Genomic DNA, 213,829 nt, shown 5'->3' with positions numbered 1-213,829 from the left:
ATGAAAGCCCTGGAGACAGCCCTGAGGCCTCCTTTCCTCCTGATGAAAGATCCTTTTTTTCCCCTTTTACTCTGTTCTGCTTCATGCTCCCCATGAAATGCCTTAATCTCCTTCTTCCTCCCATATTAACACGTCCAAGTGTTATCTGATCACCAGATGCGTTATTGGGAACAAAAGGAGCTTCCCTGGTGTGGAGGTTACTTTTAAGATGGCAGCACTTCTCTAAGCTTTATTTGGCCTCCAGAATGTGTTTCTTAAGCTCTCATCTGTTCCATTTTCCTTTGATTTTCTCAATAAATGCATTGGGCATCTTTGCAAGAGAGTCATCTTTCTTACTCTCCTCCAGTCCTAACCTCCAATCCTATCCAGAAGTGTTTGTCCCTTGGTAAACCTTCAGATTTCTCAATAGTTTCTGGGCTTGAGGAGAGCCTGGTGTTTTGTCCCTGACATCCCACAGCAATGGAGTTTACCTTTGCATAAATGCAAGGAGTTGGATGGCTGCGTGCTTTCCGAAGTGTATAACCTCTTTATTTTCTCTGGATTTGACAAGACAAGTTTTAAACAGATGAGTTGTAACTGCTCCCATTAGACACTGACCTCATGCTGTGCCTCCTTGCTGGAATCCTAGTGCATGCAAGGAAAGGGAGATGTTAAGCACACACACACATTTACATGCACAAACATGTACATACAGACGCACACGGTTGAATCAGGAAAATTCCTGCATGTAATAGAACTGTTCTGTGTGACAAAACCCCCCTTTTTCACAGCAAAGATAAATTGAATAACAATAACCAAGTTGATGATACTTGTGAAGAAGCCAGGGAAACATTCAGCAGAGCAGAGCCAGTGCTCTGCACTGCCCGTTATGCCAGGTGCCCTAAAGCAGCTGAAGTAGAAAATCAGGCAATAAATCCAAAGTTCTGTGGAGTTCAGTATTCCTGATTTGGGCTTTTTTGTTATTCTTTTACAGGTATGGAAAGCCCAATTCGGGCTTTTTTGTTCTTCTTTTAAAGATTTGAAATTTCTCCAATTGATTTTACAAGGAGGTGGCTGAGGAAAAGCATGCATAGACTTGTGATCCACTTTTGCTCTTCAGACCTGCCCCTCTTGCAGCCTTCTGGTGCCAACGCCAAGGGGAGGGTATATGGGAGCTCAGGCCCTTCTTGGCTGTCTCCTGCCCTCATGGTTTCCTGGGCAGGTACTCAAAGCTGGCAGCCCAAGCCTGCTGAGTCAGGTAGAGTTTCCTTGCTTCCCAGGATCTTTCTTTTTCTTTGGTTATCTATAACAGCAATTTTTGTAATGATAACATGGCTATGCCTGATTTGGTTTTGTTCTGCTGCTGTTTTGTGCAGTATAAACATGTTTTTATGTAGCTGCTAGTTACAAGTAATTACTCTGCACAGAATTAAAGAATGATGACTCCAACACCATGATGCAGTGTAGAGATATGGGCCCCTATGAATAAATAAGATACAGAATATATACATCCATTATATTCTATGTGCAGAATATATAAAATAAAGGCTGATAGAGAGCTTGTGAAGAATGTGCCTGTACTCTGCTCTAGCTTCTGGCTGGGAATACAAGCCCCAAAGCTGGTAAGTATCATGAAGGAGTATACATATGGGATCAGAAAAGGGGCACTAACTTCCAAGCCCATTTATAGAGCTAAACCTCATGTATACTGGTTTCTACACTTACTTGATTTAGCGTGGAGCTGAATTAAGCAGTCCTTGTAGTATCAGGATACTTACCTTTCAGAATATGTAGTAGGAACAGTACCTACATACCGTCGCACACCACTGCTGGGGATGTGTGGGAAGAGAACATCAAATAAAAAAGCACATGGACTGAAGAGCCGGCAGTGTGTTTGCCTTGAACTAGATGTTCTTCTGTAGACACTGTGTTTCTGATTCAAAAGTTTCTGGTTCTTGAATTGTGATCACAGTACTTTCTAAAAAGTAATTTTATAGTCTGAGTGTAAACATGGGAATTATAGCAAATGCCAAAAATATATAGAAGCCATAATGTCAGTGTGCTCAGTGATGTCAAAGCTATCAAAAGAAAATTAAAAAAAAAATAAAAATAAAACAAGATTTGAAGGAAGCAGCAAGAGCACTTCTGAACAGTTTGAAATGTAAGTAATGTAAATGTATGTAAGTGCATACTCATGCTCCCAGACAGCCTTCTAGGTCAAGCACTTAAAGGGATATCTGTCAAGTTTCATGATTGGACACACATAGTTTAGTCTGGTGTCATCTGGGACAGCTTCTGGAGCTCAGGTCTGGACAAAGGAGTTGGGAATGTTCAGACTTTTCAGAGCTGGCTTGAACTTTCGTTCATGTTTCCCCGTAGATGACTTACCCTTTTACAGGATCACCTTCTGAAGCATTTTTCTCCTTTCTCTGGTGTTTCCAATGGTGATCTGCAGGTGGCAGTGCAGAATACATTTCTCTGATGCCCCACCCCCTGAGATCTCTGCGTTTGGAAAGATTTGGGTGTTTTGTTTTTTGTTGCCACTGTATGTCTCTGTTTTTTCCAGATGACTCAGAGAAGGCTTCCTTTACAATTGTTCATTATTATTAATAAACATTTTAGCATTTTATCCATACATTATTGCATCTTGTTACTTGTATTCAATTGACTTATTCTTGCTGTTACGTTCCTTGTGCCATTGCTCCAGTTCATTTCAAAATAAAGCAAACAAATAACTTTAAACTCCTGTAAATCCTCTCTCTAGTGTGAACTTTGGGGTTGATTTTGTTGTTGTTTTTAGAACCTTGAATAAATTAAATTAACAACACATCCTATTCCATAAAAGGAACAAACCAGTTTATTTACTGTTTATTTGAAGCTGATGCTTCAAAAGCAAATAAAGATAGATGAGGCTTTAATGGTGATGGAAAATCAGATTTCCTCTCTGCTTCTGCAGGTAACTTCTCAGCTCATTTGACTTAAAGTTTTTACATTCTCCTGTGGAAACTGATACAAATTTCAGGACACCATGACCTTTTTGCATTGGAAAACAGGTGTTTATTCATATCTGTCACTTACTATGGAGTCTAAAATTGCATTCAGTGTTTCAAACATTGTTATCTTAACAATTCTGTGGTTTGGAAATCTTAAATGGCTCTTTGATAGGCAACTTCAAATTTCACAGGCAGGAGTATGCATCTTGATCTCTTGATTTCCAATGTCATTAGCTTCTAGAGTGAGTTAGGTTTATAAATATGTCTAAAAGTCCCCTCCTATACCCTCTTGAGTAACCTTCTATCCTTTCCCACTCATTGAAGTCTAACACTGTCCTGATAACTGCAGACCTAGCCATAAATTCTTTGTTCCTTGATAGAACACTCCAATATCAATGACCCTTTATCATTTGTAGATTTGTCATTCTGTCATTGGAAATGAAAATTAGAACATAGAATTTAGATAAGTAATTATACAGCATGAACAGAAGTACTGAATCTGGTTGTCAAAACTTACAGTTTCAAGACTATGATACAATTTTTTTAGATAGCAAAGCAGGAATGATTTATGGTAAACCATTCTTTTCCCTAGAATCTCAAAAGGAAACCCATAACTGTGATTGTCAGGTTAACAGATAATTTCTCTCTGCAGGAAATGTAGCAGTTAGATCACTTACCTAAAGTTGATATGGTCCTGAAATCGCTGGGAAATAGACACATCAGCTTTGCAGATACCAAAAGTGGAAAGCAGCCTCTGGCAAATAGGAGTGCATTACACCAGCCTGGTCTGTGTTCCAGCTTGCTCAAAGACCTTTTCCTGACTCATGCATACATTATTCATGTTGCTAAACAGTGATTATTTAAACTTCTTTATAGTAACTTTTTTGCAGACCTATTGTTACTACTGAGTTTATACAAATGTTTATGTGTAAAGTTAGTTTAAGGCCAATGACAAGAAACTGAAACAGTCCTATAACCTGCGACTGAAGGCAGTATGGAAGGATAGATGTTTCTTTGTACAGTTGAATTGATACTGTACTGAGAGCTTCTACATGACTGTTTGGCCTGTTGGACTAGATAGGTCAGGTATGCGAATCACACTGTAGATGCTATATTTACTTTTAAAGTTATCTCTGTCACATGGCTTTACACAGCCATTCTCATTCAGGCAGGCAGACTCAACGAATGCAATGCTCTACAAAATGGCTAAAGGACTTCAATTAAACCTGTAATACAAAAAGTTAAGAAAATACAAAAGAATGCTTTATCTCTATCTGGAGTCTTCATAGCCATAGTAAGTGATTCTATTTTCTCTATCTTTTAGAAACGAAAACACTTCTATTATGTGTAAATAGAATTAAAATATTCTGTCTAGTATTATATTTTAGCCTATGTTTTGCTTCAAGGCAATAATTGTGCTAAAGTTTTATTATGTTTTTTGCCAACATAGAGTAATTTTAACTAAAAGGAATCCAGTTTTGGTCAGACCATGCAATGAACAAGAAAACAAGCAAACTGATAATATTACCGTGTTTATTAAATAATAATGGCAAGCCACTGGTTACAAAGCAAGCTTCAAGCCTTTGGCATGATGATTACTGAATTTTCTAGAGGTGAAAACATTTCTTTTTTAGGGAAGAATAATTTGAAACATAATAAATGCATATTACCTTTACTCTCCTATGGTCTTCTGTTTCCTGCAGAAATGGGTATTTTTGCTGTACTTGCTCTACCACTGCTGCTTTTTGGGATCAGTGGAATTATTTATATTTACCAGTCAGTCCGGTGGCTATTGTCCAAGTCAGCTGTGCAAAACAAGGTGGTGGTGATCACAGATGCCATCTCTGGACTGGGCAAGGGTGAGTTGTCTCGTTTCTTTGCAGTGTTAGAGAACAGAAACAGCCAGAGTACTACCTTCTACGTGATAAAATGTCCATTCAGTACCTTTTATATGTTCATAACTGCCTAAATGAAACAGAAGTTAAGAAATATATTTCCAAATAAATCCTATGTTATTTAAATGTACCTTTTAAGTCTCATCCACAGGAAATGCTGGTGAGCTTTTAGGAACTGCAGAGATTTCTATTTATTTAATTCAATATAATGAGAGGTTTTGTAAGCATATGATGAATGTTATTTTTAGCATGTTGCTACTATGAGATCTTATTACATGGATTGTCACTGCAGAGTAGCTGCAAATCAGCAAAACCAGGTTTAATCTTACTTTTTACATGTTCCTTTTCAGCCCTTTAAAGACTTCATTATTTCCTGCTTCCTGTAAACAACAGTGCTCACCCCTTGTGAGGGACACTCAATGTCCCTGTGCATATCTCTGCCTCTCTATCACCACACTCAGTGACAGAAAGGCTGAATGATGGGTGCCATGTTTTCCTCTTCCCTCCAGATGGGTTGCGTGGCTATGTGTAATGGTTGGTTCAGGGGATGGAAGGAGAGGGTACATGATAGTTTAGCTATTTATGTAAGCTGATTGCCTGGCTGGTCAGCCACTCAGCATATACTTCTCCTTGGCTCATATTGCCTGCTTACACGGTCCTGCCAGATTAAAGGTACTGCTTTTTACAGTCCTGCACTGGGCATCACTTGAGAGGAAGTAGATGTAAGTGACTGATAAGAAAACACAGTTTGAGGCTACATCTTGGCATTTTCAATAAAGACTTTATGTTGGAAATCTTGCACACCCAAGCAGAAAATACATGGAGAAAGAGAATGCTCTCATAGAATTATTCCTTAGCAGAACAGAACAGAGACTTGCAACAGAAATACACACTATACTGGCAAGGATTGCTCTTCATGAGAGCCTGTTAGGACAAGGTATGAACTAATTCTGACCTCCAAATACCACCTGGTCATTCCTTTTCTGGGACGTTCTTCAGTTTCAGTTGAAGATAATATTAGCATGAATTTTCTCAGACTGATTATAGGTCAGTATTTTGTTTGAAGAGGCATGATTTAGAGTTCTGTAGCTGAGATTGGATCTAGAATCATATGATGCTTGGAGGTTTCTAGACAAAAGTGCTATTTGGAGCAGGAATACCACCAGTGCTAGACATGGCTGTGTGTGGCTTCAAGCCTTGGAAGGGTAAGGAACATTTACTGAACATTTCTCCAAGCACTGCATGACTCCTGGGAAGATTTTCCTGAGTTCAGTTTTTTTATTAACCTTTCTTCATCTTTTTGTTTGTTTGTTGGTTTTGTGACTAGCTGCTGCCTGTCTCTTGAGGCTACAAAGGCAATCACCTCCCCCTGCCCCATCCCCTTTTTCACATAGATGAAAAGCAATTTTGTTCTATTATCCTAAACATATATACTGCTGGTATCCCAGTATACAGTGATGCTCAGAAGTTATTTGCAGGCTTGAATGATTCCAAATCATGTAGAATTTACTGTGCAGTCCACTCATGTATATGTGATGGCCATTCATCTAGAGCTTTAAAATACCAGCTGTCTGGCCAGCTGCTGCATATTTGAGCTCTTAGATAACAGCCAAATTCCTTTACCCACATGCAAGAATTTCCAGACTAAAGACAACATTCATTAAAGTTAAAAAAGAGAAACAAAAACTATGTTGATTAAAGATGTTTGCAATGGTTTATAGTTGTTATTTAAACCCGATTCCTAGTTCATCTCAGTGCTATAACTCAGAAAAGTCTGGGATACTTCTAGAAGAGAACGTCATTAATTTCCCCTTTTCCCTTTTATTGCTGTTCCCACAGTAGTCACTTTTTATTCATTAGGTTGCCCAACTGTTAATGTTTATAGGAAAAATACTGGTATAGTTGTCCTTGTAGTGGCAAGTAATCTTTTGAGCTTTAAATTAAATATCTTTCTATGCTCGAAAAAGAGAATGAAAATAAAAGTACTGCTGTAAATAATGAAAAAGATTACATAAATAAAAGTCTCCAGCTGCACAGGTTTCCAAAAATAAAAGAGTGCATCCAGAAGTGCTTCCATACTGATACTGAGAGTCTGACATTAGCATTTAAGAAATCCAAGATGGGCATATTAACATAATTGGCTTTGTCTGTGGATATTGAAATCTGAAGAAAACACTTTTTGGAGGACAGACAGCTATAGCACCAGGGTTGTACTGTTGCCCATTGAGCAAAGGCCATAGGAGCCAAGACAAGTCAAACAGGATGGAAAGGTATGAGAATAATTGTAAGACCATATCCCTGTTCCCGTGCTGAATATATAACTGTCAAACAGATTTAATTTATGCGCCAAATATGAGGACTCCAAGGCTGAGAGCTTTTTGGAAGACCTAATGAGGAAAAAAAGCCACAAGAATAAAAAGAACCCTTGATTTCCACTCCTACCAGTACACATAAGCCACTGTCAACTAGTTATCTGGCTGCACACCAAACCACATATTTGGCACAGTGGGCAAATCATCCGTTGTATCTTCAGGCCTATCTGCAAGACATTATCTATTCCAAGAAAGAAAAGGCAAGCAATTGTGTACTTTTCCTGTTCAGGAGTACGGACAACCTTTACAGATTCGTAAGAGACACAGTTTTGGTTCAACCGAGCTAGAACATGAACCCTGTAGCAGCCACAACAGCCAGAGGGATACAACTGACAATAAATTCCAAAAGATGGCCAAGAGGTGTGCATTCTCTTTCTTTGGTCAAATTTACAAGACAGTGGGGAATGTGTTCTCTGTCAACACCACCTAGAAAAGAAAATAGACCAGACACAAGCTGTCAAGATGCTCCAGACTGGTGTTTCATAATCTGGATCTTCTTGATCGTATACCCCTATGAAGACCTAAACTTATGAGCTGGCTGCAGTCTTCTAGACTGTTCTGAGATCGGATGATGGGTAACACTGACTGCCAGTTCCTCTTGTTATGTGAGTCCCCAGTTTCAGAAAATCATGATCATAGTTCACTTGTGTAGCAGTGGGAGAAGAATCCTCCCCAGAGACCTAGTTTAAACTGGGGTGAACCCCTAGCTCTGAATGGCCCTGGCTATAAGGATTAAAAACAGTGCCAGCCCAGCATAGCCAAAAAAACCTCTCAGTGGCCTTCTCAAGGAGGCTTCAGGGAATGTAGCTGAACAACAGGTAGCTCAAGTTGCTCCCTGATATTTCTGCTGACTACTGGGAAGGTCTAAAACTCAGAAGATAAAGGTCTTGGGATGGATTACGTATGAAAGGAAGAGAATCTAGAAGAAATGCCTCTCTCATTGGTACTCCATCTGTGGCCCAGTGAGTGATTTTTCTGCATTGCTGTTTCTCAGAGTTGTAGGTGAGTTTCATGAGGGTAGCGTACAAAGCTAGTTTTATTACTTACTAGGGTTGGTTGGTTTCTTTATACTGCAGTAGACATGAAGGTTTGCAGTACCTTGCAGTTTGTATTGTACCAACCTTAGGCATATATTTATGTATATATTTTTCTTTATATCAAGTGTGTCAGTAGGTGGAGAGAGTTAAAGAAGAAAGATAATCAGAATGATTTTTCTTACTCAAAACCATCATCCATTAACTGGCATATTGTTCTTTTATTAATTAAATATTTATTAAATCCCATGAGTAAGCAGTACCTTTGTGCTGTACCATTAATTGTGCATTATGTGTATTACAGCACGCAGGTGGTTCAGGACATTGGTTGCTTGAGACTGACCCAGGAGATGACAGTCTTGTTCAGAAACAACCTGAATGACCAAGCAGCTTTTTTTCCAACCGGATTTGCCTATCCCACATTGCCCTTTTAGTCATCATTGCGCTTATAGTAAGCGTGGGTAAAGCCCTTCCCAAATCTTCGTTCGGGAAACCAAGCCACCAAATGTTAATTTATTAATCACATATTATTGCCTTTTAATGCTTTCTTTTTTTTCTCATGTATATTTATTCCTTCAAAATGAATGCATTTTAAAACATAGATTTAACATCATTAGCAAAACCAGCATCCCATTTCAGGCAAAACAAACAAAATCAAATTGTTGTGAATGTTATTTTTTCTTCTGAACATATTTCTCCTCTAGAATGTTCTCGGGTGTTTCACACTGGAGGAGCAAGGCTTGTGTTGTGTGGCAGGACATGGGAAAAGTTAGAAGCCTTGTATGATGCTTTAATTAATGTGGCAGATCCCAGTGTGGTAAGTATTTCCTAACTGCTTTGAAAATTCACAACTTGATGTAAACACCTGGTTCAGGTACACAAAGTGCTTTTAAATCCAGTAAAACAAGGTACATGAAATATGATTCACTGTTAATGGTGATTTTGGTCACCCAGGTAACACATCCAACGCAGTCCAGAGAGAGAGAGAGAAACCTCTGAAGGTTTTCAGAGCATGATGCCAAAAGTATAACTGAATTCCTGGTTTCTTGAGCTAATTCAAAGCAATTACTTTAAAGCAACTGAGTGGTCCTGCGTTTTGAACAACCCACCCAAGCAGAAATGCTAGGCAGAGGAATTTGCGTGTTAATTTAGGTGGAAGGGATCCAAAGTGTTTCATTTAATCACAGAACTATTATCCATTTTTCACATAATTAGAGTGTTCAAAGAGTGGGAAATGGGTCTAAAGACAGAGTAAATTTTGAGTTTTTCCACTCTGGGAGAAGTCCCAGGTAGAAGAGCGTGGGAGCATATGAATGAGTGTCCTTTCCTCATTACCTCCGTCTGGGTCACCATGCAAGTACACATGCAATGTTCTCCCTGTTGCCAGATCTTTGGAAGGTGTTTTTTGATGCTTATGGGAAGGCTTTCCTTCTGGGACCAACAGATAACTTTCAGGGCACAGGTGTTCCTGAAGGCATCACACTAATTCTACAGCCAGAAAAACAAATATCTGCTTTGGGTTTTTGTTTTTATTTAGTTTATTTCTTTTCTTTTTTTTTTTTTTTGTCTGTGATCTTCATTCATCTGCATAAATAGCTAGAAAAGTAGTGTGCTCATGTTAGCCTGGACAGGCTCAACTAGGAAAAAAATATGAAGTAGAACTAAGGGATCTGCGTTAGATCATCATACTAATATAGTGCCTTCCAACTGCCTACATGTATATTAAGTTACCTGACTAAGCACTAAACCCTAAACTCTGTGGTCAGCAAAGTTCTCCAGAGGGCTGCTTACAGATAAACCAGAACTTGAACTGATAGGACTCACTCTTTGTCTATTATCTGTTTCCACTGATTACAAGAGAGACAAAACTCAAAAAGGTCAAGTCCAGCTTTCCCTTCCCATCATGTTCTGCTTCACTGGCATTTCAGAGTCTATGAATTCCCATTGCTGAACTACCTTCTTTATAGAATGTGTTAAAAGAACAAATCAAAGGTTTTGTGAGAATGGTAAGACCCCTTTCTCTAGATAACAAGGTAAATGAATTTGCAAGAAAAGTAAATGGAAATACGTTTTTATGTAAGAGGTATTCTTTAAGTAAATCTTTTCTTTATTAGACATATGCACCAAAACTCATACTTCTGGATATAACAGATATAAACTGCATTCGAGATGTAGCTAAAGAAATCGTGAATTGCTATGGCTGTGTGGATATACTGATCAACAATGCAAGTATGAAGGTCAAAGGAGCAGTGCAGAGCATTTCCTTGGAACTCGATAAAAAGATAATGGATGCCAACTATTTTGGACCTATAACATTAACTAAAGGTATTTTAGTTTTTCTTCCTGTTCTGCTGTTGTCACTTTAAGCTTAAAATCCAATTGTTTTCAAAGCCATTGCAAGTACAGAGACAGGATGACAATAGAATCTGATAATACTGGACCCAAACCTGCATGTGCAAATCAAGTGCTACTCAGTTTCCAGTTACTGGATTTTGTGATATTTTTGATTGTGGTATTGCGACAAACTTCACAAAGCTGTGCTGTCTACACTTCAGATGTTACTTTTTTTTCACCAGTTACATTGACTGCTTTTACTTACATGGTTCTTTCTTTTATTAATTTTCTTTTTTTTTTTTTCAGCCATTCTTCCCAACATGATCTCAAGAAGAACTGGCCAAATAGTTCTAATTAATAGTATCCAAGGAAAAATAGGAATACCGTTTCGTGCAGCTTGTAAGTTATATGTAGCAAAAACGTACAGCCTAATGCAGAAATTATCAGTATTCCAGGGCACTGATAATTAAAAGTTATTAAAAGTGCTAACTTGTATCTGAATTCAGTAAACTATTAATACAATATTTGGCTGAAAATAATCAAAGAAGTGGAACTCAAGATGAAATAGTAAAATGCTATCTTTAAAGTATAATGATTGCCTAAGGTACTTGAGGACAAGAGAATAACAGATGTGACAGCAGGGATTTTTTTATGATCTTAGGGGACATTCAAGATATAGCAAACTTGAAAGTCTAACAGCTGTACTGGGCATATTAGTAGAAACTATAACGAAGTAGTGTATAAATGTAACACACCGGCAGATAGTAGCTACTGCTTTGTAAAGGGAGTCTCATGCACTTAATGGATTTATATGTGGGAATTCCAAAGGAGATGTAGTAATTGTATTGCGCTTGGCTTTTGAGAAGATTGTAGAGGTCTTTCATCCGAATCTCCTAATAGAACTAAACTGTCCTGAATTATAATGAAAGGTCTTTGCATTAATAAAATGCAAAGTTAGGGGACAGAAATAGAAGATAGATGTAAATAGGCATTTTTAACTGTGACAGGAGGTCAAAGTGGATGATAGGCTTAGAATTGAGGTCTGCAAGACATCAGGATTGTGACTTATAGTTCCATGAAAGCAATATACAGTGACATAAACTGTGAGGAAAGCAGCAGAGAAAAAACAAATCCTTTCTTTATGCCTTTGTATCAATCTATGAAATGCCCACATCTTTAACATTGTGTGCAACTGTGGGCCCCCATCTCAAAATAAGTATAAGAGCAATGAAAAAGTCTTAGAGAAGAAACAACACATTGGTGGGACATCTGAAATGGTTTTCATCAAGGAAAAAGCCAATTGTGTCAAGACACACATTGTCAATACGACACATTGTATGTGTATGAGATCATCAGTGGGAGAAGAGGTCATCAAGATGTCATGTCTCTACCTGCATCTGTGTGGCATAAAATGAAGCTGACAGAACAAGGAATATGACAGCAAATGAATGGAGAAGCTTCTTTCCATTTCTGGAGCCCACATGCCATTTTTTAGATTCTATTATGCACAGGTTGATTTTCACTGCAAACCAAGTGAAATATGGAGTGGACGAGTGCTTTGCAGCTCTGCTGCACTCAACACATAGTTCTGTTTTTTGGTCAAGGTTTACATACTATCACCCTTCTTTAATACCATTCTCAATTGAAAGGCACAAAGAGTAGTTAAAAAAACTCCTAACATTCAGTTACTTCAACATTAATATTAAAAGTGTCTTAGATTGCTGCTGCAGGGCTCATGGTTTTATATAGCTATATCCATGCATTCCTTTATCCAAACACACATATGTGGTGTTTTTTTCTTTTTTTTTTTTTAGATGCGGCTTCCAAGCATGCTGCTGTGGGCTTTTTTGATTGTCTTAGAGCTGAAATGGAAGAATTTGATATATCTGTCAGCACTGTGAATCCAACCTTCATCTGTTCATACCATCGCCAACCAGCACCTGGCAACTGGGAGGCATCTATTTGGAAATGTAAGTGCTGATGCATTAAGAGAGACAGTAGTTGAAGTCCATACAGCGGTATGGGGGCTTTTCGCAGGGGGAAGGAACATAAGAAGAAGAATGAAAATGACAGAAAGGATCATAGAATCAACGAGGTTTGAAAAGACCTTTAAGATCATGAAGGCCAAACTTTATCTTAGCAATGCCAAGGCTGCCATTAACCCATGCCACTAAGAGCCTCATCTACACAGTTTTCGAACACTTTCAGGGATGGTAACTCCACCACTGCCCTGGGAAACCTGAACAGGCTAGGGAGTAAAAGAAAAGAGAGACTGGAGAGGTGAGATGAGCCGAGTGAAAAGAGAAGGACATGTAAAAAGACAACTTTGTGTGAGAAAATAAATACACCAGGACATGAGGAGTGGAGATAGAGCAGGGTTTGAAAGGTCCCACTCCAATCAAGTGGTTCTTTCTTTCAGGCACTGTGAGGATTTTACTTTAAAACTGTAAAAAGATCTTAGGGATATGCTGACGAGGGAAAGGGAATGGGTAAGGGATGAAAAGTGCATAGGAATGTAACCAATGCGACTGTTTCGCTAACTGCGTTATCTTTTTACCACCATTCCTTCAGATGTGTCTGACTGTCTGCTGTAGCTCTCACTCCTCTTTCTTTGATTTACAGTCTTTTTCAGAAAGGTGGCATATGGTGTGCACCCGGTGGAGGTGGCAGAGGAAGTCTTGCGCACTGTGAGCAGTAAGAAGCAGGAGGTACTTATGGCCAACCCCATCCCCAGAGCAGCAGTTTACATTCGCACTTTCTTTCCTGAGCTATTTTTTGCCATTGTTGCCTCGGGGATTAGGGAAAAGCAGAAGACAGAAGAGGAAAACTGATGTTATTCATGGTTTTTCCCTGCTTTTGACCTAAAAGAAGTTTATGTTTCTGTCAGTGTTTATAGCAAAGAGTTTATGTCAATGATTTCTGCTTCTCACTATAGGTAGAATAAAGCAGGAGGCTTTATTAAACACGAACCAGTCAATGTCTCACTTAGTGTTTCGCTACCACTGACATACATTCATCTGTGAGACTTCTGTTATTCTGGATTCAGTGAATATGTCAAGGTACCATGTTTGCATTACAACAGTATAGGAAAACTCTACTAGGAACTCTACAGCTATTACAAGAGAGTGATTCCCAATCTAAATTGGCAGATCAAATTCTGGGGACCTGCAGCCACTTATCAGAGTAGTCTGCAAGTGCTAGGACTGATGGGAACTTACAGAAACAAAGGGATAGGGAAGAAGGGAGATGTGGGACACTGAGGAGTAAAAATCAGTGGAAAATCAGGTCAAGACTGGATCAGAGTGCTCCTCAGATGTACTCTTTGGAAATACGTGCAGAATATGGAAATAGTGAGCCCAAATAAGGGTTTACCTAGTTCAATATCTCATCTGCAATAGGACCCTGGAGTGCATGCTTCTTAAAAAGTGAATTATTAGAATGGGTCAATAATATAGAGACTTTCCCTGTATTACACTCTGCCAGGTTCTGATCATCTGCTACATAGCTTGAAACAAAATCAGTCTCTACATCTTGTTAAACAACCAATTTTTCATATTTTTTTTTCAAATTCCTATTCAAAGCATTCTATCCCTGAGGGATTAATCGTATATATATATATAAAAACTATATCTATATAAAGACTTCATTATGTTTACTTTAAACTGGTTGTCAGATAATATTCTCTGGTATCTCCTACTTCTTTTACTGTGAGAGACAAAAATAATGGCACTCTGTTCACTGACTCCCAGTCATCCATGCCCATCATACTTTCCATGCAGTTACCTGTTTCCAAGTGGGAGAGCCTTGATATCTATTTAGTCTCTCTTGTTGAGAAGTCTGAATTATTCTTCCTGTTCTTCTTTATATTTTTCCTGGTATATCTTTTTTAATTATTATTAATTTTTATATGTACAGGCCACGGCTGAACGCAGCATTTAAGAAAGATAGTCTGGATTCACAGACAGGCATATAGATGCTTCCTGGAGTTTTCACTTCTTCCCTTCTTTTGTATGTCTCATGCAAATCCTGGTCCTGAGGAATTTTTCTCACTGCTACTGAGCCTTGAGTTCCCTTGTCCACTCTGCTACATGTGGCACTTAATCATCACATCCAACATAAGCATGTCCATTACTCATGTGAACTGTGTGAACTTCACATATTCCCACAGCTGTCTTACTCATAAGCATTCTAGGCTTTTCCTCCCTATCCCATTTTCCAAGTTCATGCTGAGGACTTACCCGTTTTTGTCTCATCCTATGAAGTGAACCAGAATATCTATAAGGATAATATAAGGGTGTCTTGATTGTCACTTTTAATCTAAGAGCATAAATTCTGCTTCTGAAACCTTACCCTGGCCTTTCTTGTCCCATCAGTTCTCACAGACATCACAATCACCTACTTTTTTGCAGGCACTATCAAAATGCCTTGTTTGCAGAATACCTACAAAAGAAATACCTACCCAAGAAGCATGCAGCCAAACTGCATTTGTTGCTACAGTAAGCCCAATTGCTCATACAGATTTCAACAGCAGCTGCAATTTTCTACCTCTTTCTATCAGTAAGACTCACCAAACATGATAGGAATTCCCAGTGCAAGAAAATACATGGTTATCATCTTGCAGGGACATTAACCTTTTCATGTATCTCTAATTCAATTGCTCTGGCTTCAAGAAACATGCATGAATCTACCTCAGGAGAGTAGTTACAACTACTGAGAAGTAGTGGGTTCCTGCAGTACCTGCCAAAGCTCCATCTATTTGCTGTTGTAGCACTGGGCTTTTATGGTTTGAATGACTATACCTTAACTAAGAAGTCAAACATCCACTTTGTCCAAAATCTACTTGCTTGTCAACAGAACTCTGCTCCCTCGGAAAAAAAGCTTTTGCTGTGTTCTCATTTATACTTGTGTCTGAACCTCTGCAAGAGCCAAGCCCTTCACACCTCCACAGAAACAAAATATGGAACAACTGGGTAATTTAATCAGAAAAACATCAGAGAATCACAGGACATCACAACTAAACATGAATCAATGTTGCCTTGCTTTGTTCTAAAAGCAAATGGATTGTGTGTTGAAATAAACTGAATAATCCATCTGCTCCATTTTGCACCTTCCAGATATCAGAAATTCTTCAGTGATTTTGAATATTTCACTTTTAAAATGTGGAACAGTTGAAGAAACCACAATGAAAAGCAGTGACAGTAACAAAGGTTAAAGCACACCTATGATCTACCAAGAATTTTTTAAAGAAGATATGTATTTTAATATAGAAAGTAGAAGCAAGTTATATGTAAACAGATTTCAAATACCTAAAATGTACTTCCTAGAGGATAGAACTAAACTGTTCTCAATTTCTGCCGTAGAAAGACAATGTGCTAATGTTAATGCAGAGGAGATTTACAGGGAAAGAATTTTCTGCTAAGAATAGTTAAGCACGAAGGATAAATGCCACAGAAATTTTGGAATGCCTGTATTTGAAAGCTTTAAAGAAGAGATTAATGAAACATCTGTAAAAAAGCAATGCAGATTTAGTTTATCCTGCCTAGAGAAAAAGACGGATTAGGTGACCTTCTAAATGGGTCACACTTTTTTATAATTCTGTGGGTTTTTTCCTCATATTAAGAACAAGGCTTCTCCACTGGTATTTCTGAAGTAGTATTTTTTCCTCCAGGAAAATCTATTCTTTAATCATAAATTTTCTATTTCTTTTGTCCATCTCTCCCTCACTGTCTGAATACCTGGGTATAGGTGCTGCATATAAAAAATACTATGACAATAAGAATATTATGAGATTAGTTCGTTAAGAGATATTTTCGGTTAGCCTCACTCATCCATATTTTAAGCCATGTAAATTCCTTAATAATACTAACTTTCATAAATGAGGATGAAACCAGGCCTGCAGATTTAGTTGTAGAAGTCATAGGAGCAAGATACTCAACTACAGCCCTTTTAATTTTTCTGAACTTCTCACATGTCTGAAAGTCACATAGAATCATAGAATGGTTTAGATGGGGAGGCATCTGAAAGCTCATCCAGTTCCAGCTCCCCTGCCATGGGCAGGGACACCTTCCACTAGAGCAGGTTTGTACAAGCCCCATTCAACCTGGCCTTGAACACTGCCAGGGATGGGACATCCACAAGATGAGAAGCATCTTTGAATTGGTCTGAAGTATGTGTATGGTGGCACACAATTTTCTGTTAATGTGTGCTGCAGCTCCACTGTGTTAAATTTAAGGGTTCTTGTGGTGAAATCAGTTATATCTTGGTGTTGGCCAAGATAATTTACATTGCTGGCCACAAAGGCCCTTGAAGTAAGGAAGAATTTTAAAAATGCTAAGACTGGAAAGTCTGAGAACTGAGGATTCTCTTGTCTAATTTCAGACATCTGTCCTAAATACAGCCTATCCAGAGCTAACCTCCCAGTGCCCTTCTTAAGCAGTGAAAAGAAACAGGTGATTTATCTGATATACAGCTTAGGATAGCACGGATTGGGATGGGAGCTTTACAGTCTTTTCAATAAAGAATTAGGGTCTCCTCTAAAATTCTAACAAGCTCACATACTTTATATTAGCACTAGAGACTGATTACAAATCAGAGCATTGGAGGGCGTATATCACTGTCTTTTTGGAACTGAGACACCTGAATCTGCTTTCCCAGTACTAGGACCTCCTTGAAACACCCATGGAAATAGGATTTATTTATTAAAAAAACAAACACTACACAAGTATACATTTTTATTAATACTGTTTCATTTTGATCTGACATTATGATTTATAGCATGCCTTGAGGTACTGTTCAAATTTACAGAACTGAAATAGTGGCCAGGTGACGTAAGCCTTTGATTGGATGTGCAGGGTCCTCCGTACTGTTGTGAAATGAGTTCACATACACATTGCAAGCTTTCTCTGGAGATGTACGATCAGGAAACTTGTATTTAATCTTTAAACTCCTTCCCAGCATTTTTCTTTTGTGCTTGAATTCCAAAATAGTTTTTGTGTATTTGTTAATAGTGGTGACAGCTGCAGCCATACAGCAAGCGAAGGAAGCCCATGCGAGGCTATAAACAAAAAGGTTTATCAGAAATTAGCAGAATGTTTTCATATCCACGTCCTTCCATTTTATTTGTGAAAATAGTGCATACATGTGGTTGTATCGGGGTGTATTAGGAAAAGAGGAGCATGGTGCGGGAGGAAGAAAGACCATTTACATACCTAACTTACATTTTGACATCTACATATTCACATTTAACATTCCTGTTTAATACAATCCTACCTCAAATTTCTCTGTTTACTCAGAGTTTAATATCAGAAAAAGGAACTATTAAAAAAAGGGGATGCATAAAAAATTAAAAGGTGTAGTTATTGAGACTATGAATCTCACAGGTGATATACCACTGAGATGCATGCGTGCCAGTTATCCAAAAGGGTTAAAAAGAAAAGAGAACGCACAATGAAGTAGCTCACTAAAGCAGGCTTAAAGCACTGAATTGTGTTCCTGAGAAAAAGTAAGTCATGACTAAGCAGAAAGAAAGGGCCATCAACTCTGAAATGTTAAAGGTAAAACCATAAGAAAACAGAATAAAGAACCAAAGTTGACTTGAACTACTGAGTGGACAATGCATGCTGGAGCTGTAAAAGTAGCATGTAGAAATATGGCCACAGTGGAATGTATTGGAATTTGCTCATTGGAGGCTTTCTTGACATGGTAAGGTCATGACTACCTAATGAATTGTTTGCTTTGGTGGAGAGATCAGTTTAAGACACTCCTGCTTATCTCTCTTCTCCCTCAGAGCTGTTTGTTTCCACATCCCTGCTGTAGTCCAACAAACACATTTAGGTTTTAAAATATATATTTTTAGCCAGGATTGTTTTCCAAGGTGATCAGGCAATCGTATATTTTTCAAGAATTTGAAGGTGGCAGAGCATAGCATGTAGATGTGAAGGGCACATAGAAGTAGGAAGAAGAGGAGCAGTTTACGCAATCTTTGCTCCTAAAATCAGTCAGACTACACCCTGACTAACTCTTAAATTTGGGGAGCCACAAAAGAGTCTTATAACAAGCTGTAAAACTAGGGGCAAATCACGAGACGCAGACAGATTTCCCTCCTTACATGAATGGAGCAAGAATGGGACAGCATGCCTACCTACAGTGGTGTGTAACCTGGGGATTAAGCCAACCATGGTAGAGAAGAATTGAAAATTCAGCCCCAGCAATGAGATAAAAGTGGTAGGTCTGCAGTAGTCCTGACTCATGCCGTAGGCATTTTTGGCTAAATAATTAAAGTACAGTAGCATTAGTAGACAAACTATGAAGGTGCTTTTCCTAATACACCTGTTGAAGTCCTTTGAAGGACTCTGTCATAAGGGCAAGGAACTGATTTCAAGAAAGCTTCTATAAATGTGTCTCAGCAGAGACCGAAAGGAATTAATCTTTTATGAGCAGATTCTCTTGTAGATCAATACTGTTTTATAAGAGAAAAAAAACAAAGGTCAGAAATAAATGGTTTCCTTTGACAATACATGAAGCACATCAGTGTGGTTCTTCAAAGTTTTTTGCCTGAAATTTTGGTTTTCCATAAACAATTTGGAAAAAAAGGGGAGTTCCCCATCTGACTACAGAGAACTGAGGAAGGAAGTGAACAAAATCTTGTTACTGAGAGATTCATAAAATAAAGAGCACTTTGGCTGACTTGGAAATTCAGCTTCAAGAAGGAGAGCATTCAATCTGAATTCTGCCCACAGACAAATGACAAAGAGGGAAATCAAACAGGTCAACTCAACAAGGAAGCAAGCTAGAGCATTCAACTGCATAAGAGAAATACCAACAGAAGCTCAACTGGATTAAGGGTTTTACTGCATGGAATATCCCATATGAAGTGTGTTACACCATTTGTCACAATCTGGCCAATCTCCAGCTTGACCAGGCCCATCCTTCATCCATCTGAGAGCACTAGAGAAACATCTCCATTTCTATACACAGGTAACAATAGCTTCAAACTGCTGCTGTGTAGGAAACAGGCTCCTGGAAAGGCACAAATCAATGTACTGTGACCTTCAAATGAGATATGAGTTATTAGGAAGTTAAAAAGTAACAGTACAAAAGACAAAAGAAACACCTATTTCATTGCAAAAATCCCCAGCAAGTCTGCACCCTTAAGACTGCGTGCAGCTATAAGCTCTTGTTCAATAATAGTACAATAAAAGTATAAAGAGCAGTAAGAATGAGTGACAGTCTCAGCTGTCAGAGAAGTATGAAGGAGACAATCAGCCTGAGCTCTTTTCTACTGACCCAAAATATTGATCCTGATTGACTTTTCAACTAGTCTTATTCTTTTTCTTAGTCACAGTTGGATAAATAGCAGCAGTTTCCAGGACGTGAACATTCAAATGCTTGCTATTGATCAGATTTGATGAATTTTTGAAGAAGTACCTCTATAGCAAAAATCCTCTAAGCAGCCCTCTTCTAATAAATACACTAGATCTCCCCAGAAAATGTGCTGCAATTATTTACAGAGCCAAAATAATACAATTCTACCTAGGCTAGTTTAAAAAAAAAAAAGAGCCATCTTGTCTGAAATGGTCCAGGTGCAACAACCTGAAATATGTATCTGGTAAGGAAAATCTCAGCCTAAATGGTTAAAGCCAGAAGAGTTATAAACAGCTTATGTGAAGCAGTTGTGCTGGGAGATGAGGGTACTGGATCCAGTGTGTATGAAGAAACACCTCTGCTTTGTGCAGAGCAGTTGGAGGTCTCCATACTAAAGGTTAGCAAATTCAAAATCCAAAATCTTACTCTTCCTATGTAATAATCTTAAACAACCAAATTTGGAGAAAACTAGCTGCTTATTAACTGCCTCCCAAGGGGTGAAATAGGGTAGATCCATTCCTTATAAATTAGGCATACATTCCTTGGACATAAGGTGAAGTGACTGAAATGTAATAGAAGAACCAAATATAAACCAATAGGTACCAATAGGACCAGCCATAATCCCATGTGTGAGGTCTCCAGTCTTCAGGACCAAGATTTACAGTCATTTGAAATACAGTTGTGTACATCATGTGAGCAACCATGCCCAGAAGACCTGCAAAATATAATAAGAACATTAGAAAATGTAAATTGAGGACATTCTTCATCAGCTTTTTGCACTTGTCCCTTGAGCTCCTGAAGAATATTTTATGAAGTGTCTGAACTCTATAAATCACTCAAAAATACATAATTTAAGTGTATGAATGTGCCATGTATTTGCCAATACGATCACGAATACACTCCCCTGACAGTTACTTTGTACTCAGAGTAATCAGGGGGAGCAAGGGGATGTGCAGCCCGTAGATTTTAAATGGCAATAGGTTGATTTGCTCTCATCCACTGAAAACTTCTTAGTAATTCAACCCTGAGTGGAAATCAGCCATTACAAGCAAGTACTGCTCAGTTGCCTCGCACCTATACACTTCATAGTTTCTTATTGTTCAGTGGAGAGGGTTTTCACAGGCATGCAGTTATATTCCTTTTCCCAGTGCTTTAAATGCAGCCAGATTTATCAAAGTTTTGTATGTAAATGAAAAGGTGAACACTTAAAGGCCATTAAAAAGCATTGTAAGCACTGAAAAAAGATTATGAAAAGGGCTTATATTTAATAATTTATTTTTCAAAATTATGAGTAGGTTGCTGCCTAATTCTAAGTGTATCATCGTCTGTTTTCCCTTTGCTTTTATCTTCCAGTAGTGAACTTCCCCGTGAACATCTATTTTGTTTTGATTTCAGCTTCATTTACAAATCCATAAGTACCCTTGCAAAATCAATTATCCCACTGCCTGAAACACATTAGCTTCTCAGAACAGATGGTCTCATCCCAAACTCACAAGACTCCCATTTGTTAAGTGTTCATGAAGCAGGTTTGTTTCGTGAATTCTTAGCTAGCAACAGAATCTCTTAGTCTAGGACACGTCCTCAGGCATAACAAGGCAGGGCTGACACTGATCTGGCTCCAATAATAGCTGGGAAATGGTTTTCCCAGAAGAAACACCATCAACAGGCAATTGGGAGAGCCCTTTTACATGCACAGAAACAAGAGGCTTCATGCTGGGAAACACAGCATTCAGGAGTTAGCTGGAACCATGATAGCACATTTCTTAAACTGGAAAAAGTAGTTTGACTGTCAATTGGATATTAAGAGAATGACAAAAACAGTCTTAACTCTTTACCATCTGCCAGGTGTCTGACTTACAATTAGGTGCCATTCTGAAAGATAAGTTTGCATCAAGTATAAATCACTTTGTTCTCCAAACTGATTGCTCCATGAGCTCCATGATTGCTTCTGACTCTAAAATTAATAACTCTAGGAAACATAGTTCATGATACCTGTAATTTTTAATGTTTTTACTGCAACATTCCTCAGCATCAATTCTGTAATATAGAACAAATCACAGAGTACTTCAGGCTGTAAGACAGCTTCAGAAATCTCTGGTCCAACCTCCTCCTTCTCAACACACAGTCAACACTGAATTCCCCAGACTGGACTAGGGACCCTCTGAAGCTTCTTCCAAACTGAATGTGCCCAGAACCCTATGATTAAATAGCACTGGTTTAGGAAGTAATATGTGGAAAATGAAAGACAATTTTAATGGTGACTCTCTACTAACACTTAACCAATTACATTTTATTCCCTCTTAAAAGTGCTATTTTAATTTGGCTATTGCTAATTTTATACTTAGCATGTTGGAAATAAAATACCCCCAACAAGTTATTTGGAAGAGTATGCTACTTTTTTACCTTTGACAGCCAACCTGACAATGAAATTAAAACTTATGAAAAGAAAATAATTAAAATAATAAAAGCTATAAAAGTAACATATAAAAGTAATCATAGTAAGAAACAGTTAATTGAAAATAATGTTTTCCATAACATTTTGCTGCCTCTTGTACTGTATGTGTCTCCATAGGTGTTGTAAGAGTTTTGAAACTTGGACACTGTTATTAATTTTCAGGTGGAAGTCTGTCAATGTTATGTTTCCTAGATATAATAAGTTGAGATATTTAACTGTACCTGCTAATACGGTGACTACTGCAGAGAAGGCGTTGATCTTTAGCCCATCAATGACAGTGCTGTAGTAGCACATTTCTACTGACATAAGAATGACTCCAGTCAGAAGCAAAATGATGTACAGAAGCTCTGTGACAATAGACAGCCATAAAACTCCTGCAAAACCCAATAAATACAATGATATTCTAAGCAGTCATTTAATATTTTCACCATTTCTTTCTTCTTCATTTATATTGTTTACACAATGTTAAACAAAAGCTCAAATCCTGTAAGGACGCTATTATAACTTTTCTAGGAAAACCTGGAGGTCAGTGAGCACCCTAAATTGTAATTCCCTCTACTGATTTGGCCATTTAGTGGAAGAGTACTTGCACACTTCCTTTATACTCTTAAGAAGCTTAAAGTGCAAAGTGGAGCAGCATGGTTTTACACTCAGTAGCTACCCTAACATTACCATGAATCAAAGTTAATATAAAAAGGATTACTATCCAATTACCTACTTGTTGACACAGTTGCTGAGTCCAGACTGAAGTGTACCAAACCAGAAGACCATGTTACCCAGCTAACAGACTGCACGGCCGTGCACACAGTCTTATGACCTGAGGGTCTAATCATTAACTAAAATCATCCCCATAGAATTAATTTTCCACCAAAGAGGATCTTCATTTTTTTGCACAGAGAAGCCTTCCTGAATGCAGACACTCCTCAGGTTTCACTGAGGTTCATTTCTCTGCTTACCTGCTAACCAGTTTCTTTCTGGATTTCTGTTAATGATGCCTTACACAAGAAGTTAATCTGCTCATTAAGGTTTCTCAGCCTGCTGTTTTACTGTTAGCATGCTAATGTCTCACAGTCAGGAGCAGGAGGTCTTGTGTCCAGATCATAGCAAGAACTGGCCTACAACTTTCCCAAACCTTTCTTAGTCAAGTAAGTGTGACAAGCTGCAACAGTGGTAGGGAGGATGAGACTTCAGATCCTGAGCCTTCTTCCCCAAGGGGCTGACATTTCATATTGCTTGCCCTTGTTGACACACTGCCTGTCCCTGTGCAGGCTGCATGGTGTAAGCCACAGATTTAATGACTGAATACGGAAGTATGAAGAAAGAGGGGCCAAGAACTTATAAATCTTGGCTTCCAGTATTGATATATAAAGTGATTTAAAAAAACATTCCTATTCAAATGGAGCAGTTTCAAAAGACATAGATTAATATTTCAAGTCATGTGGACTTAATTCTGAAGTTGACAAAGTAAATAAAGGACAAAAAACTGTGTGCGATTAAAGCAAGCATTCTTGATATCAAAATACAGAATATTGGTTAATGTGATCAATAAAGTTTTATTTACACAAATTATTCATATCTACCTCGATCAGAAGCTGGAGTCAGGCTGATGAAGCTTCTACATTTCTCACCTAAAAAAAATATTTTAAAATAACATTCAGGATGATTTTGTATTCTGTAATAACGTAAAGAAACAGATTCATAGGAAGCAGAAAATGCTAAACCTGCCATAAAAGCACAAATTGAGAAGATCAGGAGAAACTTAGCTAGATTATCCTTCCAGAACTTTTTTCAAGGCAGGAAGAGAATCTGGGAGACAGAAAAAGACCATGAATTGATTTCCAAAAGGTTGTAGCTGTGAAAGCCAGAATGGGAAAACCAGCAACTCATTTGAAGTCCCCTCCTTACAGCGACAAAGCCGCTGCTCACACAAATTTCTTCTAAGCTTGATTACAATTTATTCCTGTAAGCTTTGATTTCCAGACCCGTGTGACCTCCTGATCCCCCCACAGATGCTGTGAACAAAGCTCTTGGAATTAATTCTGCTCTGCTCTGAAAATATGGGGTGGTTTTTTTTTCAGCCACTAAGTTGGAAAATAAGAACTGCAATAGCTCATGCACAAATGAAACAATCACAGTGATCACCACCTGAAAGATGTCTTCTGGACATGTATTTTGCTCTGATCTTCGTCATTTACCTCCTTAAAATTGCACAGCTTACAAGACTTTGTGGTAGAACTGGACTTTAAGGACAGGTGTTGTGAAAATATGTGCATTTTATATCACATGTGAAAGCTGCTTTGATTTCTCTGAATGATCTAGTTGTCATTTGTAAACTTGTCAGAACATAAGGGGGAAAACTTAGTGCTGATTTACAATAAATGTTCTATTTGTTGAAGGAGCTAAATAATTCTTTCAGACAAAGATCGAGAAATAACCAGAAGCTTTCTTTAATGGCAAGCTCATTTCATTCTACTGACATTTACATACACAAAGTGTTGCCACCACTCATGATTAGTAAGTCTCTCGATTATGCTTTAGCAGGGTGAAAATAATCCTGTTTTATTTCATGAAAGGCAGGAAACAACTGTGCTGAATTAATGAAATAGCTTAGATCTCACAGATTTAATTGCTCAAATGACTCTAAAAATAAACAAATCACATTGTGCTTTCTAGCGTTGCCATAGGGACTCATCAGCAATTGTTTGAGGCAAATACATTTATTTTTGCCTAAGGGGCTAAAAACATCAGGAAAATAAAACACTGTCCTGATAAAGTAACTTAATAGTAATTAATAATAATAATAATAAACCTGTCACCTTAAAGTTTTTTTGCAGGATTTATTGGGAATTTTTAGGAATTGACTAGATAGCATCCTTTAAGATCTCCGTTCCTAGAGAAAAAAACTCAAAGGATACTTTTTCCTTTAAAACACATACATGGCATTGCAGCAGAGGAAGGTGACACCAAATAAGTAGGAAGAACCTAGATGACTTTCCAGAGTAAATTTACAGGGGTTCACTCACCTTCTTCATTTATAATTTCTTCACAGGAATACCAAATTCCAGCATGAAACTTCTGATCAACGAACTTGTCATCTCCTGTCTCCCAAATATATTGCACAGCGTTGCTGTTGTTGGCATCAGGGCTATTAAAGCGGATGCAGTGATCCCCTCTGCTCTGCCCTGTACAAAAAGGTTTGGCAACTTTTCTTGTCCCTTCACACCAGTAGCTACTACTGAATGCGGTGATAGAGAAGACTAAAGAGAGAAAACTGAGAGAAAATGCTGCTGAGGCTCTCTGCCGTCTGTCTGCAGCTGGGACCGAAACTGGCATCCCCCAGGACTGTGCTATCGATTACTCTAGGCAGAACCTTTTACAAAGCTGTGTATGTATCTGCCTGCTGAAGTACTGCCTGCATTCACCATCCCATTCTTCATTCCTCTCAGAAAACTGTGCCAGCTTAGCTGTTAAGACAGAAAGCAGAGAATAAGGGCATGGCCAGAAATCATGTGGCAGGAGAGATTAAGGATGTAAGACAGTGCTGTTTGGCAGTAATGTCTTGTGAAAGACATATGAGGAGGTGGGACAATAAATTACAGTTTGCCCAATGAATCACAGGAGAACAGATACACAGAACACAGCAACATTGGGTGTACCCAAGTATGAGATCAGAAAAGTTTTATTTATACAAACAAAATATGCACATTTACCTCAATCAGCAAGTGAAGTCACGCTGAAGGAAATTCTCCATTTCTCAGCTAAGACATAAAATCCTGGGGATCCAAATGCTCCTGTTACACTGAATGCTGATTTGATTGAATACATGTGAATCTTACATGTATTAAGGTGATAAAACAGTTGCTAAGTTAGAGCATTTGACAGCATTAGTCAAAGTGATGAGTCAAGTGATGATGACTGCATCTGTTCAAAGTTCCACCAGTGACAAATGAAAGCCACAAACTACATGATTTTCCTATTTATGGGCTTCTAGGCACTGTCCAGTCTGCCTCCATGAACATGTAATAGACCTTTCAACCAACTTAAGTGAAGCAGTAAAGCTGAATTATCTTATTTTGTCTGCCCACCTGTTCTCTCTGAAATAGCTTTTATTTTTCCCTTCATCTAAGAAATATTTATCACCTAGACATGTTTTGTATGTTGTTTTTCCTGCCTGTTTGACAATGCAAGTAGATGATACAAAGAACCAGAAAGACCAGGAGCGTTAGTAACTGTAAGGTCAAAACTCATGCCTAAAGGAGAGTGATACCTTGGGACAGACACTGAAGTCACATATGTGACACGAAAATCATTCTGATTTTTAAGACCACTCTCTACCATAAGATGTCAGGGTTGGAGAAGCTGGTGGCTAGACAAGTCCCAGCATGGAACTCAAAGAAACAGGATAAATGCCTGTTTTAGACTTACGAAGATCTCAGCTTGAAGAGCTGGCCAGCAACAGAGTGAAACCAAAGCAGGTATCTGGGCTAAAAAGTCACAGCAAATCTCACAGCCCAAGAAGCAGACTGTAGATTGAGCCAGCAGTTATTTTTGGCTACAACTTTGTGTAATTGTATTTTCACGAGGATGTAGCACTTGGGAACTCCACTTGAAGCCTCTGTGAATTGGACAGCATTGCAAAGTGCCCAGTACATCTGAGAACAGGGTGGGTGGGAAGGAAGGAGGGAGGGAGTGAAGTCCTTCTAAGGATTAAGCACTTATCTATATTTCTGTTCCCAGGAGTAATCACATAGGGCTATATTCATAGCAATACACAGATGAGGAGTTACTACTGGGGCTTTGAAGTACCTCTCCGTGATCCGCAGAGTAGCCCTTTGGTGAGTCAGGGTGGCATATGTATGTTGACACATCTAGCCAGGAGGCACAGCAGTACAGTGGCCAGTGGCAGGCCACGAGACTGGGCTCCCAGGCTTTTAGACTGGGCTGAATGCATTTCCACCCTGAAATCCTGGTTCCCATGGCACTTCCATATCCATGTCCAAGTACTCCTTTTTTTTACGCACAGATTTTATGTAAAGATGAGACATGGGCATGTATTATGCCTTTCCACCTCCTGGATTCCTCCAGAAGAAGAAAGTTTGGGCATGTGTGTAGAGACTCAGGTCACACTGCTGGTGGAGTGTGCTGCAAGGTGTATCTATATGCCACACTATTTAGGTATATCTGCCATATTGTTTAGCCTATTTTTGGTATTCAAAACTGAACTGCTGACGACCTCCACAAGTCCTAGTGTTGTATCTCTGCCTGATCTCCATCTTAGCTGCTCTGGATGCCCCTGAGTTCTGAGAAGGGCATGCAGAGCTGCAAGTTTCAGTTCTTTTGGAAATGGAGGAGGCAACAGCTCGGCTTTCCAGATTGCCAATTGAAAGTAGGACAATCATCAGCTTGATTCTAAAACTATTATATTATAAATGGTTTGATTCCCTGAGCCTACACAGTACATAGAGTTATTAACATTTTCAAGCTTTTCTCTGCAAGTAGAAAAGTTGCAAACAATTTTTGCAAAATTAATTCATCGGCAGTTTCTCCAACTCCACAGCTGAAAATGTAAAAAAAAAAATAAATAGAGGAATGTCATAGGAATTGTAGTAAAACAAAATAACCACTGGTAACATCATTTTTTTGTACATTTAGATCCTCCCTGATCCTGCACTTATAGTGCATATTTTACAAAACGTGCTCAGAAAGGATAAACCCAGCTATTGCTGAGCTGATTCCTGCAAAGCAAGCTTCCTACATGAAGTTTTTCTGTGTTCTAAGGCATCTTTCAATGGTTTCATGAGGTGTGTATAAATATATATGTGTATTTATGGAGCTCGATTGCATTCTTGCAAAACCCCTGGCAAAATTCCCATGGAGTTTTAGGGGAACAAGATGAGCCCTTTAATGTTTTAATAGCTTTCTGACTTCTGATTGGCTAAAGAACAAGCTACAGTAAGCAGACTTTCTGTGAGGTTTAGAGTAAATTTTCTCTGCCTTTAATCAGAAAAAGCAAAACGCAGTTGGAGCCGAGCAAGCCTCAGGCACTGTAGTAACTTCCTCTCTTATTTGTGAGAAGATTCATGAAACAGTTACACTCATAAAAGAAGATATTTCAGCTTCTTTTTTTTTCCATGGGACAGGGTGATATAATTGATCTATAGTAGACTGAAATAGCAGCATATTGGAGACAAATTTATTAGAATGGGTATCGTGACACTTTTTGGTCTCTGTTCCAGCATGGGACTCTGGTCCAGAATATCTCCTGCACCTGCCAGTTCTGTCATGATATTGTTTCTAGTGAAACAGGTAAGCTAATTCACTGATTAATAATGGACTGTATGAAAATGGATTGCTATCACATAACATTTTAACCTTCACCAACAACATGTTCATTTCAAAAGTAGTTCTGGCAGCAGTTTATATGTATTAAAAATTAATCATGAGAAGTGTTGGTTGAGAAGCGGTAGAGTTTTGTATTAGAATTCACTTGAGGTCATTTGTTACAATTTTCTTCTATTAATACTCATTCATACAGGGAAGAAATTGTGTTTACATCTATTTATACAATCTCTTTTCTTAGCACTATTGATCAGTACTGAATTATACTTATTTTTCTATTTTCCTACAAGATATTAGTACTCTTGTGAATCACATTTATTTTCTACTGTTTTTTGTCTGTTCTGAAAACAACTTTGCTTTGTTTCTGTCATTATCTTTTAGCCTTTGACTTGTACAAAGGGAGAACACTGAATCTCATACTCGTGAAATCTGGTGTTATTGGTTTCATTCTGCACCTCAGCTTCTTACAGAAGGCTAGGAAATCTCTATGCAGTTTCTATTTTAATTTTTGTAGAGATCTATTAAACTAGTCATTTCTCTGTTTTCGAAATCTGTTAAAAAAATCTGAAAGCTTACTTCTTTGTCTATAATGTTTTATGATTTGGAAGAGTTTTAGGTGTTTAATGACAAAATACCTTTATGTAATTCACTTCAAGGGAATTTTCATGTATGTTTTTAATTATTATTTAATGGTATCAGCCCTGGTATTTGATAAATTTAAGAACTAATTACCAATGTGTATTACATTTCAATTCATCTGAATAAAATTCCTGCATAGATTTAGGGTACAGCAATAAGGTATTTCTACTCACTCGTCCTTCCTTTAGCTGGATTACTAAGGAAATTGCTTTGCATGTGTACATGCTGTAGAGACTGTAATTGTGTTCCTAGTTTTTTTTATGAAGAAAAATTTAGCAGGAGACACATCTTCTGAGTGTTTTAACAAAGTATTCCTAATGTGTTTGTATAATTGAAATCTGGAGCTTCTCTCGCATTAATGAATATAGAACTGAAGCAGCTCTCTGGTTTGCGAGACACCTTAAATTGGTTGGACATCTCTACCAAAGCACTGGCTCCATCAGTGCTAGCAGAAAATCTGCCAATTACTTCTGTGAAGTCAAAACTTCACAAGACTGTAAGTCACAGTCAGTTACTTTGCCTTAGGGATTACTGTAACTTGTTTGTTTTGCTGCTTTCTATTGTATTTAATGAGACAGAAAAATTTAAAGAAACACCTTAAATCACCATATCTAGATTTTCCAACAAAAATCTATAGAGATGTGAAAAGTATCAATCAGAATAAACCAGGATCGTGGCTGAAATAATATGTAAATAATTAAGTTCTTAATTCTAGATTGTACCTAAATAGATTCTTTTTTTCCTGTCCATAATAGCATAGTCTGAATAAACAAAAACAATTTCCCTATTAACTTAGTATAAGAAATTTAAAGGGTAAAATCCTGATTATGTAATGAAAAAATAAGTCAGTAATGAAAAAAATAAATTTAAACCAGTCTGTTTGCAACCTTGGAGGTCTATTATTATAATCCATTTCCTACTTGTGAGCTTCAGGCTGTGTTTTCTGCTGCATCTAACATAAACAGTGGTGTCATCTTGGTGTAATCTGAGGGCTCTGAGCAGACCAAACGAACTGAAAGACCCTTCCAGAGAAGCTGGATTACATTTCAAGATGGGTGAACTCTTGTGTGAGCAGGGTACCGGGCAGCTCATCTGCTATCACTGAAACTTCACATAGCTTGAAGTGAAGATATGCCCAAGTCAGAGCAAAAGGTCACAGGCTTTCTGAGCTTCCGCCTTGGACACTGGAGTTTAATTTCTTCTGAATCAGGAGTCCTGTTCAAATGCTAGTGGATGAATGTCAACTGAAACATAAAACTGAGATCAAAAGCCATGCTGAGCTGCATGTTGCTGCTGCTTAAGATCATGGTAAATCCATCTGAAGGCTTGTATTTCTACTGCTAAGCATGCGTTGTATCTGAATTTTTATAGCACTGAGTAGCTCAAAACTTAGATCATAAAAAACCCCCACTGGGATCTGTAATCACAGACTCTGAGATGCATAGAGAAATTTACCTTTCTTCCTGGAACATAGCCACAGAACTGGGCCTTCTCCCACACGTGGCCAAAGCAGAAAAAGCCCCCATGAACTCAGCAGTGAATGGACAGTGAATGGTGTTCTAGTGCACTTAATGCAGAAAAGCCTTAACAGAAAACACTGACATCTGCTGTCTGGAGCACCTGCAGTAATCCTTTTCAAGCCAAAAGGGGTAATTCCAAGACACTGCCGTATTCTATGTATATATATCCTTAAAGATTTTCTCCAGAGATCACTGCAGACAGAGTAGTCACACACAAACAGCAAGCTTGTCTTTTTTTAGCTTCTTCTGGTTATCCCTGTGTAAGTAGCTGATGACCAGTTCACAAGTTGCTGACGTTCAAGTCATCATGGTTTGCTGTTGGATACGTGTATCATTTCTTTGATATAAATCCATAGGGATTTCTTAGTCATTTAGTTTAACGATCTGGACCACTCTAGCACTTTGGTTACAGCTAGCAAATTTATCACCCTCTCTTTCAAGGTATGATCATCAAAGTTAGTCATATTATCAAGCCAGGGCTGCACCAGGGACAAACACTACTCAATACAGGAGTACTGTCCTGTAATCCTTTTCAAGGTACCCCATTGTATGTACAGCTCCTGTACCACAACACTGCCTGCAGGTCAGGTTCGTGTAACTTCAGTTCTACAAATAAATATAAGTTCTCTGAATTTATATACATCCTCCACCTGCAGCTTCTAGGAATAAAATGCTGCATTAGGTCTGTCACAGTGCATGCTCCGCCGAGAGGTTCATGTTTCCCTGTGATTTAAATGGCCCTGGTCATAGTTTGCTCCCCTGTTAATTTCCAATCATCTCCCCATTTGTTGATTATAATGTAAATCATTTTATATGCTCTTCTTCCTATATTTCAAATTAACTTCGAAGTTCAGCTGAGAGCTCTTAATGATTTTGTCAGATGCAGCTCTGACTTGATATAGACTTGATTTTGCATCAGCAAGTCTTAAAGCAGCTCACAGGTATTTACATCAATAGTGACCAGGCACTGGCTGACTGACCTGCAGCTTTGCAGAAGCTGGAAATTACCTAAGAAAGTGATGTGAAACTGTCGTTTTTACCTGAACTGCTCCTTACTCTTGTTGAGCTTCATCATGACTGTATGGCAACCTTGTCTCCAGGAATGGAACGAAACAAGCAGGTAGCTGCTGTGAGGCTTTCCTTGTATTTCTGTGGCTGTTTAACGCATTTGTTTATTAGATAATGAAGTGTTACCCCTTAAATCAAGCAGTCTTTCCACGAATGCGTCATCTCCAATGTCTTTGCCTCTTCAGATGAGGTTCATTGACCTGGGGGTGCCTGAAGAGTCTTCCCTAGCTCCCAGCACTTTGAGGCCTACACGAGGGAAATGTCAAGGCACTTTTTGTTTTGGAAACTTGCATTCCTTTCTCATGGCTGCTGTAAATATTCTCTCCTTATCTTGCAAGCCCATCAGAGGCAGAATAATTATAGTCTTTCTAGCCCCTGGAATTTGAAGTAGGGTGTCTGGAAGTGACCTGAGACACTAAAAGCAGAGTATTGGGCAGGCAACATTTTACATAGCAAAACCAAGCATGGAATGGTGGCCTCATGTGTCAGTTAATAGCGTCCTCTGTGCTTGTTTTGAAAGTAAGTAAGTATGATTATCTTTATTTTTCCAACAAACACATGTTCAAAGAAAAAGATACAGGTAAAGCTCACAGCCGTACACTGTCCTGGTTATTTAGCTCAGCCCTTAGCACATCACAAAGCTCAGGCAAGCTCAGGACAACCACATATGTGAAAGGTAATTTCCAAAAAGAGTCTAGTCCGCTTTTCCCCGGAGAGCTGAAAAGCATCCTTTGGTATAAGGACTGCTGCTTTTTAGAAAACTTACATGTAGTCTGCTCTACAAAATGTGGTCATTACTGTTGGTAACATTTTCAATGAGTAGTGAATTTTGCATGATTGGTGACTTACAGTCACAGTGTTCTTCGACTACTTGCCTGCCTCTCAAAGCTCTGATTTCAGAGCAGCTGACATATTACACAGATTCTGCTTAGACCAATATTCTCTTCCCTGTATAAATAATGGTCAAGTCATCATGATGCCATTGAACTTCAAGCAGCATCTGGCATCATCCTTTCTCTACTGCTTTGCTCCTAATCGGACATTTCTTCAACAGCCCAAATCTAACATGTCACCAAGCAATTTTGCATTTAACTCTTCTATTTTAAGCCATTCCTTTCCTAAAATGTAATTATTAGCTATGGCCCTCTTACAGGCCTCTGCAGTCAGTGTTGTGTGATAAAGATGTGTCAGAAAGAGGGATATTTCCTGAGAGCAAGTTAAAATATGAGAGTCCTATCGGGACAATCGCAACCCTCACACCGATAAGGTGTATGCCACAGATGGCCACCACATTGCAAACACGTCAGTCACTACATATAAAATCATTATTAAAATTCGTCTATGGCTGGGACTTTTTTTAACAGTAGAGCAGATTTAGGAGGTATTAGGAGTCATTTTATCAGTGGAGATTTATAGTGGAGATGTATTTAATTCTGTCTCCTGTGCTAGCAACAGTTGATCTGCATCCCTGATCCCACCCCTTCATACTGACATCTAGGTTTCTTTCCTTTCTGCTTACCTGTTTCCAGTGCCAATGGAATGACTCAAGGTGAGTATTTCCAAGCAGGGGTCCTAAGCCTTTTCTCTCATTCCCTTTTTGCACACCAGTAACAATCCCCTCAACCTCTGTGTTTCTGCAGCCATAGTGCCATCCATATCTTATAAATGCAGCAACCCTCACCCATACTACCTGCTAGAATTTGTCCACAAGAGCAAGCACCCATTTAGACACCAACACGCTTTGCTTCATTTGTGTTCTCAGCCTGTCTTTACCTGGAAAAGATGACAGTGGGTGACAGGACCAGTAGGAATCTGTGGAGTTAGAGTGGATTGTTCTTGCTTATAGAAGCACCTAAATATGTTTGGGGACAGAAGCTTCCAGAACACAGCAGAGGGTGAGCAGTCAAAGAGCCAGAGCAAGAAGCCAGGAGCTGGCAGTGTAGGAGCAGCCAAGAGGAGCAGTCAGCTCTTGTAATTACTGGGTTGATTTGCATACACCAGAGCGACTCCACAGAATCTGCTGTCATTAAACTAAACCCAAAGTTGAGCCTGTCTTCAAGGCTACACTAGTAAAAGGGAAATCTCTCTTGAAGCCCTTTCATTTCTATTCTCTCTAAGCAGATCACATCAACACCATTGTTCCAGATCATATGGTCTCTAGAAATCTAGTTTTCAAAATGTAAATGAATTCTTGATCTCTTCTGGGTTGTCAATGTAACAGCAAGGCCTAAGCAAAACCAACTTTGAAAATATCTAAACAGCAACAACAAAATATAGAAAATAAACGTACCAACAAAGGCTCAGGATGTAAAAATTTGTGCGAGATGATTTATATGGAGACAATTCTGGCATGGGTAAAAAAAAAATAAATTCTCCATTTCGTTTTGTGAGAACACTTGAGGGCAGGACCTCTTCTTCCCTATGGACACAGGAGGACAGCAAGGCTGTTCCTTGTCCAGGCAAAAAAGGCAACATAGTTGGTGCAGATGGGCAAGTTAAACTAAGACTTAACAGTTGTGTAAGAAGAAAAGAATGCCAATGGCACAGTTGCAGCTGCTGGAGAAAGAAATTGTATTTGAAGTGCTGGGCAGGAGTACAGAATGTACCAGACAAAATGTGGCAGTAACCAAATAGTATTCCTGATGCACTACTCGCTTATTCAATTTTTTCCTGTGGTAATGAACCAGGAGTGATTGATTATCTTAAAAATACCCCCAAAATAAACAGTCCTCAAAATTGTCATCGGGTTTAAATTAACCTAGCAGAAACTTGAATACATGAGACATATTGGCTGACCTTGGCATAAATTGACCATGAAAAGCCTGGAAAGACTGTCAAATATGTGAAGATGAGCATGCATTTTCTGCAGTGGAGGACTGAAATGCCCATGATTTTGATGCACCCTCACAGGTCCTAGCAATCAAATATCTACGTGGATTTTTTTACAAGGGACTTTACACAAGTTGAATAGATTTCTGTGGTAACATTGCACCATGGCAACGTATTTCTAACTCAGGCAAAGACAGCAACTGAAGAAATTTCACTAATAGCTTCCTGGAGAAGAAAGGGGTCTGTTGCTACATCCCTGCTTGCCTGCTATTCCTCTGTTCCCCTCTCATCTCCTCTTTAATTTCTTATAATGGAAAGAACCACTAAAAGACCACAGGGTTCTGATTGATTTTCCTCACACTCAGTATATTCACTCACAGGCAAAAGCATCTCTGCTGGAAAAAACCACTACTGGATGGAATAAATATAAACAAGAATGCTTGCAAATGCTGCAGGAATCAACTGTAGATGCTGGTAAGGAAACAAACAGCATGAAAAAGCACCATGTTCAGTAGCACTGATTAATATGCAGATACTCTTTTACCTGCTTTGCAGAAGTGTGTGTCTATAAGTTATAAATGTAGAACAATAATCTGTAATGACACATGCAAACCTGCAGCCATGAAGTTAATGGCTCTCGTTGCCCTGAAACATATTAGGTTCTCATATGTAAAACCAGATCATATACAGAAATGAACCACTGAACTGATGGTGCTGAACTTCCACTGTGGTGAGGCACTGGGTGCCTGGTCAAGAGTTAGCTGCCTCTCATCAGTAAGAACCATTCACTTTGGATTAAGGAGTCCACTTTTCACTTCCCTTTTCAGCCTGAAGGAGGTCTAACCATTGTTCCTGGAAATTATGCTAACCACAGGAGAGCAGACCACCCAGGGAAGACAAGACATCATCCCTTCCTGTACTTTAGAAACTGAGCCATGGCAGACAAGAACCAAAAACACGTGAGGCAAGACGTGGTTTCTGCCCAGTCAGCTGTGGAACTGGTCTCTTCTCACAGGACTGCTGATGCATTTCGCAATACAGTCATTAGATTAATCAGCTGAGACACAGAGACCAGGTTTCCCCATGTTCACCTGGCACTTGTATCCATTAGCTGAAAGACCATTATTTTTTTCTCCTGCCTCCATGGCTTTTGGATTCTTGGCTGAAGAGGGCAATGTCTTCTCCTGAAAAGTAGCAGAGAGAAGAACCGAGTCCACACCTTTTGGCCAAGTGCTCTGAGTTTTATGCTGTTTGGCAAAAAGGGATCTTCTGATCTGTTATTATTTCATTCTTAAGAGTATAAACTCTTCTCACTGTCTTCAAGAAAGGATGGCTCAGTTTGAGTAGTTGGAGAAGTTCAAGTAGCTGGGAAAAAGGTGACCACAGTCACCAAGGAAGGGTTAAGAGTAAACCTGTCCTTTATGTACCTAATGACTATGGGCAGGTTTCTGCTCCTGTGTGCAAGTGATGCACTCATGGTCATCTTTCTCGGTAGCTCTCTCACCCGATCAAATGCACAGGCTGACTCCAGGACGATTTCTGAGCTCTGACATGGTCTAGTGTGAGGCAGGGGGGTTGGACATGGATGATCTTAAGGTCCTTTCCAACCCAAACAATTCTCCTATTCTATGACTCACTCTGCTAATGGCAGTTGCACCAGTGTGCAACTTTGTTGGCCAGAACATATGGTCTAAGATCAATGTGTGTATTTTTCATCACTCAAAATGTGTTTAAAAGTTGGAAATAAATCTAAAACATTGGCCTTGGAATTTAAATCTGCAGAAGAAAAACAAAAACAAACAAAAAAGAGAGGATTTCAGGCATCATTTCAGGCAGAAATTATGTATTATGTTTTAAAGTTCCTTAAAACTTTCCTGGAAATATTGAAATCCCTAACTTTCAAAGGTTTTTGAAAAGCAAAATGAAAGACACAGCCTGCGAGCTAATGGAACTCTTTCCAGTGATCCTATTCAAGAGCAGGCGTTCTCTTCTTTCAACTGAATTAGGAATTGCTGAAAATGAGACACTGGAACACTGTGAAAGAAAATTTTTCTAGGGTAAGAAAATCTCTTTCACTGCTGAGGCGCTGGCACAGGGTGCCCAGAGAAGCTGTGGCTGCCCCATCCCTGGCAGTGCTCAAGGCCAGGTTGGACATAGGGGCTTGGAGCAAGCTGCTCCAGTGGAAGGGGTCCCTGCCTGTGGCAGGGGTTAGAACTGGAGGAGCATTAAGGTCCCTTCCAACCCAAGCCAGGCTGGGATTGTATGATTCTAAGATGATGGAAGTAGTCTAAGCTGAGAACCAGTATCACAGGCTCGTGAAAGGTGAAATACCTTCCATTTACCAGCAAAAATCTGTGGCATGTACAAAAACACCATGAGAAAACAGATGGAAGTTGTCTATTATGTTTGGACAAGAGGCCTCGAGGATGACTTTGAGCAATATCTTTATCTCATAATGAAGCATGTAAAAGATGCTGCTGTCATGTAGATCCAGGGAAGAAGAGCAGCCATTTCTGCACTGTGCACTGAGCATTGCACAGTGAACGCACAAAGTGCATCTGCTATACTTTGCAAACACCCTGGAGGAGCTTGCAGGTTACCTAGAGCACTATACAATGGTTTTCATGACGGTCCATTGTCTGAACAACTCAAGTAAAACCTCTATTTGCTTCTCTCCCCAGGAATATATTGTAATGGGACATTTGATCAGTTTGTCTGTTGGCCTTACTCACCCCCAGGAAACGTCTCTGTTCCTTGTCCTTCCTATTTGCCATGGCTGGAAAATGGTAACGTGAAAGGGGTAACTTATCTTTCAGTTTATGCCAGGAATCTTGTGTTTCTTGTCCCAGTGTCCTTTGAGGTTTCCAAGGGCTTTCTTGTCTCACCTCTTTTCCACCTCTTTTCCGAATTGAGGCACAACATTGCTGTTGGTGTTTAATTGCGTACTCTTTTTCCTCCATCTCTGTTACAGCTCCATATTGTCTGCTCTAAAGCAACATTTCCAAGATCATGGAATGGTACTGCCAGGCCTTTACTGGCAGTAACAGTCTGGGGGTTCAGCTTTTTAGATTAAGATTCTGGGGTCCCCACTGATCCCAAACATGAGACTCTCCCAGAAAACTGGAATACCCAAACAAAGCAGCAGCCCAGGCAGTCAGCCCTCCAGTAGGACAAAGCTGCACCACCAGGAAGTGGTGTGGTGATAAAACAAGCTTTCCTAGCAGCCTTTTCCTGGGGGGAGTGGAGCAGGAAGGCTCTCAAGAAAGGAAAACAAGCAACATCTGCAGGAGCAAAACAGTCTAAAAATCAAACAACATTCCCTTTATTATAAAGAAATGAAAGAACATTCCTTACCTCTGCAGCCAAGCATTTCTGAATCCTGCTACAGCCTTTCTGTGGTTTTCTTAAGTGCATTTCTGATATCACTTGGAAGGATAACTTGTGTCGTGTCCTTTAGTTTATGGGAAACTACTACAGGCTGCTTATCCTACTTTTATCCAGCCCAGTCCAAGCATGTACCTGTAGTACCATAATTGTCCTCATTTTTACTGTTAAACAGAAAGAGACCCAGCTTCTACTTAACCTCCCAAGCAACTGCTTCTGCCAACCATTTAGAACAAGTTCAGCTCTTCATAATAGAATGAAAGCAACTGCCTTCCCTCCATGTAACAGAGGCTCTTTGCTTCTCTTTGCTCGCGACATTACTGCAAAATGAGCATGTAAGACATTGCACCGAGTTACAAAGCTTATAATTGTCTTCATAGTGGGGAACACAACTGGGCTGCTGTGTTACCGTGTTATCTAGCATTATCATCCATGCTACAGCACCTTAGGAGGAACTGCACTAGAGACAGCTGAGCTGTCTTAGAGGCTTTGAGGGACTGTGGTCCCCATTTCTATTGCTAGTCCCATTTCTAGTCTCGACACAGAACTCCTGCTCCATCACAGCAAACTATACATCCAAAGCAGTTCCCTCAGGTCCAGTTACCCTGAGACAAAACATTTTAGGTGCTACTGCAACCTTTAAACACTTTCTAATTAAAAAATGAATGAAAAAGCTGAGCTCTGATGAGAAGCGAAAGGCAGATGTTGAGGAAACATCAAACCAGCAACCAGGGTCCCCACCCCCTTCTTCTGACAGTATGGGCTAGTTCTTGATTAGTAGAAATGAGTGCAATGCACTGCAAACCAAGAAAGCTTCACACTACCTGCTGATCAGGCCACAAAGCACATCAATAAACCACCGGGCACAGGTGTCTTAGAGAAAGAAAAATCATTCCCTAATCAAACCATAGTTTTCCTCCTACAATTTGGACTGCACAGTGCAGGCAATGTGCTACCCACACCTGGTGGAACTTAGGAGCTTAATGATTGAATCTAGTGAGATACAGGCTTTTCTTCTGGGTGCACTAACTATGGTTTTTTTTCTAAATATAACAGGCACTTTGTGGGAACTTGTTTCTGCTAATTATGCTCCTACTTTGTCCTATGTAAATATGGAAAAACATACTGCAAAGACAAAAGAAAAGTGGGCTTTATTCCTTTTTTTTTTTTGGGTAGGGTGGTGCTTATTGATGTGCTGTAAGAGAGAAATCTTTAAAAAAGCATATGAAAGTGAAGTCTTTATTTTGACCTTTCAGGCTGAACCTCTGTTTACTTTCAGGAAGTGTAGGAAATGCATACAGAGTCTGCTTGGATGGAGGCACTTGGCAAACAAAGGAGAACTCCACAGACATTTGGCGTGATAGTTCAGAATGTTCCGAGAAAAATCATTTCCAAACCAACGTAAGTATGTTTTATTTGATGGTTTAATACTTCAATCTTCTCAATCCCTTCTTGATTAACTGATAAAACGTTTCCACTGAATACCTGCGAAAGATGCTCAGATTGCATTTAGATAACCAAATGGAAACCTGTTATTTTATTTAGAGGAAGCGGAGGAGGAAAGATTAAGGAGGGGGATTTCTGCTTCAGATTCCACAGTTAATTTTCTCTTGAGAGACCAGTATCCAAATGTGCTGAATTTCTCCTAATAAAACTAGGCAAGGTGCTACTTGACAAGCAAATAACTTAAATTCAAAACATCACATCATCAGCCCCACATTGCTGTGGTTTGCTAAGGCCAGAACTGCATTCCCTGCAGCTTCCAAAGTACTTAATTGGGTGAACACTATTGCCATTTATCACTTCATTAAGTAGCTTTATTTTATTAAGTACTTTGCTAAATGCTATTGGTTCAGGGCCTTCATGTACTACTAAGGTGTTACTAAACTCTTTATATATAGTGAGTACATGAACTTCCAGGCTTGCAGTTTATTTATACAGGTCCAATAAATATTCCTAAGTGCTTAGAGTTTTCCATGGTTTGTTGACCATTCTAGATTGTGAATTTGTGGGTAGGAAACACATTAATTCATCTTGCGTGGCAGCAGACACTTAAGCTGAAAGCTTTAACCAGCTCTCCTGCCAACACTACATGTGGTCTTGTACCTGTGATATTTAAGGGAAAGCCCCAGGATCTTAGGAATAACTCGGAGCTGGTGTCTGCACACATGAAAGGAGTCGTCTTGACTTCATTTGCTTTGGTGTTGTAGAATTGTCACGGCCAAGATGATAACTCATGCTTTTTATTAGGTTGGTGCCTGTTTGAATGATTTTATGGAGCAGTGACTAATGACTGTGCTATGGGAATCTCCTGCACCCACACTACTCTCTGTGGGTGCTTTCACTCTCTGAGAGTTTCTGTCAGTAGACACAGCTCACCCTTGCTACGCAGGCAGTACTGGTAGCATCAGGTAGCACTTGATTACACTAAGTACTAAGTAGTACTCGATTACAGACAGCTACTGGCAGGAAGACAGAGCTAAAATCCCTGGCACCGAGCAGTGAGACAATTCACAAAGAAAGCAGCAAAATCACTGAGGAAAAGACAAGGGTTCCAAGAAAATCTTTGCAGGCCAGATATGGATTAAGAAAGTCACATACCCTGTATTATCTCTACGTCCCCTCTGCAGAGAAGCTTTTCTTGACCTAGAAAAGCAATATGAAGAGATAAGAGGTAGACATAAGCAGCTAAATGGAAAAACTTAGCAAGAAGAAATGTTAAATAAAGCCAAGTGTAAAGTAGGTGCCCACCTTCTTCCTTGGAGTTCTTAATTTGTCATTTATTTTGTCATTAATTTGCCGTTCTGGACAACTATTAATTTAACAAGTAATATTTATGTTTTTCTTTGAACTCATGACAAAAGCCAGGCTATGTCAATGACTCTAGACAGAGCTGCCTCTCAAAATCGTACAACTGCTCTGTAAGTGTGCCCCTAGGTTACGCACTTGTGTATAAAAGTTGAAGTGAGTTGATCTCTGCAATTATGGAACCATCGGGATCCATTTAGTGCATGTAATCATGGCAATGATTAGCTGTAATCAGAGGATGAGTGGTGTTTGTGCAGGAGCAATATGGAAGTGAGACCATGAGCACCTTAGCATTTAAAAGGAAACTAAAGCTGCCTGCAAGTGCCCCTGTCATGCAGTGATTTCATAAGGCAGTGCAGGCAGCAGAAACCTGCCCTGGCTACCTTGCAACACAAAGAAGTTGGACTCAAGCTGCTGAGCTGTGTTCATGCACTGCCCACCTGCCTGCATAATGCATTTTTCTCCTTTGCTCCTAGGAAGAAGAACACAAATTACTTACCACATTACAGCTATTGTACACTATAGGATATTATTTTTCTCTCATCTCACTTGTATTGGCTCTCCTTATACTTTCCTTACTCAGGTTAGTACAAATTTACCTGCATTTTAAAAGTACAGACCCCAGTATGCACAATCGTTTTTTCATGCAATTGAATTTATTCCATAACTGCCTATGGAAATAACTTGTATTTTCCTAATAAGCATTATAAAAGCAGTTCTTAAGCAAAATCCATCGATGGCAACAATATGAATACGACTGTACTTCTTTATTTCTGCAACTTAAATAATTTCAGAGGATTCGTACTTCATCTTTTCTCCCACAGAAAACTCCACTGCACAAGAAACTACATCCATATGAATTTATTTGCATCTTTTATCTTACGTGCCACGGCAGTTCTTATAAAAGACACTGTATACTACAATATTTACTCCAAAAGACCAAATGATGAAACTGGATGGATATTATACCTCAGTCCAGAGGTAATTTGGTAGTTCGTTGCTAATAGTAAATGTGCACTGATAGTGGCCATAGCAGTGCTATATTCACCGTAGCTTGCTATATGGGAGCAAGCTTTGAATGGTGAAATTTCCCTGATGCAACTTAGGGTAATCAAGAGAAAAAATCTGATTTGATAGATTGTAATGGATTGATTTTATATGAAGCCTTGTATAGTACTAACAAGTTACTAGTTATTAATTTGTTATTAATATTAATAGTTAGAAGCACACAATTAAGCAAAACTACTTACAGTGGTATTTTATAGGAAGAAATCTATACATTTCTTTGGCACATATGCACCACTGTATTTATTCATTTTTGGTATACATAGCACAAAGCAGGGCACACGAAGCAATGCACACCAATCTTGCTTTTAAGACAGTGTTATCAAACAATATATTTGCTGCGGAAGAACACTGAGAGACAAAAATAGTTGAAAGGCTTTTCTGGACTAGGAAAATGTTCTAATTTCTTATGGTTATTTACAGACTGGAATAACAGCATCTCTCATTTGCATTATGATTTATCTTAAGGAAGGATAAATCATAATTGTCTGATATTGTATTAATATGGTTTGCTCATGTCAAGACAAAATTACCTGCAAGATGCTAATGGGGGCTATTAATTTAATAGCTCATTAGTATAAATTCTGGTATAAAGATCATGTCAAAGAACACATCCCCCCCGGCCTACATGGCCGCTTTCTTCTCCTACTTGTCACCTCAAACTCTCTGATAATGTAGAAAGAAGCCTTTAAACTGTTGCACTCCACCCTCTCCCAGGCAGCAAGGATAGCTGTGAGATATGTGGCCAAACCACAGTTGTAGCACAACCACCGATAGCTTTAAAGTGGTTGTTAAAGTAACAAAAGAAACCCAGGAGCTGTCAGAGCTTTTATATATTAACAATGATTCCTGGTCTCTTGTTTCCACAGATTGTAATAATTTGCAGGACTGCCCAGTTTTTCATGCATTACTTTGTTGGGGCAAATTATTTTTGGCTATTAGTAGAAGGAATTTATCTGCATACGTTATTGATAACTGTAGTACTCTCTGAAAGGCGACTGCTACAGACCTATATCGTGATAGGGTGGGGTAAGTACATGACCATTTCCAAGTTCTTGTTTCTGTGGTACTGTTTTGAGTCAGTGGCAGGTAGTTTGTAATGAAGAAAGAACTTAATTTCTCCTCTGTTCCCTCTTGCATTCCTCTTTAAAGATCCCTTCTGCTATATTAATATGCCTGTACTAGCATACAAGCTGCTGACACACCAAGACCACACTGTCTTTCACCCTGATTAGTGTTATCTCATTGATTTCTCACCTCTCCGTATCCAGTTGTTGCTTAGATCACCAGCTTGTTGGAATAGAGACTAATAATTTGATTCCTTGTTCAAGCTGCAGCAGGACAAGGCTGTTAAGAAACTTGCTCACTACTGTGAGAGTATAAATAATGATCATCTCCCTGCTGATCCCCTTCCAGGCAAGCACCTGCCTTTCATCGCTTTCGTGCCTTGTGCTTGTGATTGAAGCTTGTGCCTGTGTATTTATAGACTGGAATAGTGCAGTAATCCTTCATTTCTTGGGGGGTGGGTTCAATCTGCAGTCTTATGATCTCCTGGGAGGGGGAGAGGGGGCAGCAATAGGACCATGGATTATCTTTATGGGGTCCAGGAAAGGTAAGCCAGGGTAACAAGCCTTTGTTAGTTCTTTTCATTAACTAGAGAGACTTTCATGCCTCCACTGAAAACTCTCTCAGGTTCAACAAATAAAAACGTTAACACTTGGTGCCTTAGGTGAGGCCTCAAGTGCAAATTGTTTTGGATTCTCAGTGTCAAGAATTAAGATTTGGGCAGGCCAGCAGTGTATATGTATATATATGTTATATATGCATACCTATATTTCAGCCTGAAAATGCAAGATTCAACAATACACTGGAATCTCTTTTTGTTTTTTATTTGATCTACAAATGGGGAAAGCCAGAATCAGGTTGATTTTTATATGGTTCTAAGTAGAAGACTGAAAGCAGATGTCTTTGCACACATAGTACTGTAACATATCTGTGTTTCGTATGAACCATTCTGAAAGCTTGTCTGTAACTGACTCCTTTCCTTTTCAGTTGTTCCTATCCTGTTTGTGGGCCCTTGGGGAATAAGCAGGTCAAAACTGGAGAACACAGGGTAGGTTACTCAATAAAATGTGCCTCAGAATATTGGCTTTCTCTGTGTTTCATTTTTCTGGAAGGCCCTGACATTAATTGACACAAGTATGCACTAGTAGATTATGTTAAGATTATACAGCACAGTTGTTACACTTTCTAGGTACTCTTTAGTGTTTTATATAAAAATACTTCTAGGAAGTCTCAGATTTACTTATGCATAAATCAGGAAGTAGAATGAACACTCACGATACCTGAAATGAAAGCTGTGGCATCCAGTGTTCATCCACTTACATGAAGGCAACTGTCAGCACAAATATAACCTTCATGGAGAGGGTCCTGTTAGTAAGAAAAGGAGACAGTGCTTTCCTCAGTGACAACCTACACTTTGAGATTAATTAGTATTCATTCCTATTTTGAAAATACAGAAAATTGTTATGGAGGATAATGTCAAAACTTGATATTTGCTAAAAACTTATATGGGTTCAGTATGAATGAATAATAATGGAGTAACTTGCATTAGTAAGCATCATTTTTCAGTCTTCTGTTCTTCAATGACACTGTTAATGGCATCACATAAACTTTAGTATTTATGTATGATTTCTTTTGTTGCCCTTTTTCTGTTAATGGTTCTTAGCGAGTTGTGTTTTGGGACATCAATACAGTTATTAAACAACAACATCAAGAACCAAATTACGATCAGCGTCTTGTAGAGTTAGATGCTGTATAAACTATAAATGACAAGCCAAGATCCTACGGAGTTTCAGGTTAATTAGCAAGAAAGAACATGTGCATATGACAAACAGGTTAGAGAAGGAGGAAAGGAGGCAGCCTCAAGGAAACTATGCATATTTTTTAGTCAGTCAAGAGCCATGACCATTATTCATAGTCTACTCGTTTCCAATTTTAGATAGATAAATTTCAGTAGGATGAATTCCATTCTGAAAGCTTGCTGCCATGTACAGTTCTGGTGTGGATTCATAGACTGTAAGTTTGCCAGATAGCGCTGAAGTATGCAGCCTAGGGAAACCTCTCTCAGCATCCTGGTGGGAAGATCTTCAGAATAAATCCAATTACAGTTGTTGATGAAACTTCCCAGTTTTATGTCATTTCTCCTGGATGCCACCTGCAAAAGTTGAACTTTGTTAACTTCCTTTTAAAATAGGTACTTAGGCTGTCTAAGGTTTCTATGGAAATCATGTGGTTATACTTCAAATTATTTTTCAGCTGCTGGGGAACAAATGAACACATGGGAATCTGGTGGATTATCCGAGGACCAATGCTGTTTTCCATTGCAGTAAGAATTATTTAATCTGTTTCTAATATCATGCTTAAGTGTGGTTGTCCTTTGTGACCCTTTCTCCAAGTATAATCCAATTCCTGGATTTGGAAAGATGAGACAGAAAAAATGCAGTAAATGAATTACTGTGGGCGGATGGGCTTAGCTTACTTTCTGGCTATCTGCAAACAAAAAAGATTTCAGTGTCAACCTCTCAGAACACTGTTTATCTGTGCAGTGAATTCTGCACAGCTCCATCTAGACCAAAGATGGAGCCTTTTGCTGCTTTTATTTTTTCCCTTCTCACATTTTTACCCTCATTTTTTCCAGTGAGAAGGTTACTTAGGAGAGTCGTATCATGTGGTGAGCATCTCTAGAAAGCTCCAAATTCTCTATAGAGGATGATCTGGTGATAACAGGAATGCAGAGAAATAGCCATAGACTCCCGAAAAGAACTGAAGCATTTCAAGAGCGTGAGAGAAGGTTTTTTTTTTAAACAAATGCAAAGAAAATAATGTACATCTGAAATCTGGTGATAACAAAGAGATGGAAATAGCATCACCAAAGCAGTGCATGAGGACGTGATTATGAACACAATTTTGATAGGTGGGACTATGCTGCGTGTCCAGAATACCTTATATTCTCATGCAGTTGCTTGGTTTTGCCCCTTCATTTTTCATTGTAATTAGTGTCATTTCTGCCTCTGAATATTTTGGAACAAGAAAGATAGCGTATCCTACTACAGACCAATACACAGACATATTGAGGTGGACATAAAGTTGCAGAAAGGATCAATTTTTGTTCAAATATCCCTCTAATTGAAGTTGGCAAAAAGAGAGGTCACCTTAGAATTATATGTTAATAATAGATAGAAACACATATGTTATTCCTTTAATATAATTTTAAATCCCTGTTTTTTCTATTACATTTTGGGATATGCCTTGGTACTATTTCAGAGCCAGATAGCCCCAGCAGTTAAATTTATTCTGAGCAGGTACCCTCTGATCATCACCTCCCAGCAATGTGCATAGAGATGGAGGCTCAGCTTCTTCCTGGGATGACCTTCTTAAGCCTAACTGCCTGTCTGTTGTGTACTGGCTGGGATAGAGTTTTCTTCTCCTCCCTGGAGAGGGAGGTGGTAATGGTGAGCTAGTGGCTGGGTGCAGCTTAGTTGCCAGCAAACCAAACTTCAAAACCAGCTGGACTTAAGACTATTCTGGTGAGGATCTTTCTCATCTAACAGAGCTTGAGTAAGTGCTCCCTAAAGCAAGGACCAGAACACAGAAATCCCACTTCTACCTTCTCTTTTATTCTCTGTTATGCTGAGAACCATATTTCTTGCTGTGTAGCAATCCCATGGTGGTAGCTCAGAGCACAACAGAGCTGTTTTGGGCATTCTCCTGAGAATGATTGGTTGGAATTCACCTCTGGAAGTCTCCAACCCAGCTACTCTGAGCAGATCACTGCTAACAACAGATCCAGGCAGCCACAGCTTTGTCTAACCAGGTTCTGAGATGTCCCAAGGACAGAGAGTCCAGCACCTCCCTGGTCAGGCTGTGCCAAGGCTATCCTGACTTCCTAGAGTAAAGTGCGTTCCTGATTTCTAACCTGGACCTACCAAGCAGGATGTGGCTATTGGCCCTTGTTTTATTGTCTGTAACTTTTAGGAGGAAAGTAAAAAGCTGCCTGACTTTACAACCACAACTGCATATTGGTTTGTTGGTGACAGGTTTTACACGTGTTTAATAATCAATTTCCCATTCTTTACTGTGAGGGTGCTGAGGCACTGGAATGGGTTCCCCAGCGAAGTTGTGAATGCTCCATCCCTGGTGGTGTTCAAGGCCAGGCTGGACAGAGCCTTGGGTGCCATGGTTTAGTGTGAGGTGTCCCTGTCCATGGCAGGGGTTTGGAACTGGATGATCTTAAGGTCCTTTCTGAGACAAAGGGGCATAAAAATCACAAAATGGAATATAGAAACCTTTATAATTAGTTTTAAGTAATGTTAAGTTTGATGGCTTGGTAAGAGTAGCAATGGAAAATTACTGAGGTGCATGATACATAGAGAAAAAAAATAGAGTACAGCTAGAGAACATACTGAGAATTCTCACAAGATAAATCATTATAGCTGGCATAGTTTTAAGAAAAACAGTCTAGAAGAACAGGACACAGGGATAAGGAGTATCTGGGAACCACAGGTGTCCAGGATGGGCTACAGTTAAACTAACTGATAAGTAGGAGGATAGGAGGATTATTATGTCTCTGGTGCTAACAAACCAATTAAACTGGTATGAGCATCTACTGCGCGTGCTTCAAAGTCCACCAGAAGTGATGAAGATTGTTGGAAGAAGTAAACGACCCTCAGAGACCAGCACCACAATTCTGTACGCATGTGGGGAACTCTCTGGAAAATGATGTAATCCATACGTAGCCTCATGAATATGTATGTATGCCCAGGGACTATATAAGGATGGCTTGTATAGCAATACGGGGACACACGTTAGGAGGAGCTATCCCCTGTGTCTCCTGGTGCCGCAATAAAGAATACCTGCTTGTCAGCTTGAAAACTTTGTTGGCAAGTTTGTTCCTGGAGTTTTCTCCGAATCATTTCCAAGCCTAACTATTCTGTGATTCTATTTATTTCACAGCTGTATGAGCAGTGTCGTAGCATTTATTGTAAGTAACCAATATGTCTTTTCTTTAAAGGTTAACTTTGGCATCTTCTTAAAAATTCTCAGGATGCTGATTTCCAAGCTAAAAGCTCAGCAAATGAGCTTTCATGACTACAAATACAGGTATGTAATGAATAACAAGAGTCTCAGCCCCGTTTTTAATCTCTCACAGTATGAGGAGGTTGCTTGTTTGCCCTGGCAGATCAGACATTTACTTACCACCATGAGGTGCAGCAGCGATTCAGTGTGATATAGGAAAGCCATCTGGAGAAACATTTTCTTATCTGAGAGGTAATGGCAGGTCTGTGACTGTGTCCTGGGTATTAAGGGCACTTTCTCAAGGACTTTGCAATGCAGTAAAATCTCTGCTCTCTATCCTCATTGTACACCCATGGCCTTTACCGCTGTGACATTTATTTCCTTGAGTGTGTGACTAAACATCCTCAAAGAAAAAAAGGTGGGGAAGATTAAGTTACATTAGCATTTCTCATCTACCTTTTTCGACAGACACTGACTTAAGAATGGTCCTGTTCTTCTTGTAAACCCAAATGAGAATATTACCCTTAGTCTGCACTCCTGTGCGCCCTGGTATGGGCTCTCTGGCTAGAGTCTCAATGGTACATCACGTCTTATGAAAAGTCCTGGATTTGGCCTTTGCATAAAGGGCAGCTTTTTGGCCTCCCTACTTTTTGGGACCAGCCAAGACAGGCCGCTCTGCAAGGAGCTGAGGGTGCAGTGAAAGTTGCACTTAAATAATGGAAACCTGAGGATTTGTTAACTGCTTTCTACATCCCAGCTCTTCCCAGTACTGACTATCTTGAATCAAAGCATTGTGGACCTCTGTCTGCTACTACAGTCCTGACTTCCTATTTTACTGTCTAACAGGACTGGGCAGGGAGATATAAATTCCACTCCTAATATCCTACTAAATTCCTAACAAGAAGTGTGTTTCCATTCCCTTAAACATTCAAGGTTGAAAAGATCTTAGATATATCCTGCAGATTGCTGTGATGACAGTCCCAGACAGCAGCATTTAATGTGTTTTGTGTTGCATTCTCTTTTCTACTGCTTAGTTTTGCTGTATTTTCTAAGATTCAAGGTATTATTCACAATGCAAGTCTCCTTCAGGACTCACTTTTTAGCTCCCTTCTTGCATCCATGCAAACATGTTCTCAGACTTCTCACAGAAGATGGTCTTCTATAAAAAATCATTGTGCTTCTTAAAGGTAGACGACTGCTGAAAGTACCACAGAAACCTTCTATGCAGCTGCACAGAGCTTCCACAGTGGCAGGAAGGTCTCAGAACCCTTTTAACAGATTGCTCACATATAGCTATGTAAATATTTTCCGGTTACCGAGCGATGTAAGCTTGATGATCGTGGCCTTTCTGTTCCATCTAAAGTTTCTAACTTTTCACCTTAAGCCCAAAGCCAGGATTCATTCCTGTACAGACTGCTCCAAAATTCATATCTGGGAACTTGTCCTCAAAATCACAAAATTGCTACTATCCGAGGAAGTGTTTCTGGAATCATTTATTTGTAGCTGAATATTTGATTTTTTTTTTTTTTTTAACCAAAGATGTTGAAACTCGACTCTAACCAAACATCTTCTTTTTAAGATTGGCAAGATCTACACTTGTGCTGATTCCGCTTTTGGGAATCCATGAATTTGTCTTTACTTTCATCACTGACGAGCAGGTGGAAGGACTTCCAAGACATATAAGACTTTTCATTCAGCTGACAATGAGCTCATTTCATGTAAGTACCATTTTGCAAGTATTGGTTTTAGGGATCATAGATCCACGTATATACGTGGCCCACCTATAGATACCGCAGATACACAGCATTCTTCTTTAATATTATATTCCAAGGTCTAGTGTCTCTAAATACACTATTACAGTGACAAGATAAAAAGAAATTCCAAAACTGCATGTCCAGAATATGGTAGTGTTATCCTAAAGGTGGATTTGTTACCTGGTGTGCAATAAACCAATCACCACACCTTCAGCAGAGATGCTGCTTTTGATTCAGGTGGCTGCTTGGTGGCTTCCCACAGACCACGCATGCGTGATGAGGGCTTCTTCGGTACATTCATACACAAAAGTTACAGGGTAGTACACTCTCAGCTACAATGGTTAGTCAGGAATGTACATCTAATTAGACGTTAGATTAGATGGTGTTAGAGTGCATGTTCCTCAGTTAGACATAGCCTTACTTGCAGAGACTGCAGTGACTCAATGTTGTTTTAAGAATCATTTTAAGTAAAAATGTAATTTACTGGCTCGTACAAAGAAAGCTGACACAGAAGCGAGCTTGCTCGTCCCTGCTAGAAAACACAAACTTCATTCCTTCCGGAGGAATATGCACGTGCTCAGCTACACGGCATGCTTTAGAAGCAGAACTTCTCTTCAAAACACCCAAAGATCTTCGACAATGTTTATTGCAGATTCTTTTTTAGCTGCAGCCTCATTTGCGAAGGGATTAGCTAAAAAGCACATAAACTGTACACACTGCAGTTGTTTAGTCTGTAAATCTTCCCAGTAGTTTTAAAAAGCAGTTAAACTGTTTTGTTAAAGGAAAACAATTACCCCTGGGAGCTCAGCTGGAGGCTTTAACTCCAATGCTTTCAAACAGCACAAAATTAAATCCTCAGTAGGAGTTCTGCTGCAGATACGCTGCTGCTTCTCTACAGAAAATGGAGCAATTGAAACACCTGATGCATGCAGGAAAAAATACTGGTCTCTGGTGGATAAAGGTTGTTACTTAATGAGTTATTTATCATGTTGCTGATGTCCATAGAGCTAAAGAATAATTAATTCTGAGGCTTACACATGCACCCATCCTTTCCCATTGGTTATTATGCTAATGAACTTTTCTGAATTCTTCAGTGTTTTTTTTTCCATCTCACTATGGTCATTTTAAAAATAGAAGTGATGGCACATGGGCAAGATTCCCAAGTATGAGGTCCCATGTATGGCATTAAATAAATCGGGATATAAAATTAGCATCAAACATCAGCTGAATTTTCCACCTTCTGGCATGATTTTACAGTGCTTCTGTCCATTGCTGCATGTTCTGATCTAGCAGCAGCAGTGAACTAAATTCATACAGGTATTTACAGCTGGGATTCAGTGCAGCAGTGCCACAATGTCCTCTCCTAATCTGCTGAGTTTCTATATTTCTGTCAGTTGGTATTATCAGGCTTAGTGGTCACAGGACTGAATAGCACCATGTAGTTTAGATGCCATTTTCTGCCAGTGGTGCTTGTAGAGCCAAATACAGAGTTGATACTTAGAACACGAAAAAACTTCACCCAATTAGAGGCATTTTCATGGACTTTCTACCCCCAAAAGAGAATGTTCTCCAGGTGCAGAAGCAGTTCTGTATAAAAACCTAATTTTTAAGCTATTAAATTTGTATTTATCCATCAGAACATCTCTCCATGGTTTCAGTCTTTTATAATTCTATTCTAAAATTTATCCCTACAGTAAAATGTCATCTATTATAAACTGTAATGACCACAGGATTTTGAGTTTGGTGGTGGGTTTCTTTTTTTTGTTTTCTTCTTTTTTTTATTTCTGTGAAGTAATTCAGATGGAAAGGATCATTTAAAAGTCATGTTGATAAACAACATGTCAAAATTGCCTACATCTTGCTAACCATAACCCAGGTGAAACATAAAATATAGTAAAAATACATGAAAGAGGCAATCCTGATTGCCATTTCTCCTGCTCCCATTTCCACTGGTGTGGCAGACAAACTGTTCTTTTTCATACTTACTGCATGAAGGAATTAATGGCCCCAAACTTTTCCGGATAGATAGAAAATTAACAGTATGCTCCAAATGCTATTGGTTAATGCTAGATATAATAAAAGATATTATATATGTGAGATTCTTTTTAAGTTTTTGTCTGAGAAAAACACTTCTGGAAAAGCAGGAGTGTGAGAGCAATTGAATGATGTCAGTTGTATCAGATGTGGCTACGACACCTTTTACTTGCGATGTGAACATTGCCTGGGGACTGATAATCAACAGTACTTACTCTTTTCACCAGAGCTCATGTCATAGATGTGTTCAGACATACCACAGGAAGTGCATTTCCTGAAGCAATGGTAATAAACCTGTGTATCTGTGCCAGGCTGTTGAGCTGAGATGCATGGAAGCTGTTTTGATCTGAGATCAAATATAGACCAAGGAGGAAAATGGAAAGAGTAATTTTGGAATTAGTTTAAAACAAGTTTAATCTCTAGGATTTAATGTATTTTTAAAGGTGTTTATTTAAATTGATTTCAAAGGAAAGATGGCACCACAGAATAGTCGTAACACTTAAGACAGCTGAGCCTTAAACAAGCACTAATCACTTAGTATGTTACTCGGTTTTAAAAACCACTCAAATGAAACCCCTCAGTAGTCTCATCTGTAAATTCAAACGTGCATATGGTTTATATGAGGCCCCAAGCTGCACTTTCTTGTTTAACCATGTTTATAAATAGCATAAGTCATGGTATAACAGCAGTAGTTTGCAAAAAAACAGTATGTGGTGGCAAAATGAAGATAATATGGAAGATCAAACATTATAACATCTGTTCTTCAGCATCTGCACCAAATGTGCCCTACATTTGTTAAGGCACCATATGAAAGCAAGTTAATGGGTACTTCAGTAGTAAGTAAATACAGGTGACTAGTTTCCTTTCTGAAAATTAAGAAGCACTGTTTATACTCATGCTTTAATGCTAATGTCATCCTTAAACTAAAGCTTCGGGTGTTTCCAGTACACTCTAAATTTTTCCTCTTGCTGTTTTTCTCTTCCAGGGTTTTTTTGTAGCAGTTTTATATTGCTTTGCTAACGGAGAGGTAAGAGAATGCAACGAGTTTTTAGTTGTTTAATGAAGTATATTAATGACACCAAGAAGGATAAACCCACTGCCTAGCTCTGCGTATTAGAGAGCATGCACGTACTCTTTTGAACTGGTATAACTGCTTTGGACAAAAACAACAGCATGCACTCTGGCAGGTTTGGGATTGAAATGCACTTCTACAGTTCCTCTCATTTTACAACTAGCATTTGGGTTACTGGGCTGCAGGGTGGTCACAAGACATCACAGTTGACAAGCTGTTTTCTTCTCTCCCCAGGTGAAAGCAGAGCTCCAGAAGCAGTGGTCCCGCTTCCTGCTGGCAGATCCCTTTGGGTGTAAACTCTGCTTTCTTGGGGAAAACATCAAATACCTCAGGAAATGTTCACAGAAACGAAAGAAGCAGCACCTCAGCAGCAAATACCACTTGTGCCTGGAGGCAAGTGAGCCCTGGGGCATGCAGCTCCAGCAGGTATTAGTGAAGCAGAGGACAGATCTCAGCCCAGAGCCAGGCTCTGCTCTCCCATCTTGTCCTCGGGCAAGCATGTCAGACAGCAGTGAAGGAGAAGTCACCACTGGAGAGACAACTGAAGAAGTCTTTGAAGAAAGTGAGATTTAGAAAGCTGTCCACCGGTACAGCACCCTCCAACAGCCACAGCATTTTGAAAGATGTTCTCTCATCCCCAGACTGTACACACCTTTGGGATGTGCAATGCAAGGAGGAAGCAGTTAATACCACATCTGTCTCAGTTTTCTTAATCTGGGAAAAATGTTGTTCTGGATGTTACTAAGCTATGTGGCTGGGTTAGAAGAGGTTTAATGGATCAAAAAATTCTTTGAATTGACTGGTCTGGAAGATAACTCACGCTGAAAGAGATGTACACTGTGGAGCAGGATGTACTATGGAAACGAGTAGACTGGACACATGCATTGTCTCCTGGTAGCTTGACTGCCATTTTGCTCACATGATAGAGAAGTTGTTTGGTTTTATCTTTCCTAAGTGTAAATTTCATATGTAAATATGTCATAAATAGATGTGTGTGTGTGTAAGACTCTTCTCTCTGCAGCCTGAAATCCCCCATCTCAAAAAAAAACAGTTTCGGGTCAATCCAAACACATGTTGCTTAAGCAAAATGAAAGGTCTTATACATATATATTTAAAAAAAAAAAAAAAACCACCAAAAGTTGGGAAGAAGCAACTTCTTTCTTGCCTTTTTGAGCGTCTTCACTTAAGTGTTAGTGGTGGAAATGTCATCATGAAATGAAAAGCCAAAATGTTTTCTTTTGCAAGTCCCCAAATGAAGTGTTTTTGATACAGTTTTTGTTTGCTCATTTTTGTTTTCTCTATTTATTTTTTTTTTTTGACACAAGCCACACATTCAGATGCAGCTTCAGGTTTGCCCTGTTGTGTGGCCCAAAAGATAAAATAGATCAGTGGTAAGTGCTGCTTCCATCTTCCTCCCATGGGATCTGAAATGAATAATTACATGGGATTTTGACAGCACCAAAATAATATTGTGAAATCATTTTTCCAGTGTTTAACAAAACCAGGATGAAAACTGTCACATGCAGCTCACCCAGAGACTTACAGTGTTCTATTAAGCTTGTTAATATTCCATGATCCAGTTTCCAGAATCTCAAAACCAAGCTAATAGGCATATGGAAAGTTAAAAAGGAGAAGGCAACAGAATGATGAGCAGCTACTAGAATCATAGAATCAACGAGGTTGGAAAAGACCTTTAACTTCGTAAAGTCCAATCTTTACCCCAGGACTGCCAAGTCTACCATAACCCATGTCACTACAACATAAAGATCTCCCCCAGGCACACATATATATCACTACCCAGCCCTGCAGCTGGTTACCCATCACAGGTTGTGAATTTTTCCTGTTCTTTACTAGCAAGCTTTACTCTATTTTAACCTAAATGCCTGGAAATACAGGAAGTTATATCCTGGGCAACCAGCTCTAGGTGGCCCTGCTTTAGCAGGACCAGGTGATCTTCAGAGGTCCCTTCCAACCTCAAGCAGTCTCTGATTCTGTGAAAACACTCTATGTCAAATAAATAACACTTAGGGCTAATCATAGGCTCTATTCACGCAGCTTCTCTCCATCAGGTGCATCTGGCTTTACCCTGCTACTACATCTCCCCATGGGGTGGCTTTGTCCTTAGACCCCTGATGCCAGCTTCCCAACTACAAATGGCACTTATTTTGAGATAGGGTGCTTATAGCTTCAATATGATGTTTGAGCAGACTAAGTTTATGCAGCTTATATAATTTACCAATGCTGTAAAAAACTATAGGTCTACAAAGGTTTAGACATGTAAACTTTACCAGTAATCATATGCTGTTTTCTTGCAAAGAACAGATAAATTCATTGACTAGCACTAGGTCAAGAACACATTTGACATTTCTGGTACTTTTCAAGAAGTACTTCTTCTACAGTTCTAGCAGTGTTAAACTCAACATATTTAATAAATACCAGGTTCTATGTTTCAGTAAAATTTTAATAAAATGTAAATATCTGATCCATTTTAACGTACATCTGCAGCTTTAAAATCCTTTTCACCAGAATGTGCATTCAGCTTACAGAGCATTCTGCTGCAGTGGATTTCTCCACCATCTATTACAAGCACCAGACACTACATATCTGTTGACTGTGTCTTCTCCAATCCAAAAAAAGACTAATTTCTTCTAGAGCTGTTGCTTCAGTATTAAAAAGCTTGAAGTGGTTTGGAATGCATTTTACTTGGGTGCTAAAAATGTGAAAACTGTAAGATTTTTACTGTATCACAGTAAAACAGTTTGCTTTTTAATTGCATTTTAAAGTACTTCAAATGGTCAAGAAAGCAGTTTCCTGTGCCCTTCACAGCAGTCCCTGCTAGGTGCACTTCCCCCTCTTTATTATGTGTATGTTCTTTTTGCCTCTTTCAGTTTATAAAAATGAACTTTTCTATGTAAACAGAGCCCAGAGTCCTGATAAAAACACTCATCACATGGCTTCCTTCAGAAAGCATATTTATAAGTAGGTAAACCAGCAAGTTTCCTCATAAAAACACGTTATTTATTATATCACTGAAGTACAGAAGTTACTTAGCCAACTTGTACACACATTAACTATCAGACAACACAAACGTTGTTAGTCCAGGGTTTTGTGCTTGTGTAGACCTAGTAGCAGGATTTTTCCTCTCTACCAACCAATTGCTCACCTTGACTCCCCAGCTTTCCACTGCCTTCACCTTATAAGAAGGATTGGTGTGAGCTAAAGGGTTCTTCCCTCTAGAAGCCAGAGTCCACCCTTCCACGGTCCTATTGAGTTTGGTCTCTGCTGAGTCACTCCATTAACTAACAAAGGTGGAATATTCACGCTCAGGACACCAGAGGCAACCCACTCTAAAACTTGACTTCCACAGCTTCAAAGTTGCCTTTGCCAAGGATTTTGCTTTCCATGAAAACTTGTATGACAAACCAAAAATGGAATTTAAAGGCCAAAATAGTTCGTGGAGTTCATCTGAGCCTTCCCAGTAGATGCAGTGTGACAACTGATCTGATCTGTATGAATAAGGTTTATGCAATCTTAATAATCTGCTGTGAGACATGCTATAAATTTTTATGTTTTACTACACATAAAGCACAACCTTTCAGACACAAAGGCTCCTTCTATGGCCAGAGATGTCAACTATATGCTGATTATTAATGTGTACTTACATTCTTTGTTTAAATATATTACCTCTACATACCAGGCAGGGGCTGTGCTTCAAAGGATCAAATAATAAAGCACAAACATTCCAGCCTGGAGAACTCTTTGTCAGTTATGCCTTGGAATCAATAATACTGGTTTGTAGCTTTTTAAAACATGGAATCATAGAATCATAGAATAGTCAGGGTTGGAAAGGACCTTAAGATCATCAAGTTCCAACCCCCCTGCCATGGGCAGGGACACCTCGCTCGAATAAATCCATTAGATTGAGATGTGACAGTTCTGTCAGGTTTCATGTGCTCACTTCCCAAGGCACCACATACAAGTTAAGTAAGGCAAAGGGCACACATGCGGCACTTCACTGAACACGATGAAAAAGGCAAGTCTGGGAAGGCTGGGTGTCTGGGAGACATTCCAGCTCTTGTCTTCTGGTTTGTTCCAGTGCAAACATTTAATAACAACTTTTAAGAAAACAGATAAACCAAGTATCCTAGGACAACCTATGAAGAAATTCTTTGAGGGTGGAAAGGCGCTGGCACAGGTTGCCCAAAAAAGCTGTGGCTGCCCCACCCCTGGATGTGCTCCCCAAATACAGCAGATGAAAAAGATGATGCTGTGCCTCTGGATCTATTTGGACATCCCATATACCTGTGCCTAGTACCAGAACTGAGGAATGGGAAAGACCAGAAGGCATGTACCTTCTTCAGCACTCTTGACCTTTGTGAGTGCTCAGTCTTCAGTGGAAGATGACGATAAACCTGAGTGTGCGGGACAGCAGCAGAGTGAGCAATGCCAAGCCATGACATACCTTCTCAGGAGGCTGTAGGCATAATCCTCTCACTCCAGGCTGATGTCAGCTTATTCACCTGCATGGTAGAGCAAAACACTTCCACTTGGCTACATCTGTTTTGCAACCTCCTGTCTCTCGGTCCACTCCTCCGATATTCCTCTAGGACCAGCATCTGATGTTGCTGGCAGTCCCCATTGCAACAAAGTTTCTCTGCTGGCATTTCCACTACAGCCTGATGTCATAAGCTGCATTTAGGGACTTGTGGTGTTCTTACTTCACTGGCTGTCACTATCTTTGGGTCTCCCATAGCACTTCTCCCTTTCCTAGCTATCCCAGCAGTCCCATCAGCCCTTTGCCACATTGGCTTATTATTTGGGCAGGGTACCAGGTTATTAGGCATGCCTCAACTTAAAAACTACACCTTAAAAACCTTGTGTAATTCTGTTTGTCCCACCTGGAGAGGACAGAGCAGGGCTAGGTCTGCTGACCATGAACAACAAATGATGGGGTCAAAGGGGAAGGAACACAATAGTGAACTGTCAAGATTGTGGGTTGACTACAGAAGGCAAATAGCCATCTCTTCCCATGCAAGAACTAACCGAGTGAGATGCAGATTAGTGGGAAGCAGGAGATGCTTCTTATCATACATCACTGTGCTGTTCAGCTGTTTTCTACATCATGTTATGGGAAGTTTATATGAGTTCCAAAATCAGATCATGGGAGATAAAAACATCTCTCAAGTGCTGTTTAAATACAACACTGTCCCTGCTGGGGAAGAGACAGGCTCTGAACAGGGGTCCCCAAGGGCTCAAAATGTCATATAGGGATGAATCATAATGTATGTCATTACAAAGCTTTTCTTCCACCCTCCCCTATGAAAGAAACTGGTGCTTACTGGTCATTGTCATGCCAGGACACTGGACTATATGGACTTTTGGCCTAACTCAAATTTTTCCTTTTCACAGATTTGAGACTTAAGAAATTACTTTGATTCAGCAATAGAGAAGACTGAGGGAAAACATAAAACAGCAAAGGACAGAAGAGGCACTGACTACACACATTTTCATGGTAAAGTGAGCCAACAGGAAAGATTCCTGAGCACTGGGAACAGTGCTAAGAGGCTGTCCCGACCCGACTCCCATGTTTCCATGTTAATCAGAGCTCCATTTGGCAACCTTTCCCCCTTTAAAATAGACTTGTTAGAAGGTGAAGCCGTGAAAAGAGCTCCAGAAGCCCGGACCTGTAAGCAGAGATGGTCACCATGCTGTAAAAGACATCTAAGCAACTGATAAGAGTCCTAGTCTCTCTGAGCAAGCAAGCACAGACAAATAATAGTCTTAAAGCATTTGCTAAGTCTACCAAACCATCAAAGTTCTGTAAACAGAACACTAACTTCTGCTGTAGCTCCAGGAAACCAAGTGTGTGGTTTTCTGCTTTGTAAAGCAGGAAGTTAAAATAAAATTGGAGCTAGATGTTCTCATCCTCTACTTTCAGGGCCTTGTGAAAAACCCAGTGCAAATGGAGCATGCAGCACTAACCAGTGAGGCTGGACTGTTTGTCCCTGTAATAAATACTTCACTAGTGCATGTTGGTAATTTTTTCTTCATTTGTATAAGGACCGAGACAGTAATTTATACAAGGAAGATTCTTTGAGTAAGAAATGTGACAATCCTATTTCTGTGGTTTCAGTCCAGATCCTGACTGCCAAAACTTCACTTGTGTGTGAGGTTAGCTCAGTCATAGGTGTGCAAATAGCATGCCTTGGGCCATTTTGCCTTGACCATCAGTTCATAAATTGCCATTGTATTTAATAAAACCACATGAGAGAAAAAGCAGTTGGCATCTATGTAGCAAAGCAGAAAAAAATGCCAAGAGCTAAGTTAAACCAGTTGCTTCAACTTTGAATATAGCTTTGCTTTTAAGAGCCTCATGGCCCTATGCCACAATGACCTGTGAGGGCTCAAACCCACTTTCAGCCCATTCAGCTTGTAGAATAAATTATACTTCTTGATTTGACTCACACCAGCAGTTATGACTGCTCCTAGTAAATGGTCTTGTGTGAATCCTTCCATGAGCACTGTAAATCATGAGCATCTCTGATGTTCTGCAACCTAGGTGTGCATGGTGTGTACAGACCCCGATTTCCACTTAATTTTTGCAATCAAATAAAAGTTAAGACACTCCTAACATACTGTCCAGTTCACCATATAGAAAACTTGTATTTATCTGGAGATTTCAGGATCATATTGCTGATCAGGGAAGATCAGCAGAAGATGCAGACTGTATTGACATAGTTTTAATTAATGATAATTAATTACCCTAAAGCATTATATAAGAGCTTGAGGCACAAATCATATCTATTTAGTCCCAAGAGTGATCTGGAATCAGATTTCCTTCCTCATGCCCTCACAGCTAGATTTCCATATCTGGGGAACATGAGGGTCAAAAGCTTAATTGCACACTGGAATGCAAGTTGTTTTAATTATTTTGGTTGCCAAAGTCTAGCACAGGTTATTTCTGTGCAGAAGGGGTTTAAAACCTCCTGCCCTTTACATCTAAATGTCGCAGACTGAGAGGCTGCCACACTGCTATCTCCACCATCCATTCTGGTCCTTTCACCTCTTTTTCAGGATGCTGACAGTACACCAGCACAGAAAGTACGTGTCACGGCTTATATAATTAACTCCCTATCTTGCTTTTCAAAGCTGTACAAAGTCCTCTACAACTGAAAATGCTTTTTGCTGATAAGTTGCAGTTAAACGTAACACAGTGCACAGAGGATTGTTACGTGTTCACAAAGGCGGTCTGTACCATACACCAACATTGGACACTGCATTCTGAGATTCTCCACCAGATTTAGGCTACTTTGGGCAAGGTGCAAAGACTCTGTTGTGAAAACCAAGCTGCCACCTGGAACTTTTTCTGTGTCTTACCTTTTGTCTCCTTTTCTGAGAAGCGTGCAGCCCTCTGCAAGTACTTACCACATCAGTGTGCAAATACACCAGAGCTCTGAGGTGCCATTCTACAGGGGGCTGCAGAAACTGAATTCTTACATGAGCTCAAAACCAAATTCTTAGAAGAAACCTCCACTGAGGTTTGTAAGATGTGTGGATAGTGCTGCTGCCTCCAAAGTCCATGAGTCACATATCGCTGGGAAGATGGGCTTGTGCTCTGCAGACCTGCAAAACGTGCTTGCTCTGAGCTGTGCTTCTAATGCTGGTCACTTTTGGAGACAGTTGCTGGATTAGACAGGATTTTGGCAAGGCCAATTTTGACTTTCTCAGAAAACCTGCCAGCATGCATATTAATGCAATTATTCAAAGTAGAACAACTTTTTAACAGTAACATTTTACAATTGCTTTCTCTCCAACTAAGCTTCAAGACATATGCAGAACTTGCAACTAAAGGACTGACTTGGTATAGAAGACTTAACAGATCATAGAATCATGGAACGGGTTGAATTGGAAGGGACCTTAAAGCTCATGCAGTTCCAACCCCCTGCTACAGGCACGGGCACCTTCTACTAGACAAGTAATTTAAAGCATGCCCATTTCATGGCAGCTGCTTTCAGACTGACCACATTCAGCCTGCTTGCTGGTTTAAGGAACAAAACCAGATACACTTTGCTACAGCTGTTTCTTAATTTCCTAAAAACATATGAAATTTTAGGGACTGTACTCATCTGAGTATCATGCAAAGGTCTGAAAAGGATAAGTACAAGTAGATTACACCCGAGTAATATGATTGCAAATTCAAGCTGCATCGACAAAGCAGTACGTGTGCGCATGGCCCCCAAGTGTTCTTTGATGATACTGCATTTGAAAAGTGTGCGGCTTTGGGAGAGAAAAAGCACTTGGGGAAAGACAATTCCATGCTCAATGCGTCTCTGTACAGTTTATTTTACAGGAGATGAGATGAGCACTGTGGTGCATATAAACTTGCAGAACAATATAGGAAAATACAGTTTAACCATATGAAATTGTTTTACAGTAAAGACAGAAAAATTATGTATAGGAAATACCTTCAACACTGAAGGTACAAGATCCACAGCTGACATAACGTAGCTTCCACCAAACTCTGCCAGTTTACCCGAGCTGAAGATCTGCCCCTTAAATCTTTTCTGCATTCAACTTCATGAGTTCAGTAAAGTGATTCCTTCGTGTACCCTTATGGGACAAAAGCCATCCTATAATACGCACAATGATCTGAGATTTACTAGTTACCCAGTCTGCATGATACATAAACTATTTAAGGGGTCTATTCAGCCAAAATTTATGTAAAGTTATAAAATTTTGGTTAAAGATCTTTAAAATAAGTCATTAGTACTGGCAAAAGACAACTTTCCTAGAAATTTAGAAGTATTTAGCAAAAGTTACACAAAAAGGACCAAATAAGCAACTTCATTTTAGTAGAAAATTCTGGTTTAGTGTATGACTGGTGATCTGGCTGCCTTTGAATCCCTGCAGTTAGAATGTCTGCAAAACTGCTCAGTGGATTTTTCACACTGTTTTGGGCTGCTGGAAGAATGGAAATAATCTAAGGAATATTTGTCCAATACTAGTACCTGCTTTATTTCATAATGGGCAGAGGTTGCCATCTCTATGGAGTATTTTTGACCTGCTGGAATAAAAGTCTGGTAAATGGACACTCAGATGTTTTAGGCTATTCTGAAAATTTCAGACATAACATGAAAAAAACCCAAAAACAAAAAGAAAAAAAACCCAAACAAACCAAAATCCAACTTCCAAAAGAACAAGGGATTTCAGGCCAAGCAGTCCCAAATTCAGATTACTAAGATTGTCATGTCATGGAGATGGGAGATCCCTGAAATCACTTTTCAGCTTTAGACTTCCAGTACCAGAAAATTTCTTCTCAGCAACTGCATTAAAAAAGTCAGGTTGTTTTGATTTTACACAAGAAAGGCCTATTTAGGCCCCAAATGCACTTAACTATTTTTATGCAGAATTTTCTGCTTACTCTACTGAATGGTGTGTCAGAAAATGAGGTTAGCAACTCCTTCAATGGAATTCCTTCTAAGTCTTAACATTTCCAACTCCATTTTCAGCACTGAGAATTTAGAATGACTGTGCTGGACAGTAAATGATCACTGAGATAAAGCCAGGTCTACTGGATATGTGGATGTCCTTTTCTAAAAGGAGTGCAGAGCGCAGAGCAAGGAAGGAGCTTTGAGAATCCTGCACAGATCTGTGCAAACTGGCTGCTCCTGAGTTTTGGGAATTTACAGGGTGAATCTGTGTATTCTACATGCTTGTGGCAGATACAATTTAAAGAGGCACTTCAAGGGGAATTACTAGCAGAATTTTAGTCAGGTTGTGATACAAGCTGTGACTCAGTTGTTTGTTAAATCAGTAACCCCGAAAGACTGCATATATTGAGAATTACAGTCTATCTACTCACTGAACCTGAATACAGCAGCTAAAAGCTTTTGTTCTGAATATCCACTGAGTTTGTCTGTTACACCTGAAGTAGTTCAACTTAATGTAAGTTGAGGGAATTAAATCTGAATACTTCAAATAAATATTTTTCCTGTTTTGTTTTAATCTGTAATTATTATGTGGTAACACTTGTTTTTATTAGTCTATGGAAAACTTTTATCCATGTACAATTCTTATCATCAATTGCATCATTAGGCACAAAAGGTTTCTGCCTTGAGGAAATGGGACTAAAAATTGAAGACAAATTGTGCTATCTGTTGGTCCCTTCAGAAAAAAACTGTCCAGGAATTAAAACTAAACTGTGACTAGCACAAAAAGGAGGCATTGCACTTCCAAACCCAGGGGCTGGTAAGAAAAATCCAGAAGGAAAAACAAAATAACCCCTTCCAAAAGCATGCACTTACCATTCTCAGAAAATATCCAAAAGTATGAAGTTTGGTCAGTCAATATTAAAGATCAAAACTGGTGTATCTCAGTGTTAGAGGGTTGGCTACAGTACCAATGAAGAGTTCAAAATAAGAATTGAAAGATGCACATTTATATGAGTAAGATCTATAAGACAAAAAGTTGTGAATGTTATTTATACAATAGTGCTTCTCAGGAAAATACAAGGATTGGCTGTTAGGAAAGACTTTATCACCAAGAAAGATGATGTGCTCCAAGCTCCTGGAGGATACCTGCACACCAGGCTTGACATGCCTGTGTCAGACTTACAGTCAGTTCAGTGCAAGGGCACAGGACATCATAGCACTTTGATGCCAGAAACCATACTGTAGTACCAGGGTGGGATTGCCACATACTTGTCTCCTACTGGCACAACTAGGTGCTACTTGGAGAGCCCTGTATCAAGCAACAGATACTAGGAAATGTTTCATCACTGCTTTTAATGTGCTAAGCAGAGTTCAGAGTGTGAGGAGCCTGTTAATGGACTGACTCACCAGAGCATAAGGGAGACAAATGCCTTGTGTCCAGAAGCTCGAATGCCACTGGGGCAGCTAAAGATTTTCCTGCTCTATGTGTCTGGTTTTAATTTGAATCTGCCTCTCTCTATTGCCACCTGGTTAAGTTCAATGTGACCAGGAGGCTCCTCTGGCAGAACGTCAGACAGTTCTGCTGTGCAAAGAAGGATGCTCAGCAGCCATTCCCTACCACCGTATGAATACAGGGGGATGCATACAAACCAAGAACAATCCACAGCGATCCTTCAGCAACTTCTGGGATCTCATTCTCCTATTTCAACACATGCTGAGTAGCAAAAAGCCTAGATTTTCCAGAAAGTGGTCAAGAAAGCTCATTTTAAAGCTGTCTTTTTGATACTGTCTTTTGAAGCCCCAGTTCTCATGAAGTGCAAAAGGTTAAGGGTGACCAGGACTGCCTCCAGGACACCAGACTGTGCCATCTCTGGCAACAGACCCAGCAGGCTGCACTAGCACTGAAAAGCACACTAGCTACTATGAAATAGCAAGCATGTTTGCAATTCAGAAGAAAACAGTTAATTGATCACACCACCAAGTCACACTACTCATTCCAGGGGGACCTTCAAGGTGCTGGTCTGGATTCCTTAAGGTGCTTGATAGTGAAGGACCCACCTGGGTGAGCAGTGTTCTTTTTCTCCCTGTGCATGACTGAAGAAATAGATGAGCAAAGCTACTTTTTAACTTAATTTTTGATTTGGGCTTTTACAGCTGCATCAGAAGGTAAGCTGTAGGACCATGCTCTAGAGCTGTGTTCCTACTACAGCCTGACACAGGGTCACTCATGGAATGCCTGGGAACTGCATGTACAGCAGCTAGGTCTTATACAGTAAGTATCTGAGGTTCCCATTTCTTATTGTTTACCTTGTATATGTATTCAATGACTAAGGAAAAAAAAACAAAACAACAAACCCCAAAAAAGGCTTGTGCATTTCTATTTGTTAGCCTGATTTTCAAAGTCTTTTATCACCTACATCCTTGTTGTGTTCCAAAAAATCTCGGAGTGCCAAGCACTTCCAAAGAGCAGGTGGAAAGAAGACTGCACATTTTTACATAAAGAGTCTAACTTGCAGCAAATATTTCAATGATGACATTAAAACAGGGACAAATTTAAAGAGGTTCTGAGAAAATTCTGAGTGCTACTGAGCACGTAAAAGTTCCCTGTGAATACTTTACAGAAAACTCCTCTCAAGGAAAAAGGGTTGATCTGAGTGCAGTTCACTGTCACAATGCAACTATACAGACTGACATTATAGCATGAGGCTGTCAGTTAAGCAAAAAGCATCTAATTCTTCAACATTAAACTGCACAGATGCATGAAGGCTAAAGAAACCAGAGCACAACTTTGCATGCTGCCTGTTATGCACAAAAAGAAGCACGATTTCAATGTTTGTTGTAAGTGTGCAACACGAGGGGGAGCAGAGCTACCCCACAGCAGCTCAGGCAGGGCTGCAAGAAGGGGAAAAGTATTCTAGAAATGTAACAGGGATTTCCTTATGACTTGCACTGCTGTTATGATATTTAAAAAAGAAAAAATATAAAGTTATCTCTAAAGATCCCAGTGTCAAATAACAAAATAACATTCCCATAAGGGAACAACTGAAGTCTTTCAAAAGATGTTCAGCACACAGAAGTAATTTATAAATGTGAGTGAATCTGGAGCAGACTGAAAATCTGCTGGAAAGCCTTTTTTGATGTTGCTCTATAAAAGCAACCGGAATCTTGACAGTGATGGGAGGCAAGTGCATCTGGCTCACGTGGTAAAGGACTCCTTGCTTTCAGCTCAGCAACTCCAACAGGAATCAGCTAACAGCATTGGATCCAGAGTGAGTTCTGTTAGAAAATAAGCTGAAAGAATACCTTAGAGAAAAACTTCCAACAAGGACTCTCTGTTGAGTAAGCTGTGCCAGGAGATGTCTTTGAAGACATATGTGGGCTGGTGTGGATTATGAATAAAATTCACATTCTGCACGGTATCTGAAGATACAGATGGTAAAAACCTCACCAGCTCTGGCACAAGAGCCAGCACACCCAGTGGATTCAAAGCCACGGGAATTCATAAAGCCTTTTTGTTCACATACAAGGGCCAAAAGGCACTGGCTGAAATAAAGATCATCAGGAAGCCAGAGGTTTGAGAGCACAAGTATGTGACAGCATTGGTTAGACAAAGAGCAAGTGCCACAGTATATAGGTGGCTTCAACAAAAACCCTGGCAAGCATAACTCCCAGAAAAGAACAAACCACAAACAATTCCCACTGACTGTACCTCTTCAGCTGTAAGTGCACACCACTAACCAAAAGCTCACCTTCTGCTCTGTGACCACAGGCCATCTGAAGATGTAAACCAGCCTTGTCACTCAACAGAATTTTTCATGTAGTAACTAAAATACTAAAAACTTGGATGAAGTGTGTGAGCCTACCTGCCAGGCAACATGGGGTGATGCTTAAGCTCTGTACTTACGAAGGTAAAAGGCTTACTTTGCTATTCCTATTTATCAGTTACATTGCAACATCATGCTTTCCATATGCTAGTTTTGTTACTATAACACAAAGCTGAATATTGCTCCGGAGAAGCTGTTTATGATGACCAATTGCATGAGGGTTCAACTGCGTTTTTGCAACTTAGTGGAAGATTAACTGAGCAATGCTGTGACTCCCAAAGTTACGCTGTAAGGAACGAACACAAGGGCAGGTGTCCATATCCTCAAATATGCCACCATCTTCTTTGAGGATGACGTCCATTCAGAAGCACAGGGGCTCCAGCAATCCCTGACTTGTAAGGCATGCCATTGTCCAGGATCCATCAGCCAGAGAAATGGATGAGCCAGGTAACATTGATCCTACAGTCTGCAGTTCATATCAAAAGGGAGTATCAACTTTTGCAGGAAATAAGCTGCAAACTGTCTGAGCAACAGCAAAACTTCCCTAACACTTCCACCTATTACAGATGAATGTCTTGTTTTAGAGAAAGCACTGCAGAGCAGCACTGCCTGAGAGTTTGCTGGGCCCAGTAAAGATTAATAGCCAGGTACAAGTGCTCTCCTCAGGTTATCAAAGTGAAAAAGGGAGACAATCTCCATCAAAAGAATGATCATTCTGTGCAGCTCATGCATGCCCGCAACATTTCAAATGGACCAAAACCAAGAAGTAGGAGAACTGTCTGGAAATAAAACAAAAGGGAAAAAAGCAGCTACCAGAAAAGACAACTGAGAAATGACAGCAGCTTAAATACAACTTAGTGGAGGAACCAAAATACTCTTTTGTCCTCACAGATACCTGTGCTAATGGACAGTATTTCCAGTCCAAAATAGATAAAATAAAAAACATCTGTAAAGAGGAAAAGTGTAATTGGTAACAGATTATTTCAGGTATTTTTAAGGAGAATCCTGTATAAAGTGCACAACTAGCTTGGTTTTGCAATCAAAACAAGATTGTGGTGAGGTGGCATCAAGATTGCTGATTTACAATAGAGCTTAGAACACAGGGGTCCACCTGAGATGCAGCTCTAAAGTACTCCAGTTATTTTTGGCCATTGAAGTTTTGAAAGCTCACCCTGCCCCTGTGGTTTAATAAAAAGAAAAGTGCCTGTCCTCCAAAGTGCATGGTAGAGATAGGAGAAGTATCATTGGTATGACAAAATGAATAAGACAGAGAGTCAATCAGCAGGAAGACCGTAAAAGACATCATCACAAAACATCCCTGCTTGAGCAGCAGAAGAGGAATCTGGGGAAGAGTATGTACTCTACTGAGTTCAGGGACTGTGTGACACAAACCACGTTTCATTTGTACTGCAATGGTCTTGGCAGGAACTTAGGAGAGTCTCACATAACTGTGCTGGATGCTTCCAACACCGAGAATAAAACAGTAGTCACAAATTCAGAAGTGTGTCTGGAGGTGTCACACGAGGAACAGTGATCCTGAGCATGCAGTGGTCATGGCACTGCACTTGCTAACGTGCAAAGGTTTATAAAGGGTAAAGATTCAGCAGAGATGTGGGTTGTAGAAGCGTTTTTCAAGACAAGAATGAATCTATACTTGTAAAGAGATGGTTGAGAAAAAGAGAACAGTGGTAAAATGTAGTAGAATTCAGATTGAAATAACAAAACCAGGAAAATAATCACTGCACCATTATTAAATATGTGTTTCAGATGAGACTTCTCTGTGTTCAGCTTGAATTTGTAATGGGGAATATTAATTTTCAATGATCCAATCACAACATTCAGAAGCTGGTGAATAAAACCCAATAGCAGTAGAACAAAAGGATGCAATTTTGGTGCTGGGGTGAAAATGATGGAAACAATGAGGTGAAGTGGATCAAATGGCGTAGTACTGTTTGGGAAATTGTAGATAGCAACACAGTAAAGGCCACAGTGGTGAGAATCAAGGTTTCGGATCTAAAGCAAGAATCTTGGCATTGTATGAAATGCTGAAAACTGTATTACCAGCAACAGTGAACAGTTACTCAGAAATGTCAGCAAGAAAAGAAAATGAATTTTCAAAAACCTTTTCAAAGCCAGTCTCCAAATTAGAGAATATTATGTGCCAGGAGCAGTGTTACATTTTTGGTAGTTTGTGTTAAAGATAACAAAGGAAAAGCCTAAGGTTAAGAATCAGCTGGTGCAGAAGCGCTGGGCACCTACATCTCCTATACTTAATGCAATCTAGCATCACAGATTCATGGCATCTTTGAAAATCAGGCCCTTAAAAGAGAAACCCCACAATTTAGCTGGAAAAACTTGGCAATTAAAGATACCTAAAGGCTGTGATATTCACCTGAAGGAACCAACAAAGGGCAATTTAAACCTGGATCCTAAATCAAATGTTAGAGGGCTGTCTTGAAGGAGATTTTGTGAGAAAACATCTTGCATAAGCAGGAAAGGTTTTGAGTATCTCGTTTATTCCTTGGTATGTAACCTCTTTCTGTCACTGAGGGCACTCAGACAGCTAATGAGGTAGGTATAGCACAACCAAGTCTTTCCTTATAAATAACAGTGCTAGTAACACTTTCAACCTTACTGATTGGCCTGGAACAGAAATCATGATGACAATGGGTTTATGTATCCCTGAGAGGGAGTGTAAAACAGGAAGAACAGGACTCTTCTCCATAGATATTGGGAGAAGGGCCTTGGTGGGAAACTGTATGAAATAAATGTATTTGCACAACACTGCTGCAGGATACATGTTTTATAGATGGGGGAACTGGAAAAGTTAATTGACTTGCCTATAGCCATGAAAGTAGTCAGTGACAGACCTGGGATTCATGATCAGGACTTCCTTGCCTCCTGCATCATGTTCAGTTATTCACTTGCTGGCCAGAGGCTCACTGCATGGTTGTTCTAACATACTGTATAAAGATAGTCATGCAAGGGATGTAGCACAAAGTCACTGAAGAACAGAGCTCTCCTTGTACCAGAAAGCAGATTTCTTCTGGAAGCTGCGTGCAATTGGGAACCTCTGGTGGGAAGCACACATCTGGTTTCTTCATCCTGGAATGTCTGGTGCTTAAGGCTTAGCACAATGAGGACCATTTTTATGACTAAATGTAACAGAGATGGCCTGTACAGGCATAAATTACAAGGTGTCTGGTAGTGGAACAACCTTTTCCCTATGCTCTTCTGACCCTTATAAAGCAAACATTAGCTGGGTTAATTCAGTGGACTCATGACATACAATTAAAGATCAGTCTATATTTCCATGTCCACAGGTCGGATATCTCCAGTTTTGTGTTCTTTTACCCACAGTTCCCTGTCTTTGGCAGGATCCACTTTCCGAAGCAATTGATCCACGAGCTCTACTGTCTAAAATGAACAAAACAAGAATCAAAATGTCAAGGGCACATTTCAAGTAGAGGCAATCATTGCTCTGAAGCATAGAGCAGCTACAGGCACACCTATATTGCATTTGCAGACAAGTGAGAACTGCAGGTACACATGACTTAGTGGACAACAGTCACATCTGAATGTGAAGCCTCACAGCAGGAAGCAAAGACACTGACTTTTAACATCAAGCAGAGACAGGCTTCCTATGGCAGGCACTAGCCAGATGGTCTCTGCCTCCTGTTCTGCAATCTGTACCTTACACCAAATACAACCATGTACTGTGGTCAGCAAACAGCCCCCCCATTTTCGTATTTGAAAACTAGCCAGTTTTTTAATAAGAAAAAAAAATATACATTCCCTCTCCCAACTATACATTCCCTCTCCCAACCATTTACCACCTTCCTTGCAAGAATAGACCAGCTCAGGAATAGTGCATCTTGCTGGGAGAACTAATAATAGCTCATGATGTCCATGTGTTATTCAATTCAGTGTGTCTCCCCCAACAAGAAGTTGTGATCTAGAAGTACGAAATGCAACCACGATAAGAGAGTCTTGGAGGAGCAGCAATGTAGGGTGGCAGTAAAAACTAACAAGCTGACTGCATACACTTTTCACTCCTCCTTTGGATACAGGTCAGTCAGATCAGGACAGGGACTGCTCTGCTCAGCTGAAGTACAATAAAGGCCAAAGAGACCAAACAAAAAGCAGACTTACACTTTGGTTGAACATGTCTGTCTCATGCCGCAGCTGTGTATACTGGCAAAGATGCTGCCGAATCATCTCCACCCTTTCAACTTCTAGTCTCTCAAGCTCCTAGACACAAAAGAAAAACAAGTTCATATTTTGGTTGGAAGCTGAGCTTGAAGGCCCAGAGAAGGGATGACACACAAAAGTCGTCAGTCAGTGTGATACTGCTCCAGGGTCATGCTTTGGAGCTGAACTCTGTGGTTGCACATCCCTCTGATTTGTAGAGAATCAAAGACAGCAAGCAACAGAATTCCCTTCATTCTGAACCCAATGACAGAAAAGAACCATAGAACCACAGAATAACACGTTGGAAGGGACCTCAAGGATCATCTTGTCCAACTTTTCTAGGCAAAGCATAACCTAAACTAGATGCCCCAGGACCCAGCAGTCCAATGTTGTGGTATCATCACTGACCTTCAAAAGGCACTGTCCTGTTTGAGCCATTTTGTCTGGGTTTCTCTGAATTCTTAAGTGCAGTGGGAATATTTATTCCATTTGATGGGGAAATTAATTTCATTTGTAATATGACATTTGCTAATAACTACAAAGTAGATATAGTCTAAACTTCTTCAAAACTGAGACAACCAAGGGAGAGAGGCAAGCCACTATCCTTAGGGATGCTTTAAACAAGAAGACATCTGTTTCCTGCAGGAAGCTCTGCATGCCTTGTTGCTAGCTCCAGAAGTTGCAGTGGAAGCAGGAGACGATGCTGAGCGGTACAACCTTACTGCCCTTGGTCTAACCAGACACCTGTAAAAGCTGTTTTCCTTCCACCACATGATGAGCTGGCACAAGTCTGACCTCACTCAGCTGCCAGTAAGCAGACCCCAGCAATGATTCAGTTGAAAAGGCAGATGATTTCTAACTTGCTTCCAGCTCTTTCTGCTTCCCTCTTCTCCTGGATTCTAATATTATAACCCCAAATCTGCATTAAGTCCCTCCTTGTCCATCTGAGTGGAAGAAGCACGCTATGGAAGTCTGCCTTTAAAAACATAGTGTAATGTACTTTGCTGTACCATTAGAAAGCTCTGTATTCACAGGCACAACAGTGGGCCCAGATCTTTTAAAACTGCCGTCAGAGGGCATTTGTGATGTTCACTTACTGGGTATCAAGGTGGAAAGCAACGTGAGCATATGCAAGTAGGCAAAATGCTTTGTTGACTTCCCTGTGCTATCTGTAAATTGTTAAACATCTTTTTTGAAACAGATTCTTCCTTACAGCACAAAAACCTCACATGGTCAACTACCAGCCTGGGGAGGAAGAGCAAAGGAGCTTGTAGAATCATAGAGTCACAGAATAGTTTGATTTGGAAGGGACCTTCAAAGCTCCAATCCCCCTGCAATAAGCAGGGACATCTTCAACTAGATCAGGTTGCCCAGAACCACATCCAGCCTGACGGTGAATGTCTCCAGGGATGGTGCATCCACCACCTTAGTGCTGGAAACACAGAAGACCTTGTCTAGAAAATGATGTCAAATATCATGGCTGAAATCATTTGTGCTTCACATTTTACTGTGTCCAGCTTTGGGCTCCTCAGCGCAAGACAGACAAGGAGCTACTGGAGATGGACCAGCAGAGGCCACAAGGATGATCAGGGGTCTGGAGCATCTCTCTTATGAGGAAACATTGCAAAAGCTGGACCTGTTTAGTCTAGAGAAGAGCAAACTGAGAGGGAATCTCATCAGGTGCAGATCAATAGCTCAATGGCGGGTGCCAGGAGGATGGGGCCAGACTCTTCAGTGGTGCCCAGCGACAGGATGATGAGCAATGGCCATAAACTAAAATAACAAGAAGTTTCACCTCAACATGAGGAAGAACTTTCCATAGAAGTTGGCAGAGCCCTGGCACAGGCTGCCCAGGGAGGCTGTGGAGTTTCCCTCTCCAGAGACATTCCAAACCTGCCTGGGCACGTTCCTGTGTGACCTGCTCTGGGTGGCCCTGCCCTGGCAGGGGGTTGGACTGGATAACCTTCAGAGGGCCCTTGCAACCCCAACAATTCTGGGATTCTGTGAAAAACTCACAACAGTGTCACCCGTATTAGCCTGTCCCTTAATTCTCACCCATAAACTCTCAACTTGTTTGTCTGTTCCTGGGCAGAGCTCAACACATCCCAGTTGCTCTCTCACGTAAAGAGCAAATTCCTCTTAAGTCATCTACTAGCACACTTCTGGGTCGTACTTCTCCAGGAGCAAATATGCAGCTAATGTATATCTGGCCATATTTGGACACAGTGGCACTGATGGTCAATGTCATTTGCATCAGTGAGAAACCACCAGTGGAGGGGAGAGGAGAATCAGATCCTTTATGTATAGGAACAGCCAGCTTTTTCTCTCCTGTCCTGCTTTTGGGAAGACATCCTCCTGGTTTTCCGCTCACCCATCTGCCTTTATTTACTGCAGTTTAAATATTGCACTGACACACTTCCAAATGCTGAGCAATTTATTATCCTCTTCTTTTTAGGAGGAGTTTACAGTTTTGTATTTAGCCAATGAGAAAAATATATGCAAAAGATATTTTTATTTCCTGCTTTTGAAAGTAATCAGCTCTTATCTAGAAGGGCTGTAAGGAGTAACATGAGGGAGGAGCCCTCTAGCCAAATACAGGTATTTCAAGGTTTACGGCACATCAAAGCTGCTATCTTGGCATCTTGGTGACTAACCCCAAAGGTATATGCCCTTAGGGCGAACACGGTGAGCTGTTCTATCTTCTGAGAGATAGAACAATAGGCAATTAAAGCTTGCCTCTGCTGAGCTGGCAAGACACGAAACTGGGAAATCATGGAATACAAACATGCATTTGTGTATAAAATGGATTTAATAATTTATCATGTTTTTCCACGTCTTCCTTGTGCACTCCTTCATCCTTCCTGGGGATAATTGCAGCGTTCTAGCCCCTAAGAAGCCGTGAACTGATTTAATGCCTTCTACAAAGAAACAATTATTTCTTCCTTCCCCTAATGATAGGAGTTTTTCTTAGAACTGAGAACAGGAAATACAGTGAGAGATTTATCACTCAAGTTTCCCCACTGCTTTGCAGTGTAAGTGTGATGAATGTTGCAGGTTATTACAATTCTGCAATATTACACATATAAGATGCTACAGTTACATACCAGAGTGGTAGTCACCATTTCCTCAAACCACTTGGACTGAGCTTGATTGTAAAGATCCACACAGCGCATCAAGTCATCCCCTAGAAAGTTCAAGATAGCAACACATTAGTCTTCTGTAGCCTGTGTTATGGAGCTTAGAAGGTAAGTACAGCTGAGGATCTGCAGACAGACCCAGGAGGTTGGAAGGTCAGTCCTGGAGGAGCTGAAGGCAGTTCTGTTACATGGTATTTGTTATGTGCAACGAAATTTCACCACAATGCATTGTCAGGTGGTTGGGGTGAGAAAGAATGAGAGAGAAAGACAAGATTTTAAAAGAAAAATATGAATATTAAGTAATAGTTTACAAAATGCCCAGAACAGTGAAAATACGTAACTTCAGTTAAAAAGAGTTATGGGAAGTTGTATCTAAAAAAAACATTAAAATGGGAAGTCAATAATAATGAGGGTAGCACTTTGTAGGTGAGGCTGCATTCTAGGACATGTCTATTTAAAATAGGAGCAAAGCATCACGCTAAACCTGTCTTAAGATCAAGAGATGCTGACTTGCAACCTCAACCAAGTTGCAGTCTCCAGCCTCTGGAGATGCTCTGGCTCCCTCCCGTGCTCATGGCAGGAACACAATAAGCTGCAATGATTTCATGTTTTTTCTTTGTTGCAGGACTCTGATGTGACAGAGAGGGGAAGGTGGGTGGACAATCTAGAAGGCATGGCTTCGAGATTACTGCTTTCTGGCTAGTAAATTCTCTTTCTTCTTTAAATGAGGCTCAGTTACACTTTCCCTAACGGTTCCATGTCTAGGTCCAGGGCTCAAATTCATCCTGTTCTTTTAGGTGCAAAAAGATCTTTATACTTAAACCACAGACAAACCAAGCTTTAAGAAGAGACTCCACAGACCAAACAAATGTCAAAGAAGTAAATGCATCCGGAAGTCTCTCATGGCCTTAGAAATTGGGGTGGCAATCAAACCCCACAAAGCTCTGGTAAAAGCTTATTCATCCAGACAGGAGATGCTTAGTTTAACATGACAAGTCCAGGCAGCTCCTCAGGTGCTATGTGGTTTGGTGTTATCCTCCATCTGAGTGAATCTGAGCCACTGTACATTCAGGAACATGAAGTCATTAAAAACATGAACAGTAGCAAGGCATGAGAGCAGAAAGCAATGTATCAGTAACTGGTGGAATTGTAGAAGGGCTCTGGTCTAGAGCTCTCTGGTCCTATCATCCCCTTGTAGCAGGCCTCATTTCAAAGCTAGATCACTAAATACTGCTACTGTGCACATCACTGGCACCCTGGCTTGGCTGCTGGGATGGGGCAAGTCCTCCCTTGCCACTCGCCCTAACAGTGGCACAAAGTGGGGGAGAAGCGATGGGGAGACACACCAAACTCTGGGTTACTCCCACATAATCTTCAGCTCTCCCGTATTTGCTCAACATGTAACTTTTGTTTCTCCTCAAATGATTGCCTATACACCTGGTCACACTGCAAATGACTTCCTAGTCTCTTCAAAATCCAGACCAGTTATTCTGAAGTTTTAAAAGCCTCACAACTATGAAGGACCATTCTGCCAAGGAATGGACCTACGAAGGGATGAAACATGAAAGCCATAGTTAAAATAATTTTCAGCAGCTAGTATGTATCAGTTGCACAGATCTCAAGGAAGAAAGCTCCTGATGGATCCTGTAGAATTGGTTTGAGCCTCTGTAAAACATGCATAGGTCACATCAAGTAGAACAGAAATCGTTTTAATCACTGAGTAGCAGTGGAAAAAAGACAAGAAGTTCACTTTTAAGGAAAAAGTAACAGGAAGCATAATAGGCACCAACAGAGCTGGGGGTAACTGGGATTTAGGAAAAAAACAAGGAAGGAACTAGGATTTAAGAAAAAAAACCATCCTCAGCTGAGTTGCTTTGAACCTGCCTGTGAAAGTTTCACAAGCATTCAGTTAGCACACTTTCAGAGGACAAAAGGACAATTCACCCTCCTTTTACTATTCTCACCCCAAGTATCAAAATCATCATTTTGTGATGTCTCACTTGGAAAACTAAGCCCGTTTCTTCAGAGGATTTAACACCAGACAGTTTCATAGCATGATTCACTGGGACTTTGTAGCTACTATATTAAAACCCAAGAAACACATGGGTGGATGGGCAGTTGCATCCCATCTAGTTCCTGCCTTCCCAGGGCTGTGCTCACCTCCCACCACTGATGGACACAGGTACTCACCTGCCTGAGTGGACTTCCGCCTCGCCTTCTTAATTTCCTCTTCTGTCTTGTTGCTGAGCTTCACCTCCAGCTGCTGTGTTTTCATTTCCAGATCCTTCTGTCTCTCTGTCAAGGCTTTCCGGGCCTTGGAGTAATTAAAGACCCACATGTTTTAGAGCAAAAGAACTGCAAGCTTCTTTCAGCCATCTATGACCCCTTCACACAAGTATCTATCACTAAGATGTCAGTGACTCTGCATCAGACTGGGTCCTAACTGGGATTCAAGTTCTTAGGATACCATGTGGTGATCAAAGATATGTCCTACCACCATATACAAGTCGTCACCAACAAATCATAAGAGCATCTGAACTCTTCACAGGTTGTTAGAAAAGCAGAGTACAAAAGGCATCATCAGACTTTCATGTTTCTTAGTAACTTTTTTATCTTAGTAACTATTTCCGAAAGGAAGTAGATCTGAAGCTTCTCCTCAATGTTTTAACCAGCATCACCAGGACCCCACATTTGCTCTTCTTAAGATCTAAATTGTTGAAAGAAATTCAAGCATTTCACAAAATTAACTTTTAAATACCTTGTGGATTCAATATACACTTATTAGAAAATACCAATACAAACTTTGAGGCTTATTTTAGAGAAGCTACTTCGGATTCATTATACCAGCAATTAGTACTGCAGAAATCATGAACCTGAGGCCTGGTTACAACTGATTATTTAAATTACTTTAAAGTTCTTCAGGAATTAAAAACCTGATTTATCAGTATCATTAGGGAACTTATATGGCCAAATTACTGAAGTGTCTTAACAAATAAACATAATTTCTACATCTGCATGCTGACTGTTTGCTGGGGTGACAAAAGTGCATGAAATAGCTTGTTTTGCACAGGCTTGTTATAAAAGAGGCCACATTTGCTCTTTTCTTTATCCAGCTGTAGTGACTAAACCGAATGTGGATGACTGGATTTTGTTCGCACCTTGCAGTTTTCACACGAGCCTGCAAGTTGCGCTCTTGAGGCATTACTTGAATCTTTTCAGTCTGCAGTTTTAAAGACTGCGTTTGGCTCGGCAGGTCGCATGAGGGTGCTGCAGGAAAGCAAACTGGTGAGAAACTGCGCTGAGGCACACCGCAGAAAATCCTGGAATGGTGTGACTTGGAAGGGACCTTAAAGCTCATTCAGTTCTAACCCCCTGCCACAGGCAGGGAGACCTTCCACTAGAGCAGGTTGCTTCAAGCCCTTTCCAGCCTAGACTCGAACAGTGCCAGGGATGGGGCAGCCACAGCTTCTCTGGGCACCCTGTGCCAGTGCCTCAGCACCCTCACAGTAAAGAATTTCTTACATATGTCTAACCTGAACTTCCCCTGTTTCATTGAACCCACCACCCCTTGTCCTATCGCTCCAGTCCCTGATGAAGAGCTCCTCTCCAGCATCCTTCTAGGCCCACTTCAGATACTGGAAGCTGCCATGAGGTCAAACTTCTGCATAAGTCTCACCTCAGTCTCCCCTCTGGCAGATTAAAGCCATTCCCACTTGTCCTGCCTGTATAGGCCTTTGTCAAAAGCCTCTCTCCAGGTTTCTAGTGGCCCCTTTAGGCACTGGGAGCTCCTCTGAGGTCTTCCCAGAGCATTCTCTTCTCCAGGCTGAACATGCCCAGCTCTCTCAGCCTGTCCCCAGAACAGAGCTGCTCCAGCCCTCTGATCTTACGGCTTTTATCTTTTTTTATTCCTTCTTCTCAAGGTTCCAATTCATTCTTTTCAATACCCCTACTGAGAACTGTGTTTCTTTGCAGATATGGCTGTGAAGAACTTAAGTGTTTTGCAGAGAAACACTTTCCCTGCATACATACAGTGTGTATCCTGCAACAATTCTGTCCCCAGGCAAACTTGTTCAGGTGCACTCTGATTCCTAATGAATGCCCAAACAACCTTCTGGCTTGACTGAACATGGTATTTTCCTTTCCAACTTACACCCAAGAGCAAACCACATGAGGATACCATTTGGCACAAGTGTCTGGGCAGCTGAAGCATGGGTATCCCATTTCCTGCCAGCTGCTGGTAAGAGCACTTTTTGTGGGTATAACTCCCCTAGGTTTGTAAGATTTATACCTGTAGATTTATACCTGTGGGTGTAAATCTCAACCTCAGCTGGATGTTCATGTTAAACTAGCCCCTGATCTGAGGGTACTGCTGCTGTTTGGGTTTTTTAGGTGAGGTTGTTTGCTGTGAGGCACAGAAAACAGGAACTGGGAGAGGCTTTGTGACAGATCTGACCTGCCTTCCTTAGTCATCCGCTTTTCACCTCTGCTGGATGACACTGAGCCATGCACACCTTTGGTCTGACTCTGCTGCTGTTCTAAGGCAACATATTTTTAAATTTTGAAGGCACAGATGTGGCTTCCGGATGCACATGAGCAAGGAGCATTTTAATCAAATGCATTAGAAATATATTGCTCAAAATTGGGAAGAGGAGGATAAAACAAAAAGCCTCAGCCGTAACGTGTTAACCCTGCCTGTAGCCCCCAGTTTCCCGGCTAAGCAGCAAATGATATCTGGCGCCCAGCAAAATTGAAACCTTTGTGGTTCTTTGTGGCAGGATAGAAACTTTTCATGGGGCACCTGCTTTTCTGTCCAAACCAGGAGTATCTCAAATTCCCCAGTTTGTTCTCTGCTCCCACCTTTTCAACTGCTGCGTAGCGGCTGGCCAGCTGCTTCCGTAAGTCTGCAATGTGGTGGTCACACTTCTTCATGTCTTTCTTAAAATTCTCTCTGAAGTTGAGCAGTGGCTTCTCTACCTCACTCTGAAGCTGGTAATGAAATAAAAATGAAGAAGAAAAGACAATAATGAGGAGCCAGGTAGTAATTCCCAGCTGTTTTGCTGACCAGAGCTCAGGACAAAGAGGAAGCAATACACACACTGCAGCCAAAGGCAATGCTATACAGCAACACTTCTTTTCCCCAAGAGAGCTGTGAGTGAAGCTATTGAAAAAATTAGCTCTTCACAGGACAGCTCTGTTAAGGCAATATCACAACATCACAAAATGGTTGAGGCTGGAAGGGACCATCAGAGGAAATTTAGCTCAACCTCCCTGCTCAGGTAGGGTCACCCAGAGCACACTGTCCAGGTTTGTGTGCAGACAGCTGCTGAATATCTCCAGGGAAGCGCACTCCACAACCTCTCTGGGCATCCTATCCCAGTGCTCAGTCACCCTTACAGAAAAAAGGAATTCTTCCTCATGCTCATGTGGAACTTTTGGTGGTTTAGTTTATACCCACTGCCACATGTACTATTGCCTGGTACCACTGAGAAGAGTCTGGCTGAAGGGAGCAAAACGATGAAATTTTGTCTTCCTCTCTCCCTGTTCTCTCTTCTCACTTAAGTTCAAACTGCAGGCAATGTCTGGAGCACTACTTGAGGTGCTCTGATTCTGGCCTAATACACCTTGCTTAAACCCCTTAAGTTACACAAACCAAACTGCTAACCCTGACTGCCATAAGGTGAAACAGTTGCCATTATACACGCCTGTGTTTCTTGTGCAGTGAAAAGAGATCCAATAAGGACATGTTTTATTTACTTCTGTCAAGTATGAGGGAGCCTAAAGAGAAGCCTGAATATGGTAGCAAGAAACCACTGAAATGAACTCAGCAGAGATCCATCAAGGTCACCAATGTGACTTATCTCCTACAAGCAGGACCTGACAGTAATACTGAGCTCTGATAGAGTTTGTATCATACTGCTCTTTGGCCTTCTCATACACAGAAATGTGCTAGGAAAAGTGCTCTGAAGGGATACAGATATTTCACCTCCCCAGAAACAACCAAACTCTCCTACTGTTCCTCCTGTGGGGATGTTTGACTGTCAATGCAGATGATTTGGGTCCACAATCACCTAACATGGCCCACAGTGGAGTAGTATCAAATAGTCCCTGAAAGTAAGTATTTTTGGCCTTTTCCTGGTGCTATTTTAATGGAGGACGAAAATTCGTTCCAGCTTAGTGTAGTCTTTTAATGAAGAGAGGCTACAAAGAAAGCCGCGCCCTACAGCACACATCCTAGAGAGGTTAAACTAGCCTAAAGAAGAGCTTGTTTGGGCAGATGAAGACTGGCACCATGGTGATCTAATATGGCCTACAGAAGGTCAAACGCAAGGGTATCAGGGCCAGGCAATGTCAAAACAGACAACTGAGCTTTGGGAGGTTCAGGCTGAGTGTAATTTGAAGAAAAAAGTCACCAAATTGGTAGCTGGGAACTGGAACAGGTTCACCAGAGGGGTGGTGAAATCCCTGCTAGACAGAGATGTAGCTGTGATCCACTGGAGTGATAGTTCTAGCTCTGACTGGGAAGGTTGCACTAGAAGATTCTGGACAATGTTTAGATGACAGTCTCATCAAGATGGCTCTAGGCCAGCTAATATAGACCTGTTCACAACTTGGTGGTCCAGCATGGTTACATGAGCTCTCTTAAGAGCACAGGAACAAATCGATAGCTGTACCAGGAACATTGTCAGTGCTCAACAAAACAAGGACAGAGAAATTCAGAGTGGCTTCAGTAAACTACAGAAGCAATATATTATGATTGAGTCTGTGCCCAACTGAGTTCAAAGTAGCTAAGCAGTCTGTGTGCCTTTCAGACTGCTTCATTAATAACTGGATTAACCTGGGTAAACAGCCCAACATGAGTCAGTCATCCTGAGTGGAAGAAGCAGCAATCTGACTTATCTGACATAAGTAGGCATTTCTGTGAAAACCCTTATTAAAGTCCCCAGGGCTGGGGACACACCAAAAAGGAGGGCATTTCACTGCTATTTCTACTGCCTAATAGACAGTAACGAAATTAGTTTATTTCCCACAGTTTATAATGGGGCATGAAATTCTGAGACCCTCATAAAGATGGGAAATGCATTACCAAAAGGCTCAAAATAGAAACAAGGCAACTGCTTTCTCCAGTTTTATGTTTTGGAAATCAAAGAGGTGGATTCTCAGTGAAGGCAGTCATCTTTCCTCTATCATCATCTTGCTTGACTTTCCATCTTTCAAGAGGTTAATATAAGCTATCAAAATAGACTCCACATGTGAATGACCCTGGCTTTTGAATGTTGTATCATAGTTGGCCATTTATATTCTTTTTATATTTTTGCTAGCAGATCTCACTTCAAGACTTACAAATCCATGCAACAGATGAAAAAAACATAAACTACTTTCCTAAGATGAAGAAATTTAAAGCACCAGTGTATACAGACAACTCTGACACCCATCACTGAAGGGGTGAGATGCAAAAGAGGACTTGAAATCTCAAGAAGTTTGTTAAAAGAAGTTAGGAAGTTTGCTAAAATAAGTACAGGACAGAGATCATGTATCTCTGTACCAGTATGGTAGAGACTTAGGCAGAAAGACAGAGGCATGGGTTTAATCACAGTATTAGATGCTGGAGAAACAAACCACCTGAGTTTGTGAAATCAATTCTGATTTCACAATTACTTATTTTTTCCCTTTGCTCCATCAGTACTATTTCCAGAATGGGGGTAACACACCGTCATATCCAGGCCAGCCCATCATGAGTTCAACAGTAAAACACCTGTGCACCTTCTCTTCCAGCAGAACTCACCTCCTAGAGCTCACTAAGGGATAATCACATAACTGGAGAAAAGCTTCACCTCCATGACAGCCTTCTTGGAGGATTCCACGTGTGCATGTATATATATACACGTGCCATGCCAGTATCTAGAGGCATTAGCAGTGTAATAATATTTTATGTTTCACAGAATTATAAAACGGCTTGGGTTGGAAAGGACCTTAAAGCTCATCCAGTTCGAACCCCCCTGCCATGGGCATGGACACTTTCCACTAGACCAGGCTGCTTCAAGCCACATCCAACCTGGCCTTGAACACTGCCAGGGATGGGGCAGCCACAGCTTCTCTGGGCACCCTTTGCCAGCGCCTCAGCACTCTCACAGTAAAGAATTTCTTCCTTATAACTAACCTGAACTTCCCCTGTTTCAGTTTGAACCCATCACCCCTTGTCCTATCGCTACAGTCCCTGAAGAAGGGGGCCTTGCCAGCATCCTTGTAACCCCCTTCAGACACTGGAAACTGCCCTGAGGTCTCCATGCAGCTTCTCTTCTCCAGGCTGAATAGCCCCAACTTTCTCAGTCTGTCTTCATATGGAAGGTGCTCCAGCCCCTGATCATCCTTGTGGCCTCCTCTGGACTTGCTCCAAGTGCCATAAAAGTGCTGTCACCTGTGACCCCCAGTGTAACAGTACTATGAAGGACTGCCACAAACATGTTCAGTGTCTTCAAGGCTGGTGTTTGTGTTTGAATACTCTTGGTGTGCTCTGCACTGCACTGACTGGTTTTGTTCGAATATCAATGAGAAATATAACTACTACTTCTAAGAAAAACTTATCTGAAAGTAATAGCAATAATCAATGTGTTTAAAATCATATTCTATTAACAAAAGAAAGAATTAGGAATTCCCAAAGCAGGTACACTGGAAACAGTGGGGAGAGTTCAGATGATGCTACAGGAGTTTCTGTGCAGAGTTTTAGAAAAAAATGAAGGACCCCTATCCATTGCCTCCCTCCCTGCATACTCCACTCCAGGCTGCATTTCTTCCCCTTGGAAAACAATACAGGAACACAACGGGGAGCAAAAAGTATTTCACTAATTACAGCTCTGAAGTAGAAGTTTGAAGCAGAGCACTGGGTTACCAAGGCAGCGGCTGGTTGCCTGAGTAACCTCTGCATAATCACTTACAAACAGTGCAGAGCTATAATTTTCCTCCAGAACATGGCTGTTGTACTGAGATATCTACCACTGTACTGAACTTGATCACCCACAGAGGTTAACAGAATGTGACAGGATGCAAGAATGTGTCACATGTGGTGGAAAAAAAACAGTTAAATACCATAATTTGAACCAGAAATCTCCTTGGGGATCACTTGACAGAAGATCCAAAAATAACATGAAGTTCCCAATGCACTTTTCACAAAGGCTAATGATATGAAGAAGTCAGAGTCCTGGTTCCCTTCCTTCCAAACAGATACAGTAGATTCTTGTTGAGAAGTCAAACATTATTTTTCATTTCTTCCTCTAAGGAAATAATCTGTATGAGCTCTAAGTAAATTTACTGGAACACATTGCCCTAAGTGAATAATCTCTAGGATCAGTTTCCCTTTTTTCTTTCTTTTTAAATGAAAAATGAAGGTTGGATGTGTTTTAACTTACTGATCAGGTAAGTTAAATAACTCAGGATTCTCGCAGAAGCATGGACAGAGTTTCAGTAAATTTGTTCATCAATTCTACATTTGTACCCTATGTATGTGTATTTTCCCCACTAACAAGCACTGAAGGGAGATCCACATCAATGACAGGGCAAAAATCTTTGCAAAAAGGAACAACTACTTACCTTGGAAGAGAATTTGAGGTGAACCTCTGCTTCATCAGCTAGACTCTTCTTTAGCTGAGCCCAAGCCTCTCCTAGTGTGCTGAAAGAGCACAGAGCAACAATGACCAATGCCCTGTCTTCTGCACATCCTCCTGTGCATCCTGCAAGACTGCTCAGATAGTGGCAGACAGAGATGGTACCACACTTTGTACCATATCTTGCTCAGCAAAATCATGGCAAAATGATAGCAGAAATCTGAGAAGATCACTGATCTCTGTGACCAAGGCCGAATTATCTTTGAGAACACTGCCATAGCGATCTCCGATCACAGAGATGCGAGAGTCTCCATAAGCACGCTACTTCAGTACCTTATCCTCAGCAGAACAAAGCGTTTCTTTTCAAATTCTTAAAATAAACCTTCACCAGTGCAGTTTTTCCATCGCTCATTCTACTCTAAACCCTCCTTTTGGTGAATGGATTATTCTGCTTCTCCTCGGAGAAGCCTTTCAGTATGTGAAAACCATTACATCTCCTTTTCCTTCAGACAGATTATTTGTTAGCTAATGGCAGTTTAGGTACATTCCTCCAGACCCCCTCCAACAGCCTGGATTCCACTGAAAGCACCATAATTTAAATTACACTGTCTCTTCCAGTTGCTAAACTGGTAACAGATTATTTCCTATCAGACACTCTTTCTTCTACATATCCCAATGCGATGCTTTTTTAAACAACATTGTGAAGCTGTTGATGAATAAGCTGGTGATTCACTACAGCCAGCTCCTTCTCCCACAAACTGTTATGTAAGTGTATCTTTCACATCCTGTGAAAGTAGAAAACCTGGGACTTTGTCCTCATTGAAATGCATTTTTATTTCTCTCCAGTTCATTTCTCTGGTTTAACTACATCATTTTGAATTGCAAGCTTTCCTTCAAATTGTACACACCACCGCTCCCAGCTCTGTCTCATCTTTGATCACAGTAAACCCATAATTTATTCTATCCAAGATTAACAACAAAGACATAGAAAAATAAATCAGGATTTGTGATGAACCTTATCACAGAATCACAGAATGGTTTGGGCTGGAAAGGACCACAAGATCATTCAGTTCCAACCCCCCTGCCATGGGCAGGGATGCCTCACACTAGACGATGCTGCCCAAGGCTCTGTCCAACCTGGCCTTGCACACTGCCAGGGATGGAACATTTACCACTTCTCTGGGCAACCTGTGCCACTGCCTCACCACCCTCACAGTAAAGAACTTCTTCCTTATATTTAACCCGAACTTCCTCTGTGTAAGTTTAAACCTATTCCCCCTTGTCCTACCGCTACAGTCCCTGTAGCAATATTCTTACCTAATTTTGCACCTTAGGCTTTATTTAGGCCTGTCTCCCTACAAGAATCTCCCATTGCATAAATATCAATTAAATTGCATAACTTAAGAGCTACGATGCTGACTTCTTCTTTTACTCCATCACTGGAAGAATGAAGGTTGTTTTGATGCTGTTTGCTCTGCAGGCATCCACAATAATTGCTCATCACCTTAGTTTTCCACTGAGTGCTTCTAGAAAGCCTGATGGTTTATTCTACCACTTTTCAGAGGTTAAACAAAACTAAGCGATCTACAACATCCTAGCTCCTTTCTTTCACCCAGCCCTTTTCATAGTCAGATTTGCCCCTTTCTGATACCCTGAAAAATTGCCTGTGATCTGCAACTTCAGAACACTCATTTGTCATCTCTGAGGTTGCTCCAATGAGTTGACTCGTCAAGCATGGTGTTCACTACAGCTAAACAACCTGAGATTGTTTCACCTATGTAAATGCTCTCAGCTCTTCTCCTTCTCTAGTTCCACCCTGAGGTACCCTCCCACTGTCAGTTCTCACTGGCACTATTTTGTCTGATCTGTTCAAGTGAAGATGTCTGCTAAGCATCTTCTGCATCTCTTATCCAACTACAGTGACTTGATTGGATGTATGGATCATATCACCTTCTGTGTACATGCAACAGCACTTTACTTAAAGCAACTTGCACAGAACCATCCCAATACTACAAATCAGTCCCATCCCAGCACCCTTGTGTTCCACTCACATACGTGATAGTGGGTCTTCTTACCACCAAAGGAGGGCAGAGGACCTTGGAGGGACAGCTCATGCTTTGTGACAATTCCATAGACAGCAAAGCTGGAAGAGTAGAGTATGAAACCACCAGTGGTAACTGGTATGTTCACACAGCAGCTCGTTGGGTCCCCCAGCTCACACCTTCCCAGGAATGAGAGGAAGAGCCTGGTGAATGATTACTTTGAGTGTGCTAGGCTGCAGTCTCACTTCCAGATCCTTCAAATCTTCCTGTTAGCTGCTCTTCCCTCCCTCACTTCTTTAAACAGAACCTTTCCCCTTTCCAGGGCCTCACCAGTTCTCAGGATCTTCTCACTAGCCTCTTCCTGGCCCTAGCCAGTCTGGCCACCATAGCACCAGGAGGAATAATACTGGCAGGACCTCATTCCATTCCCTCACCTTGCCACCCCTCCAGACAGAGCACCACTGGGCAGTGTTCTTAGCTCCCTGCACTCTGCTCCGTGTCCCCTTACCTCCCTACTTCAACATTTTTTAGGCTTCAGTCCTCATTCCCTTTCTTTTCATCTACTCTCCCCTAGTGTTCTCCCCCTTCACTGTTTCAGATATTTTCTCCTTCCCCTATTTGGGGTAGAAAATAGTGGGAGGAGGATGCGGAAGATACTTGTTTCAGTTTGCTAGAAGCAGGTTAGCACCCTCCCCTAAAGGGCAAAGAACAGAAACCATTGTCAAGGGAGGTGCTTGGAGAAGTGTAGTTAGCCTCCTGCACTTTCTGTCCTTGCTTACTGAAAGCTAAGCAAACACCTTGTGGAGCTTCACTGCCAGTAGAAACACTCTGTGTCAGAACTAGGATGAGGATAATAATTTCAAAGCTTGACTTCCAGTGCTTAGATGGTTTGTGTTGAAACAGACAGAGCTAACAACTTCTAATCCTTCAGGAGCGGTCATTCCATTATTTTCACTGAACTGCAATCTAATCTGAAGTGCATTGCCTAATAACTTCTTAATAACTTCTGAAGTGTGAACATGCTGTAAGGGACAACCTGCTGCTTCTCTTGGAGGGCCAGACGATGATGAGAAGGAACTTCATCCTCTCAGTCTGTGCTGCTACAATTCTACTGGCCTGACCTTATGGATCTACTTTCAGCAATAAGTATATTCCATATATGCTTCCACAGTCAAAGTAGTTTAGTACTTCTACATGCTAATCTTTAAAGGAACTAGTTCTGGCTAGAACAAGGACAGCATAAATACATTACTGGAAATACATGCATATACGTAAAACTGTACCATAAACATCTTCATAAGGAAAATAAGAAAAGCAATTCTATCTTCCCCAACACGCGCAGGATGCTGAGCTAAATAAACCTCTACTCAATGGGGAGAGCTCAGGAAAAATACATGTACCTGTGTGGGAGGAATGCTTTTTATGTTAAAATCTTTGTCTTCTGCAAAAGTCACAGAGACACACTTACCCTTCTTCCTGAGCAGCCAAGGAATTCTGAGACAGCTTGGACAGGTTCTTCGCATATTCCTCCTCAATCTTTATCCTACACTCACACACACACACAGAGAAAATAAAGATAGCAGTAAGTAAGCTTTAAGGCAGAAACCCACACACATCATTTCAAGAAATTCTCTGCATTTTAACATATTTTGCCACAGGAATTTTACTTTCAGTCTTCAGGGTTTGGCAGCACCAGTTTCAGGCTCCATCTCTCCCCTCCATATGCCAAAAATGCAGTGGCAAGAGCATGGGTAGATGTGTGATAAAATTTGAAGGAAAAGCTACACTTCTGGAGAGCAAATAATAAGGACAAAGTGTTTCTGCTGTGCACCATGGACTGTTTGCAAAACTGGGCACACTTGAGAAATGTGTTTCAGTCTGCCACTAAACGTGAGCTCACACATCCTCGAGGCAAAGATTAAGGAATGAACCATTGCAGGAGAAATACAAATGAGGTTTGTGGTGCTGGACTACACCTTTCTTAGGAATACAAGTGCTTCCTGATTCCCATGACAGATAGCAAAGCTGGTGAAGATATGGCAGGGGCTTCTGCCACCTACAGGTAGTGGTGCAGCTTCTACCATTCACCCATCACGCCCACTACCCTGTCCTCTGTTCACTCAGCAGCACCACAAAGGAACAGGATCTGAGCTTGCCATCAGTGGAGGTGCACAAGAGGGAGGCTGTTGGCACACAACCACTATGAGAACATGGGTTGAGGAAGGGGACAAGGATAAATGCTGGCTGCACAGCACGGAGGGAAAGAGCAGCTGCTGGTGCAGAGGCGACATGCATCATGCCTGAAAATGATCTTCAACTAAGTTCTAGTGAGACATCTGCAAGGTAGACATCATCCCAACTACGGCAAACAACTGGCTCTTGGCTGGTTTTCAAATTAGTTTGCTCAATAAAGCATCTCTAGGAGAGAGTTGAGTGATATCCAGGTGGAGCAACTCCTGATTTTGTGCTAAACTACGTACAAGCAGGGGAAAAGCCTGGTTAGAAATCCATCTCCTTCCACTGAGAGGACAGAAGGTGGGGTATTTTTGGTAGGCCCACTGGCAGTAGCTAGTTGAGCAAGCACTGTTAGGCATGCTGTATTTGAGACAAAAGGGATCCCTAGAGCCAGCTAAGAGGGGTCTGATATTCTGGGCTTCTGAAAATAGGATGTGCATGTCGCTGTGTGGGATGCAGCTGGCTGAAGCCCAAGGTGATACCCAGCTTGGTACAGCACAGTACAACTACAGAGCACGCCCAGCATGTGGGGGCTTCTTCATCCCCCTCCAATGAGAACAAAACCAGACAGCTCTCCACACCTGCTACAAGACGACCAACAAATATAGCTTTCAGCACCAAGGCTATGCTGTGGTTAGGACCTCACAATGTAAGGCTTTGATCCAGGCACGCTTTACTTGACCTGCTTTAAATATCTACTTCATAATGAGGCTAATCTTGTCTTAGAAGTGGCAATTTCTATGGACTGGAAAGGAATACAGGTCAACTACACCTTCAGCTACACCTTCACACCCAAACCCCCCCTTCTATGTTTCTTGTTTCCACTAACTTGTTTGAGAAGTTTCCCAACTTCACTCCCTATGTTTCAGAAGCATTGTAAGTACATTTTGACCCGTGCTGTCTTGACTTAGTTCTAGTTGCTCTCTGGAGTTTTATTCCTTGCTTTTATGCTTCTTTTGAAATAAAAGTACTTTGTGTGCTCACACCCAGATACTTTCAGTCACGCTGTTACAACAGATGAAGAAAAAACAGAGAGCTCCAAAGGGAGACAAAGATGATCTGATGTGACTAGCATGCAAGAAGAAACTAAATAGATTAAGACAACACAGGGAACACAGGGAAAAGGTGAACAGAGGGTTATCTGACAGACATCTACACAACTGCCACTGGATGAAGACAGTGCTTGTGACTTTAAGTTGCCTTTTTTTACACTATTTCTCCAGATTAGAGGCAACAATGAAGTTATCAAACAACAGCACAATTACTTTTCCTATAGTACACAAACTGCAGAAATGTTGTCCAGTTGTTGTAGTGGCCAAAAATATAGAGACTCAAAAGGATGAGACAGAGTGGAAGGTGCTTACAAGTACCTGCTGAACATGGCAGCAGCTAAATAATTTACATTTTCCAAGCACAGTCCAACTTCATAAAAAAAGTGAGAGGCCAAAAGCCTGATCTGTGTTCCTTTGCTGCTAACTCATACTCAGAGACTGATGATATTCAGGGCAGTCTGCATATTTTCTTGGCTGTTTTAATGCAAGTGCTGGACCATATTTTTACTTTTGATTTAAATTCTTCCTTTCCTTCACACCCACACCCTTGAACTCCTGTTTTGAGGCCTGTCTTATTCAAATTCAAAGTCTGTGTTATAACCCTACCTTTGTCAACAGGTGCTGAATAAACACAGAATTGCTATTTACAAGTAGTTCCTCTTAAAGAACCTACTTGAGAAACTGAATTTCAGTTAGTGTTGCTTCTTGTTGGTTAACTGATGAAGAAATATGGTTATCACGTCTCATCCCTGCTTCCTATTTAAAGCTTTTTTTATCAGCTGCCTAAACCTCACCTCCAGAAGGCAGATGGAGAGGTTTTTTCTGGACATGAAAACACCTATACATAGTCTTGTATTCCCCGAGTCCTTCTTCCTATCAGTCCTTCTTCCCTCTAAGCTGGAAATGTAAAGGTTCCCCTGATGGCCTGAAGTCTCATTTCTGTGAGTAACTTCTCCAGCTCAACGCCATCCTCCTCTTTTTCCACACAGAGCACTCCTGAATCATTTGTTCCAAACAGAAGGAAAATGTATTCATCTTTTTATAACTCCCATCTAGACTCTTTTCACAAACCTTGTTTCCAGCACACAGTGAATCTTTTCTGCCTTTCCTTCTATCAATATGCCTACTTCTCCTCTACTGAGGACATAAACATGCCTCTTCTCAGTGTCAGACCTGTTCTTTCTTTGTTCTCTCATTTCATGTCAACTTTCCATCCCTCTTGAATGCTCCCTTCTTTTGTTTCTACCTAATTTTATTATGTATTACTTTCTTCGGGGCAGATATCCTCCTCTTTTCCCCATCCATGGCTATCACAATTCTGCTCACCTTCTCCTCATCTTCCAGCTTAGCAAGCCTATTTTTCAACTGTATTTTTTCTTTGTCAGCTGGTCCTTCCTTCTACCTGCATCCTCTGGTCAGACTGGGTCAGAGAGGGTACTGTCCCCTTGGACTGTCTTATGTCACAGGCAGCATGAACCACATGTGGATGCTGGGCCCTCTGCACCTCCTCTATCACTGTCCTCATTGCCTGTGCTATCCTTTTCATTTCTCCACTGCTGCCACATCGTTAATACTTTAAAAAAGGCAAGAGCACCAGCATGCTCTGCCTTCCTCCTGTGAATAAATACTGCTTGTTTCCTATGGGTTGTTCTCAAGTTGTGAGAGTCATCCTCAAGATGATTTACATTGGTCTGGACAGATGACAAATGATTTCAAATAATACTGACACTACTTACGAGTAATGATGTCACATCATATCCTGTACCTGGTTGAACTGAGCATTTATCAACTGCTTGTTTGGTGCTCAGTGCACTTCCCATGTCAGCAGACCAACAGACCATTAACAGTGTTCTACCATTTTCTGGTAAAGACCTCTGCCTTTAGGACTTGGGGTTCACTCTAAATATCTTTATGTGTACTTCAGCTCCATATCCACCTTAATTCCCAAGTGATGTCTTTTTACATCTTCCTCAAGGAAACTGTGTTTATGCTCTATGTCAACACATTGCTTCTCTAGTTTTCAGGCAAAATAGTTCCATTCAAAATACCTTCACCTTGTTTTTTCCATGTTCAGGTTTTTCCTTGAATCTGTAACTTAAAACCTTCTTGGTTCCCTCTACCTAAATGGACAGCCAGTGTGCAAAGCAGGAGAGGCAAGTTGGAGAGCGTGGATGGACATTAAAGGAAAATTAAAATGTTCTCCATGAATTGGTAGCATATCTTTTACACAGTTTAATTAATGTACCAAAGGAATGTCTCAATCAGGAAAAAATATATATTGCCATAAGCAGTTCATTTAATAGCAAAGTGCTCTTTACCTTTCTCGAACAAACTCTGCCATTTCTTTCTGCATTTGTTTCCCTTTAAGTTGCTTTTGAAGAAGAATCTCAAATCCCGACACTGTATTGTTCCCTTGCGAATCCTTCTTATCAGCCTGGAAGGAAAAAGCATGTTCAGCAAAAAGATATGGTGATCAAAAGCACAGACATGTAGCTCCAAGTCTCTACTGCCCAAGGAGTCAGGGCAACAGGCAGAAGTGGTGGTCAAAGAGCCCTCCCTGATCACAGCTGATGGTTGAAGCACCTCAGCCCCTGTCAGAGGAACAGTCCAATACTTTCTCTTTCCCCATCCTCTTACTCTAATGCCCCAGCACTGGGGCTGGCTCTGGCAAGCATGAGCCCCAGTGGCTCACTCTGAATAGAGAAAGGCAGCACAAGAGAATAGGAGGAGGACAGGGAGGACACTGCTTGCTGCTTCCAGGGGTAATGTAGCCTTAAACAACCTTTAACAGACTGTCAGGTTCAACCCTGACTTGCATTCAGAAAAATGCAGCCAGTCTGCACAGGTCAGCTGTAAAGCAAGACAAAGCAGCAACTTGTTCAACGGGTTACCACCACACATCCCATCTTTCACTGTTTCTGACACAGCCCTTTCTACCCTTTGCTCCACAGACTTCAGGGTTGCTACAAGGACCAAGTCAGTTTTCTCTCTGCTCTTTTCTCCCTGATCTTTCTGCATTTCTCTATTTCAGAATTTAATTTCCTACCCTCTTCCAACAAACAGGCCTGGAAAACACTTCCCTAAGGGCTACAGGTTTTGTTCTGATGCGCTGGGTGCTGCACATCTGCAAAAGGAAAATGCCACATTAATCCAAGTGTGATACCAGGCACTGGGCAGCTGAGACAATGGGAGGAGTGGAGCTGATGGAAGAAGGAAGGCAAATCATGGATGACAAGACCAAACAAGAGGAAAAGTCCTGGGAGCAGAGCTATGGGAGGATACAAGCTTGCAGAAGGCAGCTTTCAGAGGAGTTTCACTGACAGCAAGATTGGACCAAACCCAAGGAACCACGTGGTAGCCAAGATTAAATGGAAAGAACCAAAGAGAGCAGTGACTTCTGCAAGACGTGCAAATCGTAAGCATCTATACCATGAATGATTTATTGCTCATTGGGATCACAACACTGGAAGAAGCTGAAGAAAATCTGATGGTTTGGGAACGTGACAATTTGCAAATATGTCAGTGTAGGCAAGTTCCTACAACTTGCCATTAGTTAACATACCAACACTGAGCACACGAGGGGAAGTGCTGCTGTGCCTCCAACAGCTACACTTTTTGTAAGTAAAACTCTCTTTTGTTGTTTGAAATGGAAATGCTTCAACATCCCATAACTGAAAACAAACCCAAAATTCAGAAAATCTTCATTTTGGAGGTGGCATTTCACCCACCCCCCAAAAAGCTTCCCAGTAGAAGAGTCTTTTTCTACCAGCTCCACACTTGAAGGACTATTATATTATTTTAATCTGATTCAGGATCCTGAAAGCGGAGCTAAGTGCAAGAGGGCACACACAGGAACATGGTCACTAGAGACTCCCCCTGCTGAAGCCTGCATTAAAACTACTCCATTTAATAGCTACTTAGGAGCTTGTCCTCCTCAAATTTCATCCTTTAAGTCATTTATTATCTGTCCTACAGAATATCCCATAGGAGAGAGCTTTCCAATTTAACAGAAAGTTTGTAAAGGCCCTTCACCAAATTCAGCGACTTATTTTCATCTTTATGATGGATTAACCCAGAGATACATTTGAGTAAGGCAGAGATCTGAATCTGGTACTGAGATCTGAGCTTTCATTTCTAACCGGCTGTCTTCAAATGCAAGGTATTGAATCTAAGTGAATGCCCCATTCCCAGCACTGTTCAAGGCCAGGCTGGATGGGCCTTGAGAAACATGGTCCAGTGTGAGGTGTCTCTGCCCATGGCAGAGTTGGAACTAAATGAGCTTAAGGCCCTTTCCAACCCAAGCCATTCTATAATTCTATTTGCTTGTTATAAATGTGATACTCCCAGCTTCCTCATGCATTCCTAGTTCTCATGCTCTGGGAAACAGTGAAATACCATTGCCTGCCAGCTACCTCCTGCTGCACAGCCCTTTTGCCTGAGGTATTTCAAGATGTGTAGTTTGTCCTACATCCTCCCCATTTACTGACCAAAACCATCTCCTGAAAGCTGACCTTGCCTTTCTGGATATTCTTCTGATAATCGTTCACATCTGACACCATTGAGATGGTTTCCACTGGTGACTTCAGTCTCCCTTGTGCTGCCCTAATATGCTGCATTTCAGCCCAAATTCTCCTTTACTTTGTATCACAAATCAAGCTATTTGTTCCACTTTTTCAGCAGCTCAAGAGCTGCAATATGGCATGTGGCTGGCTGCCTACTTACCCAGAAATAATCACAGTAGCTCCACTCTGAAGGTTTCAGCAACTGCTGCTCTGGCATTATGTCAGGGTGGGGGAAAGTCACACAGTTTATCTGTAACAAAAAAGCAAAAGAGAGTTAGAAGGTAATGAAATGGAGCTGTTGACAAGATCTATGCAAATGAAAGGTTATATACACAGTCTTCCAATCAGAAAATCCAGTGAATGAATGTCAGAGAAGAAAAATTGGTTGTTTCATGGAAACAGCAGCTAAGTATTCCCAGAAAGCTCTTGTGAGTGAGCAGGAGTGCTGCCTCAGAGGAAAATCACCTCCCCGTTTCACATGAGGAAAACCGCTTGGTTTGGAAAGTGCCATACAGGGAGTTTTCCTAAATGCCTAACAAAATGTGGGGAAAGTCCTGATGTGGAACACCCTGAACACACAAAATGCTGTGAGCAGCAGACAGCACTGAAGGCACTATTGGAGTATCCCATCAGAAAACCTCAGCTATCTTAGTCTCTTACAGGATTACACAAAAAGGTGTTATTTGTTCATTCCAGAGACCTTTTCAGTTGAAAGTGATGCTCCCTGCAAGTCAGGTAGCCTTCAGTACACAAAACCCACAGTAATCTGAGATAGGATTCATCACACAATCATTAAACGAAGGCATAAAAAAGTACAAGTGCTTATTAAGTTATCACAGTAGAAAATGTAGCCTGATAAAAGCACAATGGAAGTGAAGAGCATGACAGCTACTGCAGAAGGTGCTGCAGAATAACTCTGGATGTAGTTAAGCCCTTCAGAGGAAGCATCAGCAAGAGTCAGAGCTCACTGCCAGCATATAATGCTCCCCTGCATTTCTGCTGGGCAGGCACACTAAAATCAGCCTCTTATTGCCCCTACAGGTTCACTGGACGCTAAGAGTGTATTCACTGAGCAACAAACAGAAGCTGGGGATGGAAGACTCGCAAATGTAACTATGGGTTTGGGGAGTTACTGTTCACAGGAAATCCAGAAACAAAGCTGTGGGCAGGGTTAGCACAGCTGTATGGGCAGACCTAAAAGGAGTGCTTACACACAGTAAATCTGCCTTTTGGCTATTCAGAGGGGATCAAAAAGGACACAGCAAAGTGCTGACACAGAGTAAAGCCACCATGGCAGAGCAATGCAGACAAAGCCTTTAGCTGATACAGTGCTGTTCCTACAAACCCACACTGGCTCTGCTGCTGGCTGCCCATGCTGAAGCTTCAGGGGCTATCCCGTACATAATGCAAGAGCTCTGTCCACCCCTTGTCTCCACAAAAATCACTCTGTTCAGAGCTTGCCAAATCCATTTCAAAGCAGGCTGAGGACCCTGTACCTACAGGTTCTAAGCCATGTGTCCTCCCTTTCAGCGCCCATCAGGCTTCAATCTGATCTGCAGACCAGGGCTCCTGCTTCACCATCATTCTGCAGGCAGCAGCTGTGTGGTACTGCATCTCCAGCCAGAACCAGCCTCCTCTGGCCACACAGTCCCCACTACAGGAGCTGCTGGAAACACCTCCTCTTCCTTCACGTTCCACAGCAGAAGTGCCATACATCAGGAGATACAAAACACCAGCTCAGTTCAGAGTGGGATGGCCATGCAAGAGAGGTGCTAGTGCTCACCCTCACATCCCTGCAGTGTTGGGGCATGCCAGGGGATGTGCCTGTATAGTTAACTGGGCTTGCCCATGCTGCAGCATCAGGCCCTGCGTTAACCCAGGCTGACTTCAGTCACCACCACAGCCTCCCGCATGAAGCTCCTCCACAAGGGATGCTCCACTGAGAACACCTTCTGTCTCTGCTAAAATTTTCCCCTCCTGCCTTTTCTCTATCAGTTCAGTTATCTCAGGACAACACTGCCAGCCCATCTTGCCCTGGTTTTCTTCAGTTAGGTAGGTTGGGTTACCTTCCCTTCTCCACCCAGGGATCACTAAGACCTAAAAGGCTGCACGCAGATCCTATAATCCCTACAAGGATGCCTCACAACTGATCAGCCCAGATGACTTATAAATAGTGGCTATAAACCTTAAGCCAAATTGCTACCTTCAGATAGCATCCAATAAGCACTGACCTGGACCAGTGCTAGGTTGGTGCACAAGGGCAGACAGAGAAAAGGCTCCACTTTGCTGGATCACCAAATTCCACACCACTGCTGTACCTGGGCATGCCTCTATGCTGCCATAGACACATACTATCTATCTCTCAAATAACACAATATATTGTTGTTTCATCTTAAAACACTGAGATGGCCTCAGAACCTGTGAACAATCACTCTGCCAGGTATCACAGCGGGCCAACTGGTTCCCATGAGTGAGCAATGATGCAGCTTATCCTCCCAGACCAGGGGAGATACAGGAAACAAAGTCTTGTCAGCAATGACAATGTTTTAGGTAACCAGGTGAAGGATGCGGTGTCAAGACAGGTTTAAACAGCTTCTGGCTTTGAGGATTTCTGGCTTGGATGCTGCATTTCACACTCACTGAATAAAAATCTGGGTCACAGCCACAGGTCACTTGGATGCCAGCCCTCCCAGTCTTCACCACATTTGACAGCATTTCCAACTCCTCCAGCATCTCCATCTCCTGAGGCCCCTTTAGCCCCTCCAGACCCTCTCTGGCAGCCCGCATGCAGCACTGACCTGTGCACAGCTACCATGTGTCTTTACACAACACACCTTGGAGCATCCAGGACAAGGTGCTGCCCCACAAGAGCAGACTGCCAAGCTACAGGAACACTGGATTTAGCTCAAGTTAAAAATAGTTAGCAGCAAAAGGCAAAAAGAGGTAAAGAGCCTCCACAGGAGTTTTAGGGATGCTGGAAATGATGTACACCTCCGTTACTGGGAGCACCAGTACTGCAGTGGGGAAAGGACAAGCTATTCTGGTTTACACATATCTTCTTACTGGTGGACTTTCAGAGAATGGCTAGGAGGTTCCATGTGGAAACACTAAGTGGAGTTTCATGCTGCTCAAAATGGCTTATTTCAACTGAGAAAGAGTCAAATGCTTTCCATGAAGACAGCAGTGTTTTCACGGTAGATTTCTAGGACACAACACTGGAGAATCAAAAACAGAAACATAGAATTTAATCATAGAATAGCTTGGGCTGGAAGGGGCCTTCAAAGGTCACCTAGTCCAAGCCCCCTGCAATGAGCAGGGACATCTGCAACTAGATCATGTTGCCTACAACCACATCCGGCCTGGCCTTGAATGACTCCAAGGACGGTGCATTCACAGCTTCTCTGGGCAACCTTTGCAAATGTTCTACCACCCTCATCGTAAAGAATTTCTTCCTCAGCCTGAATCTCCCTCTTTCAGTTTAAAACTACCACCCCTCATCCCATCACATCAGGCCCTTACTAAAAACTCTCTCCCCACCTTTCTTTACAGGCCCCTTTTAAGAAATGAAAGGCTGCAATAAGGTTTTTCTGGAGTCGTCTCAGGCTGAACAACTCCAACTCTCTCAGCCGTTCCTCACAGCAGAGACACTCCATTCCTCTGATCATTTTTGTGGCACTCCTCTGGACCATCTCCAGCAGGTCCATGTCTTTCCTGTACTAAGGACTCCAAAGCTGCATGCAAACATTCTCACACTGGATAATGAGAAGGGGGGAAATAAGCACCTCCTAAATGTATTTTACAGCCTTTACCAGAAGACTGGATGTCATCACACTGCGCACCAGCACATGAAGGTAACATGCAACAGGGAGCACATACAGTGGCACGCGAGTTGTTCCCTGCAGCTTAGAAATCTGCAAAGAGGAACTGCAAAGGAAATTCATATTTCCCACTAAAACCAGCATCTGCTTCCCAAAAACTAAATCTGTGTTGGCTGGAAGCTGCTTAATGAACTTAAGATTCCATTACATCACTAATGTCCTAAATAAATAAATACAAAGTCACTGGAAATGCCCATGCTTGGACTGTGTATGGACCAAATGCATGGCACCACGTCCACATGCACAACAGGAAGAGGAGCAGTGAGTACACATATCAACAGGTGATCAGGGTAGAGTTGATTCACGTGTTCCTCAAAGAATATCATCAGATGCAAAGTTTTATTAAATAAATCAAACATCCTCCACTTCTCTGAAGCTTATACTTGTCTAGAAACAATGCTGAAAGGTCTGGAAAAAGTCACGAGGCCATTTGGGTTGAGTATCATGTTTAAAAGGAAACTGGTGTCAGAACTGACAAAATAAAATTTAGAAGCTTTTGCAAGATTATTTGTGTGGTAAATAGTATTTAACAGAACTCACAGTTTTCTGAACAAAGTTCTGGAGAGGGCATGAAAGTTTCTGAAACTCTACAAATACTATTGAAACTTATATACAGCTGCACAGGAAATCCTCTGACTCCTTCTTTCCTTTCATCACCACAGACTTCATACAACAAGAGCTCTTAGTTGTATTTCCAAACATTTCTAAAACGTCTCAGGGTTTCCCAGCAGGGAGGAGAACACTGAGCTGGCACTGAGCAGAACATGGCCACATGCCAGTAGTGGAGTGACCACATCTCATTCTCCCCACAATTCTCCCTCTGAAATGCTCTTCTTCGTATTCCTAAAACCAAAGATAGCTAAAAAAAACCACACTCAGGCTCACCAGCTTAGTCCCACTGATGAGCTTTTTGATGCTAGAGAGTCAAAGCATCTCACAATGATGTCCTGATGTTTATTAACAGCATTCATTAGCTTTATCAGTCCCACAGAGAGCAATTCCTCCTCCCCATACAGGGGACCACTGTTCTCACTAACTGCATCCCTGATAGCCAATCAGGCTACATGCAAGGTCCAAATTCAGACCATGGCAGCACTAATCTCTTTCCACAATGCTGATAGCCAGCAAGGCCTGAACAGATGTGTGCAGAAGCCGACTATTACAGCTGGAATTCTCAGTAAGAAATAAATTAAAACACATCTCAGCTACGGATGGAGGCACAAAACTTCAAGGGAAAACAAGGCGTTATGACCTGCATTAGATTTGCATAGGCTCTGCTGAGGTGATAATCAGCCTCACCATGATATTAACTCCTCATTTGGCCTCTTCACTAATAAAAATAATGGCTGTTGTCAGCTTGCAACAGAGCAAAATTAATGGCAAGGCACCAGCAAGGCATACTGGAGGGATAAGCTAAGCAAACATGCCAGAAGACAGCAGCCTGTCCTTCCAGCTCCCACAGGACACGAGTGGCACCATCAAATCTGTGGGAGCGCCCCGGGCTCACGGAGGCTAGAAGAAGGTACACAGACATAGAAGACATGCTGTGAAAACCATGGTGACAACAAAGCTCAAGGGGACATGACCCAGACAAGCAACAGAAATTGATGCATTTCTCTTGACAAGCCTGCTGTGGACCAAACTCAATAAATGCTTCAAAATACTTTTGTCTGTATACTGATCATGAGGAAAAGCAGTTATACTTTTAGCAGCTGAATATTCCAGCTCATTTTTCACACTGGCAGTGATGGCAAAATGAGCTGTTTACTCATGGTTGTAGGTAACTCTTGACCATGTCTGAGATGCAAAGGGGTGACAGGAGAAGAAAAGTCATAGGGTGGCAGGTGAGTGCATAGAATTTGCACACAGGCAGCATGCACACGAGTAAGAAACTTTGTTGGTTTGGACACACACATTCATTTTGTGGATTTCAAACTCTGAAGACTCTGAAGTTGCTACCAGCACTCACAGTAAATGACACATTGCCCAGCAACATGAATAAACCAAGAATAATTTGATCAAGGCTTAGGTAATCAACTACATGTTTATTACATAAGGCACTATATAAATAAAGCAGCAGACAGTGGGCGAGCTTACTGGGCCATGCTAAAGTGACTAAAGCAGGGCAACATGCTTGTTCATTTATTCATCTTCAAAATGCACATTATTTTTCTCGATTTCTACACATTCACAGCACCTTAAACACAGCATGGTTGTGCCAGACAGCTTAATTTCAGTATCTGCTTTACAATTCCAGCTGAGACCCAAAAAGTACAATGGCCAACTCCACTGGATGCAGTGAGGGACTGTTTGGGCAAAAGAGTCAAATGCAAAGGCTGAAGATCTCAGAAGAGGCTTGGTCAGTCAGGAGAGGCCCAGAAATGCCTGGACTGTGTCTAGGCAGCTTCGGTATCATGAGTTTGCATGTGGTTTTAGCACTGGCAGGGTGATGCTGCAGCTATGGTACAACAGAATGGGAGATCAACCAACCAACTGAAATTCTGATTATTAACACAGTCAATTTATATTCTTCCTATTTCAAATGGAAGGTTCCACCAAAAGTGCTTAGGAGCCCTCTTTATTTGGTCTATGTGTACAAAGGTTGAGAGATGATTTGGTCCGTGCTAAGGATTTCAGACAGCTTCTGCCATGCAGTCAGCCCCGGAGCAGAAAAGAACATGCAGCCTCAGAACGTGTCCCTCACATGATGTCAGACGCAGAACACAGCAGCAGAAAATACCAAGTTACTGCATGTAGGCTGCCCCTCTTCCCATCTGCAGCACGTGTTCATTTATGTGTTCAACATACGCAGTGCAAATACCAGCGTTTTCCAAGTCATGCTGTATCTTGACAAGACACCAGAGCATTCTTCAGAAGGAAACCCACACTCGGAAGTAGCATATCATCAGAGAGGTTTCTTGCTCTTCAAGTGAGACATGGTGGGTTCCCTGAGTCGATACCCTGCAGTACTTTCTCTATTTAACTCTCCCTCATGTATAATAAAGGAATTCCAGCTTCCATGGGTAACTCATGTCCAGAGACAGCTCTTCAGGAATCAAATAGCAAACCATCCAGCCTAAAACTAATGAGTCCATTTTGAATCTCACTGCAAAAATCAACACAGACCACAGACTACTGACCTGCACTGCTGCTTCTTAAGAGAGCATCAATAATCTCTGCAAGCAGCAGTTTCATAACAGTCTCTGATATAACCCTTCCAAAGAAAACAGACAACACAGTGGTTTCAAGATTCATTTACCAAAGAGAAAGCATCATATTCTTTTCTTCTTGGGTGCATATAGATGAGAAATACTCCAGCTCCCATTATCCTTCAAGATTTCCAGAAGCCATGTTCCTAAATGGTTATTTGGATGTAGAAGAGGCAGATGCAGTCCTAGGAAGGCAGGAACAAACTCCCACTCCTCTGCTGAAAGCAGCGGAACAGAGACAGTGAGGCTGCAGCTGCTGGACATCACCTCATGTCCACAGTTTGCATAACACAGGATTTCAGTCTGGGGAGAGATTTGCTCTTCTGAGAGACTTAGTCACAAAAATCCCCTCTGCAAGAAGAGGTTCTGCCTGAGCACAGCTACAGACCAAGAAAAAAAATCTGACAGAAAGCTAAGGACATGCCCTACAGCTCTGTTACTCAGAACATCCCAATGTCAGCTTGAGTGGTGCTGAACAAATATAACCTCCCAGGAGACAGGGGGAAAATTTACATTGTTTTACAGCTTACACTCTGTATGAGAATTGTTTTTCACAATGCTTCCTTGATGCAGGCAATGGCTTGGAGCAAACAGCTGTTAAAATTAGCTTGGTTTTGCCTGTCTGATGCATTGTGCTTGAAAGCTTCAGACTTCTGCTGGACAAATGCACACCCAGTGACCCTGACATAACACATAACAGCTTCTTGCTTTGCAGATGCTACCAGATGGCACATGGGTCAGCAAATATGAACAGTGAAAACCACCCTCTGTGAACAGCCTGTGTCCTTAGTAAGCAGCCAGTATTTCAGGAACACAGGCACTCTTCTGCTGCACCTTGCAACCCACCATCTCTAGTCCATCTAGACATGATGTTCAGCCCATGGTTTGCTCCTACCCCTCCAACCTGGGTTGGCAGGGGCTGAATTAGGTGTCTTGGACAAGTTTCCAGCCCCAGCCACCACAGCCCTGCAGCTAATTCAGCAGGACACTGCAAATCTAAACCAGCTTCACGACATACAACTCCTTCAATACACTAACAGCAACAGCACATTTCATTTGTAACAACTGATTCTGGTAACCAAACTGCTGAAGATATTTTTCCCCCATAAAACTGTACCTACATAGAAATGACTGACCTGCACTTGCTCCTTCTGGCACGTGCTCCTACCAAACACTCATCCCTCCCATCAGAAACACAGGAAACTGTGCCCCACCAACACATAAATCCACCAAGAGATAAATCAGGCTCTGTGTGATAATACAGACAACAACCTCTTCCACACAATAACAGTTAACAATGATGTATAACATTATTCTTTTTGTTCCTGTGGATTTTATACCCTGCCAATGCTTGCAGCTATAAGCATGTTTATTGCCTCTCCTTTACCACTGCAATTTATTTATCTGCTCATTTATCTTCTTTATTATTTCCTTTTAAACAAACTTTTCTATTCCCAGCCACTTTTGTAAACCTATTTTGATTTCTGTTCTGTGTTTAAACATCTGTCCTGCACTGAGGAGTCCAGAAGTGCAAACTGGGTTCCAGATGAGGTCACCAGGCACACAAAAGATATAATGTCAGTAAACAGGATACTGAAGAGCATTTTAATTGAGTCAGCTATATTTAATTACTAATATTAAAAGTAAATTTAAGATTACCTTCAGACTGAAACTTAAAATCTTTACCTATATCTAGTGGAAGGTGTCCCTGCCTGGGGCAGGAGGTTGGAACAAGATGAGCTTTAAAGGTCCCTTCCAACCCAAATCATTTTATGATGATTTCTCCATCATAGATCTTCACTTGGACACTCTGGCACAGAAAAACACCTCCTGACACCTCCGGGAAAAAGCCAAAGATTCTGCCCTGGCAGGGCAACGACCACCTCCTCAGATTTGTGCTTTTCCAACCTGACTGCTTCTCCAAGTCCAAAGGCTGCGGATGGGGGTTACCACACGAGGAAGTTTCCTCAGGATGCCTGCTTCACATTTAGGACCTTTGGAACATCCTTGCCTCCAGCTCATCCCAGATCCACCGGGATCAAAGTGATAACGACACTGGAATTCTGTCCAGGTAGAAGAACCCTAAACCTCCCGGGGATCTTCACTTCGGAGCGTTTCCACACCAAAATCACTCGCGGTGAAGGCCCTGCCCGCCGCCCCCCGGCACGATGCCCCCGCCGCCCCGCGCACTCACCGTCAGGCTGCTCTCCTTGCTCTGCCGCCGCGGCGCCGCCGGGGACCCCGGGGTCTGTGGAGACAAGCGGGGCACATCGTCACGGCCGCTCTCGAAGCCCAGCATGGCGGGGCTGGAGCTAGGCGGACCCCATGGCCCAGCGGCTCCGCTCGGCTCGGCTCAGCTCGGTTCGGCTCCGCTCCGCTCGGGGTGCAGTGGAGGCGGTGCCGCCGCCAGCCCGCGCGGCCAATGGCGGAGCGCGCTGCCGAGCAAGGCGGCCCCACCGCCCTCCCGCCGAGCCCTCAGGGCGGCCCCGTCCCGCGGCGCTGCCTCTGAGGGGAGTGACCGCTCCCCCCGCGCCGGTGGCACAGCGGTGCCCCCAGCATGAGCGTGTCCCGACCGGGCACCAGCGCCATCCCTTCGGGTACAGCCCGAGACCCGCGGCCAGCTCCGGTCACATCGTGTCCTGGGCCGAGCGCGTTGCACCGGGACCGGGCTGTGCTGCCGCTCCCGCCGTGGCTGTTGTGACAACCTGGACGGGGAGCGTCCAGCTGCTCTCTAGGAAGCCGTAAACAAGGCCTGGCCCTGCGCCCAGCACAGCACAGCTCCGCGTTGTTCTCCGCTGTGGCTTTTTCCCCCCTTGACCTGCTTCCAAGAAATGTGCCTGAGGGATCTTGCCAGCGTTTGTTCGAACGATGGCTGGTGCCCAGGCCTAAGAAAGCATCCTGGAGGATGCCTGGAAGCAGCTCTGCAGCAGGAGACAGCCTGTGCCAAGCACAGACAAGGAGGCAGTCAAGGCGAAGCAGCTTGGGGTGGCCCAAGACAAGCAAATGGGAGAGGGACTGTCCAAAGTGTAAGAGGGTGCAGAGAACAGCTTCTTGCAACCAACAGTTCACGGTCAGATGTTCTCCTTACTAGGGACTCCTCTACAAAAGCAGCCAGCTCCCAGGAAGAGCAGGCTCTTGAGTGAGCATGGACATGAGCTGCTGCTAATGCAGCCGGTTATAAACTAGTTATAGGCTCAAAGCAGGAATGAAGCCAGGATTTCAAATTGAGAAAAACTGTAATAAAGGAGCAATGGAAAGAATGTATCACAGAGGCTGTTAGAGTAAATGAGGAAAGTCATGAAAGGGATTTTTGTCAGTCTGATGGTTGAGGCAGCTGAGCAAAGCAGTGCGTGGTAATGGGCTCCCCATGTAGCTCAGAAGTGAATTTTTCCAAAATGGTGGCTATAAATGTGAGTCAGGCTCAGCACTGTAAAAATGGAAAATAGCAAATGTTGCTACAGAGGAAGTTTTGGAGGTGTCAGTTAATGTGACTTGTGAACCAACTGCAAAAACACTGTGAACCAGATACCTTGAGAAGTGAATGTTTTGCAAAAGGCTTACCACAGCTATTTTAAAAGGAAGGCACAGCCTGCACATTTATTTGGGTTCTCTGAGGGTGTCATGGCAGATGTGTGGACAGGGGTGTCTGACAATGCACTACACTACACCAGGCTTTAAAACTCTTTTGACCTAGTTTGGTCATGGGTTTTTTATATGTTTTTTTTATATGCTCTGCCTCCAGCCTGTACAAACAGCTCAGAGAAGAAGCAGCACAGGCAGTGCAAGATGTTTGATGTGGAAGGAACAGGGAGTCCAAAGTAAGTGCTGAACTGTGTCATGGGAGATGAATCCACTGGTGTGGAAGCAAAACCAGAAATGCTAACTTAGCTGCAATAAGAACACATGAGGGCAAGGCTGAAGGCCACTACTTAGGAGACAGTGGGTGAGAAAGTGGGTTGAGGCAAAGCGGGACAGTTGGCAGACAACACAAAATTAAGACCAAGAAATAGGGAACATCAGAGAGATGCTGAAAGCAACAGGCAACCCTTGTCAGGATGGCAGCAGCACACAAATCATTTCACTGGGAGTATTTAAGGAGTTGCACTTAGAAGAACCTGTCAGTTACTACACAAATGAGGCAAGAGGACTCAGGTCTAGTACCATCAGGGTTATCAGTGGGCAGGGAAGCACAACCCTACAGAAGTACAACCCACCAGCTATTCAACTGTTGTTTTGGCAGGGAGTGAAGAGTTTCATGGGAGAAGCTGGAGGAGGGGCCCTGTGCTGCATCTGCAGACCTGTGGGGAAGACTCGCCTGAGGACACAAAGTGGTACAAGAAAAAGTGCAGGGATATTTACTGAAAACTTGGACAAACAGGCAGAGAGACCGTCCACGGGTCAGTGATGAGATGGGTGAGGCACACGCTATGTCAGGCACAGAGGAGGGTCTGTAAGAGGACATGCAGGAATGGATGAAGTAATTGAGAAACAAGTTTCAGACAAATTCTTTGTGAATACTGTCTTTGGGAGGGAAAGCTGGAGCTACAAGAAAACACAATGAGATACAGAAATGGGCAGATGTGCAAGTCTAGAGAGAGAACTGTGCTGGAGACAGGCCCAGGCTTCTTGCTGGAGTGGCAAGAAAATTTGTAGGGTTGTTAATAGTGACTGAAGTGTCAGAGTGATAGGATGAAAAAATCCCAAGTATCTTGGCATTTTGTACATCTTTACCAGCCGGACACAAAGACTATTCTAGATGCAACAAATCTGGTCTGATCTGGCAGTTCCAAAAGGAAAATGTCTCTTGACCTCCTGCCCTGGGCATATTCCAAAGTTACTCAAGTGGAGACCCATGTATCCATGGATAGCTGTTTGAACTTTTGCCCCAGACTTACCTGTGGATCCCCACTGGCTTTTCGAAGGCTCATATGACCAGAGTCAAGCTGGTGTACTGGGGTCCCAGAGATGTAGTAGCCATTCACTGTAAGAACAGATGAAGAGTTAACAGGCTTGCTGCTGGTAGCAAATGAATAAATACACATTTAAAAAACTATAATCACTAATCGAATAGACAGATATAAATCAGTGTCTTTTTTGAATTAGCAGTGCTCACTGCCTCCTGCCTAAGAAACTACAGATGCTTCTCCCCATTCCAACAGGCTGGCAATGTGTTGTGTTAGCTCCAATCCAGAAAGACCCCAGAATTGCACTCTACAGAAGCTCAGCTGATGGAGCCACAGCAGGCGCTTATCAGCAGTTATGACAGGAGTTACTGAGCTGGAAAGAGCTAAGAAAAAGAGATGCCCAAACTCAAAACATCTCCCCTATCATTGTTTGGTAAAATTATGTGTTTGAGGAAGTTGGGTATGTTGTATTTGGTTTGTGTGGCAAGGTTTTGGTAGTGGGGTGGCACATGGGTGGCTTGTGTAGAAGGTGCCAGAAGCTTCTCTCGTGTCTGATAGAGCCAATGCCAGCTGGCCCCAAGAGTGACCTGTTGCTGGCCAAGGCCAAGGCCATTAGTGACAGTGGTAGCACCTCTGGTACCATGTATTTAAGAATGTGGGGGAAACTGCACAACAGCAATTTCAGACAGAGAGAGGAATATGTTAGAGAAAACTCTCTGGACCCCATCGTCAGTGCAGAATAAGGGCAGGAGGTGCTTCAGGTACCAGAGGAGAGGTTCCCCTGCAGCCTGTGGTGCAGCCCATGGTGAGGCAGGCTGTCCCCTTGCAACCCATGGAGGTCCACAGTGGAGCAGATACCCATCTGCAGCCCATGGAGGTCCACAATGGAGCAAATATTCACCTGCAGCTTGTGGAGGACCCCATGCTGGAGCTGTCTGCTTCCCCTGCCCCAGCAGAAAGCGGGACTGGGAAAGGCAGCCTATCTTCCCACTGAGAGCCAGCAGCCCTGCTGGCTTGCTGGCCCACCATCTGCCTCCCTGCTCCAAGGAAGAAGCTATCTCAGCTCTGAGCAAATACCTCAGACACCCAGCCAGAAGATGCATCAGTAGGGAAACGACAAGAAGATGTATCAGAAGTGAACCCCCCCCATATTCTGCCACACTTGCATGACCAAGTACATTAAATACACTTCTCAGGTAATCACAGCATTTTCCTTTGCTCTGCTGAGTGGTGGAAAAGCAGATTCATCCAATGCAGTGGTCAGTCACAGCAGCAAACAGTACCTGCAGAACTCTTCTGTGACACAGGGCTCTTTGGAGTCCCAGGCACGCTGCTTGGCCGCTCCCAGGTTGTTTCTGTTGAAGGGAAATGTCAGTGTAAGGGTGAGAGAGGCCTTGAACATACACCAGAGTTACATGTATTATACACAGACAAATGGGTCTGACTCTCAGTGTTCTCTGACCCAAGTTCTCACCCTGTGAGGAAGGTGCCTGCACTTCCCATCTCCTACCATCTCTTTCTGCTGTTGCTCCCCAGCCCTGGCTCCCTTGTCAGACAGCTGGGATGGGTGGAGACAGAGCAGACTGGGAGCTGCATCACTGGTTCTTCCAGTGCAGATCTGCCCTAGGGATGTGCTCGGCAAGAAAGAAGGGGTACAGCAATAGCACACATCACTGTAAGCTGGTGCCACGATGACAGCCTTTCCAGATGGGGTTAAATCAAGCTCAGCCCAGAGTCCTGCCTGCAGCCCACTGTGGACACCATGACCTACTCAGCCACAGTCACTGCAGCACAGCCAGTCATGGCCCTGACCCTGGGAACAAGGACCAAGCAGTGGCAGTGCCTTCACCCCTGCTGTCTGCATCAAAGGCAGCTGTGAATGACTCAGAGATGTGGTTTTAGTGACATATACACACACCATAACATTTTTTTCCCCCTCAACAAAGCTATTTCCCTAGCAAATCTCCCTTTTCTTTCCACTTGGGCTGTTTAGCAGCTGGGATATGCAAATGTACGTCACACCAGTTTTGACACTCAAAAGACTGTTGATGCTTTCCCTCTCTGAAGTTTCCTCTGAAGTTTAGCCATTCTGCTCATTTTGTCAGCAAATGGAAAATTATTTTTGACCACTGAATACGGACAATTTAATTGCAAAACTTTGTAAAAGCTGCAAACAGCAGACAGTGGAGTTACAACAGCAACTTCTTCAGAAGTTGAGCTAGAAAGCCCAAACCACCATTCCTTTTAAATAAACCAAATAAATAATACTAACTGACTGCCAATATCAAATAAGAAAATAAACAAGTTAGTGTAATCATAGAATCATAGAATGGTTTGGGTTAGAAGGGACCTTAAAGCCTCATCCAGTTTCACCCCCCTGCCATGAGCACATTCCAGTAGACGAGGTTACTCCAAGCCCCATTCAGCCTGGCCTTGAACACTGCCAGGGATGAGGCAGCCACATCTTCTCTGGGTACCCTGTGCCAGCACCTCAGCACCCTCACTGTAAAGTATTTCTTTCTTACATCTAACCTAAATGTCCCCTGTTTAAGTCTGAACCCATCACCCCTTGTCCTATCACTACAGTCAAAGGCTTATATAGGCTACTTCGTTTGAAACTCATTCTCAAAATCCCAACCAACAGCCATCCAACCATGCCAAAACTGAGATCCTGCATCTCTCTCAAGTGGTATTGGAGCAGGAGAGAACCCTTGGGCATAACAGTCTAGGGCTGGCAGCCAGTGCTTCCGTCAGGGCACATGAAGCCTTATATCCTGCGTGAATGATGCTAACAGGATGCTAACATGCTTCAAGAACCAGTAAAGGCCTATTGGGTAAAGAAGGGAATACTGTTTTGTCAATCTTTATACACATATTAATGCAAATACATACACATACTGATGTCCTCAAGAGTTGCGTTAGGTTCCTCATTTTGGGAAACCCCAAATGGGGGAAGGTGCCATCCCCTACACCTGTGATGCCCAAATACTTGAGACATATTCCCTGCTTACCCCTCTCTTCCCTTCTCCCCATGCCACAGCCTGCTTTCGCTTGCAAAGAAAAATACTCTGAGCACTGAATTTTCTTTGCAAGTGCAAAACCTGGTGGACAAGCAGCTTTGATGAATCACGGGAAAATGTTTAAATTTTACTCAGCTTTTTGTGAATTGGGAAGCAAGCTAATAAATTCCATGCTAGGTCAATGAGGAAGAACTGGAATGTGTTTTAACTACATAGAAGGAAAATTAAATGCTAGGAGTTGTCTTTTGTGAGTCAGCTTGTCTTGGCTTCAAATACTCAAATGCATGATTAAATAAAGACAAATTCTAATTTACATTTATTGTAATGCAAAGGTAAACAACAGAATATGCTGCCCACGTTTCTCGTAATGATTTATTTTTGTAATGTAACTTGTTGGTTACTGAATAGTATGAGTTGGCTTCAAGTAAAGCCCTTCAAAGAATGGCTTTTGGGGATCCATGTGGAGGGGCTGTGGTGTCCCCTTATGCTGTGCCCAAATGCACTCAGTGGGTTAACACACTTTGATCAGAACTGGCTTTGACATCAGCAGTAAAAGCAGTTACCTTCATATTTGGCTTCAGGCTTTTTATGCCAGCATATCCCTCAACAATATTTTTGCATTTTTGAGACTGTACAAAGAATGCACTTAAAACCTTGCAAATATATTAGAAATGTAATTAATCAGTTAAAATAACCAACTGCTTCTTGTAATTCATTTCTCCTTTGCCTGCTAGCTGCTGTGAAGATGGTATGAACTGACTGATTACTCCCCTCTGCCATACAGAAAGCCCAGATACATAATTTGCAGGAAGAAATCTCATACATGAAAGAGCAGCGCCCAGCGCTTTGCGTATTTGTGAATTCAACCCAAAGCACTCAGTGTCTGGACAAATTTTCTAAAATAAAGTGATTGTTGGGCTATGCACATTGAAAATTCATAGAATTATAAAATCCAAGAGGTTGGAAAAGACCTTCAAGTTCATCAAGTCCAGCCGTTCCCCCAGCACTGCCAAGTTCACCACTAAACTGTGTCAGTAAAGGCTTCGTCTACAAGGAAATAAAATCTTTTATTGGGTAGGAAATGAAAAGAATACGAGTGTTTTAAACCCATTTACTTTGAGTGCTTGGAGGAAAAAAACTCCACTTCTGTGCACACAGTAAAAGAGGGATTGTTCTTGCAGCCAAAGTAGGGATAGGAACCAACCTCCATCAGGACTGCACTTGTAATGCCATCTACTGGAAGCAACTAAATTTACCAAGATAGTAACATCACAGAGTTCTCTTCAGCTTAGTCATGATCAGAATGAATGGGGAAGGCGGATGATTGTTTTTCAGAACTACACAGAAAAGGCTTGGTGAGAGATAACGCCCTGCTTAATACATCCAAGACAGAGTCTTGTCTTGGCGTACTAAATGCAGCCTTTGATCTTCATGCTTGGAAAATTTGAAAACTACCTGTAAACATGATAAAATAATGATCAGTACTATTAAGAATAGATTCAATATCAGGCTAGATTTTATATCCCACACAATCTTCCAGAGAGGGTGTTAGAGTCAGGCTAAAAGCTTTCACTCTTTGAGAGTGTAATTTATCACTGGCAGACCAATATCTACAAGTTCTGCTCTCCATTATCAGACACATGTTCATTATTCAATTTAGCAAATGAAGGGAAGGAATAATCAGTAGTTTCCTTGTCACTCTCTGGACCGTGAAGGTGGTTTGTGAACAGAAAGAGTCCTGCAGCCCTGGGAGATACCCTTTGGAGCTTTGGAGCAACCTTGTCTAGTGGAAGGTGTCCCTGCCCATGGCAGGGGGCTGTAACTGGATGAGCTTTAAGGTCCCTTCACAGGGACAGCTTTGGCTGTCCCTTCACAGCCAAACCAGGCTGTGATTCTATGAAGCTATTACTCTATGAAATTACTGTACAGCAAGGCCACTTGTTCAAACTGAAATGACGTAGTGAGAGGAAAAACATTTACAATACCCAAGCTCTACGTGCCAACAGAACCAAAGAGGACTTTCACAGATGTGGTTAAACATTTCCTCCCAAAGGAAAGCGGAAACCTGGGGTGTCTAGGGGGAAAAAAGTTCACTTTGCATCTGTTTGGTAGAATGAGAAATAACATGATGTGTCAGGCCTTCAGAGAGCCACACACTCTGGGACATCATGTCAGTCAAGAAACACAGCTTCTGAGGAGGTCCGAATGCTGATGATTTTTGTGATCAAAGTTGTAGCAGCTGAAGAAGGAATGTGGTGTCCCTTCTCCATGATCCAGCAGCACTCTGAGGTCAAAGCAGCTGCTTTCTAGACTGAATTTACCACATCAGCCAAACATCAGGTCTTTAACACCTAGCATAATGCCTCCTCAGTGTGCTCATACTGCTTTCAGGACTGGATTTAGTACCTCTGCATTCTGTCATGTGTAGTGCTATTTTAGGAACTAAATGCTCCATAGTTTCATCAGCCAAACTATGAGAATACAGCAGAGCAAGCCAGAGGACCTCTGGGTCTGCTTAGTGTGCAGTAACTTTCCCTGGTCCAAAGGATCTGTAGCAGCTACAACCTGTCACTCCCACAGCACCTGTACTGGTGCTAGCTCATGTCTTTATAAATAGATTTGGAGTTTGGTTTGATTTTAATAGATCTCTTATGCTGAGCAGCTCTAAACCCAGTTACTGCCCTGAATAATGTGAAGCTGTGCAGGCTGCATCAGTCACTGGTATGGATCATAGACTCACAGAACACCAAGTTGGAAGGGACCTCATGGATCATCTGGTGCAACCTTTCTAGGCAAAGCATGACCGAGAAAAGATTCCCAGCACCCTGTCCAGCTGAATCTTAACAGTGTCCAGTGCTGGGGAATCCACCACTTCCCTGGGGAGATTATTCCAGTGGCTGACTGTTCTCATGGTGAAAAATTTTCCTACTGTGTCCAATTAGAATCTCACCAGGAGTAACCTGTGAGATACATTCTATTATTAATAAGACATTATCCCTGTCTTTTCCATGAGTCCTTGTAAAAAGCGAGTCTCCATCTTCTTTGTAAACATCTTTTAAATACTGGAACACAGTGACACAAATCCAGTTCTCTCAGCCTTTACTCACATGTATGGCTTTCCAGTCTTTTGACCATCTCTGTGGCCCTTCTCTAGATCATCTCCAGCCCATCCACATCTTTTTTGTATAGCAGGAACCAAAACTGAACACAGTATTCCAGGTGTGGCCTGGCAAGAGCGGAGTATAGTGGGGCAATGACATCTTTATCTCTGCTGGTGATGCCCTTGTTGATGTTCCCCAGCACCCTGTTGGCTTTCTTTGTTGTAGCAGCACATTCTTCGCTCCTACTGAGCTTGTCCACCAGGCCTGTTTCCACAGAGCTGCTCCCAAACTATTCCTTAAAACATGAAGGATTAGAAGTGATTTTTGCACTAGGGTAGAACAGGCCCCACAGTCTTACCTCATTGTTTTTGGATTCACTTTGCTTTTGCCAATGGCATGTAGGAACCACCCCTATGTGCAGATAGTCTGCTAATCGCTTGTCCTTCCTTTGCTGCTCCCCTGCATGTTTCTAGGCTTTTAGCAAGGTTTCCAGCCTGGCTGTGGCTCCTAACAGTGCAAAGATTGGTTGGACCTGTGAGTGGAAGGGAGTATAAACAGCCCTGATTTGGAAACAGGTTTTCCTTTAAGAGCTGAATACTGCAGTCCCCAGTCCAAGCCTCCAGACTGTTTGAAGCTGGCTTTGCTGGAAGGAAACCTCAGCAGCCGGAAACAAAGTGCAGTCAGTGCTTTCACACCTTATCTCCCCTTCCTGACTAAGATCTTCCCCACATTTGTGATGAATCAGAAGGGGTTTCATGGCACTTTAATTTCATGGTATTGTGTGTGGGAGAAAACAGCCTAAAGGAAAGTCAGGGGGAGTGTGGGTTTGTGCATGTAAGGAGGAGAAATCACTTGCAATGCCCTAAGACTGGAGTAAACCATTCAAAACTTCTGAAGCCGATGAATGGGGGAATGAGAGTACAAGGAAAATGTTTTCCTCCTATTCTGTAGCACAAGATTTTGTTTCATTGGAATGATGAGGTCCAAAGAATTAACTCCAGGCTAGGAAGAACCATCCTGCTCACCCCTCCTGACCTCCTGCAGAGTGTGAGGACTGTCCTGATTCAGCACAACAGCTCTCTCATCTTTATGCTCCAACATTTTGATCCAGTGACCCCTGCAGAAAGGAACCTATGGGTCACCTATAGCAATATCACCTCCGAAGGCCCAAACAACCAGCCCATGCACAAGCCTCTGAACTGCAGCATGATCCTTCAGATGCTAGTCTTCCCATTGCATTGCAAAGTCACACTCCTCCATGGGCCTCCCAGGACCCTGACCTTTGCTTCATGCTCATAATGAAGAGAGACAAGAAAAGCAGCAGAAGTGACACATGCAAATCTCTCTGCACCTGCATGGGAGATTTAATCTCACAAGTGCTGTAAGCAGAGCACCACGTAGTACATGAACTACTTCAGCACGAGCTGCCGTGTCAGAACTGAAATCCACCTCCATCCTACAGGCAGTTCAATTAAAATCATCTAAGGCTGCCATATCCTCAGTCCCAAATTAGCACCATGGATACAGGCACCATCCAAGAGTTCTTGAAATCTTTCGTCCATGTGTTGAGGATAGAGGTGCTTATCACTACCTCAACAGCATGGGAAAAGCTGCTGACAATAGTCCTTACTTGATCTCTCAAAATGAGCACTGGGAACTGTACCATGCCCCTCCTTTTGCAAACACTGTGCAACAAAACTGAGCCCTTCACTGTAGGCTTAGCAGTGATAATAATGCTATTTCCAACATTGTCTGAGACACACTTAGTTTTTCTAGGTTTTAGGCCACTTTACCAGGGCAGGTTTCTTTATCACCCTTTAGCTGAGCATCCTGTATCAGAGAGAAACTGTCACTAAAAAGTTTTATATGTACAAGACAAAATATATAATAAAAATATTTGATACCTCTTTGGTGTTTCCACAGATGGCTCACTATTGGAGCTACAGTTCATAAGTTTACTTGGAGCAGGTGTTGACCGTAGCTGGTGAGAAATGAAAGAAAAACCTCAACCCACAGACTAAATCCTTCCAGGCTCCTTAACTGACTCAGAGAGATGGGAAAGTATCAGGCAGGGGAAGTACTACAGTAGGTCATGGTTATATTCCTTCCATCCACTGCTCTCTCAATTCAGGTTTAGCAAGTACTTCAAAAGAGGCAAGAATTGTCTCAAGTGGTGAACTGCCTCACTGCCTTCCAGCACTGCAGTCCTGGTTGTCTTCAAGTATAGACCCCCTCTAATGCATCTGACTGTTGATCCTCAGGCTGATATGTGTACTCTGGATCTCAGGGATGGGACAGGGTGTACTGACAGGAACTCTGGGAACATACCTATTTAAATGAACTACTGAGTCACCTGCCTTAAAAAAATGGACTGTTTTCAGCTCACTTTGAGGTTGCTTTTTTAATCAAGCAAAGATAAAATAAATCTTGTTTATTCTCTGAAAATAAAGAGCTTGAGATTTGGTAAAGGTTGGAGGTAAAGTTCCAAAATGACTAACTTATCAACAGCCTTAGTGGCACCCTTAGCCAAATTCATTCCAGGCTGTGCTTTTTCTGCCAGGACAGATCTCATATACATTTCCTCTGCAGAATTAGGCATTCTGTGTATTTACCCTGTTCTTTTCCCCACTCACGGCAGCACCAGTGAAAGTGCAGATATCTCTGTGTGATCACAGGGTAGGAAATTCTCCTACTTCATCTGTTGTCATCCTCCAATTACCAAGCCTTTATTAAAATTGCTTTTATATTCTTGGTATAGGTCTAGCTTACAATGGTGCAGTAAGCTGGTGCTTACTGTACCTGGTGCTTCTTAATCTTAATTGCTTTAATCCTTTTTATGTGCTTACAATGCTTAAAAATTGTATGTCTGTGGAAAGAATAGTTGATCTTGCAACACACTAATGCTACAGTGCTCTCAGGTCTGGCATTCCACAGAAGCTATGAGACATAAATGTAGTGAATGATGAATTTTAGGAGAACATCAAAACACACAGAAGTCCCTTTGAGTTTCCATGGGTATTCTCTGACCTGGTGAGTGTCCTAATCACAAAGGTGTCACATACAAGATGACCACCAGCACTGTTGCCATGTTTTACAGACTCAATAGAATTGGGTTGGGTTGGAAGGGACCTTAAAGCTCATCCAGTTCCAATCCCCTGCCACAGGCAGGGACATCTTCCACTAGACCAGGTTGTTCTGCCCATGTTCTGCCAGGTACTGCTCATGACAACAGCCCATGGGCAAGGCACAAGGAGGATTAGGTTGTTGGAGTTTCCAGCTGTGGTTTCCAATGGGGCTTAGATATGTCAGTGATCAACCCCTCAGATCAGGATGGTTTTTTAGTAGATACTAGTTTGGTGCTGGGAAATTTACTTGCAAGACAAAGACAGCACCACGCTGGATGGAAAGGACCTGGTTGCTCACTAGCCACAGGATGCTGAAGGTCCCTAAGCACTGGGTTTGTGAGGGAAATGCAATGCGTTTACAGCACTGAATTTTCACCTATTGTTTGAGTGCCACCTAGAAAAGCACAGTCTGTTGTTTCTGCTCTTCCTGGGGTCAGTGGGCAGGCTTCAGGTTGCAGTGGTTGCACAGCTGGATCAAAAACTTGCTTGGAGTTAGGAGCATCAGCGAAAGAAAGGTGAAGGGTAAATCAAAGTAAGCAGGAAAGGGTGCTCAGGGCACAGAAACAGGAAAGATGGCTGGTGGTACCAGGAGGACACTTAAGTAATACATATTTTTTTCAGGGAGATCAAGAAAATGTTCCTAAAACTCGGAAGTGCTGGACTTGAGATTCCTGTCACAGAAATGACTGCTTGCAGCCACACATTTCAGTCCCTGCCCCAACCCCTGCTGTTGCAGGTGGCATTCTACTAATGATGTTTGTGACCATGAGACTATATGGACCTTGATTAGGATTGAGATAATGTGAAAGCAGAATTCCCGCTTTCCAAGAGACAGAAAGCCATTTAGTAAATGGGCAGAACACAACACCACAAACAAGAAAAGCCTGGATATAAGGACACACCATGTAAGGCTGACCTCAGCTGAGAATGCAGGATGGCAGCATGCCACACACACGCTTGTGTCAGAAGTATATAAGTCATCTTTAATGTGATGGGCAAGGTAGCTGGCGTGCTATTGTTTGACTAATACAAGAGGTATTACAGCTGCAGCACATCACAGGATTTCTTCAGCATAATCAAATATTTTCCTGCTGAATCTACCACCCACACAGAGCTGTAAACCACTCCCACAGGCACAGAGCAACTTCACGGCTAACCACAGAGTAGCTGTGCATTCTGGGCACATGTAATCCTGGGAAAACACAGAGGCTCTGCTGTAGTAAGCTGCATGAAGTTGAAGACATGGTATCAGTGATCCTGATGCCTGGGCCAAATATGAAGCATTGTAAAGCAATGCAAGTGGGAAGAGCAGTGCTATTGTCCTTGCTTTGGGCTCTGGAAACGCCAGCTAGAAGCCTGCTGCCAACCCACCCCAAACCAGCAGCAAGTAAAATACCCTTCGTTATTTCACAGGGACTGTCAAGGTAGGAGAGATACAGAGCAGAAATTACTTCATCTAAATTGCACCTGCCTCCAAAAGACCCACAGCTTGTCCAGATGTGCTCAGCACACTCTGCCCTCTCTCCCAGACAGAGTTTCTTCCTATTCACAGTCTCCCCATCAGCTCATGTACATTAAAGGTTTTGAAAGCTTCACACAGTGATTTTGCAACCCAGACCCGCTGGGGACATTTATTTCTTGAATTTCCAGCAAAATGACTGAGCTTCTTGCTGACTTGCTGCAGTGGTACCTGTCTTGGGAAAGGAATAGGCAGGGATATCCCTGTACAGGCAATCTCAGCTGCATGGTGGACACAGGCCACTGAGGGGCTGGCAGAGGTCTACAGCACCTCTACGTAAACACCGCTTTACTTCTGTGATGCCACATAGAACAACGCTCACACAGATGGAGGAGGGTGCATAAAGCACTGGGTGATGTGTCAGGCTGGGGCTTGAGCCAGCTCACTTGAAATATGAAGGCCACAAGATAACTGGCAGTTTCTGGAGACCTTACTTCATGTGTCTCCTTGCAGGTCAACAGCAGGGCTGACCCATGAACACAAGGAGTGCAGATGGACAAAGGCTGGAGCCCCCCACTCTTTGCTGATGTAAAGCCTTGTTAAACCTCAGAGTGACTTCTCAGGGTAACCACTGGTCTCCCATTCGTTGCTCCAACAGCGGAAAGGTTTCCCCTCTGCTGAATAAAACCTGCAAGTACTGCACACAGAAATGCTTGTTTTTTTTCAGCTCTGACCCAGTAGTTTCCAGGACATAGAAAAACTCCAGGGCTTACAGCTTTTTAACACTTGAGCTGCTCTCTGCCCAGCTCTAAGCCACATGCTGTGGCTACCTTGAACGAGGCAAAGTGTGCTATGTGGAAGGTGTTCTCCTCCTGAGACACCCCTGAAGCTGTACTTGCACATCCTGCCTTGCCTTTCCACTGCCTTCCTGCCAGCCACTTGTGCAATGACGGTATCTAAAGACATATTTCTTTCTGCAACCATTCCTGTACCAACAGATCGTATTTCTGACGTTTCCTGAACCTGTCAAGGCATCCTGCCCCTGGATAAACATTTTTGCCCTGGTCTGGTCTGCAGAGCTGTTGGCCTGGCCTTCCAGCTCCTGTTACCCAGGTAATCCCCAGGAGTACTGCAGCTTTTCAGACACTGAATCTCTCCCAAAGTGCTGTTCCTCTGAAGCATGAGCACCTGTGCAGATGTGTGTGTGTGTACATGTGTGAGCACGCCGGGATGTTTGCAACAGCTGTAGGAATGAAGTGTAGAAATGGGGTGTGGCATTTTACAGATGTGCTGTGTATTCTACATGCTGCTGGGGAAGGAAGCCAGGGCAGACATGCTGGGTGTGAAGGGAGGTGTGCTCACACTATAGGATGTGATGGGAAGAGGCTATTTCACTGTGCAGCCCTCTCTGTGCCTGCTGCATTCTGCTGCATCATGGCTGCATTCTACTATAGGAGTAGTAAGGGGCAGTAACTGTAGAATCATAGAATGGTTTGGGTTGGAAAGGACCTTAAGATAATCCAGTTCCAACCCCCTGCCACAGGCAGGGACACCACACACTAGACCACATTGCTCCAAGTCCTGTCCTACCTGGCCTTGAACACTGCCAGGGATGGGGCAGCCACAGCTTCTCTGGGCCAGTGCCTCAGCACCCTCATAGGGAAGAACTTCTTCTTTATATCTAACCTAAATCTCCCCTGTTTCAGTTTGAACCCATCACCCCTTGTTCTATCGTTACAGTCGCTGATGAAGAATCCCCCTCTGGCATCCTTACAGGCCCCCATCAGACGCTGGAAGCTGCTCTGAGGTCTCCACGCAGCTTCTCTTCTCCAGACTGAACAGCCTCAATTTTCTCAGCCTGTCTCCATACGGGAGGTGCTCCAGCCCCTGATCATCCCATAAAAGAAAAGTGAGGACATTTTTTAAGTTCCCCTTCAGTTCTATGCTGCAAACTCAGGTCTGGTGAGATTCACTGCAGCCAGTTTTACCTGTCTGTGGAGTCCGGGTTGTCAGGGAAGCTCTCCTTAGAGTCAATAAAAAAAGATTGGCACTTCCAGGGTGTAGCTCACATAAGCTACTCCAGACACCTACTTCAGACAGACAAAAGGGAGGTAAAGGTAATTATTTCCTTTCATGGATAAATGGTGAGACTAGAAGATCCCATTTAAATGGAGTTGTCCACCCTGTGGATGGTACCTTGTCAGCTGAATCAACCTCTGCCCTGCTCAGACATCAATAGGGGTGGTGAAACCTATCTAAGGACACAGAAGTAAACATCCTAGAGGCCAGTTAGTACTGCGGACTCTGATGGGCACTCCTTTGCACACACACATCCCTCCAGCTTATTATCTTGCTCGCTGATTATAAACAGCACAAACATGCACTTAATCCTCCAGATCCCAGGAGATGTATCCTGACTGTCCTTCCAGACAGCACAGGACTCCTTGCAAAGTTAATGATGCAAAGTAAGGACCATGACAGCTACAGAGAAGGGTGTTCCAGGTATTTTAGAGTGGCTTGCTATCTCTCTTCTCTGTCCTCCTTCTTATGTTTTGCTGTGACAAGCTTGGATGTCTGTAGATGTTGCAAAAGTTATGCAGCAGGCATCCTGACTGTAATGTAACTGATGCAGACTCAAGCTTCCTATAGCAGGCCATACTGTCTGAACAAATTTTAGGTATATTGAAATTCTCTTGGGCTTCATTCTGCAGAACTTTTACAGGTCAGAGGCCTTAAAAATGGTTTCAGGATTGAGTCCAACCAGTTTCAAAGGACGATATATGTGGATAGTTTATTTGGTTGGACTGTCAAGTGGAGATAGACAGGAATGTGCTGTCTTTGTTGGCTGTGCAAATCTGTTTATTCCCTACAGTCATCCCAATTCCATCATTACAGATTTTTCTAAGACCTTTTTTTTTCCCACATAAGAACACTGTCTCATAAATTCTATTTCTTTTCAGTTGTGAACCAATTTCCTTGTGTTTTTCATGTAAAGTCACTTAGACCACAAAACAACATGCATGGTGGAAATACTATTATGGTCAGATAAGATGTATGGATAGCACAGGCAGATAATCACCATGTGGAAGGACACTCACCACTGGAAACAACTGGCCATGATATTAATGCCTCACAAGGAGGGGAGAGTTCTGCTGTATTTTGAAGGCTGAAAAGGATCAAGGTGTTGCTTGCCCCTGCAATCCCATTTCCCCTCCCCAGGAAAGGGAATGAATACATGAGTTCCCATCTCTGAACAGCTCAAGCGCCAAGAGAAAAAAAACTACTTAATCCAAGAAAAAAAAGGCTTCTACAACATTTGAGAAGGGGAGCAAATGGTGGAGCAGAGATGGGGCAGTGCCAAGCAATTTCAGAAAGACTGATGTTGGATGGGCTGGTCACCTTAATACCTCCTGTTTTCAGAAGAGCTACACCAAGGGCTCAGCACAGAGCCCCACAGCATCAAAACTTGTATAGTTTTTGCTTGCTGACCTTCTTCAAAGGCCATGTCCCCTCCTTGCTTCCATTCCAGCAGATTGCATGGTGTGGAGCCCACTGGCTGCCACTGCCCTGTGCATTGCTGGCTAATTTTGCCTTTCCCTAGGGAGCAGGAGGGCAGGACTGTCCAGACAGAAGCAGCATCTACCCCAAAGCACAGTGGGGATATTTATTAATTTATTTACATATTCAGAGGAACCTTCCTCTGAACTCATATCAAGATTCTTTGACTTAGATAACCCGAAAAAGCAAAGCAGCAGTTGAGTGACAGCAGCTAAGTTAGATGTGATGTACTTAAAATTGGGGAAACAAAAAGACACCAAATAAAGAACAACTCCCATGTGAGTCTCAGGCGTTTGTCACCCTCTGCACTGATAAACACTTTTCATATAGGTTAGGCTTTACAGACTGAAAGAACAGGCCTGACAGGGATTTCAGGAAATCATTTTGTCCCTGCTGTGCCCCAAAACAAGGCCAACGTGACTTCATCATTTTGTGTAACCTGCTCTTAGAGACCTCCAGTGATACAGACTCCCCGACAACTCCCTACTCCCACACTTTACTATCTTAAGAGAGCTAGGAAGAGCTAGTTGTCCCCATTGCAACTGAAGTGTGTTACTGTGTCTTCTAGTGATGACAGGCATTTAGAACAGTCTTCTCTGCAACAGCATTTTATGCATTTGAAGCCTACTTTCATGTCCCCACTTTGCTTTCTTAGGGCAGACAGACCCATCTCTAATATTTGCCCACAGGCCATGTTTTACACATATCCCATCATTCCTGCTACTCTCTTCTGGACTTCATCCAACTGGCTCACATCTTTCCTGAAGTGTAAAGTCCAAACAAGATAAAATATTCCAGCTGAGGCTTTATAATTTCCTTGTAAAGTTGGATGCTTACTTCATGCCTCCCAGACCACATTCCTATTTATACAGTGGAAAATGCTGCTTGTTTGTATTCTAGGACAACACTGCTGGCTCACACTCAAGTTTTAGGTCCTCCAGAGCCCCTACGTCTTTGTCTGTAAACTGCTCCTTCATCTGTCTTTGTCACTTAATTATTTCAGATTAACTCTTCAATCTTAAGTGCATCTTTATAGAACAGCATCCCAGTCTTCCAGCATGCCCTCAGCTGCAGGAGGCTTGTGAATTCTGAGCCTGTTCTGTGCAGCACACCATGTTCTCTCCCAGATTCAGTTTAAATAGACTGTTTGAATAAGTGCTCTCAATGTCAACATGCCATTCATTACTGGAAATACAAACTAGAACGATACCTCGGGCACATCCCTGCAGGATTTCCTTCATGCAAACTTCCCTTTGACAAGGGACCATTGATTACCATGCTCTAAGTATGACCTGCCAAGCAGTTTTGCACCATCTTGCTTTAATTTATCCGTGGTCCCCTTTAGTTTGCTTTCTATCCAGCCTGCTTTCAAACTGCCTTTGCTGCTTTTAGGACCTGTAAGTGAGCTGCCTTTGGCAACTCTGCTCACAGACCTGCCCTGCCTGGAGGATGTATAAATGTTTAGGCACAACTCTACCACAGGAGAGGGCACACACCTCTTCCCACCACTGCTTGTCAGCGATGGAAGTACTGAAACTGCCATGAACCTGTCAAGAAACCCTGCTTTTGCTAGCACTCATTTTCAGAAAGGTGGTGGGTGCTAGCAAGGCCCCAGAGTGAGTCAATGGGATGCTCTCTTGTGATCTTATCCCACGCAGGGCTCAGCCACAGCCCTGTGCTTGGTGCATACCCACCCCACACACTGGAATATGCCTCTCACTGACTGACAGGGTAACTGGTTGGGCACACAGGACAGCTGGAGTGCTCCAAGAGAAGGACATGCCACTCTGTGGATGTCCAGATCTGACATTTATAAGAACAGACAATGAACTCGATGCCTGGAGCTTCCACATATGCTTACCATAAGGCTGAGATAAATGTCTCTCTTCTACCCACATGCACGAGACACATGATGGAAGGGATGACCAAAGGGAGCATGAATGATAGCAATGCCTAAGAGAGATGTGTTACATGTATAAAAAGAAAGCAAGAACATGGATTTGTGGGCTTCAGGCTATAGGAGAGCTTGCAGAGTGCTGTTAACCAAAAACACAGTGCTACATTTGCTACCTAACATCAGCCCTGAAGGAAAACCCACAGTGTAGTTGTGGTTTTTCCACAGCTCTCTGTCAGAAGATTCTAAATGAAGAAGTAGACAAAGTCACTTTTCAGTGTAGCCCAGTGTAACAAGGCCCCTGTAAACCTTACAGTCCAAGTCTGTGTCCCACTGTTCTGCTGCGCGTTGGAAGGTCCAGCCCTTTGGTGCCAGCTCTCCACCTGCTCCACGCAGCAGAAGGCCCTGGGAGGGCTGAGGTCCCACAACTGAAACCACAATCTTCAGGAAACAGGGCCTTGCTGTTAACCAAGTTACCTCAAACTCACCTTCCAGTGCAGCTATGTTAATGTACAATTCTAATAAAACGATGTATTAACAACAGCTAGTTCCAGCAAAGCAGGTATAGGTGATTGAGAAAAACAGAAGTGGAAAAAAACCACAATTAAACCACTTAGACACACCGGCCACAGAGAGATATGTGCTGGCACCATGTCCCCATAACGAACACTGCCAGTGTTCATCTTGAAAATCCCAGCAGCACTGCAGCAGTGACAGGACAAATAAGCAGTTGAGACAAGGCAGAAGGTGCACTCAAATGAGCTGTCCAGTCTATGAGCTTCTAATAAACATTATCCAGGCTAATGCAGCTCTACCATACGAAAGATGGGGAATGGAGCTTTAGACATACTGTCTTTGATTTATCATATGGCTCAAAGCCAAACAATACTTCCTGACAGTCAAGGTGCAATCCCATTGTAAGACAGCAAGCTTTGCATGCTGCACTGACTTCATGGAGGCTGCAAATGAAGAGTTTTATCACATGAAAACCAGGCTCTGCTTCTTAATGGTTTTATCCGAGCTCAACCCAGTGCATGTGAATAACTCCACCACCATAATGGCTCAGCACTGAGTTTAATCACCTCCTCACCCACCTCTGAACTGCAGTGGGGACAGGATATCTAACTCCTGCTGATCTCCCCAGCCATGCAGGGGATGCTGCTCATGAGCCAGAGCAGACTCTGCTTGAAAATGAAGGCAGTGTTTCATGGTAATGTACCTCCTGGAGGGTGCTACGAGATGTCAGTGTGTAAAATTCAGGTAAATCATTATTTGTCCAAGTTTTAAGCCGAAGCCTTCTGCAATAAAACACATCAGCCCCTGAATGGACCATGAGGCACATGACAGCCCATGGCCCTCCTTGCACTCACAGTGAGTCAGATAATGGAACGCCAGTGGTCACCCCTGATGGCTTTGACTCCGTTATGAACAACATGAACTCTTGATATCGTCTCCTCCTTTGTCATTCTGTCATTCTTTTTGCTAAAGCAATCTGGTTTTGCTGGTCACAAGTCTCTGTTTTGCAATGCTGTTGTGAGGTCATGATGAGAAAAGCAGGTACACTTAGGTAAGCTGGGGGTGGTACCAGTCTGACAGGTCTTCAGCAGCTGATAAGATCATTAGTTAAGCCTGCTTCTCTACTAGCATGACAGTGAATAAAACACACAAATATACACTGGAAATTCTGTCTTTGACGTCCCAAAATAGGGTGGTTTTCTTCCTTTGTCTTCATGGGCAATCTGACCCTGACCAAGCACCTTTTTAATTAACTCTTTCTGTTTTCCCCTAGCAATGCTTTAGTGATACCTGACGTTCTACCAAACTTTTTAAAGCATGCACATATATAGACACACAGGCCTCCAGCTAAAGCAAAAGGAAGTAAGGAATGTGGTAAAAAAATTTACCCTTCACAGGGGTTTATATTCTAAAACATTTATGGCAGGGGTGTTTCTACTTTACATTCTCTTATCTTCTGTAAAAGCTTCAGATGTCTTCTAATGGTCGGGATGAAGATGACAGACAATCAGAATACTAAATCCTCTTATAATTATGGTCTTTCATATGGTGACAGGGTCATATTAACTCCTTTGACTCGGGGCCTACTTTGTCATCAAAATCAACTTCAGAGCCAATTTCCTACAACAGATCTGTACTGGTAGAGTGACATATTTACAGGAGCCTCCACCCCCACTTACCATTCGTGAAGGTGTTCACATAGTACCTTCGTCCCTGGGGTGACATATAGCTCTGCCAGCCGGGGGGAAGATGGCCATTCAAGGTATCTTCTGCCTGAGGAGCTGCTTTTCTGGGTTTCTGCTGAGAAAAGAGAAAAACCCCAACCTATTAAATCAATACCTAGATAATGTAAAATCTAACCAGACACAATCTGGAAAGGGACCATGTGGTTTGGCATTCTAGAGATTGCAATGCATCCAAACACTTTTAGTCCATTTCTCCTCTAATCTATCCTAGCTTTGTCCAGAACATGAAGAAACCTTCCCTCAGAGCACTGGCTACACAGAACATCCTTTGGGAGAGAAATTAAACCCCTCTGTATTTAATGTCCCATGGCACCTGGACCTGACTATGAAAATTCCTCTCTTTAAGCAGTAAAATGCTAAGTGTAAAATAACTGCCTGGGAAAGAAAGGCATGCATCTGGCACTCATCTGATTTCATGTGGATATAATGGTGGGTCAAAGCACTTGCTCATGGAGGTGCTGCCCCAATTTAATTTACAGGGACACCATCACCTTCAGACATTTTAAGAAGAAACACTACAAATTCATGTTGTCTACAGGAGCAGTGTGCTGAAGTGGATTTATCAGTATGCTGATTATATACAAATAATGCTTGTAATTATCAATGCGTACATTACTGATCTAGACACAGTCTGGATCCATACAATCCACACACAGGATCACAAGGAGTCAGGTTGCTAGGAGTGATCCATATCATCAGAACAGCAGGAGATGAGGGTCATGGTGTTGCCTGCTCTCCAGGTACACACAGAACTGCTTCCGGGGTTCAGGTGCCACCTCGGCTGTACATCTTCTCCCCTCAGTGCAGGCTCAGAGTGCAAGGAAAATAAAAAGGTGAAGCTGAAGTGCAAGCAACGGTCCCATTACACTGCACCCCCTGTACTGTTTCCTGCTTCACAGTAGCTCTAGTGGTTTCTTGGTAGCTTGGGATTTACAGCAGCTGCTTGATGTGAGGCTGGCAAAGGCGGCTTCATCCCAAAGGCGGCATGAACCCCATTTGGTCCTTTCAGTCAGGAACAGTGAATAAGGAAGAGGTAGAGAGATATGATGCATGGTTAAAGATTGCCAGTTGCAGCCCTATGGTGCTGCAGCTATGAACCCAAGAGCCTCCTCCTGGCTCACATCCAGAGAGCTCCACTTTGCCTTTCCACATTCCCTAAGGCAAACCAGGCATGTGATGTACTCATTTTTTGTTTGTTTGTTTGCATTGCCTTCAAAGGAAGGAATACAAAAGAACAAGGGAAAATGTGTGAAATGGAATTATTTATCCCATGGAAACTAATCTCTGTTCAGGAAATGCTTTTTGACATGGGGGGCACAGGTCTGAAGTGACTGCACTAGGTTCACAGGCAGCCACGTCCAGGGAACAGTTTCAGCTGCTGGCTGAATGCAATATTCAAACACTGACAGACATGTGAACAGTACCAACAGAAAGAAACCGGTGATGTGTCCTTCTACACATTCAGTCTGAGTGAAATTCCAATTGTGTTACAATCTGGAATAAAAGGAACATGTAATGATTTCGGAGCCAAAAATCTATTTTATGTTTCTCTTTAGTGTCAGAAAGCGCTGATTGCAATGGCCCTCAGGAGGCACTGAACTTGAGAATGATCTCGTGTTCGTGCCGCATCAGGCGTACTCACACAGACAGGTCACAGGCTCCAAGGCAGCCTAAGGCCAGTGTGAACACTGTCTCACTGCTGCAGCTCAGACGCAGTCTATGCTGGTTAGGATTGAGCTCCCCTCCTAGAGCAGAAATACAGCCTGGGAGACTCAGCCAGCCCAATCCCAACAGAACAAGTTAGCTTAGGAGATACAAAGGGACTCTATGGGGTGTGTGACTCAAATCTCATGCTTTGCATGCCAATGGCCAACACAGTTAATGCAGAATTAATCAGTAGGATAGCAGCCATCTATTCCTACCCCATGTGTTTCTGCTCTCTAAGGTTTAATCTTACCAGTTTACAGTTCCCCTCACCCTGCTGTACATGTGAGAAAGCAGAAGCTTTCACAGTTTATGTTACTATTTGATTTTTTTTCCTGATCTCAGCTTATGATACAAGTGAAAACTTCCTTTGCACATTAGCCTACTCAAAGGCACATGTTCTCATTATTCTTAGTGATATTCTATTGCCTAAAAATGCACTACACGAAAATCTTGTCTTAGTAAAGCTAGCACAACCATGCCTGTTCTGTGATCAGATGGGCTGGGACCCTTCCATAGATGCCACTGAAACACCTCACTTTCATTCAGCTTTCTGTGAAACCTCTGAGTCTCACTAATGAAAATATTATACCTCATTATAGAAAAATTAAGCTATCCCAGTTTTATCTCTGCATTAATTGAGGTCTTCTCCAACTGAAACAGACCTATGAGATGATATGATTACATGCCTGAGACATTGCACAGGATGGACCAGCTCTAGGAATGAACTGATTGCTGTGAAGCAAGCTCGGACTGTTAAGACCAGTTAAGAGAGCTGGGCTTGTTCAGCCTGGAGAAGAAGAGGCTCCAGGAAGAGCTTAGAGCAGCTCCAGTGCCTAAAGGGGCTCCAGGAAACCTGGAGAGGGGCTTGGGACAAGGGCCTGTAGGGACAGGCCAAGGGGAATGGCTTGAACCGGCCAGAGGGGAGACTGAGCTGAGCTCTTAGGCAGAAGCTCTTCCCTGTGAGGGTGCTGAGGCGCTGGCACAGGGTGCCCAGAGAAGCTGTGATGAGCCTTAAGGTCCCTTCCAACCCAAACCACTCTGTGATTCTGTGATATGAGTGTTTACAGAAGTGCTTTGTTTCACTATGCTATGCCACTTCTAACATGGCTCCAACTTATTTCCAGTTCTTTACAGCCATATATTGGCACTACCCAAGGCACTTGCTCACACAACTGTGACACCTTCAGTACAGCCTTAATATACAGCATCATCCTTTTATTTGGTTTTACTCTCAGTCAAGACTGAAAATACCTCACTGCAGGTTTCCCAAACATTACATCCCTGGAAGCATCACATTGTGCAGGTGATGCAGACCAGCGCACTGGTGTATGGCATTGATACGTACTTCCATCACATGGACCTTACAAACAGAAGCTGGTTTATGCAGTCATCCTTTTCATCCTGTTCAGCTTCTGGGACTTGCCATGCAGGGGAGTTTTTCCATCTCACATCTCTCTCAGTTTCACCTCACTACAGTTTCAGCTAATGTAATGAAACACAGGGCAGGAAACAGAACTCCTGGAAAGAGTCTGACCAGTGCAGTCACCCCAGTAACTGCAGTTAACAGCTAAGAAGGCTGTTTGATTTCTGTCTCCATGTCTACCTCCTGAGGGGCTGCCTTTGCACCTTACCCATACACGATCCTTATCCAAACCAGGCAGGTTTGGTGAGAAAGCCACATCTTTCCTTTCAGAGGCTGAGAATCAAGTAACATATGCAGAGAAGAGAAAGCATGATAGCCCCAAACTATTTTCTGAACCACAAAACCAGTCTCTTTCCCAGCATATTCCAAGCAATAGCACAGAATGCTGGGATATATCCTGGGACAGCTCCTGAACTCTCTCATTAATAGTCCCCCTTTATTGTTTGCCAAAGCCCACTGAAGAAGAAATAAACTCTGCAGTGTAGGAGTATACCAGCTTGTGAGGAATTTGGCAGCAGGTTGGGTCCCTCAGCTTCACTGCACAGATCTCTGGCCTTGAAGATAACAAAGTTACAGCAGACTATCTCTGCTGTGCATGATCACCCCATAATGAGGAATTTGGGATAATACAACCCTGGGTTTTGTTTCAGAATCTGGAGGGTACTGAATTTCACACATTATTACTGCAGGCTTGTAATTTCTGTCCTTAACACCTGCTTTCCCTTCTGGAACTGAAGTCTTATCCATTCCTGCTATCCCTTTTTCTTAATATGGTCCTATAGTGATCCCAAGTACCACGTAGGTCAAGACTTAATTTTAGGGCCCCTGGCATTACTTTATTTCACACAGTCAGCACCAGATACCAATGGTTTGCTTAGGGAAGCTCTGCAATTGCCCCAACATCCTTTGAGTCACTTCAGTGTTGCTTCAGCTCTCTCTAATGGACTTCAGGAAAACCAAGGTCTTTTACAGACAGATGCCATGGCTGTATTCTTAAACAAAGGCAATGACAAGAGATGCATGTGGACAGTATAGAGGTGACCAGCAAATGTTGGATGAAAATAGTGTAAAGACCAAATTTAAGCCATTATGCTTGCAGGTGATAATTCTATTATGAGTTATTAATATTTCTCTGTTTGCTTATGATTTTGCCAACAAAGAAGCATTGCAAACACCACAGTCCCTATCAGTGATGATCAAGGGAAACCTCAGTGCTGCCAAATGCTGAAGTTCTTGTAAAAAATGGGGCAGTGGTTTCCTTGGATGAGCATGGAGTATGGATATGTGGATCCCTTCCTTTTGTTTTAGAGAAGAATGTGTTCTTGAACAGCAACTCACTGTTGGGCAGGACGTTGTGCCCTCCTCCTCCCCACCCTCCATGGGGACTGCCGAGGAAGATCCTCTGGATGCTGGGACCACTCTTCTGTTAAGAGTCCCTAACTGGTCCCAGTGCAATCCCATCCCACACACATGAACTCCCACTCCTATAGCAGCTCTGCTCCAAACTGATAATCCAGACATGAAAGAGGAACGGAAAATTAAATAGGGGAGGAACTGAAACGAAACTTGGCTTCATCTGAGTTTCCTCATCATTCTATGCTCATTGAAGAAAAGGAACCAGGAGGCTCTGGAATACTTGGTGTTGGGCAGTAGCATATGGGGCTATAGATCAAGTACCACATAGTTTTGGCACACTCAGCAGTGCATTCCTTCAGATTGCCATGGAGGCCATAGTGGCAGCACATCATCCCTTCTCTGCCAGACCAGATCTCAGTCACAGGAGAGACTTTCTCACTCTTACTCAGAAGACTGAGTTTAGACCCTGTCCCAGCCAGACCCTCTGCAGTCTCTTCTTCAAGCATCATCACGGTTAAACTGGATCCACGTTTGTACACCCACCTGGCAGAAGTTCAGGCTAACTGGGCATGCGATGATAGACAATCCTGCTGCTGTGACAGGACAGAGATGGGGGCCAGGAGACAGCACAGAGATGGGAAGCAGCCGGCAGATGGTGTTCAAGAGCCCAGCTCCAGAGCTGGCACAGCACCCCAACAGGCTTCAAACCTCCCCCCAAACCCAGCTCTTACACACCCTGTGCCCAGCCACATGTCATAGGATAAGTGAGGCAGCACTCCTGCTTGCACACCTCTTCCTTGGATGGCCTGGCAAGTCCGTGCCGGTACTTTGATGTCCTGTTTCTACTTTAGGAGAATTATTGCCAGGACAGTTTATGAGGATGGAGAAGAGGTTTTGCTATCAGCAGAGAACATTCTGAACCAGCAAAAACACAACAGCAGACAGTGACTCTATGTTGAAACTAGACAGGCTCAGACTGAAAAGAATCTGCCACTTGTGAGGATAAGTAGTGACTGGAATGGCTTACCACGGGGATCTGTACTTGTTGAAGTTCCTCCATCAAGATTAAATGCTTCTTTTTAGAAGATCAACCCCTTCTGCCTTCCAAATCTTGCAAATCCCACAATGCCTATTTGCTGAGAGAGACACTCGAGCCACTCCCCTCACTGGGAGTGTCACCCAGGCGCTGCATGGTGGTGGACAGGCAGCTCTGGACCTGAAAAGGATGCCTGCAGCACATGGTTGAGGAAACAGGAAATCTGAACAATGTGAGCGGAGCACAGACCGTCTGACCACACTCAAATCCTCCTGCATCTCTATTTGCTGCCTGGAAAAGGGATCAAAGTATCTCTCAAAACAGTCATACCCAAGAACACAAGCACTTCCCTCCTACGAGATTTCCTAGGGTCGGAAGTCCATGTAGCAGGGGCACATAGAGAGACAGGCAAGAGCCAGCACCCAACAGGCCTCATTCTCCATGACAAGCGATGGGTTTCTGTCCGCAGAAACACAGGGACAGGATTCTCCCGATATATGCACAGCAGAAAGGAACCAGAAAAGAGCAGTAAATTCAAAAGGCCTCTCAAAGCAGAAAGGACACTGGAGCTCTTCAACAAACCATACACCATAGAGCATATGAAATAAAAGCAGACGTATGGGGTCAACCCACCTAGTCCATGACACCAGCACCAAGAAGAGGCAGAAGGATATGCTTTTTAGGGCAGAGCACATGAACCTGACAACTGCCTGTGGTCCATTCCCCCTGCATCCGCAGGTGATGGGTTAGGGAAGTCAGGGAGGACAGCCAGTGCAGGCAGGGCAGCTGCTCCACAGCACCACAACCTACCCAGAGGTGACACTCTTGACAAGTGAACAGTGTTTCATATGTGCACTGTTAAGCACAGCTTGTCTAGGATCATGTTTGAAGAGAATGACAACTGAGTCAGACATATTAGATGACACATGCAAAAAAAGAGCACCACTATGACCTAAACGTTGAAGCCCTGGTACTTGTCCAGCTGAGCCTGCTCAGAACAGAGCAGATGTCCAGAAGGGAGACAGTGAGGATGCCTCTCCCACTCCAAAGCTTCTGACTTTCCAACTATTTAATTTCTCCTTGACCAAGTTAGCAGCAGCTTGACTTGTCCCATTCCTTTGGGACCACATAGCAATATGGTCCCCTCCCAGTGGTGGAAAAAAGAAAGCCAAAGAAGGGGTTTTATACAGCAAAGTGAGGCAACAGGGATTGAAGAGTACACCACACAGTCCATCCCATGCTGACTGACCCTCTGAGACTAGTTCAGCCTTGCTCAATAGAGGAAAATCACTTCCCATTTTCAAAATGCAGGAAATCCCCATTCCCCTTCAAAGAAGGATCCTGGGGAGGAAACATCTGTGCACTTAAAAGCCTGAGCTGCCTGAAGATGAGGTAGCTCGTAGTGCTCTCCAGCAGAGTGCAGCCCTGGGGCTCTCCTGAACGCACAACCGAAGGTAAAGCAGAACAACCCCAAAACCTCAAATGCAGGTCCTGAGCAACCTGCTCTAACTCTGAACATACGGGGGCTGGACCACGGACCTCCAAAAGCCTCTTCCAATTCACATTCTTCCATGATTTTATGGAACAATGGAGCAATGCAGCCTCAGAGCAACTGAAGGGGATGCCTCTAGCTGTGGGAGAAGTTTGACCTGCATGCAGGGGCAGTACCTCCCTGTTGTTGCTGCTTGTTCAGTCACACTGCACTCCTGCTGCAGATTCAGCTCAGCAGCAGCCCTGCAGTGCCCTGCCTGGTGCTGGAGGATCACTGGTGACAGAAAGCTGGACAAAACATGCAGGGAAACTCCCTGCGAGAAGCAACACAAGGAGACAACAAAGATCTGCCAGAATGTGAACCTGCACCAGAACAGCCCTCTGTTCTGCAGTGAAAATCTTGCTCTGTATTGATATGACTGAGCTGCTGTTTCTGTCTAACTGCAGTTTTCATATATCATAGAGTCACAGAATCCCAGCCTGGTTTGTGTTGGAAAGGACCTTAAAGCTCAGCCAGCTCCAACCCCTGCCATGAGCAGGGACACCTTCCACTAGAGCAGGTTGCTCCAATCCCCATCCAACCTGGCCTTGAACACTGCCAGGGATGGGGCATACGCAACTTCCTCAGGCAGCCTGTGAGAGTCTCACCACTCCCACAGTAAATACCTAACTTGGCCAAGGTGTGTGTCAAACCAAGTGTATGAAGCAGAAACAAGGCAAATGTGGTGCAGTCAAGGAAGTGGGGTCTGTGTTTGGGCACATCTGAGGCCGCAAACAGAATTTGCTAGTGAGAAAAGCACACAGAAGACCCTCGGTGGCAGGGATGCTCGTGTCCATTCCAAGTTTGGCTTGAAAATCCCAGCACTGAGAAATGCCCTGCAGACCTCTCTGGGTCCACCAACATGTGCCCTGCAGAAATGGGATGCCTGGGACACCTCTGAACCCCGCCAGCATTACCCACAGCCTCTCTCTGTCCCTCTAATACTTTGAGTCATTCTGTATTTTGTTCATTTTTATGCAATCTTTCTTGCTCAACATTTGGTTTCCATGGAGGCACATACACTGTGCGAAACAGATTTATATTTAGAAAGTGGAGCGGCTCATATGACCCATCCCAGTTGTCATGGCAGCCAGCACAGCTCCCCTTTGGCTGCATCTGGTGGCACATGGCTGATGGGGACAAGTCCCCCTCCCTGGGTGGCCCTGTGGGCACTGCCACTGCAGCAGAACACAGCAAGACACTGCCACAGCCACAGCCACAGCCCTGCCACTCGTCTTCTTCAGGCACCGTGCCTCATTGCTGGCCACCTCCTCCTCAAAGAGAAACGGTCCCTTTGCCTGTGCTAAGCATTAGGGTGTCACAGAGCACTGCTTGAACACAGCACATACCCCACGTGCCAGTCTACCAGGACAGCTCTCATTTTTTCCCAGTCTTAAAAAACTCCCTGCCCTACCAAGTCCCCTCTGTGCCATGCCAAAGGCTTCTTCACTCCTTCTTCTTCTCGAATAATGTCAGCATCTCCAAGCTGCTGTTTCCTTGGATGCCATCTCTGCCTCCTTCCTACCAACCCATCACAGCTGTGACCAGGAGGAGGCTCTTTGTAGAATCATAGAGTGATTAGGGTTGGAAAGGACCTTAAAATCTTGTGCATGGGTCTCTGATCAGGGCCATCCCTCTTGGAGCTCCACACCTCTCTACATCCCATTTGGCTCTGAAATGCAGTGTACATGCTCCCCACCCAGCTCTGCCTTCCCTGCTGAGGGCCTGCTCCATCCACAGCTGCCAAACCGTCCCTCCTCTCCCACCCAGGTCCCTGGCTGCATAACAGGCATGTGCCCAGGACTCTGCTTTAAGGTAATATCCATGAATAGCACCATGCTTGCAGAGAGTTACCCTCCTGGGACTGGTATACTTTTCTCTGCCAGTACTCTAAATTAGGGGAAAACAAACCATTTCTGAAGGATACATGACCCAGGGAGACAGACAGGGTGATGTTTTCTAGCTCACTGTTGTGTGAGAGACTGAAGTGAGTGGGAAGAGAAATGCTCTGATCTGTGAATCCCGCCTAGACCCTTTCAAAATAGAGTGTGTTGAGACAGAGGTGAAAATCTGAGCAACTCCAGTCCTTTCCTGCCTTCCTTCTCAATGTGTGCCTGGTGCACCAAGCCACATGACTGGGAGAAGCCACAGCATTGAGCTGCAGCTGGCCCTGTCGTAGAATCCCAGAATGGTTTGTGTTGGAAGGGACCTTAAAGCTCATCCAGTTCCAACCCGACTGCGTCACAGAATCAACCTCACTGAATTACAGAATGGTTTGGGTTGGAAGGGGCCTTAAAGATCACCTAGACCCAACCCCCTGCCACAGGGCATGGCACCCATGGCACCAGGTCTGGCCCAGATCCTGCTGCAGATGATACTCACTCGCAGGAAAGCAGCAGTCCAGGGAGATGCTTGGCAATCACTATCAACTCCTTTTGGTTGAGAGGAAAAGTAGGCAGGTGTGAGAAGTTGGAAGGATAAGATGGGGATGAGGGAGATTCAATGTGGGCAAAAAGTGTGGGAGTGGGGCCCTGATGTGGGGAGGGTGGTTGGCAAGGAGGAGAATAACAAGCATGTGATGGTTCCCAATTTGGGGAGCAGATGGTGTGCCAGGAGGGGAACGCAGTCTGCAGAGGACAGCTCTGCTGGCTTTTCCTCCTCCTGCCCTGCCGAGTTCAGGGCTTTCAGTACTTTCCTATGCTCCCTTTTCCATGTGCTCCCAGCAGATGTGAGTGCTACCCTGTGACAGCATTTAGCGCTATCTGACAAGGGCCAAGAGTCCTGGCACTGAATTAGCAGGCAAGAAAAGGGAAGCAAAGCACCACCCTCACAGCAGGCGCTGAAGACCCTCAACAGGCAGATGGGAGCAGCGTCTGCTCTGACAAAACCTGTCTAGAACATGGTGACCGTGGCTAAACGCACATGTGTATCCTTGCAAGTCTAGTGCAAGGGGGCTCAAAAATCACTTCCTAGGAAAAGACAAGGTTCTTTTTCCTTTCTGTGCTAATGGACAGAAAGTAATTTAATGGACAAATCTGTCCCATTCCATTTGAGCATCCCCTCGCAGCTACTGTTACCCAGCCAAGCTATGCGTGGAAAGGTGATGGCCAGAGTGAGACTGGATGGGGAAGAAGCTCTTCCCAGGAGCTCCAGTGCGTGGTCATACTGGGCAGCAGCAAGGAGCTGGCACTGCTATGTGGTCTGGGAAGGCCAAGGAGGAGTCAACCAGGCAGATTGCTGTGATGAAGGTCTCAGCTCCACACACAATGGAGCACAGAGGAACAGCACCAGCAACACAGAGAGACAATGATGGGTGGGGAGCTGAGATAACCTAATCCCACAAAGAGAGCACCCTGCCTGGAGCCTCCCCTGTGCAAGAGAGCAATCAGCCCCATTGTCTGGGGTGAAAACCATCACAGTGAGTCAAGGGAAAGGCTCTCTAGATCATCTTACAGGCTGATAGTGCCTCTAGGGTTATGGGGCTCATGGGATGCAGGCAAAGAGTCTCTTGGGATTATACAAAACATGGCATGATTAGAGGAAGAAACAAAGGTGGGGGAATGGTTCATCTGCCAGCATACAGCCAGCTGGAATCACCAACAAGCAGCACACTCAGTGCTTTGCCCTGCTACCTTTCTGCTATTAGGAAATGAAGCCATGGTGTCTTCCTACCATGGTGTCTTGAAATAACAGGATGTGGCCAGCTGGGACAAAGCTGATTTCTCAAGAGACCCAGACCTGACGGTAGCTCAGTTTCATGTTTCTGTGCTCAAGCTCTGCATGGGGCCGCATATACTCATACCACTAGGATATGACAGGGTGGCATGAGCTACTTGAGTCACAGCCCCATCCCCTCAACAGGAATTGAGTCCCCAGGGTCTGCCACAGGCTGCCATGAGCTGGCTGTCCTCGATCCTCAGATTTGTCCAGGCAGGAGTTATTGCACCATGGCCTGGTAGGGTGGGAATGGGCAGGAGAAAGCAAAAGCCTGAGTATGAGGCAGTGCCATCACTCTGAAAGCTCTGGGCTGGATGAGCCCTGTGCCAGGACAGACTGGGGGGAAGCAGGAGCCCTCCTCCCCTCACCCTGCTCAGGAGGGATGTGCCACTGTCTCTGACATCAGCATCTGGTACAAGGCAGAGCACCAGGGCCAAGCTCTCTGAAGGGCTTTGTTGTCCTGGGGAATCAGGGACAACAGGGCTATTGTGCAGGAAACCTTGTACTGCAAGAGTCACCCCCATATGCTCAGAGAGTCGCAAGGCCAGGTCAGCCAGCTGCAGCATTACTGCTTGTCTCCAGTCTGTCAGAAATGACATGCTGTGGGGACAGATCCCCCTCTGAGTGACTGCACACCTGCAGGATGGTCAGCCCAGGAGGCAGTCAGGGATGCGGGGGCATGATGCTTGCTCCTTGGAAAGGTGACTGGAAGCACTTAAAAGAAGGAACTTCCCGCGGCCACCCAAATGCACAGTGTGTCCCCTCACCCTGGGCTGCTGCATGGAAAAGGGGGGCAGAGGGGTCTCCCCCAGCAGGCTGGAGGGCAGGCAGAGAGCTGGGCAGCACAACTGTGTTCTGTGCTCCTTGGGCCTGGGAGTGCAGCTGGTTTTGGAGAAATGGAACATCTGGGAATAATGCCAAATGTTTCTGTATGGGGCCTCCAGCCTGCACGCTGCAGGAAGGCTCTGCCTGGCTAAGTGCTCTCTCCTCTATGTGCTGACACAACACGCTCTTACCAGCCCAGAATGCAGCCTGCGGCATACCCATGGTCACCTGCATGCAGGAACGTGTCCCCTCTGTCTGAGGAGAAGGACTTGGGGGTGTTGGGTGCTGAGAAGCTCCCCATGACCTGGCTTCAGTGAGCGCTTGAGCCCAGAACCCCCCCATGTCCTGGGCTGCACCCGCAGAGCGTGAGCAGCAGGGTCACAGAGGGGATCCTGCCCCTCTGCTGCGCTCTGGGGAGACCCCCCCCTGCAGCCCTGATCCAGCTCTGGGGCAGCAGCACAAGAGGGACCTGGAGCTGTTGGAGCAAGTCCAGAGGAGGCCACGGAGCTGCTGTGAGGGCTGGAGCAGCTCTGCTCTGGAGCCAGGCTGAGAGAGCTGGGCTGGGGCAGCCTGGAGAAGAGAAGGCTCCTGAAGGGGAGACCTTAGAGCAGCTCCAGTGCCTAAAGGGGCTGCAGGAAACCTGGAGAGGGGCTTGGGACAAGGGCCTGTAGGGACAGGACAAGGGGAATGGCTTGAACCTGCCAGAGGGGAGACGGAGCTGGGCTCTTAGGCAGAAGCTCTTCCCTGTGAGGGTGCTGAGGCGCTGGCACAGGGTGCCCAGAGAAGCTGTGGCTGCCCCATCCCTGGCAGTGCTCAAGGCCAGGTTGGACACAGGGGCTTGGAGCAAGCTGCTCCAGTGGAACGGGTCCCTGCCTGTGGCAGGGGTTGGAGCTGGAGGAGCTTTAAGGTCTCTTCCAATCCAAGCAAGGCTGGGATTCTGTGATTCTGTGCCTAAGCATGGATGGCTTTATGGGCTTAGATGCAATGTCAGGGTTGGGTATTTCAGAAGACATTGCAGTGAGCTGCAAAATGCATGCATGAAGAACTGGAAGGGAGCCCCAAGCTACTCTGGTCTTCATGGGGACATGCCCTACTCCATCCCAAGCAATGCCACAGGGTCACCTGAAGACAACTGCTTAACTAGTTAATACTTGAGCATAAACCTAGCAGAAATAAGAAGAGGTGGTAAAGAAACCTGTGCCTTGCTGGCTGTGCAGCTCTCTGAGGTACACTCTTGGCTTTGTGCACAGGCTGTTCAGTGTTGTGCCACACTTTGCTTCACACTCCTTGTCCCTAGAACAAAATCCCTCCCAGAGGCATCCCTCACCAAGGGATGGTAACACAGTGCCATTGCAGGAGCTCTTAGTGAGAGACTCATTTGCTTTTGTGATTTGCATGGAACTGGGACGACTCCACTATGGCAATACACAAGGAACAAAAATAAGTTATGTGTAAAAATAAAATAGTGACAAATACACAAGTCACTGTGAAAGAAAATGTTTCTCTCAATGGTACCATCTACTTGTGCAACATACCTTCATAAACACATGCCATTTCCAAGGGGGCTGTGCCAGAGCCTGCCTTCACTTACTTCATTTCTCATACATCACTATGGCTTTTTTAACAAGCACAATTCTACTGCTGTGTTCTGCACTTTCCCAGACACAATAAAATCTCTTTGTAAAAACAAGCCATCATTACTGTCTGTTCTTTTAGGAAGGAAGAGATTCCCCCTTAAATTATATAGACTCCCTCCACGTGCACACACAAGCATGCAGAGCAGAGCCAAAGCATAGCAACCTCCACCTCTGCTGCAGTCATCTGCCAAATATGGCTATTTACAAAAGCATTTTGGAGCAAGCGAGTAACATGTTTGCAAGTTAACAAAGCAAGTAAAAGCATCATAGAGGAGTTTCTGGTCAGACCTCCAGACCTGGTGTACTCCCCTCCTCAAGAAAAAGGATATCCTTCAGATTGGCCAAAAAATAATCAGGGTTAGTTGTCTGTATTTATCTTGAATTAGTTTTCAGAAGACTTTAAATATCCTATCTCTTTTAGCATGAATGTTACGACCAGCTCCCTGAGATCGTTATTGTAATGAACTGCATTTCTGAAAAGATACTTTTATTACAAAGATTATCTCAAAATCTATGCAATTAAACCAAAATTGGAATAGTTAACTCGGATTCTGTTCCTGGCCCCAGGCCTTCAGCAAACCTATTAACGTTTTGGCATATTACAGCTACATTTTCCAGCACTTAAAAACAAAATTTGTTTCCCCCTGTTTCTGTGGTAGGTCAGGATCCCCAAATAAAGCTCCTAGCTGCTTCTGCAGGCAGCCAACATGGGAACTTCTTATTTAAACCATCCTCAGTTCTCCTTGAGTGGTGTTTCCCTGCAGATGAAATCTGTTATGCAGTCCCCGACATGATATTCCCTGGATTAAATGGCCCTCCATGACCAAAGCTTCAGGAACCTCAGATGCAGAGAAAACAATGAAATGGCCAAGATACAAAGTGCTGCCAGATGCACATTCCTGCGCCCTCCCTCCTAATCTCTCTCAGGCGTGGGGAATGTAACTGCTGTGGCCTGTAGCTTGCAGTAAAACACACTCAACCCACATGCGTTTTTACTTTTGCTGTTACTACAATTCTAAATAAATGAGCAAGCAAAAATCAACCAAGGGACGAAGGACATCCCCATAGCTTGGCAAGGCCGAAGGAGGCTGCTGGAGCCTCCACGCAGAGCCAAGGCTCAACCAAGACCCCAGCCTGCGGCATGGCTGACGGACAGGACAGGCAGCCCCCAGAGCATGAGTGGGTGCTGGTCCAGTAGTGGAGCTGGTGTGATGGCAAGTAGGAGGCCATGTGCCCACCCCTGCTGGGGGGACAAGGTGCAACGTGTGGCACTATCGTTGTCCCCCCGCAGAGGACTGAGGTGTCACTAAAGAAAATCCTCCTTCTCCACCAGGCTTGCCGACTCTGGAGGATGCTCAGGCAGGACATGCTGAGTGTGACCACAAGCATCTGTGTCTGGCTGCCTTGACTGCTCCCACAGGAAGGCCTGGACAACCATGGCAGCATTGCCTGCTGGCACCAGAGGATGCTGTATTAATTTACAAACTTCTTCCTATTATAGGAATGGGGGAAAAAGGGCAAATGTGACATACAGGTAATGCAGCACCATCATTTACTTCTGAGGATGAGCTTTGGTGGGCACAGCAGCAGACACTGTACCAGAGCCATGCGCTTCCCCTCTGCAGCTTCTGCTGCCCCAGGAAGGACCAAGCTGTTTCACATTGACCCTGGCAGCATGAAGTATTCTCTGGAGCCACTGTCCTCTCTCTGGAACTCCTGCACAGGGACTCTGCTCCTCCTTCTAGCCTTCCTGATCTGGAAGAGGACACCCATGTCTCCCTCCCACATGCCACCTCCCCTCGACTCTAAAGTGAGAAGTGATCTCAACAGACTGGGCAGTCCTTGCTGAGGTGGATGCTCTTATCTCTGACATACCACCGCTAAGAGCAGAGGGTTCGTTCATGTTTGCTTCCTAACTAGCAGCATACCCTCGAGCATCTGAAAAACTTCTGTTTCTTGTCCTTGCAGCTACTGCTCCCAGCCCTCAGCACACTACAGGGAGCTTGGATCTCATTTCCCCACTTCATGTCTTTTTAATGAAACGCCACCATACAAACATTTTATCTCAAAAGAATATCCAGGTCACCACACTGGTGCAGTGAAATTCGTTTAGTCCTGAGATGGCCCATATACAGTAATGCCATCTCAGCCAGCACACTGCAGACAGTGGGAAGGATGCAGAGAGAAGGGATGACAGGCAGGCCTTAAGAAATGTGCTGGGAGACAGATGTCATGGCGGGGGACTCATCTGTTGGAGGTGATCAGCTACAGACAAGACAGATGCATGCAGCAAAGTGGAAAGGGAAGAAACACAGACATGAAATAGATACTCAGCTTGGAAAACTGCAAGTACAAGAAAATAGCCCCCGAAATAGCCAATGGGATGGAAATCCCTGGAAACAGCCACTGATGGATTCTAATTCACCCCCGGCAGTATCAGAGCTTCCTCAGAAGAACACAGTGAGTGTCACTGGGTCACCTCCTCCTGCCTTTCTTTTCCTGGTCACTCCCCTGCCCCACTAACACTGGTTTAGAGGAAATGAATAATCTGTCCATTTTAAAACAGCCATGCCTCCCTTCTCGACCCTCCATTCTCTTCTGGACTTTACTGGACTTCAAGTTCCTGACTGCATCAGAACAGCCACTTGAACTGTAGTTCTTAGAAAAAGGATTGAATAGATTATTTAACAGCTTTCAAGGACCCTGAGCAGACAACAGGGATGTAATTAAAAGCCTGCACCATTCATCATGGATAGATCTGTTGAACCAATTTGCATGTGACTGAACACTAGCCCCAAGGTGGAAGTGGGGCTGTAGGTGTTAGCAGTGGTACACCCCCCTGGAAAGACAAACATCTTCCTGGGAAGGGAAACAAGAGAGCAGCCTGAGAGACATGGACCTCAGCAGCAGCTTGGTGGCAAGTTTTGAGCCTCCGATGCAAACAAACTGGTTAGTCCAGAAAGGAAGAAAAACCAGAGATCTTGGGAAAACACCCTGGAAGGAAAGAGGAAAAGCTGTATACTACAGAGCATGAATGAATGAGAGGGGAGTACCTCAGACACATCAACAAGCTGATGAAAAGAGAAAAGAGATGGTTTATTTTCCTATCCATCACAGGTGGGATAAAAATGGATTTAAATTGCAGGAAAGAAGGTTCAGGATAGAGGTGATCTTGAAGCCATAGTATATGTTGGACTTCCTTAAGAACAGGCCAGATGATTGTTTATAAGAAATGATGTAGGTATTACTGAGCCTTTCTTGGAGGAGTTAGCCTATGACTACAATATGAGGATACACACATGTACCCTAGGCATTTGTTTTCCACAGAATCATAGATCACAAGATCACACTATGCTGACATTCCCTCATGTGGCTTGGAATAGACACACTTGATACGAGAATGGAAATATTATTTAAAGTATGACATCATGTATTAGAAAGAAAAGAAAATCCAATGTAAGAAAATGCTACTTAGAAAAGGTCAACACTTGGAGCTGAAAGTTAAGAACTGGGGTGGGGACTATGTCATCTTTCTGATGGCATTCACAAACTAATCTTTAATAATATTATCACAGATCATTTTCTTCCACAGGCCCCTGATGCTTGAGTTATGTGATTACTCAGACGCTGCTTAACTCCTACCTCATTTTCCATCCTCTGGGGGGAAATATATTATCAGGGTAATGGACTCAGTTATAAGAGCAACAATTAAGATGACCACAATTGGGAATAGAGCCCTGGAGACCACTGTGACGTGGGTTTTACTTCTCCTTGATCCTGGTATTTAAGAACAAATACGAGTCATTTTACTACCACCAGCTAAACCAGTGGTATCTCATTGCAGACACCCATTTACAAAGGGTTGTGAAAGGCCTGGGTTCAGGTTTGTTCACCAGTCATTTCTCAGCTCAGTCATGTTTGTTCCCCTTACATTCAAACGGTTCTCCATCCATAAGCCAAGTGCAAGAGAACTTTTCCAACCCACTCTGAAAGATGAAGCCCAACAACCTTCTGCACTGATCCAGTAGGGCCTTTAAAAATGCCAGTAAAAGAGTGAATGTGCTTGAGTGAGAGACACAGGGTCATTGTTTCTGAGAAGATCTGCTAAAAATTAGTCAGAGGCTGATAGGATCACAGATCCTGTGCTGTATTATTCACAGGATTCTGCAGATCAATGACCTCGGATTAGTACTAAACATGCTGGGCAGAACAGTCTCTGCAAACCCCTTGGGCGCTGCGGCAGACCCATGCTCAGCACATCTGAGGGTTTCTGTGAGTGGCTGAGCTACAGAGCTGCCCCTGTTCCCCTCCAGCCCAGCACCCAGCAAAGGCAGCATCCTGGAGACATTCAAGGCCAGGCTGGATGTGACTCCTGACAATCTGAAGATGTCCCTGTTCATTGCATGGGGGTTGGAACTAGGTGAGCTTTGAAGGTCCCTTCCAACCCAAAGTATTCTATCTATGATCCTGCAGAATGTGCTCTCCCATCACCCTCCTCTTCTAAGCCTGTGGTACTGCCTCCGGTCTCATATAATTACCTGGACATCATTACCTCAAAGAGGCACAGAGAAATAATTCCTACAATATAAGCCCTCTCTACATGAACCACTGGGAACTTCTGCATGTGAACCACAGGAGTATTTGCAATGGAGGTATTTCCAGGCCTGCGACTGCAAAAACCCTGAACCTAGGCAAAGCAAGGAAGTTCTGTTGAGTCTGCCAATTATATCACTGCTGTAGGTGGGATTCTTAAGTCTACGGGATTTTTAATTCCTATGTTTTGGTGAAAAAAGGCAGAATTCTAATTTTAATACAGACTTGACGTGAAAATAAATGGTCAGAAATTTCCTCATAGCAAGATGCTGCCCTGTGGAGAGCAGAAAGAACAGAGTATTGCAGCACAACTTTTGGTACAGCTAACCCAGGAGTCATGGAAGCACTCCCTTTGAAATACTCCAAACCCCAGGCTCCTAAGCAGTACCCTCTGTCAGGAGTTTGCCCTGCTCAGGGTACCTCACGGTCCCACTTCCCTCCTGAAACTCCCCACAAAGCCAAGGCCAGCCTCCCAGTACATCTGTGGGGCTGCACTCAGCTGCCTCACTGTGTGTGGGGCTCAGGGAGGCACGGGCAGGAGCAGAAAGCATTTAGTGCTTGGAAAATTTGTTTTAATTCAAGCCCGAGAGCCACTTTCTGGCTTGTAAAAAAAACCCAACATATTTTCACCCCCCTGTTCCGCTGCACCAGCCTCAGTTATGGAGGAAGGAATGGGGAGCCTGAGCACAGCTTTGCATTTGCAGGCAGGTCCCACCCTCCTCCTGGACACCAAACACCAGCTTTGGCCTCATGCCTAGGGAAGAAGCAGGACGATGCAGAACAGATGCTGAATTCAACTTACAGATTGATAACAACACCCCCAGGCTCCTGCTCTCTGAGTTAGCAAGAGGAAGAACAGTTTGGCAAGACATTAAAACTACATTTCAGTGTAGCTGCTCGTGGAGGCTGCCATACAGCCTGTTTAGAGAGCAAGTACAGAGCAGAGCTCCTATGCAGAGCAGGTCAGTGCTCCTGCCTCCATTCAGTGCTGCAGACTCCACCTGAGTGAACACAGGTGGCCACAGCTGAGCTGGGGAGAAACACAGGACCCTTCAGCTCCTTCAGCCTGGACATTTGAAAAAGCATCAGGAGAGTCTGACTTCAGAAGCATCTCTTCCTCATTTGGCTGTAAAGGAATCTGAGTGTTTTGTCTCTCTGAAGTAAAGATGAACTTGTTCTTCACTGTCTGCATATTGGATTGAGAAGTTTCTGCTACAGGACTGTCCATACTGGACCATCACAGAAGAAACAATCCTTGAAGCTTTGCCTGTAGAAGAGAAGGCTGTGTGGAGACCTCATAGCAGCCTTCCAGTATCTGAAGGGGGGCTATAGGGATGCTGGGGAGGGACTCTTCATTAGGGACTGTAGTGATAGGACAAGGGGTAATGGGTTAAAACTTAAACAGGGAAGTTTAGATTGGATCTAAGGAAGAATTTCTTTACTGTGAGGGTGGTGAGGCACTGGAATGGGTTGCCCAGGGAGGTTGTGAATGTTCCATCCCTGTCAGTGTTCAAGGCCAGGCTGGACAGAGCCTTGGGTGGCATGGTTTAGTGTGAGGTGTCCTTGTGCATGGCAGGGGGATTGGAACTGGATGATCTTAAGGTCCTTTCCAACCCTAACTGTTCTATAATTCTATGATTCTATGAAGCTTATGAGAAACCTGCTATCCCCCTGGGCATCCCATGCTTTCTCAGTGCCCACAGGCAGGCTTCCCAGGGATAGGAGGATGTTCACTGCACAGCCTGGCAGTTAACACTCTCCCTGCGGAATGGAGAAGTGTGTGCTTGACTCCACACAAAGTTAAGAGGAAACTGAAGCCACTTCCTGCACTCAAGTTGCTTGGCTGCTGCAGGGGGTTGGTGGTTAATAGCCTTCTCTCCCTGCAGCTTTGAGCTGGTGGACATCACACACATAGAACCCTCCTGCACAGCCCCATGCCAGGCACTGCAGCTGCCAGGAGTCCTTCTCAGTCACACCAGCCCTCAGACTTGGCCTTACCACTGGTCAGCTTTGGGCAGTCCTGCTAAGCATAAACCAACATTCAGTCCCCTTTGGAGAAATCAGCATCTCTTGCATCTGCTGTACAAAAGGGCCGTATGTCTGTCAGACAGTGAAGATAACCTGCTGGAGCACCACATCTACACCTTAGTGATGAGGTGGAGGTTGGGCTCTGATCCCATCTGTAATGCCTTGTGCTCTGTGTGCTCAAAATACTTCACCCCTCACAACCCCAATCCCAGACAGGCAAGGGATGTGTTCAGCATCCCTGGAGACCAAACTACTGCAACCATAGGGTAGAATACCAGGGGAGGCAGAGATGCCTCACAGCAGGACTTAGCTCACATCCCCACCTCGAGCAGGCTCTTATGCTTAGTGGCCCTGGAAGCTCACCCAACAGAGAAGCCAAGCCAAGAAAACAGCGAGTCCTCTGCTGCAGAGAGCTGGACCAGGTGGTGGAGGGAGGCTCAACAGGGTCATCAAGGGAAGGCTGCTGGATGCAGATGGGCTTACAGAAGCAGAGGAGTGAAGGGGAAGCCAGCCTGGTCAGCTATCCACTGTCACCATAGGTCTTCACCTGTCATAGCCTAAACATCCTTCACATTGCTCTAAATATCGCTGTGCCCGTTGCTGAACTGAAACAGCAAAAGCTCACAGGCAACCTGAGATCAGCAGGACCTGTGTGCCTGTGACATGTGTATATGTGCCACCTTCCTGTGCAGCCTCCACAGACAAGTGTCTGTCTCCTCAACCTTCACCCATGTTTCAGAGGGTGTCAGTAGTGCAGTGCTCCTCCTGCCACAGCATCTCTGTGTTGTCCATCCCAAGTGCCTGTAATCAATTGGATTAAGGGAGGAAAGCTGTCCTGATAACAGAAGGAATTTCCCTTGTGAATCCTGCATAGCTGCAGGGTCTCACCGTGTGAATTAAAACAAAACCTGCTTTATGTGAGTGAAATCTGGGAGATTACCCTGGCTTTGGCCTGACTCTAGGAGTCATCCTGCACACTTCAATGTACTGAATCTGTGTCTAATTAGTCATACGCTACTACACCATGGCAACACACTTCATGTTATTGTTCTTCAGAAGAATATTGTTTAAAAATATAGAGAGCTCTAACTTTGCTGGAACTCGTGGTTGTTGTTCCTCAGACCGTGCTCCTGAGAGAGGGAATCTCTGGAGCTGAAAGCCGTTCTCTCAGCATGCTCTGAGCAAAAATAATGAATGTGACATTTCATGATCTCCTCTGAAAGACAAAAGTCTTTAGACAGGAAACAGGGCTGAAATCAAAATTAGTGTTACAGGAACAGCTTTCAGATCTGGCTTGCTCTTTTCTGGGGTGATATGTTTAACTCCTTCCACTGGAGAAATTGCCTTCCTCCTCCTGGAGCTCAAGCCAAGCAGACAGAGGAGAAAAGGAGCCAACCCTGAAGAATTTATAGATGTTTGTATTTTATATATTTATAAATTTCTCACCTTGAGGGTAAAACATGGAAGCTGTCAAGGAAGACGTCATCATAAATAAAGGAAAAAGCTTACAACAGAGGAAACAGTTGTGTCCTATGTTGCAATAATAGATGACACAATTCTGCCCCTTGGAAATATTCTGTTAAGGCAACTGAGACAGTTACACATTACATGACAGAGAGACACATTTGCTGCTCCCGGCAGAGCAGAACAAGACATCTCAGGTGTACAGGCTATTGAAGGCCAAACTGTAATCTTGCTAAAATAAAAGTACTTTAAGGCATTTAGGTGCATTGCATTTCAAGCCATAAGAATCATAGAATCACTGAATGGTTTGGGTTGGAGGGGACCTTAATATCATCCAGTTCCAACCCCTGCCACAGGCAGGGACCCCTTCCACTGGAGCAGCTTGCTCCAAGCCCCTGTGTCCAACCTGGCCTTGAACACTGCCAGGGATGGGGCAGCCACAGCTTCCCTGGGCACCCTGTGCCAGCGCCTCAGCACCCTCACAGGGAAGAGCTTCTTCAGGTGAAAAGCCCCTCTTGTCCAGACAAGTGAGCTCAGGAGCAGTCTTGCTCCCTCAAGGCAGCAGGAGGGGGAAGGAAGCAGAGGGCTCAGCACGTGTGGCTCTAACAGCATTGCGTACGTTAGGGACACACACGCACAGAGCACTAATCAGTGCTAACAGGCATTCCGCTTGCATATTTCTGATCCTAGAGTCACAAAAGAGCCATTTCCAGAGATCCACATCTTGTCCAGCTAAAAGCCATTCCATTCAGTGCAGCCAGCTTCATTCTGTGTTACAAAAATCACTGTCTTTTCAGCTGTAAGTGCAGAGCCCAAGAGCTGCTGCTCTGCACAAGACACAGTGCATGGCACTCTGACCAGCCCTGCTCATCAGCACCAGCACCTCCTGCATCCTGCCAAAACACTGAAAGCCGTAAGAACAAGCCTATGTACCACCAATTCAGAAGACAGGATAAGACCCATTGGATGCAAGACCATGAACCTAATGCAAAGACCACTGAGGCCAAATGAGAGAAAACTGGTGAAGCAGAAAAACCCTTCCAACCAAGGCTGTGGCAGCACACAGCTGCTGCCCAGGCCAGCCTGGCTCTTCATGCAACCCATCTCCATGCAACCCACCTGCAGGCAAACCAGCACCCTGCTGGCCCAGGAGTGCCAAGATGTTGGCAGCTTCCCATGTGGCATCCATGCAAACACTTCCTTCCCCTTTCACGCACTTCTTGGGGCTGGTGGTCTTTATCTGTGGGCTTCCTGTCCATGGAACTCCTGTCCTGCTCCAGCAGAGTCCCATCTCTGAGATGTGGCTGGTTCCACCTCAAAACTGACAAGATGCCAGAGTGGGGATCATTAATGAGAGATACGCTGGAAGGTACACTGTTGTGCTTGGTGTACACTGTTGTGCTTGGTGTACACTGTTGTGCTTGGTGCACACTGGACGGTGGAGAGCAACCACCACAGTGAATATCCTGGGAATAGTGATTCGCACCAGCTCTCCTCCTCAGCACATCAGCACAGACAGCAAGATGCACATCATAAGAATTTGCCATGGTTCCATCCCTGAACTGAAATTAGAGCCCATGATCATACCTCTGGCCAGCACTGAAAAAAAAAAAAAAAAAAGCTTTCTTCCTCACCAAAGATCCATATTCAGATGTGGTAAATTGTGTTGGCCAAGAGCAGAGGAGGAAGCAGGAGTGGTGACTCCAGCAAATCCCAAGGCAATGCAGCTGAGATAGGAACTGGGTACAGGGGCTTACTGACGCAGATTCCTTTAAAAATTATTTTCCAAAAGGACCCATAGCTAATTTAAACATTATTTCTTTTTGGAAATACCTGAAGTTCCATTCTTAATTTCCTAACAGACTGAGGCTCAGTTACAGTCTTCATTTGGTGCCAGTCATCACTGTGATAATCAGCAGTTCACAGCGCCATGAGACAAGTCAGGCTCTCCTCTAAATCTTGCTATTGAAAGTGATTACTTGGCCTTGGGTAATGAATTAGTCCTATTATACAGCAGCTGGCACAGGAGAAGCAAATCTGCTGCTCAGGCAGCTCATTCCATGGGCAGGGCTGGAACTGCTCAGCTGTGTGCTGCACACAAAGCCCTCAGCAGGATTTTCAAGCTGAATTCTGCAGACAGTACACACAATTATGTGGGACTGCAAAACACGCTACATCCACGAAGTGTTTCTGGTTATTCGTTTCTGAGTTAAGCCTTTGCCCACCCCTTGGCAATATAACTCCTGTGCAATTTCTGCATGGCACTTTGCCGAATCGTATCAAATTCAAACTATGTTAATTCCTCATTCTCTGACACCCCTGGCAAACTCTGTCACTCCAAATCTCCATTTTTCTCCTCCATACTATCCTCCATAGTAATTATTCCTTCTCCTCTGCAACCAAACCCTTGCCAGCTCTTGATGCTGCCTTTTGTACGGCCAAGCCTCACTTTTGCAGCAACTGAAACTACTCGTCATGCACCAGCTTGTCATTGTAGGTTTGGCTTTGTGGCTTTGCAGCACATGGCTCGAGGAGGAGCACGTGGGCACACAGCAACTGCTGGGGTTTGTCTTGGAAACATGAATAAAGTGCTAAAGAAGTGAATTAGAAAGGATCAGGAAAACAAAGCAGATCCATCCTGCCAATTTATAAGAACATTCTGAAAGTTCTTATAGATTCCCAGAGGGGAAAAAAAAGCAGAATGACAGGATACACTCATAGCAGTGTTACAGCCACTGTGGCATAAACCTGTGTTAGGTGCTCTTGGGAGTGCTGGTATTGTCTGTTAGACCAACTCGCACAAGCGTGCTTGTGAAAACATCAACTCCTTTCTGTGAAGACTTTAAAAAGAAGCAGACAAAGAGTGTGATAGCTACTGTGTAAAATGAAACATTGCTAAGCCAGAGAGCAAAGAGGAGAAACAGTCTTGCTCAAGGCAAAAGTCAACCACAAAGGCTTGTTGTCGCTGCTCACACCTCAAGCAATGCAAGAATATGAGCGTGAGAAGTGTGTTGTAAATATATGCAAGTCATACATGAATTTTTATGCAAGCAATTTATGAATCTTAAGCCTGAAGAGCTTCAGTAAGTCCTCATTGAATAGATAATATCACAGCAAACAACCTGCACCGATGATAAATGCAATACATTACATACAGAGGTAATAACTGGAATCCTGCAGGTTTTTTTCATAGAATCATAGACTGGTTGGGGTCGGAAAGGACCTTAAGATCATCCAGTTTTAACCCCCTTGCCATGGGCAGGGATGCCTCACACCAGACCATGTCACCCAAGGCTCTGTCCAACCTGGCCTGGAACACTGGATGGGGCATTTACCACTTCTTTGGGCACCCTGTGCCAGCGCCTCACCACCCTCACAGTAGAGAACTTCTTCCTTATATCTAACCTGAACTTCCCCTGTTTCAGTTTAAACCCCTTGTCCTATCACTACAGTGCCTGATGAAGAGTCCCTCCCTGGCATCCTTGTAGCCGCCTTCAGGTACTGGAAGCTGCTCTGAGGTCTCCATGCAGCTTCTCCAGGTCTTCACAAGACTTTTTATTTATCTTTACTGAGTTTTTTCCCATCCATGGAATACCAGATGACAGGGCAGAAGAGAGAGGTGTAGAACTGATTAACGTGGGCACATGAAGTGATAGCACACCAAACGGTCAATGCTGAAATCCTTTCCTTCCTAGCATATACTCTAGAACTGCAGTAGCAGAGGTGCAGAGGGCTATCACAATCTGCCATAGAGCTGGGGAAGCCCTGGGAGATCTGTGCAGTAAATAAACTTGCTGCTCAGGCCAACACTGGAAGACAACAGTGCTTTTGATGCCAGCATCACAGTGGGAGTGTCTGTGGCTCAAGAACAGTCTGGACAGTCTACTCTTACTAACTAAACATGGAAGAAGTGCATCCATGGCATCACCCTTCTGGACTTTGCCAGCCAAAAAGCAAACCACATCTGTACTAGGCTAATACATTGTGGTCCAGGAAAGTGGTCTGTGTGAAAGGTGGGGAGCTGTGTGAAAGGTGGCTGCACCCGAAGTCACTTTTCCAGATGGTGACCTGTCACTAGTGGAGACTCCCAGGGATTGATATTGGGCCCAACACTGTTCAATGTCTTCACAAATGATCTGAAAGATGGGACCAAGTTTGCCCATGATACCAGACTGAGTGTGGAAGTGGATATTTTGGAAGGGAGAGCCACCCTGCAGGAAGACAGGGTAGGCTGTAAGAGTGGGCTAACAAGAACCATATGAAGTTCAACAGGGACAAGTGTAAGGTCTTGCACCTGGGTAAACCCAATACAAGAGTGCAACACAGGCTGGTGAGCAGCTCCCTGGAAAGGGGACTGGGGGTCCTGGTGGACAAACTCAACAGGAGCGAAGAATGTGCTGCTGCAGCAAAGAAAGCCAACAGGGTGCTGGGGAACATCAACAAGGGCATCACCAGCAGAGATAGACATCATTGTCCATTTTACTCAACTCTTTTCAGGCCACACCTGGAATACTGTGTTCAGTTTTGGTCCCTGATGTACAAAAAAGATGTGGATGGGCTGGAGAGGGTCCAGAGAAGGAACACAAAGATAGTCCAAGGACTGGGAAGCCATGTGAGGAAAGGCTGAGAGAGCTGGGTTTGTTCAGTCCTGAAAAAAGGCGGCTCAGGGGAGACCTTATCACTCTGTTCCAGTATTTAAAGGGTGTCTACTAGGAGGATGGAGACCCCATTTTTACAAGGACTTACATGGAAAAGACAAGGGTTAATGGGTACAGGTTAATCCTGGTGAAATTCTGGTTGGACGCATGAAAATTTCTACAGTGAGAGCAATCAGCTATGGGAATAATCTCCCCAGGGAAGTGGTGGATTCCCCAACGTTAGATGCTTTTAAGATCCAGCTGGACAGGGTGCTGGGACTTCTAATCTAAAATGTCCTTTTGCCATGAAAGGTTGGGGCACATGATCCTTGAGGTCCCTTCCAACTTGGTTCACTATGATTCAAAGTACCAAAGCAGGCAAAGTATTGCAGCAAGTCTGTAGCCCATGGAGCATCTCCTGCTCTCACCCTCAACCAAAAGAAGTGCACTTCTGCTGGTATGGCAGGTATGTGAGGGGTTCTTGCTGGCCCAGCCGTCACCCATACCTGACCCCATGCTGCATGGTGCAAATCTGGAGAACCTATAACCCAGTATTCCTGACACATACCAGCCCTTAGCATGAGGGCCTCTTAATAGGTAATGTTTTACACAGTGGCATGACATGAAGAATTCCAATTACACTAAAGGATACTTATATTTTTCAAGACAAACACTTGTTGAAGTACTCTGGTCTTGAAAAACAGTGGCTGAACAAACTGTTGCTCTTGATTCGATGCTGTTCTGCACTTTTAAGCGGATCATACCAATAAAAAGGGGTGCGACATGTAATTAAATACAGCCAGCGACACTTCACACTGACGTAAACTGATGACAGTGTCCGAGCACAGAGTGGGGACCATCAAGTCCATTATTCTTTCTTCAGATATCCCCAGGTCCTCCTTCCCTGCCTGCAAATGTGGAACCATGCATGGTTACTGGAAATGTGCACAGCAGGCAGCAGCCACCGCTACACAGCCCAAAGCTTTTGGGATGCTTCCAGCAAATCTGTCATGTGTGCGCAGTGAGGCACATCCCGTAAGTGCCGAATTCTGGAGAAAAAAAATGCAAAGAATAAGTGCTCCTGGGAAGTGTCAGAAATCAAAGACAGAAATATCGGTGCCTTATGTCAAATATTCCAAGACACAAGTTAGCTCAGCAGGCTGGCTCCTATGCTCTTCCCATGCTGCCAACAGCATGAACACATGCAACAGAGGAAATAGCACACTTGCTGCCCTGCGCTGTAGCATGGCCAGTGAAAACAACTTCAGCAGTCCCACATATTTCCAAAGAGATACGAACAGCAATGCTGCAGCACCACATACTTGCTCCTGTTATTGTTGGGCTTCTCCAAAAGAAGAATGCAATCTTTGGGATTGCACTTCATGTCAGTTGTCAGTAAAACAGTGAAAACAAGTCCTGAGTATATAACACAGAACCAGAGTTTATTACTGATAATAATGTGCTCCATGGGACATAAGCAACTGTGCAAGATAAGGAATCATGGAGTATAAAACCAAGGTTTAATCTGCTTATTTAAATGACCATTTAATTCTACCTGGTCATTTATTATCATACTGGAAGACGTGAAATATGTAGTGAAAACCAAACCCCACCAAAGCTACCAGAATCTTCTGGTCTTGGTTTCAGAACTAAATTATCTCAACAAAAGAGTGTGAGATAACAAACTCCAAGGATGTAGAAGAACCTACTAAGAAAGCAAAGCACTGTTGCTGCATGCAGGAGGTACCAATGTGTAAAGACCCCAGGCTGCAGGTACTCACAGCGAGATACTTTCTATACACAGCCTTCTTCTTGGTACAGTCATCAGGAAAAGCTCTTGTTGCAATAGGTACCAACATCTCTCTTCCAAGTGTATGGCCCACATTATAGGGCTCGAATGACAGCAGAGAGCAGCTCCAGGAGCTGCTTATCCAGCTCTCACCATGGCAGCACACAGCACAGCAATCACTGGCTACAGTACTGCTCATTTCTGACAAAATATTTTGGAGCTTTTCTTGGGCAAGATACACTCCATCACTAATGAAGAAAGAGAAATATAAAGCTTTTTCCTTTCTTTTGTAAAAAATAGGTTTTCATCACAATCTTGTTTCACATAATGTTCGGAATTGAATTTTGTTGTTAAATGGAATTCTCCTTGCTTGTCAGATGGCAGGTTCTAGTTTCTCCTTTAGCACTCTGTCTCCTTGGATCCTAATAGCTTACAACAAGATACAGTTTGGCACAGAAATCCTTTACACAATCTCTGCTATTAAAAAACAAATTACAGGCATCATAATTTCTATAAATTCCTTTCATACTTTTTTCTCTATGATTACCTAGGCACAAAGAATCCTTAAGATCATCCAGTTCCAACCCCTGCCACAGGCAGGGACACCTTCCACTAGAGCAGGCTGCTTCAAGCCCCGTCCAACCTGGCCTTGAACACGCCCAGGGATGGGGTAGCCATAGCTTCTCTGGGCAGCCTATGCCAGTGTCTCACCATCCTCACAGGGAAGAGCTTCTGCCTCAGATTCAACCTAAATCTCCACTGTTTAAGTTTGAAACCATTACCCCTTTCCCTATCACTACAGTCCCTGATGAATGAAGCAGTTCACTCCATGCCTCTTGCAACTGAATGTGCCGCAGTGTCCAGCCTCAGCCATTGGCACATTGCAATGTCCATGTGGCAGATGTCATAGGTTGGGTTCAGTGAGATGAGTTACCTCCTCCCCATCAAATATTACACAGCAGTGTAAGTGATGTATAATACTGCCTGATGCCTGCAAGAATTGCAAGGCAATTCTTTACCTTCAAAGTGCTTCCTGGTCTGGTAAATCAAGCTGTGGAAAGCACAGACCCGCTCAATCCAGCTTGCTCAGTCAGATTCCAGAGCCACCTCCATCCATGCTGGAAGCACACACTGTGCTTCAAACAGAGACTTACATCTGTGGGATGACTGAAGCTATAAAAAGTGCTGACAATTTTCAGCAAATCTGCATGTGTTGCTACTGCTGCTGCTTATATAAGTGATTTTGAGCTAACCACAAATACAAACCGCTATGCTCAAAATAGATTTTCAAACAAACTGCTTGCAAACGTGACTGAGCGACACATCTCCCCACCCCTCTGAAAACCACTTGTCTAGGAAAGGCAGACGCAACAGCCAGTGTTTCCCCAGAGGGTCCTGTGCAAAGCAGTGCTTGGAGTACCTAGCCCAGAGGTCTAACACCACCTTGCCTTCCTGACACCTATGCTGTCCCACACCAATAAAGTGTGCAACAAACTGGGACACTCCTGAGACTTGTCACAGGTTTCTTTCAGGTCTGGAGCTCTGTAGTTCTTTCTACATCTTGGTACCATCATCCCAAGCACACATGATGCAGATGGGGTGAGAAGGCAACTCAGCCTTCAAGTGTTAAGAAATCCCTTGCCATAGCACCCACGACATTCCATTTGCTCTATACCTGTGTTCACCATTGCAATGCTGGCTTGAAGGACACCTCATCATCCTTGTCTGCACAGATTCCTCTTTGCACTAGGCTAGGAAGGGCAATTGCTTAACCTGGGACTACAACAGTCTGGTACAGAATGTCCCTGTATGGCTCCACTCAAATAGTCAAAAGGTCAAGCAAAATACAAAAGCATGAAGGAGGAAATGGTCAGAAGATACAGCTGCTAGTCCCCAACTTTCAGGTCTCATGGCTGGCATAGCCATAAATCATCAAAAGAGGGGTGAAGGCTGAAATTCATTGTGGTCTTCTCAATGGGATATGGATCACAAGCAACAACATCTCTCTTTTCCTAAGCCCCTGAGTTTGCAGAAGGGTGTTGCTTGCTCATAGACCAAGCTCAGTCAAGACAAAACCATACAACTTTGGTGTCAATGGATTCTCATGTTCAAGAAATACTGGTATGGGTTTGTTTCTCCTTTAACCTACTACCTCCAAGAGCACAGGAGTATAAGAAACAGTACTTGGCTTCCCAGCACAAGGAAGACAAGGACGTACTAGAGACAGTCCAGCAATGGGCCACAACGATAATTAAGAGATTGGAGCATCTGTCATACAAGGAAGGGCTGAAAGAACTGGGACTGTTTAGCATCAAGAAAGAAGGCTTGAGAGGGGTGTTATCAATGTGTATGAAAAACGGGGGGACGACGACGACAACAACACACAGTAAAAGAAGCAGAGACAGACTGTTCTTAGTGACAGCCAGTGAAAGGATGAGATGTGATGGGCACAAATTAAAATACAGGAAATTCCTTTAAACAAAACAGAAAACTGTGAGTGTAGTCAAACACTGGAACAGATTGCCCAGAAAGGCTGCGGAGTATCCATCATTGCATGTATTCAAAACCTGACCACACATGGCCAGGGAAGCTGGACTAGCTGATCTCCAGAGGTCCCTTCCAACTCAAGCTTTTCTGTGAATTAGGCAACAACAGCCTCCCCTACTGCTGCCCACCAGCCTGACCCTGGGGATCTCATCTGGAACCCCACCACAGAGCTAATACCCTCCCTTGCTCACTTTGCTCTCTGCTTCTGATAGCCTGTCTTTTGGTTTATGCTATCCCTTTTGCTCTATGACAACTGTATCCTCTCCAAAGCTCAAGAAACATGCTTGTTTCTAGCTTACCCCTACCACACAGTCTTCCAGTCCTACTCCAGCTCTCACTGCTTCTATCACTGTCATTAGCAGTAAACTCCAACCTGTTGTCTTCTAACCCACCACTGTGGGCTTGCAGCAACCACAGGAGCAGGAACCGAAGGATGCCAAACATGTTTACCTCTTTACCTCCCTACACCTCTCTTGTCCCACATGTACTACAGTTTTGATCTTTCCTTGATCTTCTGTGATGAATGAACTGAAACCACATTTTTCCTAGCAAAAGACCTCAGGAGGCAAAAGCAGCAATCCCTCAGGAGTGCTCATTCTAGCACTGGAGTTCATTTCCAAAAGTCACCTTGTGGTTTTCTCAGAGCTGTCCAACTCCACATTTGCCATTAAAACCTGCTCTGGGTAATCACCAACCATGGCTACCACTCAGTGTGAGTGCAGATGAGGAAGAAGAGCCTGCCCTATCCATAGCTCCTGGATGAACCAGCTAGAGCCGTGTGGCAGCATGCGGTGATAGGTTGCTGGCAGCTCCACAGCCCGCCTGCCTGTGAAGAGACAGACACAGGTGCTGTTGGTGGAGCACAGTTCCTCCCAAAGCAGAGACAGCATCAAGAACAGTCATTTCTCCTTCTTCTTCCAGCAGGAATCAGCACGGTGCTGACTGGCTGCTAAACTAACTGCACAAGGGTGGGAGAGCTCCTCTCTCAGCTGAGGCCCTTCATACCTTCTTCCCTTTCCTTTCAGCTCAGGACCGAAGCTCATTGCAGACTTAAGAGCAGCACTACAGGAGATTTCAGTGTTGGTGAATGTGAGGTCACATGAATGAGAGATTCCAGCCTGCCTATCTATGAACGGTGGCAGGCTTAAGTCACAAAGGATTCAGAAGGAGGTCATCTCCTTTTGGTAGTACACAGGCACCTGACAGACTTTGTTGTGAGAAACAAGGGTGTGTGCCATGCAGGGCAAATGCTGCCAGGCCTGGCACGCCTTGGACAGTGTCATGAGCCACATTCAGTCACTGCTGTGGCAGAAAATGCAGCCAACTGCATTGTCCATTGGGACAATGAAGTACAGGGCTCCAGAGAGAACAGCACAGGCACCTGCCAGAGAAGACTGGGCACGGGAAAGGGAGGGCAGGAATAACATCTCCCTCTTTCAACAGCAGCATGTAGTTAACTTCAGCTTGGAATGTAACACTGAACCTCGCCAAAATCTGCAGGGCCAGGGCCACCCAAAGGCAATGTAAGAGCTAGCTGGTACAGAAAGGAGAATCATGTTCATGGCTCCATCCCCACTATCATCACCTCCCTGGTGCCAGTTCCAGTGTCTGTGTTGTTGGACTTGGATCAGAGAACAGAGAAGACAGTATTTCTAGCATGCTGTCTTTCAGTTAGATCAGGTACCTGAGCAAGTAGCTGCATACCTGCACACAAGGGAAAAGCCACCTGCACAGAGCCAGGAGACACACACATATCTTACTTCCTCTTCTCACATATCTATTCTGTGTTCCTGTGTTCCCATAGATTTGGTTAAATTGGTTAATTAGCCCTTATTTGACATACTTATTAACTGGCTCATAGTCCTCATTAGGCATGACCTCTGGAGAGAATGAAATCATGCCAGAGTGAACACCACTAGGTGCTTGTTGTCTTTCGTGCCTTCTTTCCAAAGGTTTGCTCAAGAGAAAAGGAAGCTGGTCTGTCTGGACAACTGGTCTGCAGAGACGTTTTCAATGGTGCATGAGCCAAGGGTCAGAAGGGCACATAGGGGGGCTTCAGGCACCAATCTGAGCACAGTGCAACTCCTATAGGAAGAGTTTCCAAGAAGGAGATGATAAGAGAGCAAAATTACAGTGCACGCAGAAATCTCCCACTGCCTTTGCCAAGCAGAGTTTGTCCCATCTCATGATACATTTTGCCTCAAACAGTTCCTAAATTCCTGGCTAGGTGTGTAAATATTTAGCAATGTGTGAAACCACAAACATCCACATATCTCAGGAAATGATCTTGTAGGTGGCAAACCTGACAAACAAAAGGGCTCCCACATTCTTAAACTATCCAAAAAATCCCAAGTGGTACAGAAAAGTCCCTGGCCCCACGCTTGTAGCACCGGGCGGGGAAATTCTGCTTCTACTTTCCCGTCTTTCCAGGTAAGTATGAGAAACACAACCTCAGTGGAAACATCACAGCTTTGTAAACTCATTTGGACTAGAGAAACCAAAAGGCAATGCCAGCTCTATAGGCCAAATGTCCTTTTGCACAGAACCCTTCACCCACAGGACATGGCTCTGGGGGGGGGAGGGGGAGGACCTGGTTCTGCTCAGGGCTATGTTTCCTGCCACTCTGCATTCCCCAGAGGCTGTGCGTGGAAAACCTGGAGTGGGTAGTGCTTGCCTTGCATGTAAGCACAGCAGGTTGCCTGATTCCCCTTAGAATCCTGCAGGACAAACACAGGCTGATGCATGAAACTCTGTGCTGCTAACCACTTCAGCCCAGTCACTACAGGGAGACTGGGAGACGGTTCCCATATGCACATCCCAGGTTAAGTTCTAAATGTCACCAGGCCATGGTCAGTGAGGGAAGGACTGATGGGCACATGGCAGGTTCTTGCTTTGGTACACGAGATGTTTCATATCCCACTTTCAGAAATGCAGAGGTTGTGAAGGCACTCCTCATGGACATCTATTTTATACTTGCATTGTGTCTTGTCTGCATAGGATAGATAGCAAGCAAGTTCAAGCAGTCCTGAGGTGGGAATACAAATGCTGCCATAGCTGTCATGGCCATGAAAAGACCTGAAACAAACAGCTCCTCAGCATCCTGACAGAAGGTCAGGCACAAGGCAGGGTCTGGGCAGTGATTTTGCTTTTGAGTCTGGACATCTGATTGTGCCTCTGCTGGCGCTCTCTGGGGTCATGCCACACATAGTGCAGCAAGGTACCTCCAACCAGCTGGGGAACTACCTGAGTTACTTCTTCCACAGTATGAAGCCAAAAGATGTTCAGTGAAAGGAAATGAGAGGGAGAGGGAAGAGAGGGGAGAGAAAAAGGAGGAACTTGCCCAGCATCTGGCCCACGTGTACGGCTGACCCCTCAACCACTGATTTCTGCTGCTGTTGTTCAGAGGAGCCCGCAGCTCGCTGTGCAGCCCGAACCCTGACACTGAGACTGAGGGAACCAAAGGCTCCTGCTGCCGGAGCGGGGCCAGGCTGGCTGCTCCTTCCCCGACTGCCGCATGCCCGTACCAACACCCAGCACACTCCAGCGCTGGGGTGGCCGGGGCAGGCAGAGCGATGCCGAGGTGTGCCCGAACAGCACCCCCGGCTTGCAGCCGAGCGTTCCCCACAGCGCTGCCGGCACCCACCGGCACCAGCGCCACCCGCTGCCGGCCTGCCCCGGGTCTGTGTCCGGCCGGTGGAGCAAGGGGCGCTCCGGGACGGGTGCTGCTCCCGCCACGACCCGGACCGACCCCGCGCGGGGGGCCCCCCCCCCGCATCGCCGTTCCCTCCGCCCGATAGGAGCTTCCCCGGCCCCGCTCCTACCTCCAGGAGCTGCACGTAGCTGGCCGGGAACCAGCCGCGCAGCCCGTCCTCCTTCTGCCCTTCCCACCAGCCGCCGTCCGGCACCTGCAGCACCGTGATCAGCTCCCCCGCCGCGAAGCGCAGGCCCTGCCGGTGCCGTTCCCCGGAGAACGGGTACAGCGTCTGGCAGCGCGACCCCGACATCCTGCCAGGGTACGCGGCCACCCCAGCTCCGGCTCCGGCCCCGGCCTCGGCCGCCGCGCAGGGCTGCGGGAGGGACCGCGATGGCCGCGCCCCTCGCCCGCCCCGCTCCGCTCCGGGGGCGCGGCGGGAGCCGAGCGCGGGCGGCGGGAGCGAGATCGGGAGCGGAGCGGGGCAGCCCCGGCGCCGGGCGCCCACGGGCACCGCCGGGGCGGGGCGGGGAGGGGCGAGGAGAGGGGAGGAAGGGCGGGGGAGAGGAGGAGGAGGATGAGAAGAGGCCACCGGGTGCGTAGCTCCGCGTGTGACACTTGTGTCGGCGGGACAGCGGGAGGCTGTGTGTGACCATGAGGGGAGACACGTGTGCGTGAGTGCACGAGAAGCACCGTGTGCGTGTGAGACACCGGGGAGAGGGGTACAGAGGGTGAGAGACACCCAGTGTGGGAGACAGGCACTGAGTGACCATGCTACCCACCAGTGTTTTTGTGAGGTACCCGCGTGTGTGAGAGGCGATGTGACACAGAGACACCCACGTGTGTCTGTGAAAGGCACCACGTGAGATGCTGTGTGTGACCCCCGTGTGGGTGTGCAACACCCCTGTGTGTGCGAGACAGGGTGTGACTCGCCGTGTGTGCCTGTTAACAGCTGCCTGTGTGATTCTGTGTGTCTGAGACAATGTGTGTACCCTCAGAGCTGCCTGTATTTGTGCGAGTGTGAGACATCTCTGCATGTCTGAGACACTGTGTGGCATCTGTGACACAGACCCAAGCATGTGAAATCCGTCTTGCCTGAAAGACGCCATGTGACATGCCCAAGCATGTCTGAAACTTAAATGCGTGTGATATAGTCTCAAGTGCACATATGTCTGCAACACTCAGCTGAGTGCACAACTTGCTCCACGTGTGCATGTCTGACTGCAGCATGTGTGTGAATTGCATGTGTGTGAGACATCTCTGTATATGTGACACCCTGGTCTGTGTGTATGTGAGAGATGCACCTTGTGTGTGGGGGACACGTTATATGTGTGACACTCCTGCATATGTGTATGCGAGACACCTCCGTGCACCTGTTTTGTGTATGAACACCCACTGTATTGGCACAACCTGTTCTGGGTGTGCAGGCCTGACTCGCTCTGCAGCACAGGTGTGACTCTGTGTGTGTAAGATACATCTGCCTTTGTGCACACAGCTGTGTGTGCACACTTGAGCCACTCTATGTATGTAATACATACCATACATGCCTGCCTGTGTATGTATGAGAATGGTGTGGATGTGTGTGTGTGTGAAGCCCAAATATATAGATGTATTTGGACTTGCTGCGAGGTGGGCTGTCTGACAAACTGTGTGTGCTTGTGTGTGCATGGGGGTGTGACAGGATGTGCACACACACACAGTGCTTGAGAGCTCCTGGTACGCACGGCGGTACTTGACAGGCAGGGCACATATACCTGTGGAATTCTGTGCTACATACACCTAGTCTGTCGCTTAAGGGATACATATGTGTCAGCTTGAGCCAGTCCAAGTTTTGCACAATTTGTGGTGTTTTGCTGTGAGCTTCACAGACCCCTTCTGACCACTAAAGCCCATATGGCCTGTTCTAAGATCCCTATTCCTTTTCTATCTTTTTTTTTTTTTTTTCATGGAGGAAGGGTGTCCCATTTCTCCTTTTGATTCGTGATTGCTTTGCAATCAGTAGTGAGGAGCAAGTTCAGAACAACCACCTTTGGTGGCCATAATGTAGCACCGTGTGTGTGACTCCTGGCCTGGGGCTGCACAGGACACTATTAGGGTTTTTTTTAATATCTCTTTTCATGGAGTTTTACAAATTTGCAATGCCTTTTTCTTTAAAGTCAGCAATCAGGTAGCTTGAATGGAGCCTTTCTCCTGAACATTTCAGGAGGTGACTTTCAATGTAGCTGTCCTTCGTTTAGACAGGCCAAGCAGGGATCTGAGCTGAGCCCTTCTGGGATTTTGTCAGGATTCTTTCAACAACCCTTAGACTACTTTCCTCAGTTCTATTTCTGGCTCTCTGAATTTGTGGAAAATTGCTTAAAATCATCCCCTTTTGCTAAGCATTTAAGCTGATAACTATTGAACTATGATCCATTATGTGTTATTATCACACCAGCTGTGCCTTGCTTGGCAAACAGCAACAGACCTGGTATCATGGCACGCGTCCAGGTACATCTATCAGCAGTATTGTCTAACAATGCTCTTTATAAATGGCAAGAGCTTAAATGGAACAAAAAACCCCATATTTTTCTTCAGCATATACAAATCCAGCTTCCCCTGTGATGGAACACAGCTCCACATAGTTTAGAGCTTTCATGGACAACAATGAATTTTAGTCATCTTTTCTTATGGTTAATGATGCCAGAATACATTTTTTTTTTCTTAGCTTTGTTCTCTGGTGTTTTTTTCCTCTGCCATTTTTATACTTCCAACTTGTTCTGCTTTCTCTTTATCTCCCTTTCTGATATTTTTGTAAGTTTCTGTCCATCTTTGTGTTAACTTTCTTGATGACAAAGCCTCTAGCAGGTTTTTAGTCTAAGGGTTGTACACTTCCTGAAGCAATTACAAGCTTCAGCTTCTCAGTAGGCAAGCCCAAAGGTAAGCACTAGGTTCATTCTTATTCCGCAGCTTGTGTATGACCATCCAGTTTACAACAGAAAGGCTCCATACATACCAGAGGATCCCTTTCAGTCACTGGAAGTACACAATTTTGGAGTAATCCCCGTAAGTAATCCTTATTTCATTGTGCAGATAATTACATGCTTAGTTTCTCTTGAGATACGTCTGGTCCTTCTCCTCCACTTGCAAAATGACTTTACTCCTTGCACAGAGAGCTTTTACCAAAGGCTTAGACCTATGTTTGCTCCTGCATCATGTATTGTCTTTGTTGTGAAGGATGTTAAAGGATGTCATGTTTACTGTCTATGAAGAAAGTTATTTCTGAGCTTAAAAAGATTTTTTATCTAGCATAAGATAATCACAGCCAGAGTCACTAGATAGAAGATATAAAAGCCATCTCAGAAACATGCAGATTTGCAACTTCAAGGGTACCAGGTATTGGAACGAATTAGTCAGCTTCCAGTCTCAGCCTTCTTTTCTGTCATCTGTTCCAGCTTGGCTGGATGCAGGTGTTCTCTGGCCAGTAGTCAGCAGGTCTGAGTGAGTGATCAAACAATCCCTTTGGCTGCAAGATTCCCTGATTTTATTTCCTGAGACATCACAACTGTCATATTCACTCTGTCCTCTGTTCTAGGAGTGTATTCTACTTAGCAATGAGAAAGTAATACTAAAATTAGTGCTACATGAACATAATCTGTTTTAGGGTGAGATAAATCTCACCTTGGAAGGATCTTCTTCTCCCTGTCTGCCACCAAACAGTCTAAGGTGAAGACCTCAGCCTTGAACATCTAACTTTTTAACAAAACTTAGTGTCACCAAAATGCTATCTGTCAATGAGAGGAACCAACTTCATGTAGCACTGCAGAGAGCCTCAGTTATGATCATCCAGTCAGAGAGAATTTATTTCATGATTTTACAGATTGTGCCTGGAGCTTAAAATGACACCACTAAAGCAACCTCTATATAGATAGGCATATCCCCTGAAGAGGGACCTAAAACCAATTTGGGAGTAACAGAATAAAGTTCACACCCAACAGTTGTAGAAGCAACATGGTCAATGTTTTGTTTATTTAAAGCAACACCTGACAATCTGTCCAGCCCAACGCAAAGAGCTAAATGACTCCTGCTGTCTTCACTGAAAAGCTCCTGCAGAGCTCAAAATGAGAAAGGGTTTGCACAGGTAAATGGAAGAGTTTTTTTGTCCTGATGGACATGAATAATTGATTTGCCATACCTGTTTGCAAGACACAGCAACACCAGGAGATCTCCTGAGGCCAAGAACCAGGGCAGAAAGAGACTAAAAAGAAACCACATGTAGCTCTGGATCTTTAAATGACCTTTGAAGTCTAAATGACTAGCAGAAATTAGTTCTGTTGTTGGAGAGGAAATGCTCTGAGCCTGTACACAAAAGATAGTTCCAGTTGTTAAAAGCTTAAAATCTATAGCTTTTGATGGAAGGGGTCATGCTCAGTGCTTTGAACAGCCACGATATAAGAACAGATACAGGACGTCAGAACAATATTTCATGTAGTCTACAGTCTTCTTTCTGACAGAAACTCAAAAAGAATGCATAGAGTGGAGTGAAAGAGCAGGACAATACATAGCAGTGCTCTTCCATCGTCCACCAGGCTGCAGTTTAGGGATTTCCTAAGCCAGATATTCTTGAGTATCACAGTTGGAAATTTAGGCATCCAGGACCTCAAATGTTCCAAGAAGAGGACTCAGAGTTATGAGTCATGCTCATATGACCAAATATGTGATTCAAACACAATTAAAAAAATGCAGTTCATGATACAGAATGGCTTTACCTTTGATTTCTGCCTTTAGCAGTGTTTTTTGTGGCTCTGGTGACCTTGGAACTCCTCTTGTACAAGGTCAATTCTTTTCAGAATTATTTTGATAAGGTCAGATGTGCAGTGTCCTGCCTGATTATGGCCATTGTAAAACTTAGTGATGTGCCAGGGTAGGTTTAGTCATCTTTGTTGTTAACAGTGCCCAGAGCTGTACCTACTATTTTAGAGTCAGACATGAACAAACATAGTCTGAGTCTATAAATGGACAGTGATACTATGTGAACAAACAGTTTGTGGTGATTCACCTGAGACTAAACTGGATTTGCCTGCCAGAATAATTCACCTGGAAAGATGACTGCTTCCATTCACTTCCTTTCTTGGAAGCAGGCTGAGAACAACAAACTGTTCCGATAACATCATTCTGCTTCCAGTCAACATGTTTCCCATTGAGAGACAGGGCAGGTCCCACCCTGTTACATGACAGGCACATGTTTGGTCATACAAATGTGAATCACAATTCTGAGTCTTTGCCTTAGAGTTAGGTGTCAACAGCAGCCAGTTGTCACAAACCCCTTGCTTGCAATCGTGATGCCATGCCTTCTCTGCAGCTCCAACCAGCAGCCTTATCTTTGTACAGCTCCATAAGCACTAGGTCACACAATTTTATTTATTGAATGCTTAACTATTTCATGCTAAGTGGAAAAGTCACTGAAAAGAATAAAGGCATTATCTATAAATCATATAGTTTCAGTATCAGTAACAAGCAAGCTGTTACCATTTGGGTCTCAACTTCTAAGTGTTATGCAACAACGTAAGAGATAGTTCTGGATCAGGACATCAGTCTGTCTGGTTTATTATCTAATAGCAGAAGTCTAGAGAAAAGCACAGGTGCAAAGAAGTATTTCTGCAGAATAGCCTTTTAATTCCCAGCAAATGATAGCTCAGGTCTTCCCAAGTTAGGGGTAGTATCTTGTATTTAATAGCTCATTGCCATTACTTACGGCAGTTAGGGCAGTTATTTTTGAGCCCATGCAAACTTTTGGTATCCATAAAATTCTGTAGCAAGTTTCCAGTGCAGGCACTATATTTCTGAACCTGTCCTTTGCCTGTTTCATCTGAGGCAATGCTGGCCCACAGACATAGGCAGAACCCACCCACAGTGACCTTTTTACTGCTATAGTAACACTGATGTCCAAACCTGAGCCACTGAACTGAAAGTTACCTGCATCTGGAGATGTGGGCATGAGCCTATATGAATCACCTACTTTAAGGTGTCCAAGATCACATGGAGAGGCATTGGAAAAGCAGGAAAACTTGCCTAGAGGACTCTGATGAAAGCACCTAAACTTCCTTCAAACCTCCTTCCCTCTGGCTTAGCATCAGTCTCAATGTTGTGGTCTGGACTTGCCAGATCATCTACAACAGCTTGCTGGGTCCCAGAGCATCTGATCTTTTCTTTTGATCCCATGGAGAACCAGGCTTCTGGCCAGCTAAGAAGAACAGTCCAGCAAGGCAGTCCTCCAGACAAACTCCCTCTGGGTTTGCTAGTTTGGACATTGATATTTCACTGACACTAAGCTTCCCTCTTCAGCATGAATTGCTCATTGCTTGAATTCCATCAGGGATTTCTTATGTCATGAAAGAGCAGAGATTCTGCCTGAGCACACTGAGCAGGACTGACTGCTTTCTGTGGATGAAGTTGTTGATCTGTGTATATGTGTGTGCCTGTATCTGTAGGACACAGATGCCTCAGTGTTTTCCTCTCAATGGTGTCTCTGTTCTGCAACCATCTGTGTATAAAGCTGCTATTCTCTTGTGAACAATGACTCATACAGGAAAGTCTCTAAGAATTAGGCAAGAACTATGTTCATCCTGAGTAGTGTTAAATATGAGGATTCAATCCCATAACGTCTTGGAAACTCAGCATTAGTTTTTCCTTGACAGCTTTAATCTTTAAAACCTGCTGTTGCTGACACATATTTACAAACAGCAGGTTGGCAGTAAGCTGTCTCTGCAAGTGGGTGCTGCAAGTCCACCACTTGCTTCTGACAAAGACCCAGCATAGCAACGCTGTGGCCAAATTTTTCTTCCCTCCATTTCTCAAGGAGAATCCACCTAGTGACACTTCCACTTCCTACATTCTTCTCAGCCCCCACAGATGACTGTCTCCAGCCTTTTCCCTTTTATTTGCAGGCTACTCTGCATCTCTGCCAACTGCAGTGGGTGCAGTTCCTGGCACCCTGCAAGCTATGCCTGGAGCTGGAGCTCCCCAAAAGACTGTGAAGTTGGTCATAGGGACTATCTGGGGCAGAGATTCATATTGGAATCAAAAAATCACAGTGATCTTCACTTCATGCATCTAGCAAGGTTTAGAAATAGCTGAAGGAAATACCCAGAAGATTTTATCAGGAAGTCTCCTGTGGGCAGAGTGAGTGCAAAAGGAAGAGCTCCTGAAAATCAAATGAGCCTCTTCTGGCTAGTGGGGAAGGTTCTCATTTGTGGCACCGTGTCCAATACTGTGGAAAGAAAAGATTGCAGGGTTCTTCTGTTCTCCACTGCCCCAGAGAGGTAATAGTCTCTAAGGGTGCAGATTAAGATGATCAAGAAGGCTTAAAACAAATAGTGACATATCCTATGACATATAAATATAATCATAAATCAACTCCAGGTATGTAAATGATACTCAGAAACTGTGCACAAAATAAATACAATTTTTCAATTGGATTAGAATTTTAATTAGAATTTTTATCGTCATGTTTTACAATTTCTCAAGGATGTCAGATGATAAACAAGGGTCAGAGGTGCTAACACATGAAAGGAAACATATTCCTGTGAGTATGATTGAAGCTGGGTGGCTGAAGCAGGACATAATGTTAAAATCAACAGCTAAGATCAGAATCACAGAGCAGTTGAGGCTGGAAGGGAGCCCTGGAGGTGATCTGTTCCCAACTGGGCTGCTTAGAGCAGGTTGATTCCACCACCTCTCTAGGTAGCCTGGCCCAGGGCTGCAGCACTCTCATGGTAAATAATGTGTGCCTTTAGTTGAAACGGATCTTCCATGGTTTGCAGCATTGCCTCTTGTCCTTTCACTGTGCGCTTGCAGGAAAAGCTTGGATGCATCTTAACTCACAATCCCTTTTTCAGCAGTGTTAGTCTGCAATTAGCTCCCCTGCTAACCTTCTCTTCTCCAGGCCAAATGAACCTAATTCCCTTTGCATCTCCTCATGTGACATGTGCTCTGCACCGGACAGATACCAGGGGCTTTGCTGGATCCTCTCCAATATGTCAGCATACAACTGGGGGTGTGTGTGTCCCAAAACCAAAAATAGTATTGGAGATGCAGCTTCACCATTGCCAGCCAGAGGGGAATAACCACATCCCTCCATCAAGTTTCTGGCTGCTTACTAATGCAATCCCATGGCTGTTTAGCTTTCTCTACTGCAGGACGCATTGCTGACACGTCCAACTTGTTTTCCACCAGAACCCCAAGGCTGCTTCTGCAGGGCTGCACCCTACCAGTCAATCTCTGCTCTACACTAATGCATGGAGTTGTTTTATCCCAGGTTGAAAATATAAAGAGGTTTTATTATTTCATAGAATTAAAACAAATGTATGATGTGAATAAGGCCAGATTTATCATGTGATTAAAAAGAGTCAAACCCCAAGTCCTCCTGTGCTTGGTCTGTCTGCTAATATGAGTACAGAGGAATGGTGGCACATGGGAGCCCAGTTTCATACCTGAGAAATCTCAGTTTTCTGGAAAACGTTTTTACAGCTGTACAAGGTCTGATGTTGGTCACAGACATAAGCAAAGGGGCTGCAACTCTCAGCACAGTTTATCCTTTTCCTAGTAAAAGGCCCTGCAGGCTTGAAAGAGAATCTTGTAGGCCACTGGAATGATTCCCACTTCCATCGTTCCCCCAGGACCTCAAAGGAGGAGCAGGCACCATGCCTAGAAGGGACAAGCTCTGTGTGTTCATGTTGTGTTTTTTAAATCAGCATTTTAATCCTTCTGACTTCACAGATAGGCAAACGAGTAGGAGTTATTCTTGGTATACACTGAGGTATGACACAGCACCTGTTCTCTTAATGAATGTATTTATTTATTATTAATATTTATTATCTCTAAATTAAAGAATCTGTCCTTTTTTATTTTTTAAGTCTATCTCACACTACCTCTGGTTCAATCAAAGCAAAAATAGCATATTTCTTGTTCTTTCTTCAATTTTCTTGCAGCTTTCTGCAAGGGCTGAAAGAGTTTTTTCGGGGGAATATTTTTTCCCCCTTTCTTATTTTCCAGAAACTGTCTACTGCTCTTCAGAATGCTAATAGGCACCTGCATATCTTACAAATTCAGTGGCAAGAACTAAGCAGATAGATACAGAGCTCCAAAATCTCTGAGCTGGGAATAATCTAGAGTTTCCCACTGGAACTGCTTGGCATAGACCTGCGGTCAAGTTCTTGCCAGTCTCTGGAGTCTCAATGCCTCTCTCCGGTCTTCTCAGTCTCTCTCTCTATGGAGATACTTAGCTGAACAGTGAGCAGTTTTTGAAGAGCAGATGATGTGGATGTTTGCTGTTGTTTTCACAATTATAGCTAAGTTAAAGGCATGGAGTGTTTTTATTGTTGTTGTTGTTGGGTTTTGGCTGTTTTTTCATCCATCAGCCTAAGAGAAGTTTAAGCCTTTGTCTGAGCATTGTTCAAACCACCAGATTGGGCAGTTGCACTTTGCCCCTGGACAGAGATGGCAAGTAGCATAGATTTAGACTTACTCTTTAAGCTTCACCCTGTCCCTTCTGTGTCTCTCCCAGAGCTGTCTCGAGTGAGCAAGGTGACATGTTCTGTAGTCACAAAAGGAAGCCAGTGATGCTAATGTATGTCCTAAACACATAACAGGGTGCTTTAATGAAATATTCCTATGGAGAGGTGATCACACAAAATGATACTTCCTACTGCTGGCCAGCATGCCAAGAAAAAGCCAGTGCTGGTTTGTGCGTACTGCACGTGCATCTGGTCATCCCAGTGCCTCTCCCTTGTATACTGGGACAAGCAAAGGACTCTGAGGGCTCTATAGATCTCATGGCAACTACAGAGTGCATCTAGAAGCTTCTGGGAGTGCAAGGAAATTTTCAGACAAAGGCTTTTCTTTCAGCCTTATAAATATGTTTGCAGCTATCATCATACAAAGAAAAAATAGCTTTCCAAACCTGCAGAGCAACACTGCCATGCAGGATTTGTCTCCCATTGTTTCAGTTTTTCTTCCTTTATGGACAAGTAAGAGTATTGAGAACAGGTTTGTGCTTAACATAAGGGTAAACCCTGCTAAGCTACTGATCAGTCTGCTAGTATTGTGCTTATCACAGCACTGTTTTTTGGCTGGGGCAGACGTGGTCCTAAAGTGCGCAGCTGTGCAATGAAAACTGTATCATCATGTGCAAGTGTGGGCAGGACCTGCCAGTTTGAGGGGGTTGGACACAATGGCAATTCAAGTCATGGACTGCTGTGTTTGTGAAAGGGCTGTCCATATCCATCTCTGACAACAGAAAGTGCCATGGTGAAGAACATGCAAGCTAGAGCCAGCGATGGCAGGTAGCCATGGAGCAAGGATAAAGAAACAATAAAATTCTTTTTGTCAGTTTGACAGGCAGCGATGGCAGATCACCATCTGATGGGGCATTAGCGGGCAAAACATCAGAGCTGTGACTGGCACAAAGGACCCTGAATGCAAACAGCAGGATGACCAGTCAGGAGGCACATGGGTTACAGCCAGCAGTGATGACAGGGTATAAAACACAAGAGGATAATGAAAGAAACCCGGAACACAATGTACCAGAACAACTGATGCAGATGAACACACAAGAGAAAGGAATGACATGGAAGGAAGAAGCATTGAGGGGATGTGAACAGCAGGCCATGGAATGCTGTATATACACTGGAGGAGGTAGGAATCTTGGTGGGGTGAGCTTCTGGTGCATGAGGATGGCACTTGTGCCTGAATCATAGAATCACAGAATAATTTTGGTTGGAAGGGACCTTCAAAGCTCATCCAGTCCAACCCCCCTGCAATGAGCAGGGACATCTGCAACTGGATCAGGTTTCCCAGAACCACATCCAGCCTGGCCTTGAATGTCATCCACCAGCTCTCTGTGCAACCTATTTCAGTGTTTCACCACCCTCATTGAAGACAAACATGAGACCGAGGAGAATGGCCAGAGGCACAGGCTGTCACTTGGTGCACCTAGCTGAACACGAACACCTGGCAAAGGCCAGCTCCTGCAGACAGCAAGCATCCAGCCACTGTAAGATGAAAAATCTGAAGCTGTTAATGTGCTCCACAGCGGTTTTGCTTTTCAGAAAAAGTCAGTTTTTTCACTTAGACAGTGATGGGCAGCTCAGTAGAGCCCCATGCTGAGCAATGGAGCCGGAACATGCACTCCCCTTGTTGCATGAGGGAGGCCCATGCACAGCAGGGAGGGCTCCCAGGCACAGGGTCTCGCAGTGGTGCTTGAGGGCAAGAGCCCAAACCCTGGCTGGTGTCTCAGAGGGGAGAAGCCTGGACCTGCCAGAGAACTTACCAGAACAGGGCCTCCCTGGTGGGCTCCTGGGACTGCCCTTGCTCTGCTCTCGTAAGACCCTACTTGGAGCACTGTGTGCAGTTCTGGTGTCCCCAGCGTAACAAGGACATGGAGCTGTTGGAGCAAGCCCAGAGGAGGCCACAAGGATGGTCAGGGACTGGAGCACCTCCTGTATGGAGACAGTCTGAGAACACTGGGGCTGCTCAGCCTGGAGAAGAGAAGCTGTGTGGAGACCTCAGAGCAGCTTCCAGTGTCTGAAGGGGGCTACAAGGATGCTGGAGAGGGACTCTTCATCAGGGACTGTAGTGATAGGACAGGGGGTGATGGGTTCAAACTGAAACAGGGGAAGTTCAGGTTAGATATAAGGCAGAAGTTCTTTACTGTGAGGGTGGTGAGACACTGGCACAGAGTGCCCAGAGAAGACAGGCATAGTGTTCAAGGCCAGGTTTGGCAGGGCTCGGAGCAACCTGATCTAGTGGGAGGGTTGGAACTGTATGAGCTTTAATGTCCCTTCCAACACAAATCCTTCTGTGATTCTATGACGGGGGAGGGCTCGCTCATGGCCCCGCGGCCCCGAGTCCAGCGAAGGCCGCTCCGCTAGCTCAGGACGCCCACCTTCGGTCGCGGACCTCGCCCGCAGCCGGCCCCACCACAGCACTGCAGCGCCCCCTGCCGGCGCATGCTGGGCAGGGCTTCGGCTGGCTGCAGGTGGCCCCTGCCCGAGCGCTGCAAGACGGGAGCCCCAAGCGCGGCCTCCGGCTCTGGGGGAGTGCGGGAATGAAGGGGTTCACCCCCTCCACGCATGGAGCAGAGCCCCTCCACACCCCCCTGCATGGACCGGATTGGTCCCCATATTCCCCCTCTTCCGCGTGGAGCATATCCCCGCGCGCACTGTCCGGAGCGGATGCCCTCTTCCCTCCCTTCCACAGGGCCAACACGCCTTTGCAGCACACACGCAGGCGGTGTGGGGTGCTCATCCCCAGCCGTTCCTTCCACTCGTGGCAGAGCCCTACACACATGGGCTGTCTGGAGGAGACAGTCTTTTCATGGACGGCAAAGGCGGAAGAACCGGGCAGTTCAAGTCGCAGCTATTGTGGTGAGATCTGTTCTGTAGTTTCCTGATTTAACTCTTCGCTTCTCTCAGGCATGAAAGTTGAAATTGCGGAGAACAGCTGAGGAGTGTGTTCCCATTGCCCTGGGAATCCTTCTCCCTGCAAGGACATACCTTGGACTTTGGGAACCACTGCCGTACCTGCTACATCCAGTCAGAAACATCAAGATAAATTGATGCATCACGTAGGTTTCTTTTTATTTTCTACACCTTCTGTTTAGGATTGGTTAAATATGACCAGGCCAATGGTTATTATTATTATGTATAACTATTATGTTATAACATAATAGCTATATTATAACTATTCATGGAACTAGCATGTAGTGAATTACATGAAGCAAATAATGAATATCTCTTGTTACATGCACAGAAGTCAGCACAGAGCTTGCTGCAGCTCTGGTCAGGGACATCATTTCTCTGATTTCTAAAAGAAAAAAAGAAAAAGGAAGATAATGTAGAGATTATTTGAGCAAGGGGATCATTGGTGGGGTTGCATCAGTTGCATCATAGCTTGTGGCCATTGCAAACGTTCTGCTGTATTACAGGCAAAGAACCAGTATCTCTTAATTGTGCTGAAAAGACCTGGACTCTTAGAGTTGATCATCTGTGGTCAGTCTTTCGGAAGGCTCCAAAAGGACTGTCAAACCACACTGGTTTTGAATAAGAGCCCATTTCTGGCTTTCTTTTAAGAGGAAACTAGTGCAAGAGTGGAAGAAGTAGAGCTGTGCCTGGAGGTGTTTGGTCAGAGATCTTTGCGGCCTTCCTCTGCAGCCCTCCAACTCACCTGTCCTTCACGATTTTTGGCTCGTAACTTGTTAACCTGACATTCAGCAATATCAGCTCGTTCTTCAGCCCCTTCCAGCTCGTGCTGGGTCTTGCGGTACCGTGAGAGAACAGCATTTGCCTGTTCTTCCTGGAAGTCATGCAGTGCCATCAGTGACATGGACACAAAGTGACATTGCTCTGTTATCATTAACTGAACACCTTGTGGCTGCACCCCAATAGCAACCCCTACCTCAAAGGTACATCCCTGCCCTGCCAGCACTCCATGCATTTCTATCTAGTGCTGTCAACATCATGAGCACTCAGCTGGGGTCAGAACAATTAGTCCCGATCAGTTCCAGATGGGAAAGTTGGCTAGTGTGGCTCCAAAAGTGCAACAGCTCCAGGGTAATTACAGCTGTGTCTGCTCAGTTGTGAGCCGTAAGTTTTTATGAGGTGAGGAATATCCAAAGGCAGTGACCATTGCTGCCCTGTCAACTGAGTAGTCAATTACTTGAATTGGGAGCCCAGGCCTTTTGGAAATCTCCACCCAGAGCCCACAAAGATTTAAGAAGAGTCTGGCACTCACAGCTTCCTCAGCCTGTTTCTTGTATGCTTTCACTTTTAACTGCAGCTTGTCCACCAGGTCCTGGAGCCGGAGAATATTTTTCTTATCCTCCTCAGACTGTGGGAAGTGAAAATCATGTTGGCTTCGAAAGACAACAGAAGTGATGCACGTAAGGGGGCAGAGGATTTGAATTACCTGATAAGTGAGCTCTTTCAGCCTTCGTTCATATTTGCGAGCACCTTTCAGGGACTCAGTTCCTCGTTTCTTCTCAGCATCAAGCTCGTTTTCTAACTCACTGACCTGAAACACAGTACCATGGTGAAGACAGCAAGCTGCCAGAAATGGTTGCTGAGCCTGCTGTAGGAACCTGGGAAGCAAGATTCTGTGGACTAAGTCTGTAGAGAAAGTGCCAATGCAGGGCAATTTCCTGGAGCTGCTCCTTAGGGCTATACTAGCTAAAAGCTGCTCACCATTCCATATTAGTAGTGACATAATGTGTGAATCCATAGTTATTTATAGAAGGAACTTTGCTGTGCATACCTGGGACATTTATAATCAAAGTTGGGCTTGAATCTGCCAGAAAAGAGGAAACTGAAACAGGAAAGTATCAATGTTCACCAGGTAAATGGGGAAAATCTATTTAATTTTAATCTTTTCAGTCCAGCTTATCCTCATGAATAGTCGTTAACAAGCTCCCACAGCTTTGTGCCTCTTCTGTAGTGTATATGAGTCAAACTTGGACATCAAAGTTTCTACTTCTGTGTGGATACTTCCTTTCAAAGCCAAGAGCGCCTAATTCCCAGTCAGTTGTGCTATATTTTGGAGCAGTTAGGAAGCGCAACAGGCAGGTCAGGCAAATGGTCTATCTAGCCAAATGCTCTGCCTCTGGGAGCGGCAGCAGGGGGACTATCGAGGGAGAGCCTGGAAACCTGGCTGCTATCTACTCCCCTCATGCTTCCACAGTTGTTAGATTGGTAGTGTAAGGTGGCTTATCTATGCCTGTTCCCTTAAGTATGTCTATAAACCTGCTGATTCCTAATCCCGTTTTGAACCTTCTACCCACTCTCTCTACAGCCTCCCATGCACCAGGTTCCAGAATTTTGCTGCCCACTCTGTAAAGTACTTCCTTTTATTTATTTTAAACTGATTTCCAGGTGAAGATGTCCTGATCTGCATCATGCACTTCTCATATGCACTTCTCATATTGTGCGTTTTGGTGAAAACCATTCAGAATACATCTTGGTCCCTGCTGACAGGATTCTGTAAACTCTCATAGCATCCCCCTCAGCCACCTCTTCTCCAAACAGAAGAGTTCTAGCCTTGTTTGTCTCTTGTCGTAAGGCTCAACCCACTCAGGTGCCATTCCCTGGATGCTTCTCTGTCAGGTCCTTGAGTTGCAGAGAACAGGACTGCACATCATGTATTTAATACATAAGTATTAAATATAAATAAAATATAAATATAAATAGTGATGCTCTCTGTCTTGTTCTCTGCCTTTTCTATTGAAGCCAATTTTATTTTCTCTTTCCTGGTTTTGTTTCCCCTGCACATTGAACAAAAAGTTTGAGGCTTGTCAAGGATAAGACTGAGATTTCCTGGCTGAGCTGCAATTGCCAGATCCAAGTTCATCCACAGGTTAAGTATGTTTTAAGTTATTTTTCCCTATATGTCTAACCTGATGTTCATCTGCCATATTTGCCCACTCAGTTTTTATGAAGTCCTTCTTCAGTTCCTCTCCCACTGTGCAGTGTTTGACTACTCAAAGTAACTCTCATCAAATCTGCCTGGAGGTACCTGGGGTTGTCCCTATTGTAACCTTTCTAAGAAGTTCCAACAACCAAGGGCCCACTAGTCTACCCTAGTCTTCACCATACCCTCGCCTCTAGTTTCTGGAGTTGCTTCTTTCCACCCTTTAGTGCCAACTGCTCAGCCTCATCCAGACGGAGCTGGAGGTCCTTCACCGTCTGGTCCAGGTTCTTCTTCATCCTCTCCAGGTGGGCACTTGTGTCCTGCTCTTTCTTCAGCTCTTCTGCCATCATGGCTGCCTGATGAGAGCAAAGGGTCAAAGCCATTTTGGTGCTAGAGACAGGGAGAATATATCCAGTACCAACAATGAAAGGAGCCCCCAACTCACATCTGTGATGGCCTTCTTGGCCTTCTCTTCAGCATTGCGGGCTTCCTGGGTAGTATCCTCCATCTCACCCTGAATTTGGGCAATGTCTGTTTCCAGCTTCTTCTTGATGTTGATCAAACTGGTGTTCTGTTGAAGAGTATCAACATGACCATTTTCTTTTTGTTACCTTGTGATATTATATCAAGAATATTGCATAAATATTGTTTTTTATTATAAATGGCACCATCAGGTCACATGGGATTCTGTTCTAAAGGATCTGCTGTGGAAGCTGTTTCTCAGCCATGATATCCTTCAGTATTTCAAGAACATCCTCCATAAAGCCTTTCCTCACAATTTTTCGGTCAACAGAGAAGAAATTTAGACTTACAAAGATAAAAGTTGTAATATTTCCTTACAGTTTTCAATCTTGTGACAGTAAAAATTTTAAATGGTGATACACAATGCTTATAATGACATTGTTAAATGATGTCAGTAACTGTATTAGTGTATTCCTGTTTTGTTAACCATCAACCTAACTTTGACATTACAGTCTCAAATGCAGACCTGAAACCTGTAAATTGAGTTGTAGGGTAAGAGCCTCACATATCTCTCTAAAATTTATCACATTTAAGGTATCTGCACTGTAGTCTAGTGAAATTCATATCTGCAACTGAAAAATCACAATATTTGTTATCCACAGTGTGAAAATTACAGTGTATTTTGCAAATCTTATAGTTCAGTCAGTCTTCAGTTATTTTATCTGTATGGAGAAAGGGTATAAATACTAAATATATTTCTACACTGACCTGGGTATGGAGGAGTTGAACTCTCTCACTTGCATCCATCAGTTCCTGCTCAGCCACCTTTCTTGTCCGCTCCGTCTGTGCCAGAGCTGCCCGTAGCTCCTCAATTTCAGCCTGCAACAGGTTTGCTCTGCGCTCCACCATGGCCACCTGCTCCTTCAAGTCCTCCTGTGTCCTCAGAGCATCATCCAATTGAATCTGGGTATCCTGGAAAGAAAGACAAGAAAGACTATGACATATATTTCCCTATTTTCCCTTTTCCTATTTTCACATGGTTATAGATCTGATAGAATTGTACAACAGGGAAATACTTATTTATTAACCAGTGAGAACCTGTTTCATTGTGCCATACCTTGAGCACTCCCTGTGTGTTTCTTAGGTTCTTCTGTGCCTCAGCAGCCTGGCGATTGGCATGGCTGAGCTGGATCTCCATTTCATTCAGGTCTCCCTCCATCTTCTTCTTGAGACGCAGGGCTTCATTCCTGCTCCTGATCTCAGCATCCAGAGTGCTCTGCATGGACTCCACAACTTTGAGGTGGTTTCTTTTCATCTGTTCGTTCTCCTCATCTTTCCCTGCTATCTTCCTGTCAATCTCAAAATTGACCTGGTTGAGCTCAAGTTGGAGGTGCAGGATCTTTCCCTCTTCATGTTCTAGGGAGGCCTGAAAAAAAAGAAGTTAATATTTGTTAACTGTATAAATACCACTGTCAGTCACTTTGCATGAAATCTTCTCTTGAAGAATAATGTATAGCATGAGGTCTGAGACTGCGGGAAAGATTGCTGTGTACGCAATGATTTAATGATATCCAAAATTCCCTCTTTCCTGTGCATGGTATATATGAAAAAAAATTATATTCTCTATGCATATAATTTCATAAATTGCATCTGAGGTTGCTAAACAGTGAGTTCTAAATGATAAGTGAACAATTAAGAACAGAAGGCTGTACCTCAGCTTCCTCCAGTGAGGCTTGGAGCTCAGATTTCTCCTGCTCAATCTGCTTCTTGACTTTCTCCAGCTCATGAACCGCTTTTCCTCCCTCGGCAATCTGCTCCGTGAGGTCAGAAATCTCCTCTGTGGGAACAAGGACCAATGCCATGGTCGGGCACAGAGCAGAATGGGAAGGGCCCTCACACACCACCGTGACAGGCATCTTTGCCCACCTGAAGGCACAGACCCATGTGGAGCGGTGGGTACTGGGGGGTACTGAGAAAGCCCTGCCAGGAGCAGAGGGCCAGGGACTTACGCTGCAAGTTCTTGTTCTCGCGCTTCAGCGTTTCCAGGTGGTCCAAGGACTCCTCATAGGCATTCTTCATCTTAAACAGCTCCATGCTGAGAGAGCGGGCCTCCTTCTGGGAGGCTTCCAGCTCAGCCTGTGTTTCCTCATACTTTTGCTTCCATTCTGCCAGGACCTGAAGAGAAATGGGGTGTCAGTATGGATGTGACAATCAGGAGGGGATGTTTTCCCCAGGAGCCCCCAGTCTGGAGCCCAAAAGACCTTGTCAAAGTTCTTCTGCTTCTTATCCAGAGCTACACATGCAGTATTTGATCTCTCCACGTCAATCATCAGGTCTTCCACTTCATTCTGCAGCCTCTGCTTTGTCTTTTCCAGGGAGGCACATTTGGCATTGACAGCTTCAACATGTTCCTCTGCATCCTGCAGGCTCTGTGCAAGCTTCTTCCTGGAAGGTGGTAAGTACAGGTCCAGGTGAGGAAGCAAATGGGAGCCAGTGTTGTGCAGCCAGTATGTTTTTCACAGGTGCACCCTATGCCATTTGGTTTTGTGTGATTCTCATTTACATAGAAGTAAGTAGAGTACTTGCACCCAATTGGTTGTGTGTGATCCCCATTTATACAGAGGTGAAGGACCGCTCCTAGCCACCCACTGTATTTCTGTGTCTGAATCCTGCGTTGCAGGAATTCATGCTCTACTGTTCACACTGTTACTCACATCAGCATGTCTCTGCTACTCTACATCTGAACAGCTTTGCTGATTCTGCCTTCCCCTGTGCATACCTGCTCTTAGTTATATTTTGTCTCTTCCTGCCAACCGCTCCTAAAGCAGAGCATTGACTTCTTCCTGACAATATCCCAGTGGTCTTGTCAGATTTCCATTCTCAGTCTCTGCCAGCCCTGTCCAACTTCCCCACGTACTTGGCCTCCTCCAGCTCCTCCATGCGCTGAATAGCATCTGTCTCATATTTGGTTCTCCACTGGGCCACTTCACTGTTGGCCTTGGACAGGGTGCGATGCAGCTCCCCCTTGGCTTCCTGCTCCTCCTCATATTGTTCCCGGAGCAAGTCACAGTCGTGGCGAGCAGCCTGCAAGGCGTGGGCCAGGGCGTTCTTGGCCTGTGGGGAAGAATTTTAGGATGGCAATGAATGGAAGTACCCTGGTAAATCTCCTGGCTAAAGTATTCATGGGTACTGGATTGTTCTACTGTGAGAATGATGGCAATCTACTGAAGGAGAAAGGAAGATCTGGGAATCTGCAGAAGAATTAATGACTAGGCTGTAGGGAAGGTAGAGCAAAGCTAATATGAGAACATCTGACTGCATTACCCAAGTGTTTTTTTTCTCCCTCCTGTTCATTCTGTAATTTCACATGTACCTGAAGCCCGTCCTGGACAGGAGAAATCCAATGGAAAAGACTGAGAAGCTTTCTCACCTTGATCTCTTCCTCTAGGTGCCTCTTGAGCTCCTCAATCTGTTGGGTGAAAGCCTGCTTGCCTCTTGACAGCTGAGAAATCTGAGCATCTTTCTCCTCCACCTGGCGTGAGTATTCCCCTGAGAGAGGTCAGATGAGTAAAGGAGCCTTTTAATGACTTACTGAAAAGTGTCAACCTTGATAATTAAATGCATATAAAAATATTTGGAGTTTAACAACATTTTATTTCTTCCATGGAATTCTAATCGCTTATACCTATCCATAGTTCTGAGAATGCTGAAGTATTTATCTTGGAGGCGAGAAATGAGATACATCATGCCCTTTTTCCAATATCTTACTAGTCTTAATGTATGTTTGCACTAAGTCCCATTTTCAGTTCAAGCCTCAAGCTTTCAGAATTAGTACTATGCTGTGTATGTGCTCAGGTATATCCCTGTCCTCTCCTGTATGTGTCCTGAAAGAAGAAGGATGAAGTCTAGGTTATGAAGGAGACGAATACTCTTTGAAACTCCAGCTATAGAATTATAGAACAGTCCCATTTGGAAGAGGCCTTTAATGGGAAAGAGCACCTAGATGGGGTTACGTGGCACCCTGTCCAGTCAGGTCTTGGAAACTTCCAGTGATCAGACTCTACCACACCACTGTGAAGGTGGTTTGAGGCACTGTTTTTTCCAGTCCATGTTACTGGTTCTGCTTCAGGATGTCTCTATCTGTCTAGTATGGGTAGCCTAGCATAGGACACAGCACCACATGTGGGCCTTCACCTGTGCTGAGCAGGGGGAAGGATCACCCCTTTTAACCTGATGGCAACACTTCTGCATCTTGAGATTCTGTTGGCTGCATTTGTCACAAGAGCACATTTCTGGTTAATGTTCAACTGTGGTTCCAGCAAGACTCCACGATTCTTCTGACCCTCTCTTTTTTAAAGCCTCATATAATGTAATTTGATGTCTTTTTTAAAGCCTCATTTTCTCTTAAACACTGTCCACAAATGTCTTACCAGATTCTGTCTGTAGCCGAGCTCTCTGAGCACTAATGTCATTAATTGTGCGCTGTTGTTCCTCCTCCTTTTTCTTAATCTCACTGAGCTGATCTTCTAGGGAGCGACACATCTTCTCCAGATTTGCCTGTTTTCATGAAAAACAGAATGAAAGATGATTGGTGGTTCAACACATAATGGGCTCGAACTGAAACAGGAGAAGTTTGGGTTAGATATAAGGCAGAAGTTCGTTACTGTGAGAGTGGTGAGGCATTGGAATGGGCTCAGTTCAAGTGATGAAGTGCAACTATTTATTTTTAAGCATGACTAATTTAAATTTCTAAGTTAAAATATAAATACTTGCTTATGTTTGAATCACCACATAGAAATATTCTTTTGTGGCAGAAATATCTAGAAGGTATTTGCGTACCTTAGCTTTGGAGACGGACTCCATGTTACTGGTCAGGTCGTCAATCTCCATCTTCAGCTCACTCTTCTCCTTCTCCAGCTTCTGCTTCACTCGCTGCAGGTTGTCAATCTGCTCCCCAAGCTCAGCGGTGCTGTCCGCGTGCTTCTTGCGCAGGGCAGCAGCCGTGGCTTCGTGCTGCAGCGTGGCCTCTTCGAGGTCACGACGCATCTTCTGGAACTCGGCCTCACGCTTCTTGTTCATCTCAATCTGAGCTGCTGTAGCCCCTCCTGCTTCTTCCAGGCGCTCGCTGATCTCCTCCAGCTCCCTCGAGAGGTCAGACCGATGCTTCTCTGCTTTTGCCCGAGAGGTTCGCTCTGCCTCAATTTCCTCCTCCAGTTCCTCTGTTCGAACCTGTGAAAGTTAATCGGTTATATGGTTCTGGATGGACAGACGTGAAATTACCATTAAGGAAGAAGGGGTGAACATTCACATCCACTTATATCCGCATAAAGAAAGAAGCACCACTAGAAATTTCACTGAATTATATTCTAGGACATGTAATATTTGGTTTTAGAGCAACAGTGAATGCAATATCTGGTATTTCATGTTATGTTACAGCTCAGAATGGATTCATTATGTTGAGAAAGATCTAGTATTGAGCTTTTCTGAAGAAATGTGGGATGTGTCACTGGAAAATGTAAAGGAAATCAAGTTTGTTAGAGATTTCCCAAAGGTCAAGCCAAAACAAAACAGTGTCTTCTCGCTATCAGCAAACAAGATGGAAGGAACCGTGAGATGACCAACCATGGGATAATAGCACTGAAAAGAATTTTCTTCCTGGCTCTGCATTTAGAATGTGAACTCTGTCCTGATCGTGACATTATGTCACATTCTATTTTTTTAATTATAAAAGTAATTCTCAGTGGCTTCACTACTGTTATAACTCATTATCTGATCCATTTTCAAAGCCTCCCACAAGCTTTACTTAAGACGTTTCTTATGTAGTTATGTATGATTAGAGGCCAGAGTTCCTGTAGAAGTGCCCCGAGATTGGAACAACATCCAGAGTCCATGTTCACTGCTTTATTCATGTGTAGGAAAATATTTTTGTAGAACAGTCTAAGAATAAACATCAATTAATTCTAAGGAAAATGTGCTTAGCTACCAAAAAATCAAGAACTCTCATACTCTACCTGAAGCTCCTTAATTTTCTTTTGCAGCTGAGAACTATGAGCCTGCTCATCTTTTATATTACCTTGCAACTGTCTGATTTCAAAATCCTTTCTGTTAAAGAACAAGAATGCAAATTCAATATGGTTAAGATGAAATATGAATTTTGGAATTCAGAGCAGCAAAAGCCAATGCTATACTTTTTTAGTCTGTCATCCATCTGTTGCTTATCATTTTCTAGATCCATGATGGAATCCTGAGACATTTTCAGATCTCCCTCTAGTTTCCTTTTTGCTCTCTCAAGGTCCAGTCGCAGTTTCTTCTCTTCTTCCAGAGAACTTTCAAGCTAAAATACATAAAACATACTGTGAAACACATAATTCTACTTTGAAAATAACTATTATTGATTAAAAATTGATGAATAGTGGAAACAGATCCTGTATAAACTTCTCAACTCCACCTGTGTTACACTCTCGCTTCAAGATTAAAGCTGCCATTGTGATTTGATTTTGGACATTAAGCTGTCCACAGCTTGGCTGTGCACAGTTGAAATGCAAGTTTCTGAAAAATACAGAAATTTAAATTTTCCAGTGGCTGCAGTCCCTAAAATGTAGACAAATTTCCAGTGTCCATAACTTCCTGGAGTATATCCACACTGCACAGTAAGGGACCACAAATAACTCTGCATCAAACTTCAGATTGCTACAGATGTAGTGTTCCAGCTAATTGATTCAAAGAGGCACAAAAGTCTACAATACTGAAATATCCAGTGATGAATGTAGTTTACATGTCCAGGGAAAGGTAGAAGATGTCCTGGATTCCACAATACCCTGTCAACTGGCAATGGTTTATTAGCTGGAAGTATTAGGGTTGGCTTGGCTGCTTTAGGTGTTACTTATACTCCCAACTACAGATTTCTAGACTCTTCTAATCTGTCAATACATCCACCTACACAACCCCAAAACTTTTCCTTACATCATCTACTTGTTGCTCCAGTTTGGTCTTGGTTTTGTTGAGTGCCGTGACTTTGTCTTCCTCAACTTGCAAGTCATCCAGTGTCTGATGGTGGGCTTCCTGGAGGGCCTTTTTCTCCTTAGTGAGTTTAGAAATATTTTCATCCAGAGCTGCCATTTCTTCAGTAAGATTCTTAACCTGTTAGACATCCATACTATGAGGGGGTGCCTTGAGACATGACAGACCAAGAGCACAGAGAGTACATCCTTGCAAAATCTTTCACGGATGTAGTCAAAATGCTCTCAACAGAAGGTCTCTTATCATTCATGGTGAGTGCAGCAACAAGTGTCATGCTTAACAGTCACACCTCTCTGGTCCTGCAGTTGTAGGAATTCTTGCTTTAGTTGTTTTTAACTACCAGCTCTATCCTGCTGAATTCTATAGTGGAACGTGCTAGATCTTCACCTGCCTCTGCAAGCTTTTCCCACTGGGATTTACAAAAGGCCTCTGAGTTGCTGTTGCTGAAAATATGTATTTTCTGCATGTGATGTATTTGCCAGATAAACAGCTGTAAATTCTCAGCAAGTGAAGTTCTTTATAAAGATATTATCATGTGCTAAGCATAACCAAAGATAAGAAATACATTAAGTTTTCCATAAAGGTGAAACAAACATGACAAAGATGTGACATGACAAAGAACCTTATGCCCTTGGAACAGGTGATAACAAATTCAGGGCAGGAGCTTCTAAACGAGCTGCTGGACATAGCAGCTCTGCTAGCTTTATCTTGGAAACTTATTCCTTATACATCAATGGAGCACTGCATACCAGCAACCTTATCCCAAACACATCAGGTGCTGTGCGTTAGCCTGCCTGACCCTTGCTTCCCATTTGTCTCATTTTGGTGGGAAAGCCTGACACTTGAAATAAGGAAAGTCCATTCTGCTAAGTGCTTTAGCTGTGTGGCCCTGATACCTGATTAAGACACTCCCTCATCCTAACATGCAGCACCAACTAGATTTCTTCTGAGCATTAGTTTACAAATATCCAGCATAACTGTAATTGCAAACTTAAGATCCAGTATTGTTCTCAGTGATGGCAGTGAAGGGAACCTCAGTGTTATAATTAGATCTCTTCTAGTATTGTTTCCACAGCAGTGGACACTCACCACAGATGTGGGCTTTTGAGTTCTAACATATATATCTCAATTCTGTCTCTTCATATTGGTTGTTGAGATACAAGTGAAGAGACCTGTGCTTTTACTGCTTGTTAAATAAATTAATGACAGCCTGATAGAGACCATCCTTGCTACACTGACAGTCTGAAACTTAGGAGTCAGGAAGAACTCTCATTGTATTGTCAAGTCAATGGAAAGGATGTCCATTCTAGCTGAGACGTAGTCTTCTTAAATATAAGAGAATTATAAGAAAACATCTGACATCTGCAAAATCAGTTCTTCTTAATGCATGTTAGAAAGGACCAACATAGCCATTCTGTGCTGGGCTACTCATAAGCATACTAATCCTCCATTTGTGTCTCACAAGAGACATAGGTATAGTGGTTCTTTATGACTGCAAATAGCCAAATATGGAAATTCTCTGTCAAGCACCATAACAAACTTTCAACTCTTTTTGAACTGTCAGAAAAGATGTATTTTTTCTAAGAGGAAGTTACAATTTTCACAGATTTCCTGTCACAGGTAATTAAGTGGCAATATGTCTCTTTATGCCTTGGGCACATATCACTTCTTTTCAGAGAACTTAGGAATGACTGCAACTTTCCACAAAACTGAAAATTGTCTGGAGAATAATAATTCCCTGATCCCCCTGTCACCTTATTCTCTGTTGCGTGCTTCTCCTTTTCCACTTTGGCCAGAGTCAGTTCAAGATCATCAATATCTTTCTTCAGCCCAGAGCACTCATCTTCAAGTTTCCTTTTCTTTGCTGTCAGGTCAGCATTCGTCGCTTCTTCATCCTCCATTCTTTCACTTACTTCTTTAATTTTAGCTTCCAGCTGGATTTTATTTTTGATGAGTCCTCTACATCTCTCTTCAGCATCAGCTAGATTTTCACTCACCTGTTGGAACATAATGAAGGCATATTGTATTTATCATTAAAATGACAAAAGGCAACACACTGTTCAAGTGCCATCTCTGGGAAATTAATTACACAAGTCAGGGTAAAATTTCCAATGCAAATAGTACAGTAATGCACACAATCTAACCATGAGGAAATTGTCCTGCTCAGTCATGGCTATTAAAATGAACCATAATCCCATGGTAGAGATACTTCCTTTCAGCTGGTCAGCTGAATACAATACCATGCAATAGACTCCCAGTGTTCAGTCATAATGAGGATCCTGCGAGGAATCAGTGAGATAAAAAGCTGTGTAGCAAACTGTATTTCTTGGAAGCATAATCTTAGATGTGGATTTCCAAGTCATCTTTAATAGAATGTTGGAAGATACTGTCTTCAATAAGCTACTCCAACTCTAATGACATAAGTCAGACTCCCCCCAGACTTCTTCCGCTTTATTCACATGAGACTAACCTGCTCCCATCATTCTCTAACCTCTTGCTCAGCCAAGCTAGGGTCAAGCTCAACCTAAACTGTAGCCTACATCTTTTATTAGAACTAACATTTTAAGACATGACTAGCAGATGAAATTTTGTCTAAATTCTTGCTACTATGGCTTATTCTAGGCAGAATACCAGAGAAAGTATCTGCTGCCTCCCAAAAGACTTACGGCTGAAAGCCATCACTGCAGTAACTGAAGATAGTATGTTTCACTCTCTCTGAGATTCTGACTGAAACCCGTAGTGCACTGGAAATCATGACTATAATCATGGAAATCATCTGGGGATGAACTTGGAGAAGTTGGTGCTTGAGTTATCTTTCAGGTGGGGTTGATAGAAATTTCCCCAGGAAAATAGCAAGAAGACAGGAAGGACTCTTCTAGTACTGAAACAATGAAAAACTGAGAGTCAAGAAAGAGTAAGACAACACACTTGAGGGCAATGATCATACCTTAGGAGTTCTTTTATGTTAAAAAATCTGAGTGCTTTGAAAGGCATCGTAACCTGGAAGTTATTTAACCTAGTTAAACTTGGTCTTCTCAGTTGTGGGTTTTTGGTTTTTTTTTGGCTTGCCATCCATGAAGGGTTTAATAAAGTGAAGTCCCAAATGCTTGCAAACTGGATGGGTTCTGGAGAACAAAGCATTAAATACCAAGAAGGGCACAAAGAAATTCCGGTTAAGTTGAAGTTCTGAAGAAGGATTCAGGTAATGAACTTGATCTTCAGCAGGCACAGTTACAGCCTCAGCGCTTGAAACAATAGAAGGCCGATTTGGTGGCCTTCTATGGCTATGTAGCCCCATCTATGGAGCTACAGAGCTGATGGACAGGGGCAGAGCAGTGCATGTCATCTACCTGGACTTGTACAAAGCATTCGACACAGTCCAGCATGACATTCTTGTCTCTAAATTAGAGAGACATCAATTTGATAGATGGACCACTTGGTGGATAAAGAACTGGCTGGATGGCCACATGCAAAGAATTGTGGTCAATGGCTTAATGTCCAGCTGGAAGACAGTAACGAGTGGTGTCCCTCAGGGATTAGTGTTGGAACTGATCTTGTTCAACATCTTTGTTGGTGACATGGACAGTGGGATTGAGTGCGCCCTCAGCAAGTTTGCCGATGACACCAAGCTGTGTGGTTCAGTTGATATGCTGGAGGGAAGGAATGCCATCCAGAGGGACCTTGTCATGCTTGTGAGGTGGTCTGATGATGCCAACCTTATGAAGTTTAACCAAGTCAAGTGCAAGGTCCTACACCTGGGTTGGGGCAATAAGGCACAGCTACAGGTTGGGTGGAAAAAAAATTCAGAGCAGCCCTGAGAAGGACTTAGGAGTGTTGGCTGATGAGAAACTGGACATGAGCCAACAGTGTGCGCTCGCAGCCCAGGAACCAGCCATATCCTGGGCTGCATCAAAAGGAGCGTGACCAGCAGGTCGAAGGAGGTGATCCTGCCTCTCTACTCTGCTCTCGTGAGACCTCACCTGGAGTATTGTGTGCAGTTCTGGTGTGCTGAACGTAAAAAGGACATGGAACTGTTGAAACAAGTCCAGAGGAGAGCCACAAGGATGATCAGGGGACTGGAGCACCTCCCATATAAAGACAGGCTGAGAAAGTTGGGGCTGTTCAGCCTGGAGAAGAGAAGGCTGCATGGAGACCTCATAGCAGCCTTCCAGTATCTGAAGAGGGCCTATAAGGATGCTGGGGATGGACTCTTCATTAGGGACTGTAGTGATAGGACAAGGGGTAATGGGTTAAAACTTAAACACGGGAAGTTTAGATTGGATCTAAGGAAGAAGTTCTTTACTGTTAGGGTAGTTAGGCACTGGAATGGGTTGCCCAGGGGAGCTGTGAATGCTCCACCCCTGGTGGTGTTCAAGGCCAGGTTGGACAGAGCCTTGACTGACATGGTTTAATGGGAGGTGTCCCTGCCCATGGCAGGGGGGTTGGAACTGGGTGATCTTAAGGTCCTTTCCAACTGCAACTATTCTATGATTCTATGATTCTAAGACTCTTTCAAAAACCAACTGTCTCGAAAGCACAGGGAAACAAGTGACAGGTCAACTTGCACCAGGCTGTCCTTGGGCACACAGTATCCTTTTAAGCCTTTTAAAACCTGACAGTATTCCTATCTTGTGTAATTTCAGACTTGTCACAGCAGTATTCCAGAGAAAAGGGTCAGTTTTTGTTCCATGGTTTCAGTTCTGTCTGGGACAGAAAAGCACCCCTGTCCCTGCTCCCTGTTATAATGGTCAGCAGATGGGGAAACAGCTTGTATTTCACCCAGAATCAGACTCCATTGTTAGGAGCACACTGTATATATTGTGGGACATCTGATTCTTCCCCTGGTGATTGCTTAATAATGAAGTGGGGTTACATGGACACCCAGTCAGGATCTCCTGTATTCGTACTGGTAGCAATATTTCCTATGTGCTTTGTACTCATTTTGTTTAGGTGTAATGACAAGACCAGATAAAAGCAGTGGAGAATCCAGCCCTTTTACATCTCTGTTTGTGAAGGATCATGGAAAAGGGAAGGGCAAGCAGAATAGGAAGTGAGTGAAACTAAAAATTGAGGTTACTCACAGATTGAACATGAAGTTGCAGGTCATTTTTCTCTTGCACCAAGGTCACAATTTTCTCCTCCAGGTCTTTCCTTATTGCCTCAGACTTTGCAAGCTCTTCCTTGGTTTTCTCAAATTCCTCTTTCATGTTGGCTATCTCCTTCTCAGATTCTGCCCTCTTCATCAAGGGTTTAATCATGGTCAACAGCTTCATCCAGGGCCAGTGCCTGAAGGTCAGGAATGCACGAATATTGTCCTGGATGGTATAAATGGATTGTCTGAAAATACATGAAAACACAGTTTATGAGGATGGTAAGACTTGGGTTAGAAACACTCTGATTACTGGCTAGACAGCATCATCTTTTGCCTCAAGGAACTTTTGCATGATTTTTTTTCTTCATCTCTGTTAATAAAAGAGTCATTTCTAGGCCCTTGATTGCAGAATGGCTGGTTCAGTAGCATGAACAATAACTTATGTCTGGATATAAGAGGGAGAAATACTCCAAAGCAGACAAACTTCTCTGGCATGTTACCTGGGGATCTCTTAGATTTTCCTTAGTCTTAAAGAAAGTTCAAGTGCTCAGGTAAATACCAGAGTCAAAACTGATATCCTTGCCATGTATTGCTGCTGAAATCTGGGAGTTACTGTCAGTTGTGGAAACAGCAGCTTGATGCTTTTCAGGTCACTCAAAATAGCAAATACCATATTAGAAATATATAAATTATACTTTGGAATGCAAAAAGGTGTTGTTCATGCCTGTAGTTCAAAGGGAAATTAGACAATTCCTCGTAGAAAAATCCAGTAAGAGTTATTGAGTTCTTAGAAGCTATACCTGGCTCAGGAAGCCCCTGAGCTAAATTTATCCTGCATAGTATTACAAATAAAAGCAGCTGGTTGGCAGAGCATCCTATACATTTATGCAATCCTTGTTCCCCCTAAAGCTTTCGCTTGTCAACATTTGTGAAAGTTTGCTTAGCTCACCCAGTGCTGCCACTCCTACACTATAAATTTTGTATGATTCATCCAATTTCAAAGGGAGAGAGCTGAAAATGGGAAGTGCATTCTGGATGATTGAAAGTATGGAAGTAACTTCTTTGTACAAACTAGAATTTCTCCTTGTAGATGACAGAATCATGAAAGAAAATGAATGAGAAGGAGAGCAGAGATTGATCATATGCCATTCCTTACAAAACAAATGTGATCCAGTGAAATTATCGGACAACATGTTAAAACCAGACAGACATCAGCTGGCTTAGGTGGCTGTCTCTGTCACAGGTTAAGTGCATTCCTGGAGAAAAAGTTCACTGTTAAATACTAAACATCATGGTCCCTTTTTTCAGCCAGATTTGCATATCCCACATGCCCTTGGTCATCGTGCTTGTAGTAAGCGTGGCTAAAGCCGTTCCCCAGTCTTCGCTCACGAAGCCAAGCCATCAATCATGGTTCAGCTGCATGGTCCAATTGCTTAATAACCACTGCCAGAATTTGGAAGGCTATGGCAAGGAAACTGTTTGAGCTTGCTCTTTTTCCCCTAGTCTTTCTAGGGATCTCTCCTGAGAACAGGTTTTTGCCTCAGACAGTATACTGCATTGCTGGACTTTTGGTCTGACACAGCATGATTGTTAGTATTTTCTTGTATTACCTTTTTCCACCCATTGTTTTGTATTTTTTTCTCATGAGGAACCCTCTGCAGATAGCTTGTATACTAGTGATGAGGCTCACAACCTTACAATCTCTCATCTCTTCCAGGACTCCCAAGAGACCTGCCTTGAAGAAAACCTAGAACATAAAAGAGTGTCAAATATTTTGAGGCTTAGGCAGCTGTTGCAGGGTAGTACAAGGCAGTTTTGGAAAAATGCCTTCAGAGTAAAGGTTTAACAGCTAAAGAAATTTTGTGTCAGTATTCATATCCTCAGTGTTCCTGTGATTCACGACAAGTTACTCTATGTATGATCTAATCACATTATTGCTGTGTTATTTGATGCCTGCTCCAATGTAGGCTGTAGAAGATTTAGCTCATAATTAGTTATTAAAACAAAAAGTTAACTTTCAACTTAGTACTGTATCTTACTCTGTCTCTTTGCTATACTTTACCCTTCTATGTCAGGCTCAGGATTTGCTCACTGACTTAGAAATGGCTTGAGAAGCACATATGATGACTACTCAGTAGTGTAGGTGATTTGCTTTTTGTCCGGATATAGTAGTGCTTTGAGTCTGATGATCAGAGAATCAGTGTCCCACCTGACACTGCTTTGGATATGGATGATGGACTTGTGTGCCCAAATCCTCTGAAAAATCTGTCTGGCCAAACTTGTCTGAGCCTGTCTAACATGCACTAGTACAAATAAGTTCAACTGGTGGGAGAAAGGGATGGCAGTAGTTCTGGTTGCTGCTACTCTAGGTCATTCTGGTAGTATGGTGTTCCCAGGGCTGACAGTGCTACCCCTTACACATACCCCCAGAACCTGAGTTTCCTGTACCTCTTCTTGCTTTCTTTCCAACCATTGTGAAGGCTGATTTCATAAGCAAGAAATAATTTCAACAAACAAAATTTTTTTGCTCATAATCTTACCCACACTTCCACAAGGGCTTTACCTTGGTGTGGCCAAATTTGTATTGGTTGTGGTCAACATCAATGGAGGAAAGAAGCTTTTCTGAAGCCTGTTTGCTGTCAGTGGATTGGTCGTCTGGAATAGCTGAGGCGTTAAGTATCTTGTACCTGTGGTAAGACAAGTTGCAAGGACTGACTGCAGGCACGGTGAGGAAAATATGATCCATCATATATCATAAAATATATGGAAGCTGAGCTATCTGCAAGCAGCTGAATATGCCATCTGAAATGAGACAGTCTTGCCTAAACAGAATGTGACGACAAGGGGACATGACTACTCCTCAGTGGAATCTGTTGGCTGTGTAACAACACAGTATGTTGTTACATACAAAATGTGTGTACTGAAGAGTGCCTGTAGGTCCAGGAATAAGGAAGAACATAGTGAGAACATGTCAGCCTCTTCTCTTGTCTCATTGATCAGAGGAATGCTACTCAGAGTTGAAGATTAATTAAAACTATTAATCAAAATCAGCTATATTCTAAAGGAAATAGAGATCTTGCACAGCTTACAGCTCTATAAAGTTGTAGCACTGAATCCACTGAATCCTTTGGACTAAAAATAGCATAGTATTATTCTGTAAATGCTAAGAGCAGTTTAAGCATTTTGTAACGGAACTTAATGATTAAGGTAATCCGATGTCATGGAAAGGACCACCTCATCCTTCTAAAGGGATTTCTTCAGGTACATGAGGATGTGTGACTCTGCACTGGAGCAGTTCTTATTCTCAAGTCTCTCTTGAAAGAGAATATGTAAAATATATTCTATATTTTAGGCTTTCATTTTAGTTCCTCCTGAACTTCAGTTCATTTGCTTTGAACTATAAGGCACTTTGTGGTTGTGAACTATGACCATTATGGATAGATTCGTTCACCTGTCACATCAAATTATGATTTGAGAATTGAGAACAGCTAATGCCTTACTGAATATCAGGTTGCAGGGCATTTTCAGAGAGGTCTTGGGTCCTTTTCACACCATTTCAACATGCAAAATGCTACTGTCGCGTTTAAATGTAACAGCAGCGAGTTCTGATTCAGGCGTTTATAGCAACTCAGCTCATATGAACCTGTTTAATTGTCTCCATTTTAAAGATGAAAAAAACAGGGTAGAGGATGCAGGCCAGGGACAGAGCATTGGGAAATCCTAGGAGTTTTGCATGCTTAGTCAGTGCACAGTAAGAAGACTGTGCTGACATGTGTTGTTTTTGTATCTGTTCTCTTGGAGACTTACAAAGAGAGTCTCTAATGACATGTAATTCATTACACTGCAAGCATTTTGCATCCTTTGAATCATCAGGCATTGACTCCAGTTTAAAAACTGTACTGGTTCTGAAAAATAAAAAAAATCTCTGGTCTGATCAAGAACGAAAGACTGGGGTGATGTGACAGTATTTATTTCTTGGTTCTCTCAAATGACTCTAATCTAGTCTGATTCAGAGGGCTTCTCTCAGTGATGTCACCAGACTTGATTCACATGAGCTGTGAGTTTACTGAGGCCTTATCTTAAAAGACAGTAGTAACTGAAGACTTACCGTTGCTTGAAGTCTACATAAAGGATTCTGCTTGGAAACCCTTTTCTGCAAATTCGAATGCCTTCTAGGACTCCATTGCACCGCAGCTGATGCATCACCAAGAAATGGTCCATTTCACCTTAAACAAAATACATCCATCATGACTCTTCCTTTCTTCCAAAAAAATCTCCATATCTTTTAGCATTCCAGAATGACCTCCTTTTCTTTTTTTTTTTTTAATTTTATAAAATTCACCATCTTTTGATTAAAGATGCAGAAAGTTGAGAGAGAACGTGTCTTCAATTCATACAAGTTGCAGAGATCGTACTAAGAGCAGAATTTGTGAACTGCCAACAGCCAAAAAGCATGCGGCCGTATTAGTCAAAAATGTCAGGACAGTGGTTTAGGAGACCAGCTGAAAGATCTTCTACAGCATCAGCACCCACATTAAGTGTTGGTAGAGGTGGCATAATGCAGAGTGTAGTGCATCTAGACAATCAGCTCTTCACCTTATGTACCTCACATCATACCTTCAATCTGCCGTGCAAGTATTGACTATATTCAGTTAGATTTGATAGCTAGATAGACTGCAACACAGGAAGGGATAAGCAGGTTGCTTAAAGCTTTCAGTCTACCTGCAGAGGACAGTTGATTTAAATTGGAAGAATTATCTTTCTCCTCCTAATATATCTATTGGATATAATAATTAACTGTATGTCAAAGCCTAATTTCCAAGCATTACAAAGTACAACTGACAAAATAAAAACCTCTTGGAGCCACTGTGTCATGCAGAAATTTCCATCAGCTGCCAGAGACTTTAATTAGTGTGGTGTGGTCCATACCCTTAACTTTTATCTTTTCAATGTAATCAGTAGTTGTACCCAAAGAACTAGTTAGAAAAGTCAAGCACAAGTAGCTAAAACCCAGCTAAAAATCAGAAGATGCCCAGTTTCTGTCCCTTCACCATCCTTAATTTTGCTCACCAGCACTACTTTTTCTTAAAGGACAAAAGTTAAGATTCCCTCTGAGTCGTCTGTCAAAACAACCAACCAAACATTAAAATGACAGCAATATCTAGCAAAATAATTTATTCAGATATGCTTTTCTATTTTAGTAGGTTTCTTTAATTCCCCACTTATACTTGACTGTCAAGACCCCAGTGGGATTTCTCTTTCTTCACTTAAGATATGAAGTGTGGACATTTCCATTTGGGCTTAATTTATAGTCAGTGGAGTGAAAAAGTTTATTCTAGGATGTGATTCATCTCATCCTAAGGTAGATATATAAAAGAGGCCAGATGAGTCATGTCTTAGAATGCCAGCTTCTCTCCACTGAATATAAAAGCAGTTTAGATGAATAGCTGAAATGTGAATGTCATTCACGTATGTGCTGCTTAAATCCTGCTTGTGGTTTTTGGGGTTACACAGAGAAATAAACAAGAAAGGTAAGGAATGTTCTGAAATTGGTCTTTTGTTTCCTGAGCAGATTAAACAGATGCTAAGATCTTGTTTCCTCATATTCCTGTTGCATCCATTACATTCTACCAGTATCTACCTTATCATTCTACCAGTACTGATAGGAGGACAACAGGGAATGGCCTCGAGCTGCACCAGGGGAGGCTTAGACTGGATTTTAGGAAAAAATTTCTTCAGTGAAAGGGTAGTCAGGCATTGAAACACCCTGCTCTGAAATGGGAAGTGGTGAAGATTCCACAAATGGTGGAATCACTGTCCCTGGAAGTGTTCAGAAACTGTGTAGATGAGGACCTTAGTGACATGTTTTAGTGGTGGCTGTGACAGTTCTGAGGTAAAGGTTGGACTTGATGGTCTTAAAGGTCTTTTCCAACTAGCTGGTTCTATAATTCTATGACTCCTAAAACCCACACAGGCAAGTCTCCCCCCAGGTACTTTTAGTGGCCACATGAAAATACTCCCAAGCTTGACTGTGCCCAGAGACAAAATTCCTTGTGAGAGTTTAATATTTAATTATATAAAGAAAAAGGAAATTTATATCAAAATGCTTTCCAAGTGCTAGCAGCACCCAGCAGCTTGTACCTGGAATTCTGCAAGTGATATATGATTGCTTTGACAGTCCTCCAGCTCAGTGAATCAGATCATAACACATATTTAATCATAACATATTTAGAAATTGGTAAGTGGTGTTGGCTGAACCCAACAGTTCTGAATGACATGGTGGTCCTTAAAACTAGGCACTTTTTTAGGGATTTGCTAATGGTATTACACACAACAGACCATTTAATCAGCTGTGATCAAGCCCATCTTATTCATCTTCAGTGCTGTACACACATTAAGAGAATATGGGTAATTGCTGTGGACTGTGTAAGGCTCAAAATTTCACACTCACTGTAAACAATAAAAGAAAGATTTATTTGGACACTGTCCTGCAGGCCAATTCCTACAAAAGTTTCACATGCAAAGAGAGCTGCTCTGGGAGAAGTTGATGTGGAAGCTAAGCAGGCCAAGTCCCACCAGTGCCATGTCTTCAGAGTTTAATGGTGGACTTACCAGGTGTTTTGGACTCATTAGGAACCAGGCATCGCACAAAGTGAGGATGGGTACTTCTCAGGTTAGTCATCAACTTGTTTAGATTTTCCTATAATAGACAAAACATGGGTTTGAACTTTGGGGCATAAAACTTTTGCGTCCTTATACAAATATCAAGGGGTTATAGAATCCCAGAATAGTTTGGATTGGAAGGGACCTTTGAAGTTCATCAAGTCCAATACTCCTGACAAGGGCAGGAACATTTTTCAGTAAACCAGGTTGCTCAAAGCCCCATCCAGCCTGACTAGGAACACTTCCAATGATGGGGCAGCCACAGCCTCTCCAGGCAACTTGTTCCAGTGTCTGACCACCCTCACTGTAAAGACTGTATTCCTTAAATCCAGTTTAAACCAGCCTTCTTTGATTTTAAAACCATTGCCTCTAGTCCTGTCACTACAGGCGCTATGAAAAGTGTTTCTCTCTCTTTCTGATAAGCCCCTTTTATATACTGAAAGGCTGCAGTAAGGTGTCCTTGAAGCTTTCTCTTCCCCAGGCTGAATTACATTAACTTTTCATAGGAGAGGTGTTTTAGCCCTTGGATCATTTTGACGGAAGCACGGCTCATTTAAAAGGAAATTCACATACCCTGAACACAGCAGACACTGTCTGGAAAGAGCCACCCTTCTTCTTACCACCTTTCTTGCCACCAGAAGTATCACCTTTTAAGAAGTAGATAAGAGGTGAGTGGTTAGAGTAAGCAGTATGTTTTGTAGGCCTCACCTTCCTTTCTTTGGTCATAAGCCAGTAATATAATCAACTTTAAATTTTAAATACCCACTGCTGCATGAGAGGTTTAGTGAACTGTTTCTAGCTAATTGTTGATATTTGCTCTCAGATGCATGATTTAGGTTGCATCATAATGTACATGGCTTTAGCGGTGTGGAATCCCTGTGGCCTGACATAACTTTCATTACAGTATGCTCTGTGCTTCTAGTTACTTTCCTTCTACTTACAGACATAGCCACAGTTATTATTTTTTTATCTAATTAGATGGAAGGCCACAAGAATGTGGCTCAGCAGTTGATGTTTGTTTATCAGTGCAGTAAAGCCTTCTTTAGAAACATCTCCTAATCCAGTGTTCCAGGTGAAAAAATAGGCATCTATTCTGGTTTATGGCATCCCCATGGCAGGAAACAAATTACAGCCTCAGGAATACAAATCCAAGCAGATCATTGCCTTTTAATATTTGCTGCACCATTGAAGCCAATTAAATTGAGACTTAAATGAAGTCTTTGTTCTCCTAATTTCACACTTTATTCAAAATTTTATCTTCACAACCTTTTCCTCTCACCTTCCTTATATTGATGATACCTGCAAAGACCACAGCTGACACATCCCCAGTATTTCCTAAGAGCTTGCCTAGACACATTGTTATCTCAGTCAAACTGGACCGCAGGAAAGTTCCTATGCAGTACCTTCTTGAATCCCAAACCTTGCTGTCCATATGCCTGATGGCTGAGTTGACTGCTGCTGTATACTGCCTCGTCTTTTTGCTCAGCATTCAGGCTGCCAGAATATTGGGAATTTTTTGATAGAAATCTGTGCGGCCACTTTTGGTAAGGCAGACCTGTTGACTGTCCAAGTTGGTTATCTTCAGCCACAAAAAAGGGCAAGAGACTGGACTTCTCTCTGATGCCCTTAGAGGATTATTACACTGTATTCTTTGTATCTCTCATTTTCCGTTGCAACACCAGGACTGCTCAGCTGGGTACGAAATAGTTCCATGGACTCCTTTTAGTTCTTGTAATTCACCTAAGTAAACAAAACTCTGTCCCCAAAGACTAGAAAGTGCTTTACTTAAAGTAAAATGTACTTTACATGTATAATTGATACCCGTCTAGAGGATAAGTATGCACATGATTCACAACATAGTGAGTCACTTTGTATTGGACTCACTGTGTTTTACTTCTCTGCACCCCATGAATGTGGTGTTTTCAGCAGTTCTGCATGTTGGTATCTTAATTTTGGCATAACTGAGAGCACACAAGAACAAGGTCACCTTAAATAGAGAGTCTAAAGTATACCACAGAGAGCAGCAGAAGAAGTAGACTTTAGCTGGCTCTTGCCTTATTAATCATCACTGATGAAGCACTTACTTGTTTCTGCACTTGCATAATTAGAAAAAAGGAAGCACAGTAGCTTCAAGGATGATTTCTGGTACAACTCCACCACACTTTCATTCAGGGGGTCCTTGTTCTTGTCAAGCCAGCCAGTGATGTTGTAGTCCACAGTGCCAGCATAGTGCACCAGAGCAAAGTGAGCCTCAGCCTTGCCTTTGGCAGGCTTGGGCTTCTGGAAGTTTTTGTTCTTGCCCAGATGCTGATCATAGAGCTTGTTCTTGAAAGAGGTGTCTGTTGCCTTGGGGAACATGCACTCCTCTTCCAGAATGGAGAAGATGCCCATGGGCTGGGAGGAATATGAAAACATGAAGAAAGTGGTGGGGAGAAGAAAAGTAAATAAAATGTTACCTTCCATATAATTTGTGGCTTGTTTCAGTGACTGTAATTTATATTGCCTAAGTTCTTAACGCACCACTAATTACTATAATAATCAGGCAAACTATAATTAGTCTGTGTTGCTCAAGCTACTACCCATGAACATGGGAACTCAACAATACTGTTCACAGTATTCAGAGATACATGCATCTTTGAATGAAAGACTATATATGCGTATTTTAATCTATTGTTTTGATCCTCATTACCCTACATCATTAGGAAGTAGGTTTCAGCATCCTGTTTGTGGGCCTGATGCTGTTTTATATGTCTGTTACAAGCCATCAGGTTGCAATTGTCAATGTGAACTTAATTTGATGGTTCCTCAAGAAAGTGCAAGTAACTGGTATCTACCAGCTCTGGTTTTGTCTCCAGTGAATGTGCACGATGGATCAGATTTTCCATACCTTATATGGAGTGTAAATGACAACCTGTCACTTTAGAATACACGTAGACTTTTAATTTGTCTCAGAATTTCCTTTACAATGAGAAGAATTTCAATACAGAGATGTAGGCACATTCACAGAGCTTTTATTGGAGCTACATGAGGTATCTTCTGATAGTGCAGTCAAGCACATCCTCTGATATTGCTGGAGACAATAATGTGATCTGTACCTCTCTGGCCTAGAGAGAATTCTAGGAGTTCCTTCTTTGTATGAACCCCCCTTTTTTTTTTTTAGTTTAATTTAATAAGGTGCCATGAGATGCTTAAATCTGATTTCAGCTGGATAGCTGCCAGAGTTCAAATCAGGGTTCTTCCAGAGCAGCAGCAACCACAGAAGGTGGACGCTGGGAAGGAATGCTATGCTTTGAATGAAGACTTTGCTGTCTAGGTGTGGCTGCTGTATGAGAGCTAGGGGGTTAGCATACATCTTGCCTAAGTGTAGGTATCTATAAAAAGAATCTAGATCTGAGCTAGCTGTCCAGATTGCTCTTCTATTACGGAACACATTATAAAGACATTTCACAGAATCCCTAACAGAATGTACTAGATGATTTGCATCTTAGAAGGGTCTGCTCCTTTTCTGTCATTGCAAAAGATTTTACAACATAAGATCAGCATAGGTGTTCTGCTTCCTCTACCTCTACTGTGCTTTGCATAGATAGGGGACACAAAATGTGTGGTCACTGAACACTTAGTGTAGATTTGGGGTGTTAAATACACTAATAGGCAACAGGCAGCAGCTGTGAATGGTAGTGCTGCCTGTAGATGCTGCTGTGTGGTGGGAAGTGTGGGAGGTTAGCAAGAAACATGTCTCATGTGCAAAGGCATAACACACTGAATGAATATAAAGCAGTGAACATGCATGTGGGATGGCTGTACCAGTCACTGGGCATGGGGCATGAATGACAGTGCTGGGAGCAGATACCTGTATGCTCCTGAGAAGGAAGATGTTCGCATATGTGCATATTGGATTTGCACATGATGTGTAAGAGCTGTGCACAGCCACTAGACACTGGCTTGTAACATAGGAGTGAGGGGTTCATTCCCATTAAGATCCCTAGTGCAGTGGCAGTGAGCAGTGACAGAGGGGCCAGAAAGGGCTGTGTTGCTAGAACCAGAACTTCCACCCCTTACAGCAAGTACTAAGACTTGAGGTTCACTTTACTGTTAAGGGCAGTTTTGTTAAGGCACCAAGTTAACATTGTGTACCCCCTCTCCCATCACCCCAGCCATGTTGTTCAGGAAGTCATTTTTATCACAGAGGGAGCCTGTCATTCCCAAAGCTTTCGGTTTATGAACTACCTTTTCTTATGTTAGGGGGTCATTCGACATTAATGTGACCATTTATTAAGAATGACTGGACTAAAATAAATGCCCATGAAAGAAACGTGCTCTCCTAAAATGAAAAAAAAATCCTCTACCTTCTCAATGAGCTCAATGCAGGCAGCCAGGTCCATCCCAAAGTCAATGAATTCCCATTCAATTCCTTCCTTCTTGTACTCTTCCTGCTCCAACACAAACATGTGGTGGTTGAAGAACTGTTGCAGTTTCTCATTGGTGAAGTTGATGCACAGCTGCTCCAGGCTGTTGAACTGCAAATTCAAAATATATAAAAAAGCCAGTTAGTTTGAAATGTCATCAATGGGCAATGGTACTTAACTGTAACTCACATCAAAGATCTCAAAGCCAGCAATGTCCAGGACACCAATGAAGGATGCTCTGGGTTGTTTCGTATCCAGCTGTTGATTGATGCGAACAACCATCCACAGGAACATCTTCTCATAGACTGATTTAGCCAATGCACCCACTGAATTGTACACCTGTAAGAAACACAACCGAGGAAGTAATGAAAGTTGAGTTAGCTTTAAAGCTGAAAGAACTACCTGAATAAAATGAAAAGCTGATCAGCTGTTGAGGTACCTGTTGGACGTTTTGTCCTTTAGTTACATATTCGTTCCCGACTTTCACCCTGGGATAGCATAAAGCCTTGAGGAAATCAGCAGAATTCAGACCCATCAGGGAGGCAGCTATGTCAGCCACTAGGATCAGAGACAGCAGACGAGGTCAAATGAGATAAAGCTGTCTTGGCCCTCTAGGATGTCCCTGTTACAAGGACCTCACTTTCTGTGCTCCTAAGATGCACCTATTGCTAAGGAAAGTTTCCACTTTAATATAGCCAGTGTCTCAGCTGCAGCACACTCCTCTTCCATGCGTGGAGGGCTGCAGCAATGCTTCATTTCTATGTATTTCTGTCTCCTTGTGGAGCATAAATTCAATCACTGACTTGCAACAAACTGAAAAAAAATAGTTTCTGGAATGGAAATTCATTCTCAAAGTGTTTTGGGCACTTTATGGAGCAGGGTTGCTAGCTTGTCTCCTGTGGCAGTTCACAAGCAAAATCTGCAGTCAACACTACCTTCTGTGCCATCTGGCTCTGCCTGTTCTTCACGCTGCTTCTGCTTGAACTTCATGTTCCCATAGTGCATGACAGCCCCTGTCACCTTATATATCCCGTCCTTCTCTTCAGGGCTGAAGCCCAGGATGTCCACGGCATTCTGCAGAGGCAACAGGGTAGGTTAGACAAGCACAAGGGCTGAAGAACAGGGTACTGTAACAGGTACATGTGCTGTGATGGGAAGGTAGGGTTTCTCCCCCTGCCTTTTTGCCTCCCTGCCTGCACTGAGCTGTGCTTCCCTGGCCACAGCTGCTCTGACTGTGGGGCCATCTTGTGGGTGCTCCCCTGTACTCACATCCATCGCCAGCAGCTCCTCAGCATCGTTAATACTGGAAACAGTGACTTCTCCTTGGCTCACATACTGGAAATCGTAGGGGTTGGTGGAGATATGGAGGAGATCTGCAGGTATACAGGGCACCTTTGGTGGCATTGGGGCAGGTCATAGTGAAAAGAAGCACTTACTGAGCTAAGCCCAGCAGTACTGGCACTCACCAATGAGCTCTGGCTTCTTGTTGGACATTATCTGATAAAAAATATGATAGCTTCTTTCACTGGACAGCTGGAAAGTCACTCTGGATTTCTCCAGAAGATCTAATCGAAAGAGAGATGTCATTAGCCTCTGGTAAAGTTGAGATCCTGATTGCACAAATTCTGCCTCCACTGACTTGCTCTAACTCACAGGTTTCAATATCTGCAGAGGCCAGCTTGCCAGTTTTTCCAAAGTGAATCCGGATAAATTTTCCCTGTCAGGCAGTACAGATCCACCCATTGGTTATAGCGATTAAGGAATGGGAAAAATATGAGATGTCTGCATTCCACCAAATCTTAAATAAACTCACAAAGCGAGAGGAGTTGTCGTTTCTCACAGTCTTGGCATTGCCAAAGGCCTCCAGCAGTGGGTTGGCGCTGATGATTTGATCCTCCAGAGTTCCCTAGTTACAAGAGAAAAAGCTTCTTATCAAATTTAACTACTGGTTAAAAACAAATATTACGAAGGAGACAATATGAGCAGACAATTCTTATACTTCATATGTGATTTTTAACCTAAAATGTATTGGAGTTTTTAAGCATTTATTCATTCATGAATATTGCCATTGGTTTCAAAGTGGAGACTTTTTTAGCTGCATGACTGCAGAAAGTATGATCAGCATGTAAGGTTTCAGTATTGTATTGTGTCACTCTTGTTAACTGCAAAAATATGGGATGAAAGAAGCTTCTGTGGCATTATGCCTCTCCTTTGCCTTGCAATATATAGGGTCCAAGAAGTAGAGTCACCCTGTGCTTTTATGGAATCCTAGAATAAAGCTTTTCTCAAGGATCTTAGCAAAGTCATAATTGATCGTTATGTACTGAGGGTGTGTAAGTGTTGCCAGTGATAATTTCCAAGACAGAAAAAAAAAAAAAGAATGAGGACAAACAATCACTTTGTATCCAGATGACAGATGAGCAGCACAGCTCAAGTTCCTGCACCTTTGTGTGTGGTGGTGTTCAGCTCAGCCTTTCTCAACTTTCAATGGAGAAGGAGCGCCGTTCCCAACACTGTCTGCAGGTGGCACAATGGGTTTAAATAAGTTGTTGCCAGTCCACCGTGAAGATGAACCCTCTAAAATTAAGGCAATACAGCAGCATATGAAGCTCTCTCACTCTCGTCTTAATTAAGGCAACACAGTATCAGATTAAGCTCCACGTGTGTATGTATATATATATTTAATAAAACCCCCCAAATCTCTACAGCAATGCCCTCTCATATGTATCTTCCAGCTTTCTAAAGGAACTTCCTCTTTGTTTATGAGAAGAGGTATGTGTGTCAGTGCAGCTGACTACACCAACACCAAGGCTCTTTTTAGTGCACAGTTGTGACCAGTGAACTCTCAAGGGAGTATTGTTCATGGAGAATAGCATGGAAGATGCCATGGCAATTCTTTACAAAGTTCATTCTGGAGCCCTGCCTATAGGCTGGGTGGCAAAGTGCTGGACGCTAAGACAGTATTCTAGAGAAATGCTGTTACACGTTTCCTGTACTCGTATACTCTTGCCTGGCATCTGATTGCAGCCTGCATCTGAGGTAGGATGCTGGGCTAGACATACCTGTAACCTGAGTGTTTTGTTTAATGTTCTTATGAAGAGGCACATACTTCTGTTACAGAGATTGTGAATACTATAAAATAGGGTATTTGGAAGAAGGCAGAATAAATTGTTATCCATCTGAAAGCCAGGTGAATTTCCATGTATCAAACACAGACATCTGTCAGCTGTCTCCAAGTTCTGCAATCAGTGCTGGCATAGTGAGCAGCTGGTGAAAGCCGAGCCCAGGATATTCTCAAATGCTGCTGATGCAAAGAGTGTTTATGATGCACTTGCCTTGGCCATAATAGCCCATCAATCACAGACACCTGCCTCTAAGTGTGGAAAGAATATTCAGCCTTGGAATCTCCTTACGTTCCTCTGTGCCCTTGGGTACTCAACATGCTGACACGTGTCACCCACTTTGATGCACATACCATCTCAAAGACTTTGGTGACACACACTTGTGCTGCAAGGATGTTTGTTGCTTGGTCTGTGCTAGGGAGTGAAACCTATGCTATGCAAATACACCAGTGGGGTGTATTGTGGCAGTGGGGCTGCTCAGCAGGGAGGGTCATTAGGGTATATGCTTTCTTCCCTGGAAGGATCCATTTTCAGGTTACATTTCTACTGTCAGGCAAGTGGTCCTGGCTGTCCAAAAGCTGTCCCTTTTCTTATGCCTCCACTAAGGGCTGTTACTTTGACCACAGGCAGGAGAACAAGCCAGTGGAAACTACTACCTGAGGCAGTTGAAATGGCTTTTAACTTCAATACAAACACAATGGAGTCCAGAGTTACTGCACTTCCCCTGTCAATAGGAGTCAAACCAAAGAATAGGGATGGCACAGTCATGTGCCACTGGGAACCAACTGCTCTCTTTACACTTGCAGCCACTCAGGTGCAGTGGATGTGGCTGACCTTGTAGGGTACTGATGAACTGATACATAGTGCAGAGAAAATTGCTGTCTTACATTGTCTTCCTCTCCCTAGTGAAGACTTCTCCTGTGTAAATGAAGACTGGAGAGAAACTGAGGCTTGGACACTTCCTACGTTAAGAAAATGCCCCTTTAAGTAGAGTTCCACTAGTGTTCAGAGGGATGGAGGCCAGGTACCAGGGGTAAATGAGCATCGGTGTGCTTGGACTGTGCATCCTGACTGTCTCCTCAGCAGTGCTACACTTTCTACCTATTGATAGTTGTGCAACCCAAAAAGATGCATTGGTAGCTTCTGCTCTGCAGGCACAGTCTTGAGCAAACTTGAGAACGGGAAGCAAGAAGCATACCTGCAGTTTGCCACTCTCTTCTTCTTTCTTTTTGTCACCACTAACTGCAATTGTTGCAAAGTACTGGATGACTCGCTTGGTGTTCACAGTCTTCCCTGCTCCAGATTCTCCGCTGTTGAAATGAAAGTATTAATTGTTATAGAAAACAGGAAATAGGAAACATCTTTACTTCTCTGTCAGCTTTGAAACTTGTATCCAAACATACTCACGTGATAAGGATTGACTGGTTGCAAGAATCTGAAAACAAAGTACCAGAAAGAGATGTTGAAATGAGAAGTGAAGGACTCCTGTTCCTCAGACATAACTGACTGACTTCAAGGGAAATAACTGTATTGTCATTGTGTTCATCATTTTGTAACCAAAGAAGGTAAACTCTGCATTAGTCTCCATGCGGATTTTTATATTTTTGTTTTGTTTTGTTTTTTTTTTCTAAGGAGGGATGGTTCTTTACAAGGCTTCCTCTTCACTGTTTGTTTTCTTTTATGTATAGACCTTGGCTTAAATATTTCTGTAATCAGAATCAGATTCTCTGCTTTGTTGCTTTACTGTTTCTTTAAATCCCTCACTAGGAGAGTGGGTGCAAAGCCAGGCAGCTGGCTACTGCCTTTCCAGAGAGCACAGAGGTCATTAAGATGCCACAAGCAGTCTAATCTTGAGTTGTTCCATAAGACTTCAGTCTGCCTTGGTGAGGCTGCATCTGGAGTTCTGGGCTTCCCAGTTCAAGAAACACAAGGAACTACTGGAGAGGGCCCAGTGATCCCTAATCAAAGCTGATTAGGGAACTGGAACATCTCTCTTTCAAGGAAAGGCTGGGAGACCTGGGCCTGTTTATCTTGGAGAAGAGATGACTGAGAGGGGATCTTAGCAATGCATGCAAACATTTTAAGGGTCGGGGTCAAGAGGATGGTACCAGACTCTTGTCCAGTGATCGGGTAAGGGGCAGCAGGCATAGACTGAAACACTGAATGTTCCATCTGAATATGAGGAAGACAAAGCCCTGTAACAGGCTGCCAGAGAGGTTGTAGAGCTTTCTTCTCTGGGGATATTCAAAACTCATCCCATGCCACGTGCTTTAGGTGAATCTGCATAACAAGAGGGTTGACTAAGATGATCTCCAGAGGTCCCTTCCAACCTCAACCAGTCTGTGATACTGTGACTTTGACTATGGGAGCTGTTGCCATACAGGCACTGAGTAGAGCACCACCTAAGATGCCTGAACTCTCAAATGTTTCTTGAGCAAGCAGTAACCCTGTGTATATCAGTATTTTCCCATTCTTGCCAAAAGACTTACCAATCAGCATGGACTGATAGGCATTGTCAGAGATGGAGAAGATGTGTGGAGGGGCCTCCTGGCGCTTCTTGCCTCGATAACCAGCCACCACCTGCGGGCTGTACACTGGCAGCCACTTGTAGGGGTTGACGGTGACACAGAAGAGACCCGAGTAGGTCTGTGGGGAAGGGACACAGCACGTTGGCTTCCACTTAGGCTGGCAGAGCAGTTCCTCCCAGCTACCCAGAGGAAGATTGCTGCTGGTACTTACGTAGATCATCCAGGCTGCGTAACGCTCTTTGAGGTTGTACAGCACAGCGGGTTCATGGAGGTGGGTCATCATGGCCATGTCCTCAATTTTATCGTACTTGGGAGGGTTCATGGGAAAGACCTGTTCATCTGTTACAGTCACAGTCTGACAAAAGCAGAATAGAACAACAGGAGAAGAAATCTAAGCGAGGGAACTGCCTGAACTATGTGGTCATGTATGAGTAGCCATTGGTATCACTTACTGTATCATCATATGTTTTAACTGTGACTTTGCCGCCTTCTCTACTTTGTATAGTAGCTTTAACATACATTTGCTTTTCATCCACTACAAAACAGGCTGTCTTAGCATCAAATGGGCGGTTCTGGGCTTCAATTCTCTCCTTCTCAGTCTTCCGTAAATAGGGAGCAGCTTCTCCAAAAACTGCCATCTCTGCATCAGAGCTCATGGCTGGAGTTGCTCTAGAGGAATTCAGAAAGGTTTCAGAGAACCTGTGCATTTTTCATTTATATTTATCCAGAAAATGGGTATATTCAATAACTAAAAGGAAGAAGACTAATCAATGTCAGACACTTAGCATCTGCCTTAATTTTAAGTATCTGAAGAAGTCCTAATAAAGAAAGTTCCTTTTGTAGACAGAGATGTCTAAAAAAAAAAAAAGAATTTCCTTTGAAGGCATCCCCCTTAAATAGTACACCTGTGTGCAGAAGTGAAGGCAGAGAGAATATCAAGCTAGAAGTCTTTCAAAGCCTCTCCTGCTGTATCTTCATTTGCTATTCACACAGCTGCACAGTCACACACTTCTCAAAGCCACGTACACTGACCACTTAGATAGATTGTTTCATTAGATATCTAAAAATCTAGACATAAAAAAGATCTGTAAGTTAAGCAGATTGGCTCTTACACATAATTTCTAAGTGGAGGTATTCTTGGCACCCTTCTGTTTTCTATATTTTAATACCAAGCAAGGAAAGCTCAGCTATTTTCTGTTTGACGCTGGAACAAATAGTGAGGGCCAATCATCATCTGTCTAAAGCCAAACCTGTTTATCATATGAATCAAATATAAAACATTTTTTCAGATCTGTGGCAAAATTAGCTAATAAAGGAATATAATGCATGGTGAAGGTAATCATTAATGGAATAGCATTATCTAGGTAAAATGCACCTGGTACAATATTTCAAAGAATTTAAATAACAAGGTACCTTTTAGCTTTAACATATTATACAGGGTAATATTGGTTACAAATCATTGAAAAACAATAAACGTGTACCAAGATGGAGCAGGCATTCAACTAGGGATTTGTGTAGCAGAAATATTACAGAAAACTGCTTTATGCTCAATTTAATGTTATATATAGAATCATAGAATAGTTAGGGTTGGAAAGGACCTTAAGGTCATCTAGTTCCAACCCACTTGCTATGGGCACCAATATCTAGTAAAAATTCAAAATTCTTTGACACAAATAGATGCTATTGGTTGCTACATTCAGGTGGGCTGGTGTAAGGTAATTCAAGAGCATTTGGAAATAATAGAGGCACAAATGATGTAGGCAGGAACTACCATTACCAGAATGTTCTTCCCCAGGCAAGATAATATACAGACTAAAAAAAATCCACTAAATAGCAAAATCCAAACTCCTGATACATCATGGGCTGTTTGATAACACTGTGGTATTAAAGAAGTTAATAGGACAGAATAGAACAACTCAGATATATCCTTCCTAGGCATCACAGTACTGACTTAATCATCATGGAGTGGTTTTAATCAAGGAAACAATGAAAGGAATCTGAAGGCATTTGTAATGCTGCTTTTGGACACATTGCTGTAGAAGTGCTGAGCTCTCTCAGCAAAACCTACTTGCTATGGGGTATGTACCTTGCTGGACTTAGAGGGTCTGCATCTCTCAAGAGCCTTTAATGTCAAACCACAGAATCCAGGACCTTTAACTTTGAAATTATTATTCTATGTATATACAGCCCAGCATTTTTTTGCCTATATGGTCCTGCTTCTAAGTGACTCAAGAGAAGCAACATGAAAGAAGGAGAGAAATTATTTCAGTGTCCATGAAAAGGATAAGTAGAGCATCAGAGCATGCCAATAGGTGATATTTCTCAAGAGTCACAGTCTATTAAGCTACTGTATGTCTTCAATAGGAGATAGTGTAAAATTTAAATCTTTACGCATTCATGAACAGAGAATAAGGTATTATCTGGGAGAATAACTCGTACTCCTTTTCAGCTCCAATTTCACTGAGCAGTTTTTGGTATTAGGATCCTTCTGTGTCTGGTGAACTCTCCCAGTCAATCACTAACTGTCCCCAGAAAAACTGGGAGGGAAGAATGCATATTAATTCTCTGTGAAGGTGACTTTTTGTACACAGACAGATCTATCAGACAGGAAGCAAGATTGTCCTGAACTTTGTTCTGGTTTCAGGATGTGTGTGATAAGCCAAAGTCAGCATATAATGTTCTAGAACTTACCCCAGGGGAAACTTAAGGTGGACAAGCTTAGACCCCTCTTGAACTGTACTTTGAGCCTCCTCTCTGACAACAGCCTCAGTTTCATGATTCCAGCAGCTGTGCATGTGGCAGGGGTTGATTTTAATCACCTATAAATCCCAGGTTACACCACATAAAGACATTATTGTCACTGTCTCTTACATCCTCTTGGCTAAGCTTGAGTATTTGTCACTTCTCTTTCCCAATATGTGAACTATTTCCTACCAAGAAATGTGAATATGCTCATATTGATTAAAACAGCATATGTCCTTTGCAGTGAACCTGGTTCTGAAACACAGTCTCTTGCCACTGACTTTACTCATTGTGCAGGATTAGCAAAGCTTCATGTTATTTGTTAAAACCTTACCTTTAGAGAGCACAGGAGGAAATCTGCTTTCAGTATCTGTGCGGAATGGTTAAAGAAATGACAGAGAGAGTTAAATCAAAACCTTTCCATTGTCTTGAGCGTATGCTCTATCAAACATTTATACACTTTGTATAGTCTGACCCAGCAGGTGAATTTACGCAGAGCTTTACAACTCTTGAGCTAGAACAAAATCCCACAGAAAAACTTATGCTTCTGACATTGCTGTCATCTGCTGAAAACAAATCTAACACGTAGGAAAATATCAGCTGGATTACATGTATTTTCCCAGTCAATTTCAACTGCTTTTAGAGTTAGTTTTCCTGTGCCTTTCATAGGACCTGGAGGTAGCAAACCTTGTAGAAGGGCCCTCCAAGGAAAGGCATGTCATTGCTCTTCTCTTTGTGCCACTATATTGAAGTGGTTTGGATCGTATAACCTTGACATTGCATGTAAAGCACAACCTGGAAAATTAGAAGTGGGAAATGAGAAGAAAATGCCCCTACGTGTTCCATCTCTTTGCAAAGATGTGGTGTTGTCATGGTCAGAGTAGGAAGCAAGCAAATGAGACTTACCCTGAGATGCTGAGGTAACAAAGAATAAGGGTCATTTCAGCGATGGCTCTTTATATGTAACCTTCTGCCCACACAGCATTCGAGCACTCTATTTTTGGTCAATAATATTTTACTCTTCAGTGGTAAATGTGTTGAAGCTCTAATCTCTGTGCTAATTCATCAGGGGCAGGATTGGTTTAAAGTTGTATGGAGTCAGCTGCACTGACCTGTTCTTTTCACGTTGCTCTGTGCCAGGATGGAATAACCCAAAGACAGCTCTGATAATGACAAATAAGGAAACACTTGGCTCCTGACTTCCAAGATGATTTATTTTATAATTGTGCACAGTTATTTCTTTATGGACTATGATTTTAATATATCCCATCCTACCCTCTCTGCCTATCTGCACATGCTGAGGAAGACTAGTAAGGCAGAATTTTTCTCTCATTAAATGCCTTTATACCACTCTATTGAATTGTGACAAGCCTGAAGAATCTGAAAGCTTGGGTCAGAGAAAGACAACTGCTAGCTTATGGACCACAAGACAAGCTTGCAGTCCTGGCCTGTAAGTTTACAATACTCAAGGCCTGCAGGCATACTCAAGGTCTCATCCTGCAGGAAGGAGCTTGGTTTCTGTGCCACTGCATTATTGTGCAGAGGATGTCATGGAGCAGACTGAATGTCAAACCAGAATAACTTTGACTTGTTCTGTAACTGTATGTGGAAGGAGAATGTCTGCTTCTTTAAAAGTATCTGGTTAAAGACCTTTTTTGACACCACAAGGACAGTAGGAAAAGGAAAGCCATAAACAAGAACATAGTGTGACACAAATCTGACTGACAAATGGTAAGGGAGGAGGTGATGGGAACCAAACCCGGTCAGTCACACTACTTGAAGGCATGTTGAGCGTGTGAAAATGTGCATTCAGGCAAGGAAATGTTGCCAGTTGGGAAACTAAGGTAAAAGGGTGAACCAGAGCAATATATACAGACACAGATCTGACAAAACAAACATGGAGACAACAAAAAGAAACAAAACGTCACTAGTGACACTAACTGATAGGTTATCAAGAAACTACAGGTGCCACTTCCAGGAGAATCAACCTGAACTTCATGACTGATAAAACCAAGGGAGATCTCAGGTTTGGGGTGGGTGAAGGAGCTGGCAGACCTTTACAAACCCAGAAGAGGACGTGCAGGGGAAGTGCGGGGGGCAGGGAGGAGCAAAAAGGAGGTAAACAGAACAGGGTATAAAAGGGAATGTTTGCATGTAAAACAGGTTCAGTCACAGTGAGCCTGTCTGGCTGAGCCCTGCACCTGATCACCACAGTCTTTCCTGTCTTCTACCATCTTCTTATTAAATCGACTCTTAAGTATCTCTTTGCATAATCTCACTCTCTATACTGGGGCTTAATGGCCTCATCTTTGACCTGGCTGGACTAGCAATGGTGGTAGCTACTGGAAATTGGTTATGAAGGTGGTGGTGAGTAGAAATAAAAGTGGCTTCAAAGTGTAGATGTCTAAGTGGTGTTATGTTAGGTGCATATGGGCTGATACAAATGGATGAAAATTAGCATTTTCTAAGAATTTTTGGGGATACGATGTAGTTGAGAATTATTGTTGTCAAATACGGGACTGTCTAAAATGGTGTCAGTTGGCTATTTTTAGTCACATGAGTTGCATCCCATGTTTTTATTCTCTATTGCTTTGTCTCAGGTGGGACTGAAGCCTCTTAAAATCAGCTGCTTTCTTCCTCCAACTTTCCTCTCTTTCAGTGAGATATCTAGATATAATTCATTCATCTGACATGGGCCACATAAACCCATACAGCCATTAGACAAAAATGTAATAACAGCCATGTTTTATCCCTAAAACCGTTGTTCTGTCCCCAGCAATGGCCAGGACAGATGTACAGGAGAGAATATAAGAACAGAGTTCACATTTAGTGAAGCTTACCCAAAGTAAGCCATCAAAAGCTAATGGTTCAAGGAACACCCAATTCTGATGTTATGCATTTAGATTAAATTGGTTTTAATGTATTCAGTCAGTTTTGGCCCTCTGTAAGCATTTAACATTTACAACATCATGTATTGTAGGTTAATTGCATGTATGAAGAACAACTACTTTTATTTTTTCTGAGCCATCCATCTGAAAAATGAATTAGAAAAATCTACAGTGGAACATTGTTTCCTATCTACACTCTTTTCCACCCATGCTTTTACATTCCTTAATAATACCTAATTCAGAAGTGATCCCATTGCTTTTTTCACTGTTGTTGTCCTTCTCTAAGCCCTACCCAGTTCATTGTTCTCCTTTTGAGGTACGTGATCACTACAGCCTTTCCTGCCTCATGCAATAGTTTCTCATGTGAAAGTTTCTCTTTGTGCTCCATTCTTTTCCTAATAATGTAAACCAATTGATTTTGCTTTTTGAGCCATTACCAAACATAGAAGTTAATGTTTTCTGAGGAATAGCTTTGTATCTGTATGATGTCTTCTAAGTAGTAATGGTCATCTTAGAACTCATTTCTGTGTTTAGAAACGGGATTATTTTTTCTCCTGGGCATAATTTCACATTTATTATTATTAATTTAGTCTGCAGCTTTATCACTCAATTACAAGACACTTACAATGAGGAAAGCAGAGAATGAAACTATAATTTCTCTTGAAGGTGCTCTGACATGAAGGAAAAATTCAGTGTTCTGAGTTAAAGATAAACTGGAGTGAGAGATAACCACACCTCTGTAGTATCACCAGCAAGGAGGTGTCTATTTATGCTATTTAATCAGTGGTTGCCTGCTATGAAGTATGCAGACATCTTTGAATAAGGTTGAACATGTAGAGCTAATCAGATGGGTTTCCTAAGCAGTAACCCTACTTTGCCTATGTTCCAAGCACTCCTGTAGACTTGTTCTTTTTTTCCCTTTTCTCTTGGAGAACAGTACTTCAGGAGGAATACTGAGAATGCTCATGCATTCCTGCGTGGGCTTATGCACATTCTGTGAGCTTGCTGAGAGCCATACAGCTACAGGAATGACAGCTTGGGATCTGAATTCCTCAAGCGACAGGAAGAGTTGTCAGTTATCTCAGCTTGGGTAAGTGCTCTTACTATTTGATTATTTTGTACAGGAGGTGTGGTGGCAAAGAAGATTTGTTATCATTACTCTTTCTTTAGTTTAAAGACAGAAGAAACATTGGTCAGAAAATGATTAAAACTTTAGAGTCCATGAAGTCTTATCACCTCTTTATAGAATTGACCCAGGTCCCCATCCGGAAAGAGGTGGATTTTCAGATGCATTGTTGTCATTGCTTCATGTTGGCTTGGTGTAGGGAATGTTCTTGGTACATTTACAGAGTTCTCATTGCCTGTTTGTTTTGGATTGTGTCCAATGATGCCTGCTATTTAGGTAACAGAATCCTTCAAGTCTAGTGTTGCAATATGCAGAGTTGTGTCATGTTTAGCACTTTTCTTTTGGTTCTTCAGTCTTTTTTAGTATGTTCTTCAAATACATTTTTGAACTCCGCAAGGGTTACTGCATTTAATAGAAACAAACGTATTGAGCTTTGAAAATATGTACTAAAAGTTCATCTTCTCAGCCTGACTTTAAAAGACACTATTTTCTAATGAAAATTGAAAGATAATACATGTAAAGGTAAAAGAAAGTTGATCTAAACTGGTTAAAATACATGAACATGTATGCTGATTTTCTGTACCACTGAGCATGAATTTAACACTGCACCAAGGCCAAGTAGAAATGATAATCTTTGAGGCATTCCTTTCTAAAAATACATTTGCAAGCTTTTTTTCACAGCTGTCTACTACCCCCAGTCAAGAACAGCTTCTGTTGTAATGCTGAACATGGGCATTAAAGATGTCTTTCATCTAACTACTGAACAGTGAAAAATGGTCAATGATATATATTGTGTATTTTGGGGGAAAGGTGGTCTGTATCCTAAATTTGTTGTTCTATGATATGGTCATAACTTCAGGTTATTTCAGCAGATGTAAAGTTGGCAGCAATCCCTATTCTATGCAAGTTATTGACAAGAACTGTTTATTACCCCTTGGGATGTGGGGGTATTTCCCCCCAAATGACAGGTCTTCTTGTTCCTTCTGTCCTTCCTGAGGCAATCAAGCTAGGAAAAAATGGATTTAAGTACCATCATTTTTATCTTGGCACTCTTTTTTTTCCCCAGGCAATTCTGGCAAAGAAAGCAGAAGAGACAGGAGCAATTTGAATAATACACATTTTTTGCTCCCACTTACATCTGGTCTCACACATCTGCTGTCTCCTTGTACAAAAGCAAATTATATTGCTTACTTGGGATGTTATGTAGCATCAGTAAATAAAAAAAATGGTGTTGGGAGAAAAAACAGATTGACTTCTATGCCAGAATTGTTCAGGTAATAAAGTGATGATGATGACCGTGCATCCTGTCTGTTGCCAAATAGACAAAATGCATGTGGCCAAGTGGCCAAGACCTGATAGGATTTACACAAAGTTTTCAAAAAGGCATGGTAGGTAACAGCTGAACTAATGGCTGTGGTGTGTGAGCTCTTACTAAGAACCTTTGTTTCGGAGATGTGGAAATTGCCCAGTAGAATGTTGATTTTTAAGAAGTGTTTCAGGGACCTGTGGCCCAGTAAACCTGGTGCCTGTACTGGGAAAAAGGTGGAAGCTAATAGTAAGTAGAATCCGGGGACACAACAGTAGCTATAACATACTGATTGAAACTGTTTTTAAAAGGATGCCACATTGTTTAGTGTGAGGTGTCCCTGCCCATTGCAGGGAGGGTGGAACTAGATGATCTTAAGGTCCTTTCCAGCCCTAACTATTCTATGATTCCATTATTCCACAAACCTAGTGAAGAAGAAAAAAAAAAAAAGGTGGCTTGTGGGGGAACCAGCTGATATTGCTGTAATGAATATCTAGAAGCCGCATGAGAAGGCCTATCATCTTTCTTAAGCTATATGTGCATCTGTTGTTATATGAGATAGTTATGAGAAGTGATACAGCCTGATAATCGTTGCTGCAGATATACAAGTGTCTCCAGGTGTCCAAAGTGGCTTGAACTGAAGCAAATCTCAGGAGCAGATTGAGAGAAAGCTCACTCCATCAGCTCTATTTATATACTGTTAAAGGCCAGCACAGCTATCCAGTACTGCCTCAATGGGTCCCGTGTCCTCACACTCCTTATGTAACCTCACATCCTTCCTAACACCCCGCATACCCTTGCCATCCTTCTCTGTAGAGCCTGCTAACAGGTTATGAAACAACTTACTTTATTTTAAGTCATTAATGTACTGACTAATGAATACCACCATGTCATAAGACTCTTGTCTACTCAGCTCTTGGCCACTCAGCACCACCTGGCCAGTCATTCAGTCCAAAGCTGCTCTCCAATGACATCTTTGTGGATCCAAGCTGAATCCAGCTCTCTCAGTCACTGCTACTGTCCTTGTTATGAAAATATCTGGGAGGGTAGATACAGGAAACTGTGACATTTGTGAAATGTGCTGTAATTCTCTAGTTTTTAAAACAAACAGATCTCGGTATTGTCCTTTTCTTCCACATTCAACAGGGAAGACCCTGCACCAACCTTTTTTAGCTCCCTTCCCTGTCATCCCAGCTGAAGCCATTTGAAGGAATGCCTGGATACTCTTGTGACAGCAATTCAGCAAGCCCAGGATTTTAGAGGAGAAAGTAACATGCTGGATTTTTTAGCCTGAGAGCAGCAAGACTGCTGCAGCTCTGTGCCCTCGGGTCCTGTACCAAGGTTACAGGTATATTCCCAGCAGGCACATGTACAGAGCACATGTGTATACCCTGTGGTGGAATCTCACAACTATGCTCTGCACATTATTAAATATTCCACATAAACTATCCCCGTATTTACAGGACTTACAACTACAAGTTTAATTTCAAATGAATAATTAAAGTGGGGCGTAGAGAGAAATTATGTAGGGAAAGGGCAAAAAGCACAAAATCCTTAATGCGACAGTGAGGCTGAAATTTGTACCTTTCATCCCTCCCAAAGGCCCAGAGTGTTCCTGTATGAACTGGAGCCCTGTGACCAGACTTGTAAAGTTGGAAATTGTTGAGTAAGTTGAGGACACTCATTTGCAATTATCAGCACCTCTGTACCTCATCTTCCAGCAAGTGGTTTGCAGAGAACCTCCTCTTTGCTTTCTAGTCTTGTCCTGCTTCACAGTCAGTGTAATTAGGACTCAGTTTATGGTTGCTAACAGTTTTTCAGAAGAAACCAACTCTACTCACAAAGCCAGTTTACACACCAGTATTCACATACACAGTATTGTCTGTGTATTTCTCAGTCCATCACTCTGTATTCCTCACAATCTAATGAAGGTTTGGTAATAATTCTAACAGGCAGAGCACATTTGCAAAGGGATCAGTTCCCTCCCCGTATTGAAAGTACTGAATCTGCTGTTTTGGGAATACTCATCTCAGCTGGCTCAGACCAGATATGTTTTTCGTCTTTGCTGTTTTGTTGTAAGACTTAGCTGCAGCAAGGCACTGCTTTGTAATGGGCATGGTATGGTACTGCCATAGTCTCTTCAGTAAGACAGTATCCTCAGTAAGACAGTATAAGTAGTATCTTCAGTAAGACAGTATAAGACTGCCTCAGATGCACAGAAGGCAGAACTGCAAGATGTCTGCAAGATGTGGCAGGTAGAGTGGGTAAAGCAGTTGCCCATCCTGTTCTTCAGGATACAACTCCTCACAGTCATCCTGTTAGACACAGCTGAAGTGTACGTATGACCTGCAGCACTGAGCAGCCAGAGAAGGTTTGCTGTAATCGCCACAGCATTGCACAGCCCTTTGACCACATCAGCTGAAATCCATGGGTGATGAGGTGTTGTTTGTCCTACAGGAATAATGTTATCTGCTGCAGCCAGTAAGCTTACAAAGTCCAGGTGGCTGAGCTGCCCTCGTAGGTTGATAGGTTGGTAGGTCAACCTTGGTTTCTGTGCTGATACAATCTTGGAGCTATTGCAGCCCATGGGCTTTTGAAGCCCATGTTTTCTAATTCAGGGTTTCATTTTCTGCATAAACTGCAAAGTAGATAGGAAGGAGCCTGTGTGAAAGTGAAGTCATATCTTTACACTGGAATGTAAGCTATTTTCAAAGAGGGTAGCTACTATTTATAAAGTTTGCATCTGTGGACAGTGATGGTTTGGACTACACTTAGAAGTCCACACACTCCCTGAAGAAAGATGAGCTGCTTCAGTCAGAGGCAGGGAAAAAGCATCATGAAAGCAGGAAGTGGGGCCTCCAAAAGCCCAAACAGTTTTTTGGCAGGTAAGGGTGTTTCTGAGCAAGGAGGTTTTCTACTGCTGTTGTGTCTGTGGCACGCATGAAAACAGGGCTATCTACATAGTATAAAGGCTGCATGCTGATGTGCCATCTTTCTATTTTCTTCCAAAAGGAACTTGATAGCAATACTTTTCACAGGTGGCTATAAATCCTACAGATTAATTTCTCAGGTGTCTGACATGTGACTCTGGGAATGGGTTTGGAGATATGGTGACACCAAACTAGGACTGCAGTCAGGGAACGCTGTCCTCTTAAGCTGTAAAATGCTTATCAAAGTCCTGATATTGAACTCCAAAAATAGTGACTACTTTTGACCTTGATTACGTATCAGTGATGAAACAGTAATATACATCTTCATGTTACTGGATTAGTGCTGAAAAAATAGCTTTGGAAACTTTATATGTGTATATTTGTGTGTGTGCGTGTGTGTATGTATGTTTGTATATGTACATATGTGTGTACATGTACATATGTATACACACATATGTACATATGCATAACTTACATACAGTAAATACATTAATATGTAATATTTCACACATGTATCTAATAATCTTGGAAAGCCTATGAGGAACTTAATGTTTTCATCTGCAAGCTTGGTTTGAATAATGCTCAGTAAAAAAAAAACAAAGAGAAATAATTACTAACCAGTTCTCAGTCA

The 213,829-nt window shown here is 43.1% G+C and overlaps 5 protein-coding genes and 1 long non-coding RNA gene across 7 annotated transcripts; 3 read left to right on the top strand and 3 right to left on the bottom strand.

Annotated features, from left to right (window-relative positions):
* The first annotated feature begins 4,112 nt into the window (after positions 1–4,112).
* Positions 4,113–13,576, top strand: DHRS7C (dehydrogenase/reductase 7C). Its single transcript, XM_061367252.1, has 7 exons — positions 4,113–4,266; positions 4,676–4,831; positions 8,978–9,090; positions 10,388–10,598; positions 10,914–11,006; positions 12,422–12,577; positions 13,230–13,576. The coding sequence occupies exons 2-7, from the start codon at positions 4,678–4,680 to the stop codon at positions 13,436–13,438; spliced, it is 936 nt and encodes a 311-aa protein (XP_061223236.1). The 5' UTR covers positions 4,113–4,266; positions 4,676–4,677; the 3' UTR covers positions 13,439–13,576.
* A 1,633-nt stretch (positions 13,577–15,209) lies between these two features.
* Positions 15,210–25,843, bottom strand: GSG1L2 (GSG1 like 2). The gene is made up of 5 exons (XM_061362855.1): positions 25,449–25,843; positions 24,006–24,053; positions 22,647–22,799; positions 20,574–20,685; positions 15,210–17,661 (listed from the first exon to the last, which is right to left on the bottom strand). The coding sequence occupies exons 1-5, from the start codon at positions 25,756–25,758 to the stop codon at positions 17,406–17,408; spliced, it is 879 nt and encodes a 292-aa protein (XP_061218839.1). The 5' UTR covers positions 25,759–25,843; the 3' UTR covers positions 15,210–17,405.
* Positions 25,844–28,360: 2,517 nt separating this feature from the next.
* On the top strand, positions 28,361–54,055 carry GLP2R (glucagon like peptide 2 receptor). Its single transcript, XM_061367141.1, has 13 exons — positions 28,361–28,731; positions 35,201–35,294; positions 37,502–37,606; positions 39,484–39,605; positions 41,489–41,595; positions 41,837–41,993; positions 42,947–43,106; positions 44,130–44,190; positions 45,396–45,465; positions 48,151–48,239; positions 49,735–49,873; positions 52,929–52,970; positions 53,250–54,055. Exons 1-13 carry the CDS (start codon positions 28,627–28,629, stop codon positions 53,586–53,588), a joined length of 1,590 nt encoding a protein of 529 aa, XP_061223125.1. The 5' UTR covers positions 28,361–28,626; the 3' UTR covers positions 53,589–54,055.
* Positions 54,056–67,346: 13,291 nt separating this feature from the next.
* GAS7 (growth arrest specific 7) lies at positions 67,347–157,972 on the bottom strand. Of its 2 annotated transcripts, none has more exons than XM_061367015.1 (14): positions 157,609–157,972; positions 123,432–123,549; positions 106,363–106,434; positions 105,071–105,156; positions 102,370–102,423; positions 93,249–93,338; positions 90,845–90,960; positions 86,708–86,782; positions 83,184–83,262; positions 78,456–78,584; positions 75,789–75,912; positions 73,566–73,645; positions 70,423–70,521; positions 67,347–69,687 (listed from the first exon to the last, which is right to left on the bottom strand). In XM_061367015.1, exons 1-14 carry the CDS (start codon positions 157,789–157,791, stop codon positions 69,574–69,576), a joined length of 1,419 nt encoding a protein of 472 aa, XP_061222999.1. In that variant the 5' UTR covers positions 157,792–157,972; the 3' UTR covers positions 67,347–69,573. The 2 variants fall into 2 exon arrangements, with proteins under 2 accessions (XP_061222999.1, XP_061222926.1); XM_061366942.1 differs by having other exon boundaries at positions 123,432–123,552; positions 157,609–157,971.
* A 12,387-nt stretch (positions 157,973–170,359) lies between these two features.
* Positions 170,360–202,862, bottom strand: LOC133218048 (myosin-1B-like). The gene is made up of 37 exons (XM_061364132.1): positions 202,659–202,862; positions 202,168–202,561; positions 201,086–201,113; positions 200,877–200,988; positions 198,370–198,462; positions 198,210–198,273; positions 198,023–198,121; positions 197,826–197,929; positions 197,492–197,630; positions 196,996–197,114; positions 196,746–196,895; positions 196,497–196,667; positions 194,235–194,544; positions 192,724–192,797; positions 192,100–192,187; positions 189,596–189,713; positions 188,051–188,174; positions 187,098–187,234; positions 185,477–185,732; positions 182,150–182,392; positions 180,339–180,515; positions 179,564–179,709; positions 179,387–179,477; positions 178,215–178,604; positions 177,806–177,932; positions 176,806–176,924; positions 176,293–176,489; positions 175,637–175,820; positions 175,385–175,550; positions 175,088–175,212; positions 174,493–174,801; positions 174,144–174,347; positions 173,359–173,484; positions 173,099–173,269; positions 171,420–171,524; positions 171,246–171,341; positions 170,360–170,807 (listed from the first exon to the last, which is right to left on the bottom strand). Exons 1-37 carry the CDS (start codon positions 202,860–202,862, stop codon positions 170,637–170,639), a joined length of 5,931 nt encoding a protein of 1,976 aa, XP_061220116.1. The 3' UTR covers positions 170,360–170,636.
* Positions 172,787–177,008, top strand: LOC133219474 (uncharacterized). Its single transcript, XR_009727457.1, has 2 exons — positions 172,787–172,864; positions 176,824–177,008. It is a non-coding gene; the product is annotated as an uncharacterized LOC133219474 (long non-coding RNA).
* Positions 202,863–213,829: the final 10,967 nt, after the last annotated feature.

Source organism: Neopsephotus bourkii, unplaced genomic scaffold (assembly GCF_033783945.1).
Source record: "Neopsephotus bourkii isolate Nb327-2 ecotype Australia unplaced genomic scaffold, CSIRO-AGI_Nbou_v1 NB_5, whole genome shotgun sequence".
Classification (NCBI taxonomy): Eukaryota; Metazoa; Chordata; class Aves; order Psittaciformes; family Psittacidae; genus Neopsephotus; species Neopsephotus bourkii.
The sequence above is the reverse complement of the archived record's forward strand: the minus strand, read 5'-3'. Positions and strand labels throughout refer to the sequence as shown.

Excerpts from the sequence above, each read along its gene's own strand:
- DHRS7C (XM_061367252.1), top strand. The coding sequence starts at position 4,678 with ATGGGTATTTTTGCTGTACTTGCTCTACCACTGCTGCTTTTTGGGATC. Across the intron at positions 9,091-10,387 it reads ATGTGGCAGATCCCAGTGTG|ACATATGCACCAAAACTCAT; the intron begins GTAAGTATTTCC and ends TTTCTTTATTAG. Across the intron at positions 10,599-10,913 it reads ACCTATAACATTAACTAAAG|CCATTCTTCCCAACATGATC; the intron begins GTATTTTAGTTT and ends TTTTTTTTTCAG.
- GSG1L2 (XM_061362855.1), bottom strand. The coding sequence starts at position 25,758 with ATGCCAGTTTCGGTCCCAGCTGCAGACAGACGGCAGAGAGCCTCAGCA. Across the intron at positions 22,800-24,005 it reads GACTCCAGCTTCTGATCGAG|GAGTTTTATGGCTGTCTATT; the intron begins GTAGATATGAAT and ends TGGGTTTTGCAG. Across the intron at positions 20,686-22,646 it reads AGTAGTCACCGTATTAGCAG|GTCTTCTGGGCATGGTTGCT; the intron begins GTACAGTTAAAT and ends TATATTTTGCAG.
- GLP2R (XM_061367141.1), top strand. The coding sequence starts at position 28,627 with ATGGGTATCGTGACACTTTTTGGTCTCTGTTCCAGCATGGGACTCTGG. Across the intron at positions 37,607-39,483 it reads TTTGCCATGGCTGGAAAATG|GAAGTGTAGGAAATGCATAC; the intron begins GTAACGTGAAAG and ends GTTTACTTTCAG. Across the intron at positions 45,466-48,150 it reads CAATGCTGTTTTCCATTGCA|GTTAACTTTGGCATCTTCTT; the intron begins GTAAGAATTATT and ends TTTTCTTTAAAG.
- GAS7 (XM_061366942.1), bottom strand. The coding sequence starts at position 157,791 with ATGTCGGGGTCGCGCTGCCAGACGCTGTACCCGTTCTCCGGGGAACGG. Across the intron at positions 75,913-78,455 it reads GCTACGCAGCAGTTGAAAAG|GCCCGGAAAGCCTTGACAGA; the intron begins GTGGGAGCAGAG and ends AATTACTCCAAG. Across the intron at positions 73,646-75,788 it reads GCGGAAGTCCACTCAGGCAG|GGGATGACTTGATGCGCTGT; the intron begins GTGAGTACCTGT and ends TGAACTTTCTAG.
- LOC133218048 (XM_061364132.1), bottom strand. The coding sequence starts at position 202,862 with ATGAGCTCTGATGCAGAGATGGCAGTTTTTGGAGAAGCTGCTCCCTAT. Across the intron at positions 200,989-201,085 it reads AACCAGTCAATCCTTATCAC|CGGAGAATCTGGAGCAGGGA; the intron begins GTGAGTATGTTT and ends TCATTTCAACAG. Across the intron at positions 177,933-178,214 it reads AGTCCGTCTCCAAAGCTAAG|GCAAATCTGGAGAAGATGTG; the intron begins GTACGCAAATAC and ends TCATGAAAACAG.